The sequence below is a fragment of the Symsagittifera roscoffensis genome, chromosome 9 (assembly GCF_963678635.1).
Source record: "Symsagittifera roscoffensis chromosome 9, txSymRosc1.1, whole genome shotgun sequence".
NCBI lineage: Eukaryota > Metazoa > Xenacoelomorpha > Acoela > Convolutidae > Symsagittifera > Symsagittifera roscoffensis.
Window position 1 is genome coordinate 30,791,704 of NC_087070.1, and position 234,472 is coordinate 31,026,175.

At 36.4% G+C, this 234,472-nt stretch overlaps 4 protein-coding genes across 5 annotated transcripts in view; 2 read left to right on the plus strand and 2 right to left on the minus strand.

Moving 5' to 3' along the window:
- The window catches only part of LOC134854811 (serine-rich adhesin for platelets-like), a 29,658-nt gene extending 3,379 nt beyond the window's left edge, over positions 1-26,279 (minus strand). The window contains exons 1-5 of the mRNA XM_063871167.1: positions 25,032-26,279; positions 11,163-11,323; positions 5,865-5,971; positions 5,506-5,643; positions 2,132-2,484 (exon numbers count right to left, since the gene is read on the minus strand). Of these exons, the coding sequence (XP_063727237.1) occupies positions 2,132-2,484; positions 5,506-5,643; positions 5,865-5,971; positions 11,163-11,323; positions 25,032-26,279 (2,007 nt within the window). The remainder of the gene's footprint in view (positions 1-2,131; positions 2,485-5,505; positions 5,644-5,864; positions 5,972-11,162; positions 11,324-25,031) is intronic.
- A 33,581-nt stretch (positions 26,280-59,860) lies between these two features.
- Positions 59,861-64,257, plus strand: LOC134854054 (rho GTPase-activating protein 19-like). The gene is made up of 5 exons (XM_063870125.1): positions 59,861-61,271; positions 61,502-61,711; positions 62,595-62,902; positions 63,207-63,755; positions 64,083-64,257. Exons 1-5 carry the CDS (start codon positions 60,965-60,967, stop codon positions 64,161-64,163), a joined length of 1,455 nt encoding a protein of 484 aa, XP_063726195.1. The 5' UTR covers positions 59,861-60,964; the 3' UTR covers positions 64,164-64,257.
- Positions 64,258-77,262: 13,005 nt separating this feature from the next.
- On the minus strand, positions 77,263-209,295 carry LOC134854659 (glutamate receptor-interacting protein 2-like). 2 transcript variants are annotated; one of them, XM_063871005.1, is made up of 20 exons: positions 208,892-209,295; positions 208,002-208,052; positions 202,054-202,251; positions 199,544-199,976; positions 198,574-199,270; positions 165,130-165,279; positions 159,861-159,941; positions 143,288-143,497; positions 142,077-142,307; positions 140,592-140,667; positions 116,861-117,006; positions 116,477-116,627; positions 114,306-114,550; positions 101,010-101,317; positions 99,481-99,817; positions 99,098-99,260; positions 98,538-98,735; positions 97,048-97,390; positions 96,408-96,800; positions 77,263-77,729 (listed from the first exon to the last, which is right to left on the minus strand). In XM_063871005.1, exons 4-20 carry the CDS (start codon positions 199,970-199,972, stop codon positions 77,394-77,396), a joined length of 4,494 nt encoding a protein of 1,497 aa, XP_063727075.1. In that variant the 5' UTR covers positions 199,973-199,976; positions 202,054-202,251; positions 208,002-208,052; positions 208,892-209,295; the 3' UTR covers positions 77,263-77,393. The 2 variants fall into 2 exon arrangements, with proteins under 2 accessions (XP_063727075.1, XP_063727076.1); XM_063871006.1 differs by lacking the exon at positions 208,002-208,052.
- Positions 176,124-186,039, plus strand: LOC134854529 (uncharacterized). The gene is made up of 4 exons (XM_063870827.1): positions 176,124-176,261; positions 178,614-178,788; positions 181,358-181,592; positions 185,071-186,039. The coding sequence occupies exons 1-4, from the start codon at positions 176,258-176,260 to the stop codon at positions 185,323-185,325; spliced, it is 669 nt and encodes a 222-aa protein (XP_063726897.1). The 5' UTR covers positions 176,124-176,257; the 3' UTR covers positions 185,326-186,039.
- Positions 209,296-234,472: the final 25,177 nt, after the last annotated feature.

Genomic DNA, 234,472 nt, shown 5'->3' on the forward strand with positions numbered 1-234,472 from the left:
TCTAAGGCTTTATTCTGGGATATAGTTGTTACCAGTATCGTAAATCAGTCTACAAATTTGTGAGCCTTATACCAATTGAAGAAATTTTCATTGATTAACAAATTCAAAAGAAGTGCGCATGTTCATGTTCATTGAAACAATATTGAATGCGGCTGGAGGTTCAAAAATTTTTACTGAGGTATTAAAGCCCTGTAGGTCGTGATTTAAACGTGAAAATGGAATTTCAAAAAAAAATGTTCTCCGAGCAGAAAAAATTTGTAAGAGTTGACTCAAAACTAGCGAACACAATTTAATTGGACAAGGTCGAGGACACAATTTGTTTGCTCTTTAGTCAAATGAATAGTACAAATGAGTCGTGCAAAAGATTTGTCGCAACATATCTTTCATCCGGCACGGATTGACAAACGCTTACCATATTTATAAATAAACTCAATACGATGAGTAAACCTTTCGGTATGGTCGATTGGCCTTGTAAAACTGTAAAAACATAGAAGAATACTAATTTTATTCTCAGACGGCAATAAATGGTTGTTTTTATCTCGTTTTCCGATTAGAAGTCGTTTATCAATCCGTTCGGATTCAATATCAGAAACGATCATACACCGGCGCATGGCATGGCGCAGTCAGCAGGATCTTCGAAAATTACGTTAAAAATCAATTCATTTTCGAAAAAGCGTCAGCTGAACCACCATTAGAGTGGTCTAAATGGGCAGCAATACACGAGATCTTGCTTTTCGCAAATGAGTGAATAGAGGTCCCATAACTACTAAGAGCTAAACATGACTAACCGAACCCGCAGAATCCATTTATGACTTCAAAATAAGTGGTGAAACAGAGGAACAAAATAAAAAAAAGTGACGTAAGAAACCATGAAAACGAGTCGGTTGGAAAAACCGAGTTCAAAAAGCATGAGAAAAAAGCGTATTGTGTAACTGTTTTTCTTTGGGTGAAGCTGATGCGACATTCCGTGGTTTTTAATTTCTATGTCTCGGTGCCGAAGCACAACGCCAGGTTCAACAGAAAAAGCCAAGCCGCGACTTCCACAGCACAACGAAAAGAGAGCTCGTGACAAAAATTAGAGGATATATTTGTGTTTCGAGCCTAGAGCAGTTCCCCGCAGATCTGGTCAAATTAGCTGCTTCGCGAACCGATTGCGCCGACCGAGAAGATGAGTGCGTTAGAGACATGTTTACTGCTCATATGCACAACAAAAAATTAGATCAAGAGTTATTAGACGAAACGCGAAGTCCCCAAGATGCATTTGGTTATGCAATTCGTCGAGAAAAAGGGTAAAACATAGTCGAGCCATGAAAACATGAACACTCAGTGGAACATCAACAAGAACAGCAAAACAAGAACTGGGAGTTTTACATTAGCTCGCGAGGTACAGGTAATTACATACACCATCAATATCCACAAAGAACTCACGGCGGATTCCGCGAAAGATCGTATTTCACAGGTGGAGCACAAAACACAAGGAGTCAACTACAAAAACCCCCTATAATCCACAACAAAAGCAATGTTATAACTTCGGCAGACATTTCGGCCCAAACCACTGACAATCGTGCCAAGCAAAAGACAAAACTTGGTCAAAATGCGCAAAACGGGGCTATTTTGCGAAAGTATGTAGATCTACGAACGTCAATTATCTAGAAGGTAGGAACGAAGAACAACAAGAAAAAGCGGAAGATAACCACAAAATGACAGAAAATGATCCAGTTGCGTTTGCAAATTACGTAGAAATAGATACAAAATTATGCTAGAAACACATTGGTTTAATTGAAAACGATTATATTCCCAATTAACTGGTTTACAAAACTGGGAAAAAATTTCGCACTTAAATACGCACTAAACACGGAATAGAGGTAGGTCAAATTTTATGTACAAACAATTGTCTTTTTAAATCACTGAATTTTGTTTAGTATACAAAAGTATTTGTCGATTTTTTGAACGTGGTTCTTATTCTTCAACTGCTTCATAATCGAAAAACGAATCGTTGAAGAATGACGACTCGTCCTCATTGGAAGCATTGGCCTCCATATCGGCGATACCCCCCACTATCTATATCACTGTCGTTGGTTTCTGCTGCCCGACTCAGACTGGGGTCTGGCGTTTGTCAACTGCTATTCACCTGGTCCATCAGTTGTCGAAGCGAACGATGTGGTTGTGTATTTTCGTCAGCAAAGCTATCCTCAGAGTAGTCATCATCATTTTCCGGATCGTCCCAATCAATGTTTTGAGTGTTAGGGAATTCTTCAGACACCCCATCTAGGAAATCTTCACATTCTAAACACTGGCTGTTGACCATCTTCAAAAAATGGCATTCCTTTTCCAAATCGTCATCATCAGTTCGGTTCGAGATTTCAGCGACGGCGTTGTCATCGCCATCATCAATTCCAATCGCAGTTTGACCCAGAATGTTTTTGTTACCGTAGAGAAGAGTCTGCTGGCCATCATCGAGGGTGTAGCGTTTGTCATCAAAAGCTGATAACGATGTTTTCGTCGAAGTCACAGTTTGCAGATTGAGTGATTCGGATGCGATTCGACTGTTTTCAGTTTTGAATAACGAGCCAGAGGTCAAGGTGTTTCAATATCGCTGAGCAGTCAACATCTTATGAACAACTTTGGCCGATAGTTTTCTGCAGTCTAAATAAAAAATTAAATGAGTAATAACCCATTTAAGGATGATCAAAAAAATGAGCAAAAAAATCCGCCCAGAAATTTTTTTTTAAAAAACACAATAAGTTTTTCATCGACAAACAAAAATTCAAGCCCGAAGTTTAAAAACGGGTTTGAGGTATTTAAATTTGGTTATTATGTCCCCTGGAAACCCGTCCTTGAATTTTAAAACAACCATTTTGTTTTTTGAATTGTAAAGAGGGTGGTTCTTTGGGTAATTTGACAGGTCAAGTTCATTCAAATTGTTTCTTTTTTCGGAAATTTCGCGTTTCAAATCTTTACTTTTGATTTCGTACAGGAGACATTGTTGACTTTCACAAATTGTTTTTATTAAATCATAACAAAATTTATACATGTGTAACATTGCTAAATCAAAAACACTAGCTCCCACAATTGTCGGTACATTCCAATAAATTTTGTGTTCGATTCGAAGTGAACACTGCCAAATTTCCCCAAGAAATTTGTAGGATTTGAACTCGAATGCACTAATTTCTCGCAAGGCGACTTGATAATCTCTAAATAAGCGAGCGAGTATCCGTTTGCGCTATGGCTCGCACGTTTTCCAATAAGCACAGTTGTTTAAAAGTTTGTAGAAGTCCTCCTCAAATTTGCTTCTAGCTTGTTGGCGTTTAGCCGTGTTCAGAGTGTTATATGGTTCCAACCATGCTTCTTGTTCACACGGTGCTTTTTTAAACTTTTATTCCTAACCGAACATACAATTGCAAAAGTTTGTAATGCCTTGTATAATTTGACTTGTCATGCAACGTCTGTAGTAACTTCTTGTTCTTACCAATTGAACGTCTTGCAATTTTTTGATTTCTCATCTGCCCGATTAATTGGTTTGGTAGGGACTCAATCAATCATGTGGTACTGTTTCTTTGGTAGGAGCTAAAGGGTAATCTTGATGACTGTGATATAGTTTTTTTGGGTACTCGAGATCAACTTCTTATTTAAATCCAATCAGAGAGACTTCAGACGTTTTAAGGATTTGGTTCAAAATTACGTCGTTTTCTATTTGCTCTATTACCTCAAAGTCATGCACCGGTAATTTTTACTGTTCCGTTCGATCATAAACCCGTAGATGCTAGGTTGACCTGGGTTTAATTTGGGGCATTCTTTGTTGTTTGCTTTGGAAAAATTAGCTATAGAACACAGATGCAGTGCCACCTCGCATCATATTTTTGACCATTTCGAGATACCAGCGATCTGATATGAGCTGAACATTTGAGTCGTTGCAGATACGTTTGAAGGCGTCTCCAGTTAAGTTGGAAGCACTTAAATGGTGCGCACCGTCCAGGCCATAAGTTTGGTGACTAATTTTGCGGAACTCTTCGAAGACGCAAGCAAGAAGGATTGTATCACATTTGCGATGCAAGTTGTGATAATCCTCCAAGTTCTGACATTTGAACTCTCTAAAAACTTTCCTTGCATTGTCCAAATCCGCTTCTGAATCTACAACTTTTCCTCATTTCAAAACATCTGACCGATGTTGCAAGGAGGCAGTTCTTTTTCTGCAAATTTTCTCTTTTGGTCATGTATAAATAAGGGTAGAAACCTTTTTGTCGTATCAGACATCGTTACTCCTCCGTCACGTTTGCAAAAGACTCGTTTAAAGTCGACACTTTTTCTACATGTAGATTATCAAACAATTTTTGCAGGGAAGAATTTAAGAACGTGCTTGAGTCAATGAATCTGAGGTACTCAAAAACTTTTTGATCAGTTCCGTTCTTCCTTGTAGTTTTAATTAGAACTCCAATGCTTAACAATATATATTTTTGTCGGTGCTGGTTATAATACTCATTGTACTGGTTAGCTCGCATTCATGCAATGCGAGACAAACGAGATGAGGGTTATAGTTCTGGATGTTATGTCCAATTGCTGGGATAAAATTCACACTTCGTCCTGCTAGATTGCATTTTTCATGTGCCCATCCCAGAAATGTTCCAGAAAAATGACAAGAGTCAGGACATTTTACGTGCTCATTGGTTAAATGCATACAGCAAATCCAACATGTTGATGTGTTTTCTTTGTTGAACGAATCTTGATTTCCAAGGATATGAGGAAATTGTCGCTTTTAATCATATAGCTGTCTCGCTAATTGATGCAACGTGTTGAGAAATGTTTTCATGCATTGATGAGAGCTGTCATAGTCAAAGAAGTAAGGCGGTGAGTTTTCGTAATCAACTACAGCCAATGAGTATCCACAAGTTTCCTGTTTTTGTACAACTCGGTTTGATGATCGCGAAAGATTATCACGGCAAGCATGTACTGGTTTTAGAAAAGGTTCAAAGTCCAAGTAATTGACAAGTGGTTCAAACCACAAGGCCTGAAAGTTTTTGAACTCATATCAGTTGGCAGATTCTTACAAGACTGGATTTTTTGCTCATGAGTTTCATCACTCCAACTAATAAGAAACGAGTTTCTACATAAGTGCGTGAATGGGCGATGCTTATATCCTTTGATTTCACAAATGATTTTTAGCAAATCGGTTATAAGTACATAGTGATGCTTTTTAGGCTCATATAAAAGAATTAGGTCCATGTCAAAAATCTCCATTTCAGTGTTGCTATCATTGTTCGGTGGTTTTGATATATAGGCAACAAGTCTCCCATTTCAAACTGGAATAAATTTACCCGCACATCGTTGAGTTGTTCAAAGTTTTCAATTGATGCGACACTCATTGGCAAATCAAAGGTGCCCTGGGCATTGTGTGCATTTTTAGCAGTATACGTATCAGGTTGTGTTCGCGCAGCTGCTGGGTTCGCTTCATATTGATCAGTCAGAATTAGGTCAAAACCATGCTTCAGACTATAAGCAAAACCCAACCGCTTCCATAAGATGCAAAAGTCTCCTTAACTGCTTGTATTTTTTTGACCATTTCAAAAAACTCGTCATCTTCTAATCCCAAACTCACCACTGACTTCATGTCGTAGTTTGCATACAGGTCAATCCGCTCGTCCGGTTCTGAATTATTAGAATCGTTTTTTTCTCTGGTTTTTATCAAACACAAACTAGCGCTGAACTGAACTTTTCTAGATCCTTCTGCAACACGTCCCATAATGAAATTTTGAAATTGATCTTTTTTGTCTTGCATAAGTTGCAAAAGATCAATCGACTGATTTTCATCCATTGGTTGGTTGGCGCTGATCACATATGTCTCAAGAACACCAATAAACCAGACTCACTTTTTTGAAGACTTGTGCCGTTGATTTCGTCTCCATCAGCAGTACGCACATCACCGAGAGCAGCATCAGCAGCGGCAGTTGTAGTAGCTAAGTCAGCAGAGACAGCTCTGAAACGGAAAGACCATACGTTGTTAGTAAAGGAGTTAATAAGGTTTTCGGAAAATGAAGGCCCAAATGACAAAAGTCACAAACACCTTCAAGTTGACCATGAGTGTGAAGTATACGTTTTTGTAAATTTGAAAGCAATTGAGCTGTGAATGAACACTGATTGCATCGATAGACAATAAGGTTTTTTTCATCAAAATTTTGTCACGCTCATGACGACTTCTATTGCTCTTGTTTGCGTACGTCAGTGAACAAAAATTGCATTTGACCACTTTTTCAGATTTGTTATGCAATTGATTACTAGAAAGAAGTAGAGACGAGTGATCTCAACATATAATCATATACAACAGTAAGTAAGAAAATATAACTGTTCGTCCACCAATTGCAGACAAAACGGTTTGTGTTTCGGGCGCGCAAACTTGAATTTGAACTAACTTTTCCGCCAAAAATCAAAACTATTTCACATTTTCCGCCTTAATGTACCTGCTGAAGTACCATTTGTTGACATAACTTGATTAACATGAACTATTTAGGCAATCTTTTTAAAGTTGATAAAATTTAATTCAAAATGACTGGATCAGAGTTACGTGATCACGAAAATGATTTCAACATGGTTTACTTAGTTTTGAGTTTTTTATTTCAAAATGTACGTCAGTAATTAGGGAAAATTTCAAAACTTCAAATCTAAACCAAGCTTGTCCTAATACTTGTACCAAGCTTGTGGTTTTACATATAATGTCTAAACAAGCTAGTTTTTTGTTTGACACACATATTTTTTTATTTCAAAATGTCAAAAGACTTATTGAATTACACAGAGATTCGTTAAGCCAATTAGTTGTTGTTTGTTATCAATTTTTGTAAGGCTTGAACAACCAATATTTTGATTACTGAATATAACGGAGGGTTTCAAAAATTCAGTGTTTAAAGAAAATGTGCGACTGAAGTGTATTATCTAGGAAATGTCATCAAAATTATATTATTTTACCAAAGGTGGGTTTTTGTTTGAAGGAGGCGTAAGGGTTTTAGTGTTTTCCTCCGAAACTAATAAGAAATCTTAAAAGCCAAAACACGTGAAAATACAGAAAAATTGTACTTAAGGTATTTGCTATAGATGTTCAATTTATTACCATTTTTCCAGTAGAAAAGTCTCATTTTCTTTACTAATAAAAAATTATAAGTATAAAAAAGTCAAATTTTCGGGGTTAAAGTGTTGATCTTGACAAAAAAATCCTTAGGGGTTCTGAACCATTGTTTAAAATGCGTAGCTTGGTCAGAGCAGCAATATGAGTGGTCACAAGCCTATATTCGGACTTTGTAACAAAAAAAATGGAAAATTGGCATAGGATGAGGCGTTTTCCAAAAGTCAAGTCTGTATCTCTTCAATGAACGATGGACGGTCTGAACATAGTCGTGCGACATACCAAAGTGCTTCTCTCAACCAGTTGACCCTTTTCTATAAAAGTTTAAAGACTATAGGAACTCAAGCTTACGAGATAAACTTTCAGACCTTTTCCGAAGTTTGAAAGACTTAAGTTTTTTTTTGTGTTTTGTTTTACGAATTGTCCAACAATCGCCTAACAAAGTGGTTCATTGTGCCTTACAATTCATAGCAACATGACGAGTGAAGCATTAAAAGGCAGAGAATTTTAGTTAAGAAGCTGTTTATACACAAAAAAAAACCAAATGAAATATTTTGAAAACCACTCTCAATTTCAAATTTGAATTTATATACAAACTAAAAAAAAAGAAAATCAAACAAATGCGATCTCAGTTTCAAACTTGAAAAAGATCCAAATACTCTTGAGCTTTTCCTAGTGATGTTAGCTTTTGCTTTTTTTTGAAGCAATACACAGAGGAGGAGTGAAGTTTTCCAACTTATTACTAACTGTCGCTACAGGGGTGCAGGTTGGAGTTGAACAATCTGGTTCATCAAGCCATGGTGACACTGTAGGAGAAGGATAAACTTTCGGGATATATAACAATCCTGACTCAAACTGCTCCGTTCCCCATAGAGGGTCAAAAATATCATTTTCTTCAATGTATTGTAACTGGTTTTCACACATCGGAGTGACATCACAATCGTATTTATACAAACTGTTTTTACTAATTTTGATGAAATTGAATTATCAATCTGAAGAACAAGAAGCTCTCCAGGATCCGTAGAATTTGTATTGTAAGTCAAATTTTTTATATTGAGTTCTTCGTCTTCCTTCGACATCTTTAAGGAAGTTTACTGATTAAATGTAATAAAATTTTAGGTATCATGATGTGATTTGTACAAATCTACTGATCAGAATTTGAAAAAATATTTGTTTCGTTAGTTAATGCAGCAAAATCACCATGAACGGTTTCATAAAAAATGGTTCTTTTACAATTAGAAAATCCGGCAAGAATGTAGCGACGCATTTTTGAAGAAAAATCAGATGAAAATAACAAAGGCGGAAAGAAAACAATTTGAAATGAATTGTGAAAATGCCTCAAGAGAATGAAATAGGGATTGGGCTTCTAAAATTATAAAAAAACTAGGAACTCCTATGTAGTTTCATATCAGTTTACTAAGGGAAGGCGTTTAAGATATTTATGTTGCCTTGCACGGTGTGGTGTTTTATGTATATCTAATTTGCATTCGAACAAATAGCTTGTTTTAAATACTACATTTGAACATTGTGACCTATGACGCCCCTTAAATTTCTTATCAGTTGCCCATGCTCAAAACACTAATTCAATTGAACCAAATTACGATCGAAAACATTTGCGATATAAAGAACATTTGTGCTTATGTTGAAATAGATACAACACTTTCTTTTGCAATTCTATACAATCAATTGAAACTATTTCTTACTATTCAATTTTAAAATCGAGTTACTTTGGAAATTTACTCGTTGGAATTAAAAAAATGAAAAAAAAAACACTACAGCAAATGCAAATAAGAGTTTGGCAATTGGTATTTCGATATTTCTGAAAACAGTAAAAGATTAGTGCGTGCTACATTGAAAACATATGACCAAACTGGTATTTATCTTATCTTGAATGTTTTCAAAAAAGCAACTAAAGACGTTGAATTTGAATGTGTACAACGACTTTCCTCAATCAGCGAAGAATTTTCAAAACTAATAAAATTGGAAGCGCAAACGAGTGAAATTTCTGATACTGTTGAAAACAAAGACAAACTACAGTCTAATTGTAAACGTGCCAGAAAATCTCAACTTTCCTCAAATAAAAAAATTTCAAGCACGACTTGAATTAATTTTTCTTCTCAAAATGCCAAAAGCAATATTCGAAGTTGTTTTTACTGATTATTTCAAAAATATTCAAACTATTTTCAAGTTTTTAGTTACTGAAAAAGTTCCTAACTCAACTAATTTCAAAAATTATGCTATAGAAAGTCTCTTCAAATCTGAGTATTGCCCTTTTTCTGTTGAAAATAAAAAAAAATCCCATTCCCATATATTGATTCAACTAGATTCAAAGGAACAATTAAACCATTTTTTCCTTGCCAAAAACATTTCAGTATTCGTTGCATTTTCACTTGCTGCAAATACTGGTTTCTCCTGCTAAAGATGTCAAAGGAAACGATGACTTCTTTGACAAGCGTAAACTTATTCATCACAACAACCTGTTGCAGCCAATCTTGATTTGTTATATTTTGGTGCAACCAAAAAATGTTCACCCAATTTATTGCTTTCTGCAACATCATCTAGCAAACAAACTTTACAAATGCAAAACGTCTGCAAACAATTTCCTGCCTTTGGGGGACAGAAACCAATTGATAATACAATTACGCCTGCTGCATCGTCGGCGTCAAACAAAGGCGCAAGAGTTTCGTCTGAAGTTTCAAAGAAACGCACAGAAAGCAGACAAGTTCAAACAGATGAAATGAATACAGAAACATTGGAAAGATTTGAAAGTTTTAACAATGGACTCCATTTTGCCGCTTTTAGTAAATTAATGGATAATTTGACAAGTTGATAAGGAAATTTTGATGTACACAATAATGTTGTCTTTGTGAAATTTATTAATACTTTTCATTATGATTTTTTTTGAAAGCTGAGTTTAATAGACATGATTTCGTTTTGAAGCTTATTTATGAAGTTTTTAACGATGTAAAAACACAGTATCCAGATAAATCAGTCAGATTTCAAAACTTTTTGACCACTGTTTTTTATTTGGATGCTGATATTAGTTTGGATTTTGTTTCGAAAAACAGACCATATGGTGGTTTAATTTGACTAAACAATTCGTCGCTCGAAAAACTCTTAAACAATTCAAATTTCTTAGATGACATGCAAAGTTGCATGACGCAGCAGGTTATTTGCAAAAAAAAAACAATACCGGGCCTGGTTACACACATGTTTGATTTGTCCAATAAAAAAATCTGTAATCTAGGTCAAGTTACAGGTAAGACGTTTTGCTTATTACTAAAAGCATTCAAACCATAGCTGTTTCATTTGTTGGAATGGTGAATGAAAGTCAAACTAACCGAGAGAAAGAAAACTAAATTTTTGTTTTTCAACCGTCCCAATATTTTAGATATTGAAGGATTTAAATGTGACAAGAAACCTTTCATCATAAAAGAAATTTCCGTTTGCTCGGCAAACACAATTGATGCAATTATTTTACAGCCACCAGTTTCATTCAACAATTTATCATAAGAAGAGAAAAAAGCTTACAATTGGGTATCTAAATATCCTCACGTTGTTGGGACGAAGGTTAATACCCTTACTCTTATTTGGCTCAAATTTGTGACAGCATTTGTTGAGGAACCCAAACTCCCAATTTTTTTTGCTAAAAGTACACAGTAATCTGTTTTGTTAGCTGAAAATTTAAAATTACTCGTGAAGAATTTGGAAGAAATTGGCTGCCCAAAAACAGTTATTGGTTCAAGAAAAACATATTTGTAAACGGCATTCTCTTTTATCTCCCTCGCATCAATTGTTTAAACATTGTACCCATGTAAAATCAAACGTTTGTTTTTTCAATTGGATACAAAATGAACTGTCCAATGATGCGAACAACCTCATCTCCAACTGTGCTGGTTTACGCATCCATGACTAATCAGAGTCCTGAAAACACTTTAACACGAAGAACTAAAGTTGCTCTCACGCAGACAGGCATATCGCAGACAGGCATACAGTCCTCTCCTGCAAAAACTTGATCAAATTACATTGAGCGATATCGAAAACTATAATTAACAGAAATGCTTTACAGTTCTTGACTACTTTCACCTGTACAGTATCAAGACTCCAGGAACTTCGACAGTCAATTAAATGTTCAACCTCATCCTGGAAGGGCTGCAACCTCAACTGGGTGAGAGAAGACAAGTCCATTTGCTTGACCAACAGCTTCCAGCTGAACTGAAAAACGAATCATTACTGATAACGTTGAAGAAACACATTTAGTTCAAGCCACATTTAGTTCCTGGTCATTTCGCTGTAAAACTCAAAAGTAATTGTAACTTTGATAAGTTCACAAATTATGAATCTTCTTTATTGAAAAGAGATTTGATTTGCCTGTTGAAGCGGAATAAAGAAGCACATGTATACCAAGCTTTGTGAATATAAATTTTAATATTTTCTTTTTAATTTAATTTTCGTTTAATTTTCGTTTCGTTTAATTTAAGGTCTGTTTAATTTTCGTTTCGTTATATTTATATAGTTCAAAATTGTCTTTTTACAATCTACGTAGCAACGAGACTGCCATTTGACTTTCGATACTGTCCAGTACATTTGGTTAAAAGTTACCAAATCCAGAGTTTTAATAATGAATACGATCATTTCAAAAAAAGATGGTCTGTCTATGTCTGTTTCAGGTCCCTCGGGATCCGGCAAAACTCATTTATTTTTTCAAATGCTTCTCGGAGGTACAATCTACCTATCGTAAAACGAGATACTTTGTTTTTATCTTCACGTTCAACCCAAATACCGTTCCTTGGTTTCTCACAACGAAATTGATTTTGAATTTAAAAAATTGTACAGCTTTGAAATTGTTAATAACTTACAGGATTGCATGATTGTCTTTGATGATACCTTTGAAGAATTTTTTAACGAAAAAGAATTTGTTAGAATTGCTACAGCAGGCCGACATAAAAATGCTTATGTTTTTTATGTCAAGTATATTTTGTTTCAGCAGAGTAAACAATCACGTACAATAGATTTGAATGCGATTCACTTAACTTTGTTCAAATTACCTCGAGACATTCAACAAGTGATTATTTAGGCAGACAACTGAATAATGCTAAATTCCTTCGTCATGCGTATCAGTTGGCAACAAAAGAAGATTCCGTTTATCTGTTGATACACTTAGATCCCTAAAACTTCAAAATGTCTTCGTTATTTGTCAAACATAGTTCAACTATCAACAACCGTTTTATTTTTACCATCCTCAAAAGCAGTCATCACATCTCTTGAAAATGAAAGAGAAAGAGTCATGAATATTGAAGCAAATTTTGTTAGATTTCCTTGCGATTGTTTTGTAAATGTTTTTCTTGGGCATCTTCCAGCTAACAAAATTTCATCGAGAGTTGAAAAGTACCATTTGAAAAGTTGTTGACCCTAAGTTTAGTATCTGAGAAAACCGAAAAGTTTGGGCTCACCATATTTCATTGGTTAAATCGATCGGGAAATCGTGTAAGTTTTAATTGAAAAACTAGAACAAAAGGCATGTATGCTGAAGACTTCATCCTCGTTCCTCGCAGGGCATATGCTCCAGATGAAAAAACTGTACAACAATGTCAAATCCTTTAACCTATCAATGAATGACAAATCATCTCAACTCAATTACATACAGCGATTTTGAAAACGAAATACCAACCGTGACTCTCCACCACCATTAAACCCAACTCCTTCTCCTTCAACCCCTATTATTTTAGTACCAAAACTTCAAAAACGAAATCTATCTGCACTTACTAATTTCAGTTGAGATGGTGATGATGAAGCAGAAAATGATGTTGAATCAGACGCTTCTCTGTAGCAAACAAGTTCAATGAGTATAGATAAAACGATCAAAAAAGTAATGGAAAAACAGCAAGGTGTCGGAAGATTAAGGAATTCATTCAAGACATATTAGAAGCTAATAAACTGGAGGGCCAAACATAGTGCTAAAGCAGTTGTTCAAGTTTAAAACCTTGAATTTAGACGTTAAAGGATGTTTTTAATTTAGGAAAGCCGACACACGTTATAATTCAATATTTTTTGTACGATAAACAGCAAAACACAAAAAAACTTGAGGGTGTTTTTATCCACAAATTTTGAAAGAACTGAATACTGATCCTAGTTTAGTGTCCAACACGTATACCGAAAAGATTCTCCGCTTGCTTAAGAGCTAAGCAGCTAAGCCCGCAAGTTCTTCCTTTGTCTCCGACAATCCAATCCGACAATTGAGGAATCGAAGAGATCAGAACCCTCCTCTTCGAAGCCTCTATCGACAACTATCAAACCCAGGATCAATCAATCCGACAGAAGAAAAACCCAGACAGAAGAATTTTTTCCCACCAAGGACGACAATGACGACGACGATAAAAACTATGAAGGCAGTAAAGAATCGTTTTCGAAGTCAAGAAAAAAATGGAAATCTTATAAGAAAAAATACTCAATTTACTCTACTCGAAAGGCTCAGCTGCATTTAGTAGCGTAAAAATTTTAACGAAGGCTAGTGGACTCTCACAAAAAAAATTAGAAAGTTTCTGCGATCTCAATCATCACATAAAAAGTATGGACTGTTTCGTAAAACAGATTCTCGCATGAAGGTGATCGTTAACAATATCAACCAAAATTGGTCTCATGACTTGGCATATGTGGATCAATTGTCTATCTCGCTATTTACGAGTGGAATCTCTGAAGACCAAATTTGCTAAGGAAATTGCCGAATCTTTCAAAAAAATGATCAAAATGAAACAACCAAGAGAAAATTGGAATGACGAAGGCACAGAGATTAAAGGAGAGTTCGAAAAATTATGTACTTAACGAGAAATCATCAAATAAAAAACTCACAGAAAAAAATCAGACTATCAACTCACGCGTGAATAGAGTAAAAAGTTGGCTCCGAGCAAGGTCACAAGAAAGCATGTGCCTGCTTTGGTTTCATTATTTGCAAACAGTTCATGAAAATTGGTAGAGCAACCAAAAATTTATGTTGGTGACTATGTGCGAATAGTGAAAACTGACTTACCTTTGAAAAAGGTTACCGGCAAAAAAATTTACGGACAAAGTTTTTGAAATCCTTGCCATTCCTATTGAAAGCCAAACCGTCTAACGTACAGTATCATTGATGCTGAGAAGGAAAAAATCAACGAAAATTTTATAAAAAAAGAACTTAATTTGATTGGAAACAAATCTAATTATGGCGAAGATGGGCAATGATGAGTTTATTGTACATTTGATTTAACATCATCAAGGGAATATTTACCAGACAACACTTTGGCCAATTTTAGAAGTTTTTCTGAAAAAGAAATAGCTTTTGACGGAGATTGCGGAATCGCTCTCTCAGAAATAATTTTTCCAACGAATTTAAACTATGTTACTGATAAGGAATTTACGTACTTCAGAGCGTCCGAAGCAGTAGCTAATTCAATTCGCAGACCTTAATAGGGGGAAAACGATTAAATCGATTTGAGAAAGTACACTTTTATAGAACAATTGATCAATAAGATAAAAACAAAACTCCAAGACAAAATTCATTTCGATGCAAATGCTCAAAAAATTGCGAATAGCATGAGCATTTGAATGAATCAAATGAAAGAATCTCATTCTCAAGTCCCCAAATAACCAGATTGATAGGCTACAATGCAAAATTTGAGGGGAATGGTGAAAATCACATTGGTCACAAAATGATACCCTCCGTCGATGCACCTTATGAGGGAAACGAATTTTATGAATCTCATTTTCTATATGACTAATCAAATGGCACTAGTCTAATTTTTGTCTTCATAGAAATTATTCAATACTAAACTAATGGAGATGCGAAGGCTCCATTGTTACGCGTCATTGATTCAAAGAGACGCATCAAAAACGGTAGTGCCTGCAGCATTGAACCTAATCATCGAAAAAAAAAACTCAGACCAAAAGGAACATTCGATCCCCCAAAAAGTATTTTTTCCAAGTACTCGGAGTTTGAATGGACTTACAATTATATTGAAAAATTACAGAGTTTTGTTCAGACGATCAACTGTGAAAAAAGTTTAAAAATTCAAGCGCTCTGATTGAAAACCAATGGAGCAAAATTATGCAAAGCAAGCTTCACACCCTCACTTCTGTGATCACTACCGACAGCGCGGCAGTGGATTCGGGGTTTTGGCTGCTGGTATTGGCCGTGTTGCTATACCGTTTGCACGACGTGTTATTCTACCGGCTGCAAAAAAACTGGGCAGAGAACTTGCCATGAGTGCAGCGCCAGAACTGATCGATACCGCTATGAAAAAGAAGTACCTAAACAAGCATTGAATAAGACTGTCACTTAAGTTGCAAGAAAACAACTCGGTGGTGGTAGAGGTAGGCGAAACACACTAATGAATGGATTACGAAGAAGAAGTTCAGTAGAAGCTCGAAAAAGAAAAACAATCATTCGAAGAAAAACAAGACTAGTCAGACGTCGAGCAAATTTTTTTTCAAACATAAAAATTGGTCGTTGAATTTTTACCGAATGAAGCTATCCATAGCTATCTGGATTTTTTTGAAAAACAACCTCTTTTGATTACTTTTGAAAATGTTTTTGATCAAAAATTGGACCTATCTATTGAACCAGTGATTGAGTTTGAAGTCACCCGAGACATTAAAAAATTTGTTGACCTGCGAAAATCTATTTGCAATTAAAATGCAAAGTAACGGAAGCAAATTGAGCTGATCTGAGATACGACAACAATGATCCTTCTGTGTCTGGTTCACCGTTCCTCGTAAACAACTCCCTGTATTCCCTTTTCTCTGACGGTACCCTCTCTGCTAATGGACTCAAAAATGGTCAAATGCCAATAGTAATTTTGCGCATAAAAGCTTAATTGGAATAGATTTTTTGAACAGCAAAGGAGCCAAGAATTCATGGCTCAAGTGTCAGTGATATCGTTTCGAAAACGATCCCGATGCAAAAGACGCAGCTGTTTCACATCTCAACGAGAACTGGTCCGCAAATCGAGGAAAATTTGGTTCTGTGGACCCGTTGGAATTTTTTTTTCTTCTGTGACAAGCATTTGGCATTTGTTGAGCGGTGTTACCCTCAGATTTTCCTACAGACGCTATCATGAAGACTTTCTCATTATACCTGAAGATGCTGCGAAGCATTGCAAACTGCAAATTTTTGAAGCGAATCAGTATGTTAGTAAATGAGTGTAACCGACCATAGATTCCCTGTCATTGAATCAACTTTGCTCAAAACTCCTGCGAACTATCCATATCAGGAACAAATTTCCAAAACATTTCTTGCAACAGCTGTTCAGCGCAGCTGGGAAAAGGAAGAAATTTTTGCTCGGAACTGCTTTTCTTGGAACAAACCGAATGAATCCTTTTCATTATCAAAAGTTTGGATTGGGACAGGTTCCTGTGAGACGGAAGTACACCAATTAGAACACAAGACCATAAACGTCTCGTCTTCAACACACTATCAGAGCTGGGTTTGTTGTACTGCGGGGTGGAAATCACTCTGGATAACTACCAGCAGCACTTCATTATGTGTTTTGATCTCACGAGCACCCAGCAGGCAGCTCTTGACTTCTTGCATCCAGAACATACTAACTGCTCAGTTTCACTCAATCTTCATTTCTCAAACGCTTTGACAGCAAACCTGGAAATTTTTGTTTGGGGTATACGCTCAGCAAATGTTTTTATTACAGACGACCGCAAAGTTACAAAGAACATCCCTCCAAATTTTAGAGTCTATAAATGGATAAAATTTAGTTGCAGTATCTCATTCAGAGTTGTAAGCATCTGAAATATAAGTATATTGGAGTATTTGCAGCCGAAATTTTTCCACCTCACATCCGAAGCATAATCTTTTTGATTATGAGCACTTCAAAATAAGATTCTCCGGGGACACATTGGGTTGTGATATGCAACCGAAGAAATGTTTCATACTCTGCTGATCCTCTCGATCTTCCTCTTTGGCAGTACACCAATCTATATGAACGATTGAACCAGATTATTCATCAGGTCACTGAATTGATGACAAGTTGACCCATGCAAGAGTCAATTCTACCATGTTTGGTTCTTTTTGTATTTATATTGCACATTTGATATATGATAGAAACTTTAATGGTGATGCTTCTGATTTTGTTTACATAAATGATCATATTTAGAAACCTTTTCTAAAACACATGATTTCCCATTAACTAACTATTGAAAATGGCTTCTTTTTATTTTTTCTAACTAATTTTAAGCATTACATTTTTTAGTAATTTAAATTTTTACCCAATTGTTAACTAAAAAGCAATAATCCGAGAAGTTAGGCTACTATCAAAGTAAGAAATACAAAATCAATCTACGGGGGGATATCATCATACCAGCAACTGGGACCTCTTTTCAGTACAATATCCGGACGGGTTTTGAAACACCGCCTTTCAGCTAAGAGTCAAGCGCCGTAGTTTTTATCTACTCGGACCCCAAGAAATTTTAATCTATCTTCAATTTTGTAATTACAAATTAGGTACAAGTTTTGGCAAAACTTATACACAAAGACAGATCGAATACCCAATACTCGAATATACACAAGACTCTGATAAAAATTTTATTCTTCTGTGTGGATCCTCTCGGTCTCCCTCTCTTTAAATACAGCAACATCTGTCAAAAGATAAACGAGAATTTCAATCAAGTCATAGAACTGATGACAGGGTTTTTCCAATGCAAAACTCAAACACTACCATGTGTGGTTCTTTATGTATTTATATTGCATGTTTGGTGGTTTTTCGCACAAACTCTAATTGCGATGCTCTGGATTTTGCATACGTTAAGGATGATGTTTCGACACTTTTTTTGAATCATATGCTTTGTCATTAAACAGTTAAAACTTAAAACGGTTTAACTTCATATACATTTCAATTTTTAGAATTTTCTATGCTAATTAGTTTTTTTGTCCAAAATGCCTGTCAGCAAGGAAGGAAAAGCCGAAAGTGTGGAGATAGCGAAACTGATATTAAGCCAAAGTGCAGTGACAACTGTAAAATTTTTACACTATGATTTTTTTCATAAATTAATTGGTAACGATTGCAAATAGAAATCTTTGCAGATTACATGGGGACATTAAGTTAAAACCTAATACATGTTGACAATTAGTATTATTACATGGGGACTATTAGGTATAAAATAATACATAGTGACAATTAGGATTTTTACATGGTGACCATTGGTTGTCAGATAATACATGGTGACAAACATGATATATACCTAATGGTCATCCATGTATGACAACCTTCCCCCCATCATAGTGTACTATATGCATACTACAACTATAAAAATCAATTTAATCCTTTCCAAATCTTAGAACGTTCATTCTAAAATTTATCAAAAAACTAAAACATTCGCCGAACATTTTTGGTGGATGAATACGTAAAAGATTATTTCGCAATTTAGAAGTTGTACTTTTGAAGGATAAAGCTTTTACCGGGGTGCAATGAAAACTAATTGCTGAGGCTATATCTTTTCAAAATTGTAACAAAACATCTGAGACTCCAGTTATTATAACCTAAAAAAATGTGAAAAAAAACGCTAATAAAGACCAAACTCCGTTAATTTTGGAGAAAAATACAAGACAGGTATAAGCTCTTTGCATTTACTGAAAAACGCGTCGAAACCCCCTTTGTGCCAAGGTACACTTGTTTGAAAATTAAAAATCAGTCGCATTTGTAGCAAAACAATTTAACTCAAACACTGATTGGTCAATTTTGGAGCCAAGGATTGGTGAAACTAATTGCCTGTTGTTCAAACAGCATAAAAAATATCCTAAATATCAAAATATTGTCAGCGCGTTACGACCTTGCCAATCGAGGGTAGGTATCCGTAAAAAAATTAGAGCCAGTTAGTTCAAAGCATCGTTAATCTCTTACTTGCTTGATGCTTGTTCGCTCGCTAGACAAGTCAATTACACGTTTGTAAATTAGTGCAAGCAACTCACTAATACGCTGGTCACTTTTTTCAGGAACAACCATTCAAATGTTCGAACTATCGGTTGCACCAAAACTCATGTCACATTTTAAGTTATTTTGGCATCAAATGGATATATAACTATTTTGAACCATAGCTAATACATTCAATTTTCAATGTTTCTAAATAAAAAAATAATCCGGTTCCGATACGGGTTTTCATTGTTGCCCGTTTTTTCGATAGAATTTCACCAATGGTTATTACCAATCTGTCGCTTACCAATCAATCGCTGACTGATTAGAACAAAAAACTTTTAAAAAAATAGCAAAAAAAACCGAAAGACGCCTTGAAATGATAACTTAGCAAAAAAATCATTAAAAAATTTGAACTTCACAATCACAACGACTTCACTCGAAAATTCATTCACATTCACTCGAAAAAATTCCAAAAAAAATTGTTAAAATTGAAGGTTCTGATGCAGTTATATTTGGTGTATCGATCTCCAGGTCTGAATCTTTACTGGTGAATTTCTTAATTTTCTATATATAAAAAATTCCCGTTTTTTCAATATAATGGGTCCAACTAGCATTTAAAATTACCCAAAATGAGAAAAATTTTTTGCACTGTCGTAAGTTCAGATTTTCTCAAAAAATAATTATTTTTGAAAAGTTTGAAACAACAATCAAATCCTCTGATTTTTTATTCAAAATCAATTTTAATAACTGTACAAAATTCTATACGCATTTTTTGTAAATATTTCGACCACTTCAAAACATTCAGTTTGTCGGGTGTGCTAAAGGTTTGTAAACTACATACAGTTGCCACTCAGTGTTGGAAGTAGCTAAAAATTTAATGAAATTTCAGCTTTTTAAAACTTTTAAACAGGCTTTTAATTTGAGTTTATGATGTGAGTGTCTGAAGATGTGTCCCTGTGTGTGCCCGCATGAATGCCGGATAATGTGTCTCTATGTGTGCTCCTGTGAGTGTGTGAGCGTTGGTGTGTAAGTGAGACCCTGTGAGTGTCTTAATATTGGTGCCTATGTGTGTTTTCTGAATTTGTATCCTTACGAGTAGCAATGTGATTGTCTGAAAATGTGTCCCTCTGTGTGCCCCTGTGGGTGTCTGAATATCCTACCTACACCCACCTGTCATCTGAAGGTGCATCCTACCTACACCCACCTGTTGTCTGAAGTTGCATTCTACTTACAACCACCAGTCACCTGAAGGCGCATTTTATCTGAAGGCGCATCCTACCTACACCCATCTGTCACCTGAAGGTGCATCCTAACTACAACCACCTATCGCCTGAAGCTGCATCCTACATACACCCACCTGTCACCTGAAGGTGCATCCTATCTAAACTCACCTGTCACCTGACTGTGCATCTCAAGTGCCTTCACTTCTTTGATGAAAAAGGGGAACTGATGATCTATGAAAACTGCATTTTTGTACTTATAGCCAAAAATTCAATTAATTTTGATATTTACTGTGCTTTCACGCAGAATAGCTAATAAATAATACATTATAATTGATTGCTTTTTTAAGATAAAAATTTGATAGAAAACGAGATTATGATCTAATATAATAGGTTATACGAGATTATAAGTGAATTTCGACAAAATTAAAATCAAGTATAATTGAAAGAAATTTAATGAAAACTCACAAAAGTTTTTATCTTTATAATGGATTATATATCCGCTTAACACCTCAAGGTGCGCTTCTAATTAATTATAATTTTGCTTAAAGAAACTGCGGGCTTTCTGAAATATGGATTTAATGAGCAGTTGCTTCATTTGAGCCAGAAAAAAGATAGACCCGAGACCAGTTTTTAGTTTTAAACAGCACAAATGGTAGCTAAGCTGTGTGTCACTTTATAGTGCTGGTTTCAATTTTAAAAGTGTTCTTCGTCAATTGAAATAATAACAAAATTTGCTGAATAATTTGTCGTATATATTATGGTGTAATTTACACACGAAAATCTGACCCAAAATTTTGACCAAAAACTGGGACTTTTTCAGCGCTTTTTAAAACAAAATTAGACTAATTGAGTTTTTATAGTCTTACAAAATTAAGAAAAGGAATTTTACGATCTCCCATATCTGGTTTAAACCAATTTATGTTTTTGTTCGATAGCCAATACATTTTCTGTCACCTGAAGTTGCATCCTATCTACACCCACCTGTCACCCTTCAAACTACCAATACCAGAACTGAGCTTAGTCATCAAAATCCACTTCCGGATTCAAAAACAAGTTATAGGATTTGAGATTTCATTCGTCAGTAAATATTTTGGACTAGATAAGAAAATAACTTCGTTTCTGTTTATTTGCAGTTCTTTAAAACAAACTTGGTTTTCCTATCTCAGCGAAACCGATTCATATTTTCTAGTTAAATTTGTTCTGCCCGAACAGCTTGAATCAACACCGCTCAATCATGTGCCATCTAACTTAATGTATGTCAATTTTAACATCAATTTTTTATGCACTTATTAAATGCGATAGTTAGGATAATGGGTTTTTTTGCTTTTTTTCTTCCATCAATGAAAACACTAGTAAACAAATATTCATACGCCATGTTCGGTTACACGGAAAGTTGACATGTGACATACTAAAGCTGGAAAGCTGGAGTATAATAACAATTAGTATGCAGTCTCTACCTTGTAAAAGCACTGGTCATATTATAAAATTTGGGAGAAAAGAGCCAGTATGCTTGTTTTTGCATAAATTCGTAAAGATAGCTTATCTCAGCTCCAAGTAATGCAAATCCATGGTTGGCTTTTGCAAATGACGTTTTGCTTAAACCACGAATAAGTAAGGAATCGCTTCAGGCTGTTGGCGGGTATTCGCTCACTCCAGGCAAGGCCGATTTTCATCTGATAAGCAAAATTATCTGCAAAAAATTGATCCCCAGGCAACGTTGAGTACTTTTTCAAACTACCGGTGCCGAAACCGAGCTTAGTTATAATATTAACCCGACATGATGGCTCGAAATAAGACCAAATAGCATTCAATTTTTTGTTTTCATCTTTGTAATTTGTCAGTTTTTCAATATATTCATCAATTGTCAGCATCGATTTTGTATAACCCTTGTAAAAATAGCTGGAGCATTGTCGATAACAACAACCCCCAGTATCCGAATACGAATTATGAAGCCGATAAATTCCTCTTAACTTTGGAGTACAAGCTTCGTGTACGTTTGACTCCAAATTGAATTGATCACGAAGATAATTAAATGAGTTGTTATGGAAAGGCGTGAAGGCTGGAAGATAATTGTCGTATTCGGTTTCATAAGCAACCAGGCAATAGTAATTATTGATTTTGCGACAATTCAACCATGAATGCGGGATATAGTAAAGGTGCTCTACCGGAAGAGCGAAAATTTGAGAAGTCCACTTTGGATGAATTTGAGGTTGTACCACCAAATCTTCTAAAGTCAAACATTCAAGAATTTTGGCCCAGGATAAAGCGTAGAGAATTAAGAGATGATCTGAAAACGGTAAGGGAGACATACTTGGTTTGAGCTGATTGCCGGAACAGAAAGAAGTCAGAATGTTAACTTTCTTTATTAGATCATGTTTGTTGAAGAATAAGGTTCAAGGCTTTTGATATTAAACCGAAAGCAGTGAAACAAGAGCAAAACTGAGATCTATTAGTTGAGATCTTAAGCCAATATTACAAAAATGCTCTGAAAATCAAATAGTTAAAATAAGAATGAAACTCAGTTTTGAAACTCTGTGATAGACCAAGCTATGGTGCTCGACTGTTTTAGTTCTGGCCTTCGTCGAATTTTTATAAACTTTGGATCCTGTTACCTTCCTTTTGATTAGACCATGCCAACTCAGTACCAGGATTAGCACAATACAGGAAACTTGAGGCATTACTCAAGTCATCTCTGAACAAAACAATCCCTCTCACAGGAACCAAATAAATTATTATTAACAACCTAGCCTATCCAGCCTCATCTAATATTATTTCATTGAACCTCCGCGCTTTATTCAATTTTAGCTAAAATCGACTATATAACCACCTACTCCAAAGAAACTGTTTTTTTTTTGCTGAGAGTGGAGATCTTTTTTGTGACTCACGGCTGTTGTATTGCGTTCAAATTACCACTCTACAACTTTTTCTCGTTGTAATACTACACGATTGCAGTGACAATTGGTCAGGAAGTGGTAGAGCTCAAGCCCCAGGTCAAGTGAAAGCTCATCCGCACGCACTATCATTGCCATCGATGTCACGAGATCTAATACTAGCGTAAGGAAACGCATTTCCACTAAGCAAGGTACCACTAGGCTCAGAAAAGTATCATATTAAGGCCTTGTCAGTCGTGACTTTGACATGAAAACTCAAAATCAATGAAGTTTTTTTCATAGTCGAGAAAAAAAAGCTTAAATCTGACTCCAATTTAATGAATAACGTTCACTTAAAGAAAATTCACTACAAAAATTGAAGCATTTTTTGCTGTTATTACGAAAATAGAACAAAATAAATTATTGAAACAAGGAAATGTTTTTTCTATTTCTCATCTAATTTATGCAATTTTCATCGAGTACGGAGCTATATGTGGTATTTGCACAGCAACCCGCTATTCTGGTTCCTATATCAAATATACTTACAAATGCATTATTTAATTTAACCTTTTTGTAGAGATATAAAGATGGGGTTAAATAATGCACTTGCAGGTCATAGGTTCAACTGATTCTACTGCTATTGTATTAAAATAAACAGCGTTGTTGTCTAGAATAAACACAGATTTTGGGAGATTTGGTTTTAATGACAAAAAAAAATTCTTTTGGTGTTATTAAACAAGTAATCAGAGGGTTTTGAAAAATCCTATAAAAATTAATCTATTATAATTACTAGCGCTTGTCCAAAAAATAATCCAAACATTTATGAGAGAGGTGTGCCCTTTTAAGAAAAATATTAACTAATTTTGTAGATTGTATAGATCACCCAAGTACTAAGGTTCACATTTTATCATGTCTGTTGCCCAAAGTGAGATAATTTATCAGCAAAATATTGAATCTGATGGCTTTTTGACAAAAAAGACGCATTCAGGACAAGCAGTTGTGCTGATCGTCTCTAAAAGGCATGATTTTCATTTTTATAGAAAACTTCTGGGTTCATATTTTCTCAAAACATTGCAATCAACAAAAAAAAATGGAATATCTGTTTACTCTGCCATTAGCACAGAATGTTCCGAACATAGTCTTGAAAAAACAAAAAACGAAATTGCGGAATCCAAAGAAGAAAGGATTTTCTTTTCAAGAAAGAAAATGAAAAACAAAAACTGGAGCAACAGGTACTGACAGGAACTTTGATTTCCTCAGCTTATGCGAGCATCGGGTGCTGCAATGTAGTCTCAAATCTCCGTGGCAAGCACATTCTTGGGTACTCGCGTGTCGAGAGATAAGCAGTAATAAACTATTCTAACTCTATGGTTCTTTATGTACAATTTATATACATAAGCTTAAAATGATAAAACGATAAAAGGAAGTAGTTGAATTAAGATTGTTAAAAAGGACCCCTGAACTTCCGTTCATATCGACCAATGGTCGTAACTAAACTGTTTAACAGGTATTAATTAAAATACCGAAGGTCATTTTAAGATGCTAAAAACAAATCACAACATTTCCCACCGGGAAAAAAATGAAATTGCAAACTAACTACATAACTCTATATACACCCTTTTTCCCCCTCCGAAAATGAAAGAATTTTACAAACTGCACCCAGAAGGTAAATATACAGAAGCAAAATAGAATCTACAATTGAAAGAGAATGTAGCAATTTACAGGGTGGCTATACAGAATTACAAAATTTACAGTATACCGTAACTAACTAAAAAAAACTAATCCACAACATGTACATTAACATGTACAATTGTATCTACAGGTAAAATTAAAAAGTCCGGCGGTAAAATATGGATTAAAGAATTGTTTTGTTCAGTTTAAATTGATATGTCGATTAAATGAATTGATCCTCAAACTCATCCAATTTAGCCCTCACTTCCGAATCTATAGTCGATGAGATCTCGCTATAGTTGTCCACCTCAAGCGTGGGGTCCTTCGAGGTCGGGTAAGTTAGGTTTGAGTCCGAAGAATTCTCGCGAAGGTGAGTCTTCGTGGTAGAGGTTGCAAGTCTGACCGTCGTGAGGAAGTTCCTTGAAGAACAGGACAACGTAGTTTCCGCGACGAGAATCTGTCTGGGAGGCGCCTCCGCTAAGGGAGTCAAAAGGTCAGATGGAGAGTTGACCGAGAAGGTAGTCCTGTGGGAGTCCGGTGCCGGAGAGAATATGGAAGTTGACGCCCCTAGGTCGTCTTTCTCTTGAACCACGTCTATAAATCTGCGATTTCCGCAAAACTGTGGGGGGCCCACATTTCTGCGTGGTCTAGAATTTCGGGTCTTTGGGGTCGCTCTGTTCATCTGTTCCGGAATAGTGTCTACCAGAATTGGATTGTCCTGTGATCCTTCAGTAGTAGTCGCATTGTGGATGACAACAATCTCCCGGGGGTCGTTGTTCGCTGGCCTTTCTGAGCTCTGTTGTGGAGATTCGACAGGACCTGTAATACTTAATCCCTGATTAGACTCGGTATGGGGGTTTTGAGGTACGTTATTATTGATCACATCGTCAAAGTAATCCTCGATTATCCCGTCCCACGAATCTAGATTTAAGGAAGATGAACCTGAAGAAAATCTTGGAGAGTCTTGAGTGGCAGTGCTCGCGGTCGGTGCACTAGTCCCTGCTCTGGTGTTATCCGTTCTTGGGGTGCCTTGACTCGAGTGACCAGCGGGTGTCGATCCAGCTTTCTTCGGTGGAGAGAGTTTCCTTTTCCCAGCTAAACTCGAATAAGTATGAAGATTATGCCCAGTGGGTGTCTGATTCACTATTATCTTTTTAGGCCCTGGGAGTATTTTTCCTTTTATAGCCAGATCCGATTTACGTAAAACGTTACCGTTGTCAAGAGTAACTGTGTGCTCTGAAGAATCGATGATATCCTTCTTAACCAGATTAAAATATAGGTCCCTATTTTTCCTGTTAGACACCTTTCTATATAAGTTATCTCCCATTACTGCTTTTCTTTTTCCCAGCGGTTCTGAAGTTCGGAAAGTGACGTCCGGGGTTGTGTGTAGGCTGGAAGTCCTAGCTAGTGGCATGTTTTCTTCTGGGTCCGACGTGCTGTCCTTTTCCTCGTCCATATAACCATCTTCTGCCCCGTCGTGTACTTCCCAGTTAGTGGCCCGCTCTTTGGACATTATAGCCTTCCCTTTATCTAAATGTTCAATATTGGACATACGATTTTTCCACCTAGTGTTCGCTACTCTATTAAAATGCTTTTCAAACGGAGTACAGTCGATCGCAGATTGTTTTGAGATTCTCAAATTCCAGATGAATTTCTCGATCGAATCGTTTAGAGATGGTTTCGGTAATTCGAAGGACATTGCCAGTAATTTCAATTTAATTGTGTACACTAATCTTTCCACTAGGCCATTGGATCTGTGGTCTCCGACAGTGCAGTAAATAATTTCTATGTTAAATTTATCGCAGAAGTTTTTGAAATTATGTGATAAGAAGCATGACCCATGGTCGATTCTAATTTTTCTTGGGAATCCGTGAAGATGACAGTAATCGTTTAAAAATGAAATTACGTTTCTTGTAGAGGTGTTATTAACAATCTTGGCCGAAGGAAACTTTGTGTAACGGTCAATGCAAAGAAGGATGTATTTGTTGTTACCCCAGCACGCGTCCAACGGTCCCGCAAAATCCAAATTAATTTCTTCGTTCGCGAATGTCAACGTCGGGAGTTTCGAAATATTATGGGTGCCTAGTAACACTTTAATGTTCTTACCCGCTTTTACACATTGGCTACATGTTCTCCCGTGATGGTAAATTTCCCGGTAAATATGCGGCCACCACAAGTATTCGGCGAGGGATTTCATTCCAAACTATCCTGGATGAGTCTCATGTGGCATCGAATTAAAAGTTCCCCTGATGGAAGCTGGTACGACTAGTTTATTGTCTAAAAAGAGTAGCTCATCCTTCACGTAAAGATCATTGGCGTAGTTCTTCATGTAAGTCCCGTGTATGCCCATAGGTCGGTTCCTCTTTATCGTCTCTATCAAGTCCCACAGCACCTTGTCTTCTCTAGTCAAGATCTGAAGCAATTTCTTCGAACAGTGGTTTTCCGGGCGAATTGGGGAATTAGGTAAACTCAGGTCGGCCTTATATCTTCTTACGAGGTCTGCGTGGTCGGGTGGAAGTCGGTCGTCTCTGAATTTGAGGGCGATATTATGTTCTTCGGGAATGATCAAGAAGGGTTCGTTAACTTTATCCATTGGGAGTTCTGGTTGTTTGTTGCTAGAATGTATGAAGTGTCTGTTTATTAATAAAAAATGTAAAAGGATTTTGTCCGAAAAGGTAATACTTTTAAAATTAAATTTCGAATTAACGACGGGTTGGCAAATTGTAGTGCAATTTTCTGTCCGAAAGTGATTATTGTGGCAAACGTTTATCGACTGAGCGATACAAGATATGATAGCAGCAATAATCTTGAGATTAAGTAAAGCTACAGAGCTATTCAATCAATTCTGACCAATCACGTCGCTTGAATTTTTGTTTTCCGACGGGATTGTATTAACTCGTGTATTAGTATTTACAGCGACCGCTGGTCTATCTACAGAATTTACAGTAACTATTTTAGAATATTGTTTAGTCGATAAAATATTCTGAATTTTGTCGATTGAAGCGACTACAAATTAGTCGTCATAATGGGAAATTTCAAGGGCTTTGCCCGAAGGAAGTCTAGATAAAAGGTCTGTAAAACCCATGTCCTTTCCTGGTAAATGTGAATTTTTAAAATTGAATGGTAAAAGTCTGTTTACCCAACGGGTCAATCGGCTATGCATCGTTTTCTTTCCATGATTTACCCAAATTGTGGATAGTAAGGCTTTGTGATCTGTTACTGTTTGAAATTCCGTTCCGTACAGGTAGTTTCTGAAATGTTCTGTAGCCCATACGACTCCCAGCAACTCTAATCCGTTGGTAGAATATTTCATTTCATGGTTATTTAAAAATGTGGATGCAAACGCGATTGTTTTCCATTGGTCGTCCTGTAATTGTTCTAGGGTTGCCCCTAGTCCGTTCTGTGAAGCGTCCGTTTTCAGTCTTGTCTTCTCTTTTATATCGAAATGGATGTTTTCTGTAATATTTACAATTTCCGCTTTTAACTTCTCAAACGCTATTGAATGGCTAGTACCCCATTTGTATACCGATTTTTTGTTTAGAAGAGGTCGAAAAGGGGAGCTTTACGTCGATAAATTAGGGACGAATTTTACGTATTGGTTTATCGAGCCGAAAAATGAACGAAGTTCAGAAATATTCTTTGGGGTTGGCAAATTTTTTATTGCGTCGGCTTTACCGACCAACGGTCGTACTCCATCGCCTGAGATCTTGAAGCCAAGCCATTCGATATCAGATTTAAAAAATGCGCATTTCCCCCATTTAACTGCCATGTTGTTCTTATCTAATATTGATAAAATTTTATACACTATTGATTTGTGTTCTTCCAGGGATCCACAAGAGGCTACCAGGATGTCGTCTATGTAACAATTTGTGAACGGGATATTTTTCAACAGTGAGTCCAGGACCCGTTGAAATTCATTGGGCATGTCTCCCAATCCGTAAAATCCCGTTAAAAATCGATACGTTCCGGTAGTTTCACCGCCTACTATGCTAAAATTGCACTATTTACTTGTTTGATCGCATAGTTTGAGTTAGCTATCGGCGTTTTTTAGGTCTAAATTACTAAACAACACTCGCCCGTTGGATTTTTCTGAAATTTGGAGCGCCACGTTATCAATCAGTTCATGGATGTTTGGCATTTGATACTTATTTTCAAAAATATGATCATTTAATAACTTAGAGTCAAGTGCCAGTTTTATTGAAGTATCCTTTTTCCGAGTGATTACAAATGGGCTGATAAAACAATCTTCGTCGCATTTCTCTAATTTTATTATGTGGCCTTCTTTTTCCATTTTTTTTAATTCTTCGTTCACTCCCGCGAGTAAGTGGAGTGGAACTCTTCTCCCTTTGGACTGTATTGGCTTAAAAGTTGTGTGAAAATGGGTTACCTTTCGATCGTTAGGTATTTTCCCCACTCTAGTGAATAAGTTTTTGAACTCGTTAAAGATTTTGTCTGATAAAGAAGGTAAGTTTTTGTACTCACTCTCGAGTGTGGGTTGGTTCACCATGCAGATTCGTTGAGGGCATTTCCTCTGTGTTATTTCTATGCCCAGTTTGGGTAAATTGTCGTTCCCCAAGATGTTTTGCTCGTGTCCGCCGGTTATGAAGAATGGGGTTTCTTCGCTGATCCACCCAATGGACTGTGTTCTGACAATTGTTTTTCCCAAAATATTGATCGTATCGTTGGTGAATCCGCAGTATAAGTCTTTTATTCTTTTCTCCACTGGGTGTATCTTGAGGTTCGGGTATCTTAGTTTAATTTCATGTAGTACGTTCTGTTTTAAAAAACTTACAGGGATCCGGCAAAGTCTATTTGATTTTCCTTATTTGGTTCAACCACCGATTCCATATGGAATGAATGCAATTTTTATATTGCCGATGTAATTTTTGTCTTTTTCTGTCGGCGGCATCTCTGGGCCATCTGGACTTTTGTGCGGTGTAAAAGTGGGGACCAGACTTTTTCGCCCAAGTCGAGCATTGCCGCCACTCCCGTATGATTTAAGTGCAAACTGTCTAGGATGGTTTGACACAATTCATGTGGGATTATGATCCGGTCGTCTTTCAGTAGCCAGTCATCTTTGACGTGTAGTCGGTTTCGTACCTTGTACCAATAGCTCTATATGCGAGTTTCAACGCTTACCAGTGACGTTTCTTAACGAAGTTGACTATCGGTTTGACATTTCTGTCCTTGCGGGTGACCGCGGCTATATATTTGAACCCAATAACATGCAAGGTTGATGCAAGGTTGATAATGATTTTTCTAAGTTTTCATATAGGAAATGAACTGAATTGTGTGTTCAAAATCACACTTTTTTTGGGTAATCAGAAGGTCAAAAGTATCATAGTAACCGAGGTTAAACTCAGGAGTCCCTTCATCACGTATTCCAGTCAAAATCCTTGGAATTTTCTAGATATGGAAAAGATAATGATAGAAGAAGATGACAAGTGTTTAAGTCCTTTTCAATTAAAATCGATACGGGTTACGTTTCTTCAATAAGAACACGCAACTCAACACGAGAAAAAATAATATACAAGTGTTACAAATATAAAAAAAAAATTTCGTCGAAAGTTATTTTGTCATTTATTGTTCCGAGTACGCAAGCGGCGTTCGCAATTTGTATTGCCAGGGAGATTCTCTGTTTTAAAAAGCTGCCTGCTCTGGGTTCCTCAGTGCATATGCTTAGGTTCTTACAAAGCTTGCTCAAAAACATTTCTGTGTTGAGGCCGGCCGCGCCCTGAATATCAAAAGCCAGCGGTTGAAAAAGATATCCATCATTTACAAGATCTTTATACTTGTCAATTTTTTGCTCTTCCGTTTCAGCGGCAGCAGCCGTACCAGGGTTACAAACAGACCCAGCATTAATCTTACAAGGAGCTAAGGAGTCTACTACTTTTACATCCCACAAGAGCTGCTTACAAAAAACCCATGGAACGAGCGTCAAACCATCTGGTCGCTTCTGATCGGTCCTGAAGAGGTGTCGTGGTTCTAAAACAGACGGAATGTGAGTAGAAGATAAACTCTGCTTTATAAGGGCATTCAGATTTGAATGCCTAGAGAATCTCCCTGCACTTTTGAGGCAAGAAAGACCATGCCAACCATCCTCGGTAACGTCTTTTCCGCACACGCATTTATGCCGTTCGCATATTTTTGAGCCTAATCGAAGTCCTATCGCAATTCTGAGTTGTTGGTTCGACAGTTTTAACCTTAAATTTTTGCACGGGATGACGTTCAACCATTGGGAGCCAAATCCATCTTGGAACGCGTCGAATCTTTTTACGTCCGTTGGTTCGAGTCGTAAAATCAAGTCCGCAATTTCGCTGTCAAAAATTGGGTCCGTCCTGGTCTATCAAAATTGGCTCCGTCCTGGTCTATCACACTGGTTCTATCAAAATTAAAATACTTAATTTGATTTAGGCGAATATTGACTTTACACCTTGATCCATTTTGACAGTTTCAATCTCGGAGACAGAATTGAAAATTGAAAGATCTTCGCTACACTCTCTTGTAAAGTTACTGTAAAACGCTATAATATAGTCATACCGTAACGTATGAGCTTTTCTAGAATCTGAACGGATTGGTTATCGATATCTGAATATTTCTGACAAAAAAAAATAAACTGAACACAAATCTGATTTCAACATCAACTGAACGGTATCGCTCAGCCATCTGATATTTTATATCAGTCAAGTTCATCCATTTGGTCTCTGACTAACTGTCCAAAAATACCAAAAATAGATACATACTAAAAATTCATGCCGATCCGGCCGGACGGCATTCTATCTCGTGGAAGAATTAGAGTTTTACAGTCCCAGTGGGACAAATTTGGATTTTTATAGTCCCTTTGGTGTGCCCTTAGTTTTCATCGGCGGCGCTGCTGGGCCTCTTCCTCCTTAAGCAACTTTTCGTGCTTCTCTTTAAATTTGTCGTCGGCTAGTATGGTCGTCTTTGGGCTCTCAGAAGACGAGACCAAATCTAATAAACTTTTTTTTGGTTTTATCGTTTCGGTAAAGGAGTCTCTGTCCTTTTTTCGGTCTTATCGTTTCAAGAAATTTTATACACGCCATAAATTTCAAAACCCATCTCGAGAACAAGGCTCTTGATGCTCGAGTTACCTGGAGTGCCCGTGACTTGTTTCTCTGGAGACACGATTGAAAAATTCCGTGATGAATCGATGGTATTGATTAGAAATGAATTTCCCAACGCTGAGGTTAATAAGGCTCGTCGGTTCCGTGTGGGTTTTCTTGATGTTTCTGTGGTTGTTGCAGGCTTCAGCGGCGGTGTTGTTTTGGTGTCCTTTTTTGGAGAGGTTGCTGTGTTTTCTGAAACTTAGGACGACCATCCGGTGCTTGAGGAGACCTCTGTTTTTTTTCCTTTTTTGTCCGCGTCATTAAGCGTCATGCCTCTGTCCTGTCTGAGGTTGGATTTTCCACCCTTCCGTTTGCCAGTTTGCGGCTTTTCCTTCCTCTTCCTCGCGGCTTCTGCGTCTTTTTTGGCTTGTTGTATCTTAAAATGGTGTGTTGGGCTTTCGACCAACGTAGGGTTTGAAAAGAGAGATTTTTGTGGTTTTTTTGCGGTGTTATTGTTAATGTTCTTATGATTTTGGCGACGTCCGAGGCTAAATTATATGGGGAACTATTTCCGTCTATTTGCATATCCCCCGACCTGCGTTTTAGTCTTTGGATCGGACTCTCTTCAACCCCCCACGGACCTGTGATCATCTAACGGCACGAAAAGGAGTTGGATTTAGAGAAAACGATTTACAGAGAACTTTTTAGCTCTAATCACACCTAAGCCTTCTGGGTACGCCATTGTTTGAGATGTATTTTTGCTTGAGTTTTATTGCTATATCTGCTGTTGTTTTTGAGACCAATTTTGCTGTCGGAAACTTTGACTTTTTTTCAACCGCAACTAAAATGTATACGTCTTTATTTATTTCGTCCGGGAGGGACCCGGCAAAGTCTATTTGATTTTCCTTATTTGGTTCAACCACCAATTCCATATGGAATGAATGCAATTTTTATATTGCCGATGTAATTTTTGTCTTTTTCTGTCGGCGGCATCTCTGGGCCATCTGGACTTTTGTGCGGTGTAAAAGTGGGGACCAGACTTTTTCGCCCAAGTCGAGCATTGCCGCCACTCCCGTATGATTTAAGTGCAAACTGTCTAGGATGGTTTGACACAATTCAGGTGGGATTATGACCCGGTCGTCTTTCAGTAGCCAGTCATCTTTGACGTGTAGTCGGTTTCGTACCTTGTACCAATAGCTCTATATGCGAGTTTCAACGCTTACCAGTGACGTTTCTTAACGAAGTTGACTATCGGTTTGACATTTCTGTCCTTGCGGGTGACCGCGGCTATATATTTGAACCCAATAACATGCTCTAGCTTTTTCAGGTAGAGTAGTGGGTCCTCTTCTGCCTCCGTTGCTTTTGCTTCCACGACATTTGCTTTATTGAGTTCATGGCCAGCCTCTTATTGTGTACCTGACATTGTTGGTGGGGTCTCGTTTGGCGAAGTTTCTTCGATGCCGAAAAGTTGGGAGTCGACTCCACTGACGCAGACTCTTATTGTTCACTCTTTTCCACTATGAGCTCTGCTTGTGACTGCAGGTCGTTGGAATGTGGTTCGCTGGTCTTTGTTGATGTTTGAATTTCTAACTCCATTTTGTTTGACTCAATTTGGGTCATCTTTGTTTTCGGACTGATAGTCCTGTCGGGAGTATCTGTCATTGGGGCTTTGTCATTTTTGGTATTAGTCCGGTTGGATGTATTGATACTCTTTGAGGTATTGGTAGCTCCCGTGTTGCTGCAGTTTTTGTCAGTTTTTAATTTTCCCTGCTCGGGATAATTTCGCTGGGGTCTTGAATTGTTTGTGGTGGGCTCATTGTCTTAGACTAGGTCTTCTAGCGCTCGTATGTGATCGTTGGTGTTCTACCGTGCCAGCATGTATACGGCAGACTTTTTTCCCGGCCGGACTCTCCTTACATACTATCTGAGGGTTTTGTCCTCGGGGAGTTGTGATGTGGGTTTTTGAGGAGTTGTCTTCCCCTCAGGCTTGTGCGTTTTCAGGGTTGAATTCCCTTTGTAGCCTTTTGTCTCGTAACGTCGTCTCATGATTTCAGGGTTGATTTCCGCCGTTGAGGTAAAATTTATTGATTTTTGGTTTTGTAGTGATTTTGTCTGTTGATTTTTGAGAGTGAAATTGGCCAAGTGACTGTTTTTGTTTTTTTTGAGTTGAATGACCGCTTGTGATATGTTTGGAATGTTTGAAGTGAACTTGAGATTTTAATTGAGCTGTTGCATTCCTTTTATATTCGCGCTTTCTGATCAGCCGATTTGGGGCTCGATTGTGATTAATATGACGTTGTCAAAATGAACAAGTTAACAGACGCCGCAACAAAATCTATATCCTGTTCAATGGAGGTAAAGCTTATACTACTGGATTTCTGGACATGTAGTCGATTAGTACCAGTTTTGTTCCTGCCAAGTGCTTAATGTCAAAGGTATGTGGGGTTAATATATCGATCCACCTAGTGAGACTACCTTGGCTAGTCTTTGATCGTTAACTGGATTTTAATGCCATGAATAAAATTTGAGGTTCTGTGATGATTGGGTGTTTTTCCCGTATAAATTTTTTCAGTATTTGAAGTGTTCGGCTGCCCATGCGACTCCTAATAATTCTAACTCGTTTACTGAAAATTTTTCTTCGAGAACCTTCGAATTCAAGAACCTTGAGGCGTATGCGATTGCTACCCAACCTTTATCAGTCTTTTATTCTAAGACAGCCCGTAGCCCAAATGTGGATGAGTCACAGACCACCCGAGTTTCTAGGTTCTGCTTGAAGTGTTTCTTTTCAGTAACTTCAGATATAAAATTAAGAGTATTATGGAATGCGGATGTATTTTCTGGCTTCCAATGTAATGTTTTATGTATGCTTGAGTTTTTTAGCATTGGTTTTAGTGTCGATGCTGTTTTTGCGATGTTTGGAATGTATCTTGTAAGATCATGTTTTGACCCCACGAAGCTTCTTAGTTGCTTAAATGTTTTTGATGTACAGAGTTTTCGTTTTGGCGCTATTTTTCGTGTTAGTCATGTTGTGTCTTCGCTATTTATCTTTTAGTCAAACCATTCGACATGTTCACCAGCGAATTTGCATTCATCAAGGAGAATTGCTTAGGTTCTGTCATTTAATTTTTTAACACCCTAGGTAATAACTGTACGTGCGTATTTTTAGACCATTTTGTCATAATCAATATGCCATCAAGTTAGGCAAATGTATTTTCACTATTTTGTTACTTTAGGTTCGATCCCTTTTGAAATTCAGTTGGCATATTCGTGAGGCCATAAAATCCCGTTTGAAACTGGTATGTTCATGTAGCTTTTCCCCCTGAAGTTTCATTGTTTCCTTGTTTCGATATCCAGCGGAATTTCCAGAATAACGTTTTCTCTTTTTCGTCGTTCTTGATGATTTGTGCGATGACTTTCAACAACAGTTCAATATTGGGATTACGTTTTTTTTTTGTGTATGAACTTATCAATTAATTTGATATATGATTTTGATTGGTTCCATTTCCTCTCGTTCTTGTAATTGAATTGGAATTCCTTGACCTTTGTTCTCTTGAATGAATTGATCTCTATAAATTGATTGGTTTGTCACTAATGTATCCCATTACGTTGTTTGTGATTCCCACGCAGAGTTTTTAAAAGTTCTCTCTAACCTAGTTTTGAATTTCCTCGTCTGATGCTTCCTCTTTTTCGTGTTTGTTTAGTATCTGGTTGTATTTTGATTTGTCTTGTATAAGTTTGATGCCAATTTTTGGTATTTTATTCCGCCCGACGATGTTAATGTTTTGATCATCCACACTGATCAACGGTGCCAATTGGACGTTCCACCATCCAGATTCCACCGCACTGATCAGGCGTCCGTTTTGGCGCAGTCTTTCTGCCGTTTTTTTTTTAAGAAATGACGTTGGGCTTCCTGAATCAGCTATTACGAATAGGTTTTCTGACTTTTTTTTTCATTTCTTAGTATGACCGTTCAAGGATTCGTCTTATGAGTTAACTGAGTTTTGCATTTCAAACGCTTCTGATATCGCCAAAAGAATTTAAAAAAATGACCTGTGGGTTTTTCTCCCAGCCGTTTGATTAGGTATTGTTGGCATATTCCATTAGTTTGCTGTTCTTTGTGATATTAACGGAATTTTCTCTTCAGCTTCCTGTTGATTTCCGCCGGTCTCTTGCATGTAGTTAACATTTGTGGGTTGCAATGTTTTCAAAATGCCTGGGCGTAGCGCATTTTGTGCAGATTTTGATTTCTGCTGGGCATGACTGAAAATGGTTTAGTCCGAAATGCCCATCGCTTTCATATAAACATTTGTTCCGGCCCATCTGCTGATTTTGTTGACCACGCGAGTTATAACTTCCCCGGGGAAGAATATGACGTCCTCGCAGACTTCCCCGGCCACTTTGGTTTTTTTGATATACGTTTGTGTTGCCACCTTTTTCGCTTGGTTGAAAATAACCCATAGTTTCCTGTTTAATTGTTGCGATGGTGGTAACTGATGCTCCGAACGGATTTGTTTTCATTGCTTTACTATGTTCTACACCTTTCTCTCTCCTGATCACGTATTCGCACGCGTCCTGCGGGGATCTAGTTTCTGCCAACAGTTCTTCTGCATTTTTCTCATTGGGCATGTAAGCTGTGATTATGTCGCAGACCCATTCATTCTCTCGATCTCCACAGTCGGCCCGTGAGGCCAATTCTATCATATCCTCGTGTCATTGTTCCAACGTCAATTTTTTGCGTTGCGTCACACATATGAAATTGAATCGTTCAAAAGCTATAATTTTTGTGACTAAGAATATATCTTCCAGGATTCGCATAAACTCTTTTGACTAGTTTGAATATCGAGCCTTGGTCTTTTTTGTTGCAATTGTCGTTGCCCCTCTGATCCCAGGTATAAGAACATATAGCATCTTACTTTGTTGTCCGCGTCATCCCACGGTACGTTGTTACCCAGCACACCCTTGTCTCTGCTTTTTTTAACGTAGTTTTCCCAAATGACTCTTTTTTCTTGGTTTTTCATATCTCTATTACGTTTTTTTTTGCATCTATTTCTCCATTGATTTCGACCTTGTAAGTTGGTTTAGTTGGTTCTAACACTGGAGGTTTTGTTCTTAGTTAAACTTTTATTTTGGTCCCGTCTTTGGAAAACACGGCCATCTCCATCATAGCTGTTCACTTTGACCATTCCAGTGATGGTTCTACTGATGCCATCCGCAAAAATGGTGGAATTCTAAGCGAGTTGTTATATCTTGCTGGGTGCGCCATGTCATATCGTAACGTATGAGCTTTTCTAGAATCCGAACGGTTTGGCCATTGATATCAAAGTAACTCTGACTAAGAAAAGTAACTGATCATAAATCTGATCGGCATCGCTCAGCAATCTGATATTTTATACCGTTAAAGGCCATCTCTTTGGTATCTGGCTATCTGTACAAAAAGATAGATACATAATAATAATTCATGCCAATCGGGCCGGATGACAAATATATTGAAGCTGCTTAAATTGACATAAGCTACTATGCTTCCTTTAGGAAAATTACTTCATCGAAACAAGAAATTATATACAAAGATGGAAAAAAAAAATAAAGTTTACGAATGTCATTTTCATCAGTTGTAATCTCGAACTCAGATTCGAGCGTTGAATATTGATTATTTACCAGGTTTGGCCAGGCTGTCGATTTTTCTGAACTTCCAGGAAGAGATGTGTCTGCGACCTGCGTAGACCAAGAATTATCCGCGAACAACATACTACAAGGTAATAGTCATAAAACAAGATTTAAGAACAATAGATTTTAGTTGAACAAATTACCTGCTTCATCAATTGTAATCTGTACGCTAAAAAGGTCTTTATTAGTTTTCGTAAGAAAATGAAACAAAAATTTTTCTTAAATTTATTGATAAAAATGTACTAAGTCGCTGTTTAGACAAAAATAAGCCGCGGTATGGTCTCAAAAAGGGGTGTGGATATAAAGTAGCGACAAGCGAGACATAAGTCGCGTTCTGGGAAGCTATCATCTCAAATAAAATTCCAAAAAGCGATATTTGGAAGTCGTTAACGGTCCCCAACAATATTTTCTCTTCTGAATAGAAATTGTATTAAGATATTCTAGTCTAGTTTATTTTTTTAGAAAAAATCATTGAATTCTCGTCTAGCATTAGAATGCACAGTTTCTGAAAATAAGCAGAAATCAATTCGAAGCTCAACCGCAACGAGATAAACATGCTTCTAGTATACAAAATAACTGCAGCAAAACAATGCAAACTATAACAAGTGTTACTTTGCAATACATTTCAAACGCTTCTGATATTGCCAAAATGATTTAAAAAAGGACCTGTGGGTTTTTTTCTTCCAGCCATTTGATGACGTATTGTTGGCATATTCCACTGGTTCGTTTTTGTTCGTGATATCAACGGAATTTTTCTCTTCAGCTCCTGTTGGTTTTTGCCGGTCTCTTGCATGTAGTTAACATTTGTTTATATGCAATCTTTTTCAAAGTGCCCGCGCGTAGCGCATTTTGTGTAGATTTTGACTTTTTTCTGGACATGACTGAAAATGGTTGAGTCCGAATTGCCCGCCGCATTGATATAACGATTTGTTCCGGTCGATCTGCTGATATTGTTCACCAAGTGAGTTATAACTTCCCCGAAAACATTAAAAAAGCAATATTTGGAAGTCGTTATCGGCCTTCAACAATAATTTCTCTTCTGAATAGAAATTGTATTAAGATATTCTAGTCTAATTTTTTTCAGAAAAAAACCATTGAAATCTCGTTTAGCATTAGAAGTACTCAGTTTCTGAAAATAACGAGAAATTAGTTCAAAGCTCAATCGCAACGAGATAAACATGTTCTTGTATACAAAATAACTGTAGCAAAACAATGCAAACTATAACAGGTGTTACTTTGCAATAGATTGCTAAAACGAATCAAGTTTATAATGTCATGTGCCCTAGCGTTTAGCACAACCGTCAGGCAAACGGAAGTTTGGCGGTTCGATTTCTACCACGAGATTATTTCCGGCTAGAACTAGCCTTTATTTAGCTAATTTCTGCTCAAAAATAAGATGAGAAAATAGACTGATACGAAATAAAGCTTTATTTAAACATTCCATAAAAATTCTAGCCAAATAGTCAGATTAGAAGTTAAATGTTTCTTAATTTGAAAAAGATTTGTTCGGTACGGGTATTATACTCATTTTTGAGGACTTGATAAACATTACAAATTCGGAGACTACGAAATAAATCAATAAAAAAAAATTGTTTTGTTATGTAGCAACAAAAAATGTTAAATAGTCTGCAAAATCAAAATTTTCTGCTTTTTGATTTATGCAGATCATTTCACGGCTTTTTGCCGCTACATTAAAAAAAATCAGATTTTTTACTTCTTTTTTAGTGTCTGAGTTTGAATGTTGGTGATTGCAATATCAAGTCTTTTTAGCTTATTAACGATTTTCAAGTATCCGATCTCGGATTTTACTTGAGATCATAGTTTCCCAGAACGCGACTTTAGCACAAATTTTCATAAATAAAAAACATGTTTGTTTCAATTAATTACAAAAAGTAATAGAGCCACTTTTCAGCTTTCTAATTAGAGGTGACGAGGGAAATATTTTGCCCAAATTTAATTGTTTTCTAAAGTTGTTGTATGACTATAACCGTACTTACCTTGATCATACTTAAAAAGACAGTTATTACCGACTTTAGAAAACAGATGAAGTACAGCTGCAATCAATTATATTTAGTTATATTGGAATTAAATCAATTTTTGCTCCAACTGGGTTATTGGTAAGAAGTGCATTGGGCTATTGGTAAGAAGAGGGAATGCTTTTGGTTTGCGGGAAGGGGGCTTATTTTTTTATTAATTTCGAAAGATTTTCCGCTTAAAGTTTTCCTTTATTTAGTGGATTTTAGGTCTTTTAAGCAGTCATATGTGACCTTTTTATTTATTTGTTATAGCTGAGTCTGATCTACAACATTTACATTTTTTAAAGTAAACAGTCACCCACAAACAAGTTCCATAGAAAAAAACACACAATTCAAATTTCCATTTAAATTAGTGAAAATTTGACTCATATACCATTTTCCTCTACATTCCATTTCAAACCAGTATTGCGAATTTCAAATATCAAATCTTCAAAATTAATGATGGCTAATGAAAAAAAATCTAAAGCTAAAGAACCAGTTACACTAACAGCCGCAGTTAAATGTGTTTCAAGTTGTTTCAGGTGCAAAATAAGGGGTAAACAAGATAGGACGACAACCTCCTCTTTTCATATTGATTCGACCCACCAACAACCAAAAAGTTTTCTCTTTGCTGCCGATCGCGCTAAAAAGTTCTCTAAAAACACCTTTTGCGACGTGCTAAGTAAGATATCGTAGTGCAAGCCGCAAAGGCAAATTTTTCTGAAAAATCATCTTTAAGTGCTCAAATGGTCAACTCAGGCTGTTTTGTTTTCAGAAGCCCGCCCACAGTGCACAAAGTTTTCTGCAAATTACGATAGAGTCTATCCGGAAGATGCTGAAAATCAATTTTAATTATATGATAAAAAGTCGTTCGCGTTTCTGAAAACTTCCTAAGAAACTCTGCCACTTCAAAAATCATAGAATGGCAGCTATTTTATGTCATATTATTTCAACTTCAATTTTCAAATTTTTTAGCCAAAAAAGTTCGGCCTATTTGAGTTTTAATATCGAAAAATTAACACCCGCAGTCAGTAAAAAGAGAAAATAATAGATTATAATGGATTTTTCTTGCCAGTCTCCATAAATTTCAAAAATAATTGATTATTATTGATTAAAAATGAATTATATTGTTGCTATTTTTCGAAACAATAAAAATCATTATAATCGTTTATAATCGATTATAATCGATTATTTTTTTGAATTTTTTTTCTCAATTTTTATTGAATTATAATCCATTACAATGGATCATAATCCATTATTATTCAACAATTGTGTCATCGTTTCAATTCGTTTTATTCTTGTTTTGTTTTGTTGCTTTTCAGTTGGTTACCGAACTAAAAGAAACTGTAGTTTTGTTTTTTATAGCCAGGGGCGGTTGGGGGGGGGGGGGGCTGAGTTTTCTCTCTTTGAACTATGTTGAGATGTCTGTTTTTGGTGACGGAGCCTAAGAACTTTATAAAGGCGCCTTTGGCGCCAATATATACTATATATTGGCGCCAATTTTTAGATCAAAATTTTCCAAAAATTGTCTAAAAATGCCTTTTTTGGCCTGTTTTTTCATAATTTTGTCTGCGGCGCAGAAACTTTGATCAAATGGGGTCTTTCTAGTCAGTTAAGAGGGCTCATAAAATCAATTTGGTCAACCTATATAAAAAATCGACAACATTTTTGAAATTTTTTTGAAAATCCGCCCCCCTCCCCCGAGAAAGTCCTAGATCCGCCCCTGCTTATAGCTTAAGCTTACATTATGTTTTTGTGAGATAATATTTTGATAGAAAAAGGGATTCTAATCTATTATATCAGATTATAAGAGATTTTCGGAAAAAACATAATCAATTATAATTGATTATAATTTATAAAAATGTCACCAAAAATGTTCTCATTATAATAGATTATAAATCGTTTAAACATCTAGAATTGGCGCTTACAATTAATTATAACCTTGCTAAAAGTACGATTATGATTATAATATAATCGATTGTTTTCTCTTTTTACTGAGTGCGGGTAGTCTGAAACATAATTTTTTTTAATTTTTTTTTTTGAAAACAATGGTTTTCTTGAGGGTATGATTAAGATCGAGGGTATAAAAAAATTACATTATAAAAAAAAACTGTGAAAAAATCGACGCTTTTTATTAGTGGGTGATTTTCTGATAAAATTTTGAACCAAAGTTTGACATTTTACAAGCACAAAAAGAAACCCTTTGCTCAATTATTGTCATTTTTCCCTTTTTCAGTTTTTAATTATCAACGAGTATTTGCTAGTTCACTTTTGATTAATTGAATAATACACTTGTTCAGAAACAATCATTTTAATTCAATTGAGTCCATTGATTGTTTTATTGATTATTTTATGTGCTATTTTAAATCTACCAGTTTTTTTGTTCTCTTTGACTTTTGTGATCAGCCTATTTCTGAGACCAGCTTTTTTAATTGTTATTAAAATTCGAATCAAACTATTCAAATGTGATTCACGGCCAAGTAAGCACAATTCAGTTGTTTAGTAATTTTTTTCAGGTATAAAGATCAAAAGATATGGGAATAAGCGTTTCGATTTGTCTTCATTCTTTTCGTTTATGGAAACATTTTGAATTTTCTCTCAGGGAATTTAGTCACAGATTTTTTTTTAAAAACAAAGAACATAAAATCTTTGTTCCAACAATTGTTCAAAACAAATGTTTTTTTTTCTGATAAAAAAATTTTAATAAAGATACAATAAAAAAATTTACGTGAAGCGCTGACCTGCTGAAAATTTTCTAATGTTTGACTTAATGCTGCATTCGGCAAAAATGTTTTTTGTTTTCAAATTCTTTAGTTTGGTATGTATTCGTTGTAAAAAGTTTCGAAAAACCCCTACAGATGAATTAAAACAACTAGAATTCATCAATAACTCAATAATAGATTCAAACCATTAGCTTCTTTACAACTAAAAAACAAGCTATGTAGAAAAATCAATAAACAGGAAGATAAAAAATTTGAAACTTTTATTTTTTCATCGTTTTTTGTTTTTCATCGCACATTGGAATTCTTGCTTTCAAAAACTCCATTTTTGGAACAAAAATGTTTGCCGCAACCGGATGCAAAATGTTTTGAATAATCATTTACGATAGATCTTATTTAATCATTATTTGTTCACATGAACTTGCCAATTTGTTTCATACCTCAAAATGTCGAATTTGTTATAGTGCTGTAAGTCTTTTTAAGCGATGTATTTTTGTAAATAGTAGCCAAATTCAGGAAACTTGTTTCACTGAACAACTCATTTTTCTCACTGACAGTGTTATGCATCCAAATAAAATGATCCACCGATTGCGAATGTCTACCCGCACCGGAGTTCCATGAATCAGAAAACGTTAAACTCATTCAATTACAGATGAACGCGTAGAGAACAGTTGGTCGCTTTCTTGCAAAACTTTCTTGCTGAGTGTGAAAAAAAAACATTCCGAATTCAGAAAAGATCAATTCAAATTTCTTAAAAGCTCAGTTTAAACACTTTACGGTTTGTTTTTAATTGTTATTCCTTTATACAATGGATACTATTATAAACCAGAGCAGCAACTTAGAGGTCTTTAAGAAGACCACTGGGAAGATCCAGGATCCTAATATTCGATCCGTTCTTGATTTTCTCCTACAACAAAATTCAGATAAAGATCAAATAATTACCAGATTACAAAACAATATTACAGACCTTGAGGTGAGAGTATGTGGACAGGAACGCTACACATCAAAGGACTGTGTTATTATGGAGAATCTACCATTGGTTGATGATAAAGGTTTGACACTCTCTCAACAGGTTTGCAACTTCTTACGAAACTTTTTGAATTATGATACGACCCCGAACAATTTTAAGGCTTGCCATTTTTTGGGACCCTGGAGAGACCTTAATCGCCCCCCAGCTGTCATCATCAAATTCATATATTTCGAAGCAAAAAACGAGGTTTATTCGAGAAGGAGTTGGTTAGCGAGTGTAAAAAATCCTATAAATGGGTATTCGATATTTTTTAAAGAACGGCTACCTCCAAACGATCGTGATATAAAAAAGTACGCGGATTCCCTGGGTTTAATTACAACCACCCCTAATTGTCAGGTGAAAGTTTATCAAAAAACGGAAGAGGGCAAATTTTTTACGGTTAATGTGAACTCGACAAAGGCTGTTGACGATATTTGTGTGAGAGCTGTTAAACGACATACAAAAAAAGATGTGGTTAAAAACTCGTGTACAACAGATCAAATCTATATTCCAAAGGATACTGATGGTGAAATTAGAAATTTATTGAAAAGGCTGCGGGACTCTCCGGAAGAAAGAGCTGGTGTTGAGTTACTAACTGATTATATTCAATTACGAAAAAAACCGCAGAGAGATAATACTGATGACAAACTTGTTGGAGCGAACAAAGCACTATTTCAACCTGAAAATTCACACAATGCAGAATGTTAAAGGAGAAGTGACTTCTATCTCAAAAAGTCAAAGAAATACTTTTAGTTTTTGTTTAAAGGGTACAACCTGGTTATCCTAATGGAGAAAAGTCGAGATGTTTTATTTTTAAATGTGCAATCGTTGCGTAACCATCATGACCAGCTATGTGTACTTGTTGCTTCACTTTCAATTAGGCCGGCAGTAGTTGCGTTATGTGAAACTTGGCTCAATCAAAACGACGAAGTTAATATTTATGGACTTGATGGGTACCACAAAGGAGTTTTCATTAATCGTCCTAACAGAATTGGAGGGGGAGTGGCCTTCTTTGTAAGAAATGACCTGGATTTTTCATATACTGTGCATGAAAATGAACTTGAGCATGTAATGGTTAAGTTTTTGAACTCTTCGGGCAAAAAATTTAGCTTGACCATAATTTATAGACCACCATCTTTTAAGATCAGGAATTTTTTTGCCCAACTTGACCAATTACTAAATGACATCAAAACTTTTTCTTCTGAAATGTATCTGGTTGGTGATTTTAGTATAGTTTTACTTAATACACGGTCATATGGTGTTATTGAAGAATACCGGATGATTTTGACTTTTTTGACTTAACTGTTAATGAAAGTGAAGCAAGACGGGTAACAACAAAATCTTCGACATGCCTGGATCACTTCATATCGAATAAAAAAAGTGATGTTCAAGTTCTGAAAACATCTTTAAGTGATCATTACGCATTAAAATTTTCTCTCCCATTTTTTGTATTTAAACAAAAAATTCAAAACACTTCATACAGAGATTTGAATCCATTGGAAAACGCGAATAATTTGCTGAAATTTCTTTTTTTATTAGACCAAAAATTGAAAAAATGCCTAGCTATTGAAAAAGATGTTGATAAAAAATTGCTATAATAACCCAAACAATTTTGGAAGTTTTTGATAAATTTGCTCCCGTGAAAAAGTGCACTACAAAAAATAAAAAACACTGGCTAACAAAAGAAGTTGTTGTAGCATGTCGAAGGCGAGATGAAGCTCACAAACAAATGATTTCAAAACCATCTATCGAGAATTGTGAAAACTTCCGAAAACTGAAAAGTTTTGCGAAATCAGCCACGCGGAATGCTATTCGAAATTTTTATGATCCAAAGATGAACAATTGTTCCGATGCCTCGTCTAAGTTTAAGGTTTTCAATACCTTCTCTAATAAATACCGTGAGCAAAAATGTAAAATAGATGTTGACACAATGAATGATTTTTTTGCCAATATTGGACAACGTCTGGCTGATAGCATAAAAAAACAGATAATTTTGTTTTTAAAAGTCTTTCAATTGAACAAATATGTGCGCTTCATTTCGCTGATGAAATTGAGATGAACAAAGTGATTACTTCTTTAAAAAACAAAGCTTCCTCTGGTCATGATGGTCTGAGTAATAATATTGTTCAAATTTGTGCACCAGTCATCGCACCCTACTTGACTTCAGTTTTTAACCAATGCATACATCTTGAAACATTTCCCGACTCGTTTAAAATAGCAAAAATTCTTGGGTTGCATAAGGAGGGAAGTTGGGATATTCCTAACAACTATAGACCAATCAGCTTCTGAACATCTTTCAGTAAAATTTTCGAGAAATTGTTATATAAGCGAATGATGTCTTTCGCAACAAAGTTTAAAATAATTTCTACCAAACAGTTTGGATTTCAGAAAAATCATTCATGTGTTCATGCCATCACTAAAATAACAGAATATATCAGGAAATCGATTGAGAGAAAACAGTACGGATTTGCTATTTTTGTAGATCTTAAGAAAGCATTTGATACAGTTAATCATAATATACTCTTTGAAAAACTGTGCCTATTGGGATTTCGGGGAAAATTTGGAAATTTGCTAAAGAATTATTTTCAAAATAGAAGACAATTTGTTCAAAATGGCTTAGAAATCTCGTCTTTAAAAAACATAACATGTGGAGTGCCACAAGGTTCAGTGTTAGGTCCTTTATTATTTTTGCTTTACATCAATGATATAACAGACCATTTAGACTACAGTGAAATAACTCTTTTTGCGGATGATACAACAATGATTGTAAGTGAATCATCAACCTCAATACAGCTAAATTTGCAAAAGGAACTGTCAAAAGTTGATGACTGGTGCAAAAGTAACAAACTTACCATCAACACCGGGAAATCTAAACTAATGTGCTTTGGAAAGAATTTCATTAATCAAAACACTTTTTATATAGAAGAAAATAATCTAACTTATACTAGTTCTTTTAAGTATTTAGGAGTAACCATTGATAACAAATTGAAATTTTCTCAGCATATTGATTTAATTTGCCTTAAAATGGCCAAGTTCAATGGAATTTTGTATCGAGCTCGAAATTATTTCTCGAAAAATGCCTTAATTCTTTTTTACAAATCATATATCGTACCAGTAATATCATATGGACTCATGGTTTATGGATGCTCATCTAAGCAAAATCTCATAAAAATTTTAGTAGCCCAAAAAAAATTATTGCGCACCATTGCATTCAAAAGAAAATTTGAACATATATCACATATTTTTGAAGAACATAATATTGAAACTGTTCATGATAAGTTTTTGAGGCAATTAGTGTCCGAAACAGTATTGCAGGTTCATGGAACATCACCGTTAAAATTCTTGGAAAAACATAACGTTAAGGCCAAAAGAATGACAAGGTTTTCGAGTAAGGGTCTCGTTAATTCTTTTTTTACGAAGTCTTGTATCACTGAAAAATCAATTGAAGGTAAAATAGTAAAATGCTTCAATTTTCTGCAATAAAATGATCTTTTACCTACTGATTTGAAAAGTTATTCAAGTCATCAGCTCGCAAGATTCAAAAAGCAGCTTTTCCTATTATATATCAGAGATAACAAGGTGTTGATGGAAATTTTGTTATAATATAGGCTAATTTAAGTATACTATTATCTCCAATTTTTTTTCCGTTGCTGGGGTGCTACTTGATGGGCTGCACAGCCCGTATAGATACTCCTGATGCATTATACATATAATTTCTTTATTATTGTGTATAATTGTATCGAATTCAAATTCAATTCAAATTCAATAATAATCGATTATATTGGAAAAATGTTATCTGAAATGTTGTCATTATAATCCATTATAATCCATTATTGTGGCAAATTTAGACCACGTAATCGATTATGTGGTCATTATTAAAATCGATTTTTTTCGAAAAATAAAAATCCATTATAATCCATTATAATCGATTATAATCCATTATTTTTGTCACTGAAATCGATTATTTTTGCCAAAATAATTCATTATAATCGATTATTTTAAAATAAAAATCCATTATAATCCATTATAATCCATTTCATTTTTAGAACTAAATTCGATTATCTTTGCAAAAAATTGCAAATTTTAAGAGAAATTTGCAGAATTTATGCCATGTCTTTTACTACATGGCATGTCTAAACGTCATCCCCTCGCCCCCTCAAGCTTCCCCCCTCTCAGCTAAAGGGGTAGGGTAAACTGGGGGGGGGGGGCTGGGGGAGCTGGGGGGAGCTGGGGGGAGCTGGGGGGAGCTGGGGGGAGCTGGGGGGGGAGCTGGGGGGGAGCTGGGGGGAGCTGGGGGGAGCTGGGGGGAGCTGGGGGGAGCTGGGGGGAGCTGGGGGGAGCTGGGGGGAGCTGGGGGGAGCTGGGGGGAGCTGGGGGGAGCTGGGGGGAGCTGGGGGGAGCTGGGGGGAGCTGGGGGGGGGGAGTGAAATGAAGTGTTAGTTAAACTGCGATGAATCAAAAAAAGTAGAGACAAAAAAAAAATTATTTTTTATTCTGAAATGTAAAATTTTGTGAAACGTAATTCGTAGCAACTGCACTAAACAGGAAATGAGACAATTTTGAGCAAAATTTTAAATTTCAAGAGTAACCCCTCGAAAAGATCCATTATAATCGATTATAATCGATTAAAAATGGATTATTTTGCCTCGAAAATAAGTTTCATTTTCTTTCAAAAATAATCGATTATAATTGATTATAATCGACTATATTCGGATTTTATTGATAAGAAAAATAGTTTCATTATAATCCATTTTTAATCGATTATAATCGATTATTATCAAAATTTATTGAGACAGACTACGAAAATTCAATTTAATCGATTTTTATCCAGGGAACTCCGGTGCGGGTACAGCATATGATGAAATCGGACAATGCCAGACCCGGTATAATTTGGTTTTCCTTCACTTCATAGCATAGTGCTATCAAGATTAGCTCAGACTTTTTGCTGTCGGTTGATTTGAACTTTTTATGATAGTTTTGCTGTTATTATCTGGAAAAAAAATCAATTTATTGAATAGAAAACTAATTTTTGCGTTTGATGTTTTTCACTAGTGCATCAGCAACTGAAACATCATTTCTATTTTGTGCTGTTGCAGGTGAATTGTATTCTCAAGATCTAAAATTTCTAAAATTTGATTAAAACTGCAAACAACGATTATTCACCAACTGTTTGTGGACAAAATTAAGCGCAATTTCATGTTTTTTCTCTAAAATTTTTGTTTTTGATGTCAACCTTAAAACACTTAAAGGAAAGTCAGTGAAATTTCAGGAAAGTCCAGAACTATCCTCTATGAAACTATCAATATTTGGTTTCAAAGGCTTACCAATTTAATCCGGGTCTAAAAATGCCAATTTTTTTCATCTGCACTAAGTTTCGAATCGCAGTGAACTTTTTCTCGGATAAGCGGAGTAGAAAAAAGGTTCATGAAAAACGAAACATTCTCAGCGAGAAAACTGAAATGAACAGTCTGCAATTTTTTCCCTAAACTCGGCTGTTACTTACATCCAGAAAAACGCGTTATCACACCGGGAAAAAATTGACATGTGCTTCAAATTAAAAACTGGTATTTTCAGCGATGATAGTGTAGATCATTTGCTGTCGGTCGATGTTTAAGTTTTGCTAAAAATTAAATTGAATGTTGTCCAAAATGATCCTTTAAAACAAGTTTTTAGATAGTAAGAACCTGAATTTGTTTTTAATTTTGTCCACTAGTGTATCTTCTAATTAAAGAAATTAAGCAATTATTAATAACGTAAAATGAAGCCAGAATTTAACATGCAAAATGAAACCAAGGAAACATTCAAGACAAGAAGGGTAATAGCTGGTTTATTTACGATTAGCTCTAAAAACTTTAACTGCAGTTATTTAGCAGACAACATTTGTACTTTACATTGTGAAAAATGAACCCAGCGATACAATATGTTTATGAACTTTTCACAATTTCGTCCAAAAATCAAAATTTGCAAAAAAAAATTAACTCTGAGAACAATCAAACTTTTGTAGAAAAAAAAATGATCAATGAAATCATGACTGAAAAGGAATTAATTTGACTTGATGTATCAATCAATTCCTTATAACAGTCATTTGGTTCGCTTGTTACGTTAATCGTGTTTTAATTGAAGATATCTAGCTGAGTAGCTTTGTAATTTTGAAGGCAACAACATTTTGAAGGCACGAAATAATTACATGCACAAAATGAACGTGATTCTTGCACAAAATCTGAAAAGTGAAACTCTTGATTATTCATTTCAGCAAAAGCCTAAATTTTTTTTCTACTCGATTCTCACTTGATAAAACGGATAAAAGGGTAAATTTGAGAAAAATATGATAATGATTGACCTACAAGCGAATGTGTTCGACCTATGCTTCCACTGAACTCGAAATAGTTTTAGATCGATCTTGACCTTTAATTCAACTGTGCTTGATAAAGGTTTATGTGTGCTTGACCTATGCTTCTACAGTGCTCGGCTGATGTTTCGAAAGTCTCGATATTTTCTCCTATTAACTGGTATGATTAAAATAGAATTGAAAAAAAAAAAACGAAACTTGTTTTTTTTTAAATAAATTTCCAAGGATTTTATGTTTTACCAGATGAAATTAATCTCCAGTAAAATTGTAATTTTTCCACAAAAATTTTTTATTCGAAAAAGAGTCTTTTAGTGTTGTTTAAATTTGTTAAAATGAAATGAAATTTTTCGAAAATAAATGAAATTTGCACACTTTTTCCCCCATTTTTCTAACTGCGGGAGCCTCAAATTTAAAGTTTAAGGTAGCACCCCTGAGTTTTTTGATAGCGGCACAAGCACACAATTTTATTCTCAATTGATGGTCCCTAAAGGCAACAGCCTGAGGGAGGTGTTACTTTTCGGAGATTTTGTGCCTCTATTTTCGATTAAAAAGGCAGTTAAAATCTTTCAAACGAAATAGCATAAAACAAAAAATTAGGCACTAGTGCTTATAATAAAACTGTGCCTGTTCTATGCTTTTATTTTTATGGAAAAAATCAGGCATGTATTGACCCAGGGGCGGATCTAGGATTTTCTCGAGGGGGCGGATTTTCAAAAAATTGTCGAAAATTTTGACGACCTTTTTTTTTTTTAGGTCGATCAGATTGATTTTCCGAGCTCTCTCAAAGCAGTAAAAAGACCCCGTTTTTGGGCACTTTTTGGAAAATTTTGACAAAAAAACGCGTTTTTTTGGCGCGCGCTCCCCCTCAAAATTAGTAGATATTGGTGCCTAAGGCGCCTTTAGAAAAAATTTAGGGTTGGTCGGCCAAAAATGGATTTCTTAAAAAGTACCAAAGGGGGGACCCTTTGGGTTGGCAGGGGTTCGAATCCCTGAGGGGGGGGGGGCGTCCGCCCCCCTCCTCCGCCCTCCCTAAATCCGCCCCTGTATTGACCGTACTATTTCGATGACTTCAACTTGTCGTACAGTCAGTATCGATTTTTTGTTCAGGGCTCGACGTACAAAAGTTTCTCTACCGCACCGCATGCTTTCAGTTACAAAATGGAATTTTTCAGTGAGTCGGAGGATATGAATCATAATCTAGAAACGCAAACAAAATATATAGTTTGAGAAAAAAAGTAGTTATACATTTTATTTTCAAATTTGATCTGGAAATTGTTTTAGTTTGATAGCACTTGATACTTTTGTTTTCACTTCGGTATTTATAGAAAACTATCCGCCCAGATCAGAGTTTTCCCCATGCATAGAATAAAAACAGCCATTCACAAAAATTCAGATAATCTAGAAATGCACAGTGATGCGTCCTTCATTAGTAGGATCAATTGAATAGTTCCAACCATTCTTTTTTGCCATGTTGATAATAGCTGGTTTGATTTGCGGGCCAAATGGAGAATGGATTCCTTTTCCTGTTATCAGTACAATACCAAGATGACCGCCTTTTTGACATTTGTGAACGAAATCAAATGCTTTAGGGCAAGCCTTGCTCACGATGTAGCCATGCAAGTTTAGTTCGGGATATGGCTCTCTGTCAGGTAAAGGCTCATAGGAAAATGAAGAATTTCTTCTGTTGTTAACAGTAACTTCGTCTAACTCACTTTGTGGATAGTCAACAGGGCTGCTACAGATTTTCCGAAAGTATTTGCAGAACAGCCCGAGAATAAAGATAGAACCAATGATGATCGCCGCGCCTGAGAATATATCTTCGTTGCTCATAATTTCAGACAATTATTTGAGGTATCTATGAACGGATGTCGCCTAAATGAACAAACTGATTGACCAAAATTCTAGAAATACGTTTTTTAATAATTGTTAAAAGTTGAAATTAAAATTAAAAAAATATATTTCGTGAAAAGCGGAAGACATAGGATTAAAGAGTGGAGATAAGGGTTTTAAATTGTTTTATACTTAGTTTTTTTTTGCTAAAAGAAACGCAATTGCAAAAATCGTGGTTAGATGCGAGCACAAAAAATTTATTGCTACAAAAATAAGAACTTGCGCTCTCGCAGGCTGAGTTTAGATGGAAAATTAGCGCTACTAAAATTGAAGAAAACCGATCAATAAATTAGCGCTAAAATTTTCCCTAATAGCAAATTTAAAATGAGTATAAAATGTTTAAACTGGAGAAAATGAGTATGAACAAAAAATGGAAGTTCTCGCGCTGAAATATTGCCAGCTCATGCTGATTTAGCGCTGAAATAGCTTTTAACAGAGTTCCCGTGGCTATTAAAAGACCAGATAAAGCTTAAATGAATCATTCACCAAAAATTTCTTACTACTGGGGTTGCAATTAATTATCGATGGTTGTTACTGAAAACTAAACTCAACAAGACTGCTCGTATCAGGGCGAAGCCCAGAATGTTCCGACTGCTATCAAGTACAAAAGAATATATTTCGCTCCTAGTAACAAATCAATTATCGCAAATAAGCTTCGTTCAACCAATTTGGAACGATTTCTAAGACGGATTAAATCTCCGCTTACGCGTTAATTTTAAACCCTCATAACTTTACAAAAAATAATCACAGGTGAAATATCTTTCCAAATTTAAGCTCAGGACAACAATACTTTTTGAATGATATAAAAAAAATTCCGCCAAAACTGGCTAGTTAAAAAGTCGAAATTTGTCTGTAGAAAAAAAAAACCCACCCCGAGCACAAATATTCCGTTACTTTCGTATCTAAAGTCGGAACAACAAGTATCAAACTGCGAAACTTTCTACGTAAATATATTGAAACGCAACGGTAAAACCTTTCGCATTTTTGGACTACATTAAACGCACTTTAAAAGTTCAGTTTGGTATTTGGAAAAAAAAACGACCAAAAAAATTCATTTTTCAATTTTCGAATTTCAGGTGGCTACAACTACCAATACAAGACGAACCACACTGTGATTTATTCTTTTGTGAAGCTATATTTGTCGACATAACAGAAAAAAAATTCATCAGATTTCCTTCGCATAAAAGCTGTTTTTACAATTTTTTTCCAGCAAAACATTTGTTATCAATTGAGCTCAAGGCTGCTAACGTAAGATTAGATTTTAGCTATTTGAGAAAAAATCAAGATTCTGATATATTAGTCACAATATTTTCAGTGATTGACTGGTGTTTGTGATAGAGATTTTTTTACCAGTTCTTCAAAGCCGGATGAAACGAAGCGCATTATTTGACAAAAACCATCCAACGTATACAACAGGTATGCAGCCAGAATACAATTTAAAATTATTAAACTTATTTCTTTCAATTTCTGTAAGTTATGCCCTAACTGGAGTTTCATGGATAAAAATTGATTAGATTGTCATTTTATAGTCAGTATTCATAAAATTACTGAAGTAATCGATTAGAATTCATTAAAAATGGATAGCATTCCTAATATTTTTTGTATCAATAAAACTCATTCTAATTACTTATAGTCGATTATAATCCATAGCAAATGGATTATGAACATAAGTTTTAAAGAAATATAATCTATTATAATCGATTATTATCGATTATAATGGATTTTATAAGAGGTTATTGGGGAACATTTTTTAAATTTTGCAAGTTATGTCACTTTTTGTTTAGTGCTACGGATTACGTTTCATAAGCTTAAACTTTTCACTTTAAGTTTTATACATTTAAACTTCTCTACTTTTTCAATATGGCAGTTTAACATTTTATTCAACTGTTATTTTTTTACAATCGCCATGGTGAAAATTACCATTCGCCCATTAAGTTAAAACCAACTTACTGCCCCTCCCCTGCCCACAACCCGTCTCCCCTTATTTGATTGGGAGGTATTTAATGGTTGAAGGCGGGGGAATAAAGAGAACACCCCCCTACTTGGGTGTACTCTTAACCCCCCCCCCCCCCCTCTCCTGTTTAGGCCACCGCGTGGGGAGAGGGTGAGTTGCGTGAACGTTTTCAATTGTTTCACGATTTTAATGAGCTGTAAACAATTTTCTGCAGAAAAAAAATTGGATTTCATTGGTTTTTGTGGCCTAAAAAAATCTAATTTATGTCAAAATAATCGATTATAAAGGATTATTAAATATTGAAAACATTCGATTGTAATCCACTAAAATCCATTTTCATGGTTGGATGGGTCATGAAAATCGATTAAGTTTTTTTGCCGATTATTGATTATTTCCCATGAAACTCCAGTGCGGCTGATCACGTCAGATCAGAACAACTTATGTCTGTGAAGTAAGCTTTGTTCTTAAAAGCAATTTTCAGTTAAAACTGTTGAACCAATAAGTTATTTTCATTCAGCTTAATTTTTTAAGCTTCAGTGACTCGGAAGCTCACCTCAATTTATTTGATGACACAATCATCGCGCCGAGCAAAAAAAAGAAAGCTGTTGTAACTTTTGGATCAAGGGTGGTTCAAAAGTAGTGTAATTAAACTTGATTTCCTTAATTCGCTAGAAATGAATACGTATCTGTTTCCAATTCAGATCAAGATGGCAAACGCAAAAATAAATACATATTTAACAAAAAAAACTTAGCACTAACTTTGCATTTTAATTTTTGGCTGTTATTAGCATTCGACTTGACAAGGTCTTAAAATTGCATGAAACGCAAGTGCACTACATAGAAAAAAAATACTCAGCGTAGACTACAGGTATACTGCCAAATTTAAAAAAAAAACTTATTAAGCATTCATTTCAACGTCAACCTATAGGAATGCGACAGAACACAGTTCTGAGAAATACAAAACAATGCAGCTGAGCATAAATGAAATGTGTTTTTATAGGGGGGATTCTTTACAAGGTACCATAGGGAGGAAATAGTTAACATGATCCCAAAATTCTTCTGAAAACTCTGGTCACATGAGATTAGAACAATTAAAGTCTGTTAGGTCAGCTACACACACATAATCGATACTTCTTGTTTCAATTTTCAATGCAATTTTCAGCTAAGGCAGTATAACTCAAAAATATGTTGAATCGGCTCAATTTTTTTTATTTTTAGTGAATCGAATGCTCGCTTCATAATTTTTGGTAATAAGTTTTTGCGGAGATAGAAATTTTGAAAATCAGTTATGATTTCAAAATCAAGGTTGCTCGAAAGCAATGAAACCTTAATTTTAACCCTAAAATATTTCCTGCTAACTCTAAAAAAAAATCTGAGAAGAAAAAATACCTGATTGATAAAACAGAAGAGACGATTTCTTTGTCATAATTGTGAAGTAAATGAATTTTAAATCTGACGAGGCATTAAAACATGATTTGAACTGATTTCTATTCTTAAAAAAATTTATCGTGTAAATTGTAATGTGTCAATGTTAGATCAACAGAAACTCCGTTTAATTATTAAACGAGTAAAAAAACGCCATAATTTAGTCTTTGCTTGGCCATTTACATATGAAAAAAGTTCTGATATATAAAAATAGTTTTCATTTTCTAAGTTACGTTTTCAACAATTATTACTCTATGCTTGCTCACTAGCGTACATTAATCATACTGTTATCTGAAAACATTTAGTTTAGCCAATAATTCACTTTTTTTATCATAGATGTACATTGAAGAAACTGTACAGGCACAGAAAAAGGACGTTGCAGTATTGGAAATACTACGTAGACAAAAGACTATTGTCTTAATTGTTTATTTAACGACCCAATTCTAAACTGGAGCGGCCATTTAAATTAAAGTCTCTTTTCACTAAATCAGATTTTGACTGATTTATTTTTATTAGGACTATAAAATCTTGTTTGAAAATCCACTACTTTATAAATTTTTCCAATTTTTCTCATTTTTCATGCTCAGTTTTTTATGCTCAGTATTTTTCATGCTCAGTTTCTCTCATTTTTTCATGCTCGGCGATTATTAACACGTCCCTTTTAACTTTAACTTGAAACAAGATGGATAAATATTTAGCAGTCTTGCCGGCTGCGCTGGAATTCTCCTTGCTTTGATTAAGCAGAGATGCACCTGCAAAAAGATGCATCAGAGAGTGTATTATGAATTTTTAATAAGACAAAACTGGAGGCTGCGGTTTTAATCAAAGGGGACTAATAATTTAAAGATATTTGATTTGAAAAAATCAAATGAAAACTAGTTGAAAATTCCCTTATAAGAAAGGGAAAATTAAGGCGCAGGTAAAACCTGAATACTTGAAGATTGAATCAGCCGCCGGTTTATGCTTACGAGCAAAAGGACTGGCCTGAAAACTCCAGTGTTTCATTTTGCTCAGTCAGCAGCAAGTCTTATCTCTTAACAGCTTCATTTTCAAAAAAAATTTTTTCTCTTTTATACACACATAAAACTAGTCTTTTTCCAAGTAAAATAGAGAAAAAAATTTCTTTTTAATATCGATAAAAACCTTAAATCGAGATACGTACAATAGAGGAAACCCAGATCAGAGGGACGAAAAGGACAACAATTCTGCAGACGACCCAACAGAAGTGAAGAAGTGGACTCAACCAAGGGTGACCCGAGAATACTACACAATCGTCGACCTTAGTAAGAAGATAAAATATTGATGAACAAAAAATTTTAGATAAACCTTCCCTCATAAGTATATTTATTTAAGTTGTTCGATTCATTTATATAATCTAACAACCCTGTGCTTTGTATTTATCCAGATAATTAATTCATACCTTTTCTAACTATTGTTTCTACTACAACGTTTGCCAAGAAAACTTGACGATTTAAGTGAGACTTATAGTGGAGACTTATATTTTAGGATAAATTACTAAGCAATCAACCAGCAATGAACGCTTAGTAAAACGTCAAGAAAAATTTTTTACAATTCTGATTTTCAAAATAATGAGTTGCAGTTCCAATTTTCTGAGTTTCCGAGTTCTCAAACCTACTTTTGAAATATGGCTGAAGTTCGGCATATTGGTCAAACACTTTAATAAACGTATTTAGACTTTTAAAATATGCATGTTTCAGCTTTTTGCACTTTGAATGAACAATTTTTGCAACACAATTTTTAAGCAAACTATTCTTGATAAATTGACTCAAACTGGTTCCTAACGAAAAAACGACACAATTCTGAATTCAAACGACAGTTTTCATTGTAGGAAAAATCCCTCTTACAAGAAACCTTTTTAAGCTCAACAAGCGACACTTCCTGTAAAAGTTTTCGCATACAAAAAATAATTTTTTTTCATAGCGTAGTTATCAAAAAAATGAAGGTTAGTTTCTTGCATTTAGCGGCAGGCAACCTAAGTGTTTGTTTCTGATTGGCAATAGATACTTCGTCTAACTAAAAATTCCGCATAAATCACACTGGCGAAAAAAAAAACTTTCAAATGGTGGTACTTTACAAATTGAGTAATTTTTTGATGTCACTGTTTGGATCTTGTTATTTAGTTTTGCAAAACTTTTGTTAAACTTAGCAATAATTTAGAAGCTAAAGAAAAATTGTTTTGTAAGAATTTTTTAATGGTTCTTGAAATCAGAATAAAGGATGGTTTCTTCTAAAAATCACGAAATTCCTTCAAAAAACTGAAGGCAAAAATAACTTTTTTCAGCCTAAAAGTAAGAATAATTTCAAAGTGTTAAGGGGTTGTCCAATAATGTTTTTTAAAACTATACTACTCCTGCAATCAGTTTTTCGATTTGAATCTGCGATAGTTCACAAACAATATCAGCCTTTCGAAGGCTAGTAAAAAATTTTGTCAGACTTTGTATGCGCTAGTTTTGACGTCTTTGAAGTAAGCACAGCATTAATTTTTTTTCAGCTGCTATTATTATTTAGCGCCTGATTTAAGACGTCAATAAGGCAATAAGAAGACAACATTTCTACATTATATCAGTTGATTAAAAAAATTTTCGTTCCAAACTAATCTAAAAAACAGTTCATCGATTTCTTTAGTGTTCTACCTAAAGATTTTGATTCTTCCCATATCAGATTTAGCCGTTTTTTTTCTAGAGCCTTAGTTTTTGCGTAGTTCATACTTGCGTGACATAGACATGACAATTAGAGACGCTTCTTTGCATCAAATTTGTGCGCCGCAAAAAAAATCTCCACAAAAAAGCCAAAGAAGACGTTTTTAGACTCTTTTTTTATACAATTGAGAACAACATATTGCGTTTTTGAGCTCTTTCCTCCTCAAAATTAGTATATACTTTGGTCGACTAAAGTTTTGGTCGACCAAAATGGATGACCTACACGGCAGGAAAGATTTGGCGGGAACGGGAGTGGACGCTCCTCCACCTCAGAGTTCCGACCCTCCTCACTAACCAAAGGGTCCCCTTCTGGTATTACCTTAAGACATCCACTTTAAGCCGACCGACCCTACAGTTTTTCTGAAGGCGCCTTTGGTGCCAATAAACACTAAATTTGAAGGGGAGCGCGCGCCAACATAAAACTCTTTTTTTCGGTCAAAATTTTCCAAACAGTGCCCAAAAACGGCACTTAGACCTGTTTTTTCAAAAATCTATTTGGTTGATCGAAAAACAGCCCCCGATTGATGCCTCTAAAAGGGTTGCGAATTATTTTTTTAAAATTAAAAATTCTCAACTAAAAATACTTTTTCTCGGCGAACGAAATTGATTCTCTGAGGTCTGTCCACAACACTATCAAGACGCTATTTTGCCAAAATTACTGAACTCAGGAAAGTCTGTAAAAAGTTAGGCCAAAAATGACGTATCGGGCACTTTTTGATCAAAAATTTGCTTTTTTTGGAGTCTCCTTCAGTATCAAAACAGTTCAGTTTATGATCTAAAGTTGATTGATTTGGCACAGGAAACCTACTTAGCCAGTCTCTTTTAGAAAATTCTAAATGACAACACAGGCTGCGCACCAATACACAAGAACCAAATTAAAGGATTGATTTACGGGACGCAAGCAGCGTCCGTTGCCATCTGCTGTGTCAGTATGCCACGCAGCTGTTTGTGGAATTATACATGAAATTGTAAAATCACTTCAAAAATAATTACAAAAATTTTAAGATAGCCGTTATTATTCTAAAATAGCTGGTAGTATTTCGAAATAGTTTCTATCTTTTTTTAAAACAGCAATCATTTGTTATGGTTGCTTTTAATTTTAAGTGGTTTGTTATAGTTTTTGTTTCAAAAAGCGCTAGAAAATTGACGTTTTGAAAAGTAGCATTTTCGATTAGTCTCTTAAAAATACGGCTAAGAATTTTCGATTGGGATCTGATTTTTCTGATCATGCTTCGCAAGTGTTCTTGAAAGCAGATTCTTTAGACTTCAATTGGACTCAGAGTCTTCGCATCACTGAATGCAAACTTTTTCAATATTCAATCCTTTACATTGTCAACTTGGGGGGTGTCTATACTTTATAATCCCTTATTTCACCTTTTAAATTAAAGTATAATGCCGCGGGTATTTCCTTTTAAATAAAATTAGGTTATTATCTCAGGTTCCATTTAGAATTCTTTTTCAAACTTTTCCTTCTTTCTGCGCTTGACTTCCTTTTAAACAATGATTAGATGGGATTTGTTGTCCTCATGAGTACTGTTGAATTGCAACTGAATTGATTTGTTTGTCCAAGTGAGGGGAGTCCACAAGTGCTTTTTCCATCACTATTTTAATTGAAAAAGTGTATATAAACATCTGCGCTTTATAGCTTTGTGGTGTCCATTCTTTTCAAAATTTAAATAGTTACTCGTTCTTGCCTTAAATTTTAATTTTTTTTTATTTTGGCAGAGTGAGATTTGCAGTTTTTAAAATTTTTATTTTCAAAAAAAATTAATAATTTGCCGATAAATTTCTAAGCTACACTCGTTACTTGGATTCATAAATAACAAATTGTTTTTTGACAACAAATTCCTATCATCTCTCAGCTGCAAAACTGTTGGACTCCCCTCATTTCAATTTCATTTTAATGAAGCAAATATACTTTATCTATTTGACTATAAGATTGGGAACCGGTTTCTAGATTGACTTTGAAAAGTATGCTAAAATTTTTATTACCCCCTGCGGGTTTTCGAACTTATCTTCGTTCGTAAGACTTAGAGGGAGCCACTTTTTTAATATTATTTGATACTGAATTTGTTCTTATTTTAAACTTTCTCATCTCTGAATTAACAGGCAACTTTTGTTCCCTTCTCGAGATTTTTAAATTTTAAATCTCAGCCTAATCTTACTTTTTAACCAAGTTCGTTTTTTACCGGTCGCAAGTTGCTTTCTTTGATACTGAATTTTCTATTTGTTCTTATTTTCAACTTTCTCATCTCTGAATTAACACGAAACTTTTGTCCCCTTCCTCGAGATATTGAAATTTGAAAACTCAACTTAATCTTACTTTTTAACCAAACTCGTTGCTATTACCGATCGCAAGTTGCTTTCTAGTATACCTTAAAAGCCAAGTTGACGGAGATTTATAACTTAAGCATCTATTAGCTAAATTTACTGGACCATAACCCATAATCAGAACATACAGTTGAATTGTCGCTGATTGAAGGTAATCCGCAAAATCCTCACGAGCGACAATTATGGAATTAGTTTGTGCAAGATGGTCTAATTGCTGAACAATTTTGATAATCCGATAGTCAGCTGCGCCGCTCATAGTCTTACCATTTAATACCATACTTGAATACCATGCTTGCCTTCCCAACATTTGCCATTAATTACTTTCAAACTGTTCAATAGCTGGATTGATTGAATTAGTTCGAAATCTTGGCATAAACTTGATCGAAAACAGATTTATTTGAATGACGTAACAAGATAGCGAGCAATTGTTTTGAAAACATCTCAAATTTTTCTCGCGAGATTTAATCGTTATATCGGATTTCTTAAGGTTTCAAACTTTGGATATCTTTGCTAAGTTTGGCTGAAGTCAGGCCAAGTTTCTCACATTCTCACACATTTTTTACAAATCCGGATAAAGCCAGGATAATCCGGGGTGTATAAGTGAGGAGCCCTCGCTTCTCGACTTTCGTGAAATAGGATCCCCCTGGTCATTGGTAGTGTTACTTCCTGCTGATTCAAGTGAGGCGACGCTTATTCTTTAGTTATCGCCCCGCTTATAGTTTGCATATCGCAGTTGTCAATCATAAACATCGGAAAGATACCTAAATTCGAGTTCCAATTGGTCAAGCTATCAAACGCATTTGCTCACATCTGAAGCCAAGTTTGAGTAAGTTACTATTTACACAATTCATACCACGTCGAGTAACCCTTTGAGGAACACCAGCTAGAGTAAACTCAATTGTTTGGTCTACAAAACAGACTCATATCTTCACAAACCTCAACCGTAGAACAAATATCATTTGCAAACAAATTACTTAACAAGCAGAAGCACCAAAGTTCTATTTGATAGTTAGTTCAAACCGAAAAGATAATTATAAAAAACAAAAAATCCGAAATGGAAGCCTCCGCCCCAATTTTATCTTGGACTGAAATCGAGACAATGAAATCCGAAGAGCCCGTAGTTTTCACCCAAATGTGTCTAAACATGTTGAAATACATCACCCCAGACCTTTCAAATGATGCTACGAGGAAGATCCTGGAAATCAGGGAGTTCAAACCTAGTTTAGGCGGCGTAGGTTCGAATCCCGTCAGAAAATCGAGCAGGGACATGAGTGCGGATCACATGAGTTTGGCGGTGGCGACAAAAGAACCTATCTGTGATTCGTCAATTTGCATGATTCTCATCAAATACTTGGAGAACTGTAAGTATCGGTAAAAATGTGGGAGATCCGAAAAAGTGTCAGATAATGGCCACGGCATGGCATCCGAGTATTTGAGCCGGTCGTTTTATAAAGTTTCAAAAAGAGACACTTTTAGTGCAGAGGTGTTTCAGAATAGATAATTTTCAAAAAGAGACTATGTAAACTAATTATAATAGACGAGTTACGGAATCAATTAATGTTGCTGATTTGATTTTGTTTTCGCTTTGCAGATTGTGAGAAAGAGGGCATCTTCCGCATTCCCGGAAACCAGACTAGGATAGAGAGACTGACTGTTGAATTGGAGGAGAGGAACCTGATCAACTTCGCCAAGAAGAGATACTCCCACAACGACGTCTGTTCAGTCCTCAAGGGCTACTTAAGGAGGAGTCCCCACTCGCTCATTGAACCCAATTTGCACAAGGCACACCTACTAGTAGCAGGTAACAACACCACACTACTTTAAAGTTATCGTTTTTTGTGTTGCTTTTTGCTATTTTATATAAAAGTTTTTAAAGAAATATGACAATCACAAGGCCCTTTTGTATAAAATGGAAAGCACCTAATGAGAACGCCTTGAAATGTTGCAAGAAAAAACTTCTCATCGAAACCCTTTTTCCTCTTCGAAACATAGATCCGTTTTTTTAATTGCAAGAAGACGATCCAATTCTAGCTTCTGTTTTTTTTATAACAACACACATTTTAAAACTTTCGTTCATTTGTTTTTTTATTTTGTTTATTAATCATTTTTAATACAAAAAAGACTGTATGCAATCTAAATTGTTAATAAAAACTTGTGCATTATTGACTGTTTAGTTTAGCATATCAGTTACTGATCAGATATTAAATCAGATCAGTTATTAAATCAAACTTAACAGATAACAGATTCAACTTATTTTTTAATTTCGACATTACAGCACTAACTTACATAATAAGAACTCAATTATGCGAATCTTGTCTTTATGACTTGTTAATTATCATTTTGATCTAAATTGAGTCACAATCGAAACCCGTTTTCACCAAACTTAGATCCGCTTTTTTGATTTGGAAGAACAAAGATACAATCAACATCTATGTTTTGTTACTCCCAGGAGGAATAATCTTCCTCTGTTTGATTGGGATTATTTCCCTCCGTCAAATTGAGAACACTGAATAAATGGCCAACAGTTTTTCTCACTAATCTACCCTTAAAAGGGAACAGTGTTAATCCCTGATCCAACTTTAAAGAAACTACATGCGATAGTTTTGGTTTGTCTAAGTAGGATGATTTAGAAAAAGACAACATAGGATTTAGAAGTGAAAGCATTGACCAGTTTGGCTGTTTAGATATCACCTTTGATCTGGACTTGGCCCGGCAGCAGAGGGTTAAAAACTGGGAATCCGATGACAAGTTCCAGTACTGTGAGGTCAGTGACCCCTTAAGTGAGGAGTTCGTCACAGCGAAGAATCGTCATATCGAGGCGCTACAGATCCTGATGTCTCTGATGAGCAAAGATAGATACGATGTTCTGAAGAGTCTGATTGGTCTCTTGTACTCTATTGCGAAGAAGCAGAGTTTGAACAAAATGTCGGCTACTAATTTGGCCACCATTTTCACCCCCTCTGTATTATGGCCTCTACCTCCCGTCATCAAGGTATGCGATCGGATCAATCGGGCTTTTTTCCCGTTTTTTTGAGTTAAAATAATTGACAAATCCTAAGCAGTCGGCGATGAATTTGATCAGAATTTGTTTTTTCTATTAAAAAATTTCAAAAAAATAAGCTCAAATATGTCAAAAATTATAGACTTATATTTAAAAAAAATCCAAAAATATTCCTTATGAAAATCATAAAATTTGATAATGTAGCTATTTAAAATTAAACTTAAATCGAGAATTTACAAAAACGAAACACTTTTGTGATACATTGGAACTCAATTACAAAAGTCTATTTTTTTAGAATGGCAAGCACACGTTCAGACACCATAGCGAAGCAGACTTGGAAAACATGCAGAAGTCCTGTTATGCAGTGACCTTCATGATCCGACACTTCAACAGAATTTTCACAGCCCCTCATGCCGAACTAGTCCTCAAGGTCAGCCAATACTACACTGCCAAACAGATCATCAGACAATCTAGGGCTCTAACACCTTCCAGGTTCGCTGCAACTGAAACCCTGCACCCATCGTTAGCCCGTATTACCAGGTCGACCTGTCATCAAAAAAACACATCTGCAGGATTTGGCGGTTCACTTAAGCGAACGCTCTTTAGTACTAACCCAGTCACTTCAGCTGAAAGTTCAGCCAAATTACATCCATCAAGCCGAGATTCAACTAGCAGAAAACGACCTGTGCCTTGTGAAGGCAACGAGAAACCCGACCTACAAGAGAAGAAGTCGAAGCGAAGTCGCTCGGTCGGTGCTTCGCTTAAGAGCAGATTGGTGTCTTCAGTTGCGGGTTTGAGGAAAAACAGCGCGGCGTCGCAACTCTGCTCTGCGCAACAACTTTACGTGAGTATTCAAAAATTCTTCGAATTATTAAAGAGTTATCAATGCTAACTTTTTATTTAAAAAATAAGGTTGGAAGTTGATATATGCTACTTTAACATACGTAAGATATGGTATATGCGACAGTGAGGTATTTTTCTAAATAAAATAACACTCTAAAGTGGAACTACAATATATATGAAACTGATTGTTCATGACCTCAAATAGTAATTAAATAGTAAAACCGCTAGCCTGCAGCAGTTTTCAGTACTCAACGAAGATGAAGAGCTTTTGTTCGCAATGAAGTAATAACGAGCACGCAGTCTGTAATAACTTTGTTGTTGTTTTCAGGTGCAATCTGAACTTGGTGGCCTCATGTGTTCCTCGCCCGCCGGAATAAAATCACCCGGAAGCTACCAACTTCTGTTCTGAACAAATTTGGCACCCACTTTTACTCAATTTGAGTCAAATCTTCTTAATCTTCCGAGTAAACTTAATTCGACCTTATTCATCCCAATTTGTAAATGTTTACTGTATATAGTTTGATACTTTGAAATTTCTCTTTTAGAGTATTTGATACTCAAAATTAAATTATATTAGAATTTCTATGGTTTTAACTGAGTAAACAAAAACACAGGCACTAAATCCGATCCAAAAAAACCTCAATCATTTCGGCATTCCGGTGCCGCGATCCAGTGTCGACAAAAAAGAGTGAATTAATATTCTAGTGGCTTAGTAATTCTAACTGATAGTTCGTAAGGTTTAATGTGTCCAAAATTTTGTCTACAAAAATATACAAAAACTCACCACATTAAACATACCAGCTCATGGAAAAGCTATCCTCATACTCCCAAAGTAATGACTTCATCTGGTTTAAAAACATTCAGAATGAAGTAATTGTCTTTCTACATATACAAGCAGGACTGATACAACTTCCCAATCGTTGAGTTTGAAAAATTACATGTAAAATATTATTGAAACTTTCGTCGAGGTATGTACCTATCGTCATTTTCCGAATTGAGGATGGGTCGTCCATGGAACAGCTATCATAAGCAACAGACCGATTATTCCTCAGTTGCACTCAATTCAATTATTTTCGTTTCGACATTCAAAACAAGTCATGAAACATTTGAGCTAGCTTGTTATGATAAAGCATTGATCTGTTCAGTGATTGCATTTGGCTTAAAAATTAAAAAATACTGCGAAGAAGTACGAAAAGATGTTGAAATTTCGTAAGGTTTAATTTGTCCAAAAATTTGTTCACACAAAAATAAACAAAATTTCATGCCAGCTCATGATTGTTATATGTGATGGTAGGGATCGTCCATTTCACGCGACACCCATTTTTGGCAGAAGCAACCCTATTTTATTTCTAAAAGCACCTTATGGCGGCAATTTTTATATTATTTTGAGAGCTGTTCAAATTTAGTCTTTTTGATTTATTAAGAAATCTCGGAAAATCAATTTGAGAAAATAGTCAAGAAAAATTTCCAAACGGTGTGAAATTCCGCCCTTCACTTTGAGAAAATGCTTACTGAAATGGAAGCGGTGCTAAAATAGCTTAAACACTTGAATTTGGACCTGCGCAAGAATAATTTGACCTATGGGTGGTTTGAGCGGTCACTTCAATGGATGGATCCAGCGATACCACATAATAGTTACATAAAGTTTTTTCTTTTTATTTATTTTTTGCTCTAGTTTTTCACAGCTTCTAAATTAATTTGAAAACTGGGAAAAATATAACAAAAAGAATAGACGACCGTGGCAAGTTTGCTTGATGGCACGCAGAAGGAAGATTACTTCAAAGCAATCTCAGTGTTGTGGCCTGAATGTAGGTGTTGTAAGCCCAATTATCCCGTGTAAAAGGCGCTTACAGAATAACTTTTGTTCTTTCCAATGAAAATGCTGTCAGAGTACTCATCCTGAAAGCTGATGAGTTTTGACATCCCAAGTCAATCACTGAGGGTAGGAGTAAGAAAGTTAATCACCCCGCCCCTAGTAAACTGATACTATTAGCATTTTCGTATTTCGGGGGGTGGGAAAAAGAACAAGTTTGCAGATGATTTTTCCGAGTATCTATTTTATATTTCTCGGATACCCAATACTTAAAAGTGACAATCATGCAGCAAAATATACATTTCTGATTCGTCCAAAATCCGGTGCATCAAAATACGAGAAAAATTACATAATCAAGCTGCAAGACTATAGTTTTTTATTGGTTGAAACTCAATGCAGCTAGATATGTCATTGCGCGTCATTGTGCTACTTAATTTAAAAACTAACCTGATTGGAAAATACTCTGATTTTCTATAATTTCATTTTCCTACAGTAGTGTAATCTGATCAGATGGTAAAATTGAAACTAAGCTTTTGCAAAGGCTAAAAAGTTTGATAACATAATTGAAACTGCTTCGATATACCACGCATGTATATATCACTTTCGATCAAGAAAAGCAAAGCGCCTCAGTATACGGTGTCAGGTATAAGCAAGGAAATAACTATAAATTTACAAGTGCAAATAATTTCTGATTCCAAATCAAAGTAAACCGCTACCAAACTCAAAGTAAACAACTGAATCCATTCCAAATCTGTTTCTACCCCCAAAATGCAGTAGACCAAAATAACAAGCAGATTTCCTCAGACTGCAAGAGCGAAAAACCGAAACTAACTCAGACTCAAATAAATCATTGCAAGTGTCGATCGAGAAACAAGGAAAGAGAGAGTGATCTTCAGCTGCTGAAACATTTGGGCTGCAAAACTTGAATAGTTATTGTTTATTTTCTATATTCATGTTAGTCTGAGTAAATTTTAAACGCCTTTAAACCAAATGATTGGTTATCTTAAAATTCAACAAGAAATTAACCGTTGAACCATTACTCTCATTGAATGAAAGCTTAAGAAATCGTATACAAGTTCTATATTTCCACAGAGTAGAAAAAGAGAAATTTATCAATGAAAGCTTTCAGTGGAAAGTTCTCTATAATTCGATACTTGCTACTGAACAGTTTCTAGACTTCAGAATTGAAACATTTTAGTTCATTGAAAAACTAGTTTGATGATTTTGTTCAGATTTGTGAAGAAAATGCTGAAGAAATAGGCATTGTTTCGTTTATTGAGTATTTCAAATATTCAATTTCAAGATATAGTTTATTTTTGTTTCAATCAAGAACTGTTGAAGTTGAGAAAGCAAAATTCAAAAATGAAATTTAGCTTAGGGTCGGGGTCCTAGTTATTATTTAAGCGCAAGCCTGGGTTGAAGGTGATTAATATCGGTTTGATCGTAATCTTGTTTTCCTTTTTGATTATAATAGTCAGTCATGTTAAGGAAATCATTACTAATACTTGGTGGCTTGACTTATTTAGTTCTAGTAGACTTTCAATTTTTTCATATAAATCTTCGTTTTCACACATTTGGATAAAAGTTGAGCAAGTATAAAATGTAGGGGGGGGGGAGTACAATATCAGGGTTGCTGGTAACGGTTTATATGCAGTTCTAAGCCTAATAACTTTTGTTGTAAGCAAAATGGAAGCTCTACTAATGGGACCTTTTTGGTTCTCCTATGGTAGGGAGAGCCATTAGTTGAAGCGTAGTATGAGATGAAAAACACTGTAAAACTGCTAAATCAAAATTTGAAATAAGTAGAAATATATTAAATTTTCAACATTTTCTTAATTTTCTGAGAAAAGGATTTCGACTAATTAGAGGTTCCGAACCCGATAACTTTTGATATGATCAAGATACACAACTGTCTAAGATGATCTTTTCTGTTCTTCTATGATAGGGCAACACAGTACTCTAACTATTTTTTTTATTTCGATTATAAATTGAGTTGTAAAAACTTCTCAAAAATTTTTATGTGAAAATTTGAAAAAATCCAAAAAAAAGGAAAAAAACAGTTAGAAACAAAAAAATTGATTTTTTGTCTCTAACTGTCCAATGAAGCTTCCAATTGATCAAACAAGAGACATAACACAATGAAAGAGCTTTGAGAAGCTCTAGAGATGTTTTTTCGTAAAGGTGATTTTTTCCTTTGGGTGTCTAAATCGTCAGCCGAGATGAAAATTGAAACTTTTTATTTTCCAGCAGCCTCCCGGAACCAAAGTTCGTCCTTGGGACGAACATTGCAAGAAATGCATTATTTTTGCTTTCAAACAACTACTTCACGGTAATTTTTCATTTTTAAGATTATTGATTTTTTGAACTACATAAAAAATAAAAATTTTATAAAATAACAGAAGCAAACGGATTGATTTATATTGAACCACAGGCTCAGAGCGTGAAATTTTTTAAATTGAAATAGAAGATTTTGTTGATTATTTTTTTTGAAAAAAATTTGATTTCGAAATTTTCATCTTTTCTTTAAATAGGATTTCGACTAATTCTAGGTTCCGAACCCGATAACTTTTGATATGATTAAGATACACACTTGTTTAAGACGACTTTTTCTGTTCTTCTATGCTATGGCAAGCCAGTAGCTTAACTTTTTTTTTATTTCGACTATAAACTGAAAAGTAAAAATTTTTCAAAAATTTATGTGAAAATTTGAAAAAATCAAAAAAAGAAAAATTTATAAAAAAAATGGATTTTTTTATTTTTTGTCTCTAACTGTCCAATGAAGCTTCCAATCGATCAAACAAGAGTCATAACACAACGAAATATCTTTGAGAAGGTCTAGAGATGTTTTTACGAAAAGTGATTTTTTCCCTTGGGTGTCTAAATCGTGAACCGAGATGAAAATTGAAACTTTTCAACTTCCAGCAGCCTCCCTGAACCTAAGTTCGTCCTGCGCATACATAGCAAAAACGCATTACTTTTGCTTAAAAACAACTACTTCACGGTAAATTTCTGTTTTTAAGATTTTTGTTTTTTGAACTACATAAAAATTTAACACAAGCAAATCGATTGATTTGTATTGAACCATGGGTTCAAAACGTCAAGTTTTTTAGATTGGAATAATAGATTTTGCTCAAGGTTCTGACCACGACAATTTTTGATCTGATAAAGATAGTCGCTTGGTAATGAGGACCATTTCTGTTCGTCTATAGTAGGGCAAGCCATTGGATTTATTAATTTTCCACCTGGATTATTGGTAGAGTGAGAAGTACCTTGTGACGTTTTTTGGGATGAAAAAGAATAATCAAAAAATTTCAAAAATTTAAATTAACCTAAAATTTTGTTTCCAACCGTTTGCTATGAGTTTTTTTGTCGTACTTGGAAACAAGGGGATCCTAGAACTAGTCTAGTATAAAAATAAAAAATTTGTTTATTCCAAAAATAAAGAACTTGGTGGACATTCTACCTGATACGCTATATACCTCTTTCTAGATTTTTCTCATTAAATTTCTCTCTAAGTTTGATTGAGAACAACACACTAAAAATTAATTGACACAATTGATAACGAAACAATCAAGGAATGTCAAGCATAAACTGATTCATGAGCAGTTCTCTGGTATTCTAGATTTTATGAGTTTGTTTCGATTTTTCATACTAAGTGTATTTTTCTGAGCCAAAGATGGCGAATTGGCTAAATCTATTTTTCAATAAATTTTTAAAAATAAAGAATATGAAGAAGCTAGAAAAAAGTTTTGATCGCTGTTTTCCGTTATCAAAGGTTCTATAAAATTGTTTTGATTATTCATACTTTGTCTAAATGAGTTTTTTAATTGTTTTTTTTTAGTAAAAATTTGAGATAAATAGAGCAAAAAAAAAGGTAATATATTTTAATTATCAGCTTTTCTGACGGATAAAACAGTTTATCCACTGAACCATTTTTCTAAATTCGATGTTTGTTATCAAAAACGAGTTAGTAAAAAAAACCAGCTGAATCTCAAAGAACTTTGAGACTATATATTCTCGTTGCAAGACTCAAAACATTGAAGTTTTTGAAATGTTTCTGCAGTGAACGCGCATAAAAAAAATTTTGTTTAAGAACCTCCCAACATGTGCCCCAAAACAAACTATGAAAAGTTTTCACTTAATTGATATTTCTTCTCTTAACAAAATCATTACAATAAAAGCTACCACGAGTAGTGTATTAGTATGAACCTACTTTATGTTCGGACATATCTGGCAAACACGAGTACTCATTTGGTGGCACTTTTTTACTACTCTTGATCTGTATCATTTGAAATTTTATTGCAACTATTCGCTGCTTTTTTGTGGCTTATGTTTAAGATTTTCAAGCATGAGTGGCTGAATGGGAAGTACGTGAGAGTTTCATTCTCAAGGTTGAAGGTTCGATTCCGTCGCGTAGGCAAAGTTTTACTTAGTTGAGACTTATTTCTACTTTTTTCATTTCACTTTACAGAGCTGCTTTTTGTCGTTTTTTCGCTTTGTTTAAGAATATCTTAGTTGCTTCTGTGTTTCATCAGCAAAACAAACTTGGAGAAGTTTTCTTACCATTTTTGAAAAAAGGTACAGAATAGTTGTTTTCGGAGTAGTTTTTCTTTTTCCCAGACCAATTGCGGCCATTTAATTGGAAATAATTCTTTATCATCCAAATTTTTTTTGTCTTGAGCTGAATTGTTGTTGTCTTGAGCTGAATTGTAAAAAATCATTTGCATTTGACCTGTGTGTAATTTTTTTAGTATGGCGGTTTAAGAATGATTAAATTGAGGGCAATTAATGCGGGATATATTTCATTCTACTCAAGCTTATTTAGTTAATCCACCTAAATAAATAAAGAACTTTGGAAAAAACAAAAGTAGCTGCCTTTGTTATTATTTCCTTTTTTTTGGAGAAAATGCAGATTGTTTGTCCTATGAGTATTTTTCAAATTAAAAACTGGGCACTTAAAATGAGAGATTAAACAAAAAATCTTTTTTTACCTATGAAATTGTACTTGAGTTCAAGTTTAAAATTATCACGCCTTCCTTTTTTGTGACAATCGAGGGCTCAGAAAACTGGAAAACTGGCTAAGCTCTGGACAACTTTATTCACACTATGCAGATTTTAATAATCATGACGAAACATAAGGCGAAACTTTTCATGAGTGTTCAGCTATTCCTAACAACAAAATCAATCCAAACTGTTTTGTGTATAGCAAAAAACAATCGTAATTATATTTCTTCGATTCAAATTTCTATACTTGATGTTTTTTATTGTACGTAAATTATGGTGTTTTCCAAAGAAAGAGACGGAAAATTATTATTTGAGCTCAGGTGGTTTTTTTAATGACGAATATCGCTTTTTTATTAGACAAGTTTGACGTAAATTTTATATACCAGCCAAAATTTTTCGTTGACTTGAGTTAGAGTTACAGAAGACATTTAACCTGTTCTCGCGAGGGTTTCGTTTCTCCAGACAACGTCGACTTTCACTAGCAATTTACGATGGAAATTTCTTAAAAATCAGCCGAAAAGTATTGTTCTCCTGAAAAATAGCTAATTTTGCCAGTTTACGGTAAATAATGATTGATGTATATTGTGCGACTATTGTGTATAATCTTAAAAATTCGATCATATTATTGATTAAATTATTTGAAGATTATATCCGATTTTTGGTGATTAAATCCTCCTAATTTTACTATGCTGCATGAGAGGCTCATCTTCTTGTTACAGATTGTCAGTGTTCGACTCGGTAGTTTTGGCGTAGGTTTTGCCTGGCTGAAATTCAAACTGATCCACTTTTGGGTAGAAACTTTGGTCTTTTGTTACCGATTACCATTTTGTAAAGTTATAGAGGATTTGAAGATTTGGCCAACTTGTAGCAATTTATGGTGCAATAGATTATGTGCTAAAAAACCAGTACGCAGAGATTTAGTCCGAGTAAAAAGTCGTTCAAAATTGAATTGAGGCAGGTTAATTAAAAGTTTTTGAGAAAAACACGACCCTGCCTCCTTCGGGAACTGATGCCTTTGACCATGTTGTTGCTGTTTGAGATTTGAATAGTCAATATCATTAACCAAAAATGTGTACAAATTGGTCCAATTAGTTTAGAAATAGTAAATGGGGCTTAAACACGACTATGTAACTAGGAATGCATACCTCATGATGTTGTAGGCTTCTTCGACTGTTTTATTTGTCAATGAGATTCCATTGATGGAGAGGACAGCCGGCACTTCACCCAATTCATAGTTTTACTCTAGGGTTTCTCCCATTTAGTAGATAATGCTTCTCCTATTCTCCGAAGGAAACTTGCAAATACTGAAGCAAGCATTCCATCAACAGACAGGACAAGAGGAGTGAAAGACATATATCCTTCCTGACACGCGTCTGAATATTTTGTCTTTTTCTCAACCTCTGCTGAGTGCAAAAGACTCATGGGGCTTCTGTTCTGATAGGAGATGGCGTCGGTGTCAGAGACACGAATATCAACAGACGCTCCTCCCTGTCTAACATAAACTCCACGACAAAACAAATCTGCAATTAATGCGGGTGTCTCATCTTGCGCGTTGTATTCTCTAATAACAGGCTCACTCTGTACATCCTTCCACACTAAAGAAGCTAAGTCGCCTACAGCATCCCTAATCTCATTGTGCCATGAAGTTAGGAGACCACTTTTTTTGCACGCTAACGCATGCCGTAGGGTAAATGGTGACTGGCAAGCATCACAAAAAATTGGCGAAGCGATCAAGTTTTTGTTATACCGGACACTCAAGGCATCCCGAAACTCCACTTCCGAAAGATCAAAGTTTTCTGCAGCAATCGGTAACGCTGTCAGCCGGGTAGACAAGCTTCCTTCATTGATTGTTTTTACTGCGCGAACTTGGTCTGAAATCGACGAAATTCCAAGTATCGCAGGTAAGAATTTCTCCACCAGAAGGGTCTCCAGCGGTTGAAAAGCTGACTAGAAACACCCAAAACACATGGGAAAAATTCCATTCCGCTTGTAGGGACTTAGTCAGTCCTGATAAAGCACATTTTGGTTCTGTTTTTGCCACAAAGTTTCTCGATTTTGTCTACCCTTTCAAGTTCTTTCTTTTTCAGGTAGATGTCCTTCTCATTTCCGCCTCCAATGAAACCGCCCAAAAACTTCTTCCCGTCCACTGAAGTAATCGAGTACTTGTCAAATATGTGATGCGCTTCTTCAGCATATTGTTTATCGACAACCAAAAAACTTTTGGAAGGCTCTGGAAAGTAACCGAAGACGGAACCTTCCTCAATCAAGTTTTTGAGCCAATCTCCAATTTCCGCGGTTTCCGCAAAATCATCAGCATACCAACTTTGTAACACATTGTTCGGATCCTTTAACTTCCGACCAGGGGAAGAAGTGAAACACCATAGAAGAGCATTGCCAGTGGGTCTTCCTGTGTGGTTCCTTCCCTACTGTATATCACTTCATCGGCGCCAGCAACGAAAAGCGACGCGAAGCCTCTGTAAGCGTTGAAGAGATATCAAGAACATCTAGGCCACAATATTCGAGCATTCCACAACGCTGCTTCACGATTGAGCGAGTTGAAAGCATTTGATACATCCATCAACAGCATGCCACAGCCATTTTACTTGTCATCAAAAACATCAGAGAGCGCATGAATTGCACCTTCAACGCCAGCTTCCAGCCCACAAGCTAATTGATCAATCGAACATGTTTCTTCAAGGTCAGTTTTTGTGAACTCAGCCACACTTTTGCAAACTATTCTCCGTAGACATTCGCCTATGCCAATAGGTCGCACGCCAGGACATTTACCAAGCGCAATCAATCTTCCAGAAACCAGTGCTCGTACTTTCGACCATGGTAAGATTTGATTTGACATTTTTATGGCGAGAGTTGCAACTTCGTCTCTCAAGTGTGAACTGTGAGCCCCAAGACGTAATAAAACCGTCTGGCAATGCTCAGAATCTGTTCCCGAAGCTCCCGAACTGCCGTCCAAAGAACGTGTCGTCTTTTCAATGGAAGCAGAACTGATTAAAACATCTTCAACATCTGATTAAAGCAATCGCGAAGAGAGATGTGACTTGTGTGGCTCTGGATGGCTTGACTTCAAAGTCTCTAAAACGGTCACACCTTTCTTCACCTCTTGCATCGGATCAAGCACACTTCCGCTTGCTCTCTCCGAGAGCCACCGCATAGCACTTCTCACTTTACCTTTCATCATTAATGAAGCAAACACTTTCGAGACATGTTTGTCGTCCAAATTATCTTGATTTATTTGTTTCTTTTTGCCACATCTCACTGCTTCTGCCAACAACTTGTCGAATTTGTTTTCCTTCCAGTCTTTAATGCGCCGTCCAATAAGTGTTCCAAAGTCTTTTGATGCTTTGATCATTGGATCTCTTTGTAACAAAACACGACTCATCACCAGAACCCTTTCTGAAATGGAATCAGCAGTGGTAGAAAGAAGCTTCAGTTCATGTGTCAGGAGGTCCACGTACTTCCTACCAATGTTACCATTAGGCAAAGTATATAGTCTTTTTGGCAACCGTACACTTTTCACCCATCTTTCAGTCCAAATCGAATGATCACGACAAGTTGATTTGTCAAAAGACGCACCGAATGCTTCCATCATTATGTCTTTGTCATTTCTTTCAAGATTCGGATCAGTTTCCGGTAGCACATCTTCTATTTGCAGGTCTTGCTTGGTTTGAGTTAATCCTGTGCGACCATTGCTTGTCGGTGTAACATTAACGCAGTCATTAATATCTTGTGATATTAACAAGTCTTCCACTTCAAACCCGCTGGTATTGGAAACACTGGGCTGCGAATCAGAATTATACCCCAGATAACTAGGCGGTTTGATATTTCTCTGAGTCCGCCTCATGATATCACGAGCGTTCCTCGAACCAAACTCGAACTCTTCCCGAGCCCGGGCCACTCTGCTCCAGAAACGAGCTCCTCTCCAAACACGAACTCTAAGCACCGGCTCTGTAACAAACACACACGAGCTCCACGCATCGGCTCTGCATCCAACACAAGCACCAATCCACAAATAAGCTGTACTCCGAACACGTGCTCTGCTCCAAACTCACGAGCTGAGCTCCAAACACGAGCTCTGATCCAAATACGAGCACAGCTTGAGATAAAATGTCCGCTCAGTTGTCGATGTTGCAGTGGTTGTTGTTTTTTTCTAACTGACTGTTGGCTCTCTGCTGAAAATACTCGAAAATTAAGTTTGACTAGGCTTGATTTGGATAATTTTACCAATGATTTTTTACTACGCTCCCAAATTACAGAATTGCAAACGATGAGAATCATATTGTTACACTTATCTTTTGAAACAGATTAGAACTATAAAAGATGTTAATAAAGAATTTTTATTAAAGAGTATTCACTATCAAATATTCATTTCGATGTACATTTTTTCTTATTAAAAACTCGAAATTTGAAAAAACTTTAAACCATCTGTTCTGACTTTTTCCTTGAAACGTTTCTGATTTTCATGAAAAACCAGATAATTAGGACAAAAGTAGCAAAATTGAAAGGTTAAAATAAATACAATTGGAATTAAAACGAAATTATTTCAGTGAATTTTCTTTTACTTTGCGAACACCAAAAGTGTTGTAACAGGTATAGAAAATTTCTTTTCCATAAGCAAGTTAGTTCAAAGAATGATCATTCTGATGGGTATGGCAAACATGCTAATTTTGTTGAATAGTTGTTAAGACTACCATCTGCTGGGTTAGGCAGTAAGTAGCGGTAATTATTTTTCTCATTCAAATTTCTTCAAAAATTATCTGTATGTATTTTTGTCTTTGCTTTTTGTCTCAACTTCCTTTAATTCAGCTTCCGTTTTTTTCTTTCCAAATGCTGTTTATATTACCTGGTTTGTTTTCAACCCTTGAAAAATCTATTAGTTGCAAAATGTTTTAAGACCGATGTGATCTTGAAGATTATCTGCTTTCTATTTTTTTTTCATTCTTTGATTAAACGGCTTAAGCCTTTGTAATATAAGTTGAATCATTTTTTTAGGAGCTCGTAGATTTCAAGGGATTAATTGTTATATGAGATATTTTTTTTGAGGCCTAGTTCTGGGGATATGTGTGTATGTTCTTTTGCTTTGAGTGTCACTGCGGATGGGTCGAACAACAATTCTAAATTTTGGAGATGAAATGTTATTGTTTTGTGATTTCTTCTAAGCTAATCTTTCCACTTAACTTATAGGTTTTCTTTTGGAATAAAAACTTTCGATTTTTTGTGTTCGAACAACGAAGATTTTAAAGAACTTACAGCAAATTCAAGTTTTATCCTGACTAAAAAAAGCGCCAATCTAACAGTTTTTATAAATAGCAAGTTGCTAATGATACATTTTTTATACAAGGTTAAAGATAGCCGGTAGCTCTGCATGTAGCGCAGAGTTTCCTGGCCACATTTATAAAAATAATTACAGAAGATTTTTTTGTTTCTTTTTTTTTCAATTAAGTGCCGTTTTATGTGAGATAAGAGAACTATACAAACGCGTATGAAATTAGCATTTTGAACAGAACTGACAACTAATTTTTTTCATAAAATGTTTTAAAAAAAGTAAAACTTTTGTTTTTTATAAATTTGATTGTCAAGAAAGCGCTAAGGAAAGCTTTAACAAACAATTTTTTTTAGAATGATCAGTTTGTTTTTAAATCAATTGATCTTTTTATATCAATTTTATATTTCTAATAAATTTATTTTTTATATATTTAATAATCTTACTCGATCGCTCCAAAATAGACCAAAAATCAAAAAAATTAAACGAGTTTTTCTCAACACTGAAAAAATTTTTCAAAATTTTTAAATGTTCGAATAAAAACTGAAAATTTTTTAGTACGATATATCCCTCTACTCATTTCAATTATTAGCTGCTGGCACAACTGATTTTGCAAACAAAATAGAAAACGAAACAAGGATAGCCTGTTACTTACTTGAAAAAAAAAGAAAAAAAACGTAGAGTTTTTCTTTAAATATTCTCGTTTTTTTTGCGTGGTGTGATAAAAAGATCCAAAAAAAATTGGAGCTCAAATTTATTTGACAGTCATAGTTTCATAGTTTAATAAGCATATTGGAAACAATTTTTGTAGAACAATTACTAAACATTTTTTTCGAATTTTTGAACTTTTTCGTTCCAAAAAGGCCTTAAATTACACAAAAAACTAAATTTTCTTGAGTAAAACTAGGTATTTTAAGCTTTCAAGCTATTAAGATAAGCTATTTTCAAGCCTGATTGCTCGTTTAAGTCGCTCGAAACTATCCCAAAAATCAAAAATTTCAAACTGGTTTTTCTCAACACTGAACACTGGGAACGTTTTTTGGGAAATTTTTGAACAGTTTTCAAATCATGACTGTAAGTGTTTCAATGTGATAGATCACTGATGATTATTTGTGGAAGCAGATTTTGCGTGGAAAACAAAAAAAACGAATACAAAGTTCTTCCCCATTTTTCAAATGATCGGAACAAAAACACACAACACACCCGAATACAAAGTTCGTTCCTATTTTCAATGGTCGGAACAAAACATTTTTCGGTACAATAATGAAACTGTATGACAAATATTTTTCCATGTATGAAAATTGCATGATTAGCAGGTCTGGTCAACCTGGGAGTCTTTAAAAGGTTAAAAAAAGTTTCACCCATCCACCGTCCCTATAGAAACGTTTTGCACACGCCCGTGACCTGAAAAAAGCGAAGTAAAATATTTTCTCCCTAACAATCAGTAAAATGAACTCTAAGACAAAATAGACAATTTATAAATAGAAAATCACGCTTTGAAAGAGTTTTTCTTGGAACCGAGTTGATTTTTTCAAAATCTTTCTTCACTTCACGTGTCCCGGTTTTGATGAGTGAAGTTTGTCGTAAAATTGGTTGCTAACACTATTAGCATAGTCAGGAACGGCCGCCTTCAAATTTCCCTTGAAATCATTGCTCGCTTTATTCGGCGAGCATGCATTGTTAGGGCTACTGGCGCTCCTTTGTTTTCTCAATTCATTCGGCGATGCTTTTCCGTTACTCGGTGACCTTGAATTTATAGACGAAGTGGTCGATTTGCTCACACGACGCTCGATGACAATGTCGACTCGTGGACCCGAGTTAGCTATTAGTGGGACCACGTTTTCGCATACCACGTTTTCTGGTAATTTCATGTCATTGATCTAAAAAAAACAGCTCCAGGTTAATTAGATTGGATTTCTTGCAATCGATCTTTAATAACTCGAGTTTTCAACAAAGAATTGAAACATTTTAGCCAGCAGCGGATTTAGGAGGGGGCGGGGATTCGATTCTTGAGGATATTACCCCCCAGTAGTATTGTATCGTGTCCCGGATCCTAAGGGGGGGGGGGGTCCTTCCTAAGGGGGGGGTCCTCACGTAAAGCAAAATCCTAGGAAAGGGGTCCTTAATTTTTTGGAGGACCCTCATCCTAGGATTTTGTAAACGAAAGAGATTTTCCACCCAAAAAGCAGAAGACCCCCTACTTAGGATCTTGCTAAGTTTAGCTTAACAACAAGGGACACGATACAAAAATCTTTCTAATTCCAAATTTTGGGGTCCTAATTATTGGTCCTGATTAATTATATGAATCATATTAATTGTTATGCTTGTTTAGGGTAAATGAACTTTCGACCTAGTTGAAATTTGTTAGTGAACGGGGAATTGACTTTTATGGTATATAATAAAAATTCGCCGGCCATTTTGGCAGCGTAGCTTAACTGTTGGCAGCAGTAAACTAATTCCTTAACTTGACCTAAATTTTATGGTGAAAAGGCAGTAAATTGAAATTACTCTCAAAAGGCGGCGGCCGTTTCTGGGCAAAATATACCAAATGATAAAATTGTCAAATTTTGAAATAAGAAAAATGAAATTAGAGGGAACTTGGTGTACTGAAGATATTGATAATGAACATTTACAATTAAGAGTGTTTTCAACCGCAGAAAAAAACTCATTTTTCAAATTATGTAATGAACGCTACGTCGTCTTCCTCGAAAGGGCAAAGGAAATTTCAAAGAAAGAATACGAGTTGATTTTCAAAGAACAATTTTATTTGAGTGAGCTTCAACAAATCTCTTGGTGCATTTCTACAAAACAAAAGTATGGCACTGTGAGCGATTTGAATATTGCTGATTATGAAAACGTTTTCGACTATTCGTTTGACTTTAACTCATTATGGGTTGATAAAGACTTGGAGAGAAAAATCCGTCTATGTTTCAACAAGCTATCAAAATACAAAAAACTTCCGGTGGTTTATTTAATTATTTACCACCGTTATCTTAATGAGTCTAAATGGTATTTGCAAGGTCACTTTTATTTCCACTGGCTTGAAATTCAGCAGGTTGGAGAGGTGTTGGAAAAAATAAATAATGAAATTGCAAAAAAGCAGAGTAACTCCTATTGATTTGAAAATAATTCACGAAATTTATACGTCTTTGAAACAAACTTATCCTGATAATTCTAACCGACGCAACTATTTTCTAGCTGCATGTTCTCTGTTTTTTGTTAGTTCTGATAACCTTAACTACGACATTTTAATTAAGTTGAGACCTTATGGTGGCTTGATTGGAATTGATAACTCTTCCTTGGACAAATATTTGAAAAATTCCAAAATTTTACGATTGCACGCTATTTTGCACGATGCGGCCGGATTTATACACGAATTTTATCAACAGGGTCCCACGTACTGTTACATGTTGCCCTGGAACTGTAACAACAGCTTAATGGGACATTTGAGTGGAATAGCGTTCTGCCTTTTCATTAAGTTGAAAAAACCAGAAGTTTATCATTTACTAGAATGCTAGGCGAGAGATCAGTTGTGCTTGACGTGGAAGGCTTTCGTTACAAGAAAAACGCCTTTGTGGTTAAAGAATTAGCAATAACAACTTCAGACTACAGCGATCGACTCATTTTCCTACCTCCAGTGAATTTCAATATACTACCAAAGCTTGAACAAAAAGCTTACAACTGGTTAACTAATTATTTACACGGTCTCCATTGGGAAAACGGTGATTATCTTTATATAAACTTGAATCAAATACTTCAGAGTTTTGTGCTGAGAAATCCTGGTGCCGTTTTTTACGCTAAAGGAAAAGAAAAGACAGAATTTTTGGCCAAGTACTTGGACCGAAAGATTGAAAACCTAGATGATTTGGGCTGTCCTCGGGTTGAAAACTTATATTTTAAAAATTATCCAAGTTGCAATAAACATATTCCACATTACAACTCCAGGAATCATTGTGCCTTGAAGAAAACCAAGGTTTTTTATGATTGGTTGAAAAATGAACAACAGCGAGAGATCAGCGAAAGTGGAGACATACCTATCACAAAATTCAATGCTTTGTGCGTGGATGACTCCAGAGGGTGATATTAAAATTTCATTAACGAGAATAGAGCGTATTGATTGCAGTGGCCAAATTGTTCAGAGGAAGGAGCAAATAATAATTTCCGAAGAAGAGTTGTCTACGTTGAAGAGGTTTTTTCCAGTTATTGATCAATTTGTATACTTCCAGAGATTCAAGTTTATCAGAAATGTTAGCCAGCAAGCGAGGAGTATGTCTTCCCGAACTAGTCTTAGTACCCAAACGTCAGCCAGGAGTTCAGATGGATCTAAACAGCATTGAATTGCCAGATGAGATTAAGACGATTGTGAAAGAGGATACTGTGAAGAAAATAATGTACTACAAAAAAACCGCAAATATCCCAGCAAACTTTGTTTTAGAAATGCATGACATAAATGATAGAGATTTCACACGTTATGAAAATTTTTACTGTTCTCAAAAGTAATTTAATTTTTTACAAGCTTCATTCGCAGAGAGAAAAAGTCTAACGCAGTCTGTAGAATAAATAGTTTCTCAAATGTCAGAAGCAACAACAGCAGTAGATGAACCTGACGCAACATTAGTAACAGAGTTTGTTTATAACGAGACAAACAGTGAAAAAAAATCATGGAAGTTTTGTAACAATGTAACTTTGCCAAGGTCTGAAGTAGTTTTTGTTGCGCAAATGGTAGTAATTCTAATTTTACTAACTTTCTGCATTCTCAAACTTTCTTTCACTAAATTAAGTTGCGAAGAAACGTCAGTTTGGTTCTCGATTTTATCAGGCTTGGTTGGTTACGTACTACCAAACCCAAGAATATGAATAAAGTGATTGATACTTCGACAAGAATTTTTATGGCGATAGTGGGACCTTCAGGATCCGGGAAAACTGAGTTAATTTTGAAACTTCTGATGGGAAATACTTTTTACCCTAAATTTGGAACCGTTCTATATCTTTACAAAGAGATGCAACCTGCATTCTCAGAAAAAGTGTCTTCTCGCGAAGTGAATATGGAGTTCATGAAATTCGACGGATTCGAATCTGTGAGAAAATTAGAAAATGTTCTTCTAGTTTTCGATGATTCATGTGAAGACATCTATAATGACAAGGAATTTGTTAGGTTAGCGACAGCGGGTAGACATAGAGGGATAGATGTAATATATGTTAAGCATAACTTGTTTCAACAAAGTCGATGGTCGCGTACGATTGATTTGAACACTTCACACATCATTCTGTTCAAATCGCCTCGCGACGTTCAGCAACTAGATCTATTAGGAAGACAATTGAATGTATCAAAATTTTTGAGAAACTGTTACGAATTAGCTACCAGAGACTCTTTTGGACATCTTCTAATCGACTTGGACCCCCGTACATCAGATTGTTTGAGATATTGTTCAAATATCACACCACCTGGGCCAACAGTTTTTTATTTACCCTTATCTGAAGCAGAAACTACTCCAATCACAAATGAAAAAGAAAAACTTATCTATTCTGCGGCATATGGTACAACTGAAACCTGACCAGCTAAGAAGATTAATTAGAAAAACTTCAAATCGTGAGATCATAACACTTGTTTGTGAATGTTTGCTCAATGTAGTCAATGGAAACGTACCCGTTAAAATCGCAAACATCGAACGATTCGAGACAGCATACAAATACTTATTAACTCCAAAAACCAGTGTTGTCAAAAAACGTGCGATTATTTTGAGTAAAGAAGGCTTCCATTTAGTTCGACAAATACTTTATTTTTGTTACAAGTATCTCACAACTTAATGATGACTGCTGAAGAATTCATTCTAATTCCGAAACATTTATATGTTAAAGAGCAGCCACATGCTGCACGTGTTCTTCATGATAATAATATTAAACATAAAAATGCTCAACTGTCCTATCTTAACCGGCTTAGACCCCAATTACCTCCACAAACTAGTAAGACTACTGCAACGAAGGAAACATTTACGGATAATGTTGAGCCCCAACAAGAACAGCTTAAACTGTTAACGGACGATGAAGAAGTACCGGTCGAACGTGTTAAAGACGAAAAACTAGAAGAGAAACACAATAGACAGACCGAAAGCATTTTAGGACAGTTACAAGTTTTAGAAGACAAAAAATTTGTTAGAGCAAAAACCGTACTTGAAATTATAGAAAATTCAGAAAGAGTAACCATAAACCATGACAATGAGGTGATATATGTAGATAAAGTACCAACAGGACTTAAAGCTACAATATTTTTATACGACATACAACAACCAACGAAAAAACTACACAATCCGGCGTTCATTAACATTTTAACTGCTCTCAACTTGAATGAAAACCTGGTAATAAATCGAAATGCCAAACACGCGGTTCAGTCAGCGTCTTTTAACGCTCAAGAGAAACGAGAACCCGGACCCTCAAGAACCCGCTCAACATCGCCCACTTGGCAGGAAAAAAGTAGTGCAAACCTTAAGAGAAGTAAAAAACACAAACGAAAAAGTCTCAGCGGTAATAGAAAAACCCAAAACCAAAAACGTGAAAAAGAGTCAGAAGAAGGCTCTGACTCATACGGAACGCCCCATAACGATTCAGATTCTCCAACGTCAGAAAAGACGAAGGCGCAAACAAAACAATGGGAAAATTACCAAGATTGAAGAAAAATTGTTGAAAACTAAATACAGTGACAAAGGTCCCGCGTTATTTGGTAGTGTGAACAACTTGATAAAAGCAAGCAATTTGTCGCGAAAGAAAGTTAAACATTTCCTTCATACTGAACCTGCTTACACAAAATATCGAACTGTGATCCGAAAAACGCCGCGACTCAAGGTCATAGTTTACGATATCGACGAAATCTGGTCATTAGATCTGGCCTTTGTTGATAAACTTGCCCAGTACAACCATGATGTTAAGTATCTGCTTGTTGCAGTTGACTGCATGTCCCGCTATCTCAGAGTGCAACCCTTGAAATCAAAGTATGCTACTACAACAGCAGAAGCGTTCAAACTAATGATAACGACAAAACAACCGGAAAAAGTATGGGTGGACAAGGGCACAGAGTTTAAAGGGTCCTTCGAAGCATTATGTAAAAAGAAAGGCATAAACACATATAGCACAGAGAGCGAGAAAAAGTCCGCATTCGCTGAGAGAAATATCCGTTCCTTGAAAAATCTTATTTATAAGTACTTGGAGGATAAATGGACTTACTCATACATTGACAAATTGCAAGATTTTGTCAATGCAATTAATTCGAGAACAAATCGTGTCACAAATCTTGCACCAAATAAAGTAACTAAAAAAGATGTTCCTCGCCTGATTTCATTAAGAGCAGAACAGTCTTTGAAGTTAGTTCGACGTCCAAAGCTTTATGTTGGTGATTATGTTAGACTTGCCAAAGTAGACATACGTTTTCGCAAGGGTTACAAACAATCGTTCACCGATGAAGTGTTTGAAGTTTTTGACATACCAACACGAAATCCCCCAACATACAATTTGATTGATTCTAACAGAGAACCGATTGAGGGAAAATGTTACGAGTCTGAACTGATTCGCGTTCTGGAGAAGGACAATCATGACTGAGGGCACTTCCGACAGTCTTTTCACCCATAATGTTCCCCCTTCCTTCACAATTACCCTAGTTTCATCTGCATCAATGAACGTTTTTAAGGATAACACTCTGGCCAACTTCAAAAATCTCCTCAGTGAAGAAATAAATTTGCAAGGTGAATGGAGAGTAGCAGTTACAGAAATTACCTTCCCTACTCAGATAAACAACGTAACTGACAACAACATTGTGTACTACAAAAAAGATCGGGTTATAGCAAGCATGAAAGTTGAGAAAGACAAGATCTCCAGACCTTACCTTGGAGAAACAGCAAAATTAACAAAAGGAGAATATACGAGCATTGATCAAATACTGGACGAGATTCGTCGAAAGACAGAATTAGAGAAATTGGATTACGTAATAGATCCAATAACCAAACATCTTTCCTTATGGCTGCATTATTGGGAAGGTATAACTTTTTCAAGCCCGCAAATTCCTAGTCTACTTGGATTCAAAGGCGTCAGAGATGGAACTGGTTATCATATAGGTTACAAACAAGGAAGCACGAAACATAGCACATTCTCTACCCAAGATCTTATTGCTGACTATCCCGTTGATGTATGCGCTGGTACTCAGCTTATGTTTATTTATCTGGACATAATTCATTATCAAATAGTCGGAGACACAAAAGCACCCCTTTTACGAGTCATTGATACAAATCGTCGAGTGAAAAACGGTTACGCATGTACAATTGAACCGAATCATCGTAAAGTGTTTAGTAATTTGGATTTTAAAAAACTTTTGGTCAATAATATTTCCAATATTTCTGTGAATTTGCGCACAGAAACTGGAGGACTTGTTCCTTTCGCTGGAGGGGGAAAAGTTGTTCTGACTTTGAAATTTCAAAAGTTTAGCAATTGATCAAAATGGATTCATATTACCACAACCAAGCAAACCTACCACATTTCTCGGGGCATTATAGACAACGAGGCAGTGGCTTCGGTGCATTAGCCTTGGGAATAGGAAGAGTCGCACTTCCACTGGCTCGAAAATTTGTGATACCCGCGGCTAAAAAAATCGGAAAAGAACTACTTCTTCAGGCAGCTCCAGAACTGATAGAAGTTGCAACAAAAAGAAAAAGTCCTAAGCAGGCACTCAAAAGCACCGTTAGAAAAACAATCAAAAAGCAAGTAGGAGGAGGAAGTAGATCTCGGAAAAGTCATCCGAAAAGAACGACGGCGTTTAAACGAAAAACGAGACGCGTCATTCCCAGAAAACGAACTGCACAGAGAAGTCGCTCCGATTTCTTTACAAGGGTTAAAAATGATTTCTAATTTAATCCCGAGTGAAGCAACTCACAGCTCCTTGGACTTATTTGAGAAACCGCCTTTGCTTGTCACTTTTGAAAATGCATTCACCCAAAAAATTGGACCTTCCTACTCCCCTGATGGTCCTATGCTAGAGTTTGAAGTACTCGGCGACAGAAATAATTTCATCGATCTTCAACGTACTCGTTTGGAAATAGTTGCACGAATTGTTCGAAGCAATGGAAACGTGCTTCGAACACATGCTACAGAGGCGGCAAACAGAGATACGCCGTATTTTGTTAACAATCCTTTATCTTCATTATTTTCTGAGTGTACACTGTCTCTGAATGGTGAAAAAATATCAACTACCAATGCTAATTTTGCCCATAAAAGCTTTATTGAGACCGAGTTTTCATACGGTAATGATGCCAAGAAAACATGGTTGGCTTGTCAAGGTTATTATTATGAAGAAAATCCATCAGCCATTGACGGTGCTGGAAGGAGAGCTGATGATGTTACGGAGCGTAAAGGTCTCGTTGCGGCCTCGAGCGAGCTGAAGCTATTTGGTAAAATTGCTTGCGATTTTTTGTCGTGTGACAAGCATCTACTTAGCGGTGTGACAATAAGATTGTCTCTTAGACGTTCTCCTAATGATTTTGTTGTCATATCTGAAGATGCAGCTAAACACTACAAGGTCCAAATAATCGAAGCTAACCTCTATGTCAGAAAGATGACTGTGACTGACTATGTTCTCTCATCAATAGAAAAAACTTTGTTGAAGAACCCGGCAATTTACAATTACATCGAAGTAGTACCAAAAACGTTTCTCGCAACTGCAGGAGTACAAAGCTGGCGACAAGAGGATGTTTTTGCAAAAGAACCTGTTCGAAGAATGATAGTAGCAATGAGCATAAACGAAGCATATTTGGGTACTAATAGAACAAACCCTTTTCATTACCAGAAATTTGGGTTGAATGAGATCATTGTTTACAGAAACGGTCTACCCATTGCCGGAACTCCCATCTCAACATCAGACAATAAAAGAATTTATTACAATACGCTTGAGGCTCTTGATTTTGTTTTAAACACTAGTCATGGAATCAGTCTCGCTAATTATGATAATCATTATATTATGGCTTTTGATCTCACGTCTACTCAGGAGGCTTCACACGATTTTATTCATCCTGAATTGACCAATTGCACTATTTCGCTCGAACTCAAGTTTGACGCAGGTCTCGCTAATAACGTCGAGTTATTGTTTATGGGAGAGCGTGCATCAACAGTTTATGTGCGTTCAGATAGAAAAATTACCAAAAACACTCTTATGACCTAAGATAGACATGGATAATCTTCAACTAGTAGAAATTATTAACCGTTGTAAACATTTGAAACATCGCTTTAGAGGTGTTTTTCCGGCAGATTTGCCATGCTCTTCAGTACTGAAAAACGATAATACGTTCATGATTATGAATGACTCACCATCGGATCAACCTGGAACCCACTGGTTGCTTTTTGCTCAAGCTGGAGGACAGATATTCTTCGCAGATCCTCTAGGTAAACGATTATGTGATTATCCCCTCGTGTACAAGAATATGCGACGAACAATTCACGAGGGAAATCAGCTACTGTTGAAAAAACCAATACAATCAGCTGATTCAGTGTTATGCGGACTTTATTGTATTTATGTTGCTCATGTTATAATTACAAACAAATTTCCAATAGGTTTCAAACTTAATGATCATGATTTGATAAGATTTGCCAAACATATGTTATTCTAAATTAATTTATTGATGTTTTTGTAAAATTTATAAATTCGTTTTTTTTTTTTCAATTCATTCTTATTAACAACAAAGTTTTTTTCTGCAAGTTTATGTGAACCGCGAAAAGTTTCATATCAAGTCCTTCGAATTATTAAGGCATGGCCGTTTGGTTTAAGGGGCAATAGCTAACCCGGCGTTGCTCGTCGCTACGCTCCTCGGGAACGCCTCCCGCTTGTGTAGTAACAATTTTTTTTTTCTTGTAGTATACAAGAGCGAAAGAAAACCAATATTTAAAACTTGAATTTCTTCTCCATGATAAATTTCACAAACAAAGTGTTTGAATCAATTTCCATACAACCATACCCACTTAAAATTATGTCAATTATTTTAGAAAACTCAGCAGCGTTTTCACCATTCAAAATATTAGTAAAGCGTTCAATTGTTACGTTAGTAATCAGGTCAGTTTGAGTTTGAACAGATTTAGTCTGCGAGCCGAAGCAAACTTGAGGCAATCGTCTGCGAACTGGAACACCACTAACATCTAAGTTGTTGATAGAGTTATAATTCACAGCTATTTTCAGTTTTTCCATCAGAGGGCCAGACAATTCATAGTTGGAGCAACCCAAAATTAAATATTTGAATGTAGAGAGAAGACAAGGAACAACGAAGGCTTTTGAAGTCATCTTGTTAAGTAAATCGGTAGACTCTTTCGTAAATTCGACCAGCACATGATAATGTTTTTCGTTGTCAATCGAATGGTTGCAAAAATCTAATTTATTCGAATGGGAGGATACTGCAAAATTTGCTTTTGAAGCGAAGCCTGAAAAGTTGGGTTCATGATTCAGGATGAAAAATTTGTAATTTTTACGGAATTGTTTGAAATAATCAGGGGATTGCTCATACATTGCTTCAACCATTGCTTTGAAGTTTCAATCGAATAACGAGTTGATAATGTTACACAACCCGACAGTTATCATCGTTTTCACTTTCGCATTCCTTTTCAGAGCATGAAGATTTTTTAGATTTGTTTCGCTTTTTTCTAAGTTTTTCAGTCACGTCGCAGTTTTTTGCTTTCGTCAACCTTTTAATTTTTGTGTAATTGTCCGCCAAGGACTCGAATTCACCAGTTGACAAAGTTATTCCTTGTCGATACTTAAAAGTTCCCTCTTCGTCTTTTTTGTACAATTTGATAGTTATGTAAGTACCGGTCTGTGCGAATGTTTTTGCACCGACTCTAACTAAACGTTTATCATTCGAAGATATATCCCTAAAATCATCGAAATAGTCTACATCCGTGTCAAGAGAAGCGTACATTATAAATGAATAACAACCAACTGGTTTTTAGTGTGGAACGTTGAAGAATGACTGATCACAGTATACGAGACAGATCATGCGCTCCCAAAGTAAAAATTTAGGTGATAAAGTTTACGAGCGCCCTAAGCCATATTGATAAGACTTAATCACCAAGGATATAATTTCTTTAACGATAAACCTCTTTTATATGGGTATTTAGTTACTTTTTCCCCCGGCTATACTCTAAAAATCTTCTAGTGTTATTTATTGTGACGGTTATTTTAATGACTGTTATGAATCATGGTAATGAATTTCTAACAGCATAACAATGAATGTCTGGCAAACTATCATGAAAACTTGATTTTGAGTGCTTTCGCCCGTAGCCACTATAATAAAGCTGTCACATAAATCTAAAAAATCGGGTTTTCACATTCATTCCTAACATGACCTCAGGCGTCATGCTTAAAAGAATGAATAAAATTTGATAGCCTCGCCTAAAAAGTTATTAGCTTTGACCTAATTGAACTATGCCACCCCTTTCCTGATCTCATTTTCATTAATAAACTTTTCATACTTTTCATTCTCTCAATTTCATTTCGGTAGTTCAGTCATTTCATTTTAACAAAACTTTAAACCTCTTCAAGTCATGACTAGTCCTTTACAAATAATCTCAGTGTCTGATCGAGAAAGAACCATTATCTACCAAACATACACGAGAGAGTCGATTGCAGTCATCCATCAACAGAAAGAGAGAGTCTCTCCGTCTACAGCAAGTCCGTTCAATGACTTGGCTCCCCGAAAAAACGACGAGAATCAAAACGAGGAATGGACTACAAAAAGTCATATCATGCTACCAAACTACCTCCTTGATCACATCGATCTACTTAGACAGAATCGAAAACGAATGTACGAGAGTTGCACTATTCACGAGAGCTATCCGGCATTAGAAAAGACGGAGATAAACGACACAACCTCGCTCGAGCAGTCTCCAAGAAAAATTCTCTTCGCGTATGACTGCGAGTCAATGCCGTTGTATGAAAATCAGGAGGGATGTATTCGTGACTATGCAGAGCGCGAAGCGTACTGGGATATTCCGACAGCAATGTCTCCCGAGTCGTTTGTTAGGGGACCAGTTTCAACTCCAGAACAATCAACTTCCTATTCGGATGCTCGGGTTTCATCTAGTGCGGAGACAATTGATCTAGTCACCCCAGATCTCATTCAAGGCACTCCTCCAAATGCAGCTTGCTATGCGCCAAAAAAGAGAAAACTACAGTTTCGAGGTTTCTAATAACTTAAACAAAAAACTTTTCTTCTTTTGTTTCAAATATTATTCCAAGGTTTTATATTTTCATTTTTGTTTGATTTGACTTCTAAGCTGTTTTAACATTACTGTGTGTATATTTTTTGTCTCAGTTTTTATTTTGCTTAATAGATCAATTAAAGTTTGCCCCGTAAAGTTTTCAGCAAAATCTTAGAGAAAAACTAGAAAAAAATCAGAAATCGAGAATAATTTTACGCTAAAATTGTTTTTTGAGAAAGAATGAGAGAGAGAGAGAGAGAGAGAGAGAGATAAATACACTTGCTCACTAGTGAACCCCATTTGGAATATCCTTTTCGGGATATTGCTTTCTTTTCAAAAGAAAGATAAATATGGAAGGGTCCAACATTTTCTTGTTGGTAGTCCAACCATATTTATTTGGCTTTTTTATCAAACACTCTCTGTCCTCTCTCTCTCATCATACTTTGTGCCCGGTGGGGTTAGCCAGGTCTTACGCAAAGTAACAGAGAGTGTTTTAAGCCATAAATCTGCATTATATTACATTCATATACATGTTTTGGGTGAAAAACGGACAATTTTTTGGTAAAAATGTGAAAAAAAAAAAATTATGTTTTTTTTTCGAAAAATGAACATGACCCTTAACCCTGCTCAGAAATTCATGGCAAATTGATTGAGGGTAGTTTCAATGGATTTGGAGAGAAAAAAAAATTTTTCCCAATTTTTTTTTTCAATATTTTCACAAAAATCAGATTTTCTCAAAAAATCACAACTTTTCAGGCGTCTACTCTCATTGATTGGGCTATAATTGTTTTTTTTTTTTTGAATTTCTACGCTTGTCCTAATTACGTATCAGATAGCTCCTAAAAATTTCAAACCACATTCACTTGAATTTAAAACGAACGAATAATTCAAGCTAAAAATGAAGGAAAAAAGAAGTTAAAAAATTATGTTTTTTAAATTTCGAACTTGACCAGTAGAACTGTGCTCGAGGTCCCACAAAACTTACTGGTTTTTTTGTTGATAGATTTAAAAGACACTTTTTTAAACATTACTTTTCCTTTTTTCACAACATAAAAAGTTTGAGGTTTTCCTTTATTTTGAAAAAAAAAATTTCACTTGAAATTACAGAACGGGAGGCGTTCCCGAGGAGCGTAGCGACGAGCAACGCCGGGTTAGCTATTGCCCCTTAAACCAAACGGCCATGCCTTAATATTTCGAAGGACATGATATGAAATGTTTCACGGGACACCGAATGACATGAAGGAAACTTTGATTCCGATATCTTTTACACATTCAAATGACAATCTATGCTTATCATGCATCGGTAACTATCAAGGTGTCAAATTTGCAAAATTTTCATTTTTTAAGTTTACTATTTTTTCAACTTAATTAGTTAGTTGAGGGCTTTACTTTCTGAATACTTTTATCTCATAAATCTACTTTTTATTATACCTATTTACGCAAACCAAGAAGTGGGCTTGAAATCATTAGGAAATTACTGTTTCACGGTTAAAATTAGTCAGAAAAAGTTTTAGGCTCTATCTGAATCATTCTAAGCATTAAATTTTGTAATTTAGTGCTGAAATGTTAATTGAAAGTCTAAACCAGTCGCCTAAAAAAAGCCAAAATTTTATCGCTAACCCTTAAAATTAACAGCAAAAGTTTGAGGCTGTAAATGAATCAGTTTTTAGTATACAAAACCCCTCCACTTGAGCAGAGTGATGAGACATATAGAGCTTAAAGCTAGAATAAACCCTGTTTTTGGAAAGGAAAAGACTTATTGCCAAGACGGCGAAGTATAACTCTCGTTAATGGCTTCTACTTGCCCTTACCCGCAAAGTTTTTTGGTGCTAGTCACTTCTCGCTTTTGCTTTTCCATAACCAGTTCTACTTGAAATTCTCCTAAATTTTCTTGAAATTTTCCTGAATTACTTCAGTAACTTCAACAAACAATGCCGAACTCTACTTCTATCGCGACACCTGTTCCTTGCCAGCAGTGCGGAAAAATACTGAGCTCTAAAAGGAACTTGAGAAGACATGAGCAAAAAGTTCACAAGATCCTTCCTCCCCCTCCTCCTCAAACTGTTTGCGATGAGTGTCTAGAGTCATTCGAGAGTTTGTCGGAAGCCCGAGAGCACGTCGAGCTGGTACATGACATGACTTCGAATAGTCATTGTATCTATTGCCATACAATATTTCTCACCGCGGAAAGCTATGGACAACACTTGCTGAAGAAGCACGCATTGCCTGTTTGGGACGGCATTGAGACGACGTCTTCCGCTGCCCCAACGGAAAGCGCGTTCAGAGGCAAATTGCGTCGATACGATCTCAAAGTTGGTGAAAAAGAAATGGATTTGCTTCAAGTCATGATGCAAAACAAGGAGGAAATAGATGCTCTTATACTGGAAAGGGTCAAAGAGGGTCCGAACAAGGTGCAATTCCATGTGGAAGTGCGAATGATCAAAATTCCCACTGTGCAAGACGGGGACAGTGGAAACTTCGAAAGGACCATGCTGTTTCTGAACACTAAGACATTGACAGTGTACTTCGAGGGAATAGCTGGGGTTCAATTCTTGGAACTGATTGAACATATGGTCAACCAAGTCAATTCGTTCTCTTCTCATGGTAGCGGATGGATTATTGACAGAATTGAAAAATTGCAAATCAGTTTCGCGGCCTTCTCACCAATAAGAGCAGGATCCTACCTCGAGCTACCTGATGCACTCAGCGCAGCATCTACTCTGCTCACAAATATCAACACTAAAGATGATGACCGTTGCTTTCTCTACTCCTTTGTTGCCGCATATCACAATGTGAATGAGCCGGCCCTCTACCCCACATCTAGACGGTGGCTGGAGAAAAACAAAGTCTCAACCTACAATCTCGACAAAGAAGGAATTGTGAAAATCAATGGGGAATACGAAATGCCAATGGGTCTGATGGATATGGACAGATTTGAAAAGTTGAACAATTGTCAAATCAACGTCTTCCGGTAAGCAAATTCTAATTTCCTTCTAAAAATTTTAAAATTCCTTCAATAATGTTCTTCACCTATTCAAACACCCTTTTTATTTCATTTCAAACCTAGGTATAAAAATTATTTTTCTGTTCAGGTACAACGATGGCGAATTGTTGCCCATAAGAGTATCGAGCAGATTCACTACTAGCCTGATTGTGGACTTGTTGCTGCTGACAGATGGATCAAAATATCACTATGTGTTGATAAGTGATCTCCAGAAACTGGTCGAGTACGTGCGGCACAAAGTGCACCGATTTCAATCTGAGATTTGTCGCAAATGTTTCCACACATGCGCTTCATTCGAAACTTTGAGAAGACATCAAGAACTGTGCTACCAAGACGAAGATGTCGTCATAACAATGCCCAAGCCGGGAAAAGATGACCACAAGTTCAAAAACTTAACAGCTCGTTGGTACGTACCCAGAGTAATCTACTTTGATTTGGAGTCACTGCTCTTACCAGTATACGGACCGCAACCTGATCCGCGAAAATCTAGCACGCAAACAATTGAAATCCATCAACCGTGCGGCTACGCGTTAGCAGTAATCGAATTTGAGAAAAAAGACCTGTTAAAGTTTGAGCTTAAAAGAGGACCGAATGTGATGGAAGAGCTAATTAGCTCCCTTGAATCGTTAGCGAGACAAATTTACGTAGAAAAAAGGAAATATTACACTTTCACTGGTATAACAGACCAGGAACGGGAAGATGCTACAATTTGTTGGATATGCGAGAATGATTTTTCCGACAATGATCAAGTGGTACTTGATCATTGCCATTACACCAACAAGTTTCTGGGTTGGGCACACAATGAGTGTAACGTTAATAGAAAAACAACAAATTACATTCCAGTGGTAGCTCATAATTTGTCAAATTATGATTTACACTTTATAATCAAAGCGCTGGCAAAAAGCGATTCGGAAAACACTTTTTCCGTAATACCCGCATCTGAAGAAAAATATATATCCTTGACAATCTCAGTCTACATAAAAACGTACACGGACAAAAACGGAAAAATCAAAAAACTCTACGAAAATCTGAGATTCATCGATTCGTATAGGTTCATGCTGGCATCGTTGGCAAAACTTGTCGATAATTTGCCCAACGAAAAGTTTTTTCTGCTGGAGAACTATTTTGAAAAACTCGGCCACTCACGTGAAAAAGTCAGTCTGTTGAAACAGAAAGGGCATTACCCCTACTCATACTTCAACTCATTCGAAAAATTCCGAGAAACTCGCCTTCCCCCACGAGCAATGTGGAAAAATAGTCTAACAGGAGGGGATGTGAGTGTTTCAAGAAGCGAGTACAATCATGCCCTTAAAGTTTTCACCGAACTGAAGTGTGGCTCACTTGGTGATTACCACGACTTGTACTTGACTACAGATGTGCTATTGCTTGCTTCCGTTTTCGAAGCTTTTCGTGAAGTTTGCTATCAAACATACGGGCTGGATTGCGCCTGTTACTTCACGGCAAGTAACCTTTCCGGGGACGCCTTTCTAAAAGTTTGTAAGCCCGAACTGAAACTCTTAACGGACCGTGAACATCTAGACCTTGTGCAGCGAATGATACGAGGAGGCATGTCGTCGATTTACGCGCGCCGATTTTACAAAGCAAACAATAAATACCTCGACGATTTTTCGCCCTCAGAACCATCAAGCTACATCCTCAATATTGATGCAAACAATTTGTACGGGGGGATAATGAAACACTGCCCTTTGCCCTTAAACGATTTTTCAATAGTTGAAAAAAGTCTGGCAGACATACTGCTCACCAGCGAAACATCAGAATGGGGTTATATAGTTGAAGTCAATTTAACCATACCCGAAGAGCTTCACGACTTCTTTGCTGATTACCCCCTTGCCCCCTCTCGTGAAGTAGTGGACATCGGTGCAATGAGCAACGAGCAAGTCGACATGTTGGGAAAATTGGGAATCACCACACTGCCAAAAGTGCCAAAGCTTCTACAGACCTTGCATCCTAAAGAAGGTTATGTTTTGCACTACCTTACCCTAAAATTGTACCATGAGCTAGGAATGAAAATAACTCACCTCGGAAAAGTTCTTCAGTTCCGCCAAAGTCACTGGATGGCACCCTTTGTCGACCTCAACACCCGCCTACGAAAAGCCGCGGTAAATAAATTCCAGGAGAACTTCTACAAGCTAATTGTTAATTCAGCTTTCGGTAAGACAATGGAGTCTAAGTTAGGAAGAAAGAAGCTGGAGATTGTAAGGAATGAGAGAGAACTTTTACAAAAAACAGCTCTGAGCACAATGAAAAGCTTTCAAATCATTGACGATCAATTAGCCACAATTAGCTTTTCAGTAACAAAAATATTGTGGGATAAACCTATGATAGTTGGTGCGACCATCCTAGACCTCGCCAAGCGTTTCATGTTTCAGTTTCACTATCAAAAAATGAAACCAAATCTAAACTTGGAACTCCTTTACTCCGACACGGATAGTTTTATTTACGCCATAAAAACTGATGACGTTTACCGAGACTTGGAGAAAATAAAAGCTGATTTCGACTTTTCAAATTACGATAAGGACCATTTCTTGTTCGAGGATACCAACAAGAAAGTTGTGCTGAAGTTCAAAGACGAGACTGGTGGGAAGCCGATCAGAGAATTCATCGCCCTAAAACCGAAACTATATTCGGTCGTCCTTAATGGTAAATAAAATTTAAGCCACCCTTCCACCCCCCATTCCTACCTTTTACAGAACAAAAATACCACCACCAACCTACCTACACCCCTTAATTTGTTGCATTAAACTATGGGCATTTAGCTGATTTAGGCAACATTATACAATGTTGCCTAAACGTTGATTTATCTGACAACATATTCCCTCTTGTTTCCTCTTTTTTAATCATAATTTAGAGTCTTCTGCTCTTTTTTGGTAAAATGAATCAAATTTTGTTCGGTATAAATTGAGTTGCTGAAGTGAAATGAAGCTATCCCCAACGTTGTAGAAAAGAATAATAATTTTGCTATTGTTTAGAAGGCACTCAAAAATTGAGTGCCAAAGGAATTAAACGGAGTGCACAGAGAGAACTGGTCCACCAAACCTTCAGGGACACATTATTCACTGGAAAAACAATGAGAGTATACAACTATAATATAGTTTCGAAAGGTCACACCAATATGACAGTGAAACAAAACAAACTTGCATTATCACCATTCGACTCAAAACGTTTTCTACTTTTCGACGGAATTTCGACAGTGCCCTTTGGCCATAAAGCCGCTGAAGAAAATGCTTTTCTAGAAGACATTTACATGGACACCGAGTGGGCCAACTCATACAATGAAACTGATAACAGTTCTCCCGATTTTACACTCCCGGATTGGGGATTTTTACAGCGACCCTACTCAGAAGCAGAGCTGCAAGAAGAAGAAGAAGCTTCTAGTAGCCGAGTCCGTGAACGTCCCCCTATAAAAAACCCATTTATTTTATCTGAAGCTTCAGAAGAACGACCATCTAAAAAACACCGCAAAGAAAACCAAAACAATAAACATTAAAGTCTGAAACATATATTTTCAGATGATTTTTACTCTTCGTCCTTTTTATACTTCGACTTGTATATGTTTTGGTTTTTACCAATTTACAACTAATAAAATACTCGTATTGAGCTCAATCACTGTTTTAACATAAATAGCTTCAGGCAAATAAACTAGTAGACACAAACCAAGTGTTAATTCAAACAAATGTGTGAAATCCTTAGGCTTGTTTTGAATAATAAACTTTAATAGCATGACAAATCTTTGACGAAAAGAAAGAAAGCCAGGAAATGATATCCACATGAAACTAGGACGAAAAAAGAAAAGTTCAGGAATTAGGACGATTAATTTTAATTATCGCGGGAAAAGAGACCGCTTTCAAAGGAATTAGAAGGAATTATTGTATCGCGTCCCGGTTGTTGAGCTCAGCTTAACAAGATCCTAAGGAGGGGGTCTTTTACTTTAGGGGTGGGAACTTGCGATCATTTACAAAATCCTAGGATAGGGGTCCTCCAAAAAATTAAGGACCCCTTTCCTAGGATTTTGCTTTACGTGAGGACCCCCCCTTAGGAAGGACCCCCCCCTTAGGATCCGGGACACGATACAATACTACTCCCCCCCCCCCCCCATAACACCAAAAAGTCCCCTTTGGCACTATTTCAATCGACTAACAGACCGTAAAATATTCCTCAAGACGCAAAGAAATACTAAAAATAAGGGATGGTGCGAAACACGTTCTTTTTCAAAATGATCTGAAGAGGCTAAAAAACGGCATTTTAAAAAGAAGCTCTCACATTAACGGACATTCTAGAATAAGATGAATACAACAATCAAAAATGAAAGCCTCACCTGTAATACCTTGTCCATGGGGAGCAAGCCTCCTGATTGAGCCAACCCTCCTTGTCTGATACTGTTGATGAAGATTCCTGAGCCCCCGTCTCCGTTTGAAACACTGAATCCAAAATCCCTATACTTCGCACTCTTCTGCAAACTGATTCGTTTCACTTCCGTAGTCGAACTTCCGTTCGAGCCGCTCTCGTGGTTCGACGAATCACTACCTCGGGTTTTATCCGAACTCATTGTATTTATTCGTGAGAGAGTCGAGTTAGTCTTCGGTTTTTCGGAGTAGGAGGTATGAGATGACATCTTTTGGGGGGTTGTGCTGGCGAGGAGGGATGAGTCGTGGTTTCCGTTGCTCAGTCGCTCGGGTGTGATCAAATTTCCGTTCACAATTATTGGTTCCTAAAAACAATTCTTCAAGAAATGTTTATGCAGCGTTTCTTTTTCTTTACTGAAAAACGGTTCGTATTCTTTCTTCGGTTTCTTGTGAATGCTTCTATATAAAAAAATAGATATTTCTTACTTTGTTCTGTTTTTGAGCATCATTATGCAGGAGCTTAGTTTTGAACACTTCATTAATTGCATTGAATACAAACAAAAATAAAATTTTGTTTTAAGGATAGCGACCCGAACGTTTAAAAAATCTTACGGGCAAGTGAGTGTGATTGCTGAGATGCCCATGACCATGATGCACCTGACTCAACTCCCCCAACTTATCCATGACTCTCCTCTTCCTAGGGGTGTCATTTGGACTAGACACAGTACTGTCTTGGGACAACACGTCATCTTGAGGACTCTCTGACTGGGCACTTTTCATGGATGAGAAGCCACTTTCCTGGTTGGAATGGGAGTGGTCGAACTTGCGGAGTATCTTGAGTTGGACCGAGCCTCTTGCTCTCTGTAGCATGGACACTGCGTCTTTCACTGTTTTACCTCGAAGGCTGCACCCACATATTTCGACAAGTTGATCATTCACATGTAAAACGTCAATCCTAAAAAAAATATATGTAACGTCAATCCATGAACGTCAATCCATGAAAAAAAAAACGTCAATCCATGTAAAACGTCAATCCTGAAGTAATCATCGGTTCCTAAAAAAACGAGTTTTAGTAGAAAACAGTGAAAAAATACATCAATTGCAATGTTCATCAGCTTATCTTCTTTTATACAGAAATTTATCGAAGAGAAGCATTGAGCTTTTTTTGGGATCAAGTTTTCGAAAAAGGGTTTTCAAAACTTGATATCATCGTCAGAGTATGTAAAAAAAGCAATAAATGTTAAGAAAAAAATATTGTGAAACTAATTAGTGCATTTTCTTATTGGAGAAAACTATTAAAAATGATTTTTGATAACACATTTCAGAATTTTAAGCAAAACACAATCGAAAACAAGGCAAGCCGGTTACTGTGCAAGCAGCACAGAATGCTCCGACCAGTCTTAAAAAATGACAGCAAAATTATCTTTGTGTGCTGTCGTTTTTTCGGCGTGCTGTGATAATGAATCTGAGCAAAAAAGTAGAGCTTAGGTATTTTCGTCAGTCCTTGTATAAAATGCAATAGTCGGAACAACAATGCGTCGGAATATAGTCTTTGCTTGATCTCCTTGGCTGAGTGTGGAACTAAAATTCTCAGACGACAAAAAAAACACAAAAAAATTGATGTAACTCTAAAGCAAGGCCACAACAGCGGATTTACGCAAAGAGCTGAGCTCAAAACTTATTCTTCCCATCTAAATGAACAGTTTTGCCCTTTTCCCCCAAACATTTTGGTGTAGCGAGTGGTTTTAGAAGATTAAACGTGTGCACAAACATGACTGGATTAAACTAATTACCATGTTATAATCGGACATTATGAGCCTACTAAAAAGTCGCAGGTGGGTGAATTAAAAAGAGCCAGAGTATTTGGGTTGAATTAAAAAGAGCCAGAGTATTTGGGTTGAATTAAAAAGAGCCAGAGCATTTGGGGTGAATTAAAAGTAGCCAGAGTATTTGGGTTGAATTAAAAAGAGCCAGAGCATTTGGGGTGAATTAAAAGTAGCCAGAGTATTTGGGGTGAATTAAAAGTAGCCAGAGTATTTGGGGTGAATTAAAAGTAGCGGGAGTATTTGGGGTGAGTTAAAAAGAGCCAGAGTGATGCTGACCTGTCGGCTACAGATCCGGACTCTATGGCTGCAATGAGGATGGGGTCGAATGGTTCCTCACTCCCACTCAATGTGATGCCCAGTCTGCCCGAGTTGGGTCTGAGCTCGACCGAGTACATGTTGTGCGCATTCGGACCATGCTCCGAGAACTCGTCGTCTTTCTCTAGTGACAACGTCACCACATTCTCCTTCGTTGACCTTCAAATATAAATTCGAAAGACTTAATTTATTAATTTAGCTTAGCGTCACAAGAAAGTTACTATGCACGGTGTGTTCCACCGAGAAAACAAAACTTATGGCCTAAATTTCTGACAGAATGTTTCCAAAAACGGGCATTTTAGAACAATTTTCTGACAAAATTTTTAGTTGGCACGATTTTCTCTGAATAGGTCTAAAAACACGACCCTGCCTCCTTCGGGAACTGATGCCTTTGACCATGTTGTTGCCGTTTGAGATTTGAATAGTCAATATTATTAACCAAAAATGTGTACAAATTGGTCGAATTAGTTTAGAAATAGTAAATGGGGCTTAAACACGACTATGTAACAAGAAATGCATACCTCATGATGTTGTAGGCTTCTTCGACTGCTTTGTTTGCGAGTGAGATTCCATTGATGGAGAGGAGTCTGTCTCCAGGCGAGATGGTTCCAGTTCTATGAGCCACTGATCCAGGCACCACTTCAAGAATTACCAGGCACTCTCCACTTCGTCTGTAAGGCGATGCTGAAAAACAGTAAGAAATGTTTAGATATATTATTCTTTTTCTACCTCCTATTTTGCAAAATTGCATTAGCATTGTTTATTTCAGGGAAGTTTTTAGCAGTCATAACCGATTCATAAAAAAGCCAATAATTCAGTTTTTTAAAAACAATAAAAAATTTTAGGCTACACTTTTAATGAAAAGGGGAACTTTTATTTAAATGAGTTCTAAGTTTGAACTAACAGTAAAGTCGGAAGCCGATTCTGTTTCCACACTTTGCCAGTTTCACTGTGAAACACCCACTGGACGGAACTACAGTCTCTGCGACGTCAAACTCCGTCCTCAAACTCACACTTCCTTGATTCTCCTTTAATAATTGGTTAATGGCCTTCAAGGTCAAGTTGAGAGTGCTGACATCGTTCACGGATACGACCCGGTCGCCGGCGTGAACCAGTCCTGTCAGCTGTGCTGGTCCTTCTGGCTCGACATAGTCTATGACTGGATGGGTCCGCAGGGGTTCGCTCGGGTAGCTCTCGAAGCTGTAGAGCGAGAAGCCAAAGCCGCTGGGGTGATTCTGGGCCTAGAAACATGCATTTTGGAAACTTCTAGTTAATTTTATTTTTTTTAAGATTATTTATCCACTAGGGAAAGGACCAACAGACGGGCTCAGCTGAGAAGCACGGAGAACATGGATACCGCTGTTGGGCCCCTGCCTGGTTAAGATCTACATGCATATTTTTTGTTTCTTTTTCTGGGTTGGGTAATGTTGCCTCACCCTCAAGCAAGAGAACGGATCATGGTGGGCCTCGAACATCCGACATTCTCAGTCATAGTGCAAAAAAAAACTCATTTTGCGCCCAGGCTCCATTAATTGTCATCTGTGAAATAGATGTGTAATTTTATCATAAATGTTTTTATGTTCAAATTGTTTAAAAAACTTTTGGTTGCAAAACTTGCTTGCGGACATTTTAATGTTTTTCTGAAAGCTCCGCCCCACATGTAATATTAAAAAACAAATGCGTTAACTCCCTCGTGTACCGCGTTAATTGTATCTATTAGTTTTTTGATATGTTAGTTCCCTTTCAAATCGTTTTGAATAGAAATCTGAAAACAATTCGGGCCTATGAATGTGGTCGAAACATTTTGTGCTTTTTGCACAGCAGCCTACTACTCTTTTTTCTTACATTTCAATTACGGATTCATTGGTTTAAGATTGTGATACGTCTTATCATAGTGCAAATATTGATGACTTATGCTCAAATTCAAAAATATTTCTCATATGGGACCCTTTTTTGTTTGTTCAGCCATTAGGGTTTCAGAACGTGAATTTAGGTAAATGAACAAAAAATGGTCAAATATAAGAAATAGTTTCAAATTTGAGCTTAAGCCATCAACTTGTATCATCTTGTAGTGATTTATTTTTACTCAAGTTATTTTTACTTTTGTTAAACGGGAACTTTGAAAACTCCTTGCAGATAGGTTAGAAGTAGAAACGGAGCTAAATTTTCCGACTTGTCCTATATAGTCATCCCAAAGCGTAATTAGAACCTCCTTTAGAAAACGACTCCGAAAATCGAAAATCACAAAACTGTTGAACTCAAATGAAAAAAAAACTTATTGTTAGCTAATTCTTGAAAAAGCAACTCAATTCGACCTTATATATGCCCAGGGTAACAACGGTCAAAGAAAGATTTCTTCGGTATCCTTCTTAGGTGAATCCGAATAGAAATTATATCACAAGTTTTTTTAATTAAAATTTGTAGTATACTCACATTGATTTGTACAGTTGTACTTTCGCTTCTGCTGATCATGAAGGGCAAACTCAGAGAAGACATATTGGAGACAAGGGAACCAATACTACCCACTGTACTATTAGCCCCGCCCACACAGCCTAGCCTGTTCCTCTGCCACTGAGGGGGAGGGGGCAGAGACCTGCTGCTGCTCGAGTACATACTTCGGGACAAGGCTGCCGTGTGCATGTCACGCCGCCGCTCGCTCACGTGACTGGGCGTTCCGGGAGGCCTACCATTACGGCCGGTGGATACTAACGAATTAGCTGTGCTCGAAGTTGACATGACACCTGTTGTATAAAATAAAATAACCTAACTTGTTCTATAATCAAGGATGCAACGATCGAGTTCTGGAAATATATTTTGCCCGTTGAATGAAAAGAGTCTAATTATAAAGTAATCCACGTCAAAATTGAGGGATTAAATGTAACTTGTGCCATCAAGCTGAAGATCAAATTAAAAATCTGATAAGTTACCAATTGAAAGACTATACTTCATATCAGATTTTAGCTGGCGGCATTTTGGGGGGAAATTAAGAAAAGAATACTAGTTTTGTATGTCAATTATTAGTAAAAAAATTTTAGATTAAGATTTATATTAGTTTATAACATTGCAGATTAATGACACTTTAAGACAGAAGAATACGAAATTTGGGTTAATAAGCGGATGAAAACATTTCACGATTGAGACTCAACAAAGGATAGTTCATTCACGTTTGATCATCAGCAATAGGTAAAGTAGTAGCTTTACTTCAGCTAACAGGCAGAAAGGTGAGGGGAAGCTTTACCTCGGGGACTTTTGCGACAGAGGCGAGGTTATAAACATGTAAAGCGGTGATATTAGTTAAGAGAAAATTTAGTGTCCGTTGTCGAGGGCAAATAAACGCGGGACTGGTACGGAGATAAACTGGGGGACATGGACATTTTTGCACGGCAGGAAACCGAAGAAGTGAAAGGATTGAAAAATGGACTGGAAAATAAATTGCATCTTATACACTTGGTTTGTTCAGTCCCCGATGACGACACAATTGGTGGTATGTTCAATCCCTACCTGTCGCAGCTACTAACCAGGAGCAGTTAGTATTCATAAGCATCAGTAATCAACTGAAAACCACTTATTATCTGCTCAATTTTCACCTAGTTGACTATTTATACTGCCCACAAGTAAATCAAATCACAACCTTCGCTTTCCTACCAAATTCCAATTAAACGCCACGTAAATATTGTAAATCAATCAAAATTTAAGAACCAAACAAAAACTTAATGAAGAGCATAGTTTGAATTGAACCAAAAATCAAAAAAACGAGTAATTACCGGAACAAAAAGTAAAATTATTGCAAATCCCCAAGGGGAAGACAAATATTTTAAATTAACTGTCAAATACATTACGGTCACCATAGTTTTTTTTCTAGTTTTCTATAATTTTTTTCTATTTTTAGAAATAATATATCTCGTTTTTTTTTCGACTGGGTTTTTGCCTTGGATATTTTTTGTGTTGTATTTTGGCTTGATTTTGCTTTGTTTGTGATTTTAGCTAAATGGCAGGTATCAATTGTAGCTGCTAGTCTCGCAATTGTAGATTGCACTCTAGGTCGCCCGATCTGAGAAAGGGAACTAACATAGCCCCAAGAGACAAGTTCCTGTCTAGATGGGAAAATTGTTCAACCTAGCAGAAATTCAAACAGGCGAGAAGTTCACTACCACCGGGATAGGAATTCTGATGGTCAGAAATATAATAATCAAAAGCGGAAAAGTTGGATAGAAAATCACAAAGTAGCCTACGTTTTTCAAACAAAATAACGTAAGCAACTCTTTTTTTATAAAATTTTATATAGATAATGATGATATTCATTAGCACAATTTCACGGCAACTTTTACGGATTTATTACAAAAAATCGAATCGACATATTGACAGGGCGGCTAATGAATGCTTTTCGCATGAAGAGGACTCTCGAGATTTTCCCATGGGGCGAAGAAATTCACTCGAAAAAATTCTTCAATTCCATTGATTAACTAGCAAGTAACAGAACAAAACAGACAAGGATCTCTTAACCGAAACTGGTTGTCTGGAAACTTCATCAAAGCCGATTTGAAAAAAAAACTACTTATCAAAAAGAATCAAAACTAATCTTAAGATTGCAAACAGTTTTGATGATAGCGGTTTTTAATTCCTATTTCAAATGGTGTGAAATTAAACGAATTTCTCTGCGGGTTAAAGTGGTGGCTATGATAATTTCTTTTAATTCAATTAAATGGTTGGTGGAGATAATTTACGAAAAGTGGCAGATCCGAATGATCTAATTCAGCAAGCTGAGGAAAAAAAGTTGGTTCTCACACCAATTCGTATTGGTGCATATGGACCTTTAGTCAGATGCTTTGGCCACTGTACCAACCAGTCTCAGATTTTACAGGAGATGAGTCAAGAGCGATAGTTATAACAACATTGAAAAAATAGTTCAAAGGCAGTTTTTTATGTATTTGTACCTCATAAAAATGCTAAATAATAAAAATTCTGAATTGTTTAATAAATACCCTGTAATTGCAATGTTGTAGACTGGCTAGTATCGTTCCTAAACGCATTCGGTTCACTAAACAGGGTCCTGCTTCTGTTCCCAATGGGAACACTTTTTACTTTGTTCTCAGTAAACCCGCCAACTAATGTAATAAAACACCTGTTTGTGATCTCAATTATGCCATGACGCTTTTTGACTGGCAACAAAGAAACTAGTTGAGAGCATAAGACACTGCTTGTATAACAAGGCAAAACCTAGAATGTTCCAACTGCAAATTAATGCCAATTGAAATATTTTTTTAAATTAACAAATTGACGAAATAGTCCAAAAAACAATTTCTAATTTCAATTTACTCCTCACATGCTAAAATTAAATACAAAGGGACGTGTTTAGCGCCTGTTTTTATACTAAGAACAAGTAAGATCGCGTGTTCTAAGATTGCATAATATCGCTGGTTAGTTAGCCCAAATTGAGCAAATTATCAACATTCAAACCCCTTTAACTCTGCGAAAAGCAATCACAGGTGAAAATTTTTTAAAATTTAAACTCCGATATATAATTTTTATATAATTAAAAGTTTATGTATAAATTTTTCGGTCAGAATTATTTCGTTTTAAAATCGAAAAAAACTGAATAAAATAAACGAAGACATAGAGCAAAAGTCCGTTTTCAAATAATTGAGTTTTTATCAAAATAAAAAACTGGAACTCAAAGGGAAAGCTAAATAAAATACGTGGAACTACTTCGTAAACAGCGCATGATTCTGAATAATACCAATTGAACCAGTTTTACTAAACTTAAGTTAAACCAGTTATTCAATATGGCGTACTGTTTGACTTCGAAATCAAACCCTGATCAATTGATTTTTACCTCAACAGATCAACTAGAGTCATAAACTTCAAAAAAAGTTTGAATGAAAAAATGAAAATATATCAGATAAAAGAGCTTCGATTATACGAACTCTTAAATTCTATATAAAATTTTTCGAGTTGAAAGTGAATCTGTCTGTGACTTTAAACAAAATGATCACATCCTATAAACTGTTTAAACTGCATCACTGTTTTATAAATGTACAGAAATAAGTGATAAACTCTAATAAACACCGTAAGTTCTCAGTTGTTACCAGAAAAAAAATTCTTCAACTGACTCAAATTTTTTTTCGATTTTTTTAAAATGATTTGAAAAATGACACCAAATGAAAAAAAAAACGTTTTCTGTACGTTTCTAGAAAGTGCAATAAAAGGGAAAAATGAGGTAACAAAATTAAAATTTTAATCTTTCCTCATAGTAGCGTTTTTCTCATAGTGTTTACATTCTTATCAAAGTTTTCAAATTTCTAAGTTTTTAAAATTGAGTACCGATTAACGTTAACCAAAACTGGAAATAATTCACTATTATTATTTTAAAAATGTCCAAGTATAAATTTTCCGCTTTCTGCAAAATTTGGATTGAAAATGTGGGCTTTTTCAGTTGAAAAAACTTACAAAAAACCGTACAAATAAAAAGCTACTCAACAGATAGAGTCACTGTTAGCCAAAGAGCCCGAGTAACAAGCTTCCAAAAATATTTATTTAATTCCAAACTTCTCTTCGTCAATTGCTTTCCTCCGCTTATGCCATAGTAAAAGCCTGGACTTCCTAAGAGGTTTTATAAATAGAAAAGAGCACCAAGCTGATAAACTATCATTCCCTTTTTCCTGATAAATTTATAGTCGGGCACAAAAATTCTCTGCAAAATTGAATTGAAACATTCTTTTTCACCCTAAAGCAAATCCTTCTTACATCGAGTGGCTCGTTTAACCTTCAACAATCCAGACTTACCGAGACAAAGGTGGCTTACATTAAGCATTTCAAAGTGCTCAGTAAATTAAAGTATTAAAACAGTCTGGCAAATTTGAACGAAAATCTAACCAAATATGAAGGAAAATAAAAATGTTTATATCTCTTTAATGAACACAAAGCAAAAATGTTATTGCTGAACAAGTATTGAAAGGCAGGTGCCCGGATTGATCTAACAAAGAAATCAGCGCGGTAAAGGTGCAAAAACAGCTACCACCATTTACGAGTTAGCAGTTTTCCATACCAACTATACCAAACTACACCGAAATCAGCAATCAATTGTCACAGAAAATTTACTAGTTTTTTGACATGAATTGCGACGAGTTATTGCTGATTTTTGACTTTGAAAATTACCCAAGAAACTGACGACATTCGATCACCCGACATACAGCAGGACACCCACATCTTTTACCTCAGCAACAGTAGTCATTAGTCCACGGGCATTCCAAACTTTTATAAGGTTTTAAACTGAATCTCTCATTTGATTGATACAAGAAAAAGTTTGTTTTGATGAAAACTCAAAAAATTTGGTCCTTATTTTCTACTGAATCATCAAGGAAAACAATGCAATCAAGGAAAGCAATGCAACAACTGCGAAAAAAACTCAAGGGAAGTGTAAATGAAACAAAAAAATTTACATTAGACTTTGACCAGTTTTTTTGAAAACTTTTTTTGAAGTTCAGCCTCCTTCCCCCGCCACCGACCTCGAAAAAATCCTAGATCCGCCTCTGACTGCAACAATTGCTGTTGATTGAGGCGTAACTTTGACTTCGTATAAATGCAAGGCTCCCATTCCCATTTAAAAACTCTTGTCTTGTAAGTTATTAATCCGGCGAATCACGCTAAATTAGCTGCCCAAGACAGCGAATAACATTGAATGTAGTAAGTTATTAAAACCAATTTAGTAATTACATGGAGTCGAAAAAAAACGTTAGAGTTAGCGAAGAGTTAAAAAAACGCTCATTGACAAGAAAAACAGGGCTAACGTTTTACGTTTTTCGGATTGATTTTTGGTACAAATTAAGGGCTCAAACTGACTTCATTAACGAATCTCAAGAACGAAGGAAAAGTCTACAAAGCAAGAAAATTGGGTCTTTAATTTTTTGAACAAAAATCCTTTAATACCGAGGCAGGATAATCTGTGCTATTTGCAGAACAATATGCTACTTTTGTTTTAAAATTTTTTGTTCAAATCTTGATTTTAAATTTACAGGACTTTTCGCCGTAAATCAGAGCAGCCTAGTTCATAAAGAAATATTGCTAACAGATAGTAGGAAAAATGACTTGAAAAACGTCAGAAGGAAAAGTTCCTTGTTCTGAAAAAAATTTCAATTTTCAAATAACCAAAGAATATATTAACCCTTAAAAATTTTCAAATTTCAAAGAAAAAATTACTGTTGCAATTTTGATATAAGTAACCAGTTTTGAGAAAAGTGGATTAAAAAGTAGTTTTTTTACTCCGCTGGAAAAAAAAGTTATAAATCTAAAAATCAACTTTCGAAACTAGAATTCGTTCACAAACTTTGTAAGTTTTACTTTTTTGATGTTCGATAGTGGATATTGTCTTCTTTCAATCAAAGTAATATACTGAAATTAAAACAATCAAAAGTCAAACCGCGAAAAACCAAAATTGAGCATGAACAAATGTGGACTTTTTGAAACCCACATTAAACATTTATAAATTACACATGATTTTTTATAGTTGTGCTACTTTATAATGTAATACTTCACCAAAATAATTTGGAAAACGATAAACGGAGGCGTAGCCATTAGCCAGTGTACCTAATAGCATGCGAGCTCTGAAACGAAAAAAAAACTAGCTCGTATTTTCAAAGTCTTTCGAAAACCTCTTGATTTGTAAAAAGAGTTGAATTTTCACGTTCACCTTATTAATAATTCTGTCAAGTGCACACTGTTCAAAATTGCTAGTTTAGTTAAACAAAATAGCGAATCTTGGGTGAATGACAAGGAGATTCGTCTGATCTAGACAGTGAAATTAATAGTGAGCTAAGCAAACGAAATGAAAGCATTTTGGCGGTAAATGATTAGTTATAAAGCAACTTGTTTGCCCTTAGATCGAACGAAAATAAGGTTAAGTGCTGTAACAAATTCTAATATCTTTCAGCTAAAAATTTTCCTCTAATTGCGTGACTTGCTTGATCTTTTCTTTACTTTACTATATCTCATAGTTGTCTTTTAAGTTTCTTGTCTGGTTCAGACCCATCTCCTCGTCATTCACCGGTCTTCAAACTACCCTCTTCGGTGGAATTTCTCATAGACGAAGGAGCAAATGAGCTAAAATATAATTACTGACCAAGCGAATTGGAACAGTTTTTTTCCAAGGTTTTTTTTATTGAAAAAAACGAAAATTACTTTATTTAACTCCATTTAATTGAACGTCAATTGATTCGTTTTAAACATAGCCAATCGAAGATTCGAGAAGAGTATTGAACACAAGTAAACTTAAAAAAACACCGACTTTCTTGAAAAAGTCAACTTTCAAATTTCAAAGAAAAAATAGATGCCTTTTAGGCTTTTTGAATTTCTAGAAAAATTTATGACTGGCGCTTTTTGATAACAGTAACCCATTTTGAGAAAACTGGATCAATAGGTAAAAATTTTTTTCCGCTGGGAAATCTTAAAAAAAAAAACTCCACTGTGAAACTAGAAACCGTTCACGTTTTTTCGCGCCATTTCCACGTTCATATTTGATAGCTTAAATAATCATTTGAAGCGATTCATAGAGGTGAATATATTGCTTTCAAGCGGGGGCTAGGAAATTAGACGACAAGCAGATTACAAGATTTTAATTAAACGGAAATAGGTCGATACAGTTTTAAGTAAAAAAAATATAACATTTTTACCTAATTTGCAATAGTACAAAAAGGGAATTAAACCTCAGAAAAATCTTAATTGTTATTAAAATTTGATTTTTAAGTTTTAAACTCAAAAAGTATAATAAATTTTTGAAATGTATAAACTGTCTGTACAACTGTGTTAAGTAGAAATGTGATAAGGTAAAATAATTTTTTCTAAAATTGAGACTTTTTTTGCCAAAAACAGCCACCCACAAGCAATGTTAAGCCCTAGTAACAAATTAGTTATGTGAAATAAACTTCCTTCAGCCAACTTCGAACGATTTCTAATACGGATTAAATTTCCGCTTACGGGTTAATAGCGCGAAACATATCGCTTTAATTGTCCCAAATTGACCAAAATGGCAATACTTAAACCCCCATAACTTTATGAAAAACGATCACAGGTGAATTATCTATACATGTTTAAACTCAAGCAACAAAAAATAATATTTTGAAAACTTGAAAATTGGAAGAATAATAGTCTGTACACAACTTTCACACACGATAACTGCTCAATTTCTTCTAAATTCTCATATTTGTATTATTCATCTAAATTCTGTTTTATTAGCATCTTCTACCCGGGTTGATCTCCAGAAACCGAAAATGCTTTTCATACAATTTCGAAAAATAGTTGAAAAAGATCTAAGCTAATTTCTGCGGCTGTTTGATTCTAATAAAACAGTCTGGTGATGAAAAAATTGAGGTTTTTTTGAAAAAAATACTTATCATTCAATTCTCATATATGGAAATTGTATGACTAGCATTTTTGTGACGGCGACACAAAAGTGAAGTGAAGCCCAGTAATTTTGAAATAGCCCCAATTTTTTTTGGCTTTCTTAACCGCAAATAGAATTTTGTACACAAGCACATTTACTAAAATTTTTTTGCATGCAAAATTTAACTGGATACACTAATGTTGGTTTTTTTGGACTTTTTGCTTGATTTTTTGCAAAAGCGCTGAAATTTCGTATTTTTTTATTAGTATGACATGTTTATGTATATCTCGATCAATGTCTGATAATTTTAAAAATCAAATTTTAAAAATAATCATCGTTGAAAAATTTTGCCAAAAATCACAAGTTTGTTACTTTCGTTATATCATTTGTGAAAGACAGGTCTATGACAATTCTGGTCGTTTTCATTGTATTGTAAATGCAAGACCGTCCAACTTTTAGTGCTTTGAGTAAACCAAGGTCTTTGTCAGTTGCGTTCGGTTACGAACACAACCCAAAATTTTTTAGAAATTAAATAAGAAAAAAATCAACTTTTTGGTTTATGGAAAAATACTTGTTTTTCAACTCTCATATGGAAAAATGCTTATCATAGAGATTTCATAGAATTTTCTGTACGTACGGAATTATATGGAACTGTAAGACAAGAAGTTTTTCTTTTTTGGAAAATTTATAAGAAGCTTTGGTCAACCCAGGTAATTTGCTTGCCGTCTAATTTCCTAGGCCCATAATAGGCCTTTCAAGTCTAAGAAAAAGAAAAGCTGCGTTTATGTGCGGATGTTGGGGAAAATCATGAGAAAAAGTGCAACAAAAATGCTGAATATGATAACTACACCCATGAATGTAAGTTTTGACCACCCTATTTATGGGTTAATTTTAACAACAACAAAAAGAAGTTCAATGAAACTTTTACTCTGAAGTATGTTTTAAGCTTTTCGAAATACGGTAGTCAATTTTAAATTGAATAGAAAACAATCACTGGAGATAAAAAGACTCGGTTTGTCATAACGCATCTAAATGACTGTTCTGGAGCAAAAAAAAATAAAACATGAGGCTTCTTGCCGATTTCATACATTTTACACCATTTTCCAAAAGTTATGTTTATAAAGTGAAAGTAATTTGAGGCTTGAAGGAATCCAAAGAGTTTCATTGGCCATTTTGTGTTTCTTATGAACGAGTCAATCTTATAAATGATACTGGGTGTTTGACACGGACAGGGTGTGACACGTGAAAACCAACTTTCTCTTCCGAAGTTGGAGCCGAGATCAACTGTATAAGCGCCCATAACTTGTTGAAAGTGTAAATCATCTGATGGGTTGTTCACACGACTGCATCTATCTGCTGGCATTTGAGGCATGCTTGCAGGGTCAGTCGAGTACAGACGACTGCTGACCCATTTCGAATGCGCTGCTTTTACGACAAATCAGAGCTTTACAATTACTATTACTATTTGAACTGGTTAGCGACTGGCTGAAACAAGAAATGCAATTCTTTCCGATACATCCTTGTTCTTTTTTTTGAATGACCCAACATGAGACTTTCATGAAAATTTTGTTGTCGAAAAGTCAAGGTTGTATAGTTGCAAGGGCAATATGGTTGCTGTTATAACCAGCCTGCTGTTAATATCATTCGAATTACGATTTGAAAGGCCTTGATGTGATGTATCACTCAACCCGTACTGCTAATTGTTTGTGGTATCTAATTTTGTGAGGGTAAAATAATAAAAAAATTGAAACTCGTGGTTTCAGTGGTCTGAACAAATAGAGCTGCAGAGGTCACGAAACCATAAAAGCAACCAGAACTATTTTTCTATTTTTCAGTATTGAACAAAACTCTTTTAAGAGAGCCAAGGGAAGATTGGAAAAGAGTAATGAACGCAAGTCACCATACAGCACTGACTTTCAAAGAAAAAAATAGATGCCCTTTAAGCTCTTTGAATTTCAGAACGATTTTGGACTGGCACTTTTTTGATAATATTAACCCATCTTGAGAAAACTGGATCAACAGGTAAATTTTTTATTCCGCTGGAAATCTAAAAATTTTATTCCACTTTCGAAACTAGATATCGTCATTTCCAAGTTCGTATTTCGAGAGTGCTTTTTACATCATCAGCAGATAAATTTCAATTGAACTCAAAAAGTGCATATATATCTAAAAGCAATCATAAATGCATCAATATGTATGGCTACACATCTGTGATTTTTGAGACTTTTATGCACATTAAGAGACGTTTTCCTGACAAAAAAAACGGAAAAAATCGGGAAGACCCATTTAAAAGTCTTCACTACGTTCATTACTCTTAATCAAATAACGAGTTGAAAAATTAAGTTAGAAAAATGAAACTTCTGTTCTTTTGTTCTAACTATCGAGTAAAAAAATCAGAACATATATTAAGTATTGATTATAGCAAACATACAAACTTTGCTACACTTACAAAAGCATAACGACAACTTACAAAAGCATAACGATTTTATGGTTCCTATATGTTATAAGCAAAAACAGATGCTAGTAACAAAAGTCGAGTACTATCGAGGTTGAAGCATAAATCATGAAAACACCTTTCAACCCTGATTTAGAGCGCTGTATCAGGAAATAATTTTTTTGTCGCGGTAGAAAAAGTAAATGATGTGGAAGTTCTGTAAATGAAACTTAATTGATTGATTGTCCATGTGATCTGTGACTAGCATTTGATTTACTTAATATTAAAGGAAAACCAACGAAACAACTTAAAACATTTTATAAAGATTCAAATTCAAATTGAAGGCCTCTTTCAATCTCAAAAATCTGAAAAAGTAATGCTATAATCAATGCTTAATATCAGTTCTGATTTTTTTATTCGATAGTCAGAACAAAAAAAACTAAACCTTAATAATTGAAATCCTGTTTAAAATAATTTGTAATGATTCCACCGCATTGAATAACTTTGTTAACTGAATAGGTTCGAGACTTAATTTAGGACCAATTTTGAAAAAAAACTTGAAATCTAGATGAGTCCCGAAATTGTCTGAACATGATCAATTATTTTGAATCTATTTTGGAAAAAGTATTTAACTCGGTCTCGAATGTTTGAAGACAAAAAAGAAATTTAATAGACGGCTGCTGTCCAAGTAGCCCAGAAAATTCCGAAAATTTTGCTAATAAAAAATTGAATATATATTTTTTTCAATTTGAGTTATTTTTAAGCATGATGTGATATAAGCAAATAGAAAAGTTGTAACAAAAGCATATTAAAAATATTCGACTACAGCTTCCTCTGAAATTGAAAAATAGTTCTTTGTCAAGAGAGCAATGAGTGAAGGTCAAAAACTAGTTTTATAGCTGAAAAAACATTTGAGCTATCACAAGATTTTTAAAAGCCTTACTGTCAGCCAAATGCAGCTTGAAATTAGACCACAAAGCACAATTTTCAAAACCATTTTTTTTCGACCCAAACATTTTAGGATCGATATAAGACTAAAAGAGCTTTTAAATGCCACACAGAACGCCTTTTTTCAGTAATTCAAACAACAGAGTAGTAGTAACTTGTTGCTGAACCAGTAGGACAGAAAGATCAAACAACTTGATCACAATGATTTAGCTGTTATTTGAAGAAATAAAAATATAAAAATAAAAAGAAAACATTTCCGAAAATTTAATTGAGCGAGCTAGTACTGCCGAGTGACAAAACAAAACGACTATAACATTAAATTTGCACGAAAAAAAATACGGAGGCCAGACTTTATTTATAAGTTGTCTAATAAAGTCCAGTCTGATTTACAAAAATAATTAGACCAGACTGAATTTTTGACACTGACCAGTTTTTAAAACAGAAACTACGCGAAGTTTTTTCCAATCCCCTCACAAAAAGATGTTTGAAAAACTAATCTCATCAAGTAACATCTAAGCTATTTTGTTATCTAACAAACCTTCGATGGTATTAAAATTTTTAAGCCTGTTAAGCAAAGTTTTTTCGCATAGCCAGCAAAAGTGTCAATCAATTCAAGGAACTCGAAACGATTTCAGTAATTTTTCTCCAAGTATCATCGAATAAAATTTTGGGAAGTCATTTTACAGAAACTGTAGCACTAGTTTTTTTGCGCTTCAAAAGCTTAATTTTACAATCCAATTTTCAAAATTTAGCGTGAAAAAATTTCAAAAAAATCTTTAAAAAAAACAAAACAACCGTTAGACAATAAAAAATTCTTCAATTTGCTAATTGGCGCTAAAATAGCCGGTGGCTGAGCCATTAACTTTATCGAAACACATTTTGAAAACAAAACTCCATTATAAGTTTGATTGGGTGTTTACATCACATCGAGTTTGTTTGGTGAAGACGAATAATTTAAATTATTTTCTCACTCGCTAATAAATCAGGCGCGGATCATAGGAAGAAAGCGGTTACAAAAAAAAAAGAGACACGAAAATTCACACTTTTTTATAACTGTAATATAAGTAAATTTGAATTTACAAACAAGTTGGAAAACATGCACAAACACTATTTTTGACACTTTGGGTTGTCAGAACAATGTACTTAAAAAATTCAAGCTTTTGATATCCCTATTACAAAGTCAAACATTCGTTTTATCTTATTCATTATTAGAATAAGCTTTTGTTATGACCACTGGAAGGGTCGAGGGGAACTTTGTATTTGGGAGCTTTTAAGTTTTTTTATTTTACTTCGCTCAAAATTAGGAACAAAAAATAATCATTATATAAGATCGAATGATATATCCTAAATAAACTTTATAAGTTGTGATTCTAAACTTTTCAAAAGGTTTTCTCAGAGTAAAAAAATAGTTTCGATTTCTTTTCGCCTTTTTACCCAATCCGAGTAATAACAGCTCTCGAGAAGAGACTTTAAACCGTGTATTAAGCTATACAAATAAAAGGTTCAGAAGTGAACTTTAGAACAGTCAAAAAATATCATTAAAAAACGCAATGTACAGAAAAAAATCATTCTTGATTTTTGTTTTTGTTATGAGTTCTTTTTTTCATAAATTTTAACTATTAAAAATCAAAATTTACTCACTAACTTGCAGAAGATCTGAAGCTATGATACCATATAAATCAAAGGAAAGTTAATGATTTTGTCGTCGTATTTAGTCAGCCGTTTTGTTTTCCTGACTCTTATTGGAGGAAACAGGAGGTCACAAAGAAAATTGAAAATTTATTAAAACTCAATTAAAAAAAGGCTTGGGTTGCTACAAATGATAAGAAGTAATGGAAAACCATTAATAAGACCATAAAATATTTATGGCTATTTTAGCTGGAGATTTCGTAAATTCAGCTATTATATTTTTTTGGTTTATTGCATATCATGAGGCCATAAATATTTATTTGAAGGTGTTTTTTTAACTTACCATTCCACCTACGAGCATATCTAGATGGTAAAATCTCGATTCTGGTCATAAATTCAGAATTCTGAGGGTTCCTGTTGTCTCGCACTACTGCGCCAAACTCGTTCACACTTTTAGTCGTCCTCATCAGGGCTTGTTGATTATGCGAAGACATTTCGATGAGTGAAATGATTTGACTAATTGGCAGCCCGGAAACTTCCATGCCGTTGACAGACAGGATTTGATCTCCAACGTGCAGAGCTCCACATCTGAATTACGCAACATGTCACCAATATTGCATAATACCGCCAATGTACAGCTCAAACATTCAAATATTTAGAGGCACAAAAAATTTCGAGCTATTTCATCTTTTTAAATTTGACGTCTTTGTACTCGATTGTTTATTAATGCAATGCCCTAAAGGAAATGGCTGCGTTTTTATGAGATAGAAAAGAAATGTTCTCCATTGAAGGTGCTTTTTACGACACTTTTCAAACTGTGATTTCTTTTGTGTTCACTGATGAATAGAAATGGTCAGTATAGGCAAGACTGTCATAAAAAATGGGGCATAATTGATTGGTAAAAAGGCAAACCAAAAAACTCCAGAAGTGCCTTTTTTTTTAGTAAACGGTGTAGCTGTACAACGATGTGTATTTGGTCCGATTGCGGTATAAATACAACCTGAGACCTAATTGAACTGCATTGATGGTCGGTCAAAAAATCAGATCAATCTCGCATAAGTGGGGGATTATTACACCGTACTCATTCAGAAAATGACAGGCTATCAAAACAAGACAAATCCATTTTCCATAGAAACCCTTGATCAATTCTACATTACAGGGATTGAGTATTTGACAAAAAATATCGCATAAAAAATCAGCCTAATGAAAAAAAGAGCACAAAAAACAACGTAATTGAAAATTTGCAAGTTCGAGTCAAAACAAACAAAAAAAACAGGTTGTGGGGATATTTAACTCCACAAATATATTCTCCATTAATAAATTCATGACAGGAAAAGAAATGTATCGTTAATTGAATCAAATTAAAAGTCGTGAGGAAAGGAAATTGGAAAATGTCACTGTCTGGGAGAAAAACCAATAATTGCCTTGAATATTTTGAACCTCTGCCACCTTAAATTAGTCTGGTTGAATTCCAAACTATGCCTGTGAACTCGCAAAACTGTGCATAAATGAGATGATCTGCACTTTAAAAAACAGTTTAAAATCATCGGCTCAAAAAACAGTTAAGAAAATGATGTTCATGCATATCTTTTGATTAAAAAATACCAAAAAAATTGAAGAATGCAAGCCTGCTGACTTCTTGAGAAATTTTAAGATCTATTAGCGCAATAGCTGATTAAATACATGTCTAAAAAGAACAAATCGTTAAGGGAACTAAACCCCCTACAACCTAAAAGGAAAAAACAATTGGGTTCAATTTGATTATGCACAGCCACAACTATATAAATGAAAACAATAGTTATTCTACGGAAGGGTCACATCCAGTCTCACATCCACAGAGGCAGGGGCGGATCTACGATTTTCTCGAATATGGCGGATTTTCCAAAAAAAGTTCGAAAATTATCTCGACTTTTTTTTTAGGTCGACCGAATTGATTTTCTGAGCTCTCCCAAATCCATATAAAGGCCTCATTCTGACAAAATTTTCTGTGCCTTAGGCAAGTATTGAAAAAACAGGCCAATTTTGACAAAAAAAATCCGTTTGTTCGGCGCGCGCTCCCCTCTCAAAATTTTAGAAAAGTTTTACGGTCAGTCAGCCAAAAATGGATATCTCAAAATAGTACAAAGGGGGGCCCTTTTGGTTGGCAGGGGATGGAGTCCCTGAGGAGGAAAAGAAGCGTCCTCTCAACACCCCCCCCCCCCACACCCCCAAATTCGCTGGTGCACATAGCTATCAATTTTGGTCAGTCGAGTCATATGATCTGTTTGAAGCAATCTTCACTGCTATCTAACAAGTACAAAAAAACGATTTATTAAATAAAACTGTTCCCAGAAATTACCCAAACTGTTTCACACCCATCCTTGCACAAAAACTTATGGTGTTTAAAGAGAGCTTGGAAAATTCAATTAGTTGACTTGAGAAAAAGGACTAAAATCCACCCTCTCAAAAAATCAAGCTGTCCTACAATTTTTATGAAGAAAACTCAATGAATAATCGAATGTCTATTTGTCTGACCTGTCTGCGACCGATGCTGGTCTGATGGCGTCTACGAATACGACGTGCCCCCCTCGGGGGGAGGGGAAGGAGGAGAGAGACAGACCCAGGCGGGAGTAGGAAGTGGGTCCCAACTCCACCAGAAGAGCACCTTGAGCATTCTTCACTGACTCTGAAACCACGGCAAAAAATTACTGTTAATAACAAATTTTAAAACAAGGGCTAAAAATATTCCTGAGTGCCAGTATACACTAATTTTGAGGACAGGGATTTGATTTGGAGCGCTCGCAAAGGGCGCCAACTTTTCCCAAAAACATAAAAAAGGGGCTGGACTCAGTTTTTTCAATTTATCATCATATCAAAAGTATTATTGAAAAACGTTTGATTGGCAGCTAATGAGCTCACCGATGACGGAGCAGTCGTACTCGACCGTGAGCATGGCTTGACCTCCACTTTCGATTAGAAGATCATTCACTTCTGGCACTGAACTCTGACTGAGGTCAAATCCGTTCACAGCAACTATTCGGTCTCCCGGTCGAATGGTTCCGTCTCTACACGCAAATAGCAGATTTGAGAGCATTTCAAAACAACACATTGATGCAGCTAAAAAAAATTTTATGTTCATTCAATGCAATTTACACCTGATTCCACGCTTACTGGTTATAGAGTTCAACAAAATATTAGTTTTTTTTACACCAGATCGAATGAAATCGACAATAGATATTAGGAAGTTAGAGCGTGATGGTTTCAAGAATCAGGAATTCGAAAGTTTTTCTTATTGATCTCAAAGGTATCCTTATCAGGGGCGGATTTAGGGGGGGGGGGGGGGCGGGGGGGGGGGGCGGACGCCCTTTGGTACTTTTTAAGAAATCCATTTTTTGCCGACCGACCCTAAAATTTTTCTAAAGGCGCCTTTGGCGCCAATATATGCTAACTTTGAAGGGGAGCGCGCAGAAAATTTGGCAAAAACAGGGTCCTTTTAGTGCTTTAGAAGAGCTCGGAGAATCAATTTGGTCGACCTAAAAAAAATTTTGAAAATCCGCCCCCCCCCCCCCCCCCCCCCTCGAAAAAATCCTGGATCCGCCCCTGATCCTTATTTCAAGAAAGTTTTGCGCCCGACACTTTTTTTGATAAGCCAATCAAAAATGAGAAAAATGGGTAACTTCATTTTTTTTATATCCATTGCTAATTATAAACATTAGGCAAACCTGCAGCCAAAAATCGGTTGCTATTTTTTAGGTTATTTCCACTTTTGATAATGGAGACTGTAAAAAAGCATCAAATAAAGTCAATCGTTATGATATCAAAAAAGAAAGTAAGTAGAAACATACTTTGGACTTTTTGAAGAGAAAACAAAATGCACTAGTATCCAAGAAAAATTGCTTCGCATTGGAATTTCATGGATAACAATCGATTATATTTTCATTTTATAGTCAGTATCCACAAAACTACAAAGGTAATTGATTAGAAACCATTGAAAATGGATTCTAAACATTAAAAAAAATTTATATCAGTTTTATCCATTATGCAAGTTTTGCAAGTTATCTCACTTCTTGTTTAGAGCATTTTCTCCGGACTACGCTTCACTAAGTTAAATTTTTCACATAAGATTTTCAATTTTTCAATTTGACAGTTTAAAATTTTCCTTAGTTGTTATTTTTATCATCGCCATAGTAAAAAATTACCATTCGCCCACTACCCCTCTCCCCTCACATGAATGAGGCGGGTATTTAATGGTTGAAGGTGGGGGAGGTTAAACAGGGCGAGTGGGCGCGGGGGATGGAAGTGGCGGGAGGAAGGGTTTGGTGTGGAACAGGCGGTGGGGGGGATCGAAACCTGGGGTGTGTGTGGAGGGTATGCAGATGAGGTGGTGGCGGTAGGGTAGGTGGTGCGGTAGGGGAGATGGTGGGCTAAAAAGTGGAGGGATAAATTAGGGTTGGGGTTGGTAAACTTGGAGTGGGGAGGGGTGGTGTAGGACGGGGTGACAAAAATTTCAGTTTTTTAAGGATGAACAAATTGTCAGATTATTGAATTTTAGCAATTAGGTGTCATTTTGCTGTAGTTGCGCAAGAGTTTAATTGGCTGCAAGAAATTTTCAAGAGTTTAATTGGCTGCAAGAAGTTTTCTGCAGAAAAAAAAAGATTTTCCTGTATTTTATGGCCTCAAAAATGATTATACTGTCAAAATAGTCTTTTCTAATGGATTTTTAAATATTGAATTTTTTCGATTAAAATCCCCTAAAAATCCAATTTCATGATTGGATGGGTCGCCAAATGGCATAATTTCCAAATTGCACAAAAACAGAGTTTTTCCCAAATGACATAAATTTCAAGTTTATCATCACATTCAAACGCTTTCTCAACTAATATTTCTCCTTTTTCTAGGAACGAGAAGATTTTTGAATAAGATTTGAGTTTATTGCTTCCAAACAAATGTTTAGCGACAATTTTGCTGGAAAAATCACACAAAACTAATTAGTAACAACTTATGCTTTTTCTTAATTGATTTCTTAAACAATTGTTCTTTATAATGTCAAACAACAATTGAACTGACAGTTTTACTATTTTTTACGCCTTTTTAATTAAAAAAAGATCTCTCAAAATAATTTTCACTGCTATTGTTGCGTGGAAATTATGTAATTTGGGAAATTTCTCATTTTTATGCCATTCGGGAATTATGCCATTTGAGACGTTATCGTGTAATCTATTTCAAAATATGAAAAATTTGTTGATCTGAAGAGCAGTAACGCGATGTTTTTAAACATTAAAATTGTAATCAAAATATCAGTCAATTCTAAGCAAGAATAACATTATTGATCATGAAAAGTTTTTTGCCTGAAATATTTTGAGGGAGGAGCAGGAGCGCGCCAAAAAAACGCAATTTCTATGTCAAAACCTTCCAAACATGCCACAAAAAGATGCACAAAAATCAAGTGAAGATGAAACCAAATGATTTTTTTGGTGGGTCCACGTTTTATAAGAGAAGATTTCCCATCTCAATTGATCAACTGAATGAATAATTGGCTACACTTTAAAGTATTTTTGCCGCATAAAATGACTTACTGGTCTGGTAATTTACTGGCTAATTAATTCAATGAACACCTCTCAAAAGTTCCACATAACAAGTAAAAGCTAATGCTATCATTGCAATTGTCATTTTATGAAAAAACTTTTCATATCTCAAATAAAATTGGAAAAAGTTTTTCTGTGAAAAAAAAGGTTTATCAAAATATGAAAAAATAAAGATTTGCCGTCAGAGTAGAAAAATTTGGCCAGATTTTTCGAAGATCGTTTCAAAGTCTTTTTCTGAATGGAAAGTTGATCACAGTCTTTATTGAACAGCATGCAAATTAAGGAAAAGCGCAAGCCTGGTTTTACAAACGGATGCAAGCCAGCAGCGCGCCAGCAGCTTGCGCAAAACTTTGTTGGTGGAGAGGGCGTTGTTCCCTTTTTCAAAGTTCGATCAAAAGCGCCCCCCTCTCTCTCCGTAATTAGTTTCAAATACTCTCTTCGGCTGTTTGTTTTTCTGTCATCAAATACTTTATAAGGCCCTCCATTGAGAAAAAGATATGGAAACAAAAATCGAAAACAATCTTCATCAAACGCTCAGATAAATGATTGAGCTGAAATATATTTCGAGACATTTACTGAAAACATTTTTCAGATATAAAAAAAACGAACTCCTTTTCTTTTACGCCTTAAAAAACACATTTAAAAGTAAGTGATCGCAAAAAAACGCTCTCTGAAGAAGATGACGTGAGGCGACAATTTTTCGCAAGTGACAAGTGGTCAAAAGTAAAAATTCAGACTTTTTTGAAAAAGCGACAATTCCCTCGAGGCAATGATTTGCAGCAGGCGGCAGTTAATAAATTTTCAATTGGTTTGAGGGGATTAAATACCAGCCTGCAAGATTCCTGATACAATTGATGGTAATAAAGGGGATTAAGAGTTGCTGCTGCAATAAGTACAAAAAGAGCTACGTTTTGGAATTGATATCCTAACAAGACTGCTCGTATCAGTGCGAAGCCCTGAATGTTCTGACTGCATTTTAAGGTTTATGGAGCAGTAATAACATTGAAAAATTCAATGAAATAAAACAAAATGAGAAAAAAAAATTTCTGAAATTTCAAATTTCCCGCAAACGTAAGCAAATTCCGCTAATTGTAAGCGGATCTTGCAAATGAGAATCATCCCCCCCACACGCCATATAAAGAACAAAAGTATAGATTTTGCTCCTTGTAACAAGCCAATTATGGCAAATAAGCTTCTTTTAACCAATTTGGAACGATTTATAAGACGGATTAAGTCTCCGCTTACGCGTTAATAGCGCGAAATACATCGCGCGTTAATTGTCCCAAATTGACCAAAATGGCAATCTTTAAACCCCCGTAACTTTACGAAAAATGATCACAGGTGGAATATCTTTTCAAATTTGAGCTCAGGGCAACAATACTTTTCGAATGATATAAAAAAACTCGCGTCAAAAATGGCAAGTTAAAAAGTCGAAATTTGTCTGAAGAAAACAAAAACCCACCCCGAGCACAAATATTCCGTTACTTTCGTATCGAAAGTCGGAACAATAAATGACATTAAAATGTAGGCATAACAAAAATTAACAACAATCAGTAGAACCAAATAACCTTCAATTCACCATTTTTTAGCGCGAGAATTAGCAACTTGTTTTTGAAAAGAAACCAACACAAGATTGTCTCGTAAATTGTTTCATTTCAGGTAAAAAGAGCCAAGCATGACCGAGAACAAAAATTCCTCAAAATCAGGCGGGAGAGTGTGTTTTTAAAATAGCAAAAAAAAGAAAAAATCCAATAAAGATTGGTCGAAATTTTTAAAAATTACCAAAACAGTACCATTTCAAAGCAACTTGTGAGGTTGTCTTATAACTATGATTGCTAGTTCACGTGTTAAAAATTTCTTCGTTGTTTTATTGTTAGAATTTAAATAGCTTCTGATCAAAGTTTTTTGTAGTTAATAATTGTCGCTTGGTGCAAATAGTCACCCTCTACAAATTGTCGCTTTTTCAATTTCTACCGTTCGTTGCATCTACCATTTGTCGCTTTTGACGAATCGTCGCCTCGCCAGAAGGTGATAATGTAAACTACGGTTGAAAGTGCCGCACAAATGATTTGATAGGAGGCTTCGGGAGACCTCAAAGTAGAGAAAAAAAATAGAAAAACAAACGTCAATAATATAATAATTTTAACTGATTTAAGTTGGCGAGTCTATATCAATAAAAAAAAGGTTACGACCACAAATCAAACACTAATCCGTAATTCGACCAAATTTTTCTCATGTTTTTTTTGGCAGAATCAAGTACAACATACTGCTGTATCATATTGAAGCTTGCGGAATCATGATTCGAACTGTACCAAAAAAAATTCAACATATTCGCAAAAATTTTGACGGGTTGGTGTATGGATTGGAGCCAAGGCCAACAATAGGTCCAATGTTTAATGTTATTTAGCCCATTAAAACTAATTTTAAAACTTGATCTCACTGGTAAACTTGTTTCTCAAATTCAGCTATAGTAACAAATGTTTGATTATCTGTATTTGAGCGAAGAACGATTTATTGTTCCGACTTTGAGAGGACTTGTCGGGGAAAACGACAGTCCCGGCGGGGACAACCAGTTAGACTAATCCAAAGGGATGAGCCATTTGATGAAGAGGATGCTCCCTCGGATGACGTGGGGTCACAAATTGCGATAAATTCAGTAAGTTTTGTTAAACGAGAACACCACAGCTGGTCATCGGAGAGTTCAGACGACTACATGGTGACGGCAATTAGACGTAAGAAAGAGAAACCATTGAAAATTGCCGGATCTAAGCTTAAAATATATATTAATGGACACCCGATGAACATCTGGATCGACAGCGGATCGCCAATATCCATATTAACACTGGATGACTTGAGGAAAACAGTGGGACGAGCGGGAATCAATTTGAAACAAGATGACATTGAAGATGACAATTTTCGGGACTACAACAACAATCGGATCAAAATGTTAGGAAGAATGGAGCTTGAGTTGGCATCCAACGGCTGGAAGACGAAGGCAGAAGTCCGAGTTATTGGAGGGACCAGACCATCAATCGTGGCACGTGACTTGATGGGGAAACGCGGACTCCAGTTGATGCAAGCAGATTCAAGGGGGCAGTGATGAACATCCAGGGGACGGAAAACAGTTCATGCGAGAAGGAGCACGTTGGAGAATCGGAGGAGGAGGAGCAGATGGACCAGTGGCAACTATACTTTAGTAAGCTATTCCCAAAACTTCTTACTAGGATCGGCAAAGTTAGAAACTACAAGGTTCAAGCGGAATTTTTCAAAATTCTTGTTCCAGTGCAGCAGAAGGGACGGGGAGAGTGCCGGTATTGCTCCAAGAAAAGGTGGACAAGGAGATTGATAAGCTACTAACCCAGGGACATATAGAAAAGTTGAAAGAATGTTCGGATCGATATTTTGTTTCTCCGATCGTCATCACCGTATAAAACGACGGGTCCGTGAAATTAGCGTTGGAATCTCGAGAACTTAATAAACAGGTTCATAAAAACAAATACCAAATGCCAAACATAGAAGAACTTGTAGATACAATAGGACAACTTATTTCCGAGAAAAAACAAGGGGAGGTGTATTTTACCACGATGGATCTAACGTACGCGTATGGGCAACTACCACTTAGTGAGGAAACAAGCGTACATTGCAATTTTTTCTTGGTGGGTGGACGGTCGACAGGAACATACCGATTTCGGACAGAATTTAACGGGTTAACGTCCATGCCGGCAGAATTCCAACGGGTGATGGACACAATTTTGAACGAATTCCCACAAGCGAACGCGTTTATTGATGATATTTTGGTAACAACCAAGGGAGCGGAAGTGGAACACATCTCCTTGGTTGAAACGATACTCAGGAAATTAAATCGCGAAAATATCTCGTTGAAATTACCAAAATGCGAGTTTGCGAAACGAGAATGTGAGTGGCTCGGTCATCGTATAACCGAAACGGGGGTAACGCCTCTCAAACGCAAGACATCGCCGAATGACGCATTAACGGCTCTTAAAACAGTTACTCAATTGAAATCATTTATGGGCTCAATTCGCAGTCTGCATAAATACTTACCGGCTATAGCTGAAATTTCAGCACCCTTAGGGCCACTCCTCAGCAGGAAGAATGAGTATAACTGGACCGCGGAATGTGAAAATGCCTTTCAAAGCATTAAATTAGGGGTCGCAAACATTGTTGAACTAAAACATTTCGATATTCATAAAGACATTAGAGTTGTTTGCGATGCAAGCCATAATGGCCTTGGAGCAGTTTTGGAGCAGTTGGGTACAGAAGGGTGGCGCCCAATCTCAATCGCATCGCGATTCTTAAACGCAGCCGAGAAAAAAATACTCCACAAACGGGCTTGAAATGCTGGCAGTGGTATGGGGGGCCGAAGATTTCAGAAACTACATTTTAGGAAGATCTTTTTTAGTTATCACGAACCATAAGGCCCTCATTTCATTACTTAACGGGAATAACAAGAAAAACAAAACTCTATTTTCAAGATTGACACGTTGGCTAGATAGATTTATTCCATTTAATTTTGTAATAGAACACAAACCGGGCGCAAAGATCGGAATAACGGATTATTTGTCAAGACACCCTAGCGAAAACCCCTAAACCGCTAAGTCAATATGATAACTTGTTCACCGTTGCGAAGATCGCTTCAATTAGAAAATCCGTTGGTTTCACAAACAAATTAAATTCCCTTGGTAAATGAAATCATCAGGATAGTAGAAGAACTGGTTCTAAACAGTCTAGACAGTTCTCATCCAATCAGAATCGAGAACAGAAAACTTGCTTACAAACAACGACGTTTGAGGGCGGAAAGTCATGTGTGAAGACACCGACCAATAGGAAACGATCAATTTGCATACCACCTACATCAACAAAATCCAAGGGACATTCAGTGTGCTCTATATATTGTTCCCTTGGAAGAAGGTTAAGCCAGCCTAAATTAAAGAATTTAAACAAAATGGATGATAACTCGACTTGTTCTTTTCCAGTGATTGAAATTGATTCTCAAACTAACACTCCGATTAGATTAGATTCTCAAACCAACTCTCCGCTTAGATTAGATGAAAAACTCATGAGTAGCGATGAAATAACTGTTTTAACCCAGAAATTGTTGCCATTACGAAAAATACACGAGATTCAAAGATTAACACAGTACTTTCTATTCCTTCGAAGTTTCCAGGCGAGCTTTTTCCTATTGTTAACCCTAAGAAGCAAATTATGTCTATCATTCTTCGTGATTGCAAAGTTATGAAGAAATCCCAAGCGTTACCAGAACTATTTAATTTGGAATTTGATGACTCTAACTTACCAGCGGATGTGAATTTACTACGAGTCAAGGATGCATTGAAGAAGATTAATTTTAAAGGAAAAGCTACTGAAGATCGGAAAGTACTGGGCCCAATACGCAAACGACTTGTCACTACGAGATGATTGTGTTTGGCTAGATGGACGGCTGGTCATTCCCTTGCCACTACAAGTCCCAATTGAATCAAGAATACATTATTACCATCATGGTAAAAGGAACATGTTTGAAGCAGCGCATGATGTTTGGTACCCCTACATGTACCGCAGTTTGGCAGCGAAGGCCACGTACTGTCAGCAGTGCACGGACGCGGGTAAGAACCTAAAAACGTTGTTACCCAAGGGAGACGTGGGGAAGGTCCCTGAACCAAGGGAACCGAATGAATGTACACAGTTGGATTTCTGGGGGCCAATAAGCTATTTAAATGAAAGTAAAAAAATATGTCTTAGTTGCTATGGATCGTTGTTTGAGTTGGCCATCAGCGATGGTTACTACCACCAATACTTCAGATAAAGTTTTAAAATTTCTCGATAAATACATAACTCAACATGGAGTACCTCGGAAAATCCACGTCGATCAGGGATCAAGTTTTACATCTAATAAATTTAAAAGCTTCTGTAACAGCGAAGGCATCGATTTAGTGTACTCTCCAGTGAATGATCATCGGGGTACGGGTTCAGTGGAAAGAACGATAGGGAGTTTGAAGAATTTTGTCCTCACTTACGCATCTGAAAAGAGCAGAAGTCTCTAGAATCTATGATCAATAAAGCGCTAGGCGCGTTACCGTTTTCCAAAAATGCAACGACTAAACTAACACCTTTTGAAGCTCACCGCGGCCGGGAGGCAAACACCGTGTTACGCAATCTTACGAAAAAACCGAGTCTGAAAAATCTGAATTGGAAGAACGTCTTAAAACAAAAAATGTTTGTGTTTAGACTAATGTGACCCTGAAATGAGCACAACCGCATTCCCACAGCACTCAAACTTGGAGGAACGGTCGGATTTGACGTATGCTCCGGCACTAAGGAAGGCACCGTTCATTCTGGATAGCTACCAGCAGATGGAAACGTGCCAAGGGGAGGTATCGGGGGTTGACCCGAAAATCCAAGGGAGTGGAGACGCAGGCCCTAAAATCCAAGGGAGTGGAGACGCAGGCGATCTTTATCAGCGTACCACGAGCAGGACCTTAAATCGGTATAAACTCTTAAAATCTAATGTAATCTCCGAGTCTAAACATAACATCAAGCTGAAAAACGGATCTGTTATTAGGAAAAGTGCAGTGGCAGTCAAGCCAAAGAACACCCTGCCCAAGAAACGGAAGCCGGCCACGCTCAAGGAAATGTTATTAGTGCGAAGAAGGGGGCAATCGAGAGCCCGAAATCAAAGCGGCCAAAAGCTAAGAAGCAAGTACCTGTAGCCACATTTCAGTCGGATAGTTCAGATAGTGAGGATTACCGGCCACTCAATATTATACCAGCACGAGTACCAGTTGAAGTGTTGGCGAGACACGAGGCAATTGCGGCGGGACAAGGCCCAAGTAGTAGTACATTAGTATTAGAACACGGAGCGGGAACAAGAGCGAAGCCTAAAACGACGAAAGCGAAACAAGCGAAACGAGGGAAGGGGAGTCAGGACCGACCGGCGCTAGTTGCGAGAATGCCTTACGAACAGTATTCAAGAAGAAGAATCAAGCAGTCAAAGTGAAAGCTCGGGAACAAGAAAAAATACCAGAAGAAGGAAGCCAGTGGATAAAATGGGAGGAGTCATGATAGACAATATCCAAGGGGCGGAAAAGAAAGGAAAACATCCAGGGGAAGGAAACAAGTAAACCTTAAAACTTAAACTCATTCAAAACTCGTTACCCAGGGAGAGGGATGGCGATAAGCCTTAAACTCAAAGTTTGTTGTTGATGTGCTAGTGCGGCGGCAGGTTGAATGTTATTAATTATTATAATAAATTCAAATTACTATGTATTTAAATTTTACATCTGTACGGAATTGTGAGGGGCTACATATTTAGATGTCAATTAATTTAGTTGCTATCCCATTTTTACTTATCTCTGAGAGTTCTCATATAACAATTATGTTAGATTTTGGTACCTGCCTGTCAATCAGTCTACATCTGTCTAGCTGTTATGTGTTGACCTCTAGTTCAGTGTCTTATTTATGCGAATTAGAAATCAGTTGAATTAACTCTTAAACAGGAACGTTTTGACTATCCCTTGTCAGGACAACAATAGCTTTCGAATGATTTTTAAAAATTCCGTCAAAAATGGTTAGTTAAAAAGTCGAAATTTGTCTGAAGAAAAAAACCCATCCCGAGCGCAAATATTCCGTTACTTTTGTTACGAAAGTCGGAATAATAAGTTATTTTGGTGAATTTATCTCAATAAGAAATATGCCAAAACAAGATTTGATTTTATTAATGCCGTTAGAATCTCATCTTTTTGGAGTTCAGAATTATATTAAATCTTTTCCAAAAAAATCTCAGTTCATTTGAAAAACGGTTCAATGTACTTTCCCAGTAACAAAGTAATCAACATACCGTGACAAGTCGAATATGTGCGGTGATCATATTTGTTTCATCACAAACAACGCCCCTTTTCATGCTGAGAAAGTGAACAAAACGAGATTGTGACGCGAATCAATAACACCTTGTGTTACGAGTGGTACAACTAAACTTCAAAAGTGAATAAAAAGGAGTCAGTATCAGTAAAGAATCAGAATCAGCTAATCGAGACATGCTATGTTCGAGCTAATCCTGATGGAAACTGCCATTTTTCTTACCCTTGTCTCATTATAGTACTATTCAATGCTTCTATGATGTCAAATTAAATAGAATGGCGTAACCATTTTTCAATTGCGCTTACAGTCAAGTTAGAATGAAATAAGTCAATAAGGCAACTTTTAGGAGAAAAACAATCTACTTTACTGCATTTTTTGTCCTACGTTTGTAAGAATTCGTATCTGTCAAAGAAGAAACATAAATCCGTCAAACCGAGTTATCAAAAATTTGAACTCATCTTTGAAGTAACAAGTCAAAAGGTAATTAAATATTGAATAAAAGGAACCTAAATCCTATCATAAATGAGACAGACAACCAAAACCTAAGAAAAATGATAGATGAAAGAGGGATAAATATTGGCATTGAATAATCGCATGCAACAAATCTTCACATTGAAAATTATTGGGAAACTTAGTGTATTATCTGTTATAAACAGTAAGCCAAGCGGCCCACTTTTTTCTGTTTTCTGCAATGTTGACCGAGTTTTTTTTCAACTTTAGCCCCCTTGACCATTTTTTTGGTGCCGTTTTACGGTTCAGCATAAAAGTTTCGATCAAATAGAAGCATTCAAGAGCGCCAAAAGTTATCATCAAAAAAGGTTTTACAAAAACAAAAGAGATAAAAACTAAAAACAAAGCCACATCAGAAAGAGAAAGTAATTGAATTTCTGTAATTGCTACTGACATCAATAAAAACCAACAAACTTCTCTCCCAAATAAGTAATAGAAGTTTTTGGAAGTAAACAATTAAAACTGCAATTTAAATAATTTTGGCTCAGTTTTTGTTCTAAAACTAAAGTTGAACCTATTAAAAAATGGAAAAAAGCTAAGTGATTCGAAAACGGTTTCCTTCTGGCGTTTTGAAGCAAGTTTTTTTTCTTTTGGTGCTCAGCACTTTGTTACTCTTTAAAGCCCCCTATTCTACTTCGGCACTGTTTAATGCTCCCAATAATGGCTTTAAAACTGTCCATAAATGCCCAACTTTTGCACTGAATTTTCCGCGTTTATGAATAGTGAACTTTAATTGGCTAACTAATTTCTTGTCAATCAGTCTTCTGGTATGAGGGATTGTCCCGTTCGCTCGAGCAACTGAACCTGATAGACAGTGAAGGAATTTCGCATGATGAAGGGACAGAATGGTGGAAAAAGATTATCAGCCAACCGAAAATAAGAAATTGCGAACCTCTCAAGGAAAGCAAATTGCTTCAGGGCATTCATTTTAAAATTGGTCGCGTAGAAAAGCCACAGATAATGGAGTCGGGCTCATAAGTGTTTCGAGCATGCCACAACCAAGGCACAAATTCTTTATGAAACGTCTGATGGTTATTTTCTCGGCAAAATAACTCCGGAAATTTGAAAATATAAGGATAATTTAAAATGTTTAACAAGCTTTATCATCGGTAACATCGGCCACCATAAACTGCATAACTCAAAGCAAGCTGCAAAAATGGCCAGTATTTGTCCTTGAGACAAATTGCTCTTTTTAAAGGTCAGCCTTAACCAAGGCTGAACCAAATTAGAGCGAAAAGACGGTTAAAAATGGGTTTGGGGGGACCGAACCTGGTTACGGAGCATCCCATCAAGTTCGGTGCACATTCGAGTTCTAGAAAGGAAATGACCTAGGCGGGATTCGAACCGGCGCCGAAACCGCCGGGACGCACCATGTATACGCTCGGCTACTGTCCCTATATGCATTTATATTTTGGTTCAGTTTTATGCATTTATACTCTCGCACATTTACATTTGCGCTGCAACATCCTCCGCCCCTAAAGACGGAAGAACAGGTGCGAGTTTTACGGTCGGTCGTATCAGCTCGCTCGTAACAGTTTTGATATCGGCGGATCGGGCGCATCCGTCTTTGCCGTAGTGTAGTTTAGCAATACGGGCGAGTGGGTAATGCCCACGTGGGCTGTCGGGTTCGACTACCCAAACCAAGTCGCCGGTTTTCAGTGTGATATCCGAATCATTATGCCACTTTGCTCTCTTGTGGAGAGATGGTGCATATTCACGCAGCCAGCGTGACCAAATTGCGTTAGAGTACGATTGTGCTCTGGCGTAACGCTTTTTATAATCAAAGTTATCTTCGAAACTTAAAGACGGGAAGCTAGCTGCGCTGTGACCGAGAATGAAGTGATTCGGGGTGAGTGCCTCTAGGTCGTGCGGATCGGAACTGACCGGAGTGATCGATCTTGCGTTAAGTAATTGTTCAACTAGGCAGAGCGTTGTTCCTAGAACTTCCTCAGTTAATCTCCTGTTGCCTAATATGTCGTACAACACTCGCTTAACACTTCTCACTAGCCGCTCCCAGGCGCCACCGTGATGAGGGGCACTGGGCGGGTTAAACTTCCACTTAATGCCTTTGTGGACGAAAACGGCCGGGGCGACTTTGTTCCAATGTTGGACACAGGATAGGAGCTCCTTTTGAGCACCAACAAAATTCGTGCCATTGTCAGAAAGAATGGTTTTGGGGGTACCTCGCCTTGCAATAAATCGCTCTACGCCCATGACACAGGAACTAGTATCGAGAGATGGAACCAACTCGATGTGAACTGTTCGACTCGTGAGGCAGGTAAATAGGAAACCCCACCTCTTTTCGGTACTTCGGCGTATTGGCACTTGAAACGGGCCAAAGTAATCAACACCTGTGTTGGAGAAGGGAGGCTGCTTGTAACCCAGTCTTTCAATCGGTAGGTCAGACATAATGGGCACAACTGTTTTTGCTTTGCGCTTACGGCATGTTATGCAAGTATTTTCGATGTTCCCAAGTAACCAGCGCAACTTCAGAACAATGTATTTCAACTGAACTACAGCACGCATGTAATCCAACCCCTGATGTGCATGTTGAAAGTGCATATGCCTAATCAACATATGAGCAACTCGGTGTCGACCATCCAGTATTATTGGATGTTTGCTATCAAAGTCGGTATCAACAAGACGGCTGATACGTCCAGTTGAACGCAGGATGCCAGCTGGGCCGATGAACGGAGAATATTTAGCAATCCGACTTTTCTTTGTTATCAGTTTATCGGACTGAAGTATTTTCACTTCGGCAGGAAATGATTCGGACTGAGCGAGATAAATGAGCTTCTGCTCGGCAATATCTAATTCGGACGGGTCGGTTATTTCAAGCGTTTTTGTACGGAAGTGTTTATGCGATGGTAGCACACGAAGCATAAACGCTAAAACACGTTTGTACTTTACAATTGAGCTGAATTTATCCCAATTTTTAAACAGACGGATCCACGGCGCTTTCTCAGATGAAGCATCAACAACAAACGTAGATGCAGTCTCAAGGCATGTATCAATGTCACAGAGTGGGCCTTTTAATTGGATCTTTTTGATGACATCAGTGTTCGACTTGAATGGCCAATCACATGTCCTCAATATACTAGGGCCTCTAACCCAGCTGCTATCCTTGAGGGCTTCCAAAGAAATCCCTCGTGTGCCGGTATCAGCTGGGTTATCACCACTGAGTACATGATTCCATTGATCAATGGTGGTGGACTCCAAGATTTCACCAGTGCGGTTTCCAACAAACACAGGAAGTTTGTTGCACGAGTTAAGCCACTGGAGAACGGTGGTAGAATCAGTCCACATGAATACATTGCTTACTTTGAAAGTAAGCGCTTTCAAAATCTCTTCTTTGAGTCGAGTCGCAAGCAGAGCAGCCTGAAGCTCTAACTTGGGAATGGAGAGCATCTTCATAGGCGCTACACGGGCTTTCCCAAATACAAAAGCTAACTCGGTCTTTTGCGATTTAGCAAGTCGGACTCGGAGAAACGATACGGCGCAAAAAACGTCCTGCGAACTATCACCAAACGTGTGAAGTTCACAGCGGTCGAACGGTTCGGTAAAGTAGCTACGAGGTATCGTCAGAGTACCTAATAGTGGAAGTCCTGAGTGCCAATCTAGAAATTATTGTTTAATTTCCTCTGGGAGATCATCATCCCACTTTTGACCACTGATTCTCCATATGTCTTTTAGTAAAAGGCGCGCTTTCACAGTATATGGAGCTACCAGTCCTATTGGATCAAAAACTGAGGAAACAAAACTGAACACGGTGCGTTGAGTAATTGCTTTATCTAGTGGTCGATCAACACCTCTACTTACTACTAGGGTATCTTTTACATGATCCCACCTGAGACCAAGAACATGCGACGATTGGTCTGGACTCTTACAAATATCCTTAACTGACGGGTTGGACTCACGGTTGTCCGGATTAAGAGCGGTTGTAACTTCGGTTACATTGCTAACAAACTTTGTCAGGTTAAACCCACCTAATTTGAGCATTGCGACTAGCTCTTTACTTAGGCTAAGAGCGTCAGCGGTATTTTCGAACGAGTCAAGATAGTCGTCCATGTAAAACTTCTGGACAACGGCTGAAGCGGCTTCGGGGTATTCAGCTTGATTATCAGAAGCAGTTTTTTGTAGCGCAAAATTCGCACAAGTTGGCGAATCACGAGCGCCAAAAATATGACGGGTGTATTGGTGAACCACCACACTTGAAGTGGGGTCCTCCCGACACAAAAAACGGAGAGACGGTTGATCTCGCGCAAGTACTCCAACTTGTAAGAACATACCTTCTATGTCCGCTGAGACGGCGTACTTGTGTTGACGGAACCTCAACAGTACAAAAATAAGATTTTGAAGGAGATCCGGGCCAACCAAGAGAGATCTATTTAAGGAAGTGCCATGAAATTTGGATGCTCCATTGAGCACACGGCGCACCTTGCCGGGTTTGTTCGGGTTCAAAACCGGATGGTGTGGAAGATACCACTCACGTTCGGCTCGTGAGCTGGGATCGTGCGGGTTGACGGTTATGACATATCCTTTACTTATATCTTCTCTGATTGTTTCGGTCTACTTCTCGCGAAGTAACGGATCTTTATCTAATCTTTTCTCTAACGACTTTAATTGGGCTAATGAACAATAATAATTGTTAGGCAAGCTAACATCATTATCACTCCACAGCGTCGGTACAGTGTAACGCTCACCATCATGAACGGTTTCAGCTTTTAGGATCGACAAAGCACGCTTGTCTGCGGCGGAACGGGCATCTACTTGCTTGAACGCACCATACGACTCTAACTCATACCAAGTTTTGATTTGGTCGGTCAGAGAAGTATCGTCCGTAACGCAGTTAAAGGAAGAAGAATTTAAGGACGAACGATCAGGAGACGGGCCACTAATGACCCAACCTATCGGAAGTCGGACGGCGCACGGTGAGTCAAGTTCATCTCCGAAGACATGTTTGAGGGGTCTTATCGCATGATAGAAGTCCTGTCCTATAGCTATCTCAATCTCTTTGTAATTATACGCAGTCGTCTTTAACGGGGCTAGTTGCGGGTATTTGACCTGCAATTCGGAAACGTTTATAACATCGGGTCCTTAACGAAAGCGACAAACGAAAACGAAAATTCACTTTCATTGGGCGTTGCGGAAACTTTCAAGTGAACTAGTTGAGTTTTAGATAGCTTGGCTGAGTTAAAACCATCGGTCGTAACATTTACGGGCGTGCCAACTAATTTCAGACGTTCAACGAGTGCCGCGGAAACCCAAGAATGAGTGGAACCGGTGTCACAAAGTGCTAGTGCATTCGAATTTTCCGAACCAGAGGACACATCTACCAACGCAACGGGAAGAATACCTTTTGCAGTTCCCTCACAAGGTTTAACACAAGCTGCGTTATTTGCAGAAGTAGTGTTTGTATTAGTTTGAGTCGATGGTGATCGGTCGGCCTCTTTGGGCGGGAAAACTTTCTCGGCTCCATGAAGAAGCACATTGTGAGTGCTCTCACAGTCCTGTTTTGGGCATTTTCTTGCCTTTTGGCACTTTCGGAAGGTATGGTTGCCTTGTAAACAAGAAAAACAGAGCTTTTGTTCTGCTACATATTTAGCCCTTTGTGTTGCGTTTTTCTCTTTGAACACGGAACAGTTCCAGAGTGCATGCTGCCCTTTGCATAGCGAGCATGGAGGAAACCTTGTCTTTTCTCTACTTTTCTCATCCTTAGAACTTACCTTAGTGTTACCTGCAAGCACTTTTGTAACTACTTTTTGCTTAACTGGTTCTTCAGACTTACCCTTAGAATTGATCGTTTTCAGCCTCTCATGACCCTCCGCTTTTTCTTTGAGCCATTCATTGAAATCTAGCAGAGTTGGTCTATGCCATTGGCGTCTTACGGTTTGCATCGACCATGCCTCCTTAAGGTTCGGGGGAAGCTTACTCACAGCCTGATTCAGTAAGTTAACACTTTTCAGGTCGTCGTTAAAAGACAGAGACTTGAATACGGCAACAAGTCCAGAAATTGCAGAGGAAAATCCAATTACATTTTCCGAGTTATGCATTTTCAGCGGCGGAAAATTACTCAATTTATCTAGGTGAGCCCCTACTACAGCATGCGGCTGCCCGAATTTTCTTTGAAGAGTTGCTAATGCGTCTTTATATAGTACTCCGCTATAGCTATACTCAGCGATTGCGGATTTTGCTTTACCCACTACGAGCGTTTTCAGATAGGTAAGCTTTTCATCGTCACTGAGTATGGCTGAATCGACCGTCGATGTGAATTGCCCAAACCACTCATGCCAATTAAGTGGGTTGCCATCGAACTGGGTCAGCTTCCACTCAGGGAGATGATCTTTTCGGCTGTGCATGAGTATATTAACCAACTCTCGTGTCGAAAGTGGACGCTCGACGTCTGCACCAGGTGAATTACCGGGAGTTGGCTCTGTGTAATTCGAAGAGTTACCGTGACAATCAGGAACGAACGGTTGATTAGCATGTGAAAAGTTTTCAGGCTGCGCAAAGAACACAGTCCCTCCACTTGTATAAGGAACAAAATTATTCGTAAGAACAATCGGAGTTACTGCGGAAAAAACAGTTGTCGAAGGAACGTAGTGCTGCTGAGTTGACATTAAAGGGGTAGCAACAGCTGGTCTCCACAAATTACTATAAGGATTGTAGTGGTCACTTGAAAAGTTATAACTACTAACGGGAACACCCATATGTTGTTGTGATGGGGCTACAGGTGCTTGGTAGCCAGCTACTACTGATCCTGCAGTGTGATGACTTAAAGAAACATGATTAACTGCTGTTGATGCAGGAACAAACGGTGTTACACCAGAAGGAACTTCTGCAGATGATGGCGGAGCAAAATAGTTTTCAGAAGTTACCGGGACTACTGAACCTGTGTTTGGATTGCCTAGCACCGGATGAGTGGACAAAAAAGTTTGCTGAGGCAAATTATTAGAAACAGGTTGAATGACCTGCTGTAACCCTACTGGATTGTTAACGGAAACCTGCGATCGGACCAAATTCGACAAATTATGATGTTGTCCGTGAATGTGGTTACTGTAATACAATCCCGGATCACTAGAAGCTGCGTGGCCGTTATTCACGCCTGTAAAACTTGATGAGACCAAGTAATTTGTTGATGCAGGATAAGTTGCCTCAGGAGCTGTTGAACGAACGTGCTGCTCTTGATTGGGAACTACAACAGCATCAGGCTGATTGTGGTCGACAGATTCGACCCAGTGACGCGTACGATCCTTTTCGTCTATTGATAGTTGTGGAGAGATTCGAGTTAAACCACTTTCCTCAGCATTCTCACTGATTTCCGACAACTCATCTTCCAACTCAAGCCCTTTCAGCTCAATTTCTGCCAGTTTTTTCCTGTGTTCCTCAGCCAATTCTTCCAACTCTAAACGGCTTTGTTGTTCTTTCAGTCTTAATGATACCTTTGCCTGCCTCTCAAGTTCCTCTTGTTGTTTCTTTAAAATCATTAATTTGCGCTTTTTCTCAGAAAGTGTTTTCGACGGAGCGGCGGTATAACTAGATTTCTGAGAGCCCGATTGCTGATGTCGGCTGCTTCGATGCGACAACTTAGAGCGGGTATCTGTTTTTTGCGACCGGGGTTTTTCACTTTTTTCAGAATGATGAGAAACTTTTGAGCTGCTATCAATTTTGTCCGGCTCTGTTACTGCCTCAAAACTTGTTTTATATGTGATAGCTTCCTGCAAAACTTTATCGTTGCTTTGAGTCAACTTATGAAGCCACATATCCTGTGCCGGTATCAATTCGTCGGGATTGGCACTTTTTGCAGACATATCAACCAACTCAGTATTTATCTCGACCGCTTGCTCTATATAGTTCCTACATTTTTCAATATGAGTATTAATTTTTGAGCAACGACTCTGACTCTCTATGTATTCTAAAATTATCTCGTGGTATTTATAAAGTTCGTTTTCGAGAGTGCTACGTTTCTCAAACAACTTCTTAATTTTCTTCTGAAACTTAACTTCCATGCTTAATAATTTCAGAAATAAACGACTCTCAGAACATACTGTATTTTCACTCAAGTAAATCCACAAACTTTTACCTGGCGTTAAAGTTAAAGCTTAAACTGGGCTTTGTGAAACAAGTCTCTTTCACGCGCTTTTGGGACGGTGCGGATAGTATACGGAGCGCGTGATCCAAGGAACTAGCTCCTAGAATGAATACCACACACTCAAGAGACCTATGCGACGGCTACGTTACGCTAAAGTACCAATGGGGTGGGGAAATTAAGTAGGTCGGTTGAACTCCAACAACGCACACGGAGTAAACCTGAGGATGAAAGAATTCAACTTAACTCACTTAATATCACCGTACCTGACCACTTAACATTAGTGTCGCGCAACGAAGTCAATAATCGGACGGGCTGAAACGGCTTATATTTACTTGAAGCGAACTGGCTCACAGTTTCACCAATGTGGGCGGGGGAGCAGGCAAATTGGTTAAGTTCCAACAACACACGCGGAAAAAACCTGAGGATGAAAAAACTCAACTTAATTTGCCTGATATTTCGCTACCAGACCACTTACAATAAGGTTGGTGTCATGCTACAGCACAGTTTCGCAGAATTATGGGGACGTTTTAACGAATTTTTTGGCGATTTTTTACTTTTTTCCCAAAATTTTTCGGAAAACTTTGGTCAGCAGGTTCGAGTCGTAAACCAATCCAAAAAAACTAGTCTAGTACCCCTTGTCTATGATCCGATTTTTTGGATTTTCAATCCGCTCACAATTACCCAAAAATTTGTGGTATCGGGAAAAAATTACCACTTGTAGCTTGCTTTGAGTTGGGATACACAATAGAAATTGATATGTAATTTTATCGCACAGAAAGATTTTGAAAAAAAAACTAGAAGAGTCTTACAGTTTTTGACGATTTTGGAGATTTTCGGCACCGGAAATTTCTCTCTCACGAGTCTGCACAGCTACTTGCACGATATCTTAGTTGACAGTCAGGATACCTGTTTTAAGGCCTCCGATCCGCTCCTTTCGTATTGCACTCTGATCCACCAGGACCGGTTTGAACCAATCAGAATTGAGAACAGTGGCAATTACTGCATACATATCCCTGTCATCTTCCACCCTTTTCGGACAGAGCAGAAAGAGTCAACAAGTACACTTTACTACCTTCTTCAACAACCGAATCGAAATCACAACACAGAAAGACTCGAACGATTTGGCGATTTTAATAGTCTCTGTATGTCCAAAGAAGCCAAACTCTGTGTCCCTTGTGTCGACTTCGTGCTCTTCGGTCCCTCGTGTTAGAATGCTGAATCGTGTCCCTTGTGTTGGAATGCTGAATCGGGTCCCTTGTGTTGGAATGCTGAATCGGGTCCCTTGTGGGGCGCCAAAAATGTGCGCGTCAATCTCCAAGATTATAAAAAAAACGGTTTTTAAACACTTTAATTAATGAGTATTTTCTCGGCAAAATAACTCCGGAAATTTGAAAATATAAGGATAATTTATAATGTTTAACAAGCTTTATCATCGGTAACATCGGCCACCATAAACTGCATAACTCAAAGCAAGCTGCAAAAATGGCCAGCATTTGTCCTTGAGACAAATTGCTCTTTTTAAAGGTCAGCCTTAACCAAGGCTGAACCAAATTAGAGGGCGAAAATACGGTTAAAAATGGGTTTTGGGGGGACCGAACCTGGTTACGGAGCATCCCATCAAGTTCGGTGCACATTCGAGTTCTAGAAAGGAAATGACCTAGGCGGGATTCGAACCGGCGTCGAAACCGCCGGGACGCACCATGTATACGCTCGGCTACTGTCCCTATATGCATTTATATTTTGGTTCAGTTTTATGCATTTATACTCTCGCACATTTACATTTGCGCTGCAACAAGGCGCGTTATCTGGCTGTGGATCACTGGGAGATTTTAATGATTCACATTCTGTTACTTTTGACTTCAGTTTTCTGAATAAAACGTTCAGCAAGTAGAAAATTGTTTCAACTTCGAAGATCTAATTTGAGGAAAGTTTTCCATCAATCGCTCCAGGGGCCGATTAAGGGTGGGGAGGGGGGGGGGGCGGAAGCTCTTCCCTCAGGGATTCGACCCCCTGCCGACCCAAAGGGTCCCCCCTTTGGTACTTTTTAAGAAATCCAATTTTAGGCCGACCGACCCTAAAGTTTTTCTGAAGGCGGCTTCGACGCCAATATATACTAACTTCGAGGGGGAGCGCGCGCCAAAAAAAAACTCGATTTTTTTTGTCAAAATTTTCCAAAAAGGTCTCAAAAACGGCTTTTTGACCAGTTTTTTCTAAAACTTGCCTGCGGCGCCTAAAATTAGGCCATAACAGCGTCTTTTTAGTGCTTCAGGAGAGCTCGGGGCTCTTTTTCCTTTTCCCCCCACCTGCAAATTTTTACATGTAAAATTGTTGACTACATTGTCCGATTGCTATGAAAATTTACATACAGACTAATAAGGCCACGACAAACATATTTGGTCTTCATATTTAACCTCGCGAAACCACTCGTTACACTAATATATTGAAGGTCGTGTGAGGTGGGGGGGGGGGAAGGAAAAAGAGCCGAGCTCGGAAAATCAATTTGGTCGACTTAAAAAAAAAGGTCGACAAAGTTGTTTTCGAAAATTTTTTGAAAATCCGCCCCCCTCGAGAAAATCCTAGATCCGCCCCTGAATCGCTCCCTGAATGAAACGAATACTCCCCATAGACAATTATGAAAAACAGTAAGGTACTCAATTAGTATTAAAAAAAAATTAAGCCAAAATTTTGATTGCCAACTTTTACAGCAATTAGTCTCATTCTTGTTTGCGCGGGTTGACTTCCATAGACCGAAAACGCCAAGCAAACAATTCCATAAACCAAGTCTTTGAAAAAATATTTGTCATAAAAATTTCATAATTTTGCTAAAATGAAGTCCTCGAATTTTCGAAGAACTGTCTCTTGTTTTGGCATAAAATTCGATGTATCGTCATAAATAGAAAAAATTGCCAAAAAAACTGCTTATTATACAATTTCCAGAATGACTAGATTTTTTTTTGATGGCGATACTATCGAAGTTGCCCCAAAAAAGTGTTGTTTTTTTTCAATCGCAAAACAATATTTGTACTCAAACAACAAATTTCTTTTAAAAAATTTGCCTGCAAAATTAGTTTTTTATTGTGTGCATAACGTAGTCCTGGACACACAAAAGTTAATTTTTTCCATTTCTCAGGATAAAGTTTTCAAAACGCCCATTTATTTTGTACATCAAGTTTTGTATGCCTTGATCAATGCATGATAATTAAAAATTCAATTTAAAAAAGTGCTTATTGAAAATTTTGCCAAAATTTAAAAGTTTGATATTTTCATTATAACATTTGTTTGAGACAAAGCTAAGACAATTAAGGCCGTTTTCCATGGATGGTAAATGCTAGACAGTCAACTTTTGCGGAACCAAGGTTTTTGCCACTTGCGTTCGAACATAACCCAAAAGTTTTGAGAATCTAAATTTTTTTAAAAAAAATCAACATTCTTGGTTTATGAAAAATGCTAGTCTTGAAGTTTTCATATTTAAGAACTCACTGCTCATAGAACTCTTATTCAGTTTTATGTGCTTATAGAATTGATGAAAATTTTGTGACTAACGTTTTCCATAAATGAAAATTGTATTATTAGCATTTTCGGCCAACCCGGGTTATTTAGTGTTCGGAAATAGTGAAACAAGTATTTTAATTATTTCATTGTTAAAACGTAGTTGTAACTGATGGCAAGTAGCGCTGCACTGCAATGGTAAAATCAGAACGGAAAGTTCTACCAGAACTAACATTTCAAATGCAGCAAAAATTTCAGTTTGATTGAATCAATGAACGGCGTTTGATAACTGTTTTTGCCGAAAAAAAGGACTGGATCCAATCTTCAACGCCAACTCACCATTTTTTGAAGAAAAACTAATTTAAATAATTTAATTGTAAAATTTATAAAATTAGACATTCAGATAGAACAAGGATAACCGGTTGCTGTGCAAAAAACACAGAATGGTCCTAGTCTCTAAAAAATAAAAAATAATAATTCAAACCAGTGCGATTTGTTCTAATTGGTGTGATAAAAAAGATTTGAACACAAAAAAAACTAAGAATATTTGACATTCATAGTAAGCTAGGCCAATTGGAAAAAAAATATATTTTTAAAATGCTGAAAGTTTTCCCTGAATTTTTGAAGTTTTTGATTCCGAGAATGGCACTAAAAACTTCTAATGTAAGCCGGCACGATCAGTTATTAGTTCGAAATTAGACCAAAAACCAAAACTTCAAACGGTGTTTCTCGACATTTTTTCATTTCGTTCAAATCACGACTGAAAAGGATTTAAAATGATATATCACTCGAACCATTCTGATGCGATTTAGCGGTAGCTGATTCAGCGTGAAAACAAAAAATACCAAAACACATCCGAATACAAAATTCCTCTACATTTTTCCAAAGGTCGGAACAATAACCTTGAACACAAGTTAGAGCCAGCATCCAACATCCAACCAAAAAGTACAAGCAGAGCATGTTCGGACATCTATTATTCAGAAACGTGGTAAAAAGCGATAACATTCCTATTTTAAAAATCTGTCGGGTAATTGAACGGTAAAGATTACTACGTAAATAACAATAGTTAAAGGGCAAGTAAATGCAGTAGAAATGCACTTACGTGTCTACGGGACTGTTCTGTCTGGTGTAGGTCACAGTGATGGGTCTGCACTTAAGAGTATCTTCATTGAATCCACCTGTCACAAGATAGGGCATAAAATATTACTAATATACAGGGTGTTTTCATTAGATAAAGTAAAATGAAATGATCCACGTATTTTAAAAACGAGCAAACAGGCTTAAGTGTAAGCACAGAAAAAAGATATTTGTCAAAGTTGATATTTGTTTTAACCCCAAGCAGTACCAGATCAGGTCAATGTGAAAAGCCCCAAAAAATCTTTTGCCTTTTTTAATGTTGTAATTTATTTTAGTGTCCAAAAAATGAATATCAGATCGTGAAATAATAGCAGAGCGAAAAAATATTTCAGCATCCGTTAACATTCACTGGCAAAAAGAGTCAAATTTTGTTGGGGCTATTTTGGGTAACAAAAAACATGGAAGCGAATAAGGCTTTGAGCTTTCAGCTGCGTTCAGTTTTTTTTAATTGGGTCCACTGATAAGGGATAAATACACGTTCAACCCGCTTTGCGAATAAATTCAGTTACCATATTTTGTAAGCTCTTGGATCTTGAGGAAATGATTGCTGTTTCAGTATTTCCTGTTCATTTATTGAACAATCAGAGGAAATTACGACAATAAAACCGACAATAGAATCAGACGTACTTACCGCGTTTAAAGTAAGATTTATTGATATTGTTTGATTAGATTTCATTCATATCCTAAGCGATGCAGGTTGTAAAAATATTCCTTAAAGCACGCACATCTGAAAAATGCCCCGTTTTTTCCCTATTTCCGGGAGATTTCTTTCAAGCTAGTTCAATGCCGTAGTTATAAACGTTTGCTTTGTTATTTATCGCTTGTGGATAAATCTTCTAAATCTAATCGCTAAAGCCACACCTTCCTTTATTCAGCCACATATCAAAAACATTGAATACGGCTCTTTTTTGAAATTAGGTATAATCAAAAAATAGGTTTTCGATTTTTCCAAGTTGATATTGGTATCAAGCAAAAACACTCAAATTTTCATTTAACTTCTTAAGGTTGCGAAAGTTTTGTACTGAGCCAAAAAATTTGATGGGTAAATCATAATCGATGAGTCTCAAGGTTCTGAAAAACGATTAATTAAGCGTTTCTCCAAATTTGGCTCAATGCTCCATTTTTGAAATCGTAACTTTGCACTTCTTGTATCTTTTGAACTTTTAACTCGAAGACACATAAGAAAGAAACGTTCGTAGAACATTTCCCAGTTAACGGTCACTTTAGTATATGGTGACTGTTAGGTGAGGGTTGGTTTAGGGTAAAAGGGCATAGGTGAAGAAGGAAGTACCTTGATGGAATGCTATTAATCTTCAAATATCAACACCCATGTGATCTCAAAAGTTCTTATACGCAACTTTCTTTACAGGTTACATGACAAACTATTTCGTCCTAACGAAGAAGTATTTTGTTTTCTGACCGATTTAAAGTTTTTCTAAGATAAACTCACCCCGAACTACAATTCCATATCCGAACTTGTCTCGCTCCAGCAATAACTCCACACTCTTCACCCTAACACTGCAGTTGTTGCTGCTGATGCTGTTTTTGTTGTCGTTGTTGTTGACCTTATTCGGCAGCTTAGAAGGCACGTGGTACTTCACTTCCATTTCCAGCTTCTGTTCACACTTCCTCACGTATTCGTTCAGCTCGTCACACGATTGGAACACTTCTGACTTTTGTCCTTTGAAGGAAAAATTTGCAAGAATCATTGTTGGTTTTGAAAACAATTTGGTGATGATTATCGATAACACCTGAGTTTTTGAAATAATTGGGTCCAAAATTCCCGTGTTTGTGAACTAAAAGTCGCCCACAAATTGTAAACAGTCGACTGGAAGTTCGAAAAAGCTGTCAATTTGATCGAATGATTATAACTTTAGACCAGGTTTGGCTTCAACTCGAAAAAATCCAACTGTGTTTGTTTCAAAACAGAAACTCAAATGGCGGTCAGATATAATTGCCGTCTAGATTTTGATGGCAGATTTGTGAAGTTTTGACACATTATGGCTCTTATTGATACAATTCGCCTGGAATGTTTTTGAACATGTTTGTACTGAATTTGACGGAATTCTACTGGAAACAACTGGTTTAAACAAAGGTATTCGTAAGTATCTTCAAATGAATAATCATAGAAAAATGGCAAATTATAGTTTTCTAAGCATTTAATTAGTTATTTTTAAAAAAATGAAAATGTGCTTCTTAGAACAGGAACAAAAATTGCCGGATAACGAGAAAATATTATAAAATGTTCACGGCGTTCTCAATTGACCTCGAAATGCAGTATGACCCCGTATGAAGACATCAATAGCATACTTTTTTGCTAAATGTTTCCTCGAAAAAACAGCAAAAACTAGCCAATCTATGGCCAAAGAAGAAATAACTTAGAAAATGAAGACCGAGCCAAATCATCTTTGATTCAATCATGTTGAAATCATTCAAACTGTCCCAAGCGCCATTCATCTTTATTGTCTGAAAACACTAAGTGATTAAAAGAAAGCATTTCGATATAAACAAATGTCCGTGCCTAGCCGAAACCATATCCTTTGACTCTACCGTAAAATCAATTGTAGGCAATTAATTATTTATGGCATTCACAATGGCATCTTAGGTAAAATGTTGAACAAAGGATAATTGAACTTCAGAATAGGATAAATAAATGCTTACCATTGATTGAAATGAGCTGATCTCCTGGCGACAAGAGTGTCGAGTTAGACGCCACTGAGTTGTCTTCTATGCTCTTAACTCGATAAATATTCTGAGAGGAAGAGCATCCCCCTTCCGTGCTATCTGCTGTCGTGAGGTCCCCCCACTTGCTGCAATCCAGGGGGGCGGTGGCGTCAGTGTTTATTGTTTTGTGAAGAGTGTCGGGAACCGCTGAGCATAATGGTAAGTTACAATCAGTCATGTTATAATAAATGAATTAAATAACCAATAAGTCAAAAAGTGCATTTAAAAAATCATTAAAGGAAACAGTAATTATGAATTACAGTGTGAGCATGTCACTGAGTTTTTTATCGGTAATTATTAGAGGACATTTTCTGAGCAATTTTGTCGATCATTTCTTTAAGTCAAAATTTTCTGGTTGCATTTTCAGCCGAAACCCTACAATGGCAGCATTTGAGTAACTTTTCTATGCCGCTCGCATTTGTTTTTTTGGAAAAACGTTAGTTCTGAGCAATTTTAGACTTAAAAAAAAAACTTTAGGGTTGTAAGCGATAAATTGCTGTCGTAAACTAGTACTAAGGATAGGAACCTTCGGAATAATTCGGCAATCAGAACTTAGGAAGAGGGATGCCGTATCCAGTCCCTTCCCCCTCCTCCCCTCTAAATCTAGACTCGCGACTTCCCAAAATGTTGACTATGCATTTGCAACTTTACAGGAACTTCGCTTTTCAATTTAGATGAATCAAGTTAACTCATTTCAAACTTCATAAAATTCAAGTTGAGTTTTATAACACAAGCGTTTTGAGGCGAAGTATTACAATTTTCGATCTAACTGTTGTCTAGAAAGCATGAGTGAATTTGTTGGCACATAATGAGCGTTGTTTGAAGCACCGTTTTCATGATTGAACTCATTGTCCGATGTTATGAAATTTCTATGGATAATGGGAAATTGGGCTCAGAAGAGGATCATTCATTAAATGTGTTCAGGAGGCAAGCAACTTTTTGGTCCCACTTTTTCAGATGTGAGAGCCCCTATGATTGATGAAGTTTAGCTTTGAGGACCAAATTTTTCAGTTAATATCCGGCCGTGACAACTTGTACCGAGACAGCTGAGAAAGAAGTCATAAATAATGATGGGGGCAGGCTTTCTTTCGATTGGAAGCTCGTTCATGCGCCGCGAATTACATAATAATTATACCATGCAAAAACAATAAAAAAGTCATTCCCATTGGGAAATTGCTTTGTAAGTACTCTTTTTATAAAAGCTTCGTTCTTCAGATTTCTCCCCTCTTATTGCAAAGGGGAAATCATTGCTAGGTTAGCTAATTTGCATGCTTACCCGTTTAGTTATTTGTTTAGATGAGAGTGAATTCTCTACGAGAGGTAATCGTGGGGTTATAATTCACTTTTTTGAAGTTAGCTTTGTTTCTGCGCCTATTTGCGCCGGTGACTTTTGGTCAACTTTTTTCTAAAAACTTCAGAAATATTTGTGCTCGATCTTAACTTTTTTCTTGAAGATTTATTATCTTATAGATTTCGAATTTTTCACTAGCCACATTTGAATGAAGTATTTCTGTCATCAGAAAAAGTGTTGGAGTTGGAGTTCTGAACTCAAAACTAAAAACATCTTTTTTGTGATGGTTTTTTGTAAATTTATAGCCTTTTGAAGATTGCCAATTTGGCTAAAATGAGAAATTTAACGCGCAAAAAGTTGCATGAGCAGCGATTCAATTTGAGATCAGCTATTTGAAACCAACATTACATTTCTAGACACTTAATACATCACTGTGTACTTTACATAGCGTGTGAGGAGATTGTTATAAGAAAACCATCTCATAGTCTTATTGTTTCCAGTATTTAGTTTCATTTTTAGTTTCTTATCTTATAATTTCATTTTTGTGTTTTATCAATTACGGCTTCTCTGAAGCAGTTTTGTTGTGTTGAAGATCAGAAAAATAGGTAGAATATTTTTGCTTGAGGTCAATTGTTGACTTTTTAACTCTGTGTTCTTGACAAAAACTTTTATACGATTTGAAAAAAAATTGTTGTCCCGAGTTCAATCGAAACAATTTTTCCCGGTTATCAATTTTTGTAAAGTCATGAGAGTGTTGAAGTTGCTAGTCTGGCCAGTTTGGGATATATTTTGCATTCGTATAACACGAGTAAAAAACAATACAAGACTGCTCGTATCAGGGCGAAGCCCTGAATGTTCCGACTGCCTTTTGAGATTTCAGGAGCAGTCTTAGGAAGAAATACAAAAACAGGATAAAAGAAATACAAAAACAGAAAATTATTTTTTTTGACCAGTTTATCGATTTTTTGAAGCAAAACTTTGTCTACATCTTCAAGAGCGGTTGAAACAATGAAAAAATTGCCCTGATAAACGGGCAATTTTTTCAGGTTTGGATTTCCTAATTTGATCAATTTTGAAACGTTTTTTTTGTTTCACGCTTTTTTCTGCCCCGTCAATTAGCAGAGTCGACTGCCTAACACTTACAATAGGAATTTTTGTCATTTGTCAGTAATAGCAAAAAAAAAATTAAATATAAAAAATAAAATGAAAACTTTTTTTCTAAAATTTGAATTTTTTTTAGATGAAAATCATCCCTCCATACGCCATATAAAGTACAAAAAGATAGATTTCGCTCCTATTATTATATCAATTATGGCATATAAGCTTTCTTGAACCAATTTGGAATGATTTCTAAGGCGGATTAAATCTCCGCTTACGCGTTAATAGCGCGAAATATATCGCGCGTTAATTGTTCCAAATTGGCCAAAATGGCAATCATTAAACCCCCATAACTTTACGAAAAGTGGTAACAGGTAAAATATCTTTTCAAACTTGAGCTCAGGACAACAATAGCTTTCGAATGATATTAAAAAAAATTCCGTCAAAAATGGCTAGTTAAAAAGTCAAAATTTGTCTGAAGAAAAAAAACCCACCCCGAGCACAAATATTCCGTTACTTTCGTATCGAAAGTCGGAACAATAAGTAAATCCAAATTAAATTTGAGCCAATAATTTGGTTTTGTTATAAGAATACGGGAGGCTTAATACATCCCTCTGTAATTTACATAGCGTGCAGAGCGATAAAAGAAATACAAAAACAGAAAATTATTTTTTTTTGACCAGTTTATCGATTTTTTGAAGCAAAACTTTGTCTACATCTTCAAGAGCGGTTGAAACAATGAAAAAATTGCCCTGATAAACGGGCAATTTTTTCAGGTTTGGATTTCCTAATTTGATCAATTTTGAAACGTTTTTTTGTTTCACGCTTTTTTCTGCCCCGTCAATTAGCAGAGTCGACTGCCTAACACTTACAATAGGAATTTTTGTCATTTTTCGAAACCTCGATTTTTGATACAAAGTGCGACAGCTAGAAAAATAAATACTAGTTTTGGCCAGTTAAATTGCGGTTAGGTAATTAAGTGAGCTTACAAGCTACGCCGGCAAAATTACTGACCATGAACAGGTCTGATCACAGCTGTCTCAGAGTGGGAATTTATTTAGTTCTTTTTATTGGATGAAAATAAAATTTCAATGTTCAAACTTAAAATGTTTGACTGCTTAGAACTCAATTCAAAAATTGCTGTAGCCTACAAACGAAAAAAGATAATTTTACAAGAAAATTTTGAAAATAAAATTTGGATCCTACGTAATCAAATGAAAAAAAAAATCTTATTTTTTTTATATTTTCAAAAATTATAGCTGAGGGTAATGATAAACATTTTTAGGTCTATCAACAAGTGACTCATTTGAGTTGTTGTGTACCTCTATCAATAATCAATCGCTATACTACGCAGCTCTAAAACTTTGCTCAACTTTTCCAGATTGAGCTGGTCAAAGTTTAAATACGACTTTCGCATATGAGATCTTAGAACACTGTTTTTACTAGTAATTGCAAAAAGATCTCCTAAGCGAAAAAAAAATATTTTCCAATCATTTATTTTATACAAGGAAACTTTTACAGGCTCATAAAAATTTCTTAATAGACGCTTCAATTTTTGCCAAAACTGGAGGGTGTAAAATAATTTGCACCGAATTTTTTTTAGTTGTTTCGTAATTGTTAGAGAAAGTGACTGCGTTTTTTCAGCGATAAAATTTCTGCGTTCAACAAGTATCTGAGGAATAAAGAAGCCAATTTCCGTCAATTTATAGTTTGCATGCGTAGTGACCATTGAATGGTTCCTATGGCTCAAATAAAATTCTATTAAGTGGCCACTCGGTTCTGTTAGCCCAAAAAAGTTCTCTTTTTTGGGTTTTCTAGCGTTTTTTTTAAAAAAGTTCAATCGATCTACTGTATCAAAGACTTTTTTAAGTCAATGAAAGTGCTTTGTGTTGACTTTGTTTAATCGTGAAAATGACGTCTTGTGTCTTTGGTAAATTCAACTTCTGCTTTAGTTTTTTCTCAAAATACCAGCAAACCAATTGGTTTTTGTTGAAAAGCTCCAATTTGTTGAACATTTAGATCATGCGTTTTAAGTCTTTCGTAGAACCTATCAATGGCATTTTTTGGTCTAAAGTTCAGGGATCTGCTTGGTTGCCTTCTGCATAAAGTGGAGTCAACTTGGTTAACTTGCGCCAGCCTGGAAAAAAGTTTTGTCAAAAATTTTGAAACTATTTGATTTTTTTTGTACATAAGTCCACATGAAGTTTCTCAAAAAATTTTTTATTCAACCCATAACAAATTGAACAAGATTTCACTTTGCTAGATTCAAAAATCTTGACCAATTTTATCAGATGAATGAAGTGCATGTACTGTTAGAGAAGAGTTGGCCTATCTTTTAACGTTAGTAACAATTTTGCGTCAGTTATTGAAAACATTCAATGAAACGCATCGAAAAATTTCTTATTTTCTAATTTCCCCATGATTTTTTGGAAATTTAAAAAAATTTGCTATCTGCTTTTACGAACGTTAGTTTCGAATTATTTTTTTTATTTAAATTTTTTATCTGGCTACCCTGTTTTTTTTTTACTAATTTTCTGTCTTATTAGAACCATAAAATTATTTCAGACAATTTTTTCTAGCGCCAACAATTTTTCCTTGGTGATCTACCTAGAACTTGCGTGGTTTGATTTCGGGTAACTTCTTGTATTTCTGTTTTGAACATATTAAGGTATTCTACGAAAAAATTTTTGCAGATTTTCGAGAAAGTTTTTATTTTCAAAAAAAAATCTTCTTGTCATTTTATCAAGCATAGCATCGATAAATTGTTTAGTGAATTTTGGATTCTTCAGAATGGGCCTTTTTCTGGAGGCTTATAGATCCCCTATTTTTTTCTGATTTCCACCACCTTCCATAATTTTAAATGAACTTTTAAATAGTTTTTTTAATGTTAATTTTTATACATAATAACTGCTACAAAAAAAAAAGATAAATTAACTTTTTGATTAATTTCACTCTCTCGCGCATTCTTAGGTTTTTAGCAAAAAAAGTAATTGCCGAATTTATTTTGAATATTCTGGTTTTCGAGCTATTTTTAAAAAAATAATAAATCAGCACACCTTCCAACGTGATTTTGTAAAACCAATTATATGGAAAAACAGTTTTTTTTTGTTGTCACTAGCTTTCATGGTTTTTTTTTCATGCAAGAAAAACGAATGAACTTTTTTAGATCAAGGTCCCAATCAGATTTAGAGTTTTGTGTGTCAAATCAGTTTCTTGACAACTTGGTAATTTACGTGTAAAATTGTTTTTTTTTTGTTTCTTCTTCTTACAATTCTTGCTTGCAAAGTCAATTTTTCGAAGTCAAGGAAAACTCCTTCTTGTGATTGGTGATTATTTAAATTAGATATTTGTGTGGCGTTCATGTCCTTGAAAACTCACACTCAGTTGCAGTGTTTTTTTTATATTCAGTTTCGATTATTCAGAACAATTCTAATTCATTCATATTTCTCACTCTTTATCTTCTAAGCAACCTAGATTCACTTTTTGAGGCTATATTGTTTTTATAAATTAATATGGCGCAGACAAATAACGAAAATGGCATTAGAAGAGTATCCCAATTCTGGTAAAATCACACAATCGATCTACCTATTCCCTAAAAAGACTGGAGTGAGATGTATCATTTGACATTGATAGTAAAAGATAACATAAATTGGGACATTTTGGTCAAGCCTCCGGATCGGAAAACAGTGACAACGATATTAGTTGAATAATTAAGTAAAAATAAAAACAAAAAAACATCGTGACTGGCAAAAAACTTGTACGGAAAAAGAAAATAGGAAGACGAAGAGCTCGCACCAATCAAGAGCAAAAAAAAAAATTTCTCGGAGGGAGAAGAAACCAAAATGCATTTAAAAATCTTTGCTCAAGCTTTACCTCTCATTAGGGAAGGAAAGGAAACATTTTTTTGCTCAAAATTTCTGTGAGGCGAAAATTTTACTAACAAAAACCTACCAAGTTTTTGGATTTCCTGAACTTGGTCTTCATAAAAAAACTCAATATCATATCGAAACGTAACAAACTATTAAATTGAAGCTAAGGTGAAAATGAAACACCAGCCAGCTGAAATAGCAAAAAAATTCATCCAGTATTGAAAGACGAAAATTTTCAAAAAAAGCATCTGGCGAATTATTCCTCAAAAGACGCACATTGTAGAAATTGTAATTTTAATGGCCATTTTCCGGAAATTGTAACCCAAAATGTAATAACTTCAACGATATCAATTTCTGTTAAAAAAATCCTGAACCTTTTTCTAATCAGTATTTTGCTTATAACCTTGTAGATGATTCAAAAAATTTGGTACAATTAACGCATTGACAGAAACTGGCTTAAGCAAAAACGATGAATGCTTATTTTTGAAAAATGATAACAATTATTGGCTCCGAAGGAAAGGAACTGAAGAAATTGTTGAACATCGGCGTAGGCAAAAAGAACTTCGTACACAGGAATATAAAGAACAGTTCTTCGAGCGCAGTGAAATTTTAAAGAAGAGCGTGATTCATGGGCTGAAAATATAAAAACCGTACCTCAAACAATAATCAGAAAATTAAGCGACTGAGACTTTATATTGCGGTTTTACGGACAATGAAATAAAGATTATCGCATATCTTTTGTGAAAAGCGGATGGAATAACCGTTTTAACCCCATACGACTGAAACGGATGATTTTGCCTTCGTCTTAAAGGGCAGTTGGGACAATGAATATATTGTCCTGGTGTACGCGCAGTCTTCTTCATTTTTAGGTTTACGAATTTGACCAACATTGAAATGTTCTTTTTTTTCGACGATTTTTACTGCCCCGCCAATCAGCGGAGTTCACTGCCTAACACTTACAATAGTCATCTATTTCTTAGAAAGGTAAAAATTTTGGTAATTTTAAGAACACCGGCTCTCTATGTAGTGTGTGGCAGATAAGAAAAATAGAAACTTTTAGAAATGCCTTTTTTACGCTTTTAATTGCCCCGTATATCACAGGAGTCTACTGCTAAAAATTTACTTTAATCATATAGGTTTCAGAAAGGCAGTTTTTTGTCATTTTCGAAACCTCGATTTTCGATTAAAAAAAAGCAACAGATAAAAAATACACAATAATTTCCGACAGTTATTTGCGGTTAGCTAATTAAACAAACTTCCATGCCGACAAAATTACTTGGTTTTCTTTATTGGAGGAAAAAAGTTTTTACTAAAAAAAAAGATGAAAAAAAATTGGATCTCACATATTTAAATGAAAAAAAAACTTGAATTTTAGTAATTTTTGGAAATTGTAGCAGATGGTAAGGAGTAAGAATTTTCAATTCAATCAACAATTAATTCCTTGATGTAACCATTCGTTTACGCGCAGCTCTCAAGTTGTGTTCACATTTTTCCATTACGAAAAGGACAAAATTTATTTACGAATTTCGCATATGATTTCTTAGGACCCCGTCTTTGCTAGTTAATGCAACTAGACAGCCTTAGCAAAAGAAAACATTTTTTTTTCAAAATTTGATTACGGATTAAGATTATTTCATGTGCTCTAAAAAGATTCTAGATAAAGGCTCGAATTTTTGCCAAAGCACGAGGCTATAAAATAGGTTGCAACAAAATTTTTTTAGTTGATTCGTTTCTGTTTTAGATAAAGTTTCTGCGTTTTTCCTAATCACCGAGAAAAAATCTGCTTTCATCTATGTTGAACTGCGCTTCTAGTTGATTTTCATATCATCGAAAAAATTTAGCTCACATGGCTGATCAATAAACAAACACTTGGGGGGGGGGTAGTTTTTTTTCCGTTAGTTTTGCTAAAAGTTAAGGTTTTGATGCGTTTTTTATGCGCTTACAGTGAGCTTGCTGTTTTTTAATATTTGTGCCATTTAGTGCAAAGCAGCCTGGTTTTCTACGCGCTTTTTTATCTTTGAACTTGTTCTGTTCTCAGTCACAAAGGTTTTGAAAATCTGACAACCAAGAACAAGTCTCAGAGGAACACCGAAGCCAAGTTTCATCAGTTCTGAGTGTGCATACCTAGTGGCCATTAAAAAGTTCCTGTGGCTAAAATAAAACCCTAATAATTAACCACTTGGTTTCTGGACCTTTTAGCCCATAACAGTCGCTGTTCTTAAATTTCAAGCAATCTACGGTATCAAAGATTTTTTTTAATCAATGAAAATGCTTTGTGTCGAAATTCTGTAATCGTTAAAATGATGTCTTGTGTCTACAATAAAATAAAACTTCTGCGTTAATTATTTCTCGACATACCTGAAAACTTAATCATTTATGTTGAAAAATTCCAGTTTGATGAAATTTTTTATGATACGGTTGTATATATGTCTTTCGAAGAGCCTAACAATTGCAGTAAAAGTTTTGGTCTGAAATTCAGGGATCTGCTTGATTGTCTTCTGCATAAAGTGGAATCAGCTGGGTTAATTCAAGGCAGTGTGTAAAAATTGTTTTATCAAAAAAAATTGAATAATTTGATTTTTATTTGTACATAGGCCCACATAAATATTTTAAAAAGTGTTTCTTCAACCTATAAAAACCTTAAATAAGTTTTCCTGTGATAAATTCAAAAATTTTGAGAATTTTCCACTAAATTGTTTCAGATGAATGGAGTGCATGTAGTGATACAGGAGTGTTGGCCATCTTTTCTAAACTTTCCTAACAATTTTGCGTCAATTTTTGAAAAAAGTTCAAAAAAACGCTCCAAATTCATTACAATAAATTAAATTGAATTTCTGAACTTTTAGTTTTCTCATAATTTTGTTGGAATTTTTCTTTAAAATGATTGCTATTTGTTAAAATGATCTGCAAATTTTCCATCGTGTTTTTTTTTAATCAATTAAATGAAAATTCAATTTTTTCTCGCACATTTTTAGGATTATATCTAGCACTAATTGCCGAATTTATGCTGAATGTTTCGAGCTATATTTCAATAAAGATGAATCTGGAAATTTCCAAAGTGATTTTTTCAAAACCAATTCTATGAAAATACAGTTGTTTTTGTTGTCACTTTCTTTCGAGTTATTTTTCATACATGATTAATTATTCAACTTGTTTTCAGATTGATGTCCAAACGTATTCTAGACGTTTGTCAGTCAATTCAGATCACTCTGAAGATTTTGTACTTCATCTATAAATTAGCTTTTTTCAGTTTGTTTTTCCTATAAATCTCGCCTGCATAGTCAATTTTTCAAATTCAAGGATTACTTCTTCTTGTGATTGATAATTTTTTGAATTAGATCTTTATTTGGTGTTAATCTGTTCTGAATTGCTCACAATCAACTGGAGTGCTTCCTATAACCAAGATTCGATTGTTCAGAACCATACTTGATTCATTCTTAATTCTCATCTTTATTCTTCTTAACTACTAGATTCACTTTTTGATGGTATACTATTTTAATAAACTAATCTGGCGCAGTCAAATAACGTATGCCACAAGAGAGGAGTACCCTAAATCTGGCAAAAATACACAAACAATCGACCTATTCTCTAGAAAGATTGAAATGACATGTTTTAATTGATAATGATATTAAAAAAGAATACAATTAATTTGATAAATCTGTGGGATCAGAAAACAGCGACAGCGACATTAGTCAATGAAGCTACTGAAAACGAAAACAATTATCAACAAGACCGGCAAAAAAATTATACAAAACAATATGAAGATGAAAAACACGCACTAAACAAAAGCAAAAAAAAGGCGAGGCTCGAAAAAGCAGATCAGAAAAGTGTATCCATGTTCTACGTCGCCTTAGGGAAGAAAAGAAACCAACTGAGATGAAAGATCTCTGGAACAAATTTCACGAATTTTCTGATTTCCTGAACTTGACCTTCATAAGATAACTGAATATCACATTTGAACATAACAAAATTTTTGGGCGCGGCCAACAGTAGCTGGAAGGGCAAAAAAATTACTACACCTGCAGTGGAGAAGACAGATATTTTCGCGACATTTTCATTAACAACTTAAGAAAACAAAAAATACGTAGAAAAATTGTTAATCGAAACATTTACCCCACTAGATGCACTCAAACTAGTTTTGGTAGATGAGAAAGTAAGTTCAAATCACTTTATGGTGGCTTTTGCTTCAAAACCCAATAATCACACACGTGACGTCCATCGGATTTTTAACATGCAACTGGAAGCAAACCTAAACTTGAGACTTGTCAATCTATCTTTTCATTCTTATAAGCACATCTGTAGCAAAATTTTTTGGCTCCGAAGGAAAAGATCTGAAGAAGTCCATGAACATCAGCGTAGGCAAAACGTACACAAAAACTTCCACAAAACTTTCGTCCACAAAAATATACAGATCAGTTCTGCGAGTCCAGTCAGGTTTTCAAAGAAAAATGTGCTTCATGGGCTGAACTTACAAAATCTGTAATTCAAAAACTATTAATTAAAACAAGCGACTGAGACTTTGTATAGCAGTTTTACGGACTATGCAAAAAAGATTAACCGACAAAATCAAATTTCGTCGACGATCAAACAGATGATTTAACGAATACACCGCATTTTCAGATCAGAGGAAAACGAAACACAAAACATCTTTGAGAATAAAAACTCACCAAAAGTGGGCAAGTGGGCCGTAGTAGATATTCAAAACTGTTCGCAAATAGTATCAAAAAAAGTCCTAAGATATGAATAATCTAACGTATAAATTTAAAAATCTATTCTTAAGTATTGGAAAAATTAAAAGTCAATCCAAGCCTACTCACTTTTGCAGTCCCCTTGGACCCATAGAATTGAAAGGGAGGAGAGTCCCTCTACTTTTGCTACATGCCATAAACATAGAAATAACATGACTAATCTTGGTAGGACATATCAAGAAACTTGATTAATGTGAAACAAATCATTTGCAAAATCCCAGTGTATTACTAAGTAAAAAAGACAAATCAACAAAAAAAAGCTCGGGACTAAAATATTATTAAAAAACAAAGCTGCAAAAACATCAAATGCCCCAATTATGAGACAATGTAGCAGCTAAACTTGCAGTAGTCTCCGAAAAAGAAGTGTGGTTCCAAAGTTTGCTTTTGAGAAATGCATATAGTCAACTAGCCTTTACCCAAACCAACAGTACAATTTCAGCATAGTTGGTTCAGATATCACCAAAACTTAATGGTTTTCAACTGGATTTTACGGACTAGGCAATTTGCAACAAGTCATGGACTCAACTCAACCATCAGATCAAGCCGTTTTTCAGGTTTCATGGACGTTTTTTAAATTGGATCTAAAGGTTTTCTTAAAGAACACATAGACATATTCAACCAAATGTTATTGCCCTAGACCCCTAGAACACCAAAACTTTGCTATTAAAAGTGTCAACAAAATATCTAGAAGAAAAATCGCTTGACTTGGCTTCAAATTGAGAATTAAAAAGAATCTAGCTTTACTCATTGAAAGAAAGAAAATTCATAAAACAACTCTAAAAATCCTGGAGGAGAAAAAATTATACTCTTCGAACTTTGGCGAATTTTTTCACCATTTTCGCAAAAATTTCTGTAGGTCTAACGGTTTTTTGTATATGGTCAACAAAACAGTGCGATTTGCGGTCAGAAAGCAGTGATGAAACTAAAACACAAAACCACCCCGGACAAATCGGAATGCATTTTTTCTCTGAATACGCATGATGGCCCCACATCAACACACCGATCTGGTGCTAAGGGAAAAATAATCAAACAGCATTCAACCGGGCAATAGTTCAAAAAATTCCAGTTTTTCTAAAAAAAAATTAAAGCCTAACCAGCCTTGTCGGAACTTTAAAAAATCATTTTGGATTTGCTGGTCCGTTAAAAATATTTGATGTACAAAGAAAAATATCCTCGTATGTTTTGTTATATTATCTAAGTTTCTATTAAAGTCTCTGTTCTCTAAGAGTTTCGTAGTCTAAAATGGCAACCTTGCGTTCTATTTCAGGATTCAGGACTCACAGGAGTTTAACAAATCGGCGCCATCGAAGAAAACTAGACAATCTAAGCCGAAACCTTGAAATCAACTAAAATTTTTAACAACAAATGTACCCAGAGGTTACCTAGCAGGAGATGAGTCCCTTGATTTACCTTTTAATTCTCATTTGACTAACTGGGATTGGACATTTGGAGGCTTCCAATGTAAAGACGTCGCTGGGGAACGTTTCATCTCGGATTTAAAACAATAATTTTCCCAAAAATCGAAACTTTTTGTTCCACTAAAGCTGTTGATCTGTTGATCCTATTTTTAAAAAGAAAATAAAAGACCTATGCGAGGAGTACAACTCACAACCAGAGCCAAACTTTCCATCCTAGTATTCAAGCTCAGTATTCAAGGCCGCATCCTAGTATTCAAGGCCGCATCTAAGCCAACAACGGACCTGGACCATCCATTCCAGGGACGACCATCCTTTCCATCAAACTCCTTCGGATATCTCTTCAAGCCAACTAGTGATCCTTGACCGAACTGAAGGTAGTCTGGTGGACTTCCCATTCTAGGAAGGGGACGATCAAAATCTAGGTGATTATTTTAGCTTCTCTTGCCCTTGCAGAAATTTCCGCCCTCCTGAGTTTTTTGGTGATCGGGTGTTCGTAGATTTTGTAGGTTACTTTGGACAACAAGGTTCAAACGCAAACCCGTTGATCTTGCACTCCAGTGATCTAGAGACAAAACCAACTACCACAAACACTGCAAGGGCACATGAACAAATTCAATGGCCGAGACGGTCGGCACGATCTCTGATTAACCAAATTCCAGCTTTCAATGTCTCAGAAACGGCAGAATTGAGCCTAAAAGACCAGGGCAACCCTTCAGTTTGTTCCATTTCTCAGTAGGAGTTAGTTGATTTCGCACAGGAGAGGACACAAAATGGCCAGAACCATATCGACATTGAGCCGATAACAGAAAACTAGTTACAGTTTTGAGTGCCCGAGTTCTTAAAAGAAGGTAAAGAGGGAAAAATTTCAAACGTTGAAAAATTTTTGGCCAAAGTTCAGTACTCAGATTAAAAAGTTCTGCAATTGCTCTAAATCATCCCTTGTCTTAGTCGTTTTTTGGTGCAAACAAAACTTTTCAGTCAGTTTACTTCTAGTATTTAAGCAGCCATCCGATCAGTTTTAACTCTTATGACTTTTTATATCATACAACGTTGTTTGTCTTATAGCTTAAGAGCGATCACAGCGCTCATTTTTATAATGCTAACTTTAGTTGTTATTTCTTTTAATTTTTTTTTCCAGAAACCCGAAGTAAGGTATGTGTAATTCAAAAAGATGTCATTACATCTTTATTTTTCCTGAGTTAAGGGAAGTGTTGTGATTGATCTATTTAAATAAAAAGATAGTTGCTTGATTTTTGTCTGTCCTTGAAAACTCACAATTCTTTTCAATATTCAATGTTCGATTGTTGAGAAAGATTCTTAAATCATTCCTAATTCTTTTTCTCATTCTTTTTAACAATTTTTTTATTCTCATTAGCTATCAATGCCAGTTAATACATGGCACTCCAATCTTCCCAGGGAATAGTGGAATCCGTTTCGTGGTTTTGCCAGAATGTACGTACTCCCTTCAAGCCAGATTTGTTATTTGACTACGCAATATTTAGGAATTAAAACAGTATGCTCCTAAAATCCCGGGTTGACCCCCATACACCGAAAATGCTTATCATACAATTCCATACAACAAAAATCATTATCATTCAAATCCATACATCAAGTGTTTAGAGAAAATGCTTGTTATACAATTTTCATACACTTTCGAAAAACAATAGAAAAAAAATTAAACCAATTCTGCGGCTTTTTGAGAACAGTTGAACAGACTGGTGACAAAAAAAAACTGATTTAAAAATTTTTTTTGAAAAAAATGCTTTCCATACAATTTCCAGAGATGGAAATTGTATGACTGGCTTTATTGATGGCGACACAAAAGTAATTTTGAAAATTTGCCCCAAAAATCAGTTTTTTTTTTCAACCGCTAATCGAATTTTGTACGCAAACAAACATTTTCCGAAAAAAAAATTTTGCATGCAAAATTTAATTTTTTTGTGTGCATAACGTAGTCCTTGATACGATAATATTGGCTTTTTTCTTTTCACTTAAACCTTTTTTTTTTAAAACTTGAAAATTCCTATTTTTTTGTATGGCGTGTTTATGTATGCCTTGATCAATGCCTGATAATTTGATAATTCAAAAATTTAAAATGATCATCACTGAAAAATTTTGCCAAAAATTAAAAGTTTGTTACTTTTGTTATATCGTTTGTGAAAGACATCAGGCAGACAATTCAGGTCGTTTTTTATGCATAGAGAATGCAAGACCGTCTAACATTTGGTGCTTTGAGTAACCAAGGTCTTTGTCTCTTGTGTTCGGTTGCAAACACAACCCAAAATTTTTCAGAAAATAAATTTAACGAACAAAAAACAACTTTTTGGTTTATGAGAAAACACCTATCATACAATTTCCATTTATGGGAAAATGTTTATTATAGAGTTTTCATACAATTTTCTGTACGTATGGAATTGTATGAAATTGTATGAAAAAAAATTCTTATTTTTTAGAATTGTATGATAAGAATTTTTGGTCAACCCGGGATGCTTGTCTAAATTGTTAAGGAGAATAAGAGTAACAATTAAGAATGAACTCAAAACAGTCTCAACAATCGAACACTGATTACCGAAAAATCACTTCAACGAAGCGTGAGCATTCAAGGACTGACCAATAACAAACAAATATCTGTTTAAGCAAAATGACCAATCACAGAAGTTCCCTCACTCCGGGAAAGTAAAGAGGTATTAGTAAATAACAAAACCACATATACTTTTTCCTCAGGCACCTGAGAATATGATAATAGGAAAATCACAACTTAATTGAGCGTTTGGAAAGTTAGCGCTGAGATAGCAATAGAGGTAGACTATGAAAAACGTTGTGCAGGATGAAAAGCTGAAAGGCTAAGACTGATGCGATGGATTTTACAAATATTGCGGGCAAGCTGAAAAAATCAATTCGAAACAAAAATGAATGACTAGAGTAAGCACCTAGGATAGGGGCTGAGTAAGTTTGTATCCTGAAAATATTCGATTTAATTGAAACGAGTATCTTGGGGTATTCAACTTGTTATTTAACAAGCCCATGCCTGTTTTCTTTTTGTCACGGCATTCTACCCGAACACCTTTGATAATTCAGCATTGACCACATATATCTCCAAAGTCATGTGCGGCATCAAACACTGCTGAAAACGGTGGTAAGCCAACAAGCCGAAAGACCAACAAACCGAAATAAAAATTATCATTCCAACCAGCCAAAAATTAGTATTATGCCGCTGCTGTTATGCAATTGTTACGTAATTCTGATCTGATTTAATTTAATCCGATGCAATTTCGGCTTCAATATATGGCGGCTTACAGAAATGGCGGTTGCTTGATTATATGCCGCTGAAAAAAGTTTATATTCGGTATTTTTTGGGTTACGCTGAAATTAAATTCAGTTCTGGTTTTTCAGAATTTCTCAAAATTCTTAGTTTTTCAAAATAACAGAAGGTTAGCTGACAAAAACAAAAAAAGAAACAGACAACACAATTCCTGATTTTTTATTTTCCTAATCGCAAAACGATGGGTAATTTTTGTTTAATTTGCACAACTTGTCATATTTTTCATTGGGAAGAATGAACGTATAAATATGTTTTCACAGTCTTCTCAAAGGAAATTCAATCGGCAAAACTTTGAGTTAAACCAAAATCAAATGCTCAGAAAAAGAACTGCCAGTTGCTGTACAAATTATTTCGTCAAAAAAAAAGAATTAACCGGAACCAATTTTTTAGGTTTTTCTAAAATTTTTGAGATGAAATTGTTGCAAAAGCTGACAAGTTTCATCATAGTGATTTTTTTGGTACCAAACAAATGATTTTGTCTTATTTCTGCCGAACAAAAAAATTGTTTTAGTTTTTTGAGCATTCTCTTTTTGATGAGAGTTCTAAAAGTTTTTTAAAAATTAAAACTTCCTTTGGAAAAATTTAGACTAATTAATTTGTTTGTTATCAAAAATTATCATTTTGATATCAGAAAACGTTTTCTACAAAATGTTTCGAAAAAATTGGCGCCTCTAAAACCTGAAGCAGGATATATGATGCCGATGACATTATGTTGCTGGTAGTGTTGCTGGTAAACTATGCTGCTACTAGTTTGGCCATCTTACCTTCAAATGTCACACCGAACGGCATATCTTCATCGTAAACGTCTTTTTCTAGACAAATCTTTCCCGTGCCATCAAAAGATTCTAAAACAGATTAAATAACCGCGGTTAATACTGTTACCAGTCAAAGAAAATCCTAATCGAAATTCAGGTTAGTTTCAAACCAGATTAATTTCTGCTTTGAAAGTCTTTTCATTTTCTCACCAACAAGAACTGGTCTTTTTTTATCTATGAAAGAACAAAAAATACATGGTAGTATAAGTTAGTTTCTAACTTAACTATAAATTTTGCGCTAACTTTATTTCTGATAAAAGTCATAAAAACTCGCAGAGCGAACTTCAATCTGCTCGGCATCGAAAAAAAAAGTGTAAGCAAAAAAAACAAAAAAAGAGTTTTGTAATCGATTAGAGGGGGGTGAACTGAATGATTATCTGCTATACAGAGTTGATAATAGCTAAAATCGCTTCAAAACACAGTAAAATTAGCTCATTCTTCCACTCATGATTCTCCCTTTTTCTTGTTTTCTATTGACATGTACACTATTCATACTCACAGAAAAAAGCAGGCTAATTTTTCTCGACACTGAGACAAAGTTATGGGATTTTTTTCCTGACCACGAATCATGGTTTACAAGGCTTTAAGCTTATACCATACTTGGAAACACAAGCTTTCTAGGGAGGATTGGAACAAATGAGTTAGGATGGATCTCTAACTCATAGAGTAATTTCGGATAGGGTACACCGTCTGCTCGTCACGCTATCTTATTTTCGGCCGGATAGATTCGTGCAACTTCTTAGTCTAATACCGATCCTAATCTTACTCTTATATCTACTAGTCTCAGGGTGTTTAACTAGTCTCTGCTAGGCTCAATAGATCTAGAGTATACTGGCTTATCCGAGTTAGTTCCAGAATGAGAACAACTGTATTCTAAGTTTAATTCAAATTACTCTGGTGTTGAAACTACAAGTAGTTTCAACACTTACAAATAAGTGGGTTGTTAGTTTGATGGAGTATGATTGGTTAATATTAAATATTTTATAGTGATAAAATATCCAATTTATCCAATAATAAAATGTAGTTTAGATCAGGTTCCACCCATCCGGGGTTTAGAGAGTTTTAGCTTTTCAATGTTGTTTTGTAGTTTAGGATGGAATATGGTGTTTTTCTTAAGAGATTGCGAGCATATTCTTTTTTCTGGTTTGGAAGAAGAGATGTTATCACGATAGTTTCGGGAGATCATATTATGATTTCTGATCGGTTGTGATGAGTGTTGACCTGGTTGATTTTAGAGAATAGGAATGGTCTAATCACATTCGAGAGTGTCGTGTAGTTTGACTTTGGATGCAGTGCCTGGTGACTTGGATCTGTACGTATACTTGAACATCGAGATGGCAATTGTTCTGTCGCAATGGGTTTCCTTTGCTGCGATGCCAAGTCGTACTTTAATCCGTTGAGTGTAGTGACTGTAGGCAGCATAGCGGGTGTATTTTGCCATTCCGCAGTGGGAGTGTGATTGGGTTGTCAAATTCCTTGCTGCTCGTCTTTGGGCTGTATGTAATCTATATACTGCATTGTATTATTTACATATACAAATCTTTGTTAATTTTGTTTTTAGTTATGATCTTGTATTAATTTTTATCGCAAAAGCGTTCTTCTTTAGTTCCGTTATTTTTGAGAGAATAATTCATCCAGTTCTAAGCTTGTTTTAATCCGGTTTGGTTACCGTGCGTTTTCTTTTCTTAGTCATGCTGTTAGGTTGTGGTTTGTGGTGTTTAGTAAGCTTGCGTTGGTTAGTTTGGATTATTATATAATTCCATTCCAACCGGGTTAAAGGAAAGTTTGAAATGTTAAAACTGGTTAGAGTTATTATCAGTGAAAGTTTAAAGATAAATTCAATATTTTAAAGAAGTCTTTGTGGGCGAGCAATGCGAATTTTGATAGAATTTATGGGCGAGTGAAAATTTAAAACTACAAAGAAGCGTCTTAGAAAAGGTTAGTACTGCTTTAATCTTATAGGCAATTTTTATTAATTTACTACTTTGAAATTATTAATTTCACAGGTTTCTTATGTCGGTTGAAATCATCAATTTATTTTCATTTTAAAAATATTTATTGCATATGGGAAAAGAGTTAATTTATCAATTTAGTGTTGTTTTGGGGGTAAATTTTACTGCTTCATTTATTGCAATTGGTTCATCTAAATTTTTGATTCTAGAAAAAGTTTTCAGTTTTTTATTTCGTTATTCTTTTTTGTAGATGATTGATGATTGTACCTGTGAAGACTAAAGAAAAAGAGAAAACATTCATTAAGAATGGTTAGTTTTGTTTCGAATTTATTAGAATAATTTGTTCAATTCGTACTTACCTTATTCGTCGGGGAAGAATCCATGGGGAAAAACGTCGTGGATTATTTCTGATGATGTTATTAGTTTAGCTAGTAAGCGAATGATGTATTTAGTTTGGAGAAGTGGCCAAAGCAATTCGAGTGTGGTCGGGTTATTTATTGGTTTTTTGACAATTAAGTTGGGTTTAAGCAATTTTTGCTGAGGGGAAGTTTGGAGGGCTTTTAAGGGACTTCCTAGTTTTATTTTTTTATTCATTGAATGATTGTGTGTATTTGAGAATTATTTGTACTTTAGGCTAAATGATCATGTCGATATTGTTCTTTAGGCTAATTTAATATTTTTGCTTGAGGGTATTTCGAGGTCTTAGCTGGGACAATATTGTTGATTTTTGTTCTAGTTGATAGGGGAGGGTCGTAATATTGAGGTTTTGTTTATTTCAGTTGTCAAATTTGAGCGGGTTGCTTATTTTTGACCTGGAGGTCTTAAAGTTATAGTTAGAGATACGCTTGAAGGTTATTATTTGTCGGCTAAAGAAGTCGTGTCAAAAATGGGGTGATGATTCGGAAAGGTTCTTATTGGCTGAAATTGAACTAGTTTGTTCGAGTGCTTTCCAGCAAGAATTTTGAGAAAATGTTCTGTCCATAAAAATATCTTCAAGAGGTGAAAATGTTAATTGATTTAAAATGGTTTTGAAATTCAACTTTCTTTAATATTTTAGATAGCGGGATGAATGTTTTGTAATCTTTTCGTGGCTGATTACAAAGTCGCGATGATTGTCTATGTGGAGATTTTTCTTTTCGATCTTGTGATATAGATTGTCTTCTAATTTTCGATTTTTTCTTTCTGCTTGATTGATTTTTTTTTGTTGTCTAAGTATTTTGATATTTGTTTGGGAAGTTATTTGTCCTTTTTATCTAATTGTTTTTAGATGGCGTACATATCAGTGCTTTGATTTTGATGTTGTTCTGAGCTATTTTGAATATCTTTAAGTCATGTAAAAGAGTATAGTTGAGTAAGTTCTTGAAGTGCGTACTCTTTTGGGTAATAAGGTAAAAGATTGTTTAGTGTTTAGATGTTGAACGATTTTTTTTGTTTAAGCCTAAAAGTTTGTATGTTACATCAGTGGGTTTATCAATTATTTGATACGGTCCTCTTCGGAGTGGTTGTAATTTTTTAGAAATTCATTTTTGTGTTGTAAAATTTGGAATTAAAACATATGTTACGACTTTTAAATTTTTAGCTGGGGTAAATTGGGAATTTATTTGGGAATTAATATTTTTTCTTTGTAATAATTTTTTTTTGTTACTTTCTGGTAGTTTTTGTTGTGATTTTTGTCTCTGTTTAAAATCCATTCGGTGTGTGAACAGGAAGCTAATTCAAAAATTTGTGGATGATGAAAGTGATCTTCATCGTGGGTATGTAGTGGTAGATTATAACATATTGATTCTTTAGTGGGTTGACAATAAACTTGTGTTTTTTGTTTGATTGGCATGTTAAGCAATCCTTGCATAATACTAAAAAGTAGTCCATATATTCGGTGGAGGTTGCAGTTCGTGTTTATCGGGGTGCAAAGTACTGCTACGCTCAAACTCTGCTATCATACAGTTTTTTTTTCACTTTGCTTTTTCTTTGTTTTTCCTTGTATTGAAATCTTAAAAAATTTCTCCCTAGCGCAATTTAAAATGTATTCATCTAACTTTTTATCCTAGTCCTAGCCAATTGTCATTTCTAGGGCCCAACATGCTTAGAATTTTGATTTTTTACCCTAGCTTTGTTTTCCTAGATTCTTGTTTTTTGGTGGATTTCAGAGGTTTGGGTTGGGACGCGAATTTTTCTCTGTTGATCTTCTGGGGCTGCTTTTATTAACTAATCTGGGTCTTATAGGCTTGATCTTGCGTCTCGCAAAATAAGGTTTCACGTTTTCTCGAAAAAATTGAAAATTTTGACCTAAAGTTCATTAAAAATTGTGCCATTTTTGGCCTGTTTTTCGAGGGTTTTTCGTGCAATTTGTGTCTTAAATTTTTTTTTGTGCTCAATATGGGTTCCACAAATATCTTTGCTAGTAATTGTAACTTCGGTATATTTGAAGAAAGTTTTTCTCATAAAAGAACAAAACTACTCGTATCAGGGCCAAACCCTGAAAGTTCCGACTGCCTTCCAAGATCTATGGAGCAATTGTTTAAATAAGAAAATGACAAAATTTTCAAAAAAAAATGGATTTATGCTCTTAAGTAACGTAGAATTTGATAAATTTCGCTCCTAGCATTGTAGAAGCTATGACAAATAACCTACTACAACCCATTTGGAACAATTTGTAAAACAGATTGAATGTCCGTTTTCCGTTTACGTGTTAATAGTGCGAAAAGTATAGCGCGTTAATTGTCCCAAATTGGCCATTTTGGCTATGTTTAAACCCTCATATCTTCACAAAAAAAGGATCACATGTGAAACATCTTTATCAATTGGAGCTCATGACTACAATAACTTTCGCCTGATTTAAAAAGAACCCTCGTAAAATTGTCTGGAGAATAAAAAGCCACCCGAGCATAAATATTCTGCCTTTTTCTTCAAAATTCGGAACCAAAATCAAAATATCAAAGTTTTAAACCATTTTTCCTCGTCATCCAGACAAAATTTGAAATTTAAATTAAAGAATTACAAGGTTCAAGTATGATATATCACTTAAGCCCTGTAAGTTGTGTAAGATATATTAGACAACCCCTACGATAAATGTTTGTGGTTCCTAATTTTGCGTGGAAAAAATTCAAAAATAAAAAAAAAAACTAAAACCAACCCAAATACGAAGTTTCTCCCCACTTTCAATGCTCGGAAGAAAATTAAAATAAGTACTTTATTTAAATTGGTATGCTACATGCAACAAGCAATTTTCAAATTAGGTATCTAAATTGTTTTTATGGCTGACTAACCGTGTGAATCCAGAATGGCAGTCTCCCTCTGCATGTTGAACGAGTACAGAGAGAGGGACACGGACACAGTGCAATTGAGAGGGGGGTTGTTGGGGTCCCCTGACACCGGGCTGGTCTCCTTGCTGCCTCCGTACGGACCCTGTCGTCTCACTAATATAGACACAACTCATAACAATTAGCAACACAAATTACAATATATCTAGCCAACATAACCAGTAATAGCTGATATCGCAATAATATTACGATGAAGAGTTGTCAGAAAAAGCTGGATTGCTTATAATTGTACGTAGTATTTAAAAAGGGGGCTAACAGTGCGACTATTCCCCAGAAAACCGAACAACTCCTAAGCGTCCATTCCCAAGTGGTAAAATGATTTTCACTTCGTATAAAAACCCACCGCAGAATAAAGCAAAGAGGAAAAAAGGTTAAAAGGATGAATATGAGTTTTCTTTTGATGAAGTCTTAAAGAAATTTGAAAGTCAAATCAATGGATGTTCGAAAAGGCAGAATTAAAAGACCTGTCAGAAAGCACTTTTTGATGTGTTAAATGCAAGAAATGTATAGGCGCAGTAGCGTCGCATGATTGAAAAAAATTATTCGAGGTTGGTTGGGAAAAAAGAGAAAGATTCAAGGATGACCGAAAATGACAACTGAGTTACCTTTTTAAGGTTGAACATCCGGCAGTAATGATTCATTAAAATTAAGGAGAGTGGAATTGACCGGTTAATTCTGTATTAAATGAGTATAAGACAAACAGCTCCAGACTAGAAAAGGAATCCAATCCAAATGACAATCTCAATTTATTCAAAGTACCAGTAAATGTCAGTCAAATATGTCATTCTGTTATGAAATCAAATGTAAAAGAACAAAATAGCAAAAAAAAACTAAGCTTTCGAAAGGTTAAACTTGCAAAATGGTACAATTGTTAATTGGCTTCTGATAAATGATGAACAAAATGAACAAAAGAGAAATTGGAAAAGTGAAAAAAAATTGATTCAGTTCAAAAACAGTTAAGTCAGAAATAGTTTGTGCGAAAAATGATCAGGCCAGTACAGTTATTTTCCGACTAGCTCATGTCAATTTAGATTCTCAATGGACGAAAGAACAGTTGGACGTTCGCGCATTAATTTGATTTTGTATTCAGTCATCATTACTTCTACTTATAAAACCAGGATCGGATATTGTGAAATGCTAGCGGGTTCCGGTCACAATGAGATGGCTTCCTTCTTTTGAGACTCCATCCATAGAGAACTTACATGGGGTCATTGAATGGAACCGAGCTTAATTTTTTTATTCGGGAAACAAGATTGTAAAAAATGTGGATTTAACTCATCTAAGAGTAGATCATTATAGATAAATTGTGCAAACCAATCTGAACAGTTTACAAAAATTATCGAAAAAGTGTTTTGGGAAATTTTTGTAAGAGAAAAGAAGCCTTGGAACAAAAAAAAATAAATAAAAACTCGTGAAAACAGATCTGGGTAACTTGAATGAATAAACATTTTTTGATACTCGCCCCTATCAAGGTGTAAAATTACTGACGTAATGATGTAAAAAGAGGTACAAAGAGTGTCTGGGCGGATATTAAACGGTCTCTTGGTCACATGGACTCGCTCCGCGGCGCCCAATAATGCCAGAGTCGAACAACAATCGAGATGCGATTCAGTAATTAGATTACTTCTGGGCTTATGGCACTGAAAAGGCATTATTTTGATGGAAAGCGCGGCCTCCCATTTAAAGCTGGTTTTTGTTGCTATGTTTTAGGGAGTGATTGAGCAACAAGCCAGATTCAATTCAGTTTTTAATCTGCTTCAAGGAATTAATTAAAAGAGACACATCAAAAAAGCACACAATGTATTTTGGAAATTGTTGCTCTGTTTTCGTTGATGGATGCGAGTGTCGTGTACATGAAGGATGTCTTGCAAAAGGAGTTTCGTTATTAGGTACAAAATAAACATATGCTTAACCATGCATTTATTTCTGTATGGCGGGTAGCAATTCGTTAATGGGTACCCTGAGGGGATTAGTTAAAGAAATTCTACAGAAAAAAAGTGTCCCGACTTTCAAATTTTGGCCTCATATGTTTTCAGGCTTTAAAAAACTAATTGCCAGCTAAAGTATTTTTTAAAATTTTGCAAAGAACATTAGCTCAGATAAAAAATTTTGTAAAATTTCTTTTTAATGAGTCAAAAAATGAATTGGGGATAACTGCAGGGGCGCATCTAGAATTTTATTGAGGAGTAAGAATTTTAAAAGGGTTTCAAAATTTTGAATAAAAAACAGGCTAAAAATGTCGTTTTGAGCACTTCTAAAGAACACTGGACCAAAAAATTGCGTTTTTTAGGAGCGCTCTTCCCCCTCAAAATAAGTAATATTGGCGCCACATGTACCATTAGAAGATTTCTAGGGTCAGCAAGCAAACATGGATATCTCAAAATATCTCAAAGTAGATATCTTCCTTTGGGTCGGCAATTAGTCGAATCTCTGAGAACAGAGGGCATCCCCTCCCTAAATCCGCCCTTGGACAACTGTTTATACAAAAATGGTTAACCAAAACTTAAATCTTTGGAAATCTTAAAATATTACTAGAAACTAAAAAAAAAATTTGACACACAGGTGAAACGGAGCTTTGCAACAATTTTGCGATGCAAAAACACAAAATGGTGAATGAAAACAAAACGCAATTCAAAAAAAAATGAAAAAGTAACTTGACAAAAGCTGAAAAATTACAGCAAGAAGAACTTCATAACTGTATCAGACGAAGTTCATAAACAACCCTTAGTCATTGAAAATTACCGAGAGGCAGGGGATCAATGATTTGCTCGAGGGGTGGGGGCGGATTTTCAAAAATTGTTAAAAATTGTTGTCTACTTTTATTAGGTCGACCAAATTGATTTTTCGAGATCTCTCAAAGGACCCAAAAGTCCCTGTTTTGGCCAATATTTCTGCACCGCAGGAAAAATTTTTAAAAAACAGGCCAAAATAGGCAAAAACTATGACCAAAATAACTGCGTTTTTTTTGGCGGGAACTCCCCCATCAAAATTAGTATATGTTAGCGCCAAAGGCGCCTTTAGAAAGATTTTTGGGTCCATCACAAAAAAAGATATTTCGAAATAGTACAATAGTGGGAACCTCTGGATCGACAGGGGTCGAAACCTTGAGAAGGGAGGGACAGAGTGACCGCCAAACCCCGCGCCCCTCCACCCCAATTCCGAGTGATCCTCCCCCCTGCCGAGTGACAACAAAGGCGTCAAACTTTGAGTCGAAACCTGTTGAGCCGAAAACAAAACTGTTGTCATAAAAAGTTTCCTTGAATTTTAAAGTTTTTACCATCCATCCAAATTGAAACACATAATCCCAAACGTATATGTTTTGCCCTCAAAATCTCTTAAAATAAGTTGACTAAGTCGGTATAACATAAACTGAAACTGTTTGAATATTAACAAAAACGAAAAAAATTGAAAACAAAATTGTGAGAAGTTTCAGTTATAGTAAAACTGTTTAAATACAAAAAAAACACATGCATAAAAAATAAAGCAATAAAAACCTTACCAGATAAAAAATGGCGTTTAGAAAATGGAAATCTAACCGACATAAATTAAGACGAAAAAAGGGAACACGAAGAAAAATTGAGAAATTTTTTTTAGAAAAGTTAACTACAACCTGAAACGGGCTTGAACTAATTATTACTTAAGTGATAGTTTTTTTGAACTTTCAAGAAATTGACCAGATCAGTTGAAAATATTTCTAGAAGTGAACATAAGTGAAAATCATGCGGAGAAAAATGATTACTGGAAAAAACCGATTGCAATACTCTTTTGCAATGCCTTAATAACGGATTGCAATTCCGTTGCATATCGCAAAGTTACTTAGATTCTGGAAAATTTATTTGATTAACTTGATAAAAGTTTTATGAATATTTAAGTCAAAATTCTTCAAATTTAAGTAATCTAAATACACAGTTCAAAAATTCATCTTGTTTACATATTACTCAACACTTCTGCATTTCAGATTTACAAGAAAAAAAATGTATGACAATTTTCTGGCCGAACAAATTAATTTCTTACTGCCGTAATTAATCAAGCAAAAACTAATGCGCCTATATAAGAAGTCTAAAATAAGGCAAACCAAATTGCATTAAGTTTTCTTAGTTTTTATGAAAATTAAAGCTAACTAGCTTCTCTTCCTTCAAAACTTTATTCCAAGTTTATAAAAAAAGCACTCCTTCCATACCCAGAAAATCAAATGGCGACGAATTAAAGCCACATCAAAAAGTGAGCCGGTTTGAGTTGATTTATCCAGAAACATTAAATTATTAATGAAATAAACGCAATTTTTTTTTGAAAGGGCTGTTGAAACAACATTTCAGCTCATCGCCAGCCGCCCTGGAAAGATAAAACAAGAAGACAAGTAGAAAAGTAGGCGCCTGTTCAAAAAAGGTTTTATGAGCAAATCATTATCTATAATGCAATTTTTGCAAAAAAAATTGTAGAAATATTTCAAATTCGCTTGTTTTCAGGCTTTCAATATTTTTGAGAGTTAGATGAGATTCTATCATTATATCATATGATCGAAATCGATGTCTTTTTAAAGACTTCTTTCGACTTTGCTAGGAAAAGGCACAGTTCGTAGCACACCTTTGCTGGAACTACAAGTGACACGACAGTTTGTTATATATATTTTTCAACAACTCATCCCCTTTTTGGTGTCTCAAAATTTGAAAAAATTCCTTAAACAGTTCATACAGATAAATTTCATACACGTTTAGAATATTTTTTGTTCATTATCTCCCAGACAGATTCCGATTTTTCTTAAAAAAGATAGTTCTCATAATCTTTTTCTGAAACTTGTGTTTCCTCCAGATGAGTTTTATATGTGTTACCATAAACCAAAAACCCGTAGAAAATCACTGATTCAGCATATGATGTATAAAAATGAAGCAATTGTGTTTTTGAAAAATACAGCGTAGCCTTATAAACTAATCCCCAGAATCTAGACAACTTTTTATTAATTGATGAAATGTGCTCAATAAAAATTAATTTTGGTTCAATATTTATACCTAAATACATGCAAGAACTCAATTTTCAATTTCCCAACCCAAACATGATTTGTCGGCAAACTTCTTGTTAATAGCTCATAGTTTGTCGGCAATCTTCTTGTTAATAACTTTTCTTTGACTTTTAACTCCTTGCCACTAAGATATCAAATTAGAAATTAAGATAGAAGTAGTTTTTACAAACAAGTTTTTTGAGAGCTTGACATCTGGCGACAGCTTCTATCCCGAATCACCCGCATTCTTATTGGCTGGAATGAAGGATTTTCCCCGAGGAAGGATTAAGCGATACCTTTATATCCTGAATCGCCCTTCTAACGAACAACTTGCAATACCCTACCACCCTGTATCACCCTCCTCCTGTACTGAACAATTTGACCCTCCCTCCCAAAAAAAGGTTTCAGCGATGCTCTCGTATCCTGAATTGTCCTGACCAATGATTATACGATGACTTGGCCATCCTGAATTGCTCTCAATTTTCCCTCAACTTTACCTCAACTATCCCCAGTTCCACTCTCCTGAGGACTCACATTAACATGGTTTAGTTTTTTAGTTTCTGACAGCTAAGAAAAAAAGCACAGGAAGTAAAAGAAAAGCACCCACTCATCAAGTTAAATGTATAAAAGCAGAGACAGGGCTTTAAAAGCAATGGTCTGCTGTGTCAAATATCAACTTTACAATTTGGCAATTGCAAAAAAAGTGATTTACAGAGGAAGAGAAACTTTAACATCACAACCCTACACCATCCGTTCCGCCCACGCTTTAACTCACTGTCTCGACTATTGCTCATCGACAGAACCTGCAATACCAAATCGTTTCGGGACTGTTTTGCAATTTTCTCGACTATTGGTATTTTATTGAGTGAATCTTTCTGTCAAGCAGTATAATTGTCATGAAGTTTCCACAGTTTTTATATTTTCAGGTTACAGTGCTGATTTAAATTATCCGTAAAAACGCTTAAAACTTCAAATTTAAAACACGTTTTTCTAAAACTCGGTCAATTTTAGACAAAAAATATGAAGACAAAACATGCTTAGGTTATCAGTAGATTTAATGTGGTGCATTTTGCTTCGCGAACTTCGGGCCCAAAACTTTTTCCCAAAAATGGATCTTTTTTTGGCTTTTTTAGTTTAAAAAACTGTGCCAAAATGACCAAGTCAATTTTTGACATAAACACATCAAAGTTAGCCTTTTACCAGACCAATAAACTTTAAAAAAGGTATAATCTCTAAAATATTGAATTAATTAGTTAAATTTTCTTTGATAGACAAAAAAAGTAGTTTTAATTTATAAAACAACAATTTTTTTTATTAGAAAACAATTTTTAAACGTTTTCCAATGTTTTGAAAAGTATACCCTTAATAAATATTGTTGAGCTACGCAAAATGCTCACTTTCATAAACTTATGTCGGTAAATAACTTGATAGTTTGGTAAACTTGTGCGTAATGGGCGTAAATTAATTTAAAAAATCACGTCCAAATTACCGAGTTAAAAACTGACAGTGAGCATTTTGCGTAGCTCAACAATCTTTAATAAGGATGCACTCTCCAAAATCCAAACAAATTGCAAATCATTTAAAAATTGTTTTCAAATAAAAAAATTGATGTTTTATATAAAAAAAACGACCTTTTTTGTCTATAAAAAATTAGTTTATACAATAATTTAAAAACGATACCCTTCTTAAAGCTTGTTGCGCCCAAATTCGTCCAAATTACCGAAGCCAAAAAAGGTTTTGTGGGTAACCTGAACTTTGCAACACTTTTCACTTGAAATCAACCCAGAAGAAAAACGGCTTTCAATTTTCAAGTTTAATGGGTTTTGTTCGGAAAATGTTTTTCCGGACGGATGAATGGGAGGTGATTTTTCCCCGCCCAAAAAAAACTCATGTAGAGTCTCTCTAGCATGTCAAAAGCATGGATAGCAAAAAAACAGGGTTGAGACAAGTTAAATAGGGGTAACAATCTAGAGAACTGATTTGCCAAAACAAGTCGTTAGTAAAAGCAGTTTGTACCATTTATTACCCAAAAAGGTGCAATATGCAATAGGCCAAGTTCCGTATTTTTAAAATTTGAAAACAAATTGACTTTTGTTATTGTATAACAAATATACTTGATACAAGTAGCCTTGTTTGAACCTAGTGAAGTTTTATCTGGATCAATTAATTGGCTTATTAATCAACAGCGTGCACATAAGTGATTCAACAAAACTGCTTAAATTGGTTCAAAGCCTTGAGTTTTTCCACTGCTTTTTCAGGCCTATGGAGTACTAATTTCATTTAGAAGTTTTTTTGCAGATTTTAGAAACTTATGAATAAAAAATCAAAAGTTTTTTGGGGACTTTTTTTTAGAAAATCGAATTAAAAATTGGTATTTTTCCATATCGCAAAATATTAAAGAGACCAAAACGCACGTCCAATGCAATTAAGCATAAATTCTAAATTATATGTAGATTTTATCGCCGCTTACGCTTTAACAGCGCGGAACATATCGCGTGTTAGTTGTCCCAAATTGGCCGAGTAGCTATAATTAAAATCCTATAACTTTACGAAAAGAAAGTCACGGTTAAAATATGATGTTTTTAAAATAGACTTTAAGACAATAATGTCTTTCGAATGATATAAAAAGACCTGTCGTAAAAACTAGTTTGTTAAAAAATTGTCTGAAGAAAAAAAAACCTTCCGGAGCACCAAATACTCAGTCATTTTCATCGAACAACAAAAAATCAAACCTAATTGCCATTTTTTTTGCAAAACTTCAACTATCAAAAAACAAGAAATTGCTACAAAAAATTGTTGAAAGAGAATTTTTTTTTCTAAAAATCAGCTTATGCCAAAAATCAAAAAACAAATATATACTTTTTTGTAAGGTTATTAGGCTTAAAGATTGCCAATTTTGCCAATTTGGGACAACAAAAGCGCGATATATTTCGTGCTATTAAAGCGTAAGCAGAAAACTAACCCGTTTTATAAATCGTTTCAAATTGAACTGAGGCGTGTTTTTAGTGTATTTATTAGCTTGGTATATGCGATATTTATTACTCTGTTCTTTTCATAGCGTGTGGGAGGAAAATTTATGAAAAATATATACAATCTTTTGATTTTTTTTAAAAAATGCATCTTTCTTTTTTAAAATGAACGCTACTCAATGAACGCTACTGAATTAATCCAACTTTAAGAACTGTAAAAAAAAGGAAATTTTGGAGAGTTTATGAGAAAGAAGAAACAAAGGAACAAAAAATTTGAAGACTGGCGTGCAATCTAGTGCAGTGATATTGTTTTTTGTAAGATTTCGGAAAATGAACTGGCCACCAGCTGAAAAGTATAGAATAGTACTAAAAGCCAGTGTTATTACGTAAATAGCAGTATAATGAGTAGCAGTATAAAATTAGCAATCGAATGTGTGGTAGTGCTATCAATTGAAAACAAATACGATTTAGATGTCCAATCTGCTGACGAAATATATATTTTTTTAACTTGTATAACATTGGAATAGCCACTGGTTGCAAAAAACACTGATAGGCAATTTCCAAAATCTGAGTTAGCAAACGCCTGCTGGCCGGAAATTATTGTATTTCACTCAGTCAGTCAGTCAGTGGTTTTCCATCTTCTTTTGGATTCGAAGGTGTAAAATTTGCCGTCATAATTTTTTTTTGCCTCTCGTTGTTAAAATAGTCTTTATTTTCAAGAGCCTCTCGTTGCAGCCTGAAGCGGCTTCCATATTGTTCCTTATCATAACTCGCTGCTTCCGTTTTCGTTTCTGTTCTGTTTTTTTTTCAATGCCTAAAACCGACTCCGAAAAGTGTTTCAATTTCTGCATAGCCAAGAAATCTCAAGCGACCTTCTCTGCTAAAATTCACGTCGGATATGTTCGTTTCACAAATAAAGCCCGAAGCGGCTTCCTATTTTTGATACTAAACATCTTCCTGTTAGTTTTTTTTAAATACGTAAAAACGAAAAATTTTCCAAGTCTACAGTTTTCTGAATGCTATCGGAAACCTTGAACAAGGTGCCGTATGCTCTCTGGTTTGCAATGTAGGCCGTCGACTGATATATTATATATCGTCGGAATCTAAGCTTTGTGGCTTACACGAACTGGATTCCGTATGCTTCTGCCAGAATCTGTAAACACTTGTTCAGTCGCTTAATGTATCATATCGATTTCTCCGTCGAATCAATCCCATAATTGTCACTTTTATATCACAGGTCATGTACCTACAAATTAGGTATTCCATCTCTTCGACAATTTCAAGTTCCGTCCTTAAACGGTTGTTGTTTTTTTTTTTCAAATAAACTATTCGTCCCGCTCATCACCACAAGTTTTTTGACATTAAAGGCTACAGTTTGCTGAACAACTTTTTCACGGCACATTAGGTAAGAAAATACCAGTCACTAACGACGAGCCCAAAACAGATTGACTTTTTTGGACTATGTTCCAGTTGTTGTCATTGACGAAGATTAACCTTATTAGTGGTTAACCAATTCTCAGATAATATATAGTTGGAGTTAATCCTGCTTTTTGGTCTTTGGTCTAGAAAGGGCGCAATGCACAACCATTTTTCTTGCTATTTTTCACGAAACATGCCAGTAAAATTTAAAAACACTTTCACGGGTACTTTTGATGTTTATTGGACATACTAACATTTTGATTGCCGGCAAAATTTGCATTAAAGAAAATCAGTCGTTGAATCAAGTTTTTTCTAAGACTAAAATGGCACTTTTAGGTTGATAACCTAACAAAAAAATGTTTAATTTTTATTTGCAATAAAAGTTTGCGATTAGTTTTTGTGAGTAATGCGTGCAAAACTAAAATTGATTATCTCTGCTTTTGAGGGGTCACTCGACAGGCTAAATTACTTTGACGTTTTTGCTAGAGTTTTTTATTTGCAACTGTAAAACAATTAGTAACTTATTACACGTTTTGGCTGCAGTGTCAGATGAAGGAGCCAAAAATGATTTTTATTTTCCGCAATAACTTGCAATAGTCAATAGTTTATTTATCTCTCGACGAAGTGTTCAGCACATTTTAGTTCTTTTCTTGTTTGTTTCATTCATAATGCTACAATGTAGTTTTCCCTGAACTATCTTGACACTAAAAAGATTAATTCAAACCCCATTACAGGCTTGAAGTACAACCGTTTACTGAAAAGTAATTATTTTGGCTTCATTATAAACATGTCAATTAGTGATAATGATATCTTGAACCTTTCTGATGGGATGCGTCAATTAACCTAGAGTGATTGCAACACCAACAGCCTAACAATTAACTGGGCAGCATTTTTTGCAGCAAAAATCCTTTGCGACCAAAGCTTATTCAAATTTAAAGCAAGATATAATTAGAAATAATAAGTCATCATCAGTTGAAATCTTAATGAGATGAAAAAGTTCACTTTTGAAATTTAAAAATCAGAAACGAACGACATTTTAAATTATCAACCCAGAAAAAAGCAACTTCTCTGCCAGCTACGCTTTTAGTCTGCCTTAAAATCATTAATCCATAAAAAAAAAACTAGCAAAAAAGGTGGGAACATTTTTTTGAACCGCTGAAAATGAGTTCAACTTGGAATCCGTTCCTCTCTTCAAACGACAGCGACTCAATCTACACCTACGATGAGTCATCCTCTTACGACACTACTCCTCTGGTGATGGTAGCGGGACTGAATGTAGTCGCATGTGGGTGGTTATATGATACAATGAGCAGCACATGCTTGTAAATAGCTGCCAGGTTTTTTTGATCAGAAGTTTCTTTTCAAATATATTTTACAAAATAGAGTTAAAATGACAAAAATAATTTACCAGAAAAAATAATAGTTTTTCAGACTGATAAACGACTCTAAGATTACTTAATTTTTGCCCTATAATGGAAGCAATTTATTTAATATCGATTCTCAAATATGCAAATATGCCACCCTATGTATCATGTAACCACTCCTATCTACATGTGGTGCACTGAGTTTGATCATAATAATTGCGAGGGGGCTGCAGGGGGACTTCTCTGCCGCCACTTTCCTGTGGGTTCAGGCGGTGGGGCAGATACTGCAGCAGTTGGCCATCTTTCAGCTGTGTCTTTGTGCTACTATGGGTAAGGATTAGATGTTCAAAAAGTACTGTATGATAGTTTGATGTAGTTTTGTGTTTTAGCTGAGACACATTCAAACTCTCGTTTCCGTTTCCAACCCGTATGAAAATGTTTCTGACTAAAGACTAAAAAATTTAGTGAAATTCTTTAAAAAATTAACAATTCTAGCTTCCATCACTTCAAAAATATATATCATAGGAAAACCAACTGTGTCATTTTGAATTCGAACTTAGGACATCAATATTTTCAGTTGACATCAAAAAATATTTCAAAAACTGGAACAAAACAAAAACTAGCTCATATAGCGCACACTTTTTCTTATATGGCTAAGAATACGATAACAAACAATGAGTGAGACTGCCCTTATCAGAGCAAAAACATTATTATTCATAATGCTCTTGAATGTAATTGTTGCAAATTCTGGCAGTGTACGAAAATTTTCAAAAAACAACTTCAGTGCAAAAGTTTGTTCATTTTTTGTTTGTTCATTTTTTGTTCAGTAGCAAAAATGTGGATCAATTATCTTGCCTAAGATTGATTAAGTTCCGATCCAGAATAGTTTGCCGCTTACACCACACGTACATAAAAAACTGGTGAAAAGCGCGATATAAATATTCCAAGCAACCATAATGATCAGTCCTGCCTATGGCAATTGATGTCATACAGCATGTGGCTACGTCAACAACAGAAGCCTCGCAAAAAGATTTATCACAAAATCATTTTAAAAAAATGTTTTAAGCTATTTGAAACTATGAAATACCTTATTACTGCCCAAAAAAAACTTGAAAAAGCGAACAAGATGAAGAGTTGAATGATCCGACTGCATTCAAAGTCTATGAAGTAGTTGTGATTTTAAAAAAATAATCTACAAAATCAGAAATAAAAAAATAAAAATTATTGTGTTTTTATTTTTTGACAAGCTATGTAGAGCACCGAGTGATATAATTTTGCACCTTTAAGCTAATTCATAAGTCGTATAGATCCTTCGATTCAGTTTAGGTTATTTCTAGAGCTGCAATTGTTTGCCGCTTACGCATTATAGGAGAACCACACCGATCAAACCACACCAAGAAAAAAAATACTCCATCGTTTTTTAAAAGCCAAAACGGAGCAATTAGAAGATTATAAGAATCATTTTCCATCGTCTATTCATTAACAGCTTTCTTCCATTAACTAATTTAGAAACTCTTCGCACTTTCCCGGGTTGACCAAAACTGCTAATCATGATATTTTCCTATATATAAAAATGCTAATTATACCCTTTTTATGCATTTTACTGTGCAGAAAATTGCATGAAAGGCCTATGATTAAAGATTTTTTATATATGGAATTTGCTTGACTAGCATTTTTTCATAAACCAAAGTTTTGTTTTTTCTATTTATTTTCTTGCCAAACTTTTGGGTTGCGTTTGTAAGCGAACATTAATGACTAAGACACTGGACTGGATTACTCAAAACTAAAGCCAACAAAATTTTGACCATCTTGCATGAGCAATGCATTGAACGTGACCTGAATATGAATATTCTACAGAAAGTATCAATTTTGAAGTTTTTATTTAATCAGGCCTTGATCAATGCATACAAAAACTTGCCATACAAATTAAATATAGTTTGAAATGTTTTTGAAAAAATTTTTCCGGAGAAACTGAAAAAAAAACTTTTGTGTATCCAGGACTACATGCATGCTAAATTTTAGTTTTGCATCATGCTAATTTTCTTGTTTGTACAAAATTCGTTTTGCGGTTGAAAAAACTCTCGGGTGCAGTTTCGAAATTTTTCAGTAACGTTTTTGTTGGCACCATCAAAAAAACATAAGTCATAAAAATTCCATATATGGAAAATGTATGATCAGCATTTTTTGCCAAAAAGTTTTTCTTTTTCATTTATGAAGATACAATCACTTTAATACCAAAATAAGAAAAAACTTTATTTGCAAAAATGTATCAGAAATGTATAATTCGCATTTTTTCATATACTTAGTTTATGGAAAATATGATTAGCATTTTCAGTCTATGGAGGTCAACCCGGGTTGCTTTCAATTCTTCGCGCGTCACTTGTATTGTTTCTTTTTAAAATGAACAGTTCTTTGTCGACACTCTTATAAAAAAGCTTTTCAATGTTTTTGCTTTGAAATACGACTAGAAGAACTTCAATATGATGTTTCTCTCAAATCAAATTATTCACTTAAGGAACTTGAGTTTTTTAAAAAACTATCCGAGTGATCAACTTTAAAAATGGGAAATTCTACCAAAACCAAGTTTTCCCAAAACGAAAGGGGCAGATTGTTCATTTAGTCTATTCAGGGGAACGACTGTTCTCATCAGCCAAGAAAACACTTTTTTGTTATATTATGTAGAAGGGCACTGGTGTCTGGGCAGTGTGACTGGAGTGGGGTGTAAAGTGACAGTGTACATCTCTGGCTGTCTCTTCCTGCTGCCAGAGTGGCTGACTGTGCCCCTGGCAGTGGACAGAATAGTGGCCATAGCATTCACTCGATTCTACCGCAACCTATGTTCACCCCGCACCACTTGGTAGGTTAATTACAAGCGGTCCCCCAGCGGCAGTGGTGTGCGCAGAAAGTTTTCTATGGAGGGGGGAGAGGCGGTTTTCTGAAAAGTTTTGAAAATTATGCCGACCTTTTTTCTTTTTTTAGTTTGACCAATTTGATTTTCCGAGCTCTCCCAAAGTGTTGCATAAGAACCCTATTTTGTGAAAAATTTTCTGCGCCGCAGGCAATTTTTTCAAAAAAAAAACAGGCCAAAAAAGGCGCTACTGCTCAGTAGATAAGCTGCTTGGAGAAGATGCGCTTCGCACCGATAACTGCCACGTGTTTCATAAACAGCTCGTGTCTCGTTTGCGGCAAGTGGCAACACGTACCAGTCCGATCACATTCGGTTATAATTTAATAACTTATGTAGCAATCAGTTTAATTTACTTTTTTTAAATTTTGAATTCGTCTAAAATTAAAGGATATAAATTTTGATTTGCCGCTTGTGATCAGCTAAATTCTGACTGATCATTTAGTAGCTAGCAGTAACACAGAAGCAGTGACAATAGCTCAGCAGCAGAATATTAAGGAGATTGATTCAAGAGCAGAACGCGTCAAAGAGCAAATCGCTGAAAACCAATTTTAAGGAACGAGAATGATAGTAATGAACACTTTCAAATGGCAAGTGCGCAAAACCTTTAATACAGTACCAAGAATTGAAACGAATCATTACAAATTATCACTGATGCGAAACTGCATTTGTAGCAAAAATGACAAACTAGAGCTTGCAAAATTCAAGAAAAACAAAAACGGGTATGGCAAGAAAAGCTTGCAAAAATAGAAATAGACGTTTTGATATATCAATGATATCAAAACCAGAGATATCAAAATTACTTACAAATTTTGCCAAGAATGCCATATTGTTCTTTTTTTTTGCAATATGTCTAACGCAATGTTTTTTTTGCTCGAAATCTTAAGCATGTTGCTTTCAAAAATTGCTCTATTGACTTTACTGCTGCTCCTATCAGATTGAAGCCCTAAAGGTTTCAATTGCCCGTTAAAGTTTATGCGACAATTCATTTTATGCGACATATCAAAAAAATTTAAAAACTGATAAAATTCAGAAAGAAAATACAAAAAAAAGATTATTTGTTTTCAGGGGCGGATTTAGGGGGGGGGGGGGGGGCGGATGCCTTTTCTTCAGGAATTTGACTCCCTGCCGACCCAAAGGGTTCCCCCTTTGGTATTTTTTAAGAAATCCATTTTTGGCCGGCCTACCCTAAAATTTTTCCAAAGGCGTCTTCGGCGCCAATATATACAAACTTTGAGGGGGAGCGCGCGCCAAAAAAAACCAGTTTTTTTGTCAAAATTTTCGAAAACGTTTGAAAATTCACCCCCCTCGAGAAAATCCGCCCCTGTTTGTTTTAGTTAAAAATAATCGCCTACGCGCTATTTAAAACACAAATTGATACCTTTAGCGTCTAGCAACGTCTTAATATTTCTTACTAGCTGGAAAAATGAAATTGGAACAATCAAATTGGCTATGAAACTGGAACAATTTCTGAGCCGCTTTCGGGGTTATTAGAACTAGAGATATCGCACGTTAATTGTCCCAAATTAGCAAAAACATCAGTTTTCAATAATATAAAAAACAAAAATCTTTTCGGGCAGTTTCTTTGTGGGTTGTTAATTAAATAAATCTCCAAACCGCCTCAGTTTTACAAAAAATTTCAAAGGTGAGATAAATTTAGAGCTCAGAACGTTTATATCTTTTGCATGGTTTACAAAACCTTATTCAAAAAAAGCAAGAGAAAAATCGAAATTTGTCTATTTCGAAAAGGGCTTAAAAAAATCACACATTAAAATTCCATCCTTTATTCAAAAATAAGAAAAACAATATTTACGATGTGATTGCTCGTCACATGACTAGTGATCTTAAATATCACCATTGATTAAAAAAAACTGTTGAAGTGTTAAAATCAAAACTGATTAAAAAATATGTACAATTCCAAAATTCATAGATGATTAGAAGTCAATACGAAGCCTAGGTGTGTACTGTTTGCAAAACCCACTTTTATGCTTTTAAGTACGCGAATTCCATCAACATAGCTTAATACATGGATTAGCGGATTTCAGGACTATATACTTGCAATGGCGGCATTTTCTTTTTTGCTACTTTACACGGAATCCGCAACATGAAATTTTACGCCAATTCCGCGAAATTGGTGAATTCGAACGAAATATGCTAGAAATATGAGCAATGAATTCGCACTGTTCAACTCTACATTGATACCATGTAAAAAAAACATGAATCCGCGTTGGCGATGGACGGAACCCGTGGATTTTATCAATAAAAATGAAGTTGAACCCGCAGTTTAGTGGTGGGTTGTTTTTGATTTTTTAAAACCATAACCGTTTCAAAAATCATGACTGATTCAAATGTATGAAATTTTTCAAAAATGATAACTGATTCAAACAATCAAGTTGGTTTAAATAATTATAACTGTACCGAAAAATTATAAAATGCTCAAAATTTTATAAGTTGTTTCAGCGGTTTCCCTCTTGATGCAGCCTGTTTACCTCTACATTATTTTAATTTTGAATCTTTGTAGGTTTGTGGTTCTGCCAGCGATACTGCTGGTTATGTTGTTCATGGTACCCAGGGCACTCACTGTCGACATTGTGGATGGGAAATGTCTGAGCGACAGTCGCCTCTATGACCAGATGCTGTATGCGATGACGTTGCCAGCTCTGCTGTTTGTAGTGGCCGGTGTGGTTGCGATAGTGGTGTGTTTGGCCAAAAGACACGAAGTGAGAAATACTGCCGAGGCAAAATGCCATTATCAGGTATGATTTTCTTTAGTTCATACTTGAATTTTAAATGGATTGGCTAGATTATAGAGTTATGAGGCTAAAGAATGATGCTTACGCACACAGACGAAAAAGAGCTTTGCTTGAATGGAGAAACAGAAAGATAACTAACTCCCAAATTACTTAAGTATTGCAAAACAGCAAAAATCACTTCGAAGGTTTTTCGAATTACAAAAAAAACTATGAAATTTGATTTCCATTACTGTCAATCACGTGCAGGTTTGATACAACCAAAAAATGATCACGAGAACAAATATGATTTGCAAGAACCAGAACTAAAACACAAAAAGAATAAGTATTGGATAAAACGACTTTGAAAAATTGTAAATCAGAGTGCCATTCCTTTTCGTATATCTGAGTTTTCTAAATATGCTGCGACACTTCTGGTTATCTTACCCGGTTTTAATATCGGTACTGCCACTGCAAATTGCCTTGAAAAAAATAAATTGGAACCAGGAGCTTTCGAAGGGGCGAATATCAATTTTAGAAAAAAAATAGACCAAAAGACTTAAGTCGAAGACGTCTTAAAAATTTTCAAATTTTGACTTATTTTCCATGAAGTCTGGAAATAATTCTGGAATATTAAGGGCCTGGAAAGAACATACAAATTATCACACAGAAAGTTGCTTTCGCCGGGATCTTGGAGGGAGGAAACTGATTTTACTAGATCCCTCAGAGCCTTATAAAAAACGGGCCAGCAATACGGGCGTTGTACTTCGGGTTGACCTCCATATACTCAAAAGGCTTATCATACAGTTCCGTGCATGCAGTTTATGGTACAATGCCTATAAAGCCATTCCCATTTATAGAACTTCATTGACAAGCAACTTTTTTAAGAATAATTATGTCTCTTTGACATCGTGGAGCGACAATTCGTACCAGGCGACAATTCGTAACAAGTGAATATTCGTAAGAATAAATTGAGGGGAAAACAATAATTTGTGCCCACTATTCCTCTCGTACCGAATGTAAGCGCAGCGGAGCCAAAGCCTTGATACGAGTTTTCACTTGTTACGAATTGTCGCCTGCGTCAAATTGGCGCCCTACCCTCTGAAAATTCAAATTATGCAAAAATAAATTATCCATGCATAAATTATGCATAAATAAATAAGTTTTCAAGCTTTTCAAGGGAACATGATAGCCATACAAATTCCGCTCATCTAATTTGTATGGCAAGCAATTTCATATGGCAACAAAAAATTTCCAGACGAGAGTTATGTATTTTTTTCCCAAAATTTTTTCCAAGCTCCAACAAAAATTTAACGAAAAAAAAATGGCTTGGCTTGCAAAGTTGTAATTTTTGTCTAAAACGTAGTTCAGACACTCATTTTCAAAAACAGACACAAAAAAAATTAACATGAATGTTTTGCGTGAAGCTAAAACCATTTTGTATTTATCATATACCATATCGTAGATAAACCTAAAACTATCACAAAAAAGGCAACGAATTTCTAAAATCAGAAGAATTGTGGCCAAAAACAAAAGAAAATGTATTCGTTTTGTTATTTTCCTGCGTGAAATTCTCTTCTTTTACTTACATGGCACCACTCTAATGCTTTTTTGCCGTTTAATCTATAATTATGTTGTTGCGTTACTTATATTACTTATAGGTTTTCTGAGAAATTACGTGTTATTGTCTTAGGAGGAACACAAAATCCTAAGCCTTTTTATAGCATAAAAATTTCCAATTCAAACAGTTCCATTCATGGAAAAAGAAAAATACTTTTCATACAGTTCTATTTGAGGAAAAAAACTAATCGAACAATTCAATTAATTTAACAAAACCACAATTCTTGAGATTTTCATTTGAAAAATTTCTTAGCTAAATTTTTGCAAGCATTTTTTCTAAATCTGAAAATCGTAAGACCAGCTTTTTTTGCCAAACCGAAAGACAAAAAAAAGTTTTGCTCACAAATTTTTGAAAAAGTTTTGCTCACAAATTGCATTTTTTGGCGTCCGGTCTTTCTCAATGCTTTGTATAAATTGGCGCTTAAGTCGCTCTTGAAACAATTTGAGGATTTTTTTAACCAAAAATGGATATCTTAAATAGATTCAAAGGAAAAACGTTTGGAAAAATTTGACAACCAGAATGGTCTGAAGACGAAATAAAAAATCATTAACAGAGCAGTTTTTGGAGTATAAGCCACTTAGTTTTATTACGGTACAAATTTTTTAGAAATTCAAATAGACAAAAAAAACAATTTCTTTCAAGCAAAATCATTCAAACAGTAATGAATATTTAAATATCCTATCACTTTTTTCGAGGCCATTTTTCCAGATTTAATTTAATCGGTTACAGATTGACCGTGAAAAATTGTATAGCCAGTAAAGCGGAACTGCTTCAAAGAAAAAAAGACTGCATTTGTTTTACTCGAAAACGTGTTTAGTAGTAAAAGATATAAATACTCCGAAAACGCAAATTGACGTCGTTTTTATGAAAAAAAAGTTTTTATTATTTTAGATATCGTAAAATACCTGAAATTTCTACAAATAACTCAAACAACAATTTTGAATTAAGAAAAAATGAGAATTTTAAGGGATCAAGGACAAAATTATTGGTTTTTCTGCTTCTGTGTTTTCAGAAAAAAAAGGTTTCCACTAATTTTTTGTCAAATTCAAGGCTCATAAATCTTCTTCATAAATCTTGTTTTTCGTCTGTTTGAGCCTGTTATTTTAATCAGAATCCTCGATTAAAAAAGCGTGCAGATGGGATATCAATCCAATAATCTCATACTTTTTGTTTTTGTTATATGGGCCTACTATTGTAACCTGCCATCAATTAAAGCCGAAGGGAAAAACACCAAAAATCTAATGAATGAAACAAAAACACTTCAAATTAGTGCCAAAAACAGCTCGCCACAAATGATACACAACTTCAGTTTGCTACAAAAAGAATACTTTGATTAAGTAACGCACTAATTATGAAAACTATCATAGCACAAGCACGCTTGCATAACTGCGGGTCGTAAGACGTTTGTTTGGATGAAAAAAAATGAACATGAGAAGGCCGAAAAAAGGTCAATGAACTACATTTTTGAACATTTTTCAACATACGAATTTGGCGAAAAGAAAGTCAAAAACGTTACAGGCTTATGAGTTTGAAAGATTTGTTATGCTCAACATTTTTTCCGACAAACTCACCCAAAAGAGAAAATGGATCGAAAACTTTTCTATTCTGCTGGGTATTCTGAAAACTAAAATCCAATTTCAAAACTAAAAGAATTGCTTTCTTCACACCATTTTCACTTCAGTTAGTGCCAAAAACCACATGGTTTCAACGTAAAAACACTGCAAAAACGGCCTCATTAAGGGTATTCACTACGTTTATTGACACTTTGCTATCAATTTTGAGCTGCTCAAGTCAATTTCAAGACTGTTTCCTAACAAAAAACCAAACGAACTAATTGAGTGAAAATTCGACTTGTTCCTAAATAATTAGACAGCCACTTTTCAGTCTAATCTGGCGCTGATTGGAACATGTTCTATCTACTGCATCTCGGGATTGCTGCAGTACTCACTCTTCTTTCTCGGCTTCTTCGTGCGCGACTACGAGAACGAGGAGCAGGGCCAGTTCCTAGTCGGCCTAGCGTACATGCTTGGGTCAACTGGGGTCATTGTGCGGGCGCCGGTACTTTTGATGATGGAACCACTGCGAGAAGCGTTTAAACGGGGATTGCCTGTTATCACATGGAAGCGAGCGCGCAAATAACACCGCACAATGATATGTTAGCAGGAAAATTTTCTTCGCCACAAACCAAAAGAAGACTAAAACTACACTGAGAAACAAAAAATACGGATACCACAAGCAACACTTCAAAACCAACTATGCTCTTAGATACTGTAGACTCTTTTCCGACAAACATCCTGTGACAAGCATCACTGGTCGAAATACGTTCAGGGCGGGTACTTGAAGAACACCGAAAATTTTTACTGAATCGCTAATTAATCACCTGGTTGATAAACTAACTAATGTTACTTTTTTGCATGAGCTTTTGTTCCTGAATGAGTGTTCTGATCATGCGCAGTTATAGACATTTTCGCTTTAAATTTTTTAGCACAATTATTTGTTAGTTTCCCTTTCGTTAGTTAAATTAATTTCTTCAATGCACAATCTAATTACTAAATGATTAAATTTTATGCATTTTTCAGTACGCAGTTTAAACCTATTTCATTCACTTTTCGGAAAGATTTTAATCCTTATCAAATGATCCACTACATTTGTTTCAATACTTCAATCATAAATTTCAATACTGCAATCGTAAATAGCTTACCGTATTCTTCTATTTACTTAATTCAAGTTAGTGTCATTTTACAAAACCTGTTGACCCTGCACGCAAGCTCATGTAATACTCGTTTAGGTTAATTGTAAACCTTGTGTAGATTTAATACACACTACAGGGGCGGATCCAGGATTTTTTCGAGGGGGCGGGCGAATTTTCAAAAAATGCTCAAAATTTTGGTCAAACTTTAAATTTTTCTGCAAACAGGCCAAAAAAGGCATTTTTGGGCATTTTTATTTTTAGAAAATGTTGACCAACAAATCATTTTTTTGGCCGATATATACCAACTCGAATCTTAAAATTTGTATATATTGGCGCTAAAGGCGCCTTTGAAAAATTTTAGGGCTAGTGAGCCAAAAATGGATATCTCAAAATAGTACAAAAGGGGGACACTTTAGTTCGGCAGAGGGGCGGCTTTTGTTCCTCTTAAATCCGCTACTGATACACTGTATTATTGCCTCCATTATCACTTATAACAAATAATCAATTGAACAATTAAACTATTACTCACCCGGAGTTTTCAGGGATTTGTTAGACTTCCGAAACCCTTCTTTTGAGATCTTCTTAAACGTGTAATGGGTTGGATTGATGGGGGGTAATGTCGTATTCAATGGAGGAGCAGCATCTTCGAAAACTTTTGGTTTCTTTTTGCCCTTTTTGGCAAAAGAGGGTAATAACCAAGGCATTTTAATGATCCAATGCTTTCAGACGCTCGTTTTTTTTCAAAGGAACTCAAGAATGAATACAAAAGAAATCAGCTCGTATGGCGCAGAACTATTTCCGTGGGGTACTTATATTTGACGCGCTACTAATTTTCAAGGATGCCCTATTTCTCAGGGGGTACATAGTAGGTATGTGTATCACAAATATAATGCAATCTGTAATCCATAAATGAGGAATAATTGCTTTCGAGTTAGTGAAATGTAATTTTGAATCGCGTGAGCTTTTTTTAATAATAGTATCCTATCTTATCTTATGCTAATTACCCAAGTTGATTAATTCCATTCTCAATCGAATTTTTAAAATGTTGGTTCAGTAACTATTTAGGCCCAGCTTATACCCGCAAGTTAAAATATAGCTACTATCAAAACTTTGTTTTGAATAATAACTTCTACATTGTTTAAAAATCTTTTATAGCTCCTTCGAGACATTACTCCTAGCATCCTTACGATGGCAAACAAATAAACACAGACAGTCTGTTGAATAATAAATGAGGATTAAGACTGAACAGGAAGTATTTTGTATTTGGAACAAATTTACCAAAAAAGAGCCAAAAATGGTGAGCTCAGATAGACAATCATAATGCATGCACACCATTGTTGTTCTTGTCAGATTATTTGCAGAATTTAAGACAGAAATATTGGAAACATTGTCCAGTACAATGTATACAAAAAGGTGTTTGTTTAGCAGTTTAGATTTTAAAAATGTGTCACAATAAATGGAAAATAATCATCACGCACCTTTGACTATCTTCTGCACCGGGGAGAAGTTGGATTTTCCAAAACCCTACTCTGTTCAGGACTTGGATGGCCTTCTATTAAATTGACTCTTAAGCAAACAGTTTGGCCCAATTTCAACCATTGAGTCTGTTTTATATCAATTAGATTCACTTGTTATCTCTCTCGAGTTCTAAAAAGGCCCTGATTGTTAAGATTTTCAGAACAATTTGAGGCTCAAATACCATTTAGAAAAAAGATTCTTTACAAAAATGGAAGTTAAATTTACGACCAAATGGTACTTAACCACCATTGAAGGAGGCGAAAGTCTAAAAAAGGGCAAAACATATGTATAAGACGATACGTTAATATGTTTTTTCTTCTAAGCAGATTCATGCAGTAAAATAAACAAATTCATGATGTGTTTCGCTCAGTTGCATAAATTATTTTTTGACTAGCAGTTTAGCTACATTTCTCAATAATTTGAGAAAAGTCATGAAATCGTATACTCATATTATACTGTTTAATCACTCCAGACATTTCTATACTTCTTTTAAGTTTTCATTCATAAGTTTTCGAGTTTTTCGGTGAACAAATCAGAAAACCGTTCACACATTGTCTTTTTTAAAACTATTTCACAATGCTCTGACAAATTGTATAACCGGCCGGCAAATTGGTGCAGTTCAACTTTGTTTGCTATGAACTCTAATTGGACGCTGCTGCGGACTCTTATCGGCAGGAACTTCGATCACTGATTTGGTAACTGTTCTCTTACACAGACATACTTTTGCATCTATGTTCGAAGGAGTGCAGTCTTGGAACCTTCTGTACTCGTCCAGTCGTAGGAATGTTTTGAAATTGAGCTTTTCTGTCGTCATATTTTTCTTAACTTCAATTGAAAAAATCACATTCCTATTTTCGAAGGTCGTAAAGAGGTAGCCTAAAACAATGAACTGAAGTTGAGCCAACTGACAAAATTACAAGAACTCTTGTTACATGTTGTTTTTTACTCTCACCTTGAAGAAAATTTACCTCAGGCTCCAAATAGTTCATAGACAAAACAGTCCCATTCGAACAGTCTAACAACGACCAGATGAAAAAAAAAGAACAATCCGATTCAAAACAGTCCGAAATAGGCAGGAGTGAGTTAGTTGGTATTTCTGCTTGCTAAGCTTTTTCTTCTTGATAATCTTGATATTCTAATCGGCTTCTATAAACAATTATCACTTCGGACTGATTTGTATTGGATTGGTTGTTCCTCCTTTTATCTTTTTTTTGACTGATTGGTATGGACCTGTTTTGTCCCGACACAGTACTAACTAATTGTTTTGACTTTCCAAAAAAGTGAGGAATATTATGTTTAGGTTGGTTTCTATTCAGACCAATTTATGGAAGATGTAGAATGAGAATTGTACCTGAAAATTAGGTGTTCACAAGCGCTTGAGCTACGCACTATCCTAAATGAGCTTTGAGCCTATGTAAACTGTTCTTTTGAAGAAAACTTCTATTTTGTTGACGCGTAACAGGAATTATTATCCCAAACATTATATTATTATTCCGCATACGAAACAAGACTGCTCGTATCAGGGCAAAGCCCTGAAAGTTCCGACTGCCTTTTAACGTTTATGGAGCAGTAATAACATAAACAACATGAAAAATTAAATTAAATAAAATAAAAAGAAAAACTTTTTTCTAAAATTTGAAAATGTTTCTAAGAAACTCATCCTCTCACACGCCATATAAAGTACAAAATAATAGATTTCGCTCCTTGTAACAAATCAATTATGGCAAGTTAGCTTCTTTCAACCAATTTGCAACGATTTCCAAGACGGATTAAATCTCCGCTCACGCGTTAATAGCGCGAATTATATCGCGCGTTAATTGTCCCAAATTGGTCAAATGGCAATATTTAAACCCTCATAACTTTACGAAAAAGGATCACAGATGAAATATCTTTTCAAATTTAAGCTCAGGGCAACAATAGCCTTCGAATGATATATAAAAAAATTCCGTCAAAAATTGCTAGTTAAAAAATCGAAATTTGTCTGAAGAAAAAAAAAACCCACCCGAGAACAAATATTCCGTTACTTTCGTATCAAAAGTCGGAACAATAATATGGCCAACAGGAAAGCCAATTGGTCATATTAATTCCTTATAAGACTCAAGTTTTAACACTTAATAATTGATACTGACAGTCCAATATTTAGAGTGTACCAAAACTTTCGTTATAAAAAACCATTAGAGACCAATTGAAGGGCAATCGGAACATTCGGGGCTTTTCCTTGATATAAAAACATGCCTGTTTGATTCATCACTTGGTGAACTAAAACTCTTGAGGCAAAAAAAACCTATTTAAGGCAATCTAATTGGTTCATATCCATTTTCAACTTTAAAATATTGCAGATTCCATGTTTAAAACATTTTCAATTTTGTCTTTGAGACGACCAGATCACCTGTTATTGCATCATTAATGGAAAAATAATTTCTTGCTAGTGCTCATATTAGTTCTATCGCTAATTTAATATAATATTCCTTTCGCGAATACTCCTCTAGCTAATTTAATTTACTCCTATTTTATGCAAAATTTTCACGCTTTTTTCATCGAAGAGCTCACTTTTAGCGCCACTTACAGAACTTAAAAACGGAAAAAGATGATGCCAAAACTTTCCAGACACAAAATAAATTCAAACAAACATGGGTGTTATCTTACAAAAGGTGGCAGATTCAGGTTGAATAACTGGATCGCTCTTTGTGATACTTCAAGCAGTACTTAAAATTTACGTTGTAAAATAATTTGGCAAAAGAAGCAAAAAATTTGAGTTTGTGAATTGACGCACACTCCCCCTCAAAACTAATTATATATTGGCGTCGAATGCGCTTTTAGAAAACTTTTGGGGTCGGTTAGACGCCAAACAATTGCTTTAAAAAGTACTAATGGGGGACCCTTTCAGTCGGCAGGGGGTTGAGTCACTGAGTGGCTCATGGGCGAGGGGGGGGGGGGGGCTTTAGCACGCTTCTCCACTAAAACTCCCTCTAAACTTAATGATAATGGCTCAAATATACACAACTAAATTTGAGAGGAGAGTACGCTTAGACTTTTTTTGTTAAAACGCCATCAAGTCCCTCCAAAAAGATTAAAATCTGATCAAGATGTACGGCTAGAAATAAGACATAAAAGGAAAGAAAAGGAAAACAATTTAAGCTATGTGACATCAATTATTGCCTTGCAATTCAGCTTCAAACACCGTTATCAACTTTTAAACATAGCCAACAGACAGTTGGAAGAGAGTCAATGAACACAAGTAAACAAAAAAAATAGATGACCTTAAAGCTCTCCGAATTTCTAGTTTTCCCAATGTTTTCTCCCAATATGACAAAACTGTATAAAGAGGTAAACTTTTTATTTGGTTGGGAAACCTGTAAATTAAAACCGACTTTCGAAACAACAAGTCAATCACGTTTTTCGTGACCTTCCCACTTTCACTGTTCGATAATCGAGTTTGCCTTCCTTTTAACAAAGAAACGAAATCAAGTCAAACCGCAAAAATCAAAATTAAGCGTGAACAAATTTTAAGAAATTTTCTGAAAACAATTCATCAGGACCTATATAACGACCTACGTTTATAGACTCGTAAAAAGACTCGGTATTTTATGTTGACTTAAATATCTAAAAAAAACTTCAAGTTGTAATCAAGAGCTTCAAAATTTAATTTCATTGGCCAAGGATGTCTTTAATCCTGCAGACGTTTTATTTCATTTTGAAAATTCTTAGGTGTCCAGCAAATTTATTTTGACCTTGTTATCTTGTCGAAAGCTATCACATCTGGTGTATCTAAATTGATTTTATGAATTATGAAAATGCCAACTTAAACAGAGAGTGAGTCTGCGCTCCACAAACACTATCGAGAACACAACAAAAAGCAGCTTTATCAAGTGAAATAAGAGAAGATATAAATAAGACTCGAATTAGTGAAATTTTGTTACGTATGGTCTTCGAACGCGTGACCTCGAGAGTTGGAGTCTCACACCCTGTCCTCTCGGCCACGAATGCTGAACCGGCAAACACTTGTTACAAATAAAGTAGCTACATATGCTAACAAAATGCCAATGCTATGCAGCAAAATTGGCACCAAATACAAATAGACACAATTTTGCAAGTAATAATATGGAATATAACAAACTGAAGGCATCCACATTGATTTTGCATGTAAAAAATTAGAAATCATAAAGCCACATTATGTATAAATTTTTTAAAATTGCGAGATATATTGAGTTAAAAAATTTCTGAAATCGGGCTTTCATTATTATGTTGTTTGGAACAAATAGCTTTTCTTTCGTTCATTTGATGAATTTAAAATGTATCAACAGTGTCAATTTATTACTATTCGAATTTCAAAGCACATGCGACCAAAAAGCCGTTAAGGATCCTTAAAAGTGGCACCGATATTTGCGACTTAGATTAGAAAAAGAAATAGTCGTAGTATATCATTAACGCTCACATAAGTTCGCTAGTGTAAACAAGACTATGACTAGAATTTTTTCAATGACGAATGACTGATCGCAAATGTGAGGGCTGAAACGGTCAACGATCCCAATTTTTCCAACGCAAATTTACTTTTAAAAAAACTTTTAATTTTACATTGATGCGAATTTCGGCGTTACCATGGTTTTTAAGGCTGTATGGTTTTATAAGGCTGTATGGTTTTATAAGGCTGTATGGAAATTTTACACATGTAGTAGTTTATCATGAAATTTTATTTCAACTTATTTTTTATAGGTTAGTAACAAGACTTAGCAAGCTCATGGTTACAAGATTTTATAGACACTAAATTGAAAAATGGCTCAATGGTTATTTTTCCCCAAAACTATGAAAACCGATTCTATTATTTAAAAATGCACTTTGACTTTGAAGCGGTTTTGAGGGTACCTAAAGACAACTGAAAATTTTCAAATTTTTTCGAACAAAGGCCCCCAATTCTAATTTTGTGCAATGTCATACTTCATGATAGCAAGAAAAAGAACCAGATCCACCGAGTTAAATTTTCATTTTCACTTCTAACTTCCACTCAAATTTAACAACAACCCTTCTTAAAACATTTGTTCAGTTTTGAACAATGCAGCTCTCAAATCTCACACAGAGGGAAAGCGCAGCTTCGCACTACTTGATATATCGCAAACATAGCATTGGCAAGCTAATTGACAAGCTACGTTGAATAAAATAATGAATTTACAAATCGTGATGTGCTTTGAGTGGAAATGATTCATTTCGAAGAAAGCATACGGAAAAAGATAAGTGCTAGCGAAAAAAGCACGGCTAAAAACTAGGAAGCGTTGAAAAAGCCGTCAATAAAAGGGTAGATATTCGCTGATAAACATCTGTTTTAGAACGAAAATTTGCCCTGTAAACAACCCAATATTAGACAGCAATGCCAATAAAACAATCCGAATAATTTTTTTTTGAAACAAACTGTTCTGACTCTTTTAATGGCTTTAACCACTTAAAAGTGTTCACATGAGCAACAATTTTAAAACGCTTTTAAAGATTGTTCACACCATTATGCGCAGAAAAACATAGACAAAGCCCTCCGCCCATAAGTTCTTCCCATAAGAGTTTCAAAAACATAACAGACACTACCAGAGTCTACTAGGCGCACCCTCGCATAAATAGGATCAGGATACAGCCCCTACATAAATAATTAAATGAATAGGATAGACCCAATTATCCCCCATACTGTCTCTTCTGCCCTCCTCCCCACATAGCACTACAACTACTTAACTGTCCCAAAAAAAACAAGCCTGACACCAATAGACTTGTGCCTTTGTTCTACGGAGTTCTCAATGTTCCTTAGACTCAATGAGAGCACCCCGGACACCATCAACCACAGCAGCAATATAAAAGCCGAAAACTATTTAGTCCATCAGAAAGAATTTAAAAAAAAACGGCGAAAGAATTTTTTTTTTACAAAATTAGAACTGTTAGAAAAAGTAATGAACGCAAGGAAACTGAAACAAAAATTGACTTGTTTTTTTTTCAAAAACCTTCAACTTTTGAATTTCGAAAAAAATAGATGGCCTTAAAGCTCTTTGAATTTGTAGAACAATTTATGATGGAACCCAATTTTAGAGTACTGGATCAATAGGCAACTTTTATTTCACTTGGAATTCTGATAAATAACTTCCATTTTGGAAATTAGAAGTCGATCACGTTTTTCGTGACTTTTACAATTTTGCTGTTCGATAGTGGAGTTTGCATTTGGTTAACAATAAAAGAAAAAAACTTAAATTTAAAAGAAAAGAACTTTGAACTTAAAAAGAAATCAAGTCAAACCGCGAAAAAATGAAATTGCGCGTTTTATGAAATTAAATGAAAATGTAAGACTTTTTACTAAAAAAAAAACAAACAAAAATCAGCAAGATCTAAAGAGTACTCACTACGTTCATCACTCTTAAAAAAATATAAATATATATACGAAATGCAAACACGCTCAATTTTTTTGCGGTTCTGCTCAATCAAAGTGTTGAATGCTGGAAACAAACTTATTTACGGGGAAAAGTCTTGTACCCGATTGCAATGTCGCAAGTGTAATAAGCAAACATGCAAAAAAAGGTTTAAATAATCATTTTCGGAAATAATTTAATCATTCAAAGAATTTTAAAGCAATAAAGTACAGCTACTTTTCGCATTTTCGCGAGATGAATACAAATTCTTCGCGAAATATTCACATTCAGATCAACAATCACTACTTTTTTTACGAAGACATACTTTTACATCTATGTTCGATGGTGCAAAGTCCTGATATTTTCTATAATTGTCGAGATGCAGGAATGAGTTGAATCTAAGCTTTCTACTGCCATATCTTTCATAAACTCAATTGAGAAAATCACGTTTTTCTCATCGAACGTCGAAGAGGTAGCCTATAAAGCAAAACAATAATACCTCAAAAAATTTGACAAATGGTTAGGATACAATTACCCAATTTATTACCGATAAGTTAATCAAACCAGGAAACTTCGCTACACACAAAAATATACTAGATGCATCCCTATCTCATCTATCTAAGAACTAGCGCTAAAGCTGATTCGAGATCATTTACTTTTAACGAGTGAAGTTTTTGTGATAAAACTTAAACTAGTAAAACTGATCATGGCTATCTTTTATAGAGCTGGATTATATATAAACTGAAATATTGCATACATCAGTTCATAACCTCCCCTACAGCGATTGAGGCGGATAAATATTCTAGATGGCATTAAGGTGAAGTTTCAGCCTCTCAGAACGAAATAATTTTTACATGCAGCGCTGCACAATTTTATTCCAAGTTGAGAATTGCACTGGCTAAAACTTATTTAATCAATAGGGTTGGGATATTAATTTAATCCGTTAACGGTAAATTAACCGTTTTTGTAACCAGAAAATGTTTTTGGCACACTTCTGTATTTTTCAAAATGTCAAAAACCGGACATTTACCAAGTCCATAGCTGATTCTTATACGAAGAAAACACTTTTGCAGGGGAGATTACGTCTCCTTTTGATTTATCGTTGTTTTCAGAATTGGCACGGTCGTTTTTAGGAAATTAAACGATAACCGCAAGGTCAAATAAGTCTATAGCGGATTCCTTACCAAAATTCACAGGTGCTACCCTTACAGATTAACCTTGTTCGATTGAGCCCTCAAATTTGTCACCTAACACAAACACTGCTCTCTACAAAAACTAGGGCGCAGACGCTAATAAGAGGATCTTTTAACTTACTCTTAGTCGGCTCAGATTTGGCACTGTAATTTTCGAGAAAATCAAAAAATGTCCAAAACGGTTAACTATTCGAAATATGGAATTTTCCTTCGTTCAACGCTGCTTTTAAACAAAAACTAGGGCAAATCCACTATGCAGAGACAAATCCTAGCACCTGTTCTTTCGATTGAACCCTTTATCTCAGATTTTCGACAACAGTCTCCGAAAAACGGTCTAAACTTCGAAAATTGTACATGTTTCAAGCGATAACTTTTTTCATTAAGAAATTAGCGCGACATCTCTTGTGCAGCGTAGACTGTAATTTTCCGATTAAACCATTAACCTCAAATTTGGCAGAGTAGTTTACAAGAAATGGAAAAAGCTTCCAAAAAACTGTCAAAGATTCTAACTTTGGACATTTTCTTAGGTCAAAATTCTTTTTCTACCAAAATTTTTGCGTAGCAGCTTGTGCATGGGAGATCCTCAGAGCACGATCTTTTAATTGCACCCTTATCTCAGATTATAATGGTAGCTTTCAAGAAAAAGATCTAGAAAATGGGTCAAAAATCCTCCGGAGATCGTAAAACGTCCGGTGAAGCAAAAAGACACTAGCGTAATATCTAGTTACACGCGACTAGCTCGTCTCTCCATTTGTACCACTTTTTTATGACAGTGCAAAAAAGTTCATGAGCGTCTCAAAAACTAACCATTCAAATGCAAATCGCATACATTCCATCAATAAACCAGATACAAAAAAAATAGGTCTATGGAGCAACAAAAGTTAAGCAGACAAAAAAATGGAAATACGCCACCAAACAATGGGCACCTTTATTTGTGTTTTAGGTAGGAAAAAATGGATACCATAACACGGCAGTACGCTACGCTCTTTAAAAACTTGAATTATGTTTTATTGGATACAAAATATAAATTTGGTAATGTTTGAGAACCATATTTTAATTTTAGTCAAGCAAGAACCGCGGTGGGTATAAAACTTCATCTTTACGTTCTATGTTATCGCCATGTCTGCTGAACTCCTTGAGACTTAAGTATAGATATAGAGTAAAGCTCTTTGAGTTTCATGCCCCTAAATATTAAAATAAAGTAAATACAACACAGGCCGATAACTCGGAACTGGGAAAAACTGAATGAGTGAAACTTTGAGTCAACAAAATTTCTCAAGTGACGCACGCCAATTATGACGCATTAGCAGCACCTGTCAATTTGAAAAAACAAAAAAGAAATTTACCAAGTAACATGCCTCCATTTATAGAGCGTCTATGGAGCAGTAATAATTTTTAAAAATGAGATTTTTTGTGAAAATCATCCCCCCACATGCCATATTAAATACAAAGTGATAAATTTCGCTCCTAGTGACAAATCAATTATGGCAAATTCGCTTCCTTCAACCAATTTGGAACGATTTCTACGACGGATTAAATCTCCGCTTACGCGTTAAAAGCGCGAATTATATCGCGCGCTAATTGTCCCAAATTGGCCAAAATGGCAATTTGTAAACCCCCATATAATCACAGGTAGAAAAATTTTCAAAATTCAAGATCAGGACAACGATACTTTTTGAATGATATAAAAAAAAAATCCCCTCAAAATGGCTAGTTAAAAAATCGAAATTTGTCTGAAACGTTAATTTCGTTACGAACGTCGGGACACTAATAGTCTGTGTTAATATCCTTGGCATTGGCTGTACTTAATAGCTGGTTATTGATCAAAATGAACACTTTCAAAATAAACATATTTTATCGCAACAATATTTGCGTCGCAACAATATTTACGACTTAGGTTGGAAAAAATATATAGTTCATACTATAACACAAGCTTTGCTTGTGTAAACACCAAAAATCAAATTTGAGCCTGAACTATTTTAAGACTTTTCCTGAAAAAAAAACCGACAAAAAACATCACGACCTATATAAAGTCAGAACAACATTTTACAAACAAACAAAAAGTCTCCTAAGTTAGAATAATTTCAATTCATTCATTCACTTAAAAAGCATCGCCCACAGACAGAGACAGTTGGAAAAGAATTATGAAGGCAGGGAAACAGGAAAAAATACTGACTTCAACTTACGAATTTGAAAAACAAAAATATGGCCTTAAAGCTCTTCGAGTTTCAAGGAAAATTAATGATTGATACTTTTTGATATAATTAACCCAATTTGAGAAAACTGGATCACTAGGTAAATTTTGGATTCTGCTGAAAAATCTGAAAATAAAAATTCAATGTCGAAATTAGAAGTCGATCACGTTTTTCATACCTTTACACATTTGCTGTTCTATAGTGGAGTTTGCCTCCACTAACAAAGGAAACAAGGTGAACTCATAAACACCTAGGCAAATCGAAGCTTCGCACCACTTGCGATACCAAACACACATAACATCACATGCTAGCAGACAAAGAAACAAAAGCCACTAAGTCGAAAAACAATTAGAACATTTCGAGAAAACTATAACTACAAAAATTTCAGAAATTTCTCTGGAATGGTGTTCAACTTAAAAACATAATAGCTGGCGTTTAATACATTTTCAGGCACAAAAAATGATCGGCAACTAAGACGGCAAAAGTTGGTTAGACTCGCTTCGAGCAAAATTGTTTTAAATGAAAAACTTTTGAAAGTTCCGCAAATCTTATTTTTTACGCTCCCCCTCCGGAAACACACAAACGCGTAAAAATCTATTTTTCCTCATAAAACAACGCTTAACTAGGACTTTTACTCGATAAAAATAAGCCAAAACATTTGAAGCCAAATAAACTAGCGAAAAAAAACAAAACGAAAAAAATTACAAACTTAGTAAGCTTACAAATTACAGTAACAAATCAAAACTCCAATAAAAATTACTTACAGTCCAGCAAAAATCCGTATTAAGGCAAATAATCCGACCAAACATCAGCAGACACACTTGGACAATTTTTACAAAGAGAATATTTCCCTTCTGAATAAAAAAGTTCTGAACTGGTTGAAACACAGGACCTTTACCACCTCAGGCGTAGTATTTCGCTCAAAAATAATGTGTCTAAAAACTAATAAAAGTCGATTTTGATGTAAAACAAGAATACTCCGTGATGCGGCAACAAAGCCGACAAAACATAATCAGACTAACGATATTCCGAAAAATTTTTTGAAACGGAATATTTTGTCTTCAAAAACTTAAGACATTACTTCTTAAAAGAACTGTCAGTAGTAACAATAGACCTATAGAACTTAAATTTGCACGTGTGCATGTGAACGAAGCCTAGTGATTCAAGTGATTTTGTTAAATAAGTTGTTAAGCCGAAAAAGTCTCTATTCCAGTTTGATATCGCTTGCTTATCGCAGCCGTAATCAAAAAACAAACCTTTAACGTGAACAAATTTCATGATTTTTTCCTGAAAAAAAAACAATAATCACGAAAACCTATATAAAATTATTCACTACGTTAGTGACTCTAAATAAATTTTAACGCATGTATCGGACGAAACAACTAATTTCTGGAAAAATAAACTATGTATTTCACCTTTGATAATGGACGGCTCATTCCTCGTCTTATTCGGAAATAGTTTGAACGGTTTGTTTCCCCAGCGAGCCAAGTCCATGTATTGACAGTGTACTGTATTTCTCTGTGTATTCAAGTGGGCACGCGAGTAGTTTACAACAACCTCTATGTCTTTATCCTCCATATTGAAAGACTCGTTAATGGCTGGTTCGCAGATGCAGAAAAAGTTCCCTTTCGTGAATGTTAAATTCGCACAAGTTCTGTTTTTACTTATAACCGCCAACAGTCCTCGTTTTTCATTCAGCCGAGTGTTCGGATCTCGGAATTTTCTCGCTATGTAATGCACGTCTCTTGGCGTTATCAGCCGATTCTGGTTAATTTTCATCGCTTCTAGTTCATCTGGCTCAAAAAACCGTTCTGGATTCTCTGGCAAAACCATGAACAGAAACGGATGCATAACATCTGTCTGCCCCTCAGGGAAATTATCTTGCATGTATGCTGGGTCAAATCGGTTGCCGTGATCTGAGAAAACCATGGTCAATACATTGGGTTCTTTTGATATCTTCTCGAGGTAATTCTTCAGATGCAGGTCTAAATGGAGTACGTTCGTTCCATCCCCGTTGTGGTTAATGTTCATTTCGTTGAATGTGACGAACGGGTAGTCGTGATCCAGCCAGTTCCTCTGTATGTTGTACATATTGTCCAATCGGTACATTACCTAAGCACCACAGTCAAAATAAAACTAGTGATGATTCGAATTTTAGAAATCTTGAAACAAAATAAAAAACAATTTGCAGACTATGTAAATGACATAATTCTGGGCAACTAGGAAATGAACTCAACTTAACGAGAAATCAAAATTCAAACTGCGAAAATCAAATTTGAGCATGAACACAATTTACGGCATTTTCCGTAAAAAAACAATCACGACGTACATAAACGACAATTTATTCGTTCTTTTACACTCAATCAGAAAAATCAAACCACAAACCTCATAGTCTCCATTCTGACAGACATCTTTGGAAGTGAACGCTTTGAACTCTCCTGTGGACCTTTTCAGTATCTCACAGGTGGCCAATGTTATCCCTGTAGTATTCAAACCACTTCTATTGAACTCCTTGTAATACATCTCCAGTCGGTTAGGTTTGCTCAGTCGAGCTTCCGTTCTCCAGGGCCAATGGTAGCAAGTATCGTGCAAATACGCAGCAGCGTAGCCTTGCTTCTGGAACGGCTGAGACATGATTTTGAACTCGAAGTAGTAGAACTCATCTTTAATCAGACTCTGGGCACTATCACCCATCCAATGGTTTTCGAGGTTCCAGTAAGTGCCTGGAAATATGGCATGCATCAGCTTGTAGTCTAATGCACGTTCTGGTGTTCTCTTGTTGAGTGATTTGAGGAAGTCAATAGTTCTTGGCATCGACCTAAATTTTGAAACATAGCCAAAATTTTGTAAGCAAATGTGATCATCATGATCAATGGAGGTGTAGTTGCTAATAAGCGGCATTTTGAAAAATAGCCAACTGACAGTTAGAAAAGAGTAATGAACGCAAAGAAACAAAAAAAACTGACTTGTTTTTTGAAAAAATCTCAGCCTTCGAATTTCGAAGAAAAAAAAAACATTGCCGTCTAATGAATTTCTTGAATAATTTATGATTGACAATTTTTTCATGAAATTAACCCAATTTGAGAAAACTGGATCAATACGTAGATATTGTAATTCGCTGGGAAATCTGATAATTAAATTCCACTTTCGAAACAAGAAGTCGATCACGTTTTTGGACTTTTGCTGTTCGAGTGGAGTTTGCCTTCCTTTTAAAAATTGAAATGCACTAAACTTAAAAAGAGCCACAAGTCAAACCGCGAAAAATCAAAACTAGGCGTAAACAAATATTGAGACTTTTTCCTGAAAAACAAAAAAAAAACATCAAGACTACGTTCATTACTTTTAATAAAAATCAATGATTTGTATAACCAAATTGCATCACCTCGGCTTTTTATGCTTCAAATTTAGATCATTCTTCCTATTCGCTGGTGAAACTATCAGCTGACAAGCTGCTCGGCTATTTACAGAGAACCGCTGTTCTGCCCCTGATTATACTGTAATATTATGTCAAAACTCGGTACTACAGTGCTGATTTAAATTAACCGGACAAAACGCGTTAAGCTTGAAATTTAAAACCCGTTTTTCTCAAATTGGGTTGAGTTTAGGTGAAAATTTATGAGGAGAAAACTTGCTTAAAATTTTAACAGAATTAATATGGTGTAATTTGTTTTGCGAAATTCGGGTCCGAAATTTTACCCCAAAAATGGGTCATTTTGGCTTTTCTTAGCTAATCAAAAATTACACCAAAAATACCCAGTCGATCACAGACATAATTATATCAAAGTGAGCCCCTTACGTAGCCCAACAAACTTTATGAAGGGTATAATCTCCAAAAAATTGTGTAAGTTAATTTATTTTTGTTTGATAGGCAAAAAAGGTCACTTTTACTATATAAAATACGAACTTTTTATTTCAAAACAATTTTTAAACAATATGCAATTTTTTTTGGAGAAAACACCCTTCTTAAAGTTTATTGGGCTACGTAAGGGGCTCACTTTGATATAATTATGTCTGTGATCGACTGGGTATTTTTGGTGTAATTTTTGATTAGCTAAGAAAAGCCAAAATGACCCATTTTTGGGGTAAAATTTCGGACCCGAATTTCGCAAAAACAAATTACACCATAATAATTCTGCTAAAATTCTAAGCAAGTTTTGTTTTCATAAATTTTCACCTAAACTCAACCCAATTTGAGAAAAACGGGTTTTAAATTTAAGTTTAACGCGTTTTGTCCGGTTAATTTAAATCAGCACTGTACTATGATTGAGTGGTCCCACGAAAAAGCAACTGTGATAGACAGGTCCCGCATGCATTTCGCATGCTATAAATTTGAAAACTAATTCGTGTATAAATTATTCATTTCGAAAACGTTCAGATTAATAGTTGTAATTATCTTGTTTTTATCAAAAAAAATATGCTCGCTTCAACTTATTTTACGGTTTAACGACCATAACTGCGTTGAATTATTTGTCATCAAAACTCAATGTTGACGGGTTTTTTCGAATTTTCCACCTTAAAATAGTGAGAGGTGATGTTTTACGAAGTAACAAAACGCAAAATTAAACTGCGACATCTTTCTGAATGGTAAAATCATAATTTTTAAACAATTTGAGAGCTCTAGGTGTCAAGGGTCCTGGTTATTTTCAAGTGACCTCTATCATAGTAGTACCGTAAATTGTTTTCATTTTAAATACGCTTTTTTACGTCTAAAAAAATTTCACATTTTTCTAACTATACAGATAAACATTATTAATTCTGACGAAAAAAAATACAGTACTTATTTAAAACTGAATATATATATATATATATATATTTTGACAGTGTTTGGCATCAATGAGCTCTTAAACGTATCTACAGAGAAAATCGTCGCTAAAAAAATATAAAATCAGCCTTACTGATAAGCGCCAGTCCGCGACAGTGAGTCCACAAATACGAAGCTGAAGCTGAGCTTAGAGCCATCTATATTCGTGCCTCTGTTCAGTGGTTTGTGTATAAACTGAATTAACTGCTCGCCAGAGAAATTCTTCAGCGTTCGGTTGGGCTTGATGATTCCAGCGTAAATTGGAGGTTCTCGATCTTCTTCTTTTGAGCCTCTAGAATATATAGATTTTACACAGAAAAACGTGCACGGTTTGTTTTCAGAAGAAAAAGCCGGTTTTTGTCCAAAGAGTAGCAAAAATAACCCAAGCAAACTCAGTTGCGACTTAAAACAATGCTGGGCAAAACAAAACTTGAAGTTTAAAACGTATTTCTGCAATTGGGTTGACTTTAGATGCAAAAAGTTGATGCAAAAAACGAGCTTAGAACTTAAGCATAAACAATGTAGTGCAATTAATTTGGCGATATTCTCGACCAAAATTTTACCTCAAAAACTAATAATAATTGGTTTTTTAATTAATCAAAATTACATCATAAGTACTGTTTCAATTGTTGGTAGGAAGGGTGTAGAAAGGGTATAACAAATTTGCGCAAAAACTTAAAAAATGTTTTAAATAAAAAAATTAGTCTTTTATAGTCTTTTTGGCTATGAAACAAAAATAGAATTATTTATAGGAAATTGCCAACATTATTCTCTTCTCAAACTTTCTTGGGCTACATAAGAGATTGAATTTGATATAATTTTGTCAGCAATTAAACTAGTAGTTTTGGCGTAATTTTTTATTGACGAAAAAGCCAAAAATGTTCCACTTTTGGGGAAAAAAATTGTGAACAAATTTTGTAAAATAAATTTCACCATAATATTTCTGCTAAAATTGGAAGCAAGTTACGTCTTCATCTTTTTTTGTCCAAAGTCAACCAACTTTGAAAAAAGCGCGTTTTAATTTTCCAAGTTTAATTCGTTGTCCGGATAATTTAAATCTGTAGCATTATTCAAATTAAAGCCAACGCTAAATCAATATACATAATTGTCGCACAATTAGCACAGAATGTTCCGATCACAGCTATCATTTTATGTATATATACTTTGGATTATAACCTAAACCGGTTGCTGTGCAAGTATGACAGAATGTTCCAACCATATTCTTAAAAATTACAAAGAAAAAGTTTTTTTTTTAATTTCAATTTGTTTGTGCAAGTGTAATGAAAGGATCTGAATGAAAGACTAAATTTTAAGCATTTCCGATGTTCATAGTAGAATAAGCATTTTGGAAAGTTGTTATCTTCGAAAATGACTAATTACAAAAACAAAAAAAATTAACAAAACAAAATTTATTTTTCTAGATTTTTCAGGGCTTGAGCAAATACTTCACGGCTCATTTACTACTAATCTGCGACAACTATCCTTTTATAAGCCTGATCGCTCAATTTACGAGCTCGAAAATAGACAACGAAAATTTTATCACACTGTGAAAAATTTATGGACTTTTTGTCGTTCGAATCACAGCCGAACTGGCTTCAATATGATATATCACTCATTCCAGTCCAAAACAAAAAAAGAAAAAAACTAAAACACACCCTAATATAAAGTTCCTCTCCGTTTTTTAAAGGCCGGAACAATAAACAAGAACAGATGTTCATATTAGACTGCAAGTCATGCCTGAAAACGAGAAGGCTTTTTAGTGCGAAAGATAGTCATTGGAATCATAAATATATTGATAGAACAATTAAACAAAGTTTTCAATTGAAAAATGTTTACTCGACGACCATCCATTTGTGTTATAACGCTCAGAAATTTTGAAAAAAAAAACTGAGTAGCAGGTGGCTCTGCAGATAACTTGAAAAGTTCCTACCACAGATATTTGAAAAAATAAAAAACATTATCTTTTTCTTTTCCGACTAGAGCCGTTTTTTCGTGCTATGAGTAGGGAGATGACCCAAAGTTTAGAACCTTAGAATTCGCTTTAATTGACACCAAACGACTTTCAGAATGTAAAACAAAACAAATTTGTCGGAATAACAAAAATAGCCCATACACGATTGGAGGAATGATATATTCAAGGAAGCAGCAATAAAAAATTTTCTAAATGAAACTCTGATTCCGAAAAAAAATACCGTAAATTAATTTTATTTTGAAGAATCCTTTATGATTGGTGCTTCTTTGAACAAAGTCATGAACAAAAAAAATGACTTTCTTAAAGCTCTTTGAATTTCCTTAAAGCTCTTTGAATTTCCAGTATCTTTTATGATTTACACATTGTGATAAAGTTAATCTAAGATGAGGTAAATGAATCGATCGATTTATTACTGATTTTGCTCGGAAATCTTAAACTTAAATCTATTTTGGAAATTAGTGGCCATACGCTTTTTTCTCGCCATTTGAATATTTGTTATTGGAGACCGTACTTTGCCTTCCATTAAGCAATTTAACCTGAAGTAAACAAAAAAAAAAACCTAAGTTGAACCCGCCAGAGCTTAAACTTTACGTTAACAATACTCCTGAAAAAATATATAAATATACAACCTTTGTAAGTGAAAATTAATTTTGATCATAGCCTTTAAATAATACATATTTTTCTCCTTATATTTTTTACATTTAATAGTTGAATACAATCAAAATTCGCTTTTTAAAAGTTTTAACGAGAGCAAAACCAAATTGCTAAAACTGCCGAGCTCCTAAACCCAACTTTTGATTTCGGTTGTATTTTAAGCTCCTAGACTTCAAGCTCAGTTGAAAGTTATGGCTCTAATTTTATTCGGTACACATAGGGGAAAAATTTATTCAGAAAAAAATTTATTCGGTAAACATCTGCTGAAAATTAGATCAACTACTTGTTAATTTAACATAACTTGAGTCAACGTTTCCTACTTTTTTCAATGCCACTGGACACAAAATGCCAATTTTGGAAAAAAATTGCCAATAAAACCAAAATAAAACGCAGAAGGCAGCTGAATGTTGATAGAGGCATAGAACAATATTCTATTACAGAAAATGGAAGAGCCCAAAATTTGTTAAAAGTGTGTTTTTTTGAACTGAGATAAAAAATTAAAAACCAAAACAAAACAAGCAGCACAGAACTTTCCGACCATAGTCTTAAAAAACAACAAGAAAAAAAGTTTTTTTTTTGAAATTAGTGTAGTTTTTTCTGTGTGGTGTGATAAAAGGATCTGACATTAAACTATAATTTAGGCATATTCGACAGTCATAGAAAATAACTTTTTGAAGAAAACAAAGAGAAACAAAAAAAAATCATTTAAAAAATTTTTTTTTTGCAAATTTTTGATTCCCAAAATGAAAATAGAAATCTTCAAACACTAACTTAACTCGAGTAAAAGTTAAAATTAAGCATAAATAAGCTATTGTAAACGGCCTAACTTAAGCAAAAATAAGCGTGCCCAGTCGCTTTACTCGCTCGAACTTAAGACGAAAATTTCAAACCTGTTTTTCTCGATACTGTGAAATGATTTTCAAAATTCTTTTATGTCGCTCGAACCATGACTAAAAGGGCTTTGTCATGATATATCGCTCAACCCAGTCCGATGATTATTTTTGGTACCTGATTTTGGGTGGAAAACAAAAAAAAATAAAACACACCCGAATACAAAGTTCCTCCCGATTTTCAATGGTCGGACCAAAACGAACTTTTATATGAACTATGAAATTGGATCAATAAGCAACCTAATTATTGTCCTTGGAAAAAAATACTTGAATTATTTTGTGAAACTCAAAAGTGCCTGTTTTTGCCATATTTGCAATTTAAAATTGGAGATCATAACTTGCTTTCCAAACGTTGAAAAAATTTTTGACTGAATTTTGATGATCAAGTCAAACTGCCGAGAAAAATTTAATTAAGAAAATCTACCTGCATAAAAGAAAAAAAAAATTAGCGAAACTCCAAAATTAAGCTTTTTCTATAACATTTAACAATTTATCAATGTTGAATGTCGGATGTCAAAATTTTGCTTCAAACATTGATACTTCTTAAATGTATCTGGCGCAGTCCACGCTAGTGGCAACCTAGAGTAGAATTTGGCGATCAGAGACTTGGAAAAGTGTCGATGAACAAGTATACCGAAAAAAAACATGACATTTGAACATATTTTTAAATTTCGGAGAAAAAATACCACGTTGAAGCTATCAAATTTCAAGAACATTTTTAGATTGAATCGTTAGATATTTTTTCTATTTCACTAGAAAATCTGAAATTTCCACTTCGTATTTCGAGCTTTACTTTCAAACCTTTAAAATCATCAATAAATTGAACTTAAAAAGAATTCAAACGACAAACCGCGGAAATTTGAATTTGAGAGTGATCAATATTCGTTGAAACCGATTTACTCGATCAATTAAACTATCAATTTTTTGTTCAAAATTATTTCAAAATCAATAAAAGCATTATTTCAAAATCAAGCTAGGTTTTGAAAACTCCATCCTTTGGTCCAGTTCACGTTTGAAAAACTGTACACCAAAAGATAAATCATAGATACATTCATGGCCAAAAAAAATCAAAGAATGATTGAGAAAAACATCTTGCTTTAATGCTGTAATCCAGTTTTCGGTAAATCTTCAACGTTTTAACCACAAACAATTCTCAAGAACCAACATCTGTTCTAAGAAAAAACTTCCGAGAAAACTAATTAGCCGGAGAAAAACAAAGAAATTGAAAAACATAGTAACGCGTCTGAAACAAAATTGATTTTCATTATGCATCCAATTGAAGTATTTGCATCCAATTGCGATATGCGGAAACTGAAAAAAGCGCAAAAAATGTGATGGATTTCAATTTTCGAACGTGGATTTTAACTATACTAACTCCCATTAACTTTTTTAAAAACCAAAAATCAATTACATTTTTTGCGGCATTTGTAATTTTACAATTGGAGAGCACTATTTGCCTACTTTTCAGCAATCAACATTGAATTGAACTCAAAAAAGGCATACATACCTTAAAAGTGCCCATACGCATTAATATGTACAGGGTGGCCACAGTGTCTGAGAAACCACAGGCACTGATGAAGATAAATGCCAGGAAGTGGAAAAGTCTTTTTTGACCCAACTTCTTTATTGGCCCAACTTTTTTTCATGCAACTTTTTTGACCCAAATAATTTTTTATGTTTCTGAGAGATGCTCATACTAACTGAAAAAAAACTTATACTATATTGTGTAAGCCTGCTTAGATTTTTGATTTCGAACGATTCAGTAAAGAAGCGCGATGAAAAAAATGGTGGCACTGATATTTATTTGCTGGCACTGACAGATCACACTTCGCACTGATTTGACACTGACCGCACTGATACCGTGGCCACCCTGATGTATGACTGGATTTCGTAGTTATTAGAGCATTTGAAAAAAAAAACAACAATTTAACAAGACCTATACAAATGAAAATTACTTCTTTCTTCTACACTTACTGAAAATTTACCCAATTCAAGAGAATTGGAGTTATAAACATTTTTGTGCAATAGGAGAACTAAAGATAAAAAATCCACTTTTGAAACATAAGTCAAGCTCTGTTTTTTTTTTGCTTCATTTCTATTTTTGTTATGGGAGAGCTTAGTTTGCCTTCCATCTGTTAAATGAGTTTGAAAGATAACTAAATCAAACTTCAACCCCCCAAAACATGAAATCGCACGTCAAAACTAATAAAACTTTTTTATGGAATTGAATCTACCTGCGTAAAAATTCAGTTCGTTAATTAACACTTAATGAAAAACTTCTCAGTTAATATTTGAGATGCTGAAAAAAATTCCAAGCTTTCCAGCGTCAAGACAACAAGTTTGAAATCTTCTTCATTTGGACATCAGACAATTTAAAAATAATGGCAGCTTGAAAATTGAAATTTTTTTGAATTTTTTGCCGAGGCAACCATGCGCCAAAACAACTTTGCCCAGACATTCTGTGCTACTTACGTAGCAACCCGCTTTTCATTTTCATTAAGAAATATTAGATTAAAATGAACATACTTGTGCCATCTCTTATCGTAGAACTTTGAAACCGATTCGGTTGAAACGTATCTAAACAAAAATTGAAAAATATTGCCAAAAGAAAGTTATCGAACAATTTCTTTCCTCAGTTAAACGAATAAATACTTATTCAAAAAATATATATTCTACATACACTATTCTATTACAAACGTGAGGCAGTCTAGCACCACATCCAATACAAAATACAACCCATTGTAAGGGTAACCAAGTAAATCATTATTTCATTTAAGACATGAGGCTAAATTCATTGCTTTCGGGTGAAATGGTACATCAAAAGTAAAATCAATAAATCTCTCTAGAAGGACAAAACAATACCTAAATTCCTTTGTGAAAATGAAGGCAAATTCCTCTTTCAAACAGCAAAAACGTAAAAGTCACAAATAAAGGTCAAATTTTTCAGCGGAATAAAATCTTTGCCTATTGTTCAAGTTTTTCAAATTGGGTTAATTTTAGCAAAAAGTGACCATCAAAAATTTTTCTTGAAAATCAAAGAGCTTGAAGCGCTTTTTTGTCGACAGTTAAAGTTTTTTCAAAAAATAAGCCAGTATTTTTTTCTGTTTCCTTGAGTTCGTTGACTCTTTTCGAACTGTCTGTGGCTATTTTTCAAAATGCCGCTTTTAACAACTACGCCTCACTAATAATGAGTACCACATTTGCTTAAATAGTAAATACATGCAGAAATCAATGTGCATTATAGATAAGTCGCTATAGAGTCTACTTTTCAAAGATTCCGCTTGGAAAAATTAACGCTTCGACGAACGTGGCAATTAAATGTCAGAATATTCAACCTTAGAAGTCTAACACGAGCAAAACCGTTTAAATGAAGTTCAGCTAACTTAAGAGTTGGAACTTATAAAAAAGCGACTGACCTTCCATAACCCTGTAACACGCATCTGACAAAAGCAAAGTCGTAGTTTCTACTCGCGTGCAAGTCTGCGAGTTCACCCGCTAGATGTTCCGGATCAACCCTCGTGAACTTCACACTTCCATTTTTCTGGTGCAACCAACCAATTTCAGCTACTAGACATCTTTGCTTAGCGAATGTACAGTCATAACTCACAATCGCATTCTCGTCTTTTACCGTCTTGCAAAACGTGTTGCGTTTCGCAGTACACTGATTTCTCTCTCGTGATAACTTATCGAAGATGAATTGGCATGCGTTTCTGGGTTCGATGAAAGCTCGATGACACAAGACATCGGTTTCATTTCTATGGAATAAATATCCCTCCGGATGAACAGAGTAAGCGTTGTACTCGCTTTGGCAATCACTCACAAGTCTGAAATGCGACAAAAACTATAATTATTCAAAATTGGTTTTAGTTTCAGCACGGGAAAAGAAATTAACATTGAATAGATGCAAAACCTCCAACTCCAATCGGAGATATTACCTTTTTGTCATAACAGGCGGTTCAATATTTAGGTCTCGGTAAAGTGCGCGATTTCCCAGCGCTTGAACGATACCTAGAAAACGCTTTATGCTATCATGAAATTTTAGTGTCATGTTTGGTTCAAATTCAATATTCTTACCAATCCATATGCATAAATTGATCAGCAATACAAAAGCAATAGTAAAAAAAATAAACCGAAAAGCTTTTTTATTGCATATCATCAAAATTTTGCACAAACAAATTTGTAATCTTCGCCTTGCATAAGAAATATGCGACTGTAACATGATTTATGGTTCAGGATATTACATCACTTGAAGTTAGAAACTATTAATTTTCAAACACTCATGACTACAGTAAACAATGGTGCATTAACTATGAATGAACCTTACTCGTGACCAAGAACGTTATTCTCGTTTGCCCATGGACTTTTATCTAAACTTTACTAGTCAACTTGCGTGCGTTCATACGCAGTTCATGAAAAGATCAGTACGTGCAATTTGCTATATGATTAAAACTAGTTAACCTGCAGCGTGCTTTCAATCGACGTGGAAAAAATTCTCGTAGGTAAGCTGTAGAGGTAGTTTGAAAAGAAACATGTTTTCAAATGAGAAAACAACTGTTTTAGCACGTGAAAAACAAGCATGAAGACAAAAATTTTTTTTCGTTGACTACAGCAATTTTTGCTTTTGTTTTTTCACGCACTCGGCAAATTAATTCACTATCCTCGGGCATGGCGGCCCTCTAATGGTGACTTAATTGCCTCGTGCGCGAAAAAAAAGCAGTTGCGAAACTCTTACCTAATAAATGCCTTCAAAACCACAAAATATATCTAGTGCACTGTTTGACCTTGAATGGAGTTACGAATGGAAATACTTCGTTTCGAGCGCGTCAGCACGAGAGCTTTGGGCCACTGCAGTGCGGAACGTTGCGTATAGCTACTCGTACATAATTTCGAGTGCATGAGATCTATGCAATAGAAGCTAGTTGGGTGCTAGTAAACTTGCTTGGTCCCTCAAGCTTGCTGTGGTCCCTAATGATAATAATAACTTTCAGATGCTCAAAAACTTTAAGTTATTGTTGTTGTAGTTTACTCGTCAAGGGGCAGCGTATAAAGTTCTCCAAAAGATGCTCCAAAATTTGGTCAACCGTATTCGTGACAAAATTACTAACAAAAAAGGGAAGCAACTATTCAGGCGTAGTATTACTCCCAAAGAAAGCCCCCAATAGATTTGGATTTTTAATGGGTTGCTATAATTAGTTAGTGCAATAAAGCCGTTCTCAATTTATTACATTAAACTGAGACAAGTATTTTTTGCAAATTAAGGATCTTGTTAACTACTCCTCCCCATTAGCTTTTGTAAGAGAAAGGAAACGCTTACAAGGGACAAAACCCGCATATTCTTAACCATTGAATTATTTATTCGCAGGGGTGGCAATTCTTAACAAGATACCATTGACCATTGCGGCGGCGGGGGGGGGGGGGGTAGTAGTAGTTGTCAAGATCCGCGCGCGCTTAATTTTATATAACGCACTTATATAACGCACAACTAAAATGATTACTGCTTCTGCAATGATTACTAGTTGGCAGAAGAAGTAAGTCTTCTAATTTCAAGTATTGAAAATTGTTGCACTAGAATCTCGTGCACAAAAAAAATAAGTCTCCAGTCTTTCTTCACGCTTATTGGCATTTCACTTCGAAAAAACGTGCAAAACAAAACAAAGCATCTCAGTGTGAACCAGTCTGGCAAAAACTTCTACACTGAGCCTAAGCTGCTAAGCGAAAAATGTAAACTATAAAAGGGACCCTTTCTTTAAGGTACGGTCGTGCACAAGCTGGATAGGGTCCATACGAGGATTATATAAATACGTCAATAATCAATATTGCAGGAATTGATTTTTTAAGCTATGTATTCTATTATTTAATTATATAGCTTTTGTTTAGCTATATGCACTGCAGGAATTAGCAGTGCATATAGCTACACAAAAGCTATTTATTGAGAAAAGATAATTTCTCAATAAATAGAACCAAATTTGGCTAATTTTTTATCATGATGGTTTAGAACCAAATTGTATGTGATTTATTGTAAATAACATTTGTAAATTGATGTTTTATCGTCATTTAGAGTAGTTTATTGTAAAAATCCTGACGATGCACATAGTTGCGAAAACGTTTGAAATTTACTTTTTAGCAAAAATTTCTTGAGAAAAGATAGTTTACTACTTGTTTAGAATCGTTTTCACGATGAAAACCTTATACAAGAACAAAAAAATTGCCAGTAGTCCAAAGTAACCATTTAATTCATAACGTAGCCAACTGACCAAATGGGCAGCTCTTGTGGGATGTAACTGTGGTAGACTCCTTAGCTCTTAAAATGATTAGTGCCCAGTCAGTTTGTAACCCTGGTACGGCTGCCGCTGAACCGGAAGAGCGAAAAAATGACAAGTATAAAGATCTAGTAGATGATGGGTATCTTTTTCAACCGCTAGCTTTTGAGATTCAGGGCGCGGCCGGCCAAGCACAGAATTTTTTTTGAGCAAAATTTGTAAGAACCTAAGCATATGCACTGAGTGGCCGCGGGAAGGCAACTTTTAAAACAGAGGATCTCCCTGGCAATACAGATTGCGAACGCCGCTTGCGTACTCGGATCAATAAATGACAAAATAACTTTCGACGAAATTTTTTATTTTGTAACAATTGTATATTATATTTTCTCCTGTCGAGTTGCGTAATCTTATTGAAGAAACGTAACCCGTATCGATTTTAATCGTCAGGACATCAACACATATCATCTTCTTTCATCATTATCACTTCCATATCTAGAAAATTCGAAGAAGTGTAAATTCAAGTCTTTTGAAAAGAAAATAATACATGTATAAAAACATGAAAAGTATCAATAGTTTAAGTTTCAAAGTATCAAATGTCAGTTGTAGACTAAGTGTAGTTGTTGTAGGTAATATGTAGCTAAACTTATTAAATAAACTTTTTCAAATTAAATTTCTGGTGCTACGACGAGGTCAAGATTTGTAACATTCGCCCAAATATCACACAGCGACGGAGCGTAGAAAAAGTACCTATTAACGACTGGCAGGCGTCAGTTACCTTAATTCTACTCGTTTTTCACCGTCTCGACCTTGCCAGTTGATTTTCTGGTCTGTCTAGGGCAAAGTAAAAAGTTACCATTTTTAGGCCATCAGTCAAACGACTTTTGATCAGCTTTCGTTTACATGCGAACACAACCACATAGCTGAGTCTCGGATCCTCAGACTACGTGATTGTCATTAAAAACACGGCTCGAACAACCTATTTTTATATGTTTTTGTGTGACAGTTTTATATTAAATCCATTGGAGATGGATTGACCCTTTCCTTTTTTCTATCTACTCATGCTCTGAAATATTAAATAATAACGGTGTTAATTAAGATCTAGGACATTACAGCAGCTGTTGAAGTTAGTTTACCCAGTCCCTTCACATATAACAGTCTCTGGGGGACCAAGCCTCCGCTCCCGTGATTTTCTTGAGATAACACTCTTATCTCCTATATTTCGTGTCCCGGGAGGGTTCCGTGGTATTTCTCTTCCCCCCACTGAAGCCTCCGTCTCCACAAATATCTGTCACTAAGGTCCTTATCGTGTGTTATTGCCACGATAAGAGGCTTCGTAATTTTCTTGCACGACTGTTCTTTACAATCTCTATCGTGGTTCTGATTTTCATCTTTTTTATTCAAAATGGCCGTCTTTTTTCTATTTCTCAGAAATGTTCTTCTTCCAATCGAAATTTTAAAAATAAAATTTCTAGAACATTCTGACCCTCCATCGCAACACTTTTTTGTTCATAAGGCCTTTAGTCACTCTTTTTTATGTCGCCGGAAGGTTGTGCTGTGTCATCTGGCAGAATGGCACATACTCCCCGGACAAGTCTCCATCAATGTCCCTATTGATCGCATATCACCGGGTTATCGTCAAGTAGTTATCCAGTTTTCTGTAATCAATCTTACAAATCGCATAAGAAAATGAAATTTATCTACTCCACCTCAACTCACTACGTGTTCACAAATGGCATCGTACTACATCTCACTGCCTTTCAACATTTTCACAAAATTTGCACCATGAGGAGTGTCCTAGATAAAATTTCTTTTCTGACTACTTACGTTGTCTTGCCATAAAACTTCTTTTCGCTCTTTGTGATTAAAAAGTGGGACGTGGCACGGCCACGCACCCGTTAAAATTAACTTAACACTACTCACCAAGTATAATCAGTCATTTATGCGGTCCTTTCCATATTAAAACTAAGAAACTCTGTGGCTAGGAAAGTTATTGAGTTACCCACCCTTCCCGAGCGAGTTTACTCAAACTTACCATGTCGCCACACAGTGAATTTGTGTCTTACACAGGTTAAAAACTTCAGTCGTGAATAAATAGGTAAATATACTCACCTATGTTCCTTATATACATACATAGATAGTAGTAACTAAAATCAACAATTTCAACAATTTTAACAATTGCAACATTTTCAAAGTTTGGTCTGACCAAACTAGATCAAAACAAAAAGTTTAACAAGTTCAATAATCAAAACTTGGTTGATTGGTTTAAGTTTTAGCACACAAATACAATCAAGTTTTTCTCTCCTTCTCTTCTCTTCTTTGGTCATCTTCACTCCATCATTTCTCCATCCTGATGTTCAGCGTCACTGTCTTCCAGAACTTTCTCTAACATGTCCAGAGAGTTGCGGGCCGTGCCCCAACCCTCCTGTTCCAACAGCCTCGGTTTGCAACAAGGTAGCAAGTCCACATTCACCTTCTGCTCCCGGTTCCTGCAAAAGCTGTTGTGAAGACACAGGCTCACGTTTCGTTCTAGGTCAGCTCTTAAGACCTCTTTCTTCTCGTCTTCAGTAACACAAGGCGTTCCAGCTACCCGCTTCACCGCTGTGGTGACCGCGTTTCTGTGCGTCAAGAATGCTCGTTTATAGGCTCCTGGTCCTATATCTAGCTGGAAAGATTGATAGGCTTCCGTGTTCCTTGACATGTGACGCTTCGCGCGTTCATACATCCAAGATGTCATCACTGCACGGAACCAAGGCATCAATCTTTGCCTTGACCATATTCTTTCAATGGCTTTAGGTATCCTCAGAACCTTGCAGGTGGTTCTGAAAAGATCCAATTCACGACTCATTTTAACGTTGCTCAACTGTTCAGGAGTCGGCACGGCCGTCTCCTGCTCACTTGTGTCCGCGTTAGCCTCCAACCATCTCACTGCTAGCATGGCGCTAACCACCACGATTGACACTTGTTGATTCTGATCGGGCAACCCCGTGGAGTACAACTCCTCCACGTCCCATACTAGGATCAGATTCCCGCGTTTGGGGTACCACAACGTCTGCGCCAAGCAGTGGCAAGGATACTCCCCATGGGTTCTCACTATGTTCCTTCGGGTCCGATACCCTGAGGCTCCCAGCAACGGTTCCACTTCCATCAGAATTCTATGTAAATCGTCTTTCTCTTCTATGGTGGGGAATTCAGTAGGTAACGCTCCACTCGCTTTCTGTTTCTGGAACTCACTCACGTTACCTTCGTTCAGTCTCATGAACTCTTCACCCACAACGTCTTGCAACTCGCTTTCGGATCTCTTCGGGACTGCCCGAAAGACCTTTGCCAACAAGTCATATGACCTTTCTGACATTCTGGCCAACCTCACGCACTTTGGCACAGAGAAAAGTTGGTCAACCAACACATGTTGCGTCCTCGCATCCATCACCACCATGTGTTTAGGATACTTGCTATTACAATACGGCGCTGAGCTTGAACCCACCATATATTTTGAACCAGTAGGTCTGTGATAGGCTTCACTGTCCTTCAGATTCATTTCATTTTCTAGAGCTTCTCGCCAGCCTCCAATCTTCTGCTCTGTCTGTAATGCTCCAGGGAATATTTCCACGCTGAGGGACGTCACTAGCTCATGGGCACGCTCCAAGCGCTCGAGCGATTCTATCGAACTCGTCATTCTATAAAATCCCAAGGCTGTGATCAGGTTTACGTCTGTCACCCCATGGCAGTCCGCGACCAACTCCATGGCACTCTTATCTGACATGCTCAATCTTCCATACAATCGTGCCAGTTGTCGATGCTGCTCGCTCAGCGTAATCAGGCAGTGTCCCAGGTTACAAACATGTCCTTCCATCCCGCTGTGTTGAGCCAAGCATGTGCCTTGCTTCAACCAATTACTCGGTGTACCTTCCTCGGACAGCTCCGTGGACGGGTTGCTCTTCCTCTTCGTCAATCTCATGGCCAGCAGGTGATGCATCATGGCCAGATCATGTAAACTCGCATCATCATCCCGGTCTAACATGATATCCGCGGTCATGTCCCAGATTAAGCCTGCGTTAGGATGGGGACACCAAGAAGGCTTCATGAGTTCCCACATCACTACTAGACTGGTTTTCAAGGGACCGTCCCAAGAACCACAATCAAAACTCACTTGCCCTTTTAGCTCGGGAATCGAGGGTTCGACCACTCGTTCTTCCAAAATAATTCCAAGCTTGGGTTGTTCCACCATCAACATTCCAATTTCCTTAATCCGTTCAACCCAGAAGTTGAGCACTGTGACTTGCTCGTAGTCGAAGTATGCTTCCCTGGCTTCTTCGTTCACGAAGGGATTATACGCCATCCCTGGTACGCCAGACACGTATTGGAACGACTTCAGTTTCCCTAGTGTTGCAAACTCCTTTTGTCCTCTGGCCGCTTCAATCAAGTTTCTGCTCACTCTCAATTCTTTGTTGGAGTATCTTCTCACCTCTTCCAACTTGCGATAGCTTTCCATAACATTCGACTCCTTGCTTGGCACGGTCAATGGCATGTCCTGATATAGCTCTAGGAGAGCCCTAAGGAAGTTCCTTTCGCAATCAACTCCCTTTTGCCGAATGATCTTTATACATTCTCCCAACACAGGAGTGGGGATACGATCCACCACGAACCTGACAAAGCAAAGGGCATCCTTACGCTTAGCCCATGCTATCGCTGAATCGTCTTTCGAAATCAATGCTCGTAGAGCTTTCATTAACTCTAGCTCCTGTTCTCGTGATTTCGAGTCATTACTGGCTTCATACTCCGCCTTTTTGATGCCCATCAAGCACCAAGCCAGTCGTACTTGCAGATCAGTTCTCACGCAAGGATGAGCCAGGTATGCTGCCACAGTAGCAGGTGCATTCATCGTCTCATCGAAGTATTTCTGGAGGGCCGCCCTCCAAGAAATTTCTAGCAGTTTTTCCAATCCAATTTCGTTCGCTTCTGATGACATTACTGTGCCATACTCTCTTCGATTGAAGTTAGAGTTCTCCGTAAGCCCCTTCAAGTATTCTTGCATGGCTCTCTTCTCGCTCCAAGCCATCAGGTGCCCTCTCGCGGAGTTCCTCGCTTTCAACATCTCCACATAACCCCCTGCCGGATCTCCCATGTGGACCGATTCCGGCACAGTTATTCGACTGTACTCGACCACGTCGAGTTGTCCTTCCAGTTTCAACTTGGCCATGTTGATTCGCGAGGGCCTATAATCTTCAAGTCCTCCAGATCCACATTGACTGATTACTTCCATTTCTAACTTAGTGTCTGCCAGGGTTCGCGCCGTCTTCTTTGATCTTGTGGCGGTTACGGTCAGACCTGCCAAGAGCATAGGGGGTATCAGATTCTCTTTTTCAATTCTGATTTAAAATTTTAGCACCAAGGTGGATCGTCCACCTTTATTTTTGTCAGAGTAGCACGAATGTGCGCTGTCACCTTGATGACACAAACATAAAACATATCATAACAATAACATAACATAAACACATAAGCATCACACACCTATACTATCACATAAAAACCTAATCCCTAATACTGTACCTAAAACCTAACCTAACCTAAAACTTGACTCTAATTCCTGTCGAATAACTTAATAAAAACCACTTATCGCCGAGCGCAATTCTTAGCATATACTCAGATAGTATTTTTTATGTAAGTAAACTTCTATGTCAGTCTCTGAAAATATCACATGCACAAGAGCGTACAACTCTCTAGGGTGTAGCTTTCCCCTATTAGGATCGTATACTGGCAACGAGAGAGAGGTCACACCTCTCTCAACCAGGAAATCCCTAAGTCGAGTCAAGGCCAATACCAAGCTCTCCGGATTCACGTGTTGCCTATCAGTAGCTTTCGTAACCAAAAAACACAAATATTTCCCTGGTATCTGTGATGCAACAGGGGGCAGCGCTACCATCCCTCCCACACCAGGCCTCTGTTTCCACAAAAACTCGATATTTTTATACTCTCTCTTGAAGTCAGCCGCTAGTGCTGTTTTGAAGCTTACGTCCGCGGTTATCGCTATGGCGCACGTGCGTTCCGTGAGTATGAAATCGCTGTCCGTTATGACGATATTGTTCGAATAGTGGTTCGGTAGATCAAAATACGATTCAAAGATTCGTCCAAAAGGTGGTTTCTTAGCATTCTCGCCCTCTGTCTCGGTTTCTCTTGCCGATTTCAATTTTTTTATTATGAGGTTTTCGGTGTGGGTGAGTCCTACCCCCACTCCCCGGACAAAAATATCCATCGACGTCCCCGTCGATCGCCCAAAGTCTAGGAGACCGAGGTTGGATTGTGGAACACGTAGAGGACCATCTGGGGCGACCCAGTTGGACTCGGTATTGTCATGACTGATGTATTTGACGCCGTCTCTATCGACGTCCTGAATCGTCAGGATCGTCTCTTTTGGATCTGTCGGCAGATCGTGGAGCCATTCGAGCACGCGCAAGTTTGTTAGTTCTTGCTCATGAGTCTGTTCCGCTTCTGGTTCGAACTCCACTTCCGGTTCTGATCGATCGTCGATCCAATCTTGATTCATATCGTTCACAAGGTCGATTTCTTCTAGCATCGCCACTTCGTCCAGTCCCACCAGCGAGTCTATGACATCACTCACTACTATCCTGTCTACAACAAAGTCCTCGCCGTACGGATTGTATTTCTTTTGGTTTTTTTCTCTCTTGCTTTGGCGTGTTTCCATAGTGAGAGGAAAGTCAGGCTGTATTCCTTTGTCAATTTCGGTTTGTTCCGGGCAATCCCAGTCTTCTTCGGCATAGGGTAGAGTTTCATCGTCCACCTCTACTCGCTCAGTCAACTCGAGATCCAGTGGTAGATCACAATCGTCCACCACCTCATTCCCGTCGTTCTTGTCGCGAGTACCCCTTTCATTCACTTCACAAGCAGGATCCACTATTAAATAGTCTCCCTCTTGCATGTCCGCTGGAATGCACCAATCCTCGGACGAGGCGTTGTGTGGTTTGATATTCTCGTAATGAGCCGCTCTTCCTGTGCTCAGCCGATAAAAACGACCTCCTTGATGCATCTCTGTTATCTGAAATGGACCACGCCATTTCTTTAATAGTTTCTTGGTTCCTTTTGGTGGAACCACTTCCTGGAACACCCAGACGTAATCGCCAACTGATTAGGCTTTTGCATCGGCTGTCCTTTTATCAAACCTCCTTTTTTGTCTAATCTGCGCCTGTTGCGTATTCCTCCTGCATAAGTCATTGAGGTCCTGTTGTCTTCTAATAACGTCCCGCACGTACGTTTGCGGTGCTGTCCTCTTTCCTTCATATTCAGGGTAGAAGAACGTTAACGGGAGTGCCTTTTCGTGACCCGTCAGCATCATATGCGGACTTATTCCTGTGGTTGAATGCTCCGTGCTGTTGTAAGCACCCATCACTTGCGGCAAGTGCTTGTCCCAGTCATCCATATAGCGTGAGCAGTAGACTCTCAACATGGATACCAGTGTGCGATTCTGCCTCTCGACTAGGCCATTCGTTTGCGGGTGATAAGTGGTCGAGTGGGCCTGAGCTACCTGCGACCTTTTCATTAACTCTTTTGTGAGATCACCTACGAATGCTTTGCCATTGTCTGATTGGAACGTGATGGGGCAGCCATGCCTTGCTATCCACACGTTTATCGAATGATCGCATGTTTCTTCTGCCGATGCTGTCATGCAGGGTGCTGCCTCCGCATACTTCGTAAAATGGTCGATCATTACCAGCACCTGATTATAGCCCGTTGCTGTCATGCAGATTTTCTGATGATCAATTTGCACCACTTCGTTGAAACCTGACGATTCTATTGACTGTAGGGGGAACCTTAGTTTCCTGGGATCCTTTGCCTGTTGACAAGACAGGCATGCGGCTATCCATTTCTCACAAGCCTTCTTCAATCCCGGCCATTCGAATCGTTTTTGTATCCTGTTATACACTTTGTCCACGCCTTGATGTCCCATCTGATCATGTGAGCGAAAGAGCAATTCGGTCTGGTACAACTGTGGTAACACTATTGAATTGTATTTATAAAGGACCTTGTCCTCCTCCTTGCGCTTACAGGATACGATTCCTTATTCAGGTACAACAAGTCTTTCCTCTTCAGGTAAAATTGCTTCAGGATTTTGTAGCTGTCTTCTTCCAAGTCTCCCTTGTCAGGTGCTCCATTCTCGATCCATCTTTTCAGACTGCTCGTCATTCTATCATTTCGTTGAGCCCTCAGGAGATCCGACAGCCTGTACCTGGCTTTCAAATACGTCTTCACCACGTTCATTTGCCCACTCATTATCTCCGGAGCAAGAGCATCGTCCATCAACTTGACACACCATATCTTTTTCAAAGGCGTCGCTTCTTGCACAGATGGTTCCAGATTGGCACGGACGACCGTACCATGTGGCAGCAATCTGGTTGGGCGTTTTGAAACTGCTATCAGCTCGAGCTCGTCTGCGGCATTATCTACCACAGTGCCCTCTTCATCTGAGGTGTATCTGTCCCTGTCTGGATCCTGATGTGTTTCTCGGTCCAGCCCACGCTGCTTCCAGTCTACCAATAAGGAGTGGATTGCGATCTCTGACACATCGGAATTGGAAGTTGTTTCAGACGTGTTGTCCCAGGACTGGGGTCTCGAGTCACCACTTGAGTCGACTGATTCCTCAACATCATATTCCAAGTTGTCTGAGATGTTTCTTGACTCCCCGGACAAAACTCTGTCCATCGGTCGCTTTGAACCCGACTCCCCGGACAAAATTCTGCCCCTAGGTGGTCTAGTCAACCTCTCCCCGGACAAGTCGTCCTGCACGGGCTCAAAGGTGTCTGACTCATCAGAGGAGACGTCCTTGACTGGCTCGAAGGTGTCAGACTCCCCGGACATTGTCTCGTCCATGGACGAACAATCTGGGCTTGGCTCGTATTCCTCTTTTGCATCCGTGAAGTGCACTCTCCTCGTGAAGCTAGATTTCGACCTGATCCTGACTTCCTCAGTAGCTTGGTTTTGATTCGATGTTCCATATTCAGTGAACGAAGTTCTCAACAATACTTCTTTCGGCATCGAGGTCACCAGCTGGTTGACGATCGACCTGCAATCCCGTTCAACGCCTCGGCTGCGAATGGACACTGGCCTCTTCTCTGTTCTCTCGGTGACAGTCAACCTCTGCATGGTCTCCATCCATTCACGATCATGCCTATTCACTTCCCTATCCAACAAGTCACGGAGTTTTCCCATGACGTCCGGCGCCACGTTCACCGTCTTATTCAATAAAGCGATGCTGTTTATACCCAGCCTGGTCAGTTCTTGCTGTACCAAGTTGGATCGGACTAGCAGGTCCAACGGAACGGGTTCGCCTCTGGCTAAAAGCTTTATCTCCGCGGCCGTCTCCACTGGAAGGTCAGGGTGTCCAGGTATAGGATGTCCTGATTTGTCTAACCACCTAGTAAGTGGCAGCTTATCGTAGGTTTCTTTGTCCAGAAAGGAAAACCCGCCTTTGATCTCTGATTGGTTAGCCTGCTTCTCCTCGAGGCGCTCATAAAATTCTGTCTTTTTACTGAGGCTATCTGCGTTCTGGTGCTTGTCACGGGTACGGTGCTCTATGATCATGGGGTATCCATCCAGGCGCACAATCCAACGACCAATATAGCTTTGGTCCATCGAATAGGTTTTCAGCCAGGCAAGGGCACGATTATCCACACGTAACTTGAAGGGAGCACTCCTCAAGTAGGCCCTGTATTTTTCCACGAAAGTGATCACCGCAAACATCTCCGCTTTTGGTGCGCCGTACTTCACTTCAGTATCACTCAGGACTTTACTCCCGTAGGCTATCGGACGAAGAACCGTTCTCCCGTTCCACTCCTGCTCTTGGTGAAGTATGCCCGATATCGCAACCACTGATGCATCCGTGTCCAGCACGAACATTCCCTTCTCTGTTGGCATGCCGAGGACCGGTGCCTCGCAAAGTTCACGCTTGATGTTTTCAAATGAAACTTGTGCCTCATCAGTCCAGGTGAACTTTTTGCCCTTGTTTTGTCATCAGCCTCTGCATGGGGTATATCTTGTCAGCATACCCCTTGATGAACTCTCGATAATAATTTGCGAATCCCAGAAAACTCATCAGCTGTGTATCTGTTTTAGGTGCCTTCCAGGTCAGCACCGCTTCAACCGCTTCGGGATCTGGTCTCACTCCATGTTTGTCAACCAGGCGGCCCAGATACTTTATGGAATCCCTGAGGATTTCACACTTAGAGGGTTTGCATTTCAGACCCGCCTGCTTCATGCAAGAAAACACCTCCTCCAACCTCTCTATGTGGTCTTCTAAGGTTGGTGTTGCAATCACGACATCATCGACATAACACATAATGAGATTCCCGTATTTCTTAGTGACGCTCGTGAGTGCCTGGGCCATCAGTCGCTGGAATGTGGCCGTCGCGTTGCACAATCCGAATGGCATCCTCTTCCACTGGAACAGTCCCAGCTCACACGCGAAACCTGTTTTCTCTCGATCTTGCTTTCTGAGTGGCACTTGCCAGAATGCGGAGCCCAAATCCAACGTCGTGAAGAACTTAGCGTCTCCCAGCTTGGATAGGCTCTCATCGATGCGGGGAATCGGGTATGCGTCCTTTATAGTAACTGCGTTCAGATGACGGAAATCACAACAAAATCTGAGTTGTCCCCCTTTCTTCTTCGCCATGACCACGCCACAAGCCCATGGGGACTTCGACGGCTCAATCATGTCGTACTCCATTAACATTTCAATTTCCTTCCTACACGCTTCTGACTTGTTTGGGGTCATTCTTCTCGCCCCTTCCCTATGAGGTACCGAGCCCTCTTCTATCTCAATCTCGTGCTCTACAAAATTGCAACAACCTATATCGGCCTTATGCTTTGAAAAAACGTCTGCGTTCCGATCTAGCACCGCCCTGAGCGAATCTAGTTCCTTGTCAGATATTTTACCCTTCAGATGTTCTATCTCAGGTAGGACAGGCCTATTCGCTGCTAACTCTGCTTCCGTCGGCCTCTCAGGAAAGTTGGAACAACTAGACAGCCCATCATCTGTTTCCGACTTCATTGAAAACAATTTCCTAGAAGATTTCAATTCAATTACTCTTTTCATTATACATTCTTGGTTCGCATGTAATGGACATTTAGTTACATCAAACTTCTTCAAGTTCTCCACACTCAGAAAGTCTGTGTTCAGAGGCAAAGCGTAACCAAGTTTCTTTCCCCTCTGTATTGTCACTGTTGTTGCTTCTGTGTTCAATAACACACTCACACACAGTCCGCTCTGAGTGAGTGAGAAGCTTCTTCCTAAAATAGCCGAGCTTTTACTGTTTGGATTTGGTACCAGACACACCTGTCTGTCATTGCTGAGTTCATTCAAGTTCCTCATCCTAAACGTCGCTACTACGGCTTGGTTCGGTTTTAATCTAACTTTTCGATCCAGAAAAATCGGCACCTTGGCCTGATTAATTAAGATCTTATTAAGGGGTCTTTTTTCATACTTTCTCTCAGGATCCTTGATCCTAATCAATCCGTCATTGAGATCGATCGTGACGTCAAAGTTGCGAACGAAATCCCTTCCTAGGATGAACTGGTCGGATTCATCCAAATTCTCTACTACTAGGAAGCTCATCCAAAGATGTCTTCCTCCGAGCTGCAGTGAGATGATCGGGGTTCGTCCGGCGACATAGATCGCTCCCTGATTGGCAGCTGCCAACCTGATGTTTGTCGGTATGAGATCCGATCTTTCGAAACCCATGTCGGTCCAAGTTTTGACTGGCATGACACTAACCACTGCTCCCGTGTCTAGCAGTCCCTTTACTGAAAGTTGTCTGCCTTGCACGTCCAGAACGTGTGCGGCCAGATCGGCCTCGCAACCAATATGCACCGCATCTTGTTCGAGCATCGCGTTGTGTCCGATTCGTCTGACCTTCAGCTCCTCTTGACCAATGTATATCCGGCCAACCTGATCGTTCGCATCAGTTATGTGAGCTTTCGTGTAGATATTGATGCCATCCACATTCATCAGAATCGGGTAAGGGCCATGGACATCGATATAATGTCCGTCCACTTTCATCAGCCTCGGACCTCCCGTTGTGAGCAGCGCTCGCACTGCCCTGGAGTCCAGTTTGGGATCCTTCTCCTTCAGGTAGTCGGCATAGATGTCCAGGTGGATTAGTGTAATCTCGGATGGTTCACTCAAGTTCTTGACCACCTGGTGCCCTGCGACTGAGATGATGGACATTATTTTGGTCCCCGCCTTCGTCATGCCGATAGTCTTGCCAGATATAACGTTCAGTTTTAGTCCTTGTTTCTTGGGCTCCTCTTTGTCTTCTGCTTTTGTCGCTTTACCGAGGACATTAAGACTCTCCCGAAGATCTGTGCTTTCCAGCTCCGACCTTACCCATTGCTCCACTTCTTTCGTGGCAAGGTCCTGTTTGACATTCTGCAGCGCTGTCCTTGCCGCCAGGCCGTAATCCACCTTGAGTGGACTAGACGACTCTGCTTCAAGGTTCGAGGCTACCACCTCGTCAGGCCATGTCTTAACCTTTTTGGTCGCAAAGGTGCTCGGTGTCATTTCCTTTCTCCGAGATTCAGCCTCGTTCATCAGACGTGCTCGACTGGCCTTGACACCCGAAAGCGCCTCTTCGTGGCGAGGATGTTTCGCGTCCGCTACTGCGTCCCAAAATTGAGTACAATCCGACTTGAAGTGTCCCTCCAAATTACAGAAGAAACACCTCGGACCATATTTCATGATGAGCCCCCTGACGTACTCCTCATGATCCTCGTCGGTCGCGTCGGCGTCCTCGAGAAAGTGGCCTATGGCCTTCATGTTCTGTTTGTATGCAGAACACGCAGAAACGTGATGGTCCATCGAACCACAATTCGCGCACGACCTCCTCTTGTCCATGTCATCGCGAGGTTTGTACCAACTGGAATTCGCACCAGTGTTTGTCCCGCTATAGTTGCCATAATTGCTGTAACGGTTTTGCGCCCTCGGTTTTATGAGTAAATACTCGCGTGACTTCATACGCAAGTCGTCGGGCGTGGGTACCTGGTCAAGCGACAGGGTGAAGTGAGTGGCCAACATCGCCTTCAGCTCCTCACTCCTTACTCCATCCATAAACTTCGAAGCAATCGCCAAGTTTCGCTCGGATATTCTCTCATCCGGATTGCTTCTCCTCCTGAGCAATTCAAGGTCGTCCAAGAATTTATCTATTGATTCTTCATCTCTCTGACGCCTCTTCTCGAACTTCACCATGGCCTGGTGCCCTTGTACTCCAGAGCCGAAACGATTCAGCAGGATGTCGAATATCTTGCGAGCGCTGTCTCTCTCATTGGCTCTTTTCGCCATTACACAATTTAATGCAGTACCCTCCAGGTTGCTTGTCAGCGCGCTGCACTCTTGTTTCTTGGAGAGATTCTCTTCCTCAAAGTGTAACTTCATCACTTCTATCAAAGTATCAATGCAGCCGTCTGACTCGTCTTTATATGACTTCGGCTTTTTCAGTGTTCTTCTTGACCTCTCTCCTCTCTCGGTTGACTTCGAGAGCTTGGTGATGAATGTTTCAAGAGATCTGTTCAGAGGCTCAAACATCGAGGCATACATCGTTGTGTCTTGCGAGACTGTAGTCAGATCTGGTACTGAACTGACTTGTGGCACGGTTGGCAATCTTGTCTCCGGGGTGGCATCTGCCTCCGGCGGGACTGGATTCGTCCAGCCAGGCCTCTGCGGGGCTGCCCTTGGCCGCTCCTTGTTTCTATGTTCGTAGTTCGTTCTCGAGCCTTGCTGGGTTCTGGCACTGTTGCCCGTACCATCTCCAACATTCGCATTGCGTGAGCGTTCCCTTGAGTTGGAACGCTCCTGCCAACTACTCCCATTCAGGATCGCGTCAAGCTTCCGCATCATCAAGTCAGATTTGGCGTCCAACCTCCTTTCCAGGCCAGTCATCGTTTGGGCATAGGTATTATCATGATCATTCAACAATCGCTCGATCTCTCTTGTCATCCTAGCCTCTCTTTCCTCTGACTCTTTGTTTGCCTGTTCCAGGCTCTCCGCCAGGCATTGATCGGTGTTGCGAATCAACTGAGCTTGATCAACCCTCGCCTGCGATTTCACGTGCGTTAGTTCATCTCTCAGATTCTCTTGACCCTTGTGAGCTCTCTCATCCACCTGATCTATTCTTTTAGTCATGTCCCGTCTCAGTTCATCCAGACCATTCATTACGCCAGCGAACATGTCACTTATGTCGCCAGTGGCTCCAAATGACGGGGTTAGTCGCATAGAAGATGAGGTCAACGGCGGCTGCAGCCTGGTGCTTGATGACGCACCGCCTCTTTGCTTGCTCATCGACGTCATTAATCTGTCGAAGGTTGACGACGCTCCCATCATTATCCCATCTGACATGGGCCTGGTCGGCGAGGTTGATGACGCCTTCCTGCTCATATCATTCCTTGGGCACGGTGTGAAGTTCACATCCGGATGGGTTATCTCCGGGTAGTCATCACTGGAAGTCAAACCTACAGTTGGTAGTGACGCCATGCGTTCGTCGTACAAGGACTTCCAACTCTTCTTGGCCTTCGAACCCGTTTGTTCTCCACTCGGGCTTATACTCGACATCATCGCGTTGTTGCTCTGCTTGGCCAGAGATGAGTGGGTACTAGCCGAATGTGAGTATTCTCCCCTCCACCTGTGACTCTTGGTCTCCGATTTGGACATTCCCCTGTACAACACTTCCTCCCGAGGTTCGACCTCGGGACGCTCCGAGGTCTCCTCTGTCCTCTCGGCTTCCTACCGTTCGAGGACCTCGTCTGGCTCAAAGTCGGGTCGAATGAGCGTTCGCTCCCCTTCGTCAAAGGGATCCACCAGCGTTTCGCTCGCAGGCTCGGCCTCGGCGCTCCGCCTTTGATTGCCATCGAGGTTTTTCTCGCTCCTTAGTTTCATTTCGCTCACTGAAAGATCAGGTTGACCTTTAGTCGATTCGTCTTCAGCAAACGCGTCGGAAGCGCTGCTAAACGAGGTTTGGCTACGCCTAGTTCTAAACTTCCGCGTGCTTCCCTTGCTTAACTTGGGAATTTTAGTAGTCGATCCTAGCGAGTCCCTGCGCTGCATAGTTTTTAACAAAATGAAAGTATTCGTAATTTGATGGCAATGCAAACGTACCACAAACAAGATTTAGTTAAATCACTTAACGCTGCCTACTCGATTCCGTCAGTATCAAAATGTCTCTTAGATCTCTCACGACCAAACTAGTGACTCAGCTAAAGTTACACACAGGGTCTACCCAGTATTGATATAATGCTAACTCAACCCGGTTGTATAGTATAACAGTATCACTAAGTTTCCACAAGATATAATCGACACACAAAACACAATCGATAATCAGATAAGAATATCCTACAGGTGACAGCGACCTTTTGTCAGTATCAATTTATCGCCACACAATTTATTAAGTCACTGCTTTGTTAAAATTAAACAATCTTTGATAAAAAGCAGTGATGATTCAGAAATAGATAAATAAAACTTAGTCTTAAAGAAAAAGACTTCCCCCAATCGGAACGATCCGAAAGAACGAAGCCCAGGACACAGTCTTCTCAAGTGGGTGTGTGTCTGCCTATTACACCCACCGAGGTCTTCTTTTAGGTGTCCTGCGATTGCCCGAGCTGTCCTACCAAGTAGCTCAAGGCAACCTCTGATCGAAAATTTCTAAAGTCTATGAAAAAGCTCCCCCACACCCGGAACGCTCCAAGTGCACGAGAGCAGGGAACAACTTTTCTTCTCAAGTGAGTGTGTATTTGCCTAATACACTCACCGAGGTCTTCCTTTATTTGTTCCCGGATTGCCCGATTTTTCCTATTAAGTAGCTCAAGGCAACCACACAACCAAAATCACAATCAAAAAAAATTTCTTGTTCGGGCACTTCTGATACACCCAATGTAGAATCCAAAGTTGATCACGAATTTCCGGGTCAAAATGGGTTCATATGATCCTGATAAGCACGCCTAATATCCTAATATGATCTTAATTAAATGGATTTTTTCCGTTTCCCAAATTGCCACAGAAATTTTACTCAAGTCTCTAACAAGGAAGATCGTTAGAAGGTTTAAGACACTCCGGAGGGTTACCTCGGAGGGTACCTTGATCACCCAAGTTACTTCGGAGGGTACCTTAATCACCCAAGTTACTTCGGAGGGTCCCCCTAAATTTACTAAGGAGGGTCAATAAGATGCTTAATATGCTCCGGAGGGTTACTTCGGAGGGTACCTCCAAAATTTTCAAATTTTTTGATCTCGCTTAGAAGGTTCTCCTACTAGCTTCAAAAAGCGTCAAAACAAGGTAAGAGCTCTAAGGGGAGCTGTTATAACTTCTTAGGGTGATCTCGTGGAAATTTTCCACTAAGGAGGGTTGCTAAAGGGTTTAGCTGACTCCGGAGGGTCACTTCGGAGGGTTCCCCCAAAATCAAGAAAAAGGGTTATATCACCGCAGTAAAGCCTCTGAAAGCGGTCTACCTGACTTAAAACTAGGTTGGCTGACACGGTCAACCTTCCCAGTTGAATAAAAAGATGTTTTGATAAAATTTTCTGCCGCTCGGAGGGTTGCCCGTGATTTGGACCCTCCGAACCAACAAATTCTTAAAAAATTTCTTCTTTTCCGAAATAATCAACCCAAAAACGGTTGCGATTCGGAAAAGTGGTCAAAAACGTCGACTTATGGTACCAAAATTATCCCGATCGGATCACTAGTCTTTGAGAAATCGCCAAAAACGCGTTCGTCAAAATGGCCTTTTTTCACCACCTATATAGGTTCTGAAAGACTTTTTCCGCAATTCCGGTCGAAAGTGCCTAAAAATACTTGAAATGAGCGTAACAGCCCTGTACGGCACTGGAATAATACAAAAAACCGGACCAAAATTGGTTTGGAAACAAAAATTTGGCCAAAAACTATCAAATTTGGACCCTCCGATTCCTCCCTTTTCCAAACCTTAAGTCGTTAGCTCTATCCACGGAGCTACTCGGAGGGTTGCCCAAAAATTTCTCTAGTAACCGAGCACGTTATGCTAGCACGCTCCTAACGCAAAAAATTTTATTGCTCTAACTCTAAAAACTCAAAAACTCGATCCCCAAAACAGATTGACAAAATACAGAAAATTATCAAAATTTTGATCGAAAAATTTTCGTTTTTCTAACTTCTACTGAGTCTTTGCTCACGCGGTTTCTTTAGTGAAGGGGATCAAACTACGTAGCTACTCTCTATATAAAAGCTTTTTGCCTATCGGAAAAGCTCGGATATCCGAAAATTTGGGGTTCTACAGTTTGGTCGAAAATTGGTAATTTTCGACAAAAAATGGGTGTTTCTTGGGTCTAAATAGGAGATAAGTAATATATAATAAGGATAATAATCTATTAATAGTCGTTAATGAATAGTACTATACCCTCCTTTGCACCAAAATATCCGAATTAAGACCCTTAACTCGGAAATTTGTAATCGATGGAGGGTACAATCGGACCGCGCCAATCGTGCCCCCCACCACTTAAGTTTTAATGAAATAGTACCCGAACGATACTAAAATTGCTTCAACGATACCCAACAGTCGTTGCGGATGTTGTCCTTGATGTCCCTGTTGAGTGTGGAACACGTTGATCAGCTTGCCACTCTACCCTCCGGCCACCGGCAAAATTACCATTAACGTGCTTAAACACTCAAATTACACTCGAGGGAGGGTATCCAACCCTTCACCAAAACACACAATCTTTCTATCAGAAACGATATAAATCAATCTGAAACAACAACAAATAGGAAGGTCAGATCACATCTCGTCCGGAAATAACATATAAACTGTCACTTTATGTTTTTTACTGTTTTTGGTCTTTTTTGGATTTTTTTTACTGTTTTTTGTACTTTTTTGTTTTTAAATAAATTTGTTTTTGGCTTTTTCTTGGTTATACACTATTTTTGTTTGGTTTTACGCTTTCTCTTTAGTTGTTTTTGGTCCGGGGACCTCGGGACAAGCGGGTTCATGACTTCCCACCTAACCCTCCGGCCCCCGGAATTTTCGGTGTTAACTAAGTTAAAAAGCTAAATTGCACTAGACGGAGGGTACGCACCTTCCCCCTAGTACAACAACGGTCATTAAGACCTCTAACTCGGGCATACGCCCGGAGCGGAGGGTTCGTCACTGAAACGCTTGCTGATCATGATGGTTTCATGCCTTTAACAGGCCCACCCAGGAGCGCCATAAAAACGTCTATGTAACATTCGCCCAAATATCACACAGCGACGGAGCGTAGAAAAAGTACCTATTAACGACTGGCAGGCGTCAGTTACCTTAATTCTACTCGTTTTTCACCGTCTCGACCTTGCCAGTTGATTTTCTGGTCTGTCTAGGGCAAAGTAAAAAGTTACCATTTTTAGGCCATCAGTCAAACGACTTTTGATCAGCTTTCGTTTACATGCGAACACAACCACATAGCTGAGTCTCGGATCCTCAGACTACGTGATTGTCATTAAAAACACGGCTCGAACAACCTATTTTTATATGTTTTTGTGTGACAGTTTTATATTAAATCCATTGGAGATGGATTGACCCTTTCCTTTTTTCTATCTACTCATGCTCTGAAATATTAAATAATAACGGTGTTAATTAAGATCTAGGACATTACAGCAGCTGTTGAAGTTAGTTTACCCAGTCCCTTCACATATAACAGTCTCTGGGGGACCAAGCCTCCGCTCCCGTGATTTTCTTGAGATAACACTCTTATCTCCTATATTTCGTGTCCCGGGAGGGTTCCGTGGTATTTCTCTTCCCCCCACTGAAGCCTCCGTCTCCACAAATATCTGTCACTAAGGTCCTTATCGTGTGTTATTGCCACGATAAGAGGCTTCGTAATTTTCTTGCACGACTGTTCTTTACAATCTCTATCGTGGTTCTGATTTTCATCTTTTTTATTCAAAATGGCCGTCTTTTTTCTATTTCTCAGAAATGTTCTTCTTCCAATCGAAATTTTAAAAATAAAAATTCTAGAACATTCTGACCCTCCATCGCAACACTTTTTTGTTCATAAGGCCTTTATCACTCTTTTTTATGTCGCCGGAAGGTTGTGCTGTGTCATCTGGCAGAATGGCACAATTGGCCTCTAAAAGTCAAGAGTGTTGCACCATGTGTTCCAAGTCAGTGGGGGAGAGCTTTTTGATGTCCGAGGAGTGCGAAAATTGGATGCATAACTCTTGTATGGGATACTCTCATGATATCTTCAAATTTCTGGAGAGGACCGCAAATGTAAAGTTTCTATGCACTGGGTGCCTAAGTGCTGATATTCGTCCAAAACCTAATGTGGATGTGGGCGAGCTGTCAAAAGGCCTATCAAAGAGTCACTGGAGATCATAAAATCTTGGCCTAGGTTCAACCCTTCTCCTCCCCAGCTGGAAGCTAAGCATTCTAGTGTCGTTAAATCTAGTTTCGATATATCTCAAGAATTGCGATTTAGTGGTATGCCGTAAATTAGCATGGGTACTGACAGCAAAATTGATAAATCGAATATTTTTGAGCACGATGATAAAATGATAGGCGATACAATGAAACTTCTTGGTGCAAACGCAGAGGAAATCTCCTCTTTCCGCAGACTCGGAAAATTTAACGCAACTAATAAAAGACCCAGACGAATTTTGGTGAAGTTTCGAAATGTTATAACGGCAGACAGATTATTTGCGCAAGCAACTATGTTGAAAAATTACGAACCAAACATCAAGGGAAACAAATATTAGGTTTTTCTATCAAAATCCTTAAATAAAGAGGACCAAGAAAGGGAACGAAACTTGTTAAAAAGACGCGAACTACTCAAAAGCGGAAACGAAGCAAAGGATATAAAAATCAGAAATAACGTATTATACCTGAAAATCCAAGCAGTAAATTGCACTGAATGACTACCAAAAAAACTGGAGAATTAAGAGCACTATGTTACATTGTAAGAAATTTATTCAAACTAGAAAAAAGACAAACTTTTTCGAACAGTATAATTTTATAGAACTTTGATATGATTTGCCTGTCTGAAACATGACTTAGAAATGAAATCCGCAAATCCAAGATATTTCTTGGAAATTACAAATGTTTTCTATCAAACAGAAGATCTTCGCTGAAATCATTATCTCACGGTGGAACATTAATTGGCGTAAAGTCAGGCTTTATGTCAGAACCTGCAAATTTTATTTTTAATACCAACGGAGAGGCAGTAGCATGCTACATTAAGCTAGATAAACTGAAATTGCTTGTTGTCTCTTGTTATCTACCGCCTGCAAAAAGCAAATCTGCACTGAAACTAATTGAAGTAAAGAACCTGTTTAAAGACATAAATAAATTGCGGAAGAACTGTGATTTGTTTATATATGGTGACTTCAATTAACCCTCAATAAATTGGTGCAACATGTCATCAATTAAAGAAACCGAAATATTTTTATCGAAGAAATAGAGAATCTTGAATTTAATCAAAATGTTAAGTTTAACACTGCCTCAACTGGTACTCTCGATTTGATCTTCACCAGCAATCAAATCCATGTAACAGATGTGCATACCTTAGACATTAACGATAAAATGGGAAAATTTTCAAACCATTATCCGGTCGAAATCTTTTTCAACCTAGAGTTATCGGTTTTTATGCGTCAAAAGTTTTTTAAAAGATCCATTTTTAGTTATTGCAACGGTGATTACGATTTAATCAATGAGCAAATACTAGAAAACTCTTTTGACACTTACTGTTGGTCAAATGTAAATGTGATACTAAATCATTGGCATAACTGCTAATCCTCGATTATTAAAAAATGTACAGCTCGAAAGAAATATACGGAGTCTCATCCAAAAGTTTTGCACTTAATTGAACAGACAGAAACGAACGCCGAAATGGACACAGCCGATTTTGACAGTCTCTTGCGTCAGAGCGATCAACGGGAAAACTTTTAAAATACTTTAAAGCTTTTCATACGTCAAGCTTACCAAGTATAATACCAAGTATTATACTTACCAAGCTTACCAAGTATGAAGTACAAAAATGAGACCGCCGATACCAATCCATTAAAGTTAGCATTATTTTCGAAATTTTTCGCTTCTGTGTATATTGAACCGTGTACGTTTTCAGAACAACCCGAACCTGATTCCATTACTGTCCTTGATACAATTAGTTTTACTGAGCTCGAGATACGTGAAATATCTCAATCGTTGAACATGAATAAAAGTAAGGGCCCCGACGATTTACCGCCAGTACTGTTCATTAAAACACAAGCATCTCTATCTCAATCTATCTATCAATTATTTTCTACAATTATTCAAACTAGTCGTTTTTCAGACTACTGGAAAGCAGCTATAATCAGCGCAATTCTTAAAAAAGACGTTAAAAGTGACATTGAAAACTATAGACCCGTCTCCCTTCTTTGTATAGTTTGGAGCGTATAATATTTAGGAGATTACACGAACATCTATCACCTATGTTTCATAGTTTACAATATGGACTTCGGAAGAATAAATCCACAGTCTTACAGCTATTAATTTTCTTTCAGACAGTCCACAAAAGTCAGGATGAAGCGAGTGGTATGGAGACCGTTTTCACGGACTTTAGTAAAGAGTTCGATCGTGGTAGAAATTGGATCAAATTATTGAAATCTTATCTATCAAACAGGTCCTAATCTGTCAAAGTGGATGGCAAAATCTCAGATTCAAAGCCCGTACCAAGCGGACTGCCCCAAGGCAGCGACCTTGGGCCACTGTTTCTCCTAATTTTTGTATATGACTTGCCTTCTCTTTGCCAAAATGTCACACTTTTACTTTTCGCCGATGTTGCAAAATTCATCAGCCTAGGATTATCTAAAAAAGAATTTGAAAATGAACTAATTGTTATATACAACTGGACAGTTCAAATAAATAAGCTATTCAATAATGATAAATGCACCCACGTGAGCTCTACTAAAAGTTCAAAGAAATTTTGCTTCAACAATACGGATATTAAATTAGTGGGCACTCATAAAGATCTAGGTGTTATAATTACAAATAACATGAGCTGTAATTTCGCAATCAAAAGAAACTTATCGAATTTAAACAGAGTAGAGAACCTGAATTTATTCAATTCCATCATTGTCCCCGTGGTTCTTTACGCAATCCGTATTTTAGTTTAAATAAGTACGTAATGTCCAAATTAGATTTGATTCAGCGAAGAGCAGTAATTTGGATTTGCATTAACAGTGTCCCATACAAAGAAAACTTGAAAGTACCTGGGATTCTTCCTTTGACAATGTATGTTCAGCTAAACAACTTGCTGTTGATTTCAATATTGATTTTGGACGTTATGAGGCATGTAATCTAGACAAACCATAATACACAGAGTTCTCGTGCGCCAATTTGTTTCAGGTGAGACGTCCAAGGAAAGCCAAATGCGAACAAATCTTCATGTACCAAACCTGTCGACTTGCGAAAGTGTTAAAAATCGATCTAAGCGAAGGGATTGGCTTGAAACAACGATTTCAAAAAATCTTCTGTTCGACATTCGAGCAATATAATGAGAGCGACAAGTGCACTTGGAAATTAGCGTGCGATTGTACGACGATCAATTGCAGAAAATAAACTGATATATGAAACGAGAAACTGACGGGGTCCAAACCCCATGTGTGAACCACAGAATTCATATTACTACTACTACTATCAAGTCAGCTTTTAACGTTTGTAATTTAAAAGTGACCCTTTGTTACGATGTTACTCATGTTTATTGGGA

Bases quoted from the DNA above. Each gene is read 5' to 3' on its own strand.
- LOC134854054 (XM_063870125.1), top strand. From the start codon at position 60,965: ATGGAAGCCTCCGCCCCAATTTTATCTTGGACTGAAATCGAGACAATG. The intron at 61,272-61,501 runs GTAAGTATCGGT...TTCGCTTTGCAG, and splicing joins CATCAAATACTTGGAGAACT to ATTGTGAGAAAGAGGGCATC. The intron at 62,903-63,206 runs GTATGCGATCGG...CTATTTTTTTAG, and splicing joins CTCTACCTCCCGTCATCAAG to AATGGCAAGCACACGTTCAG.
- LOC134854529 (XM_063870827.1), top strand. The intron at 178,789-181,357 runs GTAGGTTAATTA...GAATCTTTGTAG, and splicing joins TGTTCACCCCGCACCACTTG to GTTTGTGGTTCTGCCAGCGA. The intron at 181,593-185,070 runs GTATGATTTTCT...GCCACTTTTCAG, and splicing joins AGGCAAAATGCCATTATCAG to TCTAATCTGGCGCTGATTGG.
- LOC134854659 (XM_063871006.1), bottom strand. From the start codon at position 199,972: ATGCCAAGAACTATTGACTTCCTCAAATCACTCAACAAGAGAACACCA. The intron at 142,308-143,287 runs GTAAGCATTTAT...TTTCCTTCAAAG, and splicing joins TCAGCTCATTTCAATCAATG to GACAAAAGTCAGAAGTGTTC. The intron at 99,261-99,480 runs GTTAGTTCAAAC...ACTGTTTTTCAG, and splicing joins AATCGGCTTCCGACTTTACT to CATCGCCTTACAGACGAAGT.